Source organism: Phasianus colchicus, chromosome 14 (assembly GCF_987193195.1).
Source record: "Phasianus colchicus chromosome 14, bPhaCol1.hap1.1, whole genome shotgun sequence".
NCBI lineage: Eukaryota > Metazoa > Chordata > Aves > Galliformes > Phasianidae > Phasianus > Phasianus colchicus.
In genome coordinates, this window is record NC_143449.1 from 14,267,095 (window position 1) to 14,555,452 (window position 288,358).

General features: G+C 34.8%; 2 protein-coding genes and 1 long non-coding RNA gene across 5 annotated transcripts; 1 reads left to right on the forward strand and 2 right to left on the reverse strand.

The window, feature by feature from the left end:
* Window positions 1-301: 301 nt before the first annotated feature.
* LOC116229665 (uncharacterized) lies at window positions 302-46,437 on the reverse strand. The gene is made up of 3 exons (XR_004167055.2): window positions 46,350-46,437; window positions 1,879-1,933; window positions 302-504 (listed from the first exon to the last, which is right to left on the reverse strand). It is a non-coding gene; the product is annotated as an uncharacterized LOC116229665 (long non-coding RNA).
* Window positions 46,438-46,497: 60 nt separating this feature from the next.
* On the forward strand, window positions 46,498-203,613 carry DIAPH2 (diaphanous related formin 2). 3 transcript variants are annotated; one of them, XM_090150285.1, is made up of 28 exons: window positions 46,498-46,784; window positions 59,710-59,742; window positions 62,017-62,193; window positions 63,227-63,331; window positions 67,402-67,422; window positions 72,670-72,809; window positions 74,343-74,417; window positions 74,501-74,570; window positions 75,947-76,083; window positions 76,581-76,689; window positions 79,110-79,220; window positions 80,458-80,576; window positions 81,508-81,624; window positions 82,567-82,685; window positions 84,043-84,107; window positions 84,645-84,749; window positions 86,197-86,937; window positions 96,090-96,204; window positions 113,752-113,853; window positions 115,227-115,321; window positions 118,933-119,034; window positions 123,763-124,002; window positions 128,105-128,234; window positions 132,054-132,177; window positions 147,287-147,452; window positions 162,682-162,817; window positions 170,398-170,487; window positions 199,152-203,613. In XM_090150285.1, exons 1-28 carry the CDS (start codon window positions 46,665-46,667, stop codon window positions 199,214-199,216), a joined length of 3,729 nt encoding a protein of 1,242 aa, XP_090006411.1. In that variant the 5' UTR covers window positions 46,498-46,664; the 3' UTR covers window positions 199,217-203,613. The 3 variants fall into 3 exon arrangements, with proteins under 3 accessions (XP_090006411.1, XP_090006412.1, XP_090006413.1); XM_090150286.1 differs by lacking the exon at window positions 67,402-67,422; XM_090150287.1 differs by lacking the exon at window positions 59,710-59,742.
* Window positions 89,787-96,076, reverse strand: LOC149916033 (uncharacterized). The gene has a single exon (XM_090150288.1). The coding sequence runs from the start codon at window positions 92,670-92,672 to the stop codon at window positions 91,104-91,106; it is 1,569 nt and encodes a 522-aa protein (XP_090006414.1). The 5' UTR covers window positions 92,673-96,076; the 3' UTR covers window positions 89,787-91,103.
* Window positions 203,614-288,358: the final 84,745 nt, after the last annotated feature.

The following is a 288,358-nucleotide window of genomic DNA, read 5'->3' on the forward strand; positions in this document are numbered from 1 at the left end:
AGATTTGTACTGGCATAACTTAACAACTGCATTTTCCACAGATGCTTTTAACCACGGAAAGAGGTGTCTAAGGGCACCACAGATATCAGCATGTTGCGTTTACTATTGTGTCCACTTTTCCATCTTGATGACAAGGAGCCTGCCTCCTTCATCATTCCCACTACAGAATTCACAATGGTTCACACCTTGAAATAATTTCAGTGTTATTAACCTGGATTCTATTTGGATGAAATGAAACCAGAACGTGAGTTCAAGGAACATACATGATGTATACTAAACCACTGAGGTTTTTTTTTTTTGGTTTGTTATTAGAATCTACAGAACAAGACTATTTTCAAGTAAACATTCTCTTCCCACCCTGTAAATAAAGGGATATCATTTGTACTGTATTAACTCGCTCTATATTCACCACTATTGTTGCTGATGGTCACATAGCCAAATTTTGATTGTCTTCTGGAACATCTCCAGGATTTAATTTACTTTATGAAAATCTTGGCACAATTTCTAAAAAAAAAAAAAAAAAAAAATTAAGCCTGCTTCAGCCATCTGGGTGGACTGCAGCAGTACATCAACAATTGATGTTAATGTATTTAAGAAGAACTAAATTGTTTGCAATGAATCTGCTTCATTCTCTTATCTTCTGCTGCTAAGAAAAGGTTTTATTATATTACTCCTGCTTGCTGCACAAAACCCACAATTGCATGAAGGATTATCCAAAGAAGTGAAACAGTTCGGCACCTTTGTGCTAATATAAGCTTCTGCTATGACTGTATTTTCCACACTTAAGTGCCCCACACTGGAAGGGAAAGCTTCATTCTTTGAAATACAAACACAACTTCAGTATTTCTTCAGTAAGTAATCACCTTCTTTCATTGATGTTTTCTGGAAATGGTTACAAATCTTTCTTCCCCTACAATAGGTCAAACCAAAAGGATTCAAATTGGGTTAAAATTTCAACATTGAAATTAATCCTCTTCCTCATCTGAGACCGTAGAGCTTTCCATAAGCCCCAAGTGGCTTTCTTGTCAGAAAGAAGTATAAATCCCAGTGACTTTCAGTCATAAACTGATACTTTTCCAAAATACCCCACCCCAGCTGTTAGGCAACTCTTGTATTGCCACAAGAACAAATACAGTCTTAAAAAAAGGCCCTTCAAAATACTTCCAGTTTGGAGGCATTTTTATTACTTCAGTTACTATGACCTTGATATTTTTCTGGGTTTTTATTTTGTATTGTCACTCCCATAGAAGAACACGGCCTCCTCTCTTTGCTTGGAGAAAAAAATAAAATCAGTTATCTCTGAGCAGTAATATAGGATTATTTATGCTTTTCCATTCTGTGCACGTTGTATGAGTTTCATCAAATTAACTTTTCATCACAAGGATTTCTATTATGTTTATAGTTTCTGAAACAATTCAACTTCTGACTGATATTTGCTGTTGAAGTGTTGATGTTTCAGTTGAATAGGTCCATCAGCTCTAAAGTTTCTAACATATCAAAATATGACTAAGATTCCTATTTTAATACTTACTGGCTTTGTGTAGTATTTTTTAGTTTGAAAACAGGTATAATAGTTCAGATCATGTGTTCAGTGTGAACTTTTGAGAAGTGAAAAAAGACTATAATACTGTTTTTTCAATAGGAATATGATAACTCTTTCACTACTTTATTAGTTATCTTGTGTGATATTACTCCAGTCATTAGCAAAAAATATTTCAGTATAGAATAGTTAATACATGACTGTTTCACTTCTTATTATGATGAAGTTCAAGATAATTTCATCAGTATTTTTCTGGCACCAGAAGTGGTTTTCAGGCTCTCACAGTGCAATAAACTACAATTATCATTCTTATCTTCATAAAGCTCAAACTTCCTTACTGGACAAAATGACTCCTCCTCTTCCTGCATTTGGCACTAGTCCTTGCTGACCTACCTAGGAAAGAAAAGAAAAGTGCAATGTATTACTATATTTGCAGGTTCAATGAGGAACATGATACTAATGTGTGCATTCTGTACCTATAGCATACTTAGTAAAAATTGACTCCTTTCCCAAACAACACTGGCCAACTCAAAAAAAGCATATCCTACTTCAAAAAATCCCTCACCCTACAGCTGTCACAGGTCTACCTTGCCTCATGTCATCAGTGCTGGCAGTGCCATTGCCACTGAGAGTGATGTTCTTACAGTCCCCGAAAAAAAATCTCTAGCAGTACATGTCACTTAAATGGCAATTTAAAAGCCCCATCACGTTAGCAAAAGCAAACGCTGAAAGTTTTCATTTATCCCCTGTTATCAGAAGAATACTTCTTTGGAAAAAAAGATTTTTCATCAGAGCGTGCACTAGTAACCATTTATATGTAATTTTGATTTCTCAGTAAATAGCAATCACTGGAAAACACCTAACAAATGAAAGAAACTCAGATTCTATGAAGAGAAGCAGCAATATGTTAGTAGAACTAAAGTTACAAAATTCCTGATGGTAAATTTCTGAGAAAAAATGGCTGCCTTCCAATTGCAAGCATAGTCTCTGACACAAATGCCCACATATCTCTGCAGCTTTATTACTCTCAGTTGTTGTTATTGTTTTTTTTTTTTTTTTTTTAAGGTTTCTTCAAACATTCATTTCAAATTGAGACATTTTCCTACAACTTCTAAAGTTACCTGTCAGAGAATAATTTACAATTTTATAACTGTTTAGCCTCACAATTCCACTGCTTAACTGCAAATATAAGCTAATGGCTTCAATTTTATGAAGCCTTTGAAAGCAATATCTAATCTCAGCCAACATGGAATTTTCTGTATTGCATTTTTATTTCATCTTCATCTATACGCATCACTGATTAGTTGTTTTCTTTTCCCTCAAGGTTGTTTCATACCTTGCTTCTACCTGTTTTTTTGTTTGTTTGTTTATATATATATATATATATATATATATATATATATATATTTTTTTTTTTTTTTACAAGAAATTTACAAGAAATGAGGAGCTTCAGGAATGCTTTAAGCTTTGTCTTTGTGACTGAGTGTCTTTTTTCAATCATCTTTTTTAAACAGAAACAAGAGATGTGAGTTAAATACTCCCATTAAAACATAAGTTCTGTCTTTATTTACTTAATACTTCTTCACTATTTCAAATATTTTAACTCTTCCAACATGCTTAATGGAGAGAAACCACTTTCTTTATTTTGTTACTTTTCCCTCAATAAGTACCTCTGTTGATATGCTGCAGGTTCTCTCTAAGAATAATTTAAATTCAATGAAGCCAACGATATTTAATAATTGCACATTCATTTCATATTTCTAGCATCAATTGTATTCTAATGAATACTTGTTGAGTGTGTTGGGACATCTGACTGATATTCCAAGTATTTTTTCTCTTATTCTAGCTAGAGATCTGGAAAGAGCAACCTAAAGAAAATGATTGAGCTAACTGGGATTGTTTCACAAGAAAGAGAAGTCAAGAGAAGTATATAACTGTCTAAATACACAGCAGGCTGCTTCTGCTATAAAAAGGAGATACTTATACATTGCAATTTATAGTTAGCAATGGGTTAAACTGCAGGAGAGAATTTTTAAAGGTTAGACAGTGCTCCACCTTAGTACTTTTCAGTGCTAGCCATAATCCAGTCCTCAGACAGAACGTGGAGTTGCTTTAACCTTTATTGGATATAAATAACAGTCATAGCCCTCTAAGAGAGAAAGCAAGTATTTTGAGGGTTGTTCACTGAAATTTACTTCTGACTGCCTACTGCATAGTTCTAAAAATATTAATTAGGAAGTCAGCCACAAATACATAAAGAATAATTAAACTAAGTGGAATAGTGAAGTTTAAGATACCTTGTCATACCGTGATAATCAAAACAGTATCAATGAACTTTCAATCACAGCAAAAATGGTTGTCCAGTGATGGGTCCTTCATTATTAGGATAAGTATGGTCCCCAGTGAACATCTTCCAGTTTTTGTGAGGAATGGTTTCATTATGGTGCTTTGCTCATTGCATATACTTTGAAATCACAGTAATTATAAAAAACACCAGTTGTGATAATTCTCTTAAATAAATTTGCTTTCCAACTTTGATACATCATTTCCACCTAAAATGCTAAACATGACCAATCAAGGCCAAAAATTCACAACATAATATACAGTAAGAAAGATACTTAAATATAAAAACAGCTAAAACAGAGTGAAAGCAATGTATCAACCTTGCTACAACAGTCATTAAAAGAAATCACAGTAATACACATGAGAAATCATTTGAAAAGGTTCTTTTTTAGAAAAAGTATTTTTTAAAATTATGCTCTTTTTCATTTGTTGAAAAGCCTGGAAAGGCAAGTACAATTATGCAGCTTTCTTAGGAACTACGCCCAATTATTCTTTCCTTTAACTGTGTGAGTAATTCTTTGGCAATAAGCCTTCAAAATTAAAAGTATGAACACTGAATTATGTGCAGAACAATTTAACAAAGACTGCTCAAGCAGCACACAGGAATAAGAATCTAAAGTTAGATTTTTATTTGGTCTCAGGAATTTAAGTTGTCAGATAACATTCTATCAGTTGCTGAATCTGTAGGTGCTCTACTGCTTAGTGCTTCATACAATGCCCCTTCCATAGATACTCAGATATTCAGATTTCCATTTAACAGCGTAAAAAAAATTAAGTGCCATATGTTCTTATAACATCATTTTAAACTCCAGATAGACAACTTCCATAGCAAAAATATGGCCATTCGTAGTAAGTCCATAGACAAAAAAGCCCAAGACTGTTCCATTTTCTACTGATGTCCTCATTCTATCACTGAAAAAACAAATCCACTTCAAGACTTTATACTGAACAGAAATAGCAATAATTAAACAGTGGGAAAGAGAAAAAATAAATAACTCAGCTTCATTAACAAAAGCAGAGAACAAAACATAAAAATACTGATGCATAAGTTTAGGTAGCACAAGCTTTCCTCATGGTATCATGAAACTCCTCAAAACATCAAAATACACCACCATCTAAATTATATTGTGCGCATTAACAAAATGGAAGCCACCTCGTAACAGATGATAACAGGATAGTCTTTGTCAGTGTTTTACATAGCTGCTCATTCACAAAACACAAAGATTGTGCTGCTTCTACACCTCTACAGAAAAGCCATAAAGTGGCAGCAAGATATAACTGGAATGGAAGTACTTACTTAATGAGAACGTCACTCTAAGCTATGTTAAGTAAAAATGGATTTTTAACAAAGGATAGAAGTAGCCTAGTAGCATAAAAGGAAACCCGGTTGTCCATCCTTAACATCATTAGGAAGAGGTAGAAATTATTCAATACAGAAATAATAATTGATCATTTGAAGGTCTTTAAAAGAAAATAAGCAGAAAATTTGAGTTGTATATATTTAGTAGTAAGACACTTAAATGCTTAAAGCTTAAATGAACAATTATTTCTGATCTTGAAAAAGCAGAGCTCTTTTATTCATACTATCAGAAGTCATTGTAATAATTGTATAATGAGCCACCTGAAAACTTTCTGAAACTTTTCCATTCCTAGACATACTTATGAGTCCATTAATGCCAAGAAACCTGAAAGCTAGAGATTTCAGGGAGATTATAACAGAATCAGAAAGCTTCCCACCTGTATAAAACTGGCTGTGAAGTCACACCACTAGGAGTGACAGGAGATCATTACTAAGTCAGAATGTTTCATTGATGAACATGGAACACTTTGGTAGTCTCATTTGCTTGTATCATCTGTAATGCTAATTGGCTCCTGTCTTGGTAGATTCAAATGAATCTAAGTAATGAACATGGAGACTGAATTGCATTTCATTCATTTTGTAGGTAAAGCGTTTAAGTCTTCATAACCAGCCCTGGAAATTCTTTTACAGTTTTCAATTTAAAGAAAAAAAAAATCTAATCACAATTTCACATTATTACCTTTTACCTAAACCAGTATTCACCCCTTCTGTGAGATTCACACAGAACGAATTTTACCTCCCTCCTACTCTTCCTCCCTCCCATATTAGAGAAGTATTTGAAAGATATCAAACTATCCCCGGGTCTGCAGAGCAGGGATTTGGATGGGTAACACCAGTGCTCCCTGTAGGACTGTTAGAGACTGAAAAGTTTACAAAGGAAGCAGTCTTCCTGCTGTCACCATAAAAAGAAAAAAAAAAACAAGCAAAAAATAAGTTCACATTATTTCTCAAATGATGACAAAATGTTTTCACCGTAAATAGGGTTGGATTGGCATTTTGACATTTACGCAAATGCCCAAGATGAAAAACCCTGCATGAAGTGGCAGGTACAATAAGAACATTTGTGTTAGGAGATAAGTACAGGAGCTCAGGTCACAGGGTACATCCATCTGTGCTTAGTGAGGTTCTGTGGACTGCTCAGAGTGGAGAGAATTTCTACAGGAAGGAAGCCTGTGCAGGAGGATGATAATTCTAGATGCAGGAACAGGTGAGGAGAAAAACTAACTACTCTGTGCTCGCAGGATTTCACAGGTGGCATTTTAGGCACCAGAGTCATTCCCACAAAAAAGGATAAGGCACAGAATAAAGTCCACAGGGCCAGCCATCAGAAAATTGCATTTTCCAGAGATACAAACAATTTGATGGTTATGTGTCTCTTTCACCATAGTGGTAGACCTGGCTTCTAGAGAAATGTGAAATTCACATTTAAATGAACTCATCTATTAACCATACAGCAGCTAACTTTAGCCAGCTCTTAATTGTTGCAGTTTGCATTTTCAAGAGGTTTGTACTGTGCAGAATAACAGCTCCCAACTTCTCTAACAACCACTGAAGTCTGAAAATATAAAAGGAATTTTTAAGAACTTGCAATTTTGTATTAAAAAGCAGATCAAATAGCATCAAATTCAGATAGTATCTTTAAGTGAGATGAAGCAGTAAATCTTCATTTAGCTGGGGAGAATAACTCCCCCCCCCCCCTCAAAAAAAAAATTACTCTAAAAGGCTTTACAAATCCTAGCCTTCATTTCCATGTTATACTGTACTTGGTAAGGATAGAAGCTGTATAAACTATTTACTATCATTCTCAGTATGAGAGACAGTGTTTTCAGTTTAATTTAATGCAAATTCAAAACTTTTGAGGTCTAAGTATCAAGGACCAATTTCATACTCTGTGTAAAGGACTAGATAATGTTATTATATATTCAACTCAGCACAACAATTTTAACACCACGGTGTGTTTTTTTTTTTTTGCCTAAGTTCTCTCTCCTCAGCCCTTTAAAATCTCCTGAGTTTATAGGTAAATAATCTACAGCTCCTTTAGCAGCCACAGATTGTTATTCACCAGGATTTTAAGTACAAAGAAATTTGTACAAAGAAATCATTCCAAACTGCATACAAGTACACACTTGGTAGTTGTGCTAGGAAAAAAGCCTTACAAAATAACTGCCTCAATATTTTAAATTCCAGTTGCGAATGCTTCCTGCAGGATATTTGCACAACTAGAAAATCATTATAGGTGTGTTAACTTTATTGGATGTCCAGAGTCACAAAGTCCAGCTGAATTGCTTTACAGTCCAGTCCATTTTTAGAATTTTACTTGTGCACTTGTCTTCAGAGCTTGCAATATGACTGAACTAAATATTAAATAGGAAATTTCTTAGACATTATGTGAATCAAAGTTACAGATACGACCACACTAAGTCAATTTTCCTACCATTTTCAAAAGTATTTCTCAAGAAAAAGAAATGAATTCTTCATTTAAATATATATTTGAGTAAGGAATTAACATGAAAGAAAATCAAAATTGTGGCAAAGTCCACCATTAAATATGAATCAAAGTTGCTTAAAAGATGAAAGAAAATTCCCAGTCAACTTCATCTTTTATTGAGGCTAATTCAAATAGTGAGTTTAGCAAAACCATTTAAAAAAAAATAGTTTCTCATTACAAAGAATAGTAGCAATCATTAAAAAACTATATTGGCCTTTTAAGGTTTTGAGGATATAGACTGAATTATGTCTCCAGTACAGAAAAAGAAGCAGCTTGAAAAAAAAAAAAAGCAATTCAAATAAAAGTAAAGGATTTTTTTTCCTCTTCATGTCCCTACAAATATCACGTAATTATTTTAAAAGAAGATTAGTTTGTTTTATTTTTGCTGGCTTGAATAAACTAGAAACTTCCTCATTGAAGGCCTACACTTTTGTGATTCTTGTTTCTTATAAAGAGAACCCTCATTGTTCGTGCATGTTAAATGAAGAAAAAAATTATATTAAAGTAATGAAGTGGTATATTGTTGACATTCTTTGCAGCCAGCCTTTCAGTCTCTTCCTCATATGATCTCAATCCTTTATTTCCATACTACAAATTTTACATCTTGAAACAACTTCTAAAGGGGGAAGACTTACATTAGATGTCTGGGGGAAGTTTTCCACCGAGAGAGCGGTGATGTGCTGGCACAGGCAGCCCAGAGAATTTGTAGATGCCCCAACCTTGGAGGCATTCAAGACCAGGTTGGATGGGGCCCTGGGCAGCCTGATATGGTGCTTTATCTACTGGTTGGCAACCCTGCCAATGCAGAGGGTTTGGAACTTGATAATCCTTGAGGTCCCTTTCAACCCAAGCCATTCTGTGATTCTGATTCAATATAGCACATTTAATTTGGGATCACGTAATCAATGGTGACACATTATTTTCCTGATCTTGACTTTTCTTGTGGTAAAAGTCACATTCAGATCTCAATGCTCTCACTGCTCAGCACACATACTGTTTAAGAAGAAACTAATTCCAACATGCTTTGTCAAGGACTGCTTTGTTAACAAAATGGAGAGTCATCATATTGTTTGAGTTATGGGAGTTGTAACATCAGTCATCTAAATTCAGCTAAGCGCTACTGCAGATGAATCAGCATTTATTGTTTCCACTTTCAGCCAGCAACATACTATTTAAGAAAAATTTTTAGCTTCAGCCCAGCTTCAACATAGCTGATACTGTGAAAATAATTCCTGGATCACACACAGTTTCAAGGTAGTACCCATACTGAAAATGCATTTTTCTTCTCCTTGCTCACGTTAAGTCATAGAATCATAGGACGGCTTGGTTGGAATAAACCTTAAAAGATCATCCTGTTCCAACCCCTCTTCCACAATTGGCCTGCCAAGGGCCCCATCCAACCTGGCCTTGAATAATTCCAGGGAAGGAGCATCCAAAATCCTCTGGGCGCATATAAATGGATTTAAAAAATAATAATAAAAAAACCCCTACTCCCTACTACAAGGAAACATAGCTCTATTAAGTATCTTGAAGAAATGACAGCCACAGATAAAATTCAATATTAGGAAGAAATTTGCAAATACCACCTCTTCCAAATATGAATTTAAACACTGTTAAACAACAGGCTGATAGTAATGTTCAGCATGATCTTCTTACATTAGAAGGCTGTAAAAGCCTGTTAAACACAAAGAATTAAAAGTCCTATTATATTGTTATGCCAAATAATTTATTCATTAGTACTCAATATCTATTAGAAACCCAACAGAAAAATTATTCCACCATATATAGCTTGAATATTAATTATGCACCAGATATTGTTTCTAGCCATAGATAGACATCACACTGAAACAAAAATACCTAAGTTAGCCTGATGCTGTTTATAAGTAAACTACTTGCAGCTTATTGCTGAGCATTCCTATGTTGTATAGGAAAACATCAGGCCAAACTCATCAGATATATTCAGTAAACAAAACAGAAAGCTTACAAGAAACATTAAATAACATAGAACTGTACTGAACAATATATATTATAGGAGGACATACACTACATCCACCGATTGAATAGAAACTGTTATTACATACCTTATCATTGTAAGTTTGAAAAAAATTTTTCTCAGAGGGAGAGCAAAGTCACAAAGGAATTGACTGGAAATGCATATGTTGAGGTCCAACATCATTAAGGATTAGAGAATTAAGACAAAATCAGGGATGGTAAATATCAAAATGAACCAGATACAAAGACATAGTACAGGGCCTAAATTCTTAGTTTATAACTTTGGGCTTAGAAATTACTGTTTTCTACATTGTATGCACCAGCCTCATTACCAAAAGCTATGAAATGGAAAGATTTATTATTACTTTTTCTTAAAATCAAAATCACTCTATTTGATTTTATATCTGTTATATCTATTACTGCAGAACTTTCACAGCATCACAAAGAAATGCAGTTGTTCTGTACTCCAGAACTTTTAAATCCATGACTTGCATGCTACAGCTTAGAAGTTCCATAGTAGAATCCCCATTTATTAGCCTGTAAAAACTCGAGAAATAAATTTGGAGATTAAAGAAACTAAATTAATTTTATATCTGGATAACATTTTGTTCATTATATACAACTTCTTGGCTCCTTTTATCTGAAGTCTTTAACTGATCATTTTGGCAGCGTCCGTTGACAGAATATTAATTGTTCCAGGACAGTATTATTTTCCATTTCATAAAGTGACTGGCATTGCTTCCTTCATTTCTTTGGATAAGATAATGTATCCAGAAATATGGTTAATCCCAGGGTTAAAGTATTTAGTTCAGAAAAACTTTGATATCGTTAATCATGGTTTTGAATGGTGAAGTCAGCAAAGAGGAAAGTTTTGGTTATCATTTGTTAGAAAAACAGTCTTGATGCAATATTTTATCTTTTGCATAACATTCACTTGATATTTCAACTTCATTACAGTAACAAAGATACTTGTATTCAAGTACATCTTACAAACCCAGCCTAAGTTACCTATTTCAGAATGCTACTATACAAAAAGGCTTTAGAATTACTCCTGTTATTTGTTCCTTAAGACAGACAAGCAGAGAGACAGGCATACAGACATCTGTTCTATAACTATTAGATGCAAAGAAATTCCATTTTCATAAAAAAAAACTAAAGCTAAGCAATCTCTATTTCATAAACAAACCAGTCTGGTTACAGCTGTCAGGAAAACTATAATCCTGAAACTAAAGAGATTTCAGTAAATTAGTTCTGTTCCATACTGAGAGAACAAAGAAAACTGTTGTTGCTCAATAGAGTTTTAGAAACAAAGAAACAAACCAAACAACTACAAAAAAAAAAAAAAAAAAAAAGAACAAAAAACCCCAACACAACAGAACCCAATGGAAATCTTAGAATTCCTGAAGTGTAAAACATCTAACTCCAAAGGCTAAAGCATTTAGGTTAATTAAAAACAGGTTTTTCACAGTTAAAAAGTGTCCTCGGCTTTGTTTATTCTCAGACTCACAAACCACCTTTCTGATTGAAAAGAAAATTCCATCCCACATATCTAAAATATATAGTTTGCAGCATTCATCTAACTCCTACATATACAAAGTGCTGCCATGACAACATCGGATGCTGGAAGTAAGTTAAATAGATCATATTCTGCAGTTAGATGCGCTGTTCTGACATCCACATATGATTATTTCAACTTATATCTAGTGACAAATCTGCAACCCTGAGAAAAAAAATCTGGAAGTATAAGGATGCTCTTTTTTTTTTTTTTTTTTTAACAGTCCCTAGCCAGCTGCTGGCATGCTCATGATGTCATTTACGGGATCTGCTACTGCCTGAGAATATTTTGTCTTTGCCCTGGCCTGGTGACAGCTTGGAGTAACCAAGTACATAAAGGGCTTCTCACCATGGGGTTTTTATACCTGATCCTTAACTGCTGGCTGAAACCAAAGTATACACACCAGCTTCATTACACCCCCTCTGAAAAGTTGATTTACAAAAACAACCACCACACCACCAGAAAATAAGACTTTGGAACATGGCTGCCTCTTCTCATATGTTGCAAATCAGTCTGCATCGGCTAAAGCTATCTGATTCTTTGCATCACAACATAAAGCCTTTAACTCATTCAATCTTCTTTCTACTTTGGGTCAGTTAATATAAACAAAATCTTGGTCCAAATTACTTTAAAAACTAAGGTAGATATAATTTAGCCCTTAAAATTCAAAGTTGCTCTATTGTACTATAATAAGGAGTAAAGGTCAGATGAAGTTTACTGAAATAAATATTTGAATTATCACACAGGCATCATCACACCTTAAATGTTAACAGTTTCTGATAGGAAATAAATTTTCAGAGACATAATTTGGACACTGTATTTTAGTGACCATATAGCAAAGTTACTTCTTTATACTTCCTATGATACTGTAAGCCATCTTTTCTGCTGGAGTTGCAAAGTTACGTGGTAGCTGCAACCTAACAGAGATAAGTTTGGTATTCAGAAATACCAGATCTGGAAGGAGCCCCACTGGACCATTTAAGTGCTATTCCTTTCCAGAGATCCTTTTTATTTATTATTAAACTCCTCAGTTCTGTCTACATGATACTAAATATTTACAGTTATTTCTGATGCTCCAAAAGGATCCACACCCCTACCATCCCAGACTTCCCTATCCTTTTTACTTGTTATTACTAAAAATGATTGGTCTCAACATCTGTGAAACCCAATTAACTACACTGACTGGCAACTTTAAGATACACCACATATTCACGTAGTTTATTAGAATCAGTGGGTTTCTGTTCTTTTTACACTGATACTCAAAGCAGCATTATCAATAGCACAGAAACAGTTCAGTTGTCTTGTAGCAGAAAGTAGCATTGAACAGACTCAGTGAACAGTGGTGACCAAATAATCAATTATAAATTGCCTGAGTGCCAAGCAATCTCTGGAAGAGAGCAATTACAACAGTCATATAGCAGAATGATTAAAATCCAAGCTACAAGACCATATGACTAGATTCAAATCCTTACTACTGCATCTTCAGATATCACTAAGCACTTCATCCACAAGTCATTTCCTACAACATAAAGATACTCAACATCTGACATTAGAAACATGCTTTTCCTGTATTCCATACTCCTATCTCCCCCACAAAGATGTTTTCTTACTGAAAGAATTTTAATTTGTTTCAGGACTTTCACCACTCAAAACACTGAAATTCTACTGTTCCTATCAACTATCAAAAGGTAATAAATAGACATTTTCCTATTTCTTCTAAAAGGTGAATTTGAATTGGTAAGAGATGGAAAAGCACAAGATGCTTCAAATGAAGTCTTCATAGGTTAACAAGACCCTTTATTTCTGTCCTTTTAATAACTCTTGCAATTTTTCCAAACTGCATACAAGTAAGATACTGAAGCACATTTATCCTTTACAGTGTACTCTAATCCCCATTAAAAGGAATGCAAACATTTGTAGAAACTTTACTGTAGGAACAGATAAACTAGCAAGGTATCTTAAAATCAGTTCATATTTCCTTTAATTAGAGAAAATCAAAGCAGACAAAGGATTAAAATGCATAATACTCATCTTTTTCAAGTTCATCTCCATGTTAATATGTAGTGAATACATGTGTCCAGAACATATTCAGAACTACTAGTTTAAAAAGACACTTCTTTACTTACTTCTTCCAGCTTAGACTGGTGCTTACACAACAAACCAGAGCTAAGGATGAAATGGAACGTAACTTCAATACTCCCATATATCCTTAGAGTACTGTTCCCCCCCAGCAACCCCTGATTATATTTGGTTTGACCAAAACTGAGCTCTCAGATATCACATACTATCTAAAGCTCTGATACTATTGGTGAGATAGGAAGTGAGAAATAACACTGCCTTACACCAACAACACGGTTGTAATCAATAGCTGCCACATTTCACCCACTTGAGTACAACATAAATGAACTCAAAGAGTTAACAATGATAATACAATACTCTTTGAACTTCATTCCATATGGCTGCTCCCACCATAACAGATGGCGTAACTATTTGTTTTCGGTTTACTCCTGATGAACTGTTTTCTATTAAGATGTTGGTGGCTAAACAGTAAGGATGACAGCTGCCCATTCTTGTTCTCCTTTCCTTGCTGCTTGCTGTCTTAAAGATCAAGAACTGCTGAAGAAGGAGATTGTTCATACACTGCAGGCTTCCTGATGGCTTTTTTTTTTTTCTCCTCTTTCCCAGTGCTCCACATTGCAGCAGCTTTTATGAGACACACAGGCTTACTGCATTTTAGGAACAAAGAGTAGAAGACTCCTGAGAAGAGCTAAGAATTTGCAAATAGCAGGAACCAACCCAAAATTAAGTTGCAGAACTCAACTAACTAAGCCCTTCTTAGTAACTTGGAGCATTTTTGTGCAGGTTTTTTGCCCAGACAAAACTACATGTGCATAGCAGGATTCACTGACCTTTTGTTCCTCCTTTTTTCTTTCCTTTGTTATGAATGACACAAAAGTACTTTTAAAAAATCATATCAGAAACTGTTCCAATTTTTTTAAAAAATTAAAAAAGAACAAGTTGCCCAGGGAGGTGGTGGCATCACTGGCCCTGGAGGTGTTCAAGGAACACTTGGATTTTGTATTGAGGGACATGGGTTAGTGAGTACTATTGGTGATAGGCGGATGGTTGGACTGGATGATCTTGAAGGTCTTTCCAAATCTTGGTGATTCTGTGATTCTATCATTTCATAGAAAAGTGATTTTGGAAAGATATCATCCATAGATAGTTAAACTAATGCATTTTTTTTAACATTATTTAACAGTAAATCTTATTTTTTTACTGTTTCTCTATTATGTTTTTATATATGACTGAACTACCACTATCTGATGCTGTCTGAGCTGCGTTTGATCGGGCAAGATTGTGAATGTTCACTTTAATTCCACAAGCAATTTTTTCTTTCAATAAAAGAAAGAAAAAAAATTTTGGCGTTTCTTCCAGAGTAAATCTCTTATTCGTTGATTATCAGCAATGACAACAGATGAAAATAAACAAAGCAAATATCCCCCTCCTGCTTGAAATCCACACAGAAGTGAGGAACACAAAAAAACCTTCCAACTAAGAGAAGCAACTGCATATTTACCATTAAGTCAGTAAAGTGTTGATTATCACAGCTAATTATCTATGACAATTTACTTTCACTGTACACTGCCATAATCCTACATACATCATACCAGAGGCAAATTAAGACTCTGCAAGGTGTTAAGTGCTTATGACAGCGCATACACCATAAGCAATTTATATCAATACTCATTTAAAACACAAGATCCACTTATAACATCACTATTTGATAAAAGAGAGGGCTGAAGAACATATAATAAATCTGTGAAAGGATATACATGTAGCGATAATAGGAATTCAAGACCTCTTCTGGATAGCAGGAAATACAGCACTGCTGCATGCAGTGCAATGCACTTGGACAGCAAAATGTGAAGAGGAAATTCCACAGAATCCAAGGGGAGTGAGGAAAGCAAAATAAGGTGTTCTCTAAAGAAAAATGGAATTCTGCCTGGCACAATGAAATTGGATTTTGGTCTCCAGTGCACTCCTAAAAATTTCTGTGCAGACATTCAGAAAGTGTGACTAAATATAATAGCTATTACTGTGAATAGAATGAATGTGAAAAAAAAGATACATGAAACTAGCTCTATTATTAAAGCAACATTAAAAATGCTATTTAAAAATTATCAAGAATGCCAAGATCACATTTTCTGTGAAGAGATTTTCCTAAACTACCTGAAGTTACTTGAGTTCATTGTTTATTTTTCTGTTGCTTCAGATAACAATCTTGTCAAAGAAGAGCATTTTATTAATAATCTGACACTAAATTTCTTTTTTTTTTTTTTTTTTTTAAGATATTAAATAAATGACTTTGATGTTGCTTCAGAGAGGTAGGCCATTATATACTTCTGAGTATTTTCTGCTCTATATTCTTATTAAACCCTCCAGCAACAGATCAAATGGACACAGGAAAAGGTGAATTCTCATGAGGTGCACCCAGATTTGTCTGCCTCCATTTCAGAGGGAGCATCCAGACTCAGACTTTACTTTGAAGAAGAGATTCTTTAAGCTTTAAGTGAACATCCTGAGTTTAGTTTAAAACCTCATTACAAGCTTGAAAATTAATGAAAACAAGCTCTGAAATTCCTATTCCTATTTTTGGAGCTGTATTAAAAAATGCTTTTTATGACAGAGAATATAACTTAAATGCTATTGCATGTTTTACTTGGACTATTTATATCGCTTTCCTTGTTAACTAGCTTTTTGGGAAAAAGCTGAAAGATTTAACAAGTATTGCTTCCACATACAAAGGTATGCTTCCTATTCCTTCCATATACAAATGCATGGACTAAAGTTTTCTTTGTTAAGGATGATCAAAGTAATTAAAACAGTTTTGGGTAACATAACATCTTAACTTCCTGTTTCACACAAAGGAAAATTACAATATTAATTAAAGAATTTATGATAATCATCCAAGAATTGATTTGTAAAATCATATTTTTAAAATATAAACATCCCTAACACAAAGAGGTCAATACCCAAACCATAAGCAAAGGGTAAAAAAAAAAAAAAAAAGTAAGCAATTAGTATTCAGGAACACTACAAAGTCCCTAGTTAGAAGACCCAAATTAAGGTATAACTTATCTTCTTTGCCAGTACAAAAGTAACAACAAACTCATAGATGCTTCACCAAAGTTATACCACTTGCATTTCATGCTATTGGAAAAAAAATACTGTTTTCTGAATAATTTAGTTCTAGGTAGACTGTGTGCCTCAGGAAATACTTTATGATTTAAATCTCTAACTGGCTCCTCCTCTGTAATGATAAGATTCATATTTAATTCAAGCTATTCTCCATCCCTTCCTCCTCCCCCACAGAAAGGCATTCTGGCTGCCAAATATCACACTAACACTGCAGCAAGCAAGAGCTGTGATCCATTACCAAATTGTACTTGGATAATGGATACAAGCGTATTTCAGATGCTTACATAATGGAGTGGTCTTCACTGAATTTTCAACATGATTTATTCTATCAAATGAAGATCAGCCTAGGAACGGGGGGAACAGACAGCAACCAGTTAAATAAAATATGACAAGAATGTACACTAATCTATGGTGTAAAAATACAACCTGGGATTATTTCAGCCACTTTTCAATCAAGTCATTAACTTTCTTTTCTTCATAAGACTCATTTAAAAATCATCCAAATGCCAACATCAAAATGAAATAAGAATTATGTACTGTTAAATTATAAAACAATCTCCTTAAGATGTAAAAATCAATTTTGCAAGCAAGGTGAAATTTGTGCAAATATGTGTTTGGCAAGTAAAAAAAAAACATTATTCAGTTTTCTGACTATTTCTCATGAGACCTTAGAATTATTGATCACCTATTTACTTGAATTCTTGTAATTAGCACTGCTCATACCCTACCGCAGCATCCTATACACAGATTGATGTTAGTCTCTTGGAAGTGAGAGCCTTTTTCCTGACTGCAACATAGAACAAGAGGATTCACTCTTACAGATCTCAAGATCCTGGAGACACATGTGATGTGGTGCTTGGGTGAATTTAATAATGGTGTGACTCTAGCAGCAAAGATAGAAATGCTCACAACCATTGAAGATTCACAGCAAATATAAGTTTTCAAAAATAGTTTTCCTATCTTTAATCTGTGTTCTTACAGTCCCAATATTAGCCTCCTTCAGGAGTATTAAATCAAGTACATCACGACTACTTATAAACACTCGCAATACCAATTTGAGTCTAAGGCTTTCATCATAGCTAAAGAAGTCACATGCAGGTTATGTCACCTTGATTCACTTATGAAACTAAAGGAACATGTAGTTGGAAATCCTTGCCTTTTAGATGTTACACTTGCCTCTTCACCAGGCATTTTCCTCTCATCTTTTAGATTCTACTTATTTCAAGAAAGCAGGTCACATACCTTGTAGAGGATCCACTTTGCTTAGATATCACTTTTAAGTCTCCCATTATCATAATTTGATACTTTGGAATAATCTTAATGTGTGAGTATTTTTATATTTCAAATAGTTTCTTGTTACTCCCTAGATTCTTCAGCGGATTTCCACCTGAACAGGGAATTTCTTCCACTCAACACTGCCATTCACCCTCAGGCACAAAAAAATAGATGAAGTTCATGCTGCATTTGCTATAGTGTTATAGAGTTCTGTATGCACGAGTTAAGCTACACTATAAAACCCTGCAAAACTGCCCGCTGCTATTTTAAGACTTCCTGTGTTGAATAAACTGATTCTGTATTGCATCAATATGCAGCATAAATATAATCCAATTTTTGAGTTTGTAGCAGCCTTTACCTCCTCCAAAACACTCTATGGTTAATCAAGAATGGCAAGCTAGGCGCACACCTGCCGCCTGTTTCAATCAGGAAGAACTGATATCCCACTTTTGCTTTGAATTGAATTGCAACTTCAAATATGAAGTAGTAATGGCGCAGCATATACAGTGAGTACTAATCTGGATGGATGTAAACACATTTGCAATTTTTGCAGACAGTGAAGGAAGAATAGATATGCTGAAGTGGATCAGTTATTGTCAGAATTATTTCAGTTACTTATTATGTGCAATGCATACTGTCACTGGGAAGGTTATGTTTCCTTGGCAACTATCAAATATACTGTTAATGTCCCTGAAGTTTTTCTGATCAATAATGATTTGAGTCCTTTAAAGATTATTTTTAAACTATCTTTCTGGTTAGTTTAATCCTTCCTCCAGATTGTGTTTTTAATTGATTATTGTCAGTTAACTGAACATATTTATGAAGGAAAAGTTTTTAATCTATATCTTTGTTCCCCTTAGAGATGTCAATGAGAAATAAGAACCTAAAAGAAATCTATCTAATCTTTTATGACAGAAATCTAGAATCAAACTGAATTAAGGTGAGCACTTAAAAGAAATGAAAAATACTAATTCCCATTTAGGTGTTTCTCTGTTAGATAACTGTTACATTGAGAACAAAGTACTTGTGCAGTTTTATTACAGAATAAGGACAATGATTGCAGATACTGAAGTGGAATGATAAAGAGAATTGCTTTAAATTCAACTGGTCCCCAGGCAACCAAAGAATATTAGCTAGAAGTTCTGAACACTTCTAAGGTTAGTACAGGCTACAGCCTACTGAAAATTAACACTTTATTTTTAACTAAACAGTTCAAGTTCCATGTTTTCCTTATCACATCAAAAATATGTAATTAGAGACTATCATGCATAAAAATCTCAAATGCGTGTTGCAAAAAAGATTATTCTTGATAAGCAAGAAAGGTGAGAAAGACCTGAAGGACAAAGAAAATATGATTTTACAATATTGTTTGTGGGTTCAAACTTAGGAACTATTTAGCTTTTTTAGTCACCAATGCTAACTAAGAAAAAACAGAAATCAGATTGACATTAATATCTGTGAGCCTGCAAGATGCATAAATTCAAAATAATAGTGTTTTTAATAAAAATTATCAAACAGTATTTGAAAGTAATTGCAAAAAAAACAGAAGCAATAGGTAGCAGCAGGCAGCCATGCTTTAACATGAGACTTTTCAGACACCAATGGGAGGGAGTTTCTTTTCCTTCTCTAGTCCTAAATGTGATTATTGCATTAGTAAATAGCTGGACCATTTTTTTAATAAATCTCATAACTCTTGCCTATACATGTTACCTACCTTGATCAACATGAGTTACAACTGCCTTGTTTCATTTTAACGACAGAAGCCAAAGAGCCTGCATACACTAGTACTTCACAGTGAATGCTATAAATCTGAGTGGTCAGCCTCTTCAGAAATTTGATCATAATTTGCTGATTCAAGACTCTCCTGCCACCCTATATATTATAGTGTCCTTGAACACTGCTGCCATCCCTGTATATGCTTATCCCTTCCGTTATGACAAATATACCTCAATTTGTGTCACACTTCATCAGTTATCAGCTTCCTTTCTTCAGCATCTTTTCACAGCTGTTATCCAGGTAAAACCAAGATCTCATTACCTAACTTTTCTGCTGACTTACTTCAGGTTTAATTTTGCCAACTGTTACTTTCTTGCAACGTACACCTTATCCTACACTGATGCAAATGTGGCAATCTCCACAGCTCTTCAACTGTACCTCCATACCTTTACCATAGACAGTTGCCTTTAACACAGCCTCCAAATAAGCTTCCATAATGAAGCTGACAGTGCTTCCTGTAATGTCTCTTCTTATATCAGCAGACAAGAAATAGCACTAAATATCTTTGCATATGTAATTATATTATTTCTAGAATTAAATCAGACTTCAGAAGTGTCATTTTTTTCTGCACAATGAGAGTAAGAAAGTGTCAATTCTAGGACTCTTACTAAAGATGAGAACTTTTCTAGAATGTTCTGATTTCAGCATTTAACTTACGTCATTTCAGTCATGTCATCCTCACAAGCAAATTTTTTCATTCTCACCATTGTGAGCTTCAGTCCCAGAAGGGAAAGAGAATAACCATGAAAGATTACACAAAGTTGAGAATTCATAATAATGCTGACAATGACCATAATAATAAAATTTCTTTCCTGTTCACATTAAGATGAACTCCAAGAGAATCATCTAGAGAGTATACTGTATGTACATTAAAGTCAGTATCCAGAAAAACATACATCTATTTACAGAGTTGTTAATATTTTCTACTGACAAGCAGTAGTGGAAGAGAAGTGTACAATAATACTTGCTACGACAACAAGAAAATTTACAAGGGAAATGCAACAATTTCTGTCTGTTTAGGTCTGTTTATTTCCTTAATACCGAACATTCAAATCTCCCACACTTTTCCAGATGAATATCTTTACTAGTTTCGTGTAACGTGCTCTTTTTCTGGTGTCTAATAACAAATCAAATTTAAAATTATTAACTACTCAAAGGAATTTTAAAAATTGAGCATTTATTTCAAACAACCTCTCCTGACCCAGCAGTAAATGCCTACTTGCTATTCAAAATAATGATTATTCCTTTTGCCCTTAAATGACTGGTATGACCTGCCTTGTGCATCTCAAAACACAAACATCACAGAACTACACTTTTCAGTTGCTGAATATTAAGATTTTTTGAGGGGGGCATATTAAAAGGGGAACGATATGATTCATTTGAAGAGATGAGTTTTTTTTGTAAAAAGCAATCTATTACTAAAACCACTAGAAGGCAGTCCAGTTATTTTCTTCAGAGCTGGTACTTTTCCTCACATCTAATGCTTTGCTATATTAGAATCTCAGCCAAAAAAATACTATACAGGAAAAAAGAAGCAATTGGTTTTGCAAGCTATAAAGGTTAAAATACTTCTCTAAAATATTCCCCTTGGAGAGCCTTGGAAGCAACCTTTTCCTCCAAAATTTTATGACAGCTGATAAGGCAAGTAAACAAATGTGCTTTTTTTTAAATTTATTTGCCTAAATAAAAATAGCTGATCTGATTTATTAACACTGATTCCCTAATGACAGAAACAAGAGTTCCCTGTAATTTTACCCACCTCTCACTAAACATTAGTAACACCTGCATTTGCATCTGTATGAAGGATCATGTAAATGATTTAGAAAACATACTTTCAAATATATTAGCTTAGTTTGAAACTATTTTTTTCATTAGATTGAGAATGATTAACCCAGGCTTTTAAAGCTAGAAAAATAATAATACAGTGTTAAGGTATGATAAAAGTCATACTTGTGATTATCTGATTCATAAACCAGATGAGTTCAGTTATTTCTGCTTTGAACCAAATCTTAAGAGCTTTGTTTTTCATAAACCTGGATTTAAAAACCAAGGAAGACTGAGGATAGAATAGTTAATCCATGAAAACCCTAATAAGACTAGATCAAGAAACATACATACAAAGAATATCCAAGTACATACAGTACATCCACAGAACTACAAAAACTAGCTACAGATTTAATATAAATATAACAGGAATAAAGAAGAATATTTACAGTTAACTGGGAATGTTTTGCAAAAGTGAGTTTATTAAGTCCTTCTCATTCTCTAGATTCAAGAAATACAGCAGCTTAGATCTTTTCATTTACAAAGTAATCCTCCTTGCTGTAGGTAGAAATTGAAGAGCAACACTAGAGAAGCAGAACCCCATTACTGCGTCAAAGTCAGCTTATGGTATAAGTTTTCACTCATGGACACAAGAGCAGTTCAAACTCATGAGTTTGCTGGCTACATTCAGCTCTTAGGAGATATGGTACGCATGGAAGGTTATTGACCTAGTAAAAAGGAGAGCATTCAGGCACTCATCTACATCACATAATTTTCCTACAATTCGCTTAGCTCACTGCTGAGTACAGGCCAGAGCCACTATAGGTTGCAAGAACCCTGAGAATAAACAATAGGGCAGACTTGATTTACTCGTTCTTGTAAGCCACATGACACTATTCAGAGAGAATTTTGTGCATGTACAGGCTGTATGGCTTAAAATATACAATTAATATGAAATGAGGTTTGGTGTTCTCCTTCCCAGTAGTGTAAGTCATGATCTAGAGCACTCACACAACACTGTATATAAACTGAAAGCTTTTATTCTTGTTAAACTACAATGATTGCTAAGAGAATAACATAACCACAAACAACCACAAACAAGTTCAGCAGTTTTAGCTCCAGTGTCGATCAGCTCTTTCAGTTACTTTCATAGCATGAGAACAGGCTTATTTTATTGTGTTGTTTTTTTTTTTTTTTTAAGCACCCCTTAATTCTTCCTGAAGAATTTTCTGCCCTCTAAATGCTTGCTGATATTGAGTATTAAATAAAACCAGTTTTACCTTCCCCCAGTTTCAGTGCTTTCCTCAGAGAATCAAGCATCACATCACAAACCACAAGCAATACTCTCATAATCTTGCAGTTTGGCAGCCAGTAGAACTTTCTGTACAGCTTAATGTTAAATGAGATTAATAATGTATGAGAATGTCATTTGATGGTATACGAGAGAGATTAAGCTGTGTAAGAAGAGAGGCAAGAAACCAATTTATCACCCTCAAAATTAAGGGCATGTTTACTTGTCCAGAAGTTAAACAGATGAATGTATTTATGACTGCAGGCTATCCCAGAACTTTCATTAGTTAGTTCAAAAGTCCTATCCAGAGAGCAGTCTCATCGCTTCTTCCAAACCATAAAATCCCCAGAAGAACCAACAACACTTAATGAAATATCTGTTTTTCACACCTCATAGAAAGATAGAAGTAACTATGTTGAGGCTTATTGCTAAGAAGTAGTAAAATTAAGATTTCACCTTTGATGTCTTGGGATAAAATTAAAAACAAAGGTACAGGATTACATGAAAACTGGATGACCTGTACTAACGATGACTAAACAGAACAATTAAAAACATAATTTATCATTAAACTATAATTTATCATTAAATTATCCTTAGGACTGGAAAAAAAAAAGAAATTATTAATTGTACAGAAAATGGTCCCTCAATTTAATAGTTCCATAGCATGAAAGAATATTTTTTTAAATTTCAAGTCAACATTTGTGGTCTCAAGAATAAGGGAAACAGAGTGAAGTCAAAATATCCAGCAACATTCCTATTTTCTATGAAGATTAATCCCAGCTAACTCCAAGTAAAAGAAGGTAACGGGAAAACAGAACTTAATAGGCTTTTTTCAAGCACACAACTTAAACTGAAAAACATTTGCTAAGCTCTCATCACACAATAAATTGGGACATTGAACAAAGAAATGTTCTTACTGTAACAGGAAATAAAGTGAACCCCCTCTGTCACAATGGAATTGCTGGTTCACTGCCAGCCAGAGTACCCTCCTACCTCAGAAGAACGGAAAGAATGGTTTTCCCTCTTCTACTGCTGAGAAAGTTGTAGTTTTGTTTTTCCAGTATTACAGTGCTACTAGATAGTCAAGGCAGATTTGTGTTTGTTTTATGCTTTTTACTTCACATAATAAATCTAAGCAATGATCTAATGATCTGAATTCATCTCACTATGCTTTTCCGCATGCAAAATATTATTGCTTGATATGTAGAGACCTCCCACTGTGTTTACTGTCTTCATCACACAAAACACTATTTCCTTCTTTGCTCAAGCCTCACAAAGCTCCATAAAAACAAACATGTACTGCAGATGTCATACAGTTAACTTATAGACTTCCAATGAAATTCTATTCAGATACTATCTACCTCATAGACTTCAGCATCTGAGTTTCAAGAACTGCTGTTGTGAATGCCATGTGTCCAAAAGCACCCACCAATCAATATCGGCTTATGTTTCTCAACATATCACTGTCACTGCAATAACCAATGGTGCGAGAACTTAAGAGTCAACAGAAAGAAAAAGGGATAATGACAGAAAAAAAATGATAGCAGAAAAATACTGTTGAAAACTGAGACAAAAATACAACAACTTAGCCAACATTTCAGCAGGATACTTGAAGAATAAGTTACTAAGAAAAACTGCTTAGGATACAAAAGCAGATGAGGCTGCAGATCTTTGAATCATAACGTGTCAAGACAGCTCTTTCACCTTGCAGCCTATGGTAATGCTCTACAGTTCTACAAGGCTGTTATTTTTTTTACTTTCCTTGTACAGTTCTTACCATTCTATCTAATGCTAATATGTAAACCCTCCCTGCAAGACAAAGTAGTGCATATCCCAGAAGTTCCAAGCAACTAGAAAGAATAACTGAAATCCAGTAACATCTGCAGATACGTACATGCAGAGACATTAGTAGAATGAACTATATGAGTATATACTAAGTCATCATATTTTCCTGTGAAAACATTATAGTGGTATATCCTATACAGAAAACTACACTACAGTTACATAAAATAACTGTGGTAATGCACCTACATAAAAATCAACAGACCAACATCAGATAGTCAGCAAGATGTGACCACCATATAGTATTTGACTGGTAATAAGTCTCAGTGGATAAGAGGAGTCTCTGCAGAAATCTCTTATTTAGTAGACCATCTTGCACTAGTCATCTAACCTTGGACAACAAAAAGCCCTCAATACATTATCATTTTGATCCTATTTTTGTCCTAGCTGTATTACAACAATGCAAAATTGTTTTAAGTAAAGTTTAAGTTCATAGTGCTTGTATCATTATAATAACTGGCTATAGTTGTTGAGGTGACATTTGCAGCCAAGTTGGCAATTTTTTCCAAACATCATTTTTTAGAGGTCATTTGAGAATGGATTCTAACTGACAGCTGTATCAGGTACAATTCCTACCAATTTATTTGCTTAGCTCATTTGTAGCATATCTGCTAGGTTGCCCTAAATGTAAGTAACTGCCGCTAACTTCAGTGAACTAATCAAAGCATTGAATAGAGACTTAAGTCTTCCTTAGAAACTCCTTTGAAATCCTTGTCACTTGCTCAAAATTGAAACCCAATCACCTTTTGAAGTGTTGAAATATTCCATGGAAAATCTACACCATGCACCTAGAGTGATTTGATTACACTGGCTTGGCAAACAGACTCTACTCAAGTTTCCCATGGTTTGTCTAATGCCATTTGTCACTTCGGACACCTGCTTTGAGTAAGTAAAAAACTTTGTTTTACAACCTATTAAGTTAGTAAAATAGCATCACTATCGCTGAAATCTCTCCCTTCTATTAAGTTGCACAGACAGTTAATTCATTACATAATTCTGCCTGCCATCTGCAGACTAACTACAGTTCCTGAGACACATCAGGGTATTCTGCTCAGGATTTCTTTCTCTGATGAATCTTTTTTCCTAACTTCAGATCATTGTAATTTTAAATCAAGAAGATCACTAACCAAAATCTAGAAATTCTAAAATATTCAAACCCTACAACAAATGTGCACTAATACTAGTCATTCAAAATTGTTAAAGCTAAAAAAAAATAGTAGAAGACTGTGGAGGAACCATAGTATTCTACTGCATATCTTATAGTGACTTAATAGAGAAGGACATTTTAAAGAAACGTTAGCATTCTTGAACACCAGAACAGATGTGATACTGGATACTTCAGGGGTTTCAAATTAGGTATTACCAACCTCATGTTGCGAATATATTTTCATCGCTCTAACATCTCTGACCCCTCCTTATGTGAAAGTTTGTTTGGAAAAGTGTTTGAATATGGATTATAACAAATAAACCCCTAAACATTCAGCAGTAAATGAAGCAGAATTTGGTTTAGTTACCAAATGTCAAGAAATTCTACTTTAGCAGAAATATCCAGTTCTCTGCAATGGCCATTTTGCTGGCTACTCAAGACAGTGAAAAGAGTTTTCAGAGAGAATTTCCATCTTTGACTGTCCGTGTTACTCATCTACTGATGAACTTCACAAATCCACCACAGGCTATATTAGTGTCCTTGAAAGTTCCTGTCAGAGTATGCTTTTTACTGTGCACTCACAGCACCAGCAATCAACCTCATACCTGTTACAACAGGATTAAGGTCGAACAAGGGAAATACAAAGGAAAAAGCTGAATTCACATGCAGTCCTGTATGAGCTCTACTGTAAGTCTTCAAGGCAGAGTATCTAAACAGCCTTCCAGAAGCTCAGATCAATTTAATGTTAGAACTTAGATTTTAAAAGTGAAAAAAAGTCTCTCATCAAACTTCTCAGCTACAAAAGTGAAGAATCTCCAACATTGCACATGATAAAGGCAAAATGGCATCCTTTAAGGAAAGATAAAATTGTGGATTAAACACAGAAGTCTCAACCACTTGAAAGAACACTCGGTGATATGTAAATACTTTGACAGTGTGTCAAATAAGTGTCTCCATCATACATAAGGCAGTCAGACTGTATCAGTGTCTTTGAACGTTCACGTTAATTAGACTTTTAAAATTGTTAATAGCTTTTATCACAGAGAACCTAGTACAATCAAAAGCCAAGTATCTATTTTGTTGTATTGTTGTGACTAACCAAGACATTTGTGTGCTTTTGGCATTAACTCAAAGAATGAGACTTGTGCTTAGAAGTCCTCCAAAATTAAAGGAGCACAAGATTTCTCCTTTATTACAATTACAAAGTTAAGCTGAAAGATAAATATACAAATAACATTCAGAGACTACATGGTTCATGGGTTCTGCACTGGATAAAAGTGTTCAGTGCAAGATTCAAGTACTTTATTGCACACTATCTTTAATGTACTGCTAACATTTAGCATCACTGTTACTAGTAGACATGAAATAGCCTAAAATGTTAATAGGTTTATTCTCTTTTCACCTTCCAAAACAAAGCAATGTAATTTTAGCCACTTCATAAAAGAAAGCTATTTTGCGATACAAGTAAAATATTTAATCCTTCCTGTGCAAGAGACCCTAATGTTATTAATTAACGCTTTTAATTCAGTCCTGAGAATTGGCTTGCTCTTTTTCCAGAATATTCTTGTTGCATGCTTCACAAGATAGAATCTACTCCCCGTAAGTCAGCCATTAGAGGGCAGCATCACATCCCCAAGCGTAAGTTAGTGTATTACACAAGTTAAAATGCTTTATGATACAGTGCTTTCCCAATTAGCTTTTTAAAGCTATGACTTATTTATACAGGATAGCATTGATGCTGAAACTACTGAAGAATGCTGCTATTATCTCACTGTGTGATGTTCATCATTGGAGCCTGTTGAAGTATTTCTACGTGAAGAAGGAATGATGCATATAAGGCAAGATTCTCCATGAGGAGGGTAATTTTGGCATGAATATTTTAATTCTGGCTAAGAGAATTTGTTCTCTTTATTCTTTTCAAATAAATGTATAAATTTTAAGTCTTTCCCAATCACAGAAGCAATTATAGATTAGCTTCACTGAATATTTCTGACTATTTAATGCTTCCCTGTTTTCATCTTAAAACTGGAATTTGGAAGCATAATTAAGGAACATCTCCTTGATAAATAAATTAAAGCAGTAAATTATGCTCTGAAATCACGTTAAAGTAAGAATTAGTAGAATGTGTCTCACAATGCATGAATCTCAGATACTCTTCGGAAAATACAACACTATACAGACTTCTGTAATAATGTTTTCCTCAGATTTCTGAAAATCCTTTCTTAGCTTCTTCTATGACACCAAACCTTGAAGCATAGACTTCACATATTTCCAGACTAACCTGTGAAGAGACAACTTTCTTCCATTCTTAAAGGAGGAAGACAGGGAGAATAAACAAGTAAAACAAAACAAGCAAATGATATTCATTCTGCATAACATATTGAATTTGATTGGTAATCTTTAGCCTATCATTGACCAAGAACATCCAACTAATGTCTGTATGAAAGTGAATCTACTCTCAGCTGCTGAGCAATTAATTTGCTAGTTTTAGTTGTGTACAAAATCAACTTTTTATCAGTTTTCATTCTTTATACTCACTCTATAGATATTAAATAAGGCTAGCTTCCCATGCAAACTACTTGTTTTTTAACAGCAGTTTTCCCCAAGAGTTTAATAGGCTGTTTGTTCTGTCTAGTTGCCCAAGGAAGAAAAGCTATGTTCCCAATTCAAAGAGGATATACTTAGCTGTGGATGTTTTATTCCCCAGTGATCACATTTAATCTATTCACCAGTTTACTCACTAAGCTATGAAGTCTACACCCAACCCCCACTCCAAACCTTAAATCATTGTAAGCTGAAGAATTTGCAGTTTCTTCCCATGCTTTGCTAAAACTAATGTCTTTGAACTACTACTTTAAGGATTGTGCTTGGCTCCTATGCCATTAGGGAGAATGTGGAGAAGAGTTCTAAGAATTTGGACAAGAAGAAATGGATATTTTTTTATTAGTAGTTATAGTAAGAATAAATCCACATGGAATTATCTCATCACATTCCATACAAACTAGTATTTGCCAAGGAACCTTTAAATAACTTAGCTTCAGATAATTTGCTGTTTTATTTATCTCACAGTAACTGGATGAGGAAATTATGCAGCATAAGATCATCTTGCTCTCCACTCTATCAGCTTATATGTTACAGCATGAAGGTCACAGGAAGTCATGGGAAGAAGCTTTTATAATATTAACTTTAAGGAGTATATTTAAGTACAGCAAATTTAAAACAGTTAACTTAGCAGTATCTCTGCACATGGTTTTAGTTCTACATAGAAGTATTATTGTCTAATTATAACCATGTTACACCTTAGAGGAATGAATTCTAGATACCCAATTCAATAACCAAAATAAAGAGCATTCATTGTGCCTCTTCGGAAAGGGAAATTACAATGTTATTTCCACTTGTCTGAGAAAAAAAAAAGTTTCTTCTTAGCCATCATTAGCTAGTAATAAGTGAGGAAAAGCTTAAATGGGAGACGGTCAGAATCATTTTTTCCTACTATCTGAAAAACTCAATAAGTTGAATTTATCATATTATTCATTCAAGCTAATTAATAAACATTATATTGAGCTAATGAGCTCTTTCATTCACAGATGTGGATATTTGTGTATATACATGGTTCTTAGTATTGTCTTAAACAAAAGGTCAAGCAGAATAACTAGAGTTAACATCTAGTAATTGATTATAGCTCAACAGGCCCACGTGCCTGACACTGAATTTAGTTGAGGTATTACAATTGCAATTTGAGTTGAGTTATTATATAGATGTGAGACAGAGAAAATAAAAACCAGAAATCTGATCTTACGGAGTAGCACAGTTTCACATTATTCAGAATAGTGAAACTATCCTGAAAGCTTGAAAAAATTCAGCAAAAACACACAAGGAACTGTAAATGCAGTCAAGTTCTGGTAATAATAGATGCTTTCAGAATTTGAACTCGATTATCAAGATGAATGCTATGACCTTGTAGTGACAGAGTTAAACAGGTTGACCTAGTTGCTTTCCCACACCTGCTAATCTCAGCTGCTGATTTAACATCCATTGCAGTAATTATGCAAGTTATCCTGTAAACTCGCATCTATGCAACTCTAAAAATCAAGTTACTACCAACTTTGGAGGAGGAGAAATGTGCAACTAAATCAACATTAAACAATCAGACCTCTCTTACAGTTCACAGTTGAATGTGTAACTTTACAGAAAATCACACTGAAGTAATAAATTAGTGTTGCTTGGTTGCCTTTCTACTTTTCCTCCCACCCCCAAATAAACAGGACATCTGTCCTTAATTTCACCCCAACTTCCACATAACAGTACTGTTAATGCTTGATTTAAGCGTCTTGTGATTGTCACCCAAGAAGGAGATAAAGGGTAAGCACATTATGAAGTCTTTTCTACTGTTCAGGTAAATATATATACTTGCATATGTTCTTCAGTAACAATTAAAAAAAAGTGGGAGAGGGGACTCAAAACGGAACAGTATCACATACAAACTTCACCTTTTCATTTTGATAGGATCAACTTATGATAGTTGAAATGATAATGATACAACTGCTTATGCACATTTTCTTTTAACAGGTGCCACTACACATCACATCACCATATTTGCTCTAAAATATTTGTATTCACAAGTGCATACATGGTTAACACAAGAGACATCAAAACACTTCTGTTTGGATAATGTTTCGTTTGTTCATGCTCATTTCTTACTTTCTTTGGCTTAAAAGTTACTTTTCAATCAAGGAGAGCTGAACAAATCCTGATCATACCGAAACATTGCCACATGTATCACTATCTGCAAGTTCATTTTCTTCCTCCCATGCTCTCCTGAGTGCTTATGTTCAATTAAAAAGTCAGGTTTGAATCAGAACAGCCACTTGCATTATTATCAGTAATTATAGTATCCAGATGGGCACAGTAATGAATATATTTTATCTTTCGTAATTTATTTTTCACAGCTTTTTCCTCTAGTTACATACTTATGTTTTTATACAATGTCTGGTTTCCTGTTTCAAAATAACTTCCTTTCAAACAAAGCTCCTGGGAACATAAATCACAATGGTATCTGTAAATCAGTGTTAACACTAATATCATCTTTTCAGAGTCAGGAAACAGTGTGGAAATTTTATGCTACTGTTATCCATAACAGCAGACTAAAACTTAGACAAATATACCCTAGATTTATACATGTAAAAGTAAACTAACACAAAAACAACAATCGTATTTCGTATTTAATTTTATGTTCCTGAGAAGTTTGGGAATTTCCAAAGTCGAGAATTAATAAATAAATAGAAAACTTCAAGAAGAGGCATGAAAATTACAATAAATTATTTTATATGAGTTTCCTAATTCATGCTTGGCTCAGCTGCTTTGTAGGAACACTAATTTTACACCATACCAGTAAGACTGTTTTCATGTAAATAGATTTAATGAAGGTAAGTATCTAGTGTCATGGCTATGAATTTCTGTATCTAGTATTTTGTCATCCTAATAATCAGCATTTGTATGATTTCATACTGTTAAGACACCTCTGCTTTCTAAGATAAACTTTCCTGCATGTATTCTGAGACATTTTGGAAGGCTATCTATGAACACCACCAGATCTTAGCTTTGCCCCTAGCCACTGCATTACATAAAGAATATCTGTAATAGAAAGGTACTATGGAATCACACACCTAGGAGAGAATAGCAAGTCTTAAGAAATGTATTTCCATTTTCAAGTAGACATGTACAGTCTTACTTGTATTCCCTACCTAAAGAAAGCAGCTTAGGTAGCTATAAGTTACATATTCAAGCGTATTCATAGGGCGATGTAATGACTAAGTTTGTAAAGGACTTAAAACACAAAGAAAGGGGAATTGTATTAAAGGAGATTCAACCAATAACAAAAAAAAAGTCTGTTTTTCTCCTGTAGAAAAGCTGCTAGACCATATGTAGCACTGCCTTTGCACAGCTTGTATCATAACCTGATTTGAGTGCTGCAGACAGTCTTCTTACTTACGTGCCTATTTCCAAAACTTATTTCATATTGCTTAAAAATTAGAACTCCACTTCATGCTGATATAGGTGAAATTCAGAATTCCTTCCACAAAAATAAATGTATTCTTCGTACAAGGTAAACATGTGTGGGTGAAACATGGACATATTCCTATGTCTCCAATACAGATGTTTTTGTTTTCCCACTATTACCACTCTTCAAAGATACATGACCTCCCCAAAAGTATACATTCTATGCATTACAGCAAGTTTGTGACATATTCTAACTGCAGTCACCCAGCAGCCTCCAAATGCCAGACAGCTTTTATTGGAGTCTCAGCTTAATCTTTGATTACCTCATTGACTTCCCAAATACATAAAGAGACACTACTGTTCCATACCATTAATTAGCTCCATATCATTAACTTGAGACTCATAGCTACTCTGGCCTTCAGAAAAATAAAGGCGTTTCTTCATGTAGTTACAAGTCCTTGCTACATGCTGAAAAACAGTATTTCTTAAGCACAGCAGTTTCCAGTAGTGCTTAGAAGTAAAATTACACTGCACAAAATAAGCAAAAATACAGTTAGTAAAAAAGCATGGAACATAATGGTAATTTCATAAAGTAGCTATTACAGTTTATCTTTAAATCTAGATCACAGATTATGAAGTTTCTAGCATAAACAACCGAAGATGACAGTGATCAATCACTAACAGCAGTTTGACACGATAAAGGAGTCCCTTGAACTGAAAATGAATTAATACTTATTACATTTAATCATATTTAAGGCAATTCGTTCTTTAGTAGAGAGTATCACTTACTGAAGTTACTCACAAAACTAAAATTTGCTACAATATTATTGCCACTCTTGCTAGGGAACATTCAAATTTCTCTCAGAAGTAAAAAAAAAAAAAAAAAAAAAAAAAGTATTGCTCACTGTTTTTGTATTCCAGTGTGAAATACTGCAAGAGCCTGGAAGCATTTCTTGCTTTCTAGTATGCTCATGAAGAGAAAAGTTGAATGACAGTTGTATTTCACAGAATTACTAGTACAGCAATGATGCTGTTTTTATTTCAATATTTATATACAGAGCAACAGCTGATAACAGTTTCATCTGGAGAAACTGGAGGCCTTAACTCTTGAATAAAGTAAATTATGGCCAAGGAAATGTCAGCTAACCTTCTAGACTTAAGAACAAACTAAGTTATAAGGAAGGTTACATAGTTCTTGTTTGCATTTTTGGAGCCACTTCGGCAGTCTATTTAAAAGTCAGCCTTATTTGGTGCTTACAGCAGACTCCTGCACTCTTGGCCTTATCTGTTTCTGAAGAACTAACAGACACCTATCCACCACAACTATGGGATTAGCTCCAGTTGGGAGTAAATATTCCCTTCTCAGTATCAAGCAATACTTAAAATTTAGAAGCTAAGCTGTTATAATGATTAATATGTCCAACATTCCTTCTGTATCCTAGTTCACTTTCACTGGAAGCCATGGTGGTTATTTAACATCATCACTGTTCAGTGTAAACTCAAGAAAATCCTGTGTACATTGAAACACCAGTAAAACACAATTCATAACTGCAAAATTATTTTTACTTGCTACTTTAAGTCAAATATAAAGCTACTCTACAGAATATTTAATGATATTAATTGTGGTTGCTTAATGCAATTGGTTGCTCTGTACCAAGGGATTACTCTTTGCACACTGAATTTGCAATTTACATTTCCATATGGCTGAGAGATGTTTTGAAAAATAACAGCACCTGGGACATTTTTTTTTTCCCCGTGCAAATTATAAATGCATGATATGAAAGTATAAATCATCCACTATATCTAATTCAAGTTAACGATCCAATGAGAGAGTGCAATCATAAATGTTAATTTTTTTACTCTTTTAACTTTAATTTTCAACCTTTTCTATGTCAATAAAACACTTTTATCCTAAATTAATATGCAAATACAAGGTAGTATTAGAAATTATTTCAAATAAAGTGAACTCATAAGTGAAACAATTCATTTAAGCAGACATCACATGTTAGTATGTTCTCCAGATTCTGTCAGTGGTAATGACTCACACCGGGGTAGCTACTTGCTAAAGAAATCTTACTCAGTATGACTTTAAATATCTCTGAAACTACTGTCCATGAAGCAGATACTAATCAGTACTCTACAGAGCACATACCTGCAATAACTTGATTGGTTTGGTTACCTAATTCTGTAAGTGAAGTACTGATAGACAATATCTGCTTTACAGCACCTTTTTCCCACAGAAAAACTGTTAAGTTATATATTATTTTTCAATAGTGGAATCCATTTACTTGGATAAGATGGATAGAAACATAAACAATGGAAAGACAACCTTATTTTGGAATGCAGTAGAAAAGATAGCACAAACCACCCTTGTCAGCCACACTCTTTGGTATACGTTATTATATTCTTACCTGTATAGCTTGTAATCAAAAAACAATATATATTTTTTCCAATCGTGAATGCTTACAAAGGATAAGACATAGTTACTGTATTTGTATTTCTTTTGTTGTGTTATAAGTGCCTGATGTTCTGGCTACCAGAAGAACTAGACATGCATTTCTTCCTTGTTTCAAAACAACTCTAAAACTTAAGTAACATTAGAGACCTGTCCTTGGAAGATGCAACTATAGAGATAGTGTTCTATAAACACCAGGGGAAAGCAACTCAATATGCTTGATTCTTAGTTACCTATGAAAAACATTGCAGTTTATGGATACTAATTCAAAATTGTAAATAAAATACCAAAGATTAAAAGTTAAATCATGGAATCGTTAAGCATGTTTCTTTCAAAAGTCTTAACTGAGCCCTGACAGTTACAAAGAACCAGATAGAGAACATCACTCAGAGACCTAAGGAAATCCAGGACATATACAGAACTACTCTTATTAAGACCAAACAAAACACAAAAGGAGGTAGAAGGAGGAAAATGAAAGGTAATTTGCATAAACATGAATGCAATCACACATGCTGCTTTTAAAGGACAGAATTTGTTTGCTGGTATACAAGCCCTTCTTCTGAAGGGTTTAATTTTGGCTTTCCAGGATTAAAGTCAATCACTTTTTACCTCCCCAACAAAAAGATTCACTTTCAAATACATTTCTTGTTTTCACTGTTTTGTTGCAGAACAATTATTCCTTAAAAACAACATATCAGCAACTCCCTGCCCCCTTCACTTCATCCCTTCATGCAGACCCATGTAGTTGACTTTTATCTTTCTAAAAACCGAAGCAACACCCTGGTGTAGGACACTATCTCAAGGCTTCATTGATGTACTTGAGAGTAAATGCAGAGTTAATCCACTTTCTATTCATGTAATAGCGAATTCCCTTACTGCCCAATGAATAACACCACACAGATTTGATCTCTTTCTTACGTGTCATTATAGCTCTGTATTTAAAGACAATATTATATATGTTTGACCAACCAAAGTATTCACACAGGCCAAATGTACAAGATTTTTGTCTCAACAATAGGTCATGGTACACAAATTCTATGAGTGTGTATCAAAATCAAATTGGGATTATATATATCTAAACTCTACTTTCCAAACCTTAGCTCAAAGTAGAAAATCTCTTTTGGATAGCAATACGAACACTGATGAAGGTCAGATCATCTTCAGTATTCCTTGTGATACATGTTACAGTGCTGATTAAATGACTTACTAAACTTTCGTAGCCCTAAACAAAAGACAAGTTCTCTCTAGTTAAGAGAATGCCGTTATAAGATAGCAGAAGACTCAAGTAGGGTTTCTACTGTCATGTTACAAACGCTCTGTTGATTTTACCAGATCAGAACTCTCCAGATTACTATCAGTAAGAACTTTCTCACGAATGTTTTTGAACTACTAGTGTTATGAAGATAAAGTACTCCTTCTGCCTTCATTTTTAAATCCCAGTTTCAAAATAATTTCAAGATAATCGCAGGAGGCAGCTTTTATAATGTCTTTGAAGACAGACAGTGAAGAGAGCCATGGTAAATTTTAACTGAAGGGGAAAAGCTACAGCATAAATGTATCCCCTATGCACCAGAGAATCTCAGTGGTAAAGAGGTAACTGAAATTTGCCTAGGAGATGAGACAAATTTGATACCTTGGATGTGAGAATGTAAACAAGTTAAGGAAGTCAAATTTGGTGAACTCTGCTGCTCATAAAATTATTTCTGCTTTTACAGCTTGAATTTTGTTGTAATTCTGATGACCTGTCAAAGATCCCAGAAAAATAACTATTTGCATCTGAACTTGGAGAAAACAAGCTTCACAATATTATCTAAGTATAATATCAATCTGGAATGTTATAAAACAAAATAAACATGCAGAGTGTATGTAAATCAGCTTAAAATAATGGAACTTGATTTTCAGAAACACATTCTGTTGGAAGCTTTCTGTCTACTCATTTTCCATTCAGGTTTAAAACTTAAAAGGAGTCATTTGTTTCCTGAAAAGGCTAAGATCCCCTCTGATAGGTAGAACAGAAGATACAGAGCTTGAAGTGTAAAACAAAAACCCTCATCTACTGACCCAGATCTACCCTATTAATAGGTAGGAGATCATATTGCTATCATAAACACATGAACTGTTTACCCAATGTGTTTGTGATACAAATGATGCCGTTCCAGCTAAGCACTCAGTATTTCAGTATCACATAATCTTGTTGTACTTACATGGAGTAAGTATCCATTACTACTTGGAATGCTCATTTAGCCTGCTCAACTGACTGCTTAATGAGGTCTGAGAAGTAAAAGCCTTATCTGTAAAAAGCCAGTGCAAGAAGCAGCATGTGTGCATGCTTGCTTTCAAAGCATAAAGAAGTACTTGTCTACCCACAAAAATGAATTAGATTAAGAGCATTCTGAAGAGTATAAATAATGAAATATGGATACGTCTTTTTTTCTAATAATGGAAAACAACATTGTTTTTATTTGTTGAATATTTTATTCTTAGAAATTTACTTTGTTTTTCTAAGTATAATTAGGCCTTCAAAACGTCTTTTAGAAGCTGTGCATTCTCTCCCCTCCTGCCCTCTCTCTTTCCTCCCTCCCCTCCCAAATAAGTTCCTTAGGAATTCTACACAGTAATAGGTTCCCAGCAGCTTTTAATAGCTCTTTTGGAGTGTTTATGATGAGTCAGATGCATCTGTTTCAGCTCCAGAAATACAAAAATGGGACATCAGTTGCATTCACACAAGTTGTAGTGATGACTAGTATGTTAGTTAAAAGTTTAAAGGATACTGACAGCAAATATACCTCCCTTTCACTCACTACTCATTTGTAGTACCTGCAAAAGTCACTAAGCAAGCCTCTGTTATTAACTGCTACACCATTGTGGCCAAATACAAGTTAAAACAATATATTTCAATTTAGAAATGGACAAACTGGATCAGATAGAAATCCAGAATTTCCATTTAGATCACACACATTTTACCTTGTATCTTCACTGAAGCAAGTCACCAAGTCAGAGGCTCCCAGCTGCTAGCATTTGGTACCTAATACATTTCAAATTGAAACATAGATCCTACATGGCAAGAACTATGTTGACTGACTGAAGAAACTTGTTTTTCTTTTAAAAGCAGCATTCTATGGAAGTTATTTGTCAGATAACTGAAAGACACCACTTTAAGCAGAATATCTTTTACAAAGGAGTCATTTCAATTTCAATGCTTTAAACTAAGTTGATGCCCAGTGACATGTTTATTTTGCTGTTTTAGATTCACCACCAAAAAAAAAACCACCCATATTTTCAGTGTTCCTGCAATAAATAGAGCACTTAACCTTTTCTCATACATGTTGTTACCTGAAGATCCAGCATAGAGCAATTCTTACATTTGTACAAAGGTCACTAGCACTACTCAAAGTTTCCTTTTAGTTGTTGTAGGTGCACAACAAGAAACTGAGTAATTGACAGTGATTATGATGTGCGGAAAAGATCCGATTTCTATTATTCTAACTGAAATGTTTGTCCCCATTTTCTTCAGTGTGCAAGACTGGGTGTTGGCCAGAACTGACAAATTACTGTTTAATTTTGTGAAGTGTCATGATGAAGCACTCCCTCAAAAAGGAAGTATGACAAAAAGCTGTTTCCTGATTTCTGCAAACTGTGCGGTCACATTATGAAAGCATATCTAACACAAACTAGAGTCTGCTTATTAATACTTTTTCTCTCCACATGCTGACATAGTCATAAGTGAAAATACAAATAAAATACACACAAAAAACTAAAACAAGAATTTCTATGAAATCCACATCCACAGAAAAAAAGGAGAGAAGTTCTAGATCATGCTCCAGGTAACGTTGTGTTAAGAGATAATAAACAAACGGCACAAAGTTTTCTTTACAAATAACTGCCCCAGCAAAGGGCTTACAACAGCAAGATAACCTGACAATATAGCAACAGAACTCAATCTCCTAGTTAAGTGAGAAAACTCCAAGTGAACTAGCCATTCATTAACACAACTAATAGCTTTTTTTTTTTTTTTTTTAAATTAGTGTTCCAGGTTGCTCTAGTATGAAAGATCTTAGTGCTAGGCACTGCTGAGTTACTGGTTTAGAAAAGTTTTAGGACACAGACAAGAAGAAATAACACCACATACACCTGAGTACCATTATCAGTTCTCAGTAGAAGATAAATAAGAAAGCTAAATAAGTAATAATGAAAACCATGACATTATTTAATTACCTAAACACTGACAGTATCAGGTATTTCATTCTACAGTTTAACTATAGATATGAAACTAAGTAGTGAGAAAAAAGAAACAGGATTATATCCCTTCTATCTAACTGCGTAGTGTGGGGAAAAAAAAAAAAAGTGTAGATATACCAAACGTTCCTAAATCATAGAAGGGCAAAGTATAGAAAATGCTCTCCTAAGCACTGACTTTCTTTGTGCTAGTGTTTAACCAATAGTGCTGACACACTGTCATCATAAGTCTGTACTGAGGGAGCAGATGTCAAAGCACAGAAATACAAATAATATCAGGAATAGTAGGATATACGTGAACTAGGATTAACAAGCTTTGGAGAAGATGCATCAGTTTCAACAAAAGCTTCCCCATCTTCAGATGGAAGCATCTGGTATCTGAAATCCCTGCAATAAGAACATTCACCTTGACACTTGAAGGCCAAATTCCAGCATTCTGCTCAGTAGAACTGAACTTGGTATTTTTTTTTCCCCCTCCCAAACAACACTCTGCACTAAAAACATGCAGTTGCTTGTTTGTTTTTAAAAACACCATTAAATTCTAGGTGATTGCTTGTTGGTTCTTACCTACTGTCTTTTTTCTTTTTTTTGAATAAAACTATTCATTTAATACTACCCACCTGTGACGGCCTAAGATTAAAGTAATTGGTCAGGAATAAGCAAAGATTATTTCCTCTATTTCAGCCAAGTGTACAGCTGCTAACTGTTGACAATTCTTGATCCACTAATCAGACAGGATAGCAAGCTTCTTATTATGCTAGCTTATTTTAATTAGAAAAATATTTGCACGAAACTGTGAGCATTGGAGAGATTTGAGTGATCATTTATTTCTCACAGTTGGTATTAGATTAGGGAATTATAACAAGCAGTTGACAACTATCTTCTATTTTTTTTTAAAGATAAATATTATATACAGATTATGTAATATAGCAGATATTATAGCAGGAGATACTGAAATAACAGGCAGGAAAGAAAAGAAGTTTTCAAGACAGCTGTTACAGGGGAAATTAACTTTATAGCTTCAATAAAATAGTAGTCATGTTATGTATCTCTTTATTTACAAGTATGGTTTCATAGCACGCATCCCACCACTGAAATAACTGCAACAAAAATCAAGATATTTTCAGAAGTGCTATAAAATTACTTAGTGAGAGTTCCAGGTTATGGCATTTATTCAGTACCTTCCCCTTAACAGCTGCTCTTTGTAGTAATGAGATTCTTGCCGTAATGAGATTCATGAATATTAAAAAAAGCTGATTACTAAACAACCAAGGATACAGCACTGTAGATTTCCAGTCTTACTATTGATTACATCCCAGAATGACTGTATGAGGAAGTTGTTTAAAGTCCTTCACAAGCATAAGCTTACCACAGTGAAATGCTGTGATATGACAGAAAGTACAGCAACGATAACAGTCACATAGTTCCAAGCTACAGCAAATGAGAACAAATCCAAGAACAGCAGCTATTAATGCAGAAACAAAAGAAGAAAAACTGCTTACATTTAGAAGACCTCAGATATGTAAGGATCTCCAACAAGATACCACTGCCAACCCTTAAATGAGGTCTGGGAAGGGCTGGACCCTGGATCCAGCCCTTCCAGTTACTCAGGTTCATTGCATGCACCTGAGCTCCCCTGGGTTGGCTCCGCCTTCCCACCAGGTGCTCAATCACTGTTTCAGGCCATGACTTAGCATTTCCACTACACACAGCAAATACTGAAAATACGGCTTACCAGATCATCAAGCTAGAAAGTAAAAAATGAAAATCAAAAATGCCAGTATCTGTTCATGCAAAGAACAAGACAGCTAGCCAATAAAGTTCCACTGATATGCAGAAGAATTATCTGCCAGAATCCTGACTCATAAGCAGCTTGTTGGCTCTATTTAGCAGCAGAGGAATGTTTAGTTGATTAGTCCTCCTATAACAATAAATAGGACACTATTGAAGAATGTGGAAACTACTGTTGAGGATTTCAGGGAGCATGACATAATTGATATAAAACCTGAGACCAACAGTTAACAAAATGATGAATTACACAACTTAAAATAATGGCTCTGTTGTAAAAAGCACTGGGATTTGTTCTCAGTTATGTCATCATCATCCTTATCTGAACGTTTAAAATCCTTATCTGATACGGTTAATATATTTTTAACTTTAGTCTCTTCAACCATAACTGTCTATATGACTACATAAGCTGATCTAGTGACTCATCTCACTGAAAAACTGATCTCACAAAAGCTACACAGAAAATAAGTGCTGTATTCTGAAGCCTACTTTTTGCAAAGTTGTTTTTCTGCCATAAAGGAAATCTGTATGAAAGGGCATTTTGTAAAAAAAAAAAAAAACAAACAAACAAAAAACAAACAAACAAACAAACAAAAGAAACCCTAAAAGATATACTCCAAAGGAAGCACTGTAAAAGTTCCTACAGCATACTCCACTAGTCTGTTGTTTAGGTGTGCCTCAATACAAAAGATCACATGAACTCATTCTCGTCAGTTCAGAGTTCAAGCAATGTGACATCATTATTCTTTGTAACAGAGTGACTAATTTTTTTTTTCCCTGATAAGACAAAGGCAACATTGGATAACTGCTGGGTACAAGGATGCATAACCTTCCTCAGACTAAACGCACTCACAGATGATGGTTGTTTAACTAGGCACTAAACAGAAATAAGTACATTTTTCTTTTGCCATAGAAAAAATCCAAGAAGCATTGCTTTTTTATATACAATGTCTGTAAAATTCAGAGAAGCTGAGCTGTTTCAATATCTGTATATGCACAATATAAGGAAAACTATTTCAAATGCATTAGCAACTTCAATCCACATTCAAGACATGCACTGTCAGACATACTCACATCTGCCTAAATGTCTCTCAAGTCCCAACAAAGAAATGGAATCATTAAATTATCCCCTGAAGAAAGACTGGAAAACTACCAATAGCTTTCTCATTCATCTTCTGAGAAAAGGAGTGTTTCATAGTAGGTTAAAATAATGACACTTTCCATTGATTGTGAAAGGGTGTAGCAGTCAGAACAGAACAGAATTTGAGTCTACTAAGCTAACTCTTATTATTTTCCCTACACTTACAAACTCAGTGTCTTAGCACAAAATACTACCGCCACTTTCTCAGTAAGCTCTAAGTACAGATTCTTATCTGTAGATATTACCTTGGGACAAGTATTTGTTCACTAGAAATTAAGGAAAATAATAATTTTTTTAAAAATGCTACAATTAATTTCAAGAGTTAATTTAACTGGCTAATCATGGCTAATAAAATTATACAAAGATTAAGTTAATATATCACAAAGGATAAAAGGGAGACTTGAGTCATACCAACAACATTGTTTTATGAAGTAATTACAAACTTTCAAGAATATTAAGCTTTTCTACTTCTACATTAGGTTTGTTAAGTAGAGGAAAAGTAAAGAAAATAGTTAACAAAAACAGAAATGCCATTTAGAAGATGTGAACTCACACTATGAACTCATGTATGAACATAAATTTGCTTAAAATACCACTTAAGGATCCAAAAAGGATCAGAAGTGAACAATAACAATTGTCATTATATTAATTGATTTGTCTGAAAGTAATTAAATCCAAAAAAGCTCTTTTTGCTCTTTTGAAGTGCAAGTATTGCATTTTTACACTTTCCATGTAAGAATGTCCAGAGCTTTCTGCAGCTGCGCACAAGTCAATAGCCCAACTGAAATACAGCCTGCATTACTGCTTTGGTCACTTTGTTAGGCATCTTCAGTCACAAAGAAAGAGGCATTTGAACAAGATAGATACAAAATAGTAACATCACGGTTAACATGTATACAAAATAGCTTAGATTTAACAAGTTACCTTATTAAGGTTATTACACTATGCTTCTAAAATACCCAAAAGAATCCTTTGTGGCCAAAAAAAGGGCAACAGTAAGTGAAATGAAGTGTTGCTTTCACTGAATGCAACAGTCTAATTATTGCTTTCTAATTATCTTTTGTTAAGTCCTTAATCTTTACAGTGGGTTTGGGATTTTAAACGTTTCCATGTTAACGTTTTTCTTTTTTAATCTTTAAACTACCCCATATCAGACTACAGTTCTCCTTCTCCTCTGGCTCAGTTTTATAGTCATTCTCACAGCTGTTCTTCAAAATTAAGTAGCTTCCAGTACAAGACTACATATCTTGTTCAGATTAGAATAGGGACTTGGATCTCTTAAAGGAACAGACAAATAATGTTGGGAACACAAGCTGGATATTTCTGGAACTGCATGATATGTAAAATCATGGCTCTGAATAAAAACTTAAGTAAGGTGAATTTTAACCCAGATCACTTTTTCAATCCACTTAAAAGTTGCGTGAATGCTTGCTGCACATAAAAGGGAGCACTAGGAGGCGAGAAAAGTAACAGATTTAAACAAAAAGAAACAGAAGGACTAAAGCAGCACCCCCTTCATTTAACACAGATGAAAACCTTTTAAAGAGAAACAACAATTTGAATAAAACTACAACTTCCGACTAATAACTTTTCATTAAGAGGCTGTGAGAATTGCATGTAGGAAAAAGTAAATCAAAAACATAACAGTGATAACTTCTAAATGAAATAATTTACGCACATTAGCACTTCTTTTACTAGCATACACTCCCTATTCTCAGAATGCTAACACCATTTATTGATGAGGGAGCGAAAGATCAAAAGTTCTTGGAGGATTTAAAGAGACAAAATTCCACATGGAATGGTGGCAAAAGGCATTTTGCTTGTTGACAATATTGAGAAATTTCTGCGAAGGGCAAAGTTTGGATAATTGTGTAAATAACCACATATTGCACCACGTATGACTACAGATTTGTGTGTTAGAAGCAAAGTGGGGGGGGGGGGGGAAGAGAATCAGTAAATAAGAAACTAACATTTATATCAGAAACTTCATATAACATCCGGAGTTTGTGTGTTTATTTAGTTTGACTGTTTGTTTTCTCCTTTGGGATAAATTCCGCAACAACAGAAAGTATTTTTCCTCCCTTCCCTTCCCTCCCCCTCCTTTTTTTTTTTTTTTTTTTTCTTTTTTTAAAATAAGTATAATATTTAACTTTTCTTTCTTTCTTTCTTTCAAGTCATTCTGCAAAGTCATTCTGTGCAATTTTTTCATAGGTATATTGTTTCCAGAAAACAATAAAACAATAATAGGGCATGAATGCAAATCCCCCCCCCCCCAATTTCCTTAAAACCTAAAAGAAAATAATCACCTGGAAAAGAGAATCTTTGTTGTGGTCTAGAATTGTAGGAAAAATGATCAAAATATAGAAAACAAAAAAAGTAGAATTCACCTAAATCAGTTAACTGCTTCAAAAAGGGAAAAATGCTTCTGATTAAATACAACAACAGCAACAAAAACAAACAAACAAAAGCAAAGACCGAAAAAAAACCCCACAACACTTTAGAAAGCACAAACCTAAAAAATTGATTTTTGGTATTTTTGGTGAGCCTGGCCTGGAGCAAATCACTAAAGGCTTGTTTAGATTAAAAACAGTATTCTGCTATTTTCTAATTTACCTAAGTTACTTTAATGAATAAAGTGCCTTGACATATGTTGACTCTGTACCTTCAGTGTATGTATCTCATACCAATACCTCATCAGCTTCAGTGCTTTAGGCTTTAAATTAGAGCTAGGCATACTAAGTAAAGGTCAACTGTAGGTCTTCTGTGAAAGCAGAGATCATTACATTGTTAACATATTAAACATAATTATTTTTTTTTTAACAATAGGTGGGAAGCTGTTAGCTTCCTCTTCCTATAAATAGCTACAGACAAAACTTGTAAGCTTACTCAGAACATAAAAATATAAAGCCTAATCAATGGGCTGTTTTGCAGCTGTGTCATGGCTACAAAAAAAATGTAACCATAGAATCTTCTTGAAACAGCTGTGAAGATGCCTAATTTGTAATCCTGATTCACTTATGTAAATGTTCATAATTAGCTGTTTTAATTAACATTTGTGACACTGTTCATGATCGCAACATAAAACATCGCTGTTTTAATGGTCAATTAAGATGAGAGATAAGATAATCCAGGAGGGCAGGTGAGACAATCTGAGGACAGTCTACAGCATTACAGTAGTGGAAGGATTGTGGTAAGTTAATTGTAGTAGAGTGGTTGTGCTCATGATGTAGAATTTTTGGATGACAAGATGTGATATGTATCCCTGGTTGACTTAGCAGCATGTTTTCTTTCTGTGGTTAAGTTAAATACCATATATATTCTCTTGTAGTAGTATGCAGAATAATTTCTATATAAAGAAAAAATTAAAAATACTGCCTTCTACAACCACCCAGTTAGATGGTTAAGACAAATATTTCAAGTTTGTTAATGTACTTCTTCAATACTAGAAACCTAAAGAACAGAATATTTCTCAAGGATTGAAACCTAAGTAGCTGGTTTAGTCACAAGTTGACTTCAATTGTCTTAGAATTGCTTCTCCAGAAGCCTAGCCTTCACTGATAGATGGAAATTCTGTCACGGGATTTATAAAATCTCATATATATATATATATATATATTTTTTTTTTTCCCCAGATATTTTTGGAGTACATAGCTTCTGGAAACTTGCATAGTTGTATTTTTTTACTATGTTTAGATGGAGGATGTTAGAATGTTAAGTTTTTAGATTGCTGTATCAGCCAGTCTTGAAAAGCCTATTCTGTTCAAATTCACATATAAAACAATACATGTTTGAGTGACATACCTATCAGTCTATGACCATTTTATTGTAAGGTAACTGTCTTATTTGTTGCAGTTATGTGTTTGATTGAGATTACACTAGAAACCAAGAGGAGAAATGCATCTACATAGCAGGAACCTTCTGTGGCTACACATTTTTACTATTTTAAAGTGAATTTTTCTAAACATAGAGTTATAAAATTTCTGAGATATGAAGCCAAGTTAAGAACATCTTGTACAACTTTTTTTCACCCTCAGGCCATACCTAAGTTGCTCTCGGAGATGGGCCAAAACACCACAGTGCAAACTGGTTGCCAAAATAATCTGAGGTTTGTTTGGTTGCCTTAAGCAGTTGTGGTTTTTTGCTTTTTTGGGGGGAGGGAAGGAGGCGGGTGGGGAGGGAGAAGTGAGGGACTCTTTCATTTTAATTTCCTAATTGAGATAGTTGCATGGTATCACCTCACTTTTTGCTTAAAATTGCCTGCAGAATTTATATGCTCATAGGTTGTTGGTTCATGTGTAGAAGATGCTTTTTTCATTCTCAAATCTGAGTGGGGGTTGGGGTGGAGTAGAAATAGGAATACTAACATTTTTAAGTATAGCTAAAAAATTGTTATTAATACAAGAAATGCCAGATAGCTCCACAAATCTCAGGTATGCTTTAACCATGTGTGTCAGTACATGTGTATGGAGACAGAGAAGGGAGAAATTTACAGGTCTGGCTTGCACACTGAACATGAAAAGGCTTGCTGTGGAAGATGTGCAAAACTGGGAACATCTTCTAGAAGATAATAAAATGATAGATTCATATATAAATCTGGACTCTAAAGATTTTTAGATTGCCCTTGTCCTCTCATGACAGACTATGACTGTTTCTATGGCTGTTTTCCTGCTAACTTAAACATATGCTCAGCTATGCCAACTCAAAAAGCCTATTTTTCTCTCTTTTGTGTAACAATTATATTGATACAGGGACATACATGAGATCCAGACAAAGGGATTTTGGTTTTTTTTTACATAAACTTCAGGCAGTTTATTTTGATATTACGAACCACGAACATAGGCAGAAAGCTCAGAATTTGGGGACTAGACTTCCCAAATGCAATGGGTAAACAAAAGGCTTTCATCTATGGTAACTCAATTTTAGCCAACATGCCACAGTTACACTGTGCACCCAGGGCCCTAAAACAAAATGCAAAAGAACGTGTTTCAGTCAGAGACACCTTATGAAAAACCCTGCGTGCAGCACTGATATTCCAATGTGTGAGGTCTTTCCTGCTCCCAGCACTTTGAGGGAAAACTAAGCCAAGTGCCTTCACAATAAACCCACCCAACTCACTAGCTCTGTACTATCTGGCCCTATACCAGCTTTTCTTACTCTTCATCTTTCCAACTGGAGCTCCTACTCGCAGGCGGCACCCCTACGACGCCATTTCCGGCCTCGCGCCCGCACGCTCACAGTTCATGCGCACTACGTCAGCGCATGCGCAATAGCGGTCATCTGTCTGCGCGCATGCCTAGAGACGCTCCGCGTCTTAGGCGGTTGATTGGGAGTAGGCGTCTCGAGTACCACCAGGAACTGCTTTAGCCGCCATGGGGAGACGCCCCGTTGTGGGTGCCGACTCTATGGGGCCGTGAGGATTCAGCCCTGACGAAAAAGGGGCCTTGTGCCGAGCGCGGAGCCGCCGGTAGGATGGAAGATCAGGCAGCTCCGGGCTCTGGGGGCGGCGACGAGCCCCCGGGCCCTAGCAAGATGAACGCGAAACGGAGCGGGCGCTCCTCGGAAGAGGAGACCCGGAATAAGACGAAGTTGGTGAGTGAGCATTGGGGTGGGGGTGGGGGAAGCCTGGGGCGGAGGGGCACGCGGCCGGGCTGGGGGGAGGCTGTTTTTTTGTTTTTTTGTTTGTTTTGTTGTTGTTTTTTTTTTTTTTAAGGAAGGGTTCAATAATAATCTGTGATGTTTTTTGGGTACTCCTTGCTCTTGGGCTGGTGGTAACAGGAGGAAACGACGTGCGGGGGGTGCGCGGTGCTGGGAGGTGCCGGCTGGGAGGGGCGCGGCGCAGCGCTGGGCCGGGCGGCTGCGGCACCTGTTGCCGTAACCCGGGCCGAGCAGCTCGGCGCTGTGAGCGTGCGCTGTGCTGTGCGGGAAGTGGGAGCTGTGATGCAAGCGGTGTGCTTCACGAGTGAGCCCCTGAGTTAGTGTGAAAATAGCCTAAAGCGTTATGTGCGTGGCAGGGAGATAAGGGGGTGTGTGTGAAGATGCTGGAGTTTTTCTGGTTTCTTTGTAAGGAGCAGGTAAACTTTTGATTGCGTGAGTCCTCCTTAGGCCCGTGCTGTTTGTTAATTACAACTGCTTTTTGGTCTTAAGCAGTGTATTTCTTACAAACCCGGTGACATGCATAGGTACGTTTCAAAGCCATCAGTCCTGTGCTGTATCTCAAATTATAAATGGAGGAGTTGCAAGAGAGGTTAATTATATTGGCATTTACTTTGCTTACTCCAGTTACTTATGTTTATTTGGTTTAACTTTGAATTCATTTTACCCTCGTATTCTGACTACCTTTCCAGAGAAGCAGCAGAGGGGTTAATTAAAACTTGGCTGAGACTTCACATTGATTAGAGCATTAATTACAAAGTTTTGGTATAACTTGTGCAAGCTTTTTCACAGGTAATAGTAAAACTAAGTTAATATTTATTTGCTCCCACCTTGGATTCCTCTCATTAAGAGTAATGCAAAGGAGCCTTTGCAAATCAGCTGGAAACCCGTTTTTCTTGATGAAAACTAACTTGAAATGCACATGGGGAAGATGTTTAATTCATGTTGTGTGGGGCATCACAAATGCACTGAAAGTGACAATCGTTTAAAAGGAAGACAAGATGCTGAATAACTTGAACTTTGCTTGTATTGAAGGCAACCATGTATATATTAACACAGCATAAACAAATACTGTGGTTTATTTTGTTTTCTGGTGCTATTGGAAACAAAGTGTCACTTCCTTGCACAGGATACATAGTAACAAAGTTCTTATTCTTAAAGTAACTAGCAGAACTGCTTGTAGACGCCTCGGAGGGAAGAGATTTTAAAAAATAGTCTTGTTCGTAGTTTTTGGATGCAGGAGGCTCCTTTAATTTGAGGGAAAAATTTGGACATAAATTTTCTGTTGCAGAGGAAAGGACTTTATCCAAATTAAAATCCAAAATGTTATAAACTTATGTGAGATGAGCTCAAAATTGGATTGAGCAGGCCAGCTGTTGTGTGCTCTCTTCAGTTACTCAGAGTCAGTAGGGTTGAATTTTTTTGCTGCACTTAGTGGGACAAATATATTCCCTTAGTACTTCAGTTTGTATGCAGACATGCTTTTGGTTTTTGAGGAGATAATTACACGCTGGCAACAACATGAATGTGAATGGTAGTACCTTCCTTGAACTCAGGGCAGATCTGTCTTTCAGAAGGTCAAGTGACTTGCTTCTGATGGTATAATTGGGTGGATGTATTGAATGGGGGAGGAGATGTCTTATTTTGGATATGATGTATGCAAACTCTGGATAAAGCTATAATGAAGTGGGATGTACCTTTGAGGAAAGATAAGGATGGAATTAAAGTGTATTTGAAGTTGAGGAATGTGAGCAGACAGATTCATTACTTCATGGTATCAGTTTATAAGGGAGGAACAAGACAAGCCAGGGAAAGGCATCATTCGTTATATAGAAGAGTAATCTTTTATAAATTTTGCGTTTTTAAACACTGAATAAGGAATTGATTTTGCTGAGGCTAGCAATTCCTTTTGGCTATTGGAGAGCTATCTTGCATGTACTTATCTTTACTGTGCAAACAAGACAGAGGGGTAGTTGAGACTTCTGTAAGAAAATCTATGCTTCATGTACAAGTATTAAATTGTCACTGAGTTTGTAAATGAAACATAAATTTTGGTATGGAAATTTCCTTGGTTTAGCTTCACAGCTTATAATTTACAAAGTTTCAGTAGAGTTACATAGATGAATCAACCTGTAGGTTGTTGGTTAATGTTTGGAACTGTATGACATACTTAGAGGTGTGCCTCTTTTCAATAATCTCAAATATAAAGTGGCATACTGAAAGGGACTTTGTGGGACAGGGTAGCTACGTATAGCAGCAGATTTATTTTCAGTGTCTGGCATCAGGCCTTTGGAAGAAGGATGAGGGGGAATGATCTTTATGTGGAATGTCATAAAGTTCAACAAGGCCAGGTATAAATTCACATGGGTTGGGGCACAAATACAGACTGAGTGGAGAATGGATTGAGATTAACTCTGAGGAGAAATGTCTGGGGATGAAAAGCTCAGTGTGAGCCAGCAGCAGTATGTGCTTGCAGCCTGGAAAGCCAGCTGTATCTTGGGCTGTATTAAAGGAAGCGTGGGCAGCAGGTTGAGGCAGGTAGCTCTTATTCCTCTGGTAGAGGATGCTCAGAGGGCTGGAGCACTTCTCCTATGGATTCAGGTAGAGAGAGTAGGGGTTATTCAGTCCCAGAGAAGGCTCTAGGGAGAACTTTCAGTATCTGAAGAGGGCTTGCAGGAAAGCTAGAGAGGGATCCTTTATCAGGCTATTGATAGGAGAAGGATTAATGTCTTTAACTGAAATAGGAATGGTTCAGGTTTGACATTGGGAAGGAAATATTTACTCAGAGGGTGGTGAAGCACTGGCACAGGCTGCCCAGAGAAGCTGTGGATCCATAGAACTGTTCAAGGCCAGCTTCAGTGGGGCTTTTGGTAACCAGATCTAGTGAGAGCTGACCCTGCCTATGGCAGGGGGTTAGAAATAGGTGATCATTAAGGTCCCTTCCATCCCAAACAGTTCTGTGAAACTTTTTTTTTTCTGTAAAACAGCTAAATTGATACATGTTCTCACATACAATCAAAGTTGAGCTGCATTAAAACTCCTAACTTTTTTTTTTTTTTCAGATCTGGGTTATTTTGAGAGTCATGTAAGTCTAATATAACCTTTTGGACTTGACAGAACTGCAGAGTGACAATTTAGCTCTAGTTTTTGTACTAGTAGTGTGTGTGAATTGGAGTAATTTTTATGAAAATCTTGTGTTCCAGGCAACATCACTACTGGAAGGACTCTGGTTTAATCTTTTTTCCACATCATTTTGTGCTAATGCAAGGACTGGAGGTGGGAATGAGTGCCTAGTGTTTCTGCCACTATTTTCGTTTATAATGGAATGGGCAGGAAAAAATGAAATTGTTTTAACAAACAATCATCTGATCTCATGTCAGCCCTAGCATGAGACGACAGCGAACAGCTACATATTTACCTTGGTTTGGCAACAGGCTTGTTTTGCCCACTTAAGAGTATGCCTGCTATACTAGTGGAAACACACTAGATTAAGTTGTCTCAGCAATTTCTGACTTCTGGGTTTTAGTCCTTAGCTTGGATATTGTTTGTGTCTAACACTAAAATAAGTATGTAGTAATGGTAAAAGAATTATTTAGGCTTTTTGGCTGTGTAGGAAACAAGTGCATGCTTGAAAGTGTTGGGTCTGTTTGGATGTGGTTGTCATAGTTTAGCTGAACCCAAATATGTTTCAAGTCTTTCCAAGACTTTTCAAATTTTTTAATATGAGGAGCTGAAGCCAGGCTTTTTACAGAAGTTCATATAATGAGAATGATAGGCAGTGGAAAAGTGAAGCAGTTCTGACTGGGTATAAGGGAAAAATGGTGATTAAGCTTTGGAACTGATTGATCAGAAGTACTGTGTATCTTAGTCATTAGAAGCGTTTGAGACCTGGAAACATGGACAAAGCTTTTAGCAGCCTGGTTTGTGTTCTGTGTTGACTCAGCTTTTTGAGCAGGAGTTAAGGCTGGACACCTGAGATATTTTCAGATGTCTGTGATGATATGAATCAGTGCTTGAAAAGACGACGTTAGAACAGGATATGTGGTGCTTCCTGACTATTTGAATGTTGCCTAGCTAGAAGTTCACATGGTCAATATTTTTTGTCTGAGTCAAGGTTTTATAGTATATCCTGTTGATTTTCTATTAGCATAAATAGAAGTATTTCTGTGTGTGTAGTGGCCAGTGCCACACTGAAAGCATGCTTCACTACTCCAAGTTAACTTCATCTTTGTGAGGTAGTTGAACAGTGATTAAAAACTGCACTTAGCAACAACCTTAGTTCTCACAAAGGGTTGTGGTATGAGTATGGCACTGTCTTTAAAAGTAGATTGAGAGAAAGAGCTTGTAAAATGGGGTAAAAAATGTTAGGGGTAGGAGAGAGATTACTTAGTTGGAATGCAAGTAAATGCGATGATGTGGATTTGATGATTCATCCCACAAGGAGCAACTCATACTTGAGTTTAAAAACAGAAATTGTTTATGCTTCATACTGAAGCATTTTAAACTCTTTGAGCTCTAAAATCAATCAAAAACTGAGAATCCAAGAATCTGACTAATGTGCCATCAACTAATGTCCAACAGTGGAATAAAGGCTTTTATCTGTTAGCTTATATACAGAATTAAACTGACTATGCTTGCCTGATAGGTTTCTGTGCTGCTCCACCCATGTTTGGGCAGGAATGCTTTAAGTGAGCTGTCAATAGTGTTGAGTGCTCAGACAGTGTTTTACAGAACCTACATGACGTGACCTTGTTTAACTCAGGCTGTTGGGTCTCACTCTTCTGTGGAGAGAGAATATGTTCTTTACAGATGACTCCTTTAGATGTTTGTATTCTGCATACATGAGCTATGAGTCAGGGTAAGCAGATTTTAGCGAATGAATAAAATACATTTGAGATCATAGTGTGTCTCAGTAAAATCAGTGAATGCCTCAAAGGATTCTTGCTTCACACAACTGAAATTACGGTGCAACCATTACTGCTGGGTGGTATTGATGTCTTAAGAAAACTCACTTATTGCAGGAAAAGATACTGATTTGGCAGTAATTCTAATATGGAGCAGGACATAGTGCTGACTAGCTTTAGCTTTTAATGTGAGTTGATATTGACACTGTTTAAATGAGGTGATAGAGTGATAAGACTATCTGCTTGTGGTAATTGAACTTCCTGAACTACTACTTGTAAGACAAAACTGTAGAGATATTCTGGATGATACAGGAAGCTTTGCAAACAAAGCAGATTCCACAGAGGCAATGTGGAAGAGATTTACAGAGAACAGTATGCATATCAAATAGGGGAGGTGTTTTCTAAGCTTTAGAGGACAAAATTTTGTTTTTATGTTACAAATAGCCTGTAAAACATTAATGATTGTTGATGACACAGGAGAAGGAAAAGATTAAAATTAATTATCTTGTGGGCTACAAGGAGTCTTCATGGTTTTTTTAATCAACTGCATTTACTTAGAAGTAAACAGAATTGGCTAATAAAATTCCTGTGATTCTTTAATTGCTACCTATACCTAGGGACAAAATAGAAGATGTCTGTTGCTGAAGCTACTGTTGGTTGTTCATCAGTTTACTTGTTTAACTTTAAAACCACAAGAAATTAGGATATGACTAAAATCATATATTTTTTACATAGTTCTTACAGCATGTGCATCCTGCTTATTTTATCATTTAATAACTTTATTTTATTTTGGAGGAAATAAGCTCATCACTACAACTTCTCATAATGGGAGAGCAGGTAATATTTAGTTGGAAAGTTGGAAGTCTTTCCTTGTTGTTTGTTTAGCATTTATGAAGTTGCAGGTAGACAAAGCTAATTTGGACCAACTTCAAATTGCATGTTATTTCTTGTATCAAACTGAAATTTTCATTATGAATGAAATAGTTTTGTTTTTTTTTTTTCCGATGGTATTGAAGGAGAGACCATCTCTAGAGCTCCTGCTTTCATGTATAATTTTCTAATAGTAAATAAACTAAATCTTGCTGGACTAAAGTAGTGATAAATTAGTAAAGCTTTATAGCTGATAATCCATTGTATGGAGGAAAGAGGTTACAAAGAAATGCTGAAGCAGTCACTTATTTTTTGGTGAGTGTCCTGAAGGAATATGTAGCCAACATTTGTGACTTTAAATATATTGTGTACTGTTAGGCTTAAAGTGTTAAAAATGGCCTTAAAAATAGTTCTTAGAAGACAAAGAAGAGGAGGCTATCAGCTTTACTTGGGCAACGGCGTTGGCCTAGTCTGCGTGCCCACCTCAATGCTTTGATGACTTTTGTGTGGCAGGAGGACTAATGAGATCAAGAGACAGATCCAGTAACAAAAATCTCATTTATTTCCTTTCTTCTTTGATTGTTTACTGGAACTCCTAAGTTCATTTGTTTCCACTATTAGATATGATTATGATTGCTTTTCAGCCATCTAGTGATAACTGTTTAATTGGACATGGAGTGAAAGCAGGATATTAAATGCACATAAACAGATCTGAAATTTACAATAGCAATTAAATGATGTTGTAATACACATCGTGAGGTAGTCCACAAACTCATGTGATTTGTTCAAAGAGAGAAATACCTTGCAAGTTTATTTCATGAACAAGCAAGCCCATCCGGAAAATGTTACAGGATTTGATAGAGCCACAAGAAGTATTGGGCTCAACTGGGTGTGGTAACATTTGGCATTATGGTGCAGTGCATGTGTAATATTACCACACCTTTCCTGTTACATGAAACAGAGGTGTTCCTACTACTTACTAATATGTGAATGTTCTTTTTGTGTAAATGAGACACTTTTTTTTTTTTTGGCTTCAGATTTCACTCTTTGCAGGAGAGTGAGGGAACAGAAAGTTCAGGGTAATGCTTATTACAAATGGCATTCTTCCTTCTAAGATTCACTGCTTGGTGCTTTCATCAGTGTTCAATGATTGGAGACAAGATGGTGTTAGAGGAAGTAGTAGGTCTCCTGAGTCTGATGTGTCTTTCAGAACAGTTAAGTGTGCTTAAACCTGTTCTGAAGATGTAGAATGTAACTGTAAAATCTCACTAGCTGATTTAAAAAAATAAAAATAAAATGAAGGGAATCCTGCCTTCTGTTCCTCAGGGTGATTTTTTTTCTTCAACAGTTGTACTTCACATTTCCTCTGCAATTAGGACAGGAGTAGAAGTTGTGTCTCTACAACAACAACAAAACACAACTAAGTAACATACTTAATTCTCCTTTTTACGTGAGAATAAAGTGAGAGAACTTGAGGAAAGTGGAACTATCAAAGCAGTGTTGTCTCTTAGTCTAGAACAAATTTCTAAATAAAATTACTAAATTTGAAACAGTAGAGAATTAATACTGCAAAATGCGAAGACTTGGGGCTCTGGGACTGGAGGCATACAAGCAAGGGAGCAGCAGTTGTAATTTTGAGTTATGTAGGCCAGTGGAGTTACAATAAATAGGTGCAGGTGGATATAGATTGAGCCTTGAAGGTTCATTCTTTCCTGTTTCTTTCTTCAGGGTTTAGCTAATTAATTGCTAATCACTTTGTCCTATGTGGGACTGCATTTACAAACCACATCATAATGAATATTTAAGCATAAAAATGAGAAGAAATGACCGGAGACCTTAAACATTCCCAATGATACCTCTTGATGGCACCTCTGTGCCACAGCTTATTGGTTACACATTTATAACCAACTGTGTACATTTCAGGGATGATTGTTGAAAGGGAAAAATAAGTACTTTGGTCAGGAGAAATGTTAGGTGTACAGTCTTTCATTTAGTAGTATGGTGAGAACTACTAATGCTTATTAGAATATTGGCATTCAAAGATGTCTGTGGTTTTTGTTCCTCACAAAGCTATGTTCATGAGGGAAAAAAAGCAAGCACTAGGTTCACTAGATACATGTAGTTACCTGTATAATATAGTTTACTGCTTTTGTTACATTTTGGTTCTTCAGATTGTGCTGTGATTTACTTTCATTTCTGTAGGATTTAAGTAACTTCTAAAATAACTGTGGCTTCATAATAGATCTGTGCTGGAATATTTGCATTCAATTATGTGTGAGGAGATGAAAATTTGACAGATATTAGTATTTCAGACAGTTACATGCAGCGTTCCAGATGTGTTAGAGTAGGTAAGTATTTGCATAAGAGAGCATATTGAACTGCAATGGTTGCAGCAGTGTAAAAGCAGAAAATCATTAGATCCTATTTCTTAATGTACTCAAATAGCTAAGCTAAGCATATGTATTGATGCCACATGTATTTAGTTTTTGGCCCACACATCCAAATACCAATGCATTTATAGTAGACCCAAATAACTTCATGTTCAAGTCTAATAATTTTGATACTGCATCCTTGAATGGTTTTTGTTGAAGATCAATGTTTACGGGGAAAAAAAAAGGAATTTAGGCAGTTGAGTGTCAGTTACATTTCATGTTTTCCTTGGTAAGAGAGCTTACTTCATAAACTACACCTCCAAAGCTTCGTTTACTAAAAACTTGGTACATTAGAAGTGTATTCAAATAATTTCCAAAATCCCCAAATCCTTTCAGATGCATATACAACTTTTTGTACTGTATTTTGTGCTTGGTAGAGGGAATAAAAAGAAGAATTCCAGACAGAATTTATTAGAGAGTTGTCTGTTGAAATTGTTATTGTGCTGGTATTGTGCAGGATTGCTTGTCAGTATCAGCATATTCTTCTTATTGCACCTAGATTTAGGTTTGGAAGAAAATTTATTTCCTTTTTTTTTCCCTATGAGAGCAGACTGAAATCACTTGATCACTTAGTCACTGAATCAACTTCTGGAACTGCATTACAAGTGAATGCAGTGTAGCACTAAAGGTACTAGTGTGGTAGATGGATTGTTTGAATGCTGATGGTACTGGCAGTATTTGTTGATTTTTCTGCTGGCAGTGCTTGTCAGTACCATATTAGGCCCTGCATCTCTGCTAGCTACTTGTTTTTCAAAAAACACAATTGTTTGACTTCTGAACTCCTTTATTTTTTTTAGCTTAGGGAACTTTTTTAAAAAAAAGGCAGAGTTATTTTGAGGCACATTTGAAGTAACGTTTTGGAACACTTGTTCTGATATAGTTTTTCCAAAATCTTGACTTATTAAGTGCAAACTTGATCTCAATTTGATGCTTGCATACAAGCTATTGATTAAGCTTTTTCATTTCAGTGTAGCAAAGATATTTTGCTAGATAGCAATACTTGGTGTGCATCAAATTGGCTCTACGTATTCCTTTCTTTTTCTGGCCTATTCTGTGTGCAAGAAGCTGTTCTGTTCAGATATGTTATGGAACATCTCAGACTGTGTAAAAGCTATTATAAAGCTAATGAGTTTAGCCAATTCAGTGCAGCAAAAATAAGCTGCCACCTTTATATCTATTTTTAAGAACTGGGAATAACTTTTTTTATTGTGAGGTTGAACCTCACTCTTAGTCAAGACTTTTTACCCTTTTCAGTGCATGCAGCTCTTTTAACTACTACTATATGCTTTGAACCTTGGAGTGATCCTTTGTTGAATTAGATTTTTCTTTTAAGATGAGCAGCGTGTGGTTAACTTTAAAAATGAGAGTTCTTTTTAAGTCATTGAGTTACTGTGCTTTGGTTTGAGAAAATTCTCTAGTACTTACGCACAAGTCTGTGTTGTTCATTCCTGTATGCTTGTTTTCCAATTGGCAGTGCCCAAAAGTATAGCCTAGTAGAAGTGGTGGGCTGAGTTTGTATGTACTTTGTGTCTTGCAGAGATAGTTTGGTGACGATTTTTAACTGAAGGTGATTATAGCTCTGGAACACCTCTTGCTCTTGTGGGTAGAACAGATAGTGAAGTAAATGTCACAGTTTACTTGAAATTTCCTTTGTTACTATTTGAGGAGATGGCTAAACAGGTAAAAAAATAGCTGTTGGGAGGAAATTTATTTAATTAACAATAGAGCAGAAGACAGGTAGTAAGTTGCAAAAGTTGACAGTGCCCTGTGCAGTGGAGGATTCAAGGACATACTGGGAAGTTTCTTAAAAATGAAGTATTTTCATTTTGGTAAACTTTCAGAAGGGGGGGGTATGTTTTTATTGTTTAAAAGTTAAACAAACTACCAAAATACTACAGAACCCAACCAGCAAAATCAAAGCCTTCAAAGGAACTACTAGCAGTATTTGATCTCTTCATGAATATGTTGTTGGTAAAGTCACTTTTTTTCCCCCCCACTAGTAATAAACTTGATATAATGCAAAAAAACTTGGACAAATGCTGTGGCAATGGAGTCTGGCTTTTCCTCAAAGAATACAAATTGTAGGTCCAGAAATACCAGCGCACATGGACTACAGTGCAGCTTAGTAATCAGAGCAGCTGCTTAAACTGAATTTACAGCTGCTGTGATATACACAAGGGCTTTCTCCTCCTTTTCCCATTCTTTCCTGTTTATAGCAGCTTCCTGGGCAAGTTCTTTGTCCTATGGGCAAGAAGGAAATGAAGCAGGATGTGAATAGAGAGGAATTACATTGTATATAGTAATGAGAAAGCCAGTAGTATCATTTGACGTGGGTTCGGTTGGGAATTCCTGTTTAAAAAGGAGCAGGAATTCAGGATTCAGGTGCTTGTAATGGACTATGAGGAATGTGAAGTGTTGTTAAAGGAGGAAGTAAGCAAGAAGTGTTGTATTATCATAATGCTGTAATATTTTATGTGCTTAAATTACCCATGAATAGTTACATACTATTAACTTTTTACCGTGAATTTGTGAAACAATTGTTTTTAAATGTTAACTGATGGGATTACTGCTTATCTCAAGTTATTCAGGAATTAGCTTGAATCTCAGAGCACTGTAAACTAACGTTAATGGAGTTGGGAAGCCTATCTTATGTGCCCAGGCTTTTTCTGAAGTTCAAATATGAACGCATAGGTTAGGAATTAAAAAGGTCAGAGTTAAATAGTAATCAGTTTACAGATGGAACTTCATCAAAGCATACTGATGTACTTCCACCTCTGTTATTTGGGAATGGTTCTACTGTGCTGTAAATAAATTAGACAATGAAAGTGCAACTGTACATGAAAATCAGAGAATGACATTTCTGAGGACCAGTGTACAATATGATTACTATGCCTCAGTTTTCTTTTCCCTCCTATTTGAGAGCAATGCTGAGGCATTCAGTGCTCCAGCTCAATTTTTAAGCTTTCTACCCCTCTGCTGTTAATCACAGAGCTTGGTGACCTTCTGACTTCCACGTGAAAGTTCTGTCCTCTTTTCCTGGTATTGCTCACTTCTGAATGGTCAGTCTCCTTTTGGATGTGGGAAGAAAGTACAGTAATTGATGTCTTCAGCAAGCTAGGAAAGGATTAATCTCCTTTCATCTTGTAGTGCTGTGGCGGTTTTATAGGTGGCTGAAAGAAGAATGCTGGAGGACTGATTGTGAAAACTGTGATACCTTAAACTACTTCTTGGGGAGGAAAACTTTTGGTTTCTGTTCTTACATGAGACCAAAAGTGGTAGTTAAAAGACAGTGTGATTTCATTGTTAGTGTAAGAGACTGTCAATCTGTGTGTCAGTGTGATTCTGCAGGCACATAACTGCTTTGCTTCTGCCTCCAGCTAGTATCACTTGGACCTGTTAAATGTGATGCTTATCTTGAGTAGCTACAGGCAGTGCTGTAGCTTGTGTACTGTAAGGAGTTTGGAGAAGTGAGCTGGAGATGTCTAGGGGGAAAAAGGGTGTGAGGTATCTTGCTTTCATATTCAGTATTTTGCCCAGAGGAGTTTGAGTGACACATGCAATATAAATGTAGAGATGGAGTAGATTATCTGCTGGAAGTTCTGGGAGAGATTGACAGTGTTTAAATGAAAGGTGGGAAAAGGTATTTTTGGTAGAAATGACAGCTGAAACATACTCTGAGTTCCTGAACTTAGTGCTTACGTAGCTGTCTCTGAAATCATGGTTGGATATTTTTCCTCTTGGCGGTCTCGCTGAATAATCTTCATTTTAGAAAGTCTGATCAGACTAGGGACATCTTATTTTTAATTTCAATATTGGAGTATTTTACTTCTGACTCATACTAAATTTACGCATTGATAATATGTAAGAGGTGTAGCTGGAAGGAACATGTTTGAGATGCAGTTAGAAAGGTAGGAGACAGGCGTTAGCATCAGGAGTAGTAAGAGAAAAATATTTTAGCTGTGTGTCCGGATCTGACTGGGAAGGAGTAGTGTTTGTTTTTTTTTTTAAGCACTCCATATGCTGCTGTGTTTTTGATAAGTGACCAAAACAGTTTATATAATGCACCAGTGTTTTAGCTTTGGCTAATTAGTGCTTTTACAGTGTCAAGGATCCTTTTCTTGTTTCTTACAACTTCCCAGTAAGCTGGGAATGGGTGGAGGCTGAGAGGGGACACAGCCAGCACAGCTAACCTACTCTCACCAAGGAAGTATTCCATGCTGTGTTATATCGTACTCAGCCATGAAACTGGTTGGGAATTTTGTTGAAGTAGCAGTTGCTTAGAGTCTATCTGGATATTGGTCTGAATGTGGTGAGTTGCATCTTTTGTATCCATTGGGGTTCTATTTTATTTTATTTTTTCTTCACTCATTAAACTCTTTAAGAAAACTCATGAATTTTGTTTTACTTTTGGCCATGTAACACTGATTCTATTGGGGTGTGTGGGTGGAAATGAGTGGGTCTTGCATGCCAGCCAGGGTCAATCCACTGGTGAGAATACATCTGAATGTTTATTTTTCATCAAAGTTTTTAAGAGTGAACCTGTTGTTCTTCCTTCCTACGTTTTTAATGTTAAAACACGTGAGATATAGACTTCTTTATTCTAAGACAGTAGGTAATTTTTTTTTCTTTTATTTGTGTGTGTTTTTGTTTTGATAGAATATCCAAATAAAAACTTTGGCAGATGATGTGGTAAGGTCTTTGGAACATCTTAATTTGCAATGATAACTCACACTGCATGCTGTCTTACTCCAAATGTTGTGGACAATATAACACATTCTTATAAGGATGTAAAGCATTACATTTTAGAAAATTGAGTCACTGTACTTCAATGCCTTCATTTGTAACAACTTGAGAAATAATTGAAGAAGCTTCTCCGAATTGGTATCATTGAGCATATTCAAAATATTTTGTTAATACTATGTATGTGTTGAAACTGTTGGTGTTATTTCCTTTGGCCTTCTTCTCAGTGGTAAAGATCTACAGCAGTTCTTCAAAATTAGCCAAATGAGCCAAATGGAATTACTTTGGCTAATGAAAATGCGTTACAAGCACCAACTTTGTATTTAGAAGCATTAAGTTGGTAAACTTGAATACTTCCATATGCTTGATATTATTTCATTATTTCGAAATAGATTGTAGTAAAATTACCAACTTCTGTTTTCTCTATACGGTAGTTAAGCCATGCTGGCCATTTAGTTATATTTAGCCATATTACTTATCTGTGAGATTCTTTTGTCTTTGAAGTGGTCTTACATTGCAGTCCAATTAAACAAATTTATTGTTAATGAAACAGATCACATTACAATGAAAAGTGATCTTAAGTGACGTTTTGACTGCTGAAAGGGCATTTATTAAAGAAGGAGGAATAGAACTGCATTTGATGTTGGTTGGTTAATTTGGGTCCTGTCATTCCAGCATTATGTAATATCTTGTGGCCTTTTCAGTAGGATATGCCCCTAATTTCAATTTCCAAGATCCATAAGTAAACTATTATTATAGGAGAAAAATGTGTTTAGAGTATATTTGTTGTCTTTTTAAAGACTTATAATATCCTTTTAAGTAATGTGTTTCTGTCCACAAATTTAAGACTTATTAGAGGGAGGGAGGAGAAAAAAATCCACAAACATAACTCCCTAAGAATTCAGGGGGTGGGCAGCTTATCTAGGGATACTCACTGTTCACAAATTTAAAACAGACATCCAAATTCTCAAAATAAAACACAGAAAAACAAACAAACAAGAACCCCAGACAAGCAGAAACAACAAAAGCTACCACAGTAGAATGAAAGAGGAAAAAATAAACAATTACTGTAGTTTGGATTCCAAAGTACTTACTCAAAATTCTCTCTACAATTCGGCTTAATCTAAAATTAATCCAGATTTCCTCCAAGCAAAATACTCCTTTGAATTTTTTGCATCTCACAGATATTCTGTAATTTCAGACAACATAAATTTTGTTTTGTATATCTTGATAGATATTGTGATAAGTGCTATGAACAATACTGGTAACTCTATATAAGCTGCTGTTACATGAAAGCACATCTTAATAGGCTGTTCCATGCCTAGAACAAATATGCTAGTATTTGTTGATGGAAACAGTTAATTTACCAAATCTTATGTAGACCTAACATTCCCAGTGTATATGTATGTATGTTCATGCATATATATTTACCCATCTACTTAGCTTCTGTCTATTACAGCAGTTTTACTGAAATAATTTCTAACTCTTGATCCATCTCTGTTTACAGTAGGAATTTTAAATAATACAGTGACAATTGGCCTTGTAGGGAAGGTGTACTTCTCAGTTGTTTCCAATATTAACAAATTAACTGGATAAGCATGCTTAATAAAAATATAAAAAGGAATGGGTTTGGGTGTATGGTATATAACAAATCAGCCTTAACCAGTGTCATTCTATGGTATGCTTTTACTAATGTCTCTCACACGTATTTAACTATGAATGGCTGCTTTTATGTGAGTAATTTGTTACATTGCTTTTGAAAATTGCCCATTAGTTTCAGGAATCTGTGCTCAAAAGCACTTCAAGGAATTGTGAAATAGCATTAATTCCTCTTCAAACTTTTATTTTACGTCAGCAGGATTGTTTTTATAAGTCTGATGAACTTGTGGATACTTTCTTCCCAGCGTTAGCTTTTTCAGTTGTCCTCCAATGCTTTAGAACTCTAAAGGTGAGGTAACACTGGACGTGACCTTTGTGGTTCCATATTTTCTCACTTGTCAGGATAACTAGGGAGTAAAAGATCAACTCAAGATTTTGGAATTTGATGTAGGTAGTATACTTTCGAAACTATGAGTAATAGTCATGTGCCATTTGCTCAAGTTGTCTGAGTTTTACCTCTGCTGCTGAAATTATTTAAAAATGTATTACTACCGTGTAATAGAATTAACATCTCTGCTTTATATTTGTTGATCTCTGCTTATTTTCAAATGGGTATCTTTGCAGCGTGACAGAATAACGAGCTTCAGGAAATCAACAGTGAGAAAAGAGAAACCGTTAATTCAGCACCATGTTGACACACAACCTACTATTAGTGAAATTCCACTCGCCCAGGCGCTTCTGGATGAACGGTGCATGAACTTATCTGAAAAGGAGGTTATGGATCTCTTTGAGAAGATGATGGTAAGATGTTTAATGAGTGTTTTTTGAGTTCAATACATAGTAGTAACTTCCAAATGTTGATTTGGAAGTACTGGCACATAAACAATTGAGTGACTTAGAATGCCCAAATAATTTAAACGTAAAGAATACCAGCAACTTCTTCAGAGGAAGCAAAAGAAAAAGCCAGAAATGAAATTAAAAACAAGCTGTTGCTATTGGTTATTCCATTAAGATAACTGATATATATATTAACAGTAGTTAGGCATTACTCTTGAGAGCTGGTTTTTAATAAATTGATTATTAAGTAGAAACATACGCTTAGGGGGAGATTTAGGTTAAATATTATGAAGAAATTCTTTAGTCTAAGGAGTAAAAAATAGGAGTGAGGCACTGGCATAGGCTGCCCAGAAAAGTGGATGTCCTGTCCCTGGAGGTGTTAAAAGCCAGGCTGGATGGGTGTGGACAACCTGATCTGGGGGGATACAACCAGTCCATGGCAGGGTTAACAAATGCGTGGGCTTTAAGATCTCTGAAAACCTAAGCTATTCTATGAGACCATCTATGATTTATGATGCTGCGTTTTTAGTTTTTTTTTTATGGTTGTTTTAAATGTGTTACATGAAATACTTCCACATCTACCCTTGTTTCAAGTTAGTAGTCTTTATATCTCAGCCTCCTTGTTAGATATAGCAGGGATATTGTCAGCGTTAATAAGTTTTTTTATTTTTATAAGAAACAACAGGAATGTGGTAGGCTTATTGAATACTTGTGTTCAGTATTCTAGTTTAATTTTTGAGCCAAAAACGGCAACTGCTGCTAATGCAGTCGTGATTTTGGCTAACTCTTGAGAACACCAGATGCTTGAAGGAACAGAATTAGTTGAGAAAATCAGGTAGATCAGAATTAAACAGATTAAAATACAGATATGCTTGAAGAAGTCACTTTGTTTAAAAATGAGCAGTTTTAAATAGGAAAAGGAGTATAACAGTAGCAAGAAAACCGACAACAACAAAAAGAAATTAAAATCCTGGTGTCGTATGGTCATTCTCTACAGGAGGACATGAATCTTAATGAAGAACGGAAAGCTCCTCTAAGAGAGAAGGATTTATCCACGAAACGTGAGATGGTTGTCCAGTACATTTCTGCCACTGCTAAATCCGTAAGTAGTTGTCTCTCCAGGACAGGTGGAACTAATAACTTCAATTTTTTTTGTCTGGATTTACCTTCTAAGAAAGGGGAGGCTGCAAAATCTCTACTGTTTGCAGCTGTGTCTACGACTGTATCTGCAACATTTGCATTTTGTTTTCTGAGCAGCGTGAAGACTAAATGCTGTTCTGTAAACCACAAGAAATTGTGAATCTACTCATCTAAAGTAGTGGATAGGTAATATTTCTGTGCAATTGGTTATATGAATCTTTGGAATGAAAAGGACTTGGAAAGGGCAGCATGACTTCATAGTTTCAGTAATGACATCTGTACAGTTTTCAGTGCTGAAGAGTAAAAATATTGAAAGGATTTAAAATGAAAATAAAGTCAGTATTTTAGCTTAATTTGAATATGTTGAGTAGTGTAACTGGCTTGGAGATGGTACTAAATGCTGTGCTAAGAAATATCCTGAAGGTATTTTATGTTGCTCCTTTAGTGAAAAGATTGTTGTAAAATACAATTTGAAAATGTTTTTGACTAGAAAATTATATATTCAGACCTTCTAATTGTGTTGGTGATTCTATATGAAGAATTTTTGAAGTTGATCTACTTCAGGGTAATGAAAATGTATGGTTCAACATTTGCTGGGATGAAGAGACCTAATTTCAAATACTGCAGAGCTGCAGTTTATTTTCTGCAATAGTGGGAATATTACCACTAAATAGATATAAAATGAAACTGTAAATGCCTTTTCTCTGCTTAAAAAATTGACTATGGCAAATATTGTTATTTTTACATAATCAGAGAATGTATCACAAAACTACACAGATGTTGTATGAAACACAAATGCAAATAGATGTTTTGATTTCACTACAAATTGCCTGCACCCTGATTTGTGCCTCTATTTGCTGTATATAAAACTTTAAAGAAGCTTGTACTGAATTCTAAGGAATTGAATAAATTGCAGTACTGCTACAGCTTATCTGCACTGGGAGCAAGTGGTAGAGGAGGGTTGCTTTTCGTATTCAAGGAGCAGTAGCGTCTTCACGTGATGAGATCTGTTGTCAGCATATTTCTTGATTTAGATAAATATGTATGGTTTTATTTAGAAACTAGGATAATATATCATTCTTTTTTCAACTCTTAGCCTTTTATTGAAATAGTATCTTACTAGAAATTAAGCCTAAGTAGAATAATTCTTCAGATACCTAACAGCTGCAGCACTTCTTTCTATGTAGCTGAGTCTCCTTTCAAGAAACAGATAACATTATATTAAATATCTGCTTCTTGATTCTATAAGCAAAAAGCTCATTTAATCAACTGTGTGGAGTTGAATTTCAAGAAAAAAATTGAAACTAGAATCTAATGCAATTGTTAAACCTAATTGCTTTGCATTAAAGAGTATGAAGTTATATGAAGAAAAACTTTTGCAAATGATGACCTATGCTTCTGGCAGTGGTGATCTTCCTGCATGTAATCATTTTAAACAAAATCAGCAGTCTTTTACTCTGTCATGTGAGTAATCAACTGCTTCAAGCATTGTATTGCTAAAAATACAAGTTACTTGAAAACTATTTGTGCTTATGCAGTGAATCTTAGAATATTTTCAATTAATGTGGTTTGCCTAGACAATCTCTGAGAACTATTGCTTGTGTTGTAACGTTTTGTCTTTGTTTGCTAATGAATGTTATTTCTCAATTTTTTCTTAATAAACAAGAGTGTTTTTGTTGAACTACTAGTAATTTTCACAATGGAAGTACCTGCAGTTCTGTCCCAAAACTAGTTAGGAGATGGTGCTTTCTTGTTTGTAATGGTGTTGGAATGTAGACTCTTGATTACTATGATACAGTAGTAGAGTAAGAAAAGCATGGCTACCATTGCATGTCTAGCTGCTGAAAGTTTTAACAGACTACATTACTACCATCATGTGAGCTGCAGCATGGAAGGTAAGGTAACAGAATCGAGAACATGTTAGCTCACTGATGATTGAAGTAGAAGGGGAAGAGAGGAGAAAACCCACCAAACTAAAAATCCCAAATAAGTGAACATATGCTTTGATCTTAAGTCAGCTCCAGTGTGAATGTTTTATAGATATGCAATATATTTTTTTCTAATAGAAAAAGGGCTTGTATCTGACTTTATATGCTCCTTGCAATTGCAAGGAGGACAAGAGTTGAATGAAGTGTTTAAGGTTGTTTGGAGACATGAATGACACTTCTTGTCACTTCATACCCTAAAAATAGCTAATGTCTTAATTGAACTACAACTCAAATGTAAAAATATTGATTGGGATCTTATAATAATGCAAGGCTTTGTTTTCATTTTTAATTACATCTTCTGTTTAGTTAAATTGTTATGCGACTTAGTTGAATTCAAGCCCTAACCAGTTTATACCACATCTTTATTTGGCAAACTTTTATTTTCCTCAGACCACCTTCAGCTTTGTCTTCTGTGAAATTGCTGACTAAACAAAAAATGATATTTCTTAATTTTTCCTCCCTTTCTTTGGTCACATAACTATACATTTTTCATCTTTTCTGTACTGAAGATACTTTGGCTTTTTCTTCTGCTTAGAGCTCATGGCTTGTGAAGCACACTGGACAATTGACGTGGCTTTTCCAGTTCCATTCCATGTTTGTTTTAATTAAAGCTTTTGAGCTCTCCACTCATCTGAAATATGACTCTCATTTACTCCTATTGTCTTGACCAAACTTAAAAGTCAGTGCTTCATATCCTTTGCCTTGTATGCCATCTGCAGCACGTTGACCATGCTTTTCTGAAACACTCTGCTGTCCTCAGAGTTCTGAGTGAGAAAGAAACTTGATTTCTTCCGTGGATGAAAAAGGCTTTCCTTTTCCTTGGAGGACAGAGGAGGCAGGAAAGCTAATAGGCTGGATCCTTTGATGTCAAGTACTTAATCTGTGGTTGTGATTTCTTCTATCATTTGAAAATTGTACTTGGGAAATGGTGAAGGCTCAGAATTCTGTTTCAGAACTGAACTTATTGACGTCTTGTGTTGTACTGAATGAGTTGAACATTGAGAGAATTCTGTAAATTAGGAAGAAAGATTTCCTGTCTGGTGATGACAGTTCATCTTGTGCTTCTGGAGGAAGCTTCATCAGCACGAGGAGAGAAGAGGTGATTGTGAAAGACTTGCAAGGACTGTCTTCTGAAAGGGTTCCTAAATGAGTAGTGGAAAATATGAGTAGAAAATGAAGCAGATAGAGGCTGAACAGATACCATCAAATTCAGATCATAGCAAACGAGGACGAGAAAAGTCCTACAGTATTTAGGGAGAAATCCATAGTGCTAGACTTTACAGGAACATGGTCATTTGCACAAAGTGGTAGAACAGGGCCAAGGTTTGCTGATTTTCTGCCATGTGTTTAGTCTGTGTAAAGTCAACTTCTTGTTCATGAATATGCAGAAATGCTGTTTGATGGTGAAAAACAGAAAATGTCAGTTTGTAAATCACTGGTTAATTATCCGTGTAATTAAAAGTATCCATACTGAGCATTTGAGGAAAAAAGCTACATGAGTTTTTCTGAAATACAAGTTAGATTTATAACTGTAGGCTGTTTTTGATTATGAAAACTTAATTAAACTCAATGACATCATCTAAGTAGTTCAAAAGTAGCACTGTAAATGAAGTGTTGTATGTACAAGGAAGTTAGCATGACATTTTTTCTGTTACTTTCTTGGTGTCATATGTAAAATATCTGACCTGATCATTTGAACAATATGGCATATCTCTTAATCTCTCAAGATGTTGATGTCAAGCTAGGTATTTAGCTATTTGCTTATGAATGTGTAAAATACTGATGATTCATCAGTGGAACATAATTTCAAATCATTTTTCCTACAGAAGAACTACTGTTTTCCTGTTGAGGAACTGTAACTCTTAAACATTTTGATTAAACAACAACAACAAAAGAAAATAGTGTACTAATAAGTAATAAGTAAGCACTGAAAAAGAAATTGTGTGATGCTACATCCTACTAAGTATTCTGCTGTGTTTATTTATGTATTATTATTATTATCTTTTTCACACAATAACTTCTCTTGGCTGACCACTGCATGCAGATAGTCGGAAGTAAAGTTCCGGTGAGTATAAACATGACAGTTTTGTTTCCTTCTTACATTTTGATTGTTAGAGTCTAGGTTAGAATAATCTGGACTTCTGTCATGGATTTAAAAGTTTAGTGGGCATTAGTGTATCCTTCTTTCATCAAAATAATTATCGAGTACCAAAATCAGATTTACTTTACCATTATCAATTCATTTATTGCACTTAGAGGGATCCTTTTTGAGTTTTTAAGGATCTGTTTCCAGAGACTTGAAACTGAAAATTCATGTTGTTCATCATGAGCAACAAATACAATTTAGCCTTACCTTGCTTCTTATTGAGGGCAGTCAGTGGAAATTTTAAGTTAGTTGTTGGCATATTTCAGTCTGTTTAGATGTGGATTTTTGTGATGTTCTAATTGTTAGCAGTCACAGGTGGTTGTAAAAATGTCAGCTGCTGGATATCAGTGTAAATAGGATTAACATAGAGGGTAAGTAGTTTAAGATGAGATCACTTGCAGTGTAGCTTTTCTCCTAATAGGTTCTCTGTTACATATTATATTAAGTCATTGTTGAATTTAGTAAGGTTTAGCTTTCTTGAGCAGGAACTTGAAATTTCATTTACGGGATAAATCCAGGAAAAAGGATACAAAAGACTTTCTGGGAATGATTACATTTTAAATGATCCCTGAAAGTAGAAATGGAAAGATTTTACTTTTAATTGTAGCCAAATCAAGCTTTTCAAGTGTAGCAAGGTTTAGTACTTAGATTGTATTCAGTACTTCTGTTTTACAGTTAACAGGAAAAGCCTCTGAAAAACCAAACAGTCTCTGACAGAAAACTGCCTAATAGTTTTCTCAGAATTTTTTATTAATCTCCAACCAGTTTCAAGTAATTCGTGCTCCCATGTCATTTCCTTAGAACACGAATAGTTAGGAAGAGCTTCTTTGTGAAGGAATTTAATGAAGGAAAACGGTTAATGAAGTATAGAGTATAGGAGGATGTTTTCATCTTCATGTCTGTTCTTGCTCTTTGTCAGACCTCCAATTAATAGTCATGCATTAAAAGCATGTTTTTGCACAAATACTTTGCAAAATAGAAAATAACAAATGCACCTCTTAGTGTATGGCTTCTGTATCTTATTGTTTAAATAATGCATAATGCATGTATCTTGTGCATCTTCTCAGCGTGGCTTTGTTTTGTTTGTTTTTTTATTGGATTAATCTGCTGGAAGCTGAGTGCATCTGTGAGCGTTAATGTTGTACTCTCAGAACTAGAATGATAACATTAAAAAATAACAGCTGTTATTTTTAACTTACTGTTATTACTTATTTTAACTTACTGTTCTGTAAGGGCCTTGAGGCAGACAAAGCCTCCTGGGTTGACAGACAGCTATCTTGTTCACTTCATTTTTTTGTTGTGTGTGTCACATACAGTTATTTTCCTGAAGATTTACAGTTCTTATGTGTAGGAATGAGAACTTTAGACTGTTGATAGTATTACTATTGCAGAGATTGCAGTAGTAATTCTCTGCAACTGCTAGACTTGCAGAGAAAGAGGTTTGCCTGTTTTGTAGGGAATGCAGAGGTAAGAGACTTAAGCTTAAGGGACATTGCGTGCTGCTGCCACTTTCCATTTTAACTGACTGTTTAGCTACCTTTCTTGTCTTTTCAGGATGATGATAATTCCATTGAGTGGTGGCTGTAAATATGTTTGTCTGTGAGATGCTTAATCTGGATGCTCTGATGTAGAGTTACATTGTTGGTGCTGTTTGTAGTAGGTTTTCATGCTTTTCTAAAATATGAGAGATGAGATGGTTTAGCATGAGATGAAGTCTCTATTTCCTAATATAGGAGCTCATGCAATGTTTACTCATGCCTGAACAAATAAACGGGGCTACCACACAAAACTTACATCATCAGGCTTTGTTGTATGCTAATTAAAATTTAATTGTTTTCTTGCCATATCAATGGACAGTATGTAAAACTCCAGTAATTTGTTGTGAGATATGGAGAGAGGGGGAAGTATAAGCTACTACTGCTATTATATTAATATTATGCAGGTACCAGTTGGTTCTGTAACAGGTATGGTAAATTGAAAAAGGTGACCATTACGACTTTGTGATATTCCTGATCTGCTTAATCACTTAAATAGTGTCAGTGTAAGCAGAGTAGTTAAAACATCTTGAGTTCTTGAGCTGAACACAGCTGTAGTTTGAGATCTAATGAGATCTTAATTATCTGGTGTCCCAGAGAGGAGCAACTTGTGCAGTCTCTTCTGGTCTCATCCTTTAACTGTTAAAGCCCATCCATTTGATGTGGATATGTTCAACGGTTCTTCACCACTCAGCGACAGAATACCTGCTTATTTCTCAAGAAGCTTAAAATGCTTTTGAGTTCCTGTTTTGTTGGACAGTAGTTCTCAGGCTTGTTCACTGGCCTCCTCTGGTGACACATCTGAGTAGCGTATAAAGCTGGGCACCTGCAAAGACCCCTGTAGTATTTAATGTTACTGGTTGAGGAGTTTTTGTCTAGCTTTGAGATCACTTGTCAAAATAGAAGAAGAGAAGCTGCAAATAAAAATTTTAAATCTTTAATTATATTGCTTGGTTTTCCAAAGAATAAAAAATTGTGCAGAGACAAAGACATGCCTACATTTTTCTTCACTGTGTTCTGTATTGTAAGCTGTCTGTCCTGTCACTGTTATCTTTTAAAGCCTGGAATATATATAGAGTACACAGTTGAATTGATTAGGTTTACATTCCTTGAGAAAGCAAACTAGGTTTTCTTTTATACGTTTGTTTTCTGTGATACCTCCAGGAATTCCTTTTAGCATGTTTCTTTTCTTTCCAAGTTCATAATTTCTAACTTCTTCAGGGAAGAATTTTACGTATGTGACCTAAGCTTTCGTTTGAGTGATTGTGAATGATTCATGATTCATAATAATGAAGCAATTACGTACCTTAGTTGTAATACTGAGGTGAGTGACTGTGAAGTAAATCAGTGTGAAAATCAAAGGGGTTAGAAATTAATCTCTTCAAGCTTCTAGTGTGGGACCAAGCCATCCCAGTCCCTTTGTACTTCATTTTTGACTTTGATCTTATCAGAAACTCATACATGGAGCCTATTACTTAACTGAGCCTTTGTACTCTTTTTTTCCAAGACTGCATTCAAAATAACTGAGAAATATGTATATTAAAACCTGAGCCATGGCAACCTGAGGCATAGCATTACTTAGAATGTGCAAATCAAACTCTTCTTGAATAAGGAAATAGAAGAAATAGTTCCTGGTTGTAGTGCTTCATTTAGCACGTCTAGAGCAAAGATGGGTTGAGTGAGACTGAGAAAATGCTTGCAGAAAATAATCATGTTAAGAAGCTGAGAATTTTCTAGCATAATTTGCACTGTTTGAATGAAAGGCTTTGAATGGATTTTGAACCACCTGTTCTGAAGAGGACAGAGGGATAAAAGGGAAGAAGAGAGATTTCTTACTGTTATGCAGTTAAAGATGCTTAGTCCTGCCAACAATGGAGAATACCTGTTCCATAAAACATGATAAGATGTAAGGGATTCTGCTGTCAATTCCTTTACTTAATCTGTTGCTAATTTGTACCTCTTTATGAGGGAAATTTCCAGTTTTCTGGGGAGAACGGAGCTGCATAGAGGAGAAGAACCTAACTGATGTCCCAAGTACCTGTCAAAAGAAAAGCAAACAGAGGCAGCAAGATCACATCCTGGTTTGGATATGAAAGAATCTTGAATTCCTCATCTGTATAGGAACTTTATTTGCAGTTTTCAGCAGAATGCAGTGGGAAGGTTTGGTGCAGGAAATAATCTTTTGAAAACCAGATACGTCGTCCTCTTTCAGAGAGCTTTTTTAAAGGTCTAATTTAATATATAACGGCATCTGACTGGAGCTTGCATTATTTTTTTCTTTGTATATTTGTGTGACTTACAGCAGTGCTTCTGTGGTGTGGTTCTTATTTATACACTCAGGATTTGGGGAACATCTGTTTTCTGAGATGAAAAAATTGTGTATAATCTTCTCTAGGTTTCCATGCAGTGGAATAGACAGCATAAATTTATTCCTGTTTACTAGTTCTTTACACTGTGGTCTTTCAGAGTAATGGTTTTTCTGTGCTATTATGTTTTTTAATATGTAGTGCTAATAATACTTCTCTAATTTGAAGCCAGGTTTGTCTTTCATGTAGCAGCAGCATCTTGTTTAGAAAATTGGTAGTGGCAGACTGTAGTTCTTTTATATTCCTTTTCTTATCTTTTTCTCTATTCTGGTCCTTTCATGCATAACTGGCACATTTTGTTTAGCTAAAGGCACTTTGCATGTCTGCAGCAAACTTCTTCAAAAGCTGACTCAAAGTTGAGGACACTCTTGGCTTAAGATGTTCACAGTCTCTGCCTGACATTTTTGTTAAAATGTTTTGTGAACATTTTGGTAACTTGGTTATATGCATTAATATTGTAATATAGGTAGGTCAAAATTTCGCTGTGTTTTAGAATTTCAGTGACGTAAAACAAACTTGACATTTTTAGTTCTGTGGAGGGGTCTTAGGTAGAAGATTACAGCAGTCAAAGATCCCGATAGGAAATAAAACCACACAAATGTAAATGCTGTTTTAGGTCTGAAACTTTAAATGCTGCCTTTACACCCATGACACATCTTTATCAGGTTCTCTTTGGCTGAGCTTAGAGAGATCAGGGGCTTCAGGGACTGCATTTACTCTTAACCACTTTTCTTAGATAAATCAATTATTCTGCAAATGATCAGAGCTGTACAAAAGATTAGTTACAGTATTTGGTAAATTATTTTGCGCACTGTTTGAATGCTAACTGATTAACATATACTTTAATGCTGAAATAGCTTTGTAAATTGTTAGTCTTCTGTAATAGTGCTACAGCAGGGAGGTGAGCTCTGTGTCAATTCTTCTACATCATCTATAATGTTTTGAAATAAATACTACATGAGATTGTGTCCTAAGCAGTCAAACATACCAATACAGCTATAAGATAGGAATACATTTTTATATCCAAGAATGTAGTACATGGACTTTGCTCAAGAAAGTGAGAAATATTCTAGAAAGATATTTACCTTTTATGATGCAAAAGGTAACATGTTCTACACTTTTCCAGTCAGGTTTCTTAAATAGTTGTACAGAGAAAAGAACAATTTTTGAAATTCATGCAAAAATATTGACCTTATATATTGCCACCTACTTAAATGTTACCATGATTTATGTAACATTAATGAGCATTCTGTCTTCTGTGATAGGGTGGACTCAAAAATAGCAAACATGAATGCACACTGTCATCTCAAGAGTATATTCATGAGTTACGATCTGGAATAGCTGAAGAAAAGCTTCTTAACTGCCTTGAATCGTTGAGAGTGTCTTTAACCAGTAACCCAGTTAGGTAAGTAATAATTTCTGTTGTGGTTTTTGTCATAATGTGTAAAGAATTGGCAACTGGACAGACTTGGTATATTACTATTTGATTTTTTTGTTATTAGCTGATAGACCTTTGTCATGTGTAAGAGAGCTTAGGTTATTAATGATGCTGAAGCCATTCAAGTTATTGATAGCCAACAAGTTATGTGATGTTGGGAAATCCTGAGAAGTTGTGGAAAAATTTTCCTATTTGCACGAGAAACTTCAAATGAAAATTTGATTCTTTGCCCAGAAGTTTTTTTCAGGTAATAATAATACTTCTGTAGGGTTGGTTTTATTTTTTTTTAAATGTTATATTCCATTGTTGTGTACTGCATATCTCTGTTGCCTTTTGGTTGTTTTATTTATGCCTTCTTGTACCTGTGTTTGTTATAATTGTCCTAATTAATCCATATAAATCCTGATAACTTGTTACAGCTTTAATTACAGACTGTATTAAAGCTTCTCCAAAGGAAAGATCTCATGGTTAAGCTTTGAGTTTTGTGTTAATTTGAGAAGCAATTAAATTATTTTTTTTCCTGCTTTTCAGTTTACCACTTTTTCTGAATATGGCATTATAACATATGCTTCTTCAGAATATATTGGAGGAACTCTGTATGGGAAAGCATAACATACACCTTTATGTAGAAACTTGCTCTATGCTACTTCACAGTTCCTTGCATTGTTCCAAGAATGATTGCCTAAATCATTCCTGTGATACATTGCATCCTGTGACAAAGAGTAATGAAAAGAGTACAACTGCTCTATATTAAGAAATGAATAATTGCCTAGGAGGTATCTTGACAATCAGCTGCTGTAAAAAGCAGTTTCAGTTAGTAAGCCTGATAGCAGAACTCTCTCTCTGCTATGATGGATCTTGAGAATGAATTTTGTATTGATTGTAATAAATTTTGTTCCTACTCAGGATGTGAATGGTACAACAGTGGTATTTGGGCTAGATCCAACTGGTTTTCTAAATCTGTTTAGTTAAAACATGAAACTTTGTTCTTAATGCGAACTACCTAGACTGAGTCTGTTTTATTTGAAACAGAAGTTTTGACTGAAGTTGTTAAAAGTACTGTATGTCCCTAATGAGATGTTGATAAAAACTTTGTCATATTTCTGTTATTGAAGAAGCATAGTTTAAACTCTATTAGCAAAGTTACGTGATACAAGATTATTATTATTGATTTTTAGTTTCTGAATAAAAGCCATCCCAATTCATCAGTTTTATTGTAACTTTCAATGTCTTAAAGTATGGTTTAGGACTTTATGGGGAACTGAATGTTTTCAAGTGATTTTTGGGGGAAAGAGAGGGTACATTGAGATATGGGCAGATTTAACTTTGAGGATTAAGAGAATTTGTGTGAATGGAGGATCTCTTTTTCCATTAGTTGCAACATGCGAAAGCACTATGCCTGAAGAGACGTACTAGCAGTATTGGAGGTACAGAGGCATAGCTTTGCAAACTTAATGTTGATTAATAAATAATGAAAAACATTTTTCCTCCTTTTTTCAGCTGGGTTAACAATTTTGGACACGAAGGCCTTGGACTACTTTTGGATGCCTTGGAAAGGCTTTTGGATAAGAAACAGTAAGGAATTGAATCATTTGATGGGATGGCTGGGGTTAGCTAATGAAGATTGTACTTACGTTAGTTTTCTCCTCCGATCCAAGACAGGAAAATATCGACAAGAAGAATCAACATAAACTCATCCAATGTCTGAAAGCTTTTATGAACAACAAAGTAAGAAGTATTTTTAATTCATAAGTTTTTAGTAATAGTTTTTTGATTTCAAGATGAATGTAGCACGTTGAATCTTTGAAAAGAAGGAAATCTCGTATATCCATTGTCAGACTTTTTAGGAATGTAGATCTCAAGTTAGTATGACTTTCTATTGTTGATATTGTCTTGTTCATAAATCCTCCTGTTAAAGATAAGTTGTCTTTATTTTTGTTAATAGTTTAGAAATGAAAATATTTGACAAATGTGATGATGTTTGCACTGAAAGTGGATAAGGAAATTAATTTCCATGTGGAAGGAAGAAAAAATACTTTGGAATTGCATTAAATTCATGTTTTTGCTAATAAAAAGCTCTTTGCACTTGATCTGAGTTCAGTATAATAATATTTTAGCTACTATTTTAAAGTTGGAATGCAGTGGGTAAAGAATAAAGCATTGGTCTAGAGTAAGTTGAATTTATTTCTAATGTGTTTTCTCCTGTTCAAAGTATGATAAAGTATAAGTTCAGATGTTAAACTTGAGTTACCTGTCAGTAAAGGAAAATTATCCAGATGTTATTGCAGTGATTTATCCTATACTCTTCCACCTTCCCCATAATAAATGCTAACTGTAATATTAATTTTAACAGCTATTATTTAGCTTAGCAAAATCTAAAACACTTATGGAATAGCTTGCTGTATACACTGGATGTTTACTCAGATTTTTTAGCCTGTCTGATGTGGGAATAGTAAATTTCAATGTTCATATTTCTTTTTTATTCTCCTTACTATTCCTACACATACAGTGTAGCATCTGAGAACTAGAGGTCTGATTTTTCTAACCTGTAGTTAATGAAAGTTGAATAATAATAAAAAAAAAAAAAGCAAAAACTATTTTTTAAAGAGATGACAACTTGTAAGGTTTAGATTGTGGATTTCTCTTTGTCTTTTACCTGCAAAGGAAATGAAATAGGATACAGTAAATAAAAGGCTATTAGTTTTTTACCTTTCTCATTCAGGATGTTGCGTGAAATATTTTGACTTAGCCAGAGACTGATAAACTTTTGGATTGCAGGGATATATGAGAGTAGTAGAAATGAAAGAATAAACTTTTTATACTTTTGAGGTTTTTCAGATACAGACTAGTAGTAAATTGGTCCCTGACTTCTATGAGTTTGAGTGTCTTTAAGTTTTTTTTTTTTTCCTTGGGAAAAAGCTTCAAATAAAAGATTTGAAGACTGATTTGCATCCCAAGCAGTAATAGCCAGAAGGCTTTAGTAGAATACTATCAAGATTCATGTGAAGGTATTTGCATTTGAGGATACCTAAAGTTCTGAAATCTGATGATGAACATTTGAGGCAAATATTATCTTTTCACTGTAAGCTTTTTGTTTATTTAAGTATGGACTACAGCGGATTCTTGGAGATGAAAGAAGCCTTTTACTTTTATCAAGAGCGATCGATCCAAAGCAGCCGCATATGATGACAGAAACTGTAAAAATACTTTCTGCTATCTGCATTGTTGGAGAGGAGAAAGTGTAAGTAAGATTGTTAAAGCATCATACTTGATTATGAATGTGTGAGATCTTAGTTAGGAAGCAGTGAGAAAATTTGTCTATGAAACTAAGGTAATCTGTTATATGTTCAGTTTTTTAATGCTACTTGTAGTTTAAATGGAAAGAGACTTTCAACTGTTCTGATGCATTAATACAGTATTAAATCAGAAAAACAAATAAGTAGAGAATCTGTGAAACATGGCCTGTGTGAAAGGTCTGAAACAAATATGATGGCTTACTGTATAGGAGACTTACTGAGCTGTAACTGTTTTTAAATGGCTGCTGAAAACAAGCAAATGTAAGTAATTTCACATATCCCCGAGAAATGTGATCAGGAGTTGTAACCTTGCCGCAAGAAAATCTATCAGATTTAAAGACAATTTTAAACAGTGCACGTTTTGATGTGAGCAGTGGGCTGTGTCCTTAGATTGAGAATGTTGGCTGTTGTATGTTTTTTGACAGTTTACCTTTTTTCTTAGTCTGGACAAGGTCTTAGGAGCTATAACAACTGCTGCTGAAAGGAATAATAGAGAACGCTTCTCTCCAGTTGTTGAAGGACTGGAGAATCATGAATTCTTACAACTGCAGGTGGGTATAGTGGTTTTTTTAAATATATGATTGCTGATACTTCTGTGTTTTGTTTTCTGATATTCTGAATGAAAAAATGGGTTAGTGTGAGTTTTTCTTAACTTTCGAAATACTGTTTTTTATACTGATGTTTTCTAGGAACTGTAGCCAAATGTTTATATGGCTATGAAGGATTTTGTTAACTTATTCTCTCTGATGACAATTTTGATTAATTCCTGACCTATTTCTGATAATTTTATGAGGATTGGATGTGTCTAGTTTTGTCTGGGGTTTTCTTGAGTGTAGTGCAGCAGAGCGTCACTGCTACTTCTGTCAAAAAACAGTGCTCTTCCAAGTGGAGTAGTCATTTTTCAGGATACTGATTCCTTTACTATGTCACATGTTCATCGCTGCTTAAATGTTAGCATATAAAGGTGTTCTATCTGTATACCTGAATAGCCCAAAAATTTCTATTAGAATGTAACATTATTTTCATAAGAATTTCAACTTATTTTCTACTCATAATGCAGTACTTGTAGATTTCATATTGCTGAAGTACCGTGATAGCTTTCTATAAAGATATCTAGATCAAGAAAGCTAGAATTCAGGAAGAGCACAAAATTAAACTGCATAGAAGGTATCCTCCAGTTCTATAGATTGTGTGTTATCTACAGCAGTGCTCTAAAGTTTGGTTAATCTTTTTTCTAATAATCAGTTTTTTTATAATATCCACAGAATGGGGTTTCTGCTCTGCTTCAAAAATTGTCAATTTTGAGAATATCAAGCCAGAATTTTTATGAAAATTATTAGCTAAGTTTAAGTTAGAAAAGTATTAGTTAAATTACTCAAAGATTGGCAATTAAAAAGCCTTTATGAGAAATGTTGTAAAATACAAAAAAAAAAAAAAAAAAAAAATTGCCCACTTGGTAATATAGAGAATCCCACATGCAATTCAGTGATACTGGAGTCAGTTAAAACTATTTCTTTCTATTGTTTAAAAGTACAGAAGTAGAGAAATTATAAAACACTTGCATTTTTTTCCCCAAAGTTTTTAATTGCGTTGTCATAAATTATTTTCTAATATTAACAGTTTAGAATAAACATAAAATAAGTTAAAATGTTTGACAAATGCCACATACTATGAACATGTGTCTTCCTGAAGGCCTGAGGTGAAATGAAGACCAATGATCACATCTTTCTACCACTAGTGTTCTTTAAAATCATTTTGAACTAAAATGTTTCCTTACCTTTCTTTTGATATTCTGTAATGAGATTGCATCTACTTGTTGCGTATTGATTTAATACTAATGTTATTCCAAATGAAATTTGGTTTAATGTCATTGACTTTTACCTTGCTGATTTAAAAACAACAACAACAGAAAAAAGAAACACCACTTAAAAACAAAATCAAAAAACATCCTAAAGAAACAAACAAAAATAGGAAACAGAAAATACACTAATAAATATACAATTGCAATACTCATTAACTTGTTTATGATAAAATTGTTCTTTATGTGTAATGTATTAACATAAGCCATTAAGCCAACATCTCTTCAGGGCAAAAACAATTATAGCAGATGGCACCTTCTCTCTTTATTTGGATTGGACGTGTACTTTTGGCTTGTTAAGTCATGTCATAGTAGTAGCATAAGAGTCATTCAAGCAAGCATGATGATAGGATGTTATCTGAAAATGTAGCTATATAGAGGTAGTGCCTTTTGATAGAAATTAGGACTCCATAAGGTGTTTCATTAAAACTAAATAATGAATGTATTTAGAACTGGAAGGGTGCATTTATGTGACACTCCTTCTTTGCAGCTATTGTTTGTTTATTTCTACCCTGATGCCACTTGTATTTACACTTAACATCTTTTACTGAACTTGGTATTTCCCTGGAGTCCTATTTTAGACCTCCAATGTGCATCAATGCTTTAGCACTGATGATATTGTCTACCTGTTTTACAATTAATTAAAGTGCACAGCTGCTTAATTGAAGCATTAGCCAGTAGTGTGAGACTTCAGTCATTTTGCAAAAATGCTGTACAGAAGTAGACACCTGCTGATGTGAAATAATCAGTGATTTTTTTTTCCCATGATTTCTGATTCCTATAAAACAAGATTGTTTTCCAATTAGCAAGTACTGGGGGAAAAAGAGGACTTGCAGTGTGGTATTACAGTGTGAAATAACTTTCTGAAATAAAGCTTTATCCTTTACAGCTGATATAATTTTGAAGTATCAGAAGCACTAACAATATGAAAACAAAACAGTATTTGATACAGGTTAAGCTAAATGAAGTCAAGGGGTTGCCAGTGTATGACAATGAGTAACATTCATCACTTGATATTTGTTTTTACGAAGTAAACTGGAGTAGTCAAAGATAGAAGTATTTATGTGCATTGTATGCATACTAAAAAGTTTATGCCTCTTTTTCCAACAACAGGTAGCCTGCATGCAGTTCATCAATGCCCTTGTTACATCTCCAGAAGAACTTGATTTCAGGATTCACTTGAGAAATGAGTTTTTACGTTGTGGCCTGAAGAAATTATTGCCTGTAAGTAGTTTGTATGTAGGAATTAATCACAGTAAACTGATTGTGTTTGTTGAAGAGAACAAAATTGTTCTGTGAATGACTTGGGGTGAGGGAGGTCCAACATGGAAGGCCCGTCAAACCTAATTTGCTTATATTCTGTATAGTTGCAGATAGTTATGTTACCTTCAATTCAGAGTTAAGATTCTGAAAAGTAATTTTTTTACTTAGTATACATGAAAAAGATTTTAGGCTCTCATTAACTATGTAAACCAGGATTGTAGTTGAATCAAATCAGTATATTAGAAATGAAAGTAGTCATCAAACTGAGCATAATTTCTAATGTATAAGTTACAATATCTACATTGAACTCAGGTCACGAATTCTGAAGGAAATTAATGTCAAAAGTATAGAAGGATTTTTCTTTTTTTTGTTCCTTTCTGTGATTAGGGGTTATTTTTCAAGAAACCTAAGTGCTCAAAGATTCTGAAAAAAGAAAAATTCAGTAGCATCCATGTTTCTCTGTATGAATGCATAATATGCTTCTCTGGTTCTCAAACATTAGAATCAATATATATTCCACACAAAAGAAATTAAAAGAAATATAACTTTCAGTTCATACATATCTGGTATGACAGTTCTAGGTGAATTTTCATTTAAAGCATGGAGTTCATTCACACTAGTGGCTTTTGAAATAATTTTTTGTTTCTATCATTTTTCCCAGTAGGAAGCTAAAATCGACGATTAATTTCTTTTTAGTGGATTTGTGTGTGCATATTTTAAGGAAAAGTTTGCTTTTTTCCCCCCAGCTACAACTGTTAAGTTTTGTGTTTTTTAACATGTGAATACTTCTCAGTGTACCATAAATGTTTTTGTGCTGTGATGTAGATAAACTATCAATAACACATGTTGTAGGCATATCTTCTTTACACTTATTTTGGCTCCCTAAGTTCACTTTTGTGAATGTCTTGCAATGTTCTTATGCTTCAACAAATCTGAATGTCAGCTGTGTTCATTTAGAAGTCAGTGCAGTGAGGTTTCATGTTTCTGTAGTCTATAGCTGCCATATTGGTTTAGATTGTGCCCTCCACAAAAGAAAAATCTCAGGCAGTGTGCAACTTGCTCCTGTTTAAAACTTATTTTCAGCTCCAAAGGTTGATGCCTTATATTTTGTTGTGACACAGCTTTGAAGGGGTGGTGGTGATGGAATTCTTAAGGGGAAAAAAAAAGCGCGTGTTAATTTTGCCATCTTGAACATTAGGCCTTGAAAGAGAAGGAGAATGAAGAGCTTGATATTCAGTTGAAAGTGTTTGATGAGAGCAAAGAAGAAGATTTAATTGAACTATCACATCGTCTGAATGATATCAGAGTTGAAATGGAATATCCTTTATAAAAACTGTGTTATTACATAGATTAATAACTTTATTAAATATAAGATAGAATGCTTTATGTACAGTTATTTTGTCACAATTATGTATTATACATGTAAGTGCTAAGCAGGTTTCATTCCACTTTTTAACTTACTAATTTTTTTAATATCATTTATTTGTAGTCAAATCAATACTTAAGTGTGTGGGTTAGATATGTCATTAGGAACTCAATTTTTCATAATTACAGTTTATTTAATTTTACTAAACAAAATTCTGACTTATGATGCATGAAGATATAAAATAACAGCCATGAAAGAATATAATTTTTGAGAAAAAATAACTTGAATATCAAGTTGAAAGAAAAATTTTAAAGTAGATTGTGAAGCTTGAGATGCATGTGTTTTGTTACTGTGAAGAAGCAATGGATTTAAATTTAAAATCATGCAATTTCAGGATGATTACTTGCAGTTTAAGTTGGAAGGGGTAATGGCTGGTACTGAAGAAGTAAAGGAATGTGAGTATAACTAATGAGTGGTGTATAAAAATAAATAATATTACATTGTAGAATGGGTAAGTTTCCTATTTAAGAAATTAAAAGAATTGTTTAGTAAGTATTTGCCGGTAACCTGGCTTGCTTTATAATGAAAAAGAGTTTTGTGTGAAATATGCTTACAGGATTCTATGCAAGTATGTAGTATAACTTTTCCTGGTAGTGGAAGATGGAAGATGTTTTGATGATTAAATGGGATAAAGTTTCTATGGATAGTTTTATCAGAAAGAATATCTATACTAGTAAGGGGTAGCATTTCAGAGTGTTAAAACGTTTTACTGAAGCAGTAAGAATGCAAACCTAGGGGAGCTGGGTTGTTTGTGGGAAGCCAGTTTTTAATTTATTTTATTTTTTTAGAAAAAAACTTGTATTTCCTTAACAGTGTTCTCACTGATGTGAATGAAGTATTTCAATTCTTGTACAATATATTGAAAGATACTTCTTCTGAAAACCATTTTTTGTCAATTCTACAACACTTCCTTCTCATCAGGAATGATTACTATGTCCGGTAAGAGTTTGATTTTTGGAGATGGAAGAGGAAGAATAGAAATTGAGTTTCTCATGATTACACATCAATAATTCTCTTAGCTGATGTCTTATATGATATTTGCCTTTTTGGTCAGGGTTAATTTTGTTAAGATCACATGAAGTGTAAGAATGCTTCTTTAAAAAAAAGTGAGCCTTTTCTGTCTACCAACTTCATCCCCAAATCAGTTAATTTATTGAGCAGCTTTTTCCCTTAGTCATGTATGATTGCTTCTTGATCTCAGTGAACTTAAAGTTAGTTGTATAGCTAATAATTCAGAGTTTTCCAGGATAACTTATACTTCTTGTTTCCAGTGTAAACTTATTATTGTATGTATACCTCAGTGTCCTATCAGTGTTAAAGTCCACCAATACAATTTAAGAATTACTTTTTGTTGAAAATAGCTATAAAAACAGTTGATGTGCAAGATAAAATGTAGAAGTTATATATAACCTGTGAAGTCTTCAATTTACATAAATGGGTGTGTATACACACATATATATGAAATTATGTATATACACGTGTGTGTATATATAAATATTGGACGTTTAGAATATCATCAGTTTAGATTTGAACATTTCCTACTTTGTGAAATTAAGAAGTGTAGTACCCTTCACTGATTAGAAGCAGTAACTCTGAGCATAGAATCCTTTACAGTCAGAGGTTCTTGATACTGTTTAGAGAAGTATATCGAGCAGTTAAGGTAATAGTAAAATAATTTTGTAAGTAGTTGAATATTGATACTTTTTCAAGTGATGGAATTCAATGTATTGAGAATATGGTAAAGAACGGCTGCAGCATGTATCGAAAATGCTAAAGCAGTCGTTCTAACAGTGCCTTATTAGCTCCACCTTGATGCACAAATTATTGTTCATGTTCTTATCTTGTAAAATGTGTGCTTTTTTGTTTTGTTCTGTTCTTAAGACCTCAGTATTACAAGGTAATCGAAGAATGTGTATCACAGATAGTATTGCACAGCAGTGGCATGGACCCAGATTTTAGTTGCAGAGGAAGAATGGATGTGGATTTTACTCATCTTATTGGTTTGTATACTACAAGCAATTTTATGGTGTCTTACTGAAGTATATTTTCAGTTTTCTAGAAACTACAGGTGTAGCTGTAGAAAAGGCTAGATGAAGTTCTGTAGCCTTGAATTAATGATTCAGAAAAGTTCCTTCTCCAGTGCTGTACTGAATGCATATCTTTATTTGATAGTCTTCGTAGCTGAAAGTTGCTTGTTCATAAACTTTATGAATTTCAGGTCTGTAAGAGATGTAGACAACTTATATTAATATTACTTACATTAATATTACTGTTAATGGATTCTAAATTGTTATATGGTCAGTTCTAAGAATGTTTTCCAAGTAATTGAGATTATGTAAGTTAAACCAGTCAGTTAGCATCTACGGTCACTCAATTTATGTGACTTGAGAAAGAAGTAGCTGAATAAATACCATATAATTCAAATGGCATTTATTAACATCACAAAAAGTGTTGTTTTATGCCTTTCTTAAGGTTGATGGAATAGGCCATATTCTTGAAATAGAATGGCATTATTTGACATGAATGTATAATAAAAGGAAGTACTTATTCTTTGAGAACATCTTCATTTAAGAAAGTTTTTTGTTATAGTAAAATGAACTGAGAAAAGATTTTGTATGTGTTGACATGGAGGGGGTGGACAGGGAAGGATTACTTTCTAACAAGTATCATACATATCTACAAAAGTGCATCAGTGTATTTGTAATTTTAGTCTAGGAACCTGATCATTTGACCTTAACTCAAGATCATTCCACTGACCTACTAGTTTTAGGAATAAGTGGTTTGTATATCTACCAATTCCGACCTGTAATTTAATTTTGTTTATATTCCTTACAAAATGTTTGTTCTTTAGCCTCCATGAAAAGTCAATAGAGTGAAAAAATCTGTGCTCTACAATCGGACCAAATTGTCTTCACCTCTGACCTTTATTAAAATGAGAGTTTTGATTTTGTATTCGTAATCTTAAAAGGATTGAATTCTGAATTGAAACCTCATAAGTAAATGAGGTTCGTACTAGTGTAAAAATCCTTTTTCATCACTCATTTAGGAGTAAGATTGAGCTGAAGGAGGAGGGCAAAAATGATTACATGCGAACTCAAATCTATTACAGACAGAACAACTGTGATGATTCATCTTTAACTTTATTGGTCGCAGGTTTTTCTTTGCCACTTATTTTTATCGACAAAGATGTTCATCAAAATAATTCATTAAATGTTTGGACCTATCAGCCTAGTAATTCATTATGGTTTTTTCTCTTGATTTGGTGTCAGGAGTTCATAAGGTAATTATGTTAAGAAAAGGACCTCAGAATTATGATGTTTTATCTGACTTCTGTTTGGTGATTTATTTAACTTTCAGATGCAGCTGTAGACAAAACTAAAGTAGAAGAGAGTGAGAAAAAAGCAGCAGAATTTTCCAAGAAAGTAAGTACTGGTTGCCACTCTTCTCAAGCTATGGAACAGATGCCTGATAAGAATACTGTAGACTTGTTTTACAGGAGAATCTTCGTGGAAACTGGGAAGTAATGAATATAACAGGATGGCTGTTCTTGCATAGTTCAGAGTTCTGCAGGCCTTTCTGCGCAGTGCTGTGATTCTGACTTTCTCTGAAATCAAACGCAGAAGAATACAATTAGCTGCAAATCTTATTTGGTTGAATTCATCTACTGTACATAACTGATGGGGGAAAAATTTCTACTTGATGTTATTTGAGTAAAGTATACATATATGTGTGTGTGTGTGTGAGAGGAGGGAATGTGACAGTCTAGTCTAGTGGCTGGTGTCCCTGCCCATGGCAGAGGTTTGGAACTAGATGACCCTTAATGTTCCTGCTAACTGCTGTGATTCTGCGCTTTATAGCTCTTCATCTAGCACTCACTTAGGACCTGAGGAAACTTATCTAAAGACAGAATGTTGGAAAAAAAAAAAAATAGACAAACATCTCTGTGGTTAACTTCACAGTTTGACGAGGAGTTCACAGCTCGACAAGAGGCACAAGCAGCGCTTCAGAAACGAGAGGAGAAAATCAAAGAACTTGAAGCAGAAATCAAACGATTACGAAGCCAGGTAATAAAACTGAGTTAGAGTAAGTTGAAAACTATTTGTATAGAATTAAGAGTAAAATGCCTTAGAGAATATTGTTGGCATGGAATTTGAAATGTATGTTATAGCTGTATTTGTTTTTAAGCTAGTGTAAATTACTAAAGCTTTTTTCAAATAGTATGTTCAACATATCTCCTTTACTGAGAAGAAATTTTCTTAGTTTGACTTTTTTTTTCCTCCATGTAGTTGATAATGCTTAAACATCACTACTTCTATATGTTTTGCAGAAAGTGTTTGTTTCAGAAGGCTGTGATTGTTTTGCGTGTGTAATATACATACTTCTAAGAATGGGCATGAAAATGGAGTCTGTTAAAGCACCCACTTCTTGGACTTTTGAAAGAATGATACAGTAGTTTTATAAAATCTCACAGATAAATGTAACAAATAAAAGACCTCGAAAGGGAAAGTGGTGCTGAATTTACTTGCATTCATTTCTTGATTAAATTTTGCTCACAAGCACCAAAATTGTATGTCCTAATTATCAATCCAGGATCACTTGTGATGCGGAAAGCAGGAGATGCTGTTTGTTATGCTGTCAACACATTTATTGGTTGGTTCTTGTTTAATGAGTTGGCCTGTAGGAACCAGCCTTTGGTACCAGCAGTTACAGTGGCTTGACGGTTATGCCTCACTGAGTTATTTCCTACTCCTTGAGTCTTAGGCAACTGTCTGTTGCCTTTTCTTCTAATTGGAGCTATCTTAATGACTATTGTCTTCCTTCCTATTTGCATAACGGGAGGAATTTCATGTGTTATTTTGCTGCCTTTTTCTGGTCAGGATGCAGGTCGTCTGCTGCCATTATCTGTGGTGTAGCACTTATGTAAATGTTACACTGCTTTTAACAGATGAATTGCTGTTTGTTATATTCTTGGTTATCAACATAAGTAATTCTTGTAACCAGTGATCCCTTATGGTTTTTATTGCTGTCTTCATACAAACTTATGTTCATAATTACTTCATACCCACTTTAGTGTTTGTTACAGGTCTCAACAAGAAAGCCAAGAGTTGTTTTTTTTTTGGACTAATCAGTTATTAAACCAGCTGTGTTGTTAATGCAGTTGAAATTACCTAGATATCACAGCTCATTCATAATAATGGTGCAATTAAAAGTCGTATGCCTTAAATTTCTAGTATATTGTTTTTTCTCTAGTGTTAAGCTCCCTGTTTCCATTCTCAACTCCTTTATAGAATAGTGACATTGATTTTTAGGTGCACTCAGATTTGTCTCTAACCATTGCTCCCATTAAGCTAGAAACAGTAAATAATTGTGTAGTGAAGGAGCATGAAAATTAAATTCCATGAATTCCATGTATTACTTAACATTTTTGTGACAAAACATCAGCATAGTCCAAATTCATATTAAAACTCTCCCTCCTCAGATGAAAAAAAGAAATGTTCTATTAAATTTCAGGGTCCTCCTCCAGCAAGTGTGAATGTGCCACCTTCTACAGCATCTCTGCTACCTAATGGAACAGCACCACCTCCGCCGCCTCTTCTACCTGGTGGGATGGCTCTGCCGCCACCACCACCACCACCATCTCTTGGTGCGACCGTAATTCCTCCTCCGCCTCCACTGCCTGGAGCGACCGTAATTCCTCCTCCGCCTCCGCTGCCTGGTTCGACCGTAATTCCTCCTCCGCCTCCGCTGCCTGGTGCAACCGCATGTCCTGGTTCGACCGTAATTCCTCCTCCGCCTCCGCTGCCTGGTTCGACCGTAATTCCTCCTCCGCCTCCGCTGCCTGGTGCAACTGCAACTCCTGCTGCGACCGTAATTCCTCCTCCGCCTCCGCTGCCTGGTGCGACCGCAACTCCTGGTGCGACCGTAATTCCTCCTCCACCTCCGCTGCCTGGTGCGACCGCAACTCCTGCTGCGACCGTAATTCCTCCTCCGCCTCCGCTGCCTGGTGCAACTGCAATTCCTCCTCCGCCTCTACTGCCTGGTGGAGTAGCAGGAGTGCCGCCGCCACCGCCTCCACTGCCTGGTGGTGGAGGAGGGCCTCCACCTCCACCACCTGGTGGGCCTCCAATGGCACCATTTCTTGGTAGTTATCCATTTGCTCCTGTTCCAGTGATGCCAGCATTACCACACGGAATGAAGGAGAAGAAAAAATATAATGTGGAAGTATCTATGAAGAGAATCAACTGGTCCAAGGTATTGACATGGTTGTTTTTCTCCCATTAATTAAAAAGTGACTTTTGAGGTAGGAGGTAATATTTTAGGGTTTATACTAGATTGTTGGTAGTACTTGTATAATCAATGAAAATTATATAAAGGAATATTATATAATTTAATAATATTAAGATGTTATAATAATGAAATAAGCAAGAGAGTTAGGCACAGCGAGACAAAGAGAATAAATAGGAGGCTTACCCAAGTTGTGGGCTCGCTCAGGAAACTCCAGTGGAGTGGATCTTCCAAAGAGAGAGAAAGAGATCCTTCCCCACTGGTAGTCAACTCTTAAATGGGTCTAGGAGAGGTGGAGCCAGGCTCCACCCCTTCCTGCAGCACAGGTGAATTGCTTTCACCTGTGCTCCCTGGGCTGACTCATTGCTTGCCTCAGGTGACTAATCAGAGGTTCAGGCTGTGACTCAGCAGTTCCCATACACTCTACCCCTTCACGGCGTGAACCAACGATCAGGTTGACTAATGGGTAAGCTTTTCCTAATACAGAGACCCACTATATCACGACGCTTATACAATTTGCATCGTGACGCATGTTGGTACAATTCAAGGCAAGTGACGATTGGTGAACGTTGATATTCTTGTATGGGCCAGTGCTCGATGAAGTTACTAGAGGCATGTGGTCGTCAGGTGCAGGTCCATCTTATGTTCCATCAGTCCCATATAGGCCATCACCGGGTGTCGCACGTGATCTGACTGTAACACTGGAACGCTTTGATGGCATTTCGTTCCTTCCGGTGATCCTGAAGGCTCGAAGACTCACGGGGAGTAATACAGATGTTTCAAGGGTACCAGGAGGGGAAGGTCTGCTCTCCAGGGCAAGATACAGGCCGTATTTCTATCTTGGGTCAACACTTCCTCTTGTACTGGGGCATGTCCCGGCCGCCTGTACCACACCTTCTGGCCAGATATCTGTGGCTGCATAACTATGTCAGGCACCAAAGGAGGTATCCTGATCTGCCATAGGGACATGATGGGGGTCCCTTTAGCAATGAAGATCGGAGTGTTGACCACAATATCAGTAGGCCATGTACCTATTACTGGAGGGACTACTGAGCCTCCCACCTCCAACAATCTCCCCCAAGGTGCAAGTAGGCCACACCACTTGGGTCCTACCTGAACCTTCCAAGGCCATTTTATCCTATGGGTGCCTGGTTCTAAATTCTCAGGGGCAGGGAGCAGAATATTATTTTCATCGCCAATCTGGGGTCTTACCTGATAATCAGTGCCCGTAATTTGGATCCTAAGCAGGGTGGCCCATGTTGTCTGTAGCATTCTCAGGGCACTGGGTCTGCCGTCTCGGGGTCTTTCATTCAGGTCCTGCAAGGTTTCATATAGTCTTTTCATCCACCCCTGCAGGGACTGGGAGTCTGTCTTCAGGGCAGCCTTAAGAATACCGTTATAACGTTCAATGAGGACTGCCCCCGTTGGATTATATGGCAGGTGGAATCGCCATTCGATGTTGTTTTCTTCTGCCCAGCGCTGTATCGTTGCACCAGTAAAATGAGTCCCTTGGTCGCTCTCGATGACTTGAGGTGTCCCGTAGGCAGACATCAGTTTAGTCAGTGCCTTGATGGTATATGCCTGGTTTGCTTTCGGTACTGGATAGGCCTGCAGTAGCCCACTTGCAGTGTCGACGCAGGTCAGAGCATATCTCGCCCCCTCAGACCGAGGAAGGGGCCCAATGTAATCGATCTGCCATCGCTGGAGAGGATTGTGTCCTCTAGCAAGATGGGCTGTCGTTTCCGGCAATGATCTCGGTCTCATCTTAGAGCAAGCGTCGCAATCCTGGCATGCCTGGACAATGTCAGGTAGTTGTATGGGCAGCCCCCATGCTTTAGCAGCTGCCCACGTTGTCTTTTGTCCTGCATGCCGTAGCTTCTGATGTAACCAACGGGCGATGTTCTCAGATGGTGAATTCTCAATCCATTGAACTCGGGCCAGCGTGTCAGCTTCATCATTTCCCGGTGACTGTAGGGGCTGATGACCAGAAACATGGTAGACACGTATAGTCCTGTGTTTGACCGTATTCCATATGTCTAACCACGTGTCTTTGCCCCAGATTGGTTGGGCGTGGATAGTCCATTCCTGGGTGGCCCACTGTGCAATCCAAAGAGTGAGCCCCCAGTACACAGCCCAACTGTCTGTACAGATATTCAGGATACCATCACCGGGTTCCTTGGTTATAACCATCCACACAGCTCGCAGTTCTGCCCATTGGCTGCTCTGACCATCCCCCTCGTCAAACCAGATTGTCTCAGTCAAAGGATGGTATGCTATCGCTCTCCACTTGCTCGGGTTGCCCTTGCTGGACCCATCTGTATACCAGGCATCTTCAGGGATAGGATATTTCCCCTCCTGAACGGGGCTCTTCTCTGGTGGAGCAACCAGTGTTTCTTTTGGTGCATCACAATGATAGGTTACTGGGCCTAGGATCTTCTGAAGCTCTTCTTTTAAGGGTGATGAAGACAGACTGCTCCTTTGGCTGAGGTAAGCAACCCATTGTGCCACTGTTTGTGCTTGGGCCACCCCTGTCTTAGGAAGGTGGGTCAGATCTTTCACCCACCCCTGAATCGGCAGAGTGGTCTTCACCATAACTTCAGCCATCTGGGTTATTGGCTCTACTGCCTGTAATGCTGAATAGGCAGCCAATAACTGTTTTTCAATCATACTGTATCTTTCTTCTGCTCCATGCCAGACCTGAGACCAAAAACCAATGGGGGTCCGAACAGAACTCTGGCATTGCCACAGGCCCCAACCAAAGCCATCTTGAGTAACGTGAATGTCCAACTCGGCTGGGAGGGTAGGATCGAATATACCCAATGCCTGGGCTTGTTTAACTGCCACTTTTGCCTGTTGAAAAGCATCCTGTTCTGTTCTCCCCCAGTCCCATAGCTGCCCCTTTTTTGTGAGTCTGTACAGTGGCCTTAACAGCTGCGCTAGGTGAGGTATAAAGGAACGCCAGTAACCCAGTATACCTAGAAACTCTTGCAGCTGCTTTGATGTTGTAGGGACTGGGAACGCCTGAACCTTATCTATGACAGCACTGGGTAGTACTTTGGTCTTTCCTGACCAAACCACCCCCAGGAATTTTACAGACAGGCCTGGACCTTGCACCTTTTGGGGATTTATAGCCCACCCTCTCTGTTGTAAATAGGCGGTTAATGAATCTGCCGCCTGCCCTACTGCCTCCAGTGAGTCAGATATCAGCAGGAGATCATCGATATAATGATACAGATTAACATCATCAGGTTTTTCCCAATCAGCCAGGTCACATGCCACTAGATTGTGACAATAAGTTGGTGAATGCACGTACCCCTGTGGCAGGACCTGAAAGGTCCACTGCCTGCCTCCCTATGTAAACGCAAATTGATCTTGCGATTCCTCAGCAATTGGGATACTGAAGAACGCATTTGCTAAATCTAGGACACAATGATAGGTTTTTATCTCCCTACTTAATGTATCCATTAGGGAGGCAATATTGGGTATGGTTGCATGAATAGGCGGCGTGACCTTATTTAATTCTCTGTAATCTACTGTCATTCTCCATGTGCCATCCGACTTCCACACTGGCCATATGGGGGAATTATATGGGCTGTGTGCAGGTCTTATAACGCCCACTTTTTCTAATTCCTGCACTGTTCTCGATATTTCATCTTGCCCACCTGGGAGTCTGTACTGTCTTACATTAGTAATCCGGTGCAGTTTCGGCAGGCAAATAGGCCCATGTTTCGCATGGCCTCTTAATATTGCCTGCACCGCCCGGATACTGATACATCTCTGTCGAAGTCTGAACTCTCCCACAGTTGTCTGGAGAGCCAGACCCCATAGAATATCTATGCCCAAGATGTACTCCTGGACTGGGGCAATAGATACCTTATACTCCCGGGGTGGGAGACGCCCAACCCCCAGTTTCAACCATGTTTGGGTGACAGGAATAGTCTGTCCCCCAAAGCCACCAATCATCACTCTGTCCCCATCAAATTTGGTCGGATCTCCGTAAATAATTGATGTTTCTGCTCCGGTATCCACTAGTGCCATAACCCTTTGAATGTTTTTTCGGGACCAGTAAATCGTTAATTCTACGTAGGGCCTCCAGTCCCGTCTGGAGGCCCTAGGGGGACTAACATCCTTCGTCACTCCATGAATTGAGCTATGGCCAATTCTTTTGCTTCCGGTGGCTCAGGCATTGTAGCCCGAGACACCTGAGGTGGCTTTTTTTTCCTATTAGGAACAATGAAATCCTCTAAGTTCCATGTCATTGTTGGCGTTCTTTCTATAACCCTTACCCTTGGCTTCTTAGGGTAGGTCTGAAATTTTTGGTTATCTTTTAGTTGTTTCCACAGTTGGAGAAGGATATGGTTGGGCTGGCCGTCAATCTTAGCAAATTGGACCCCAGCCCGAATTAAATCATTAAACATTTGTTTTCGGGAGACCCTTATGGGCCCCAACTGAGGAGCTCGGGTAGCCGGTGTTTTGGTTTTAGTCACCGGCAAGACCTCGGCTTCTTCTAGTGACCGAATGTTGCGCGTATTCCGCAGGCGTTCTGTTTCTCCTAGATCAGCCACTAACTGCACAGCCTGCTGGACAACTGCTTCTGAGGCCACTAGGGGATTTAATATAGAGACCAGAGTGCCATAGAGATGGGAGGGGGCTTGTTGTAAAATTAGGTCTCTCATCCCCGCTGAGAATTTGACCAGATCTGGGCCAAAGGTATCTTCATAAATTGCTTCCCTTACACCTAGCTCACAAATGTAATTTTGAAGGTCCTCCATGGAGGACCACATCCCTGTATGTAAAGGAATATCAGATTTATTGGGCCATACCGTATGGCAGGCCGCCATTAACCATTCTATTATAGAATGGTTTTCATCATTATATTGATTACCTGCATATAGTCTCTGTCTAAGAGCAGGATGGATAGTCATTGTGGCCAGTTTGGCTATTTCTGGGCCATTCACCAGAACACTTTCTGCCCCAGAATCCCATAATCTAAGTAACCAAGCTGGCACACTTTCCCTAGGTTTTTGCCTGAATCGTTGGACTAAGTCCATCAGTTCTGTTGCTGTGTATGGTCGGGCTGTTGCGTGCAAATGGGTTTGAACGGGGGGCCATTGATCAGGCGGCACCCCTGCCGGTCTGTCCTGTACCTTTTTTGTTTTTTGAATTATAACAGGACGGACTTCTAGTGCATCCATCAAAATTGGGGATTCAAGATCTGACTTAGATTGTTTATTTTCCTGATCAACACAGTCTGTTGATTCAGGAGCCTGGTCATTGTCTATTGAAATACTACGAACTTGACCTATTGGAAGACGTAGGATTGGTTTTTTCCCTGTTAATAGGCCAAGTTCCTGTTCTAACTTTTCAATACGATTTTTTAAAAGTTCATTTTCGTTTACTAAAGTATTATTCCTTATTTCGGCATTGTTTAAAGCATTTAATAGCGGCCATGCCACTGTAGAAGCAGCTAATTGTCTTTCTCTAGTGACTAATATATCTTTGCCTAGTCCCTGAAAGTAATCCGCTAGGCGATATGGGGAAATGTTTCCCACAACACGTAGGGGGCCCCATTTTTCAATGATAGTTGCCAATTCATAATATGGGGATCCTGCAAATCCTGGGATCTGTCCTGGAATTATTTTATCTAGGGGGGTAGCGTTCTCCCCCTTGAACCATTTACAGAAATTCCAAAGAAAGGACATAGTGTAAGTTTCAGTATATTCGGCTTGCTTGCCTGGCTCGCCAAGTGTATAATCAATGAAAATTATATAAAGGAATATTATATAATTTAATAATATTAAGATGTTATAATAATGAAATAAGCAAGAGAGTTAGGCACAGCGAGACAAAGAGAATAAATAGGAGGCTTACCCAAGTTGTGGGCTCGCTCAGGAAACTCCAGTGGAGTGGATCTTCCAAAGAGAGAGAAAGAGATCCTTCCCCACTGGTAGTCAGCTCTTAAATGGGTCTAGGAGAGGTGGAGCCAGGCTCCACCCCTTCCTGCAGCACAGGTGAATTGCTTTCACCTGTGCTCCCTGGGCTGACTCATTGCTTGCCTCAGGTGACTAATCAGAGGTTCAGGCCGTGACTCAGCAGTTCCCATACAGTACTCAAGATGTTTGGGGAATTCTTTTCTTCCTTTATCCAAAATACTTATTAAGCACTCGTGATACTGATTTTGGTTTTCAGGGACACCTTACGTTATGGGGAAGATTTCCAAGAATTTAATCCTGCCAAGAGCCCACAACATCTTGTTTTCAGAAAATATGGGTAGCTATCAGATGTTAAAATATTTGAGTAATACTGCGTCAATTATGTTCTGTGTGTCTTCAGACATAACTGATAATTGCCTTTTCACGCAAGCACTTTGGAAGTTAAAATGTCGTGTTTAAAGCAGGTTTATCAAATAGTCATTTAATCTGATCTTAACCATGTTAAAACTACTTTCAACAGGTTGAGTTGGTTGAAGTGTTTCTAGAATATAGGAATTTTGGAATTGACAACTGAGTGAAAAACTATTGGGAAGACTATTGCTTATGAACCTTGACAATCTGGCAGTTGACGGAAGAGTCCAGAGTGAAGGGATGACTACAGCTGTGTTTGCGTAATTAAAGCAGATATGGCTGAGTCATGAGAAAAAAATATTGCAGTAGGAAATGAATTTAGAGAATTTGAGTCACTCGGAATAAAATGCAGTAAAACTTGATAGGACTGTGTATATGGAATTTTGGATGATAATACAAAGCAGAGTTCTGAATTTATTTTTGTATGCTACGGGATAAGAAATCTGTGGCATCTTTAAGTTGTATTTTGTATGTGCAATAAATTATTTTATTTTTTGCTTGAATGTTGAAAGTGGACCAGTGGACCAGGCTTTCAGAGCCAGTAATATTAAGTTTGATGTTGTTTCAACTTGACAATGATTTGGTTATGCTTTCTAGGAGCATGCTATTAAAAAAAAAAAAAAAAAAAAAAAAAAGAGAAAGTCTGAGTGAAACTGCTGTGCTGGCAATTTATTGTGGGTTTGTTTTCTTTCCTTTTAAAAGCATTGCATGAAATGTAAGAATATGATTCTCCCACCCCCACCCCCCCACAAAAAAAGAGTAAGAAGACATTGGAGAAAGAATTGCTCCTAGTAAAAACATTTATAATTGTCATGTTAATGAGTATACAGACTTAAACTACTAAAACATTCTGCTAGGGATAGATGTCTTGATATGAAGTAATATTTTGAGATCAGTTCTGAATAAATACAGTAATAAACTATAAATGACAGCATCTAATTAGGAAATTAAGCAGTATTTTCTTCTCATTCTTTTGTTCATGTGATATGCTTGTTATAAAAGTTTTAAAGGAATTTTTTATTTTTGTCTTTCCTGTCAATGGTAGTTATACTACAAAATCCATCTGAACAGTATTTTTCATGTCTGTTTTTAAGATATCTACCTTTTCTCTGAGAAAGGTAGATGCTTACACTTAATGCAGGGCTTATCAGAACGTAGTAAAAGGAATGATGTTACTTAAATATGTGTTGTTGTAGACACTGGGGGCTTTTATATTCAGTAGTTCTGTGTTTTCTGTCCCTTTTGTCTTTTAACTTCTTTTAAATTAAACTATCTAAATTATTACTTCATTTAGCAGCATGCAGTTTTAATGTTAAACTGGTAAGTTACTGCTCTATTAGAGCTGTGAAGCTGATGTCCCTCCCAATTTATTTTGAGTTTTTAATGCGCTGTTTCTTGGCAGAACTTTCTGTTCAATGATGGACAGATCAGTAACCTAGGAAACTAGTTTTATTGACATAATTCTTTTTCAAAAGTTGCACATTGCAATCCATGTAAAGATTATTTCTTTACATGAGAGGTTTCAGATGATGCATGCTAGACTTAGGAGACTTATGCAGTGATGGGTAAATATTTTTTTATGTTTGGCCATGTTCTCACAAACCTGTCCTTGTGATACAGAATTACAGAAGCACAGAATTGTAGGGGCTGGAAGGGTCCTCTAGAGATCTTGGAGTCCAGTCCTCCTGCCAAGGCAGGTTCCCTACTGCAGGCTGCACAGGTTGGAGTCCAGATGGGTCTTGAATATCTCCAGTGAAGGAGACTTCACAACCTCTCCTTCAGCCTGTTCCAGTGTTCCATCACCCTTACCATGAATAAGATCTTTTGCATATTGGTGTAGAACTTCCTGTGCTTCAGTATATGGCTATTTCCTCTTGTCCTGTCCCCACAGACCACTGAAAAGCGGTTGGCCATTGTCCCTTTGTTTCCCACACTTAAACATTAATAAGATCCCCCTTTCAGTCTTTTTTCTCAAGGCTGAGCAGACATACCTGTTACTTTTGTGGAGTATGTGGAGCATGGTCAGTGAGTGAATGAATGCTCGCTGGATTTTCCTTCTGCTGAGTATTGCTAGTTTTGTTAGTCTGTATCAAACCAGAGTATGACTCATGTGAGAAGAGGGGGCACTGTTCTGTAAGGTGTAGTGAAAACTGAATTGTAACTTTGCATCAAATTGCATTCCTATATGCAGTACCTTTCTAAGAACAGTTTTAAAATAGTTTGCAACAAGTAGTTATCTAACAGCATCTCATTTAGAAATCCATTAGATTGATATCTAATAGTTGTATGTTCAGAGAATATTGATATCTGTCCTGTAATGATATTTAAGGTATTTATCTCAAATATTTTCGTTGTTTTCAGATTATTTTCCTGCTTGGGGAGGGTTATGGCCACTAGGAGGAGCTATGGCACTACTCAAGTGAAACGTTTGGGCACCATTATGTTGTGCTGAATGTGAACCTGCATAGTCTGTGTTTACATTTAAGCAAACTTAATTTAAAAAAAAAAAAATCTTCAGATATAAATACAAACTTGAACAGTGTGCTTCAAGCCAGATTAGAGGACTTGTTCAAAGATTCTTACAAAAAATTGTGTGGGTTGAGGGCATTTTGTATCACTGTGTTCTGTTCAGGAAGCTTCTTGAAGAAATTATAATACATAAAACATTCCCAAATACAGTTCAGTCCAATTCTGTTAGCAGTCTTGTAGAGCTGTGTTTAGTTCCGTCATTGAAAGTACTAATTATTAACTTTGAAAATGATGTTTTTGTTTCAGATTGAGCCTTATAAGATAGCAGAAAACAGCTTTTGGGTAAAAGCTGAAGAAAATAAATTTGAAAGCCCAGAACTATTTGCAAGATTGGCAGTCACCTTTGGAACACAAATGAAAGGTACTTCTAATTTGTCTCATGCTTATATTAAGTTTAAAGCTGTGCAAAGGTGGTATTTTTATTCTTTGTACAATATTACAGAATCACATGGTACTTTAAAGCAAGAAAGTGACATGCAATGTATATTTTAGCATAGCCATCTGTTACAGGAATTGCACCTCACTCTGTGGCCTTGGATAGTAGCAGTGATATGCAGTAGTATGTCTCAAAGCTGCATTATATGTTGCAGACAGATGTGAATCTTCAAATTAAATCCTAATCTAAATTTATATTCAGATCCTATAATCTTGTCAGGTTCTTCTTGGTTTTCCATGTTGGGAGGGTTTAATGTGTAATAAAAATCTACTTATATTGTTGTGGTAAATCAAAATTCTGTACAACTAAAGCCAAGACTTAAATTTTATCAATTAAAATATGCCCTTAAATAACAACTAAAATGTGCCTGTGAAATAAACTGTGTTGAAAACATTATTCTCTTTCAAGATTTTGTGTATATTCAGGGATATATTTTTGTTGTTGTATTCTGTGTTGTTTTAACTTGGGAACAAGCAGTTAAAGGACTGATTGATCTTATCAGGTGAAGGAGAGTCAACATATAAGTGAATACATGCGTAAGTGGGAGAAAACTGACAATGTTCAAGAAAAAAAATCTTATTCTGACTTAGTGTTTATCTTGTATTCCATGGGAATTCAGAATGCCAGTGTGAATACCTTGACTGGTAGTTCTACTTCAGAATGGAATTTTGATTTAACTATATTTAAAGAATAAGTATAGGGTTGCTTCTTTATTCACTGTTGCAACATTAGATATTTAATATAGATGTACTGAGTGTGTTTTAGATAGGTTTAAATTACTACTAACACTGAAACTGCAGTAGTTAGTCTGTAAAGTAAGTTATCAAGCATAACTAGGAAAACAGGGAAAGTGCTAAGAAGTATTCTCTGTAAGATCTCAAAATCTTTTGAAATCTTGGAGTTTGAACTAAATCGACTTAGTTAACAATTAATAATTAACAATTAACATTAATAATTAACAATTATTAATGTTGTAGTACAATCTTGAAGGATTTTCTTCTGTTTTCTTCAGAAGAAATGAAGAATCTGAATACCTAGTAAGGGCTTCTATGATGAATGGACTCCGGGGCTTCAAATTTTCTTTGAAGATCTTACATGAATGTTTTGAGCTTGTAGTTGCCCTTCCAGATGTAGAGATGGACATTGTGATTATAGTCTCATGGACCATTTTGACAAATGATATTTCAGATCACATGCTTATCGTTTAAAAAGTCGAGTAATATTAGGAAGTGGGGCAGTCGTGTACATGTTTCCTTGTGTGGCTATGCAAAGGAAAAGATTACAGATAGTATTGCTTTCCAATGAGTTACTTTTTCCTTTTGACTTTGTTAATTATGAAACTGTATCATCCAGAAATTCATACAGTGGTAAAAATGTGTCTAAAGAGGATGTGACATAAATTATATGAGCTGTTGTTATTAGCTGGATTAAATAGTGTTAAGCACTACTATATTCTGTTGTGTTAAACTTGATTCTACTTTTTAAAAATAAACAAAATCATTGTATTATTCCTGGCAAGAACCAGTAATGAATCTTCAAATCATGTAAGCAAGTCATTTTGTTGTTCAACATAACTTTATAATTTAAAAAAAAAAAAAAAAAAAAAAGGTTTTGCTTTCATGTCCTTATCTGATATCAAACTATATAGTCAGCTACCTACTTGAAGAATGCCATCAGCAGTAGCACGATGACTGGTGTTTTGTGAAATATGATCTCAAAGGCTGTTTGTTGGTGTTCAATTTTCTGGGTATTGAAGACACAATTATGTGTCGTCTGTTAAGTGGAAGTGAATGATCAAAATGTTATGGCACAAATAACTTTGTTATAATGTGACAGTATCCAATGTATCTGGCCTGCTGCTATCAAAATCACTTTTCGTTGTTTGATTGATAGTCTAATTGCAAAACGCTACAAAGCAAGTTAATGCCTTCTCCCTAAAGGATCATGTTAATTTCTGGCTCTTGTAATTTAGGTTGTGTATTTTGCCAGTCAGGAATGATAGTGGTACTCTGAAGAAATTAATTATGTGTACAGTAGATCTGTAAAGGTAGTAATTAGTACATAATAGTCTGTAACTACTGGGATTGTTCCAGTACAGAATTCATTATCTATCCAACTTACCTCAAGGGAAAACTTCTTGATCAGAATTCTGTTGCTTCTTTATGATGAGACTTATAAAATATAATTTAACAATAATTTTGATGCATGTTTTGAAGATTAAAGTAAGGTTTTAATACCTGAGTTCATACTTGTTTTTTTATGGAAATCTGATTGAGAAAGGACAAGTGAAAATCAACCTGTACACAAAATATTATTGAACAAAATATTTAGGTTTATATTTTTATGTCTAATGAAATATATTGAGTATTAATATATTAAATAGATTATTTTAATATGTTATTGTTTTAGCAATTGGAATATGAAAATTTAAGTGGATATCCTAAAACTGAAGTCCTACCTTTGGTATCTAAATTTGAATGCAATTTCTAAAACTTTTGAGTCTCAGTTTTAAAATGGTGATCAGGAAAAATTTATAAAACATTAATTAAAATACTATTGTTACTAATTATATAGCTGATTATTAAACAGTAGTTCACTGTTTAACTGTTCTGCACGTTCTTTTTTATTTCTGTAGTAACTTATCTTCTTTTCCTTTTTACACATCACTCAGGTAGTGAGGAGAGGGAGGAAAAAAAGGAAGACAGACTAGTTTCATGGGAAGCCTGTAGGCAAAACTGTCATCTTTTTCCCCACCTTTTGCTCTTTTTGTAGATAGATATGGATGACAAATTCTATTTCTCCACCCTCTATTACCACTTAGTTTTCCAAAGCAGACAGTGTTCATTCTTTCATCAGGATTAATGTTTTAGCTCCAGTCATTTGTGCTGGAATCATTGATTGCATGTAATAAAAGCAAATTTTAAGTTTTCATTCTATCAAAGTCATGTAACGTTTCAAGATTGGTCTCACTTCTTCAATTGATCTCACACTTCAAGTATTTTTGATTGAATGTTACAAAGCTATTGCAAAGCAATATTCTCTTAGCTTGGAGTAATGACACATTCTTAGTGCGGGAAAAAATTTTTAATAATCACTTCTCACCTATTATTTACTAAAGAATTAAGTAGAAACTAAAGAATAAGGTCTGTATATCATTAAACTTAAAGGATAACTGTTTGCATTTGTTGACATTTGTTATTTTTAAATGAAAGGAAAAAGGATTAGAAATTCTAAATAATAAATGTGAAATTAGTACAAGTGCTGCTCTAAAAGTAACGCTTCCTGTTTTATTGGCCCATGACATCAGAGGTGGATGTTGATAATATGGTGGTAGAGGTTCCACTGTCCCACCAATATCATATTAAATTTTGTTCCTGGGACAGATAGCAGCAGAGGGGCAGTCTTGACAAAATGGCTTTTGACATAGAAGTATGAAGTGAAGGTGTGTCATTGAATTCCTTCTTGTGGAAAAAATGACACCCATTGACATTCACTGACTCTTGCTGAAAGTTGATGGAGGCCAAACAGTGACTATGAGCACTATGATATGGTGGGTAGTGCACTTCAGCAGTGGTGACAGCAAGAATGAATCACCACTGCTGGTACAGATTTGTATGAACTCAGTATGCAGGCTCTTGATCTTTGCTGGTGAAAATCCGTAGCTCATGGTGGGACTGGGTTGAAAAAGCGTTTCGTAGATGAGAATTTGCTCAATCAAATATTGTTATTGAGCTCTTTGTATCTGTTGAAGTTTCCATGGAGATAAATAGGAGGTATTACCTTCATAGAGACCTCTGTATGTTAAGAAACCCAGATAAAATTCACTTAATTCACTTAAAGCTTGTAAAAGTTAAGTTTTGTCCAAAATTCCTGTAGCACAGTTCTCTGTTTGTAGTTGTGAGAGTGCTAGTTCAATTCAGTACAGCAAACAGCATATGTTGTGTTAGGTCAACTATATGCACTCTCTTGGTGAAATAAAAAGAAAAAAGAATTTAACTCCTACCTAGTGAATTTGTTTCTGAATTCCAAACTGCAGGTGGCTCCCTTGGTCTACAGGTTAATTCAACATGTCTTTTTCATTCCTCTCCTTACACTCACATTTTCAGAAATCTGAATTCAAAGAGAAGGAAAATAATGCTTTGTGGTGTAGGTGACCCAGTGCTTCTTGTCTAACAGGAATTTAATGTAGTTAGACTGTTTGATTATGTCAGCAGATTAATATCTGAGCTTCATATATAAGTAATCTGTTTTCATCTTTGAATGTATCTGATTTATTTTTCAACGAAAATAAATTCAATTACTATGAAAAAGTAAAAACCAATAGTAGGTTGCCATTCTTTGTTTTTTTTCTTTTCATTGTCTTATCCCATTAGTATTGTCAAATTAGGAAATGAAAGAAGTTTCTTTTGCTTAGGTAAACTGATGTCTGCAATTGTTACTATTTGATATAGATTTATATAAAAATGCATTTTAGAGGGTTTGTATTTGTGAGGAGGGTGTTCATTCTTAAATGATTTTAAAAGTAATTGTGTAAGAATATGTTTCTCAAGGAAAAAAAAATTGGCTGTAAATAACAATGAAATAAGTTTTTCTGCCTTTAAACTGCATTAAGTGCTTTGTACAAGATAATGATAATTAGTCTTACTTTTCTGAAAACATTATGAGGAAAAAGGATGAGCAGAGGAAAGAAAAAAACCAAAACAAATTAGAACCAAACAAACCTGAGTGTTCTATATATGGAAGGTTCAGTTTTGCATTAGATACTAAAATGTAACTGTATTTCTACTGCCTAATAGGTGTTTATTTTATAAATGAAATTTGATAGTTAAGCAGAGAAGCATGGTTTTTAAATTGGCACAAGAATGATGCATGTAGTTGTACTGCAGCTGGGTATTGTTCAGGAAAATCATATATGAGGCCTCCTAAGAATTACTTGTATTTTAGCACATGTAAATTCTTTAGAATGAGGAGGTCACTGTGCAAATGGTAGCTGTTCAGGAGCACCCTCTTTTGTTGAAGGGATGCCTCTTACTAAAATGAGAGGAGCACAATGAAGCGGCCATGGTAAATGAATTAGGAGGAAATGTTTGCCAACTTCAGTCCTTCATATTTGATGTTGTAGGTAAAATGGAGTTCAGATTGTAGAGGTTGTCTTGTACACATGTGCTTGCTATAAGGCCATTGGTTGTGGAATTTATGGAACAAAAGCTGGTTTTGAAGAGTTTTAATAAAATAGTGAAGAACTAAACTGCTGCTTAGCTGTTACTACAAGTTGAAATTAGTAGTTTTCTCAAAGATTCAGCAGTAGAATTCATGGAGGGCTGCTTTCTTCTTTTCTGATGCATAACAATTTTTTAATCTGAATCCTTCTGTGTAAAATACAGCTATGCTGCTTGAATAATTTTAGGCATTTATTGGTACACATCCAGTAATGTTTGGAAATCGCTTGGTAATTGTAAATGTATAACAAACTAATGATCTCCCCTCTGTATTTTTGTCACGAAAATCTGATTTTTGGAAATGAGAGCTGATTTTTCAGAAAGCGCTTGGTGTGGGTGTTATAGTGTATTTGTGCAGCAATGTTTTTGGTGTTTGAAATTTGGGAGACAAATATTTGTGTAGAAATAGCCAAGTGAGCCAAAATGAGACCTAAAAAAAATCTCATTTTTAATAATGTAGTGGCAGCATTGTTTTAGTTGTGCTGTCTTAATATTTGGGTGGCAACATTCAGAACTTATGTATTAATGTGTAAAGCCAAGGTGCTCAGGAAGTAAAAGTGGAAGTACTGAGGAGAGGTGGAGAAGAGTCAATTTTGACTATAAAAAAGAAAATGTCAAAGGGAGGAAACATGGAAATGCATGTTGTTTGTTTTGTTTTGTATTTTTCCTACATTTATTATCTCAGAAGTACCCATTAGAGAACAGTTAGTTTTACTATGCAGATAAGTGTGTGTTACTGACAAACATATATTCAAGACATTTGGAATTCCAGTCTGCTGTATGGTGACTCAGCTAGTATGTATGTGGAATATATTGCCATATGCCTTGTTTTTCTGAGGGAAATAAAGCTTCTGTTTGTAGTGGTTTTATAAAGTACAGCAGAGGAAGAAAGGCAGGTTATGTGTTCTGAAATGTCTATTTCAGTCTCAATGATGCAGTGCTCAAATGAACTATAGCGCATTTAATGAGTAGTTGAGGACAGAGACACATGTACTAAGCACACCAGGGAAAGGGATTGTGTACAAGGACTAATTAACATGAAATATGAATACATTCATGAAGTAGTCTTCATCTATAATGCTCTTACAGAGTTTTTTCTATGAGTTCAAAGAAAAAAAATCAGAAGTTGAACTGAAGAAAAGATTCTTTAAAGTGTTTGTTTTCAAATAAAAATCTATATGTATTCCTGGAATGAAATTTATTCTGTATCAGTAAGAAAAAAAAAAAAAAGGACTTGAAAGAATGCCTACTCTAATGTCAAAATAGCAAAAAGAATAAGATACTATTTAAGATTTTTTCATTTCAATTTCATTTTTTGCATAGGAAATTAAGTCAGATAATAGGAAAAAAATATGTAATTTGACGCTATGTACTCAGAACATGATTAACTAGACTTTCATGCTGTTGTTAAGATAATATGAACAACTCATTTAAGGAAAAACTATCTGTTATGGAACTTTTCTTCAAGTGTGGTTTATCTTTCCCTGTGCAAGTACATAGGTTGCTCTGGAAGTAATGCCTCCTATTTATTACCACAGAAACTGCAACAGCTGTGAAGAGCACAATAACAATACTTGTTAGAGTGAATTCTTAGCTACAAAACACTGTTTTTCAAAATAGTCACTGCCATGAGCTAAGCATTTTGACCAGCTATGAGCTGAGAGCTGTAATACTGGTTCTTCAGCAGAAGTTCAGCCATGTAGGTGTTCATGGACCAGTTCCTTTTAAATATTTTGAAAGGCCAGCTAATCAGAACCAGACTTTATTCTTACATCTGTTAATTTTATGAGCAGAACTGATTGGTTTTTTTTGCTCTTAAAAGGTTCTCACCTACTTTTGAGGTTGCAACTTGTCTGATTGTTAGCTGCTGAAGCCTTAATATTATGAAAAGGTGCTTTGAGTAGAGTATCTTTTATTTGAAAAATGTCTGCTATGTATACATAGACTAAGATAGATCCATTATCTAAATGAATTAAGGTTCTTTGGAAATAGATACATTTTTTTAAAAAAGCTATCTAAAGCATTGAGTGAACAATCATGCTATTAACATTCTAAATTCGTTGAGAAATTTAAAATACTAGATACACATGCAGATAAAAAGTTAATTTTGTTGAGTTAATGAATTACTTGTCAATGATCCCTCAAAGATGTAAAGATGAAATTAAACAACACTTACAGAATCTGAAGGAATTAAGTGTTTTAAAGTAAGAATATAGTTATTTTCGAACTAATAAAAGTATATTTCCCAGTGTGGAGAGGTGGGATGAAAAAATAACTTTTTAAAAGCAGAATCTAAGCATGATAAACTGGTTAATTTTTATAAATCGGTGTGAAAGTATCTAGAATGTTCTGGACAGTAGTTCTTGTGGAGGAGTTTGGAGACTTTCTAACATTTTTTGCTTGTGCACTTAAGACACTTTCATAATTTGTGCTAAAATGTTGCCTTTTTAATGAATCATTTTGCTTATGTTGCTAAAATGAAGGTAAACAAAGCATAAATTGCATCTTTTTATATTTAGAATAAAACACAGATTCTGTGTATACGATTTAAATGTGCTCAGGAGAATAGTGAAACCTGACTGTTGTTAAGGTTGAGGGACTGGTGCTCGTGTGTGACATGACTATCTTAATCTGCTACAGCATAAGTGGCTTACTTTTGTTGGTGATGCAGGCTGGTTTAGTGATGGGGATCATTGTATTAGTTTAAGGACCAATATATTAAGTTTAGCAAAAAGAGTCAGTGAGTGCTACTTCTAAGACATTCATTTCAGTTTTGCTTGGTGTGTGAACAGCCTTGTATTTCTCAGTGATTTTGCTTCACAAAAAGCACTGGAGTCATAATAGACTATTTGTATCCTACTTGTGCCTTTGCATTCACCAGGTGCAAGGACTGTGTTCTCAGATTTTACATATATTGTTTTGGAAATTGCTTATTATGGCCCAGCAAGCAGTGGATGTTTGCCAAATCGGGGAAAATCAACTAGAGGTCAGCAAAAAATCTCTCACGGAGCTGATGATGGAAAAATAGGGAGAAAGGAAGAGGTCGTATGACCACCTTAGATGCAACAGTGCATGCCCAGAGGGATATTAGTGTACATTAAGGAGTTCCTGGAAAAGACTGAGTATGTATGCCAATACACAATACACAGTTAAGCCTGGTATTTTGAGTTTAGTGGGTGACTGAGAGCTCCCCAGCTTCCAAGATTCCAGTTCTTAAGGAAGATATTTCCTTTGTTGTTTTTAATGTCCTTGCTCACGGACATGATTTAGTGGAAGGTTGTTAGAGTTAGGGTAGTATGGGTTAGGTTGTGGTTCGTATTGATGAGCAATTGTAGGGTTCTAGTATAATCTTTTCCCCATGAATTTAGTCTTCGGATCTGATAGCTGTGAAAGTATCCCTTTTAAGGTTTTTCTATTAATCAGTTTAATACAGCAATAAATTTCACCTAATTACCAGTTGATAACTATTTTTCTCAGGCATAGTAATTTTTTTTCCTTTTCAACTTGAAATTAGTGGGAGGATGAAGAAGTTCTTAGGAATCATTAAATCAAAGTTCTCATACTTCTGAAGTACTCAGTCAACAGAGAAGGGTAATGCCCTGTAGTTCACTAGTTGGGTCTGACTGTAACCAGGTCATGCCATGTTATACTTAATCTACAGACTACAGAAAATCTTTAAAATGATAAACAGATGTAGGTGTTGGAGATTTAAATATATACAAGTGAAACAGTTTTTCATGTGAATTTGTTTTAAAACTTGATGAGAGATAAGTATTTTTTTTTAAAGGGAGATGATATTTGAAATATGCATTTGGAAACATATGATTGCTAGCATTTAAATAGTCAGGAAATTCATAGATCAAATAATACAGTGGGAGGAAAAAACACCTACTTTATGATAAAGCTTTACTCAGTGCAATTAAACACCATTATCTAACTTGGTTGTTTAATACGATTTTTGGATCTTTTGGATTTTTAACTTCATTATTTCTAAAAGTCGTTTGGGATGTGAAATTCCAATCAATGACTTTATTGGGAAAGATATGCCTTCTATGAACCTAGTTCAGAGGAACAATAGCTGAACTTTACATTTACATACTTTTGTTTTTAATAATAACTGCAATTCAGTTTATGAAAATCTTGATGAAATGTTACAGTTCTTCAGCATTTAATTTTACTTTGATTTTAATATCATATCTGGTGGTTCTGTAGTGATGATGAACTGATATCTAAGAGGAGGGGAAACAAACTGAGACATGCAACTATCTAAATTAAAGCTATCATTGCAGGCAGCGTTTTAGTTTTTTGGACAAATGTTTTCTCTGACTCATGTAAAAACTTGCCATGTTACTGCTAAAATGCATTGGCTGATCTTGTGACTGGCAGCATGCACCAAGGCTAAATGTCTCCTCTTAGAAAAAGCCATCTTTTGTTCTGTATACGTTGAAATATGGGTAGTGGCAAAGGGAGAAATGGAGTGGACAATTCTGGGGGCTTTGTGCCATGTAAATATCCATGGAGAGAATGTGATAAAAGAGTTAATGGAAAAGGCTGCTAGCTTTTATTTCAGCTTCCTACAACACATGGTACAACACAGTTAAGTAAGCCCACTGAGGATATTTTCAGTTCAATCAGTTTGCCTGCTGTTTGATTTCTAATGCTCAGGATGAATACTTGCATGTATTTTTGTGACCATTTGTGTTTGCTTAATTGTTGCTATTTGCTCAGTCCTCCAGGCATGTACTGATAGAAAGCTGGAAGCAACTCTAGTACAGAATGTTTATTAAAGTATGCTTTAACTATGCAGCTTAACTGCATGAGTTACTGATGCAGTTTGTCAAATGGCAGCTGAAAATTAGGCTATTTGCAACCATTTTAGGGCAACGTCGATAGAACAAAAATATAAAATATATTCCTTAAAAGAGATGGAGAAATACAATAGCAGTCACTTGCTCTAGAAGAGTAAATACTGTACCCTTGCTGTTTATTAACAGAGCTTATTTATAAAACTAAGTCAGGAATTTTTTCTTCCTTGGAGCGGAATACGTTAGGTTGATGTCACTTCCTCCAGCTTGATTACATTAATTAGGCAAAAACTATATGAGATGTCAAGAGATGTTCCATGTTTTTTCTCCTGCTGTTTTTTAATCTCATGATCTCAAACTAAGAACTACTTTCAGATCAATTGCTTGCTTTATTTGTAATAAAATTGTTTACTGTTTTGTTTCTTTTTAAATGCTGCATTAGCTATTTGATTATTCTGATTGCAGAAAGGACAGAGTGACAGCAGGAGTGCTTAATTAATTTCACTTGAGGAATTGATAACTGAGTGATTTTAGGTGAACTGGAAAATGCCAGGTGGCATTGGGAATAAACATGAAACCACACAGCTGCTGATTTGATTGACAAGAGGGTGTGGCCAGCATCTGTTAATGCTTCTGCATTCATCTCTGGATGTAAAGGAAAGTGGTTTGTGGTTTGTCATGTTTTCAATCTGAATGACCATGTTGGAACCAAACTGCTTTAATCACAGTAAATGCAATTATGCATATAAATATGTGACGTTCTATTTAGCACATTCTGCAGGAGAGGTGATGCAGTGCAGGAGAAAAGTCGTGGTTTCAGCTATGCTGAGCATTATACAAAAGCAGGGCCCTAGCATCTCCCAGAGTCTCTTATGTGGGAGCCATGCAATACTCTTCCATCAGTAACCGGATTGAAGATGATTATCTCCTTGGTGACTGCTCTCTTAAATTTGCGCTGTTGTTTTCTGATTTGCTGTTGCTGTTGTCCAAGCTCTCACTCATTCTTGACACGTTTGCTCCTATGATCTAGTTTTGTTTCCTTGAGCACACAAAAACTTTTCATAGTTCCTTCTGTTTTCTGGAACAAAAGCTTGGTCATATTTTGTCTAATCAACTTGAAACAAGTGGTTGTTGCAAGTTCACAGGCTGAGCCAGCTGTGCTAACCAGGCCTCAGGTACTTGCGCTTCAGTTTGAAGAAATTGTGTGGTGAGAAAATTGAGGGATTTATTGTCGGTGTATCAGCAGGGGGAGAGAATAAGTGCAAGTTTGAGATAACATTATGTACAACTTTCCTTTCTCTCTACCTTTCTTTGACTTTTATCTGCTTTGACTTTTGTTGACAGCAGGCTCAACAAGAGCCAGCAGTGTGACCTGACAGTCAGGAAGGCAAACTGCATTGGGCACTACATTAAACACAGCACAGTCAGCTGGTCAAAAGAGGAGATAATCCCACCACGTTTACAACACTCTGAATATTGTGTGCAGTTCTGGATTTCACAATATAAAATGATGTTAAAGTCCTTGAAAGGATCCAGAGGATGGTAGCAAAATTAATTAAAGGGTTGGAAGGCATGTCCTATGAGGATGGGCTGTGGATGGGGGTTGTGTAGTTTGGAGGAATAGAGGTTAAGAGCAGGCTTCATGGTGCCCTGCAACTTCTTGAAGTTTACAGGAAGGTACTAATCTCTTCTTCCTGGGAACTGATGACAGGATGTGGAGGGGTGCATAGGTTGTGCCAGAGAGAGTTCAGAAAAGAACATTTAAGAAAAATGTCTTCCCCGTGAGGGTGGTCAGACACCTGAGCAGGCTTCCTAGGGAAATGTTTGGTGCCCCATGCCTGCTAGAGTTCAAAAGGTGTTTGGATAATGCCCTTAATAATGTTCTTTCGCTTTTAGCTCTGAATCAATCAAGTTTGAACTTGATGGGCCCTGAAAGCCCTTCCCAAATGAACTATTTTAGGCTAGTTTATTTCTGTTGTTGAGTACCTCTGCAACATCTATGGTAACATTGTTGAAAATAAAAACTTGTCAATAGTTTTTCAGGGTCATCAATTTAGGCAAGTTCAATGAAGTTCTAGTAAAATTCTAAAAATTCACCTTTCTGTGGCTTTCAAAAAATACTGAATACCTGTTTACTTGGTGTTCTTAGCTCCTTATTACGATTTTCTTCCACATTGTCTCATGGGATCTCTTTTATTTTTTCCAGAGCTAATATCTCAGCATAATTAATAACTTCAGTTGTTTGAGACATTCCTGTATTTTATATATCTCTGTTTTATTTATGTATCTATGTATATCTTTCACAGAATCACAGAATGGCCAGGGTTGGAAGGGAGCTCAAGGATCATGAATCTCCAACCCCCCTGCCACATGCAGGGCCACCAACCTCCACATTTAATAGTAGACCAGGCTGCCCAAGGCCCCATCCAATCTGGCCTTGAACACTTCCAGGGATGGGGCATCTACAACCTCTCTGGGCAGCCATTCTGTGTGTGTGTGTGTGTATGTATGTATATATATATATATATATATATATATAGAGAGAGAGAGAGAGAGAGAGAGAGAGAGAGAGAGAGAGAGAGAGAGAGAGAGAGAGAGAGAGAGAGAGAGAGAGCGCCCTGTTCTGGCAGTTAATTTTTCCCCATATTCTTGCACCTGTTAGCTTTGCATCTCTTTTTCTGGTAAAAAGAGTAAGAAATAATTTCTTTTGTGTATTTACCTTTGCTGTCTATTAGCAGTAAATGCAGCTGGTAAGCCATCTACCAGATGGAAATAAGATGAACTTAGTCTTTCATTTCCCATGGCAATAAATGGGCTTTTGTTCACTGTGAAGAAAGATTTAAGAGAAAATAGAGAAAATTAAGGCTCAGGTTCTGACAGACTGAAGTTCACTTACATCACCTACATCTTTGTTCTTCCCTCTCCCCTTTTTTTTTTTAGTATATGCTTCTTTTCTATTCTAAATACTATTTTTTATTTTAAAAATGATTATTCTGATAATGCAAATTCAGAAATATAGACTAAGATGATACAGCATGACAATAAAAGGGTAAACACTAATTTCGTTTACTCCTTTAATTTTGATCCTAGCCATATTCATGAATAAAGATTTTTACTGTTAAGCTAAGAAATAAATAAAAGTAGATGGTTAACACAGACTGAGAACTTGAATGTAGAAGCAAATGATTTAACAGCTCTAGAATCATTAAGTAAAACTTTATGTGTTTTTAAAAATTTGTCATCGTGTAATGATGTTCAGCAGATAAATGAATAGGCGTAGAACAGTGATTTTGGAGCCATGTGTGCTTGCTTTTTTGGTACAGAAGTAAGAGGTACTGATGGTAAATTATTTTTTTTAATTAAGTCTCTGAAGTATTTCAACATCTTTGTGTACGTTCTTTGCCATGGTTATCATTAGTCATGGTAAAAGTATTTTGGATTTATATAACATTGCTTAGTGTCACTTATTTTTTGTTTAGACCCCACATGAGCATCTGAAACTGATAAGGACTACCTCAACTCAACAATGAGACAAGTAGTGCCCTTTTTGTGGGATTATACTAGTTCCCAGCTGAAGGTATCACCAAAAGCACCCACTTAAGGTGCACGTGGATTGATTGCATAATACAAGAGCAACAGAAAACAACCCCTTTCAGCATGTTGCATCAGCTTTTTCCCTCTAATGCTGATAAACAAATTTGTTTTTAATAACACAATAGAACTGAATTCTGAATGTAAAAAACAGTGCGGTTTATATAACATGAGAATTTAGATCTATATTTTCTTCAAGTAGACATCTGCCCATGTTTAAATTACCTGACTTCCTTCTGCTTGATCGTATTGTCTCTCTTTCCCTTTCTCTCTCCTCAGCTTCAGATAGATGGTAAAATAAGACCAACCAAAATCAGTGTGAAGTAACTGTGCATTAATAGGTATTTTGCCACCTTTATGATTGATTGTAAATGTTAATTTAAAAGAAAAATAATCTTGCTTCTTCCAATCTGAAGGGAATGTTGATTTTTGTATGCAACTATTTTCTTTCTTGGAGACAAAATTGAAGTCCACACCTGCATGTGCACCCATTTGTGTGTGTATTAATTGCAAAGAAATCTGCATGTTCACCTGTGTAAATATTTGTGAAAAGGAATTACACTCAAGATGAAATAAAGATGTAGAGCAGGATATTAAAAAAAAAAAAAATACTTTGCACTGTCAGTTTGTGATCTGACATAAGGACTACTTGACAGAACTTTCTGAACCTGAACTCTGCTGTGCTTATATGTAGGCCTCTGTCACGTGATGCCAAAATACTTGTGCTTCTAGACTCTTTTACTGGTGAAGGAGATAGTGGCTTGGTAAAGGACCTGGACAGTGTTAATAATATACATAAAAGAACCTGCTATCATTTCATGGCTGATAAAGCAGTCAAGCACTAACGTAAGTTTGTTATGTGTATTCTGGGAAGAAAATGGTGAGCCTTGCATTTGCAAGGCTGTTGGATCAAGCTTGACATTTAAATAGCAAAAAGTAGTGTGCTTAAAAATGTAGAGACAAACTTTTTCAGAGTACTTAGAGGCAGCTGTCAATCTCAGCAGGGATTTTAAATGAGGATAAAGCCTGTGGAGCAAAGCTTCAGGTACAGTCCATTTGAGTTCTAAAGGATGTTTCCCTATAGGGGCAGAATAGCATTATGTTGGTAATCTGACCTGTTTCTTGCATTGCCCTATTAAGTAGTTGTGGCATTTCCACTCCACTATACCCTCTTTATAAAGTGAACTGAATTTGCTATGGAAACCTGGTCATTAGCTATAGGGTACTGCCTACAAGACGTTGTCTTGAAAACGAGCTGATTTTGAATGAATATTCAAGTCATTGCCTTTATTGAAGGGCTCTGACAAATAAGCAGTGCCACAATGACAAATAAACTAAACAATGTCTCTGTGAAGTAAAACAGATGTTTTATCTTCTATATATTTTAATTCTACTTTTTTGAGCTACCTGACATTAAGTGCTATAAAATCCTTATTCAGCTCTCCCTTTGGCTGGATCTCATGTTGAAAGGAATTCTTGAAAAGGTTTGGGAGGTTGGCCACTAGTAGTATTTTGATTTTAAAACTTATCAAGTAGCATTACTTTATTCAGTTATTTTTTTGAATTCTGTAATTCATGGTTGTGCTGCAGTCAAGCCACTGCTAAAATGGACTAGATGATCAGAGGGAGAAAGAGGCACTATGACAGAACAGGAGAGGTGTGGCTTTTGTTAGCACTGATGTTTAATATACTTCCCAGCATGAGTCAATCTCATTTGCATTCTTCATGAGAATTTCTAGTAATTTTATGTCTCTTGTAACTCTTAAGTTGCTAAGATTGGTGTTGATGCTGAGTTGCTATTTTGCAGTCAAGTAAGCATTGATTTAGGTATTTCTCCTTGTTTTTTGTGACTTGGTGTGAAGGTAACTATAAGTTCTTAATCACACACTTGAAACGATTAGAACCTTTGGAAAGAATCTTTAGTCTTTTCCAAATGAAAAAGTTTTAATCAAACCTAGATATTAAGTATTTATATGGCGATTGTGTTACAGCCCTTCAGGCTGAAGCATGTAAGAGTAGCTGTTTATTACAAAATTGTTGAAGGTTTGGTGTTGTGTCCTAATTGTGGCTACTAGTTTCACAACCTGTTGAGTACTGCAGACTGGAAACAATTGAGGAGAGAGAGATTTGAAAACGGGTTATTTGATGAGTACTAGTGTGAATTTTGTGTCAGCCCATTTTATATGGGTTTCTTAAAAAACAAACAGCAACAACAAAAAAACAAAACCCAAACCCTATGATTTAAAATCTGAACCTCTTCAAATCCAGTGTTTACTCATTTACTTATTGGGCTTGTGTAACACCCTTGTCATTAAGTTCTTGCTCATAAATCTGTTTCTCTTACTATTTCTGATCAGGTATATGTGAATTATCCCATGGTAACATAAGTATTTCATTCCCTTGGTTTTGCTTATTGAATACTGAATATTTTGGTTAACCTTGCAATATTTCAAGAATGAAGAGATGCACTTTGGCTTTGATTATTTTGTTTTAGCTAATTAAGGAACAGGTCTGTTGTCTTCTGTTCACAACTGATGTGACAAGAGTAGATAGTGACCAGATTGGCGGCGATGTGTTCTTCACCATGTTTACTTAAAGATTTTATTATTTATGGAGATCCACAAGGTTTCATTCTTAAACAGATAAAGCTATGAATAGGTCACTTATCTTCTTGAGTCATTTCTCCTATCTGTCTCACCAGACACAAGTTTATGATTTTCAGTAGTTTCTGTTCACATAACATAACAAAACTAATAATGTTTATTGCATTGTCACGAGAGAACTCATTTCTTAATTATTTGTATTTTATTTATGGCTGTTGAGTACCTAGTTTTATTTCCTTGTTTAACCAAGGGAAAAAGTAGTGATAAGTATTTGGTTAATTCATGGAGGATCACTTAAGGGTTTTGAACTGTAGCATATTATAGTTAACAGGTCAGTGGGAGTTGGTGGAAGTTTTGAGTATTGTCTGCGTATGAGATTGAAGAAAAGTTGTTGTGTAGCTCTGTCCTTGTTTGGATATAAATCAAGTTGGTCATACGTTGTCATGGTTTTATGAAAAAACTGTTGACGTACGTGCACCCAGGATAATAGCAGGGGGCAATGAAGAGCAAGCAGTGCATTGTTGTAGAGTTGTCTTTTCTTTTTCGCTTTTTCTGCCTTAGGCTTTTCAGATATAGCTGGAGATGAGGGAACTGTCTTGCACTAGTTTAGCTTATGCTGGTATGAAAATGCCCAAGATCAACTAATTATTGAAATGGTATAAACCCAGAAGTGTGTTGAATTATGCAGAAAATCTAGTGTACCTTTTAGTTACTTTGTTACCATGTTGCTTTCTGTATAATTTTAAGTATGGAATACAAAGCTAGCGTTTTGTGTTTTGTTTTGCTCTTTAAAAATGACAAGAAAATTACTAGTAAAAACCTACCTCTGCAAGTTTATAGTGTGATAAATGTCAAATACTTTATCTTATTGGTTTTGAATGAAGATCTTCAAATGGTATTTGTTTCAACAGAGGGCACTCGTGCTTTGAGGTAATACCTATTTGATGCCTTTTTAAAGATGTTTGCAATAAACTGTAGTTCGAGATAGCAGAATGTGTGGGTTAAAATAAGCAACAATTTGATAGTGCACACAAAAAACATGGCGTTGCTGTATAAAAATCTTTATTTCACTTCTAATTTTATAAATTGATGTTATTTGATTCTTTATGTATTTTACAGTACATTGAGGCAAAGGATTCACTTTTCCTTGAGCTGATTCTTACAAATGTAGTATTATAGCTTCCTGACTAAGTTGCTATTAGTCTTTTAAGAGTTGTAATATTTAATAAATAACTTTTTTTTTTTTTTTTCCAGCTAAAAAAGCAGTAGAAAAACAAGAAGAAAAGAAAATAGAACAGTCAAAGAAAAAGAACAAAGTGTTAAGAGTTTTGGATGGAAAAACTTCACAAAACTTATGTAAGTGATGTCAAATGTTTCAGCTGAATATGTAATTATCTTGTCTACATGGCTATTCTTAAATCTTCCTTTGTTTATATCTACAATATATTTTTTTAAAATATGCAATGTGAATTGATTTTTTTTTATCTTCTTAGCTCAGAAAAGTTTTGTACATCTATGATTTAAATGTGTTATACAACTTTGGAAAGCCTAAATGCAACAAAAAATGTTGTAGACTTAAATGTTAATGAATTATATTGTTTTTGTACTGAGAAGGTTGATTCTTTCTATAATTCCTTTGGACAGGAAGTATAATTAAATTATAGTCACTGATTCAGCAAAGTCAGCATTGGTAGGGTTTAGGTTATGGCCTCTCAGCTCACAGCTCTGGTTAGAGCAGTGCAGAAAAAGCATGGTAGCAGCTGGATTTCTAAAGAGGATATTGCCAAATAGGATAAATCAGGAGCAAATAATACTGTTATAAGTTATAAGGAAAATAGCTGCATCTCTTTAACTAATTTTGATTTTTTTTAAAAAAAAATTTAAGAGCAGTACACTTTTATTTGAATAAGAAATATCATAAAATGTCACTAGTTGGTAAAAGCTTGTGGCAAATCAAGTATGTAAAACCAAATCTTTGCATTGTTTATTACCCTCTTCATGAATAAACTTCCCTAAGCAGAAAATATGCTATGACATGAGTGATATAAAAATTCAAACTAGGAATTGAAAATATGGTTGCATAAAAGTCAACCGTAGTAGTTGGATGGAATATACAGCACTTTATGAAAAACAGTATGTTAATCTGTGTGTATTAGGGATGTTTGTGTTTTTAGAACAGGACTCTGTTGAGATGTTATAGCAGCTGGAAATCAATTTACTTTGAGAAATCCATCTTTGAAGTGTGTACAATACATATAGCCTCTTTTATAAGGACTTAGGTTGTTTTGTTTCCTTGCTTTTGATAAGGAATTTTTTTTTTAAAAAGAATATTATGTGAATATTCTACAAATTATTAATTCTGGGAATTGATTATAGCTTGATAAACATAATGGACACTGAAATCTTCAAATGGCTGAACAAATCTCTTCTAAAAGTAATACAAATATGTTGCTTTTTATAAAACTGGAACTTAATTTTAACAGATGAGTAACACCACCCAGGAGCAACTGAGATTGCTTTAAACAGTTAACTATTGTCATTAGTTCATTTCTGAGAAATAAGATTTATTATAATTTGAATAGAAATAATGTTTCATGTAGTTTGTTTTATATAGGAAGCTTTCATTATGAGTTATCTTAATTTGAATCAGGGTGATTGTTTTTGAGTTGCTAGAATTGAAATTTGCATTCTTGAATCTGTCTTTGATTCAAATTATTACTGAATTTCAGCAATATTTTTGGGTTCTCTACGTATGCCTTATGAAGAAATAAAAAATATCATTTTAGAGGTTAATGAAGAAAAGCTGACTGAAACCTTTGTTCAGGTATGTGAACAATGGCTAATTCTGTTTGTTGCTTATTGTACATTTAATAATGATGTCAAAATGTAAGAATTCAGAAGTAAGAATATCTGGGTAAAAAAGTAAGAATTTTTGGGTATCAGCTACAAATGCTTCTCTTGAATGTAGTGTTTTGCTTTTGTTGTACTTTCGCTGTAAAACTGTTTATTAAAAAGATTTTTTTGTTAATAGTACCTTTCAATTTTTCACTTTATGATGTTTCTCTTTCAAAAAGAAATCTCTGATACTAGCTTTTGAACTTGAGACAATTTACATAGCTTAGTCATTAATGAAGTTTCATCATACTTCCTTAAAAACTTTTGTTTGTCTGTAAATCAGACCTGCTCCTGATGTCATTTGATCTTTAAGGCCAAAATTTCTCAGCCAAAGAGAAGACAATGTGTCCTACAGCTTCTTGACATCTCTTTAGATTCCCCACAGCAGAAGAGCAATCTTTTTGGAAGTGGCAGTGCAACAGAGAAACAGGCAAACCTGAAGCAATGTATAGATGTATCTCACTGATGATATTAGTGTTGAATTAGTTTTTTAATATCCTGTGCAGATTCATGATTTTGTAGCTGTTAGCTGATCCAGTCTTCACTAAGTGATGCTTGTCTGGTAAACGTGCTGGGCTGTTTGTCCTTTCATCCTTCACTGCACCTGCTTGTGTCCTCATTCCTTTTCCCTTAAGGCTTTCTAAATGAGTGTTTTCCTCCTTTCTTGGTCCTGAAAAATGATTGTTCTACGGAGGCTGGGCTAAACTGAATTGGCTGTTGTTTACACAGTTAACATTCATAATTTAATGAAAATTTAGCATGGATTTTATTAAAAACAAAATTATCTCTACTGCATTTCCAAACAAACAGTATAAATTAAATTTATCAAATTAAGTTAATTTGGCTGTAATCTGCAGTTTTGTCTGACACCAAGCTTCTCCTGTGCTTCTGGAGGTATCTTCTCCTGAGGCTCTAAAGGAAGAGTTGTCTCTCATAAACCTCAAATTACATAGGTCTCATAGACTTCGAAGTGTATGCCCAGGAGTGCATACTGTTTTGTTTTCTCAGTGTCATATTCTGACCTATACTAACAAACACACAAAAACACAAATTGAATATCAAAAAAATTCATTTGTATTTCATCTGAGATAACCTTTTTAGTACAGTTGATGTACTTAGAAATTAATATAAGTAAGGAGGAAGTCTTGCTGTTAGGATCCAGATATCAGATTGTTTGAGAAGCCTGTAGGATTAGTAATATTAAAGTCATCAGGAACTGAAAAACCACCATGAATACCTGTAGCCTATCCTTGGTCTGCTTGCTGTGTGGGCAGAGTGACAAATCAAGAAGTCCTTGAAGCTGCAAAAGCACTGTTCAACGTTTGCTACTATATTGGTGCATTAGTTTTTGGTCACAAGAAAATTAACTCAATCCCACCCAAATCGTGTGCAGCATAAAACATACAAATGTGATTGTAAGGTGTATCAGTCAATTTCAGTAGGTAATTCTTATGTTTATGAATAATCCACACCTAAGACATTATCTAAAATACTTAATACGTTTTTCAGAAATTAATTTAAAATGGAGAAGCTGAACTTTGAAACTACTTAAGATGAGTGAGCAATGGAGAAACAGTTTACAGAAGGAAGCTAGAAAAGACTGGCTTGATTAGGTTAGCAGTATAAATAGTTGAGAGGGAATCTGACTAAATTATAACTATACTGAGAGATAAGTATAAGCACTGGGGAGAAAAATGATGATACTTAAGTAAAAGGCATTGTTAACCATAGAATATATGTGTATGAATTTGTCATGAGTGCAGTCATGCCAGTAACTTGACTGCTTAGAATGGTCCAAAAAATGAGGCTTTAGATTCATGTAGTAAGTTTAAATTACTTTTATTTGGCAGTTGATCCATTTTTATGAATCATTGGTCTGTTGGAGTTACTTCTAAGAGCAAGGAGACTGACCCCAAGGAGGTTGCTTCTCTGTTTCCAAGGACAATTTTAGAAATGTGTTGAAGTAGAGGGGCTCTATCATCTATCTGATTTTTGTTCTGCTTTATTTTTGTTCTGATCTACCAATTAAGTGACTCACTAACTAATTTACTGGTTTAATAGTCTTCAGTATTACTAATTGGAAAACTTCTTCAAAGCAAACTATGCTTTCTTTCATGCTTAACTAAACTTGAACTTCATGAAAATGCTCATGTAGATATTGCTTTTTTCTAAGTATCACAGTGGTGAAATCTAAAGGTTCAGGTTGGATATGAGAAAAAATTTCTTCTCAGAAGGAGTGGTTGACTCTGGAGTGGATGGACTGCACAGGGAGGTGGTTAAGTCACCATCCTTGAAAGTGTTCAAGAAATGTTCGGATGTGGTTTAGCCAAGAAATATTGGTGGAAGGTAGCAGATTGGAGTAGATGATCTTGAAGGTCTTTTTCAATTTTGATTCTGTGATTCTATTATTGCATAATGGAGCATACAGTCAACTGCTCCTTCCTTTGAGGTACTTGTTTCTTGCTACTTTTTGATCTTACGCTATCATAGTTAGTAAAATTTATTGGATTAAGCAGGTTGTGTATATGATCAGTAATGACAGTGCAGTTCTGTGTACATGATTGATGATAATGCAGTTCTGTGAGAACAGCATGCTAGGAAAATTCATTCTTCATTCTTTTTGTCTTTAGAAGAATACATTTTCTAAGCATACCCATGTAAAATACTATTTTTAGCAGAATTGAGGGCATTTTAAGTAGTAAGTGAAAGCATCGACCTTTAAATATCGGACTTAAAACATTTTCCTCCCTCTACAAACCCTTTTGGGCAGTGCTTTTTATTTGATGTGTGTTTTCCAAAACATGTAGTTTGCATTTCACTGATCATTTATCTGTGGCTGAGTTCTGCATCGAAGAGAACAGTGATCTGACTTCAAGCCTTGGAAGTGCAATGGAGCACATCCTCTCGGAATTCATTTTGAAATGTTCGAAGGACTAGAATGTGGTCAGAACAAAGACCTGCTCCTTTTCTCTCCTATCTTTGAGGACCAAGATGGGAGGGACACAGGAGTTAAAAATCATGTAACAAAATAGACTTTTGGGAATATGGACTCCGCTAAGTTCATGTGCCTTCAAAAATGTTGAAAGCTGACTTCACTTTCCAGAATATTTGTCCAATTTTGAGATTGTCCTGTGTACAGGTATTTTGAATAAGAACTAAAGATTATTTTTACGTGGTTATGTATGGCTTGATGCAGACCATTTTTTCTTGCTTAGTATTTAATGAGTAGTATATTAGAGCAATGAGTAAATTGTGAGGGCAAAAAGGTTGTCAGGTAAAGAATAATTCTTCAGGGTCTGACAGTAGCTGAGAATTTTTTCTGTAGCTTTTTAATACTGAGAGGGCATTCTTCAAATTGAAGACAGTAACAGAGGTATGTATTAATTATTGGTTTGATTTTAAGTTTATATAGTGTTTAAGCTATGTAAATAAAAGAATAATTTTCTTGTGCATTTCTATGTTATGTTATTTTTAGTGTCTTATTTGAAGATCATAGCTCATTCATTATACCAAATTTAATATAATGTATTTTTGTTTTAGGCTGTAATGAAGAATCTTCCTGAACAGGAAGAAATTAATGCCTTAGCTGCATTGCAGGATGAATATAATGATCTTGCTGAGTCAGAACAATTTATAATCGTGGTATGTATTAGTGCACTAATTAACTAGAGAGAATTATTGTATCAAATAGATGAAAAAAAGGAGGTTTAAAGAATTTTGGTTAGTGTTATTGTGCATGAGGAAAATGTTGTTATAGTTATTGATTAGCAATTTAAAATACGAATGCTTTTTTTTTTTGGTAGGAAGTATAGCTTGTAATGGAGAGGAACAGACATTTCTGCAATACCAAGTCTTTTGTCTTATTCTTGTACACTGTGATGTGCGAAAGGCTTTTGTGTTTATTGAATTTGGAGTGTTCTTCCTAACTGTTTAAGAAGGTGAAATTTTAAGGGTTCATAAAAGATCCATTTACTCTATGGCACTGACAACTTCGGTAAATTTATTTTGCTATATTGAAAACTGAACAGCTGAAAGAGATAATATGCCCATAATATAAGAGTATACATACATCACTGCTAAGGGGAGGAAAGATTTCTTGGTGTGAGAAGTTACATTATCTATTATAATCTTATTTTGGTCAATAGAAAGCTTTTTCAGGAGTTGAACTCAATGTTACAGGTGGGTAACTACCACTTCAGGATATTTTATGATAAATATATACATACTATATGTAAATATGTATATATATACATGCAATATATATGAACTCCTGAAATGGTTCTAGAAGCATGAATTTGTATCATAATTGAAACTGAAGATCATTCTGTTGCTTTTTCTATTTGTTCAGTGCATACATCTATTCCAAAAATTGAAATATAAGGTATTATAATGGCTAGAACCAGTCTCTGAATGAAATTATCCGATTTGCATAAACTACCAAATATGTGCTGGTACATGATTATATGATACCAAGTATTAAATAAGACTTGAAAGACTGCATAAATTACTGAATACATGGTAGGTAATTGTTTGTAACTGAGTACTAAGCTAGGACTTGAAAGACTCTTTTTGCTGCTGGTCTTCCAAAGATATTATACAGACTTAATAAATTAGTTGATCTTTTCACTTCAATTTTGTTTTTCAAAAAGATTACATTAAGGATGATCTCAGCTTGGTAATGTTTCCAGGGTGTCCTATAAAGTAAAATACATTGAAACAGAGGTCCTTAAAAGAAGGAAATGAAATAGCTAATACTTTTCTTAAATAGTTTACTTGTTTATTTGAAAGACACTGCCATAAGTTGGCTTCAGAAGTGTCTTTGGTATGATTTGTTTGGATGCAGGGAACATGACATGACCTAATATATATTTTTTTTAGAGTAATTAGAAAAGGAAAGGTATTAATGAATTCTTCTGAAAAATTCAAGGCTATTGATTTTTAAAACTTTGTCATTCGTAAATAATTTTAATGTTTGAGGACAAGGATAAGGAAATTTAGTAGAATGTGTTTGGTAGGAATGTGTTTATATTCTATGAAATTTCCTTATCTTTCTGAAAAAAAAAAAACAACCATGTTTTGGGAACAATTTTATTTTTTATATTTATTATAATGTTTTATGAATATAAGTATGTGGTCTTTTAAAACCTCTGGAGGAATACTTTATCTCCTGTCATTTAACAGACTTTACTGACTAAAACAATGTGATGAAATGACAGTAGTACTTTAAGTCCTACAACAGAAAGGGCTCTTGTTCTCTGGGAAGGAACACAGGTCAGAACAATTGCACTGTCTACTATCTGCACTGTGCCTACTTTCAAAATGGCAAAAAGCAGATCTTAAGAGGGAGTGACTGATGCAAAAAATGAATGTTATCTTACTCTACCCTTGCACGTAATAAAAAAAAATAGGTTGAACCAAGTTGTGCATTGCATGGATTTTGTACAAGGAGAATATCTAAAATGTTTAAGGAAAACACAGGATGTAAGCACACAAGGTAGAGGTTTGGGACAGATGACTCTCTATGAATATTAAATGAATTCAATTCATTTAACTATTTTACTAAATAAATTCAGGAAATCATGTTTAATGATCTTGACTTAAAGCATTACTATAGACATTTCTCTTTTTCACTCGTCTAAGTTTCCTACTGCAGCAGCCTTGATCTTTATAACTAAGTTCTCCCACCTTGATCCCTCCTTTTGCTGTATATCTCTATTTATAAACATCATACCTTCTTTGTTACTTCAGCTTCAATCTTTCTCTTTTATTCAGTTTAACTACATTTTTCTCTTTAGCTTTTACATGGATATATTTTTGGAGTGGAATGCTGTATATCTGCTTTCTCCCATCATTCTGCTATCTAATGTATAATAGTAAATTACTGCTGGGGCTGTGCTGAGTGTTTACATTTGCTGTCAAATATGCTTTCCTTACATGCAGTCAGAAGTTCCTGAACACCATCTCATCTCCTGTTTCTTCTCTCTCGCAATCTGCCTTCAAGGATCCTCTGTTTCCATTTTCTCTCTTTTTTCTTTAGAGAAGTTACAAATGGCAGTTGAGCAGCTATAGACAGAAAAACAGATGCTGTGGGTTAATGTTAATAGGGACATGGAAATAGTAAAAAGGAAAAGAGAGAGCTGCACAATGCGTATAAATGACAATGCAAAACCTTTTCAGTTTTGTTATCAAATGTCTTCATACACTCTATTATTATTTACACTTGGAGACTTTTTATGCTCTTATTTAGTTTTTTTCTACTTCTAATTCAGAAGACCAAAGGCTGGAACAACTTGTTCTCTAGCTTTGTCTTGATGTCGAAATTAATGAAGTTGCCAGGATCCAAGTAGTGTGTATTAAGTATATGTAGTAAGTAGATGTTCTGAGTACTCTTCTTACCTGAGTAAGAATTTGTCATTTTGTTTTGGAGATAGATAGCTGAAAGCCACTTGATCTGAGAGAATGGCCTTGGTTTTTGCAGTTGTTGAATAGTTTAATTTTTTTAATCGAACATCCAACAAATCTAGTACTTAGTGCTTTCTCATTGCTTCTATCTAATAGTATGATTTGTTTCTTATTTCAGTGATTCACTGCAATTCTGCCAGCAGACTTTCCCAGAAAACTATGTATCTAAAGGAAAGTCACTGGGTTGACTGTATCCTGTTATCTTAAAAATATGGCATCTTGTGTTTATCTGACTTGTCTACTGTTGGATTGAATCTAAAAGATTCTTGTTTATTTCACTGGAACGTGTTGTCAAAATCATAGAAATATCCGTATTTGCTTAATGAAAATGGGGATGTTTACCTTATGAAGGGATTAAGTTTCCCAAAGCTTATTGGCATATTCAATTTTACCATCTAGTTTAGTTAAAAAAAAAAAAGAGAGAGAGAGAGAAAACACACTTTTTATGACCTAAAGCTTTTGATGATTTTTTAAGTCCCTTTTTGAATAAAAATTGTAAATTGTCTGATCAAGGTTAAAGCAGATTAAGTAATGTATTTTGGTTACTGCATCTCAGTGAAAGTAGATCCTTTTCAAGGCAGAAGTTTTTAGTATAATGTTTTTAAAATACAAGATGCTTAGGAAACTGTCTCAAGGCTGAATGTTGATGACTTGCAGGGGCTCAAATAAACATTTCTGATAAGGGAGATGTATTTAAAATCTGGGAAGGAAAGAAGAAATGCTAGTTATACTCAAACACTTCCAATTTCTTTTCCTTACAAAAAATCTTGGTTCCTCAAGGAACTGTGGTAATGGTTTGCGCGACAGAGACAAGAGCACATAAAAATCCTTGTTTTGATAGCCGTGATGTGTGATTTGTCACATAACCAAGCTTTTCTTTCAGGGGGACAAAGTCCTTCAGGAACACCACTGATAGTGAATGCATTGGGGGAGAAATCTTTCTGTATTCTGCTAATTAAAATTAAGATTTAGATTTGGAAGGTAATCATTCTTGCATTTAAATGAAAATTTTTAAATGGATTAAAAATTTTCAGTATATATCTTTATCTTCTAAATGTCTTTTATCAATTACAGTCTGTTACAAGTAGAAGGAAATATTATTGATTACTTGTGGAAAATATGGAAGAGAAGGATTTATTTTTGGTGTTTAGAATAATGAAATTGGTCTTGGGGATTTAAGCTAATCAAATTACTATCAGAGATACCTTTCAGCATCTGTGTCAGGCACAGTTTTACTACAGTGTGATTTATGTCAGGAAGGAATTAGTGTTTTACTACTCTTGCAAACAGAGGATAATATCTCAGGGAGAAGTTTGACAAAATTTGTTTAAAAGGACAGAAACATACTGGATTGGAATGCAGGTAGTGTTTTGTTTACACGTCATGATCCCTAAGGATTTGTCTTTTTTTTTTTCCCCCACTGCTCTTGTGGTAATGTGTAACTTGCACTGTGCATCAGCTCAGTAAAAAAAAAAATTAAATGAAAAATACAATTCTCAAGTTTAATCAGTCCGTATGTTTACATTTGTGCTGGTATTAGCACAGGCACTTGAGAGATTGTTGTACTGTTTTGGAAAGAACTGAGAAGCTTATATTCTACTGGTGACTTTATTGGAGCTGTAACAATAAGTTTAGCATATGTGTCTTCAGGCTAATCTTGGGTTCTTCTTAAGAGATGTAACTGGCTTACATTTACTGTGCTGTGTGGAGGGATTTTGGTTGGTATTGTATATTTGTTGCCAGTGAATATGTGCAGGTACAGTTTCTTGGAAAATACAAGGTAAATAATGGAAACATACAGAAAGTGTAGTCTTCTAATGGACTGTCCGGTATTTTTTAATATAAGCTATTTTACACAAGTAACCTTACGTTCTTTTATGTTCTGATTTAATATTTTTTGTTTTGTAGATGAGTTCAGTGAAAATGTTGAGGTTACGTCTCAATGCAATTCTTTTCAAACTTTCATTTGAAGACCATATAAACAATATCAAGCCTGGCATTATGGCAGTTACACTAGCTTGTGAAGAGCTGAGGAAGAGTGAAAGCTTTAGTAAGCTTTTGGAGTTAGTGTTGTTCCTTGGAAACTATATGAACACTGGCAGCAGAAATGAACAGTCTCTTGGTTTTAACATCACATTTCTTTGCAAGGTAAGTTGAAGCTATAATACTGCTGAGTGTGAATTCATGAAGATCTTAGTACATAAGAAACAGCCCTAAGAAGGGAAAAACAATCAATATTGTTCACTTACATATGCCTATTTTTAATAATGGATGCAAAAATACAGGATAAAATGATCTAGAATGGTCTCCTGCTGTAAATGACCTACTCACTGCACTGGTGATTTAAGACAGTTGTTAAGCTGTAACCATAATGAGTGTTTCTGGAGTGTACGAGTGAAACAGCCTTTTTAATTTGAATGTCTGTCTTCTTTTCAGTAGTGTACAAATAGAACTTATTTAAAATATTCTAGCTTCTTGTCTCTCCTGTCTTCCATCCTACTATCCATCAAGCAAAAAATACATATTTGGAATTAAAGTTGGATGTAGTTATTCTACATTAAAATTCACTTGTGGTTTCAAAATATAAGATACAGTGCCAATTTCAGACTTCAAAGAAGTGCTGCTATAAATAGTAAAATGTGTAAGTGTAAGACATTGTTCTGAACTTGAATATATCAGTTCGTGAAGCACTTCTTAGAAATAAAATGATGAAACATCTGTAAACAGATGCAAAAAAAAAGTTAACGTATATCTTGCCAAGTTTTTGTGTGTGTTGTAATCTGAGGGCCCATTGTTCAAGCCTCTGTTTGGGGCCCTGGAGAAGTCTGATGTGTCCCTCTAAGTGTTGTAACCTTGGGGGACAACAACCTTTCAAATACATAAGTCTGATCTGACATATGACAACGGAGAGAGTCTCTGTAGCTATAGTTTATTAAACAGATTTAGCCAATTCTAGGTAAAATAAAAAACTTCACCTGCAAAGTAATTTCATTTTAATAAATGAATATTTTAAACTGTGTCTAAATTCAAGGTATTCTTAAATCCAGTGCTGCCTTATTCCATAGCATTTCAATCTAAAGGGAAATTAATCTGCAAGTACTAAACTATTTCTTTATGTATTTCTTAATTGAGGGGGAGGGGAAGCGATGACTGAGCTTGAGAGATACTTTAGCATAGCATAGGTTCAAGAAGGTATTCTTGCACTCCAGGTGACTTATGAATTGCTTTCAATGCAAATTCTACAGATGTTGACACAGCTAATGTAGATCCTGCAAATTGTTCTCTACTGAACTGAGTAATTGCTGAAGCATAGCTATCTGTGCTTACAGCTAAATTCCATTTAAAGTAATGAGATAAAAAATTTGACTACTTGTCTTGCCCTCAGAAACAGAATCTGTTAATTTTTTTTTTTTGTTTTCAGGACATCTTTCTGTAGGATGTACTTATTTTTCCCAGTGAGGTTTAGAGTAAATATTTAAAACATTCTCTGTAATAAAATACGTACAGTGCAGTGCATATAGGTACTAAGCAGGCTGTGTCCACTTCAGTGGACTTTCTGCTTGTGTGTGGAACCATATTAAGAGAGCTGTTGATTATTATTTTAAAACCAGAACTTTAACAGGGTTCTGTGCATGTGTCTGTGTGTACACGTTTCTATGTATAAAATACATGTAGAAAGCAGAGTTTACTTTAATGATGAGGTACCCTAACTTCATAAATTCCCTTTTCAAGAAAACCTGATAGCCATAAGAATTTTGTGCCTTTCTTCAATTATCTTGATATTAATTGTTTAGTAGATATTTGTTTTAGTACGTGATCTGAAAGAAAAAGTAACTAAAAGGCAAGTATTGATTTAGGTTTTTTTATTTTATTTTTTCAGATGTTCTTGAAATAGTTAGAGCTGGTCATTTGGTTTATGGAAATCTTATTAACAATTTTTAATAAAGCGTAATGAAGAAAAGAAAGCACTTTTAAACACATCTAGTCATAGTTGGAAGCAAACAAAAATCCAACCATTATTTTTAACCATATTGCAACTGTCTTTTCAAGGACAGGAACCCTCACATGTCTGTGAAGTCAGACTAGATAGAAATTTGAAAGAAAGATTTGACTGAACACACACACACACAAAGAAATTTGAACCTGGTTATGATACCATTTACACATTTGAAATGCTTTATCAATGTAATAAATTAAAAGGAAAGTTTTATTATTATGACATTATTTTTTTTGAGCGGCTGTGCTTGCAAGTATCAAGTTCTGTGTATTATTCGTCTTAATCCCTTCCCAAACAATGAATCTCATAGTACTGAGTACTCAGATTCATGCTTTGACGTCCAGCAGAAAGCTATTCCTTACAACCTATGTTGATCTACTGACTTCTTTAACCAGAAGCGTCATTTCCTTGTTCTCTCTCTGATAAAGGCCATAGGATCAAAATTGTTTTTTTTTTTTTTAATTTTAGTATCTATGTTAGTGTCTCCTTTAAAAACAGAGTTGGAAACCTCTAGTCTGTGATGTGCATTGCTAATATTTTACAAATGCAATATGTATTGGCCCTGCTTAAGATCTGAATGATTGTTTACTTGATGTTTTAAACAACTTAGCAAATGCTAATATTAACTTTTAACTGTTATTGTTGGTGACAATATTTATTGTATTTGTAGTCTGCAGGTAAAACAACTTTGTCCTTTTAGGGGAAAAAATGTTTCATCCACTTAATGTAATCAGAAAGATGAAAAAATGCAAATCCCATAGTTCTTGTTCACAGAAAAATTGAAATGCAATTTCTTTCTACCATACAGATGTTGAGACACTAAATCTATCTTTTTTTTTAAAGTTGGAAAACCCTTCATATACGTAACGTATTGAAACCTTTTAACTACATACCGTTACTGAGCATTGTTTAATCCTTAATCACTGATTTAGTATGATTTAAATTGCATTCTTAATTGTCTAAATACCTTATATTTTTAAAAGCCTGTTTTTGGACTGTAGTCATTTATTCTTAACAGGGTAATCCTTAAAGCTGAAAGGCCTGTATTAAATTGAACATCAATGGCAAGCCTGTCATGAGGATTATAGAATTAGAACTTCTAGTGATTTACAGAATGAGAAAACAAATAAGAGATTTTATACACATTTATGTACACTTCTTAAATAAATCCTTGATTTCATTTGTTGTGTATGTTGTAGCTTGTTTTTGTATAAGAACTGTGGTAGATGAGTTAATAATGTTTGGTTTAAAGGTCTTTACAAATACATCTGTAATAGTACTTCTCTTAAGAAGTAAAGTATGCTTAGCTCACTCTTCCATGCACCTACTGTCTCTAACTTCAAATAACAGATAATCTGCTTCCACTGATTCTTCAATCAATTCATAAATTCATTCCTTATATCTGCATGAAAGTGGATAAGCTAAACTTGGCCTTAAATTCACTTTAAAAATCCTAGGTTGAGTCTAGCAGGTAATGCCCTTAGGATAATGGAGAGCAGAGTCATATCACCATCAAGACCACTTGTTTATCTGAGACCACTAGAAATTGCCTGTCCGCTTGAGAGTAGAGTGAAAACAGGCAGTTAGGTTCATAATATACATAATTCTCATGCAACTTCTCCTAAATAAAAGTTTACTTACGGAATTCAGTTTACTGGCAGTTAAGATTATCTTTGCTTGACTGTTGTCATTTGGTATTCCAGTAGGGTGCATTTTAAATTGGTCAGAAATTCCAGTCAAGTTTGAATTAATAGATTATGATCATGTGTTATTCTCTACATTTTTTGCTTCTGTAAAAATTGTGGATTTACAAGAAGTTCCTTTAACATGACTGGTAAAAGAGCAAATATCTTAGCCCTGTGTCCAACCATTCAGCATGTCTGAGACATCACTTTAGAAATCTGGCAGAGAGGGCACTGAAGGAATGAACTAAACTATTCTGTTTAATCTCTGTTCAGGGCTTTTAGTTCTTTTATTATAGCATTTTGAACTGTCATTGCCAAAACCTCAAATTCACATACTGTCTTTGGGTTTAAGAATTGATACCAAGAACAAAAACAGTGCAGCATGGGGTTAGATTCCTTTTGTAGTTCTGCAACAAAGAAGTGCAGTAGTTTGCTGCTCAAAATTTACAGGCCACTGATTTACCTAACTTTTTGCTAACGAATTAAAATGAATCTGGCAGATAACAGGAAAAAAATTACTATTTTTTTTTTACTTTTTTTAAAATTTCCTCCTGTGTTCACTTCTTAGATTATAGATACTAAATCAACAGATCAGAAGACAACCTTACTGCACTTTCTGGCAGAAGTGTGTGAGGAGAATCATCGAGATATCTTAAAATTCACAGATGACCTGCAGCATGTTGAGAGTGCAAGTAAAGGTAAGCAAGTAGATGAAGCATCTAGAGGTAATAGCTGTTTGACATGAAATATTTGCAACATTTCATTTTAGATTGCAGGATTATGTAACATGTAAGCATTGATAATCCACATGGATTTTTCCTGTTCTGATGTTTATTAAGAAAAAGTGAGGGGGAAAACCTGTAATAAAGTAACTTCTCTTCTTTTGAAATAGATTGTGGGAATAATACAAGGTAGTGAAGAGATTATGAAATCACGTATCAGAAATTGTTAAAGCAATGTAATCATGATGATTAGTTTACTATGCTAGGTCTTTAGTGTGTGCCTGATTGCTTGAGAGTAAACACTTTTGTGGTGCGTGTATAAGCACAATATGTTTCTCATTTTAACTCTTGATTTTTATTCAATAGAGAATAAATATGCTTTCAAATGTTCACAGATGGCGTGTGAAAAGTACAGTTCAATTATACTACCAAGTCAACAATGCTACTTACATTCTTGGTCAGTCATCAGTATTGTTCAGTGAATATGTTAGTAAATGAAGTTTCCTATTGCATAGTTTTTATGTATAATGTACTGAGCTTCTTAGTGCGCTGGTTGCCTGGCTATGAAAAGATTAAAATTACTTAAATTATAAGTAATGTCTGTCATAAACTTTGAACAATTATCGTGTAGTCTAAATTGTAATTAAGGTTTGAATTTACTTTGATAGCAATGGAGTGTTGAGTTTTGATTATCTTTGAAATGTAACTATGTCAAACATTCCTCTGGAGGTGGTCAAGGCCAGGTTGAATGGGGTCCTGGTGATCTGAATATGGTGAGTGGCAACCAGACAGAGCAGCAAGGGGTAGGAACTGGATGGCTGCCTTCCAACTCAAGCCGTTCTATGATTGTGATTTGTTGTGTCAAATCTGTGTTCAAATACCAGCTGCATTTAATTCACCACTGCCATTTTTTGTCATGCTTTTTTTTACAGTTAATCTGCTAACCTGATAAGTACGTTTCCGTGCTTTTTTTCCCCTGAATATACAATAAAATTTGTGGTGTTTGATGTTGAAAAAAAAATCTTGATAATTCAGATAAAGCAAAAAAAAAATGTTGATATGTCATCTTTTTGGGGGTTAGCTCAGCAGTTATGTAGAACTTTTGAAAATAGCTAAGCTCCAAGTGAAGGGCAGAACTTAACAGTGAATTTGATACAGATACTAAAGTTCCTTTCGGCAGTTGTTTACTCTCCCAGTACATGATGGACAGAATTCTTTGTTTGAAACCAAGGTATACCATGTGGGGAAAAAAAAGTATTCATTTAAAACAAGGAAAACAAAAAAATAAGCCAGAGAATTCTAGGCAAAATCAAGTGAAAGAGGCCTTGGGGGAGGTGAGTTATGTGTGTGTAGCAGGAGTGCAAATTCCTTCTTCATGTAGACATACAAAATATCTTTAATTTTAAAATCAAAATTTTTAAAAAGCTAACATGCTTCTACTAATTGAGACATCACGAGGAAGGACATCAGCAATCAGAAGCACTGTGGATTGCAAATATTTTTATACTTTACGTAGTATATTATTACAAATACTGCATGAAAGTACAATTTTTGAAAGTCTGAGGTATTTCAGTGAGAACTTGTCATAAATTTAGAGTGAGAAAAATGTTTTAAAACATTCTGTGTCATTGTTGTTTTAAAATATAGCAATTTGAAACATACTCATAAGTAGTCGTCATTTTTCTGTCAAGTGGAAGTTTTATAGTTTGTTGCAGTAGAAGAAACAGTCTTTACGAAGAAATCTGCAGTATTTTCTACCTTGCACAGTTTAAATTGCTGAAACAGATTTTGCCCAATCTGGCATGTTAGTGGATATGAAACAGACAATGCCTTCTGGCATGATAAATTTAATGCCTACATCTGTGACTGTTCTCTCCATAATAGAATCTGAAAGCTGGCGCTTTGCATCACAATCAAAAGTCAGTCTTACGCTGCATAGTGACTTCTGTCATTCTTTTCATTCACATAAACTGCAATAATGAAATGTCAGAAAATCTCTCAATGTATTTTTCTGGATGTAGGTACTGCAGGACTCATTTTCCCCTAGAGAAGCTTGTGTATTCACACACAGCATTACCATATTGTTGGTAGCCTAGGCATCATCTAATTAAAAGCTTTTCAACGGAAGTATTCATCTTCATTGACAAGATGTCAGTGAAGAAGATGGAGAAGCAAAAAAAAAAAAATTTACAGATTGATTTTGTGTATTAGTTCCAAGGTACAATTTCTGAACAAGATTTTGTTAGAGATTCAGTGGTGTTTGGGATTGGCTTGCACTCTGCTAGAACATAGGCTACATTTTCCCATAGGGTTTTCAGGATATATTTGGCAGTTACCTTATAATATGCAAAGTCATGGTAGTTTAAACTTTGAAGCTACATTTTAAAGCTACAGTTTGAATTCTGGTTTAAACAAAACTATTTAGTATGGCAGGTTCTACTTCTCAAAGTAATTATCGGGGGCAAAATTAGAGAATAGACTAGATTACTCTCATGGACTGTTACTTACTAAAGAAATTAAAGCATTAAAGAATTTCTGTAGTTAAACTAATTAAAGTTTGAAGACCACTTTAAATGGCTTCTCAAATAATTCCTTAATACCAGCCATTAGTAAGTGTGGTGGTTTAATTTCTATTTCTTTCTTTCTCTTTGTCTGTTCTTGAATTTGCACACTTCTCAGCACAAAAAAAAAAAAAAAAAAAAGGAAGCATGGCTTGCACTTGACTAAATTGGGAAGACCAAATTCCTGTCAGAAATAGAGAACCCCTAAAGAAATCTGTTAGATCAGATTGTTCAGTGCTTGTCTAGTGAGTTTCCTTGTTAGCTGCAGTGGGTGATTAAACCCAGATTGTGTTAGCAGGTTTTTTTTTGCTCCTCCTTCTTTGCATTCCTTATTCTCTGTGATTTTTGCACACATGCACAGTGGCATATCATGTGCCATAGCTGTTGGACAATGAGTTACAGCATATGTATATCAATATCACATTATATAAACAAACCAGGCAAAGTTGGACTACAGGCTAATAGTGATAATGGAAAATATGAGCTTTTGAAATAAATAGAGCAGAACTTTGGATGCCCAAAATGGATTGAAAGGAATAGAATGTAGACATTCAGTTAAACCAGTCAAACTGGTTGTTTAATACGAAGCATACAAATAGTGGGTTATGGTAGAATAGCATATTACAAAGCACTGTTTTTCTGGTGTAGCCTTTATTTAGCTTTTGGTGAGTCCTTTTTTTTCTTTTTTGGAATTGTCAGTGGCTTTAATTATTGAAACCTACCTTTGGTGTTAACAGAGGATTTCACAGACTGATTTATAGAAATCAGTTTAATTTCAAAAAAAAAAAACTTTTTAACGTCTGTTTCTTAAGTCATTTCTGTAACCGAGTACATGTATTAATAAGATATTCATTTAAGCAAGTACAAGCAGTAATAAGGTAAAATCTCTTTGAACCTTAGCAACTTTCTAATCTTTGAATTAGATTTAAAAGAATGAAATATTAGAATTTTTACCACTAAATTTGGATAGAATTTCAATCATTTGAACTAGTTGTAGAATTAAGTGGGACGTTTCCACATTAGGTAGGAAGATTTGGTATACTACAGTAGATATTTTCACTTATTTTTATGAACAGTAGAGTGTTTTTTATAAGCAGTATTTCAGGATCAATTGTGTCTGCTAAAAGGACTAATTCTTCTTAAGACTATTTATATGGTTGTTGTTTCCCCTTCTGATACTTTCTCTTTCTAACCATAATCTGGAATCTTTTTACTTATTAACTATTTTTCTTAGTTTCAGACAAAACTCTAAAGAGCAACCTTGATTCAATGAACAAACAGATCCAATGCATAGAAAATGACATTAAGAAGTTCTCTAAAACAGAAGATGAGCATGATAAGTTTGTAGAGAAGATGAGCATATCCTTTTTGTGTGTCTTTATTCCTGATTTCAGAGTTCTGCTTATCTGGTAAAGTATTTACAACATCTAAAAGTAAGTTTTAATTCTCTTCTTCTGTGCTTTTATTCTAGTGGAGAGAAAAATGTCAGAATAGACTAAATGTAAGAAAACAAAAGGCTACTAAGGAGAATGAATTTCATGATTTGTTCTTTCTCACTGATTAACTGAAAACATTCCAAGGAAGAAAAATGACTCCTTCATGGGAACTATAGTATAATGTCATAAAGATAGTTCTAAATTTTTCTCTTTAAAATCAGTATTTAATGGTATTGAAGTCATTTTGGTCAGTTACCAGACTTGAGAGCAGTACTTATTTTAAATCCAGATATGCTGATTTTTTTTTTTTTGAATGGGAGAGTATGAGTTTTGTCAATTTTGTTTTTTTTTGCCTGATCAATTTTAGAAGAAAAGTATTTACATGTTTTTTAATGTTAATAAACCATGCTTTGGTTTCTGTGGGTTCCTTAGTATTGGTAAGTAAAATCTAAGGGAGATTTCTGTTTTGCCTGCTTTCACTATAAAATTTTCACATCCCTTCATTTGCTCAGAAGTCTATGAAGTAACATGTACTGTCAATGTAAGAAACTCTCTAAACTTGTGTGAGAACTAAGCAGAAGTCTAACTGCAAACTTATTTCAGGAAAAATATTTTGTATAATGTACATTACTGTAATTGTGGAAGGATTTAGAGTATGTTATGTGGCAAAGACAGGTTTTTTGTGCTTTTATGGAAATTTGGGTAATTCATGTGACTGACTTGTTTCAGTGAAATAAGACAACTTATTTCTGTGTATGTCTATGAAAACAAAAATAGGGATAGCTATCTAGATCCAACAGTATCTACTCATCACACTTAAGTGGTGTATGTAATGAAGTGGTTTGACTTCCAGTACTTGAAGAGAGCGTAAAAACAGGAGCAGGGGGTACAACTGTTTACATAGGTTGATAGTGATAGGACAAGGGGGAATGATTTTTAACTGAGTCAGGGGAGGTTTAGGTTAGATGTTAGGAGGAAGTTTTTCACACAGAGGGTGGTGACGCACTGGAACAGGTTGCCCAAGGAGACTGTGGATGCCCCATCCCTGGAGGCATTCAAGGCCAGGCTGGATGTGGCTCTGGGCAGCCTGGTCTGCACCTGGATGGTGACTCTGCACATAGCAGAGGGGTTGAAACTAGATGATCTTTGAGGTCCTTTTCAACCCAGGCCATTCTGTGATTCTATGACCTAACTTCTCTGCGTTCGGAAACTAAGTTTTCTCAGGCCAGGTCTGTATTAGAGGTTGTATACAAATTTTTTTGTTGTGTTACGCAAGTGCTTTATCATTTGTCATTCTGCTGTCTGTATGTTATCCATACTTATAACAATTATTTGTATAATATAGTTCAAGTAATTTGAGTGGGAAAGAGTCACTTTCTATTCTGTTCCTCGTCATGTGAATTTGTAAAGAAATTGTTTCACAGTGCAAGACAGCTTAAAATACTTATAAAATATGATTTGAAAAATGGAAGTGAATATGCAGATCCTAAAAATATGTGAAAATTAATTGTTGAAAGTCTGTTAAGAAGGCAGCTTTGCTTCACTCTGCGTATGTTGATGTCAGAACTAGATTACCAGCTCCTGGTGGTTATGATAGGCACTAGATGTCTGACATGACATTTATCATACCAATGAATTTGGTGGCTTGACAAAGTAGATAAGACTAAGAAATGAACTGATTCTTCCCAAGGGTTTATGTTTCCGTAATTAATAGATGGCCTGACAAATTTTTCTTTTTCAGGAAGTCATCTCCAGTTCTGTCAAATAATCAAATTTGTTTCTACTTAGCGAATATTTTAAGTTTTTTCACTCTCATGTTAATTTTTTTTTGTATAGGAGATGAACTTGGAAGTTAAGAGGAATCGGGAGGGAAAAGATGTGACCTTTTAGTTATCAATATGTGTTTTTTTTCTGTTTTTGTCAGATTGTTGAAGAATTGCTTTTGATAGCACATACTGAGATTAGGAAGTTGAGGATGTCAGGCTTGAACATCACTTAACTGCTTTGAGTGTCTCAGAAAAATCACAACATGTTGGAACATAAATCATCTCTCAGCAGGATCCTAGAATGCATGAATATACCACGATTAATAGCATAGTTTATCTTCTCTTTTCTTGCCCATAAAGAAGGCTATTTACCCATGATTATGAATGTGATTTTCTTCAGCAAGTATGAAATATGTATTTTTTTGTATCCTATTGAACTAATAATCACAATAGAAAATATCATTCATAATCTTTGTTGTAATAATTGGCTTCAGAGAACTTTTCCATTATCTTATTCAGGTCTAGAATTATACTTTACATGAAGAACAAATACATGTGGGAGATTTCCTTATAATTAACCCAGCTTCATGCAGTACTGAGAAATCTGATTCAACAGTTTAGGAGTAGTTATAAACAATAAAAAAAAAAAAAAAAATGGCTCTCACACTTGTTTTTGTTTTAGTGTTTGTACCAAAAATTTAGGGTAAATCTTAGACTCTGAACTTTATACTGGTGTTAAAGTAGCTATATATGCATTGTTTTACTTATAAGGATGTTAGAACATGGTGTTTGTCCTGCTTGAGAGACTGATTTTTATTTTTTTTTGCCGTAGCTGCTTGAACTGAAAGAACCAAAGATCTCAGTTTTCAACCATTATATAAATTTTAAAGAATCTCATGTTTAAGTATGTCTCCTTAAGTGACATATTAATAATTATTTAACAGTTTTATCAGTTACATCACTTACTGTAGTAAAATATATTAACATGCCTAGTTTTGTTACAATCTTTTGTCTACCAGAATAATAAATACAACTACCTTTTTTTTACTTGATGTATTCATGTGAATTTAAAAAATTAACTCATTAAAGACTTTAAAACTTTAGGAAACCATAAATGATCCAAAATTGCTGCTGTTAAACCCTACTTTGAGCTTGTTATTAACTTATTAATTAGAACAGCATTGATTTGTCAACAATTTTTAATTTTCCAAAATGAACCTTATTAATACAGTCCTTTCATTTAAAATAGAAAAAGCTCTCTTGATAGGATTCTCATTCAACTTGAATTTGTACTGCTTGTTCTCTGTAATGATGACTATTGCTATGGTACTGAATGTGAGATTTATTGGTTGGTTACTTGATGTACTTCAGTGGTAATGAAATCATCTGGGGAACAGTGTATTTTAAATGTGTGTGGGTCTTTTATGCACTGAGAATGTTAGAAAATATTTCATGTACACTAAGCTTTAACTGATAATACTCTTGTAGGAAGTACTGTATTACAGAATCTCTCATAATAGGCCACTAGGGAAGAAACAAATACACTGAATCAGAATTCCAGCATCTGGAATTGTCTGTGAAACTTTCTTTTTCTTTGAGTGACTGAGCAGCAGGACATCATTTGCACACTGACTAAGAGTGCTGAAAGAATGTTAATGGCATTAACACTCTTGTCATCTGTTAACACTTGGGAGTTCCTTCTAGCTTGTTATGGAAATATAATTCACTTCAAGTGTTCTAAGATGTCATTTTTGGGAAAGCCTGTTTTGTTTCTGAGACAGTTTGAAATGCACTGTCACTTTCATTTCTGCATGAAATAGTGTTGCCAGCAGGAGCAGGAAAGTGATTATCCCTCAGTACTCAGCTCTGGTGAGGCTGTACCTCAACTACTGTGTTCAGTATTGGGCGCCTCACAACAAGACAGACATCGAGGCCCCTGAGTGTGTTCAGAGAAGGGCAACAAAGCTGAGGGGTTTGGAGCACAAACCTAATGAAGAGAGGCTGAGGGAGCTGGGATTGTTTAATTTGGAAAAGAGAAGGTAGAGGGATGACTTTATCACTCTACATCTATCTGAAGGGAGTTTGTGGTGAGGTGGGAGTCAACCTCTTCTCCCATGCAAATTAGCAATAGACTAGAGCGAATGGCCTCAAGTTGTGTCAAGGGAGATACAAGTTGGATGCTCCTATTATCTAAAAAAAATATATATATATATTGTCATTAGGAAGTACAGTTCTAGAGTAAAAGATTCAAGTGTTTCAGGAAAATCTTGGTTATACATTCAGATAAAATACTTCTCCTACGTAGTATTGAGATGCAGAAAAGTTCCAGTACTGAAGTTAATACATATTAAAATTTTTTCATATTTTTTCTCCCAGGCCAAATTTTCAACCTAGTTTTTATCCATCCTCCTCCTCTCTTTCTCCTACCGCACCAGCAAGAAAAAACTTGGAAACAATGGAAAAGCTTGAGTGTTCTGCGTATTAAGTTCTACAGTGAATAACAAAAGATCTGAAAGATTTCTGCTTCCAGTTAGCAAATGAATTCTAAGGAAACACATGACATGAGTCTTAACACTTACTTAAAACAACTTGAGTATACACGGTGGAGGAGAATGAAACAGGATTGATTTGTTCTAGCTTAAGAGATCAAAACATTGGATCTTATCTCCAAGAATTACCTCAGGAAAAATTAATGCTTAAATGCTTAACCAATGAGTTTTTTTACTGTTTTCAAAAATTAATGATTGTTTTCTATCTAATGTAGAGAAAACAAAACCAATAACAGAAAATTCATGTTACTGATTTTTCATTGTTATTGAGAAATGGCTATAAACAGTGAAACCTCTAAAATTCTTTTGGGTAAAAATGGATTACTTTAAGCTTCACTGAACTCTTTCAAAGTTTGAACTCATAAGAGGGTCAGTTGAGGCTCTGTGATCTATTTTATATTTTCTCCTATGAAATAATTATGTACTTGAAACTGCCCAAATAAGCATTGATGCTTTGTTTCCCCTACATACATAAGAATCACTGGAATCCAGTTATTGAAAAAGGAATCAAGAATATATCATTTTATAAGGGGTTCTATTTAAAAGCCTTTTCTCTCTTAAACACTCGCATCATATATAAATGGGTGTGCTAAAGCAACCGAGATAAACTTGATTAAACCGATCCTGCTTGTAATTCTTCAAAGTACATCTGAAGTTCTGACGTATTTGATCAGTACAGGCAGAAAATCCCACTTCTTAAAGCACAGTGATAGAGGAAGGGAAGAATTAGTACATATGTATAATCTACTTTTCTTTCCAAATTGGCAGCTTTCTTAGAAAATTCAGAACATAATAAAATAAATAAACAGTGTTTCCTTTTCATTGCTAAATGTTCAAGCACATAGCATCTCAGCATTTTGAATGCTATTGAAGAACTGACCCTGTGAAGTTCAAAAGAAGATTAGAAGTAATTTGTGCTAGGTTTAGTTATGTTTGAAATGTTGCCGCTATTAAGCTAGTTTGGAGGTAGAGGACGAAAGGACTACTATTTGGTATAGTTGAGCTCAAATACCCACAGTTGTTTTAGTTGGTAGAAAGAGTATTTCCTCAACATAGACTCATCAGCATTCACAACTTCTGGGATTATTTCTGTATCTTTTTTTTTTTTTTCCATGTTTCAGAGGCAACCATGATGCAAACCCACTTCTGTCAAAGAAAGGAGGAGGTTTAAACGTAGCTTTGGTCTACATTTTGTGTCCTCTGCTTTATTTCCTACGGATAAATGATATACAATGTAATGTGTGAAACAGTGGTTGAAGTAACTGACAATTTGATAGAAAAAACCTTTTTTGTGAAGAGCAGGTGTGGATTTATAAGTGCTTCTTGTGGGGCATAGTGAGTAGTGAGTTTACCTTGAAGCAGAGTGAATATGCTATCTGTTGCAAATCTAAATCCATCTCCTTTGTTGTATTACCTTTCTGTCAGCTCTAACAAGGCGTGTTGAAGGTGTTCAACCTCCTGGAACAAACATAGATGGCTTTCTTTGTATGTTTTCTTAAATTCACACTTCCTTTGTTTTACCTAAGATATGCTGAAATTAAGTAAATTTCCATTTTTTTTTCTTCAGGATTTTGTTTAGATAAATAGGTAGCTGGCAAAAAAAAAAAAAAAAAAAAAAAAAGATTGCTTCATCTTAGACCATAGAGTTTTTCATAAAGTTATTCAAGTTGTTGTCAATTATTCTGCATGTATGAAAATTGTTATATACAAAACAAATTATTAATTTTCTTTTTCATAGCACACTTCTGCTTTTAGATAACTTCTTTTTAAGAAAGAAGCCTTGATGTAAGGTCACAAATGATTATGTTGATATTTTTTCATATTGGATTAGGCTATAAATGTGAGCAGAAGCATACAAACAATTTGTAAAGTGCTTCATAGGCTTAATAAAGGAAGATGTTGGACAGCAATTACATGTGGGAAAATGTAATGATAAGCTGTGTGGCAAACAAGAACTTTAAATGGCTTACTTTTCTAAATTTTATTTATTGACATTTATTCTGTTGATTCTATGTTATGGAGTTCTCTAGGTTATCTGCTTAAGATAAAGTCCAAGTATTTGACTATTCACAACACTTTTGGCTGTTTGATCACTGAGATTAAGTGGATGTACCACATGAGGGAGCTCTATTCTGTTCTGCACTTTACATCTAGAAGTGTGCTTCATAGAATTCAACACTAGAAAAGGGCAAAGGTTGAAGTGCATTTTTCATATGTATTTTGGCTAACTAGAGATAAAATGATTTTTGACAGCAATCTATAGAGAGTTTAGAAAAGAATAAAATTGTGAACAAAGATCCATTTAAATACGTGGAAAATCTAGAATTGCCTTGATTGTGAGAAACTGCCTGAGGGAAGCTGTGCTTTCATCCTTAAATCTCTATTAAAGCACGTTGTCCAGATCACTGAAATAGATTTTTATTTTTTAATAAAGAATTGTGCGCTACTCGCATGTTAGAGATCCATCCTTTATTTGTTGTGTGTTTATTTTTAATTTGAAATTAAAGGGAGAGTGCATGCTCTAAATGTCTGTTCAAACTGATAAAAAACAGATCAGGTGTTTGTGGAATGACTTTTTGTCCTGTGCACTTCTATAACCCTTTGGAGGAAGTGATTTTTCTATCAGATTCCTATCCAGGAATTTTAAAATAATTCCCTTGGCTTTGAACGTTTAGGATTTTGAAATACTGTGTGGTGTGACTTTTATTTTTTTAACTTTTTTCCACAAAATTCTGAAAAGAGAGAAGACAAGGGCTTCCTGGCATTACTGTATTAAAATAATTCTAATATGTCAGTTAACAACTTTACTTGCTGCTAGTTTTTTCCTCCACACTTTAGCCCTGAAAACTTTATCTGGGCAAAGTAACCACCAGGTTTATTGATGGAAACTTGTTAAAACAGGATAGAGCTAGCAGCTCAGACATAACTCTCAATGCAATTCCAAAGAGTAAGGAAAAACTGCATGATCAAAGAGAAAGTGACAGTTGCAGATTCTCTGAAAGATTTAGGGCACGCAAAGCTGTAATTATTGTTTAAGGCAGCTCATTGTATGTTGCAAAGCTAACAGAGTTTTTCTAGGAGTGGCTATTTACTTGTAATTTGCTGAAATAGATTACTGATTTCTTTTGTTGTTGTAGAGCTTCGTATGTCAATGCTTTGTGTCATTTTCAAGTCATATTTAATTTGACTATAATATGTTAAATGTTTTCTTCAGCATCGTTTTGTTTGTAAAAGCTGTGTTTTGTTTGTTCTTGCCTTTATTCCTTTAAATGAATTTGCTTAATTATTCTCAAGGAAGATGCAAGGTATTTTCTGGACTGTTATATCTTTTATATCTGCTTTTGAATTAATGCATAAGTAGTGGTTCTAGTTAATTGTTTACCACCACTTAAAATGAGAGATTTTAAAAAGTTAGAGTAGACCTCATCAAATTATTTCGAGTTATTTCTAAAGCAAAATATTAAAAATGAGATTTAGGCTGAAAACAACATGTTTTCTGTTCTAAAACGTACCGAAAAAGCATAAAGTAGATAGGGACTTGTTTTTAAAGTCCAGAATTTCAGAATTCGAGGTTAAAAAATATATGTATCTTAAAGAGATTTAATGAGAGGGTGCAGATTGTAATGAATTCTGCACAAGTTGGAGATACAGAGGAGAGGGGACCACCCCAAACTGAAAATAACTTTGTTAGACACTGTTTTGGCATTTTTTTTTTTTTTCAATTTAAATACTTCAAATTTCAAAATAAAATGCAGCAGAACTTAACAGTGTAGGTTTGGGGATTATTTTTCCTATTAGTTATGGAAAAAAAATAAATTGAAGACTTCTTAAATTCTCAGGTCATGAACCATCTTTTCTTTAGGGGATGGGGGGGGGGAACAAGTTGTTTTAGGTTAATTTAGTTTAATACCTAACCCTAATTTTGGAATTTTTCCACTTTTTTTCCTCTCCATTTTAGACAGCCAAGATCTTCTCTTCACTAGAAGGTGGCTTTTTAATGCCTGCTTTTTATTTATGCCTTGTATTCTTATTTACTTTCTAAGTTCTCTTATTCGTGCTACCGGATAATTAGTTTTCTTGTTCACACTCTTAATTCAGCATTGTAAGTCTTAGAGCGGTCTTTAATATAAAACTAATTTAAACCGATTTATAAAACAGCCTGCAGTGTTTCATTGCTTGGACTGAATATTTATAAAATAGGCCCTTAATTTTCAGTTTTTCTTAGAGAGTTCCTATCAGACTTTTAGAGAAATGAGCACTGATTGTTGCTTCCTGATTAACAATATATAATTAAAAAAAAAAAATCCTGTTGAAATTATATTGCTATAAGCTTTCTTTTGTGCATATTCAAGTGATGTGTATGCAGTCAATGCAAATAGTCTTTTCATTATTGAAAAGTTTGAATTCATGACAATTAGGAATTGATATGGTTACTTAGAACTAGGAGTAAGTAAACAATGACATTTTCTACTATTTACTAAGATGAAAGTTTTATAGCTATTTCAGGCCAAGTTGGAAAGGCTTAATCTTAATTAACATCGCTTAGACATGACAGCTAGCAATGGTATCAAATGGTTATGATCTTCATGCTTCATTTTCATGAACAGAAACACTGAAGTATGGTCTATGCACACTGAATGCAGTTGTATTAAATAATTCTTGTAGTTAATGACTTCATGTACTAATGAAATGTAATTGAGAATAAGGAGATGTACAGAACCCTCTAGTATAACTGAGGAGCAATGGTTTCCCATGTTCCTCTCAGATTATTCTGTTAAATGATGAATGATGAAGTAATTTGCTTTGTAGTGAGAAACAAATTCTCAACTGAGCTGTTTATGGATATTTTATTAATTAGTGAATCTATAAATTCTCTAAAAGGACATGATTTTGTGTAGACGAATAAAATAGTGTTGTTTGGCTCAGTTTCGATTTCTTTGGTTTCTAATTTGGATAGATAAGTGTGTTGTAATGAAGATTCCTGCCAGACTTCTTTTCTACTTCCAGAAGAGAAAGGCTTTTTACAGGAAGAAAAGATTAGATATATAATTGTGATTCATAATTATTTGTGTATGCTCCAGAAGTCATCATCTGTGTAGTCAAAGAGATACATTATGTATGTAGTGTGAATGATAAAATTGTTAGCATCTGTTTACATACTGATAGCAGGTGAAAATAAAGCTATCAGCGTAAATGACTTACTGTTATTAAAGCAGAATTTGTCTTCAGCTAATAAGGTCTGTTTGTGTGTTTCTTCAGTTCAATTTGAAGATGCTATATTATGGATGAGCTTAGGAATTAGAAACTTAGAGCGATGATACATCCTATATTGAAGATTGACAGTATAGTATCAAACTTTTTCTTCTCGCTAGGTAAAACGTACCTTTAGCTTACTTTGGTATTTCCATAATCCAGAGCCCTGTTTTGAAATTATGTGCATTTGTTTTTGGAAATGATGGTACAATGGATGGAACAATGCTAAATGTATACTTGAAATTTTTTCAGTAAGTTTTCATATTTAGTGGTAGTTATTTGGAAATCTTTTTTATAAAGGCTAATATTCTTGAGTGTGTTTTTGTAGTAGCAATAGGAAGTTTCTACCCTTAGAAAAAGCGTTTCACTCTAAGAACAGTGTGTAGCAATATCAGCAAGTAGTCTACTTATGGCTTGGATATCAAGTGATAGGATTACATATTGTCACAGATAGTTTTGAAGCATGGGAGCATTTTTGTGGTTGTACGTTCTAAGTCAGGCAATGAGTTGGCCTAAGTGCAGATCAGTTAGGAGGCTAAATCAAATGTAGGGCAGATAGCTGAATTTATTTGTCTGATCCTTAAACTTGCTATATCTGAATTGTTGATATCTTGTGGAATTCTGATCGTCATAATTAATTTTGTATAAATAGGGAAGACTTATTAAACAGTTGATTATTTCAACTAATCAGTTAATTTTAGGACTAAATGATTATAGTTCATGGTGAAGGTTTTGACAACTGATAAGTTAGCGTTTCATGTTTTTCTTCAGCAGTTCTCATAGTTTGATTTCCTGCTAGCATGCTTGGAGTGGTAAAAAGCTCTGTTATGTGAAGACCAGAGCATAAAACTCTGTAAGCTTAGGGTATTTGGATGACATGAAGTTGCATTATATATCTAGCTAAAGAAGAAAAAATTATATATTAGGATGTTTAGGATGAATTTGGAATATTGAACAGGATATTGGTTATTCTGTATAGATTTGGATTTCTCAGAATCATAGAATGATTGAATTGGAAATGGACCTCTGAAGGTCATCAGTTCCAATGCCCCTGCACTATTATGGTCACCTGAAGCAAATTTCCTGGGACGATGTCCAGATGACTTTTAAGTATCTGTAAGGAAGGAGATTTCCACCGTCTAGGCAATGTGTTTCTGTGCTCAGTCACCCTTTTAAACTCAGTTTGACTGTGATTCAGCACTTGGTTCAGACTCAGAAATACAGAAGGTCAAATACAAATTAGGTTGTAATTTGTCAGTGAAGTACCTGTCAGTAGGAACACAGGCTCTTCTGTGGAGGTGGAGTTTTCAAACTATTTCCTGAATTGTTGTCTGGTCTACTGTATACTCAATGTCTTTTTGTTGCTAATTTCTTAATGTTGAGGAGTACAAATGCCACTAATGAATAAGGTCAATTTACAAGCAAATCTACTAATCCACACACTCGTATTAGTAATATGCAGTATTTATAATTAGTGGTGTCATGTTTTTAATCTCCCTCATGTTTTTTAATGTATTATGAAGTCATAGAAACAAAAATCAACTGCTATGTGATTATTTACATAATTCTTTCTGTCAAATTAGTTCTCCCCTCATCTGTTCATTGTGGGCTCCAGCAGATTCACTTTCAAGTTTTTAAATAGTCACTTTTTCATTAGTTTATTAATTTTCATTAGTGTTGGCAGTAACATGATATGCACTGAGCTGACTGACAATAAGTTAACAGCAGTTAAACAAGTAAAACTACCTCATGTTTCTCCAAAATAACAGAATTTACAGTACAGATAATAGTCTATTTGTATGTTATTAACATTATGTACTTTGAATTGATTTAATAACAAAGCTGTAATTTTATGAAACAATCAACTATATTACCCCTGATATTCCAACTGTATCTGTTATTGTATGTATATTTTCAGAATAATAAGGTGGTATTACATCACGCAGCTTTATTCCCTTTTACTTTAAGTACTGCTGACATTAATTCCATAGTTCATTTCAGGACAGGAGAGAAACGTTCAAACATAATTTGTAATGGAAATTTTAATAAGCTAGTTTAATTAAACTCTGTTATCTTAGACACAGAATATTCTGATGGAAATTGTCAATTTCCGGAGTAGTAAATATAGTGCTTGAGAGTTTGCAGTAACTCACAACAACAATAATAATAATAATAATTGATACATTGTTATGAAATTCATAATAAGTGTTGTGATTGAAGCAATAGCTTCCTCTAATAGATTCAAAATCTTTAACCTTCATTTCTATGTTGTTTGGTTTTGCCTTTCATCTGTCTGCTTGAAAAAAAGCAGTAGAAAGCATGAAAATATCCTGGCAGTGATCCTAATATGGATACATAGAACTTAAATCTAGTACTGACAGCAACTGGGGATTCTTTGTCTGACATAGGGTGGTTGCATAGTGTCATGGTGACTTTTGTATCCATTGCTTGATTGTTTAAATGCCAATAAACTAGTCATCTGTTCGTGTTTCAACATGTAAAGATCGTTCATATAATGACTGAAAATTTCTTTTGTATAATTACAGAAGATTTAGATGTAAACTGAGGTTTGCAGCAATGCAAAAACAAACAGATAAATCATTTTGGGAAAAATAATAAAAATTGGAAAAAAAAACAACAGTTTTTAAGTTTCCCAGTCTCTCTTCTAAGAGGAAGAAGGGACTGGAAAAACTAGAATTAGTAGATAACTAAAATTTGACAGTGAAAGTTAGCGTTTATTTTCTTTAGTGTTCTCTAGAGACATGACATATATTGAATTTTACAAGGTTATAGGATAAACCAGATATAATGTTAAATTTTTGGCATCAGCTATTTAAGGGTGATTGTCTTTATATTATTTTTAATCCCAGGATCAAATGTCCAATACACTAGTTGTAAACATCACATTTGGAAACGATCCTTAAACATAAACATCAACTGCTTCAAAAATTCAGGCTATATATATTATTGTTATTACTGTAGATGTTTGCTATGTTGCTGTAAAATGTTCTAGTTTCACTATCTATATTTTCTCATTTTAGTATTTATTGTTATTTCTTAAGGTGGATGTGAAACTTAATGGAGGATTGGACTTTGAGAGCTTTGTTTAAAAGAGTTAGTTTCAAATTAGAAATGTTTGATGGCTTTTTCTTTTAGATTTCCATGTCATCTCTGCTGTATTTATTTTTTTGAGTTTTTTTTGAAAGAAACCTCAGATGTAATTTGTATAATTATGTACCTTCATATTTATGTTTCCCAGTATTTTCGGTGAGTTGTTCAAGACAGTAGTCTGCTACCTGTAAGGCAGTTGATGTTTTTCTAAGAACTTTTTAGGCTGTGCTCAATAATTCAGTAATGTGCCATTAATACCTATTTAATGTATTCTCCCCATTAAATTTTCATTTTGTTTTATACAGCTAAATGTCATCAAAAATGGAACTATACCTGGTTTGTCTTGTGTTAAGATGAGGGATTCAGCTCTGTGTGCTTGAAATTTTAACTAAGCATGTTAAAATTCATCAACTGTAATGAAAATATAGTTATGACTCTCCTGCCTTTACAGTGGTACAAAATTCTAGAAATAAATATTACTGGTTTAAAATCTACATAAATATTTATGATATTTATGTATTTAAGTGGATTGCTTGCAAGTTTTCTGGGAGGAAAAACTGATGTTCTCTGATTGTTTTCCATCATACTTTAAAGATATATATATATATATATATATATATATATCATTATTATTTTTTTTTTTTTTAATGACAATTCAGACTGTAATTAGAGGAAGAAATCCAGGTGAAATGCTAGGCCTCTTTCCAATGAAGTATATTTTCAGCCTTGGTACTCTTTTGCAGGTAGACTGTGAAATGACACAATACTCAACAGTGTCCTAACACAAAGGAAATGTTAGAAGTAGAATAGCTACCTGAATTTCCTTTCTGTATTATATGATTTGTTGACTGGTTTCAGAATTGCTTGGGGATTTAATCCAATCTCAAAAGTAAATGTTTTATGTAGTGTCTCTTCAGATCTTACTCCCCTAGTTACTTTCCAGATTGCTTGTTGTTTTGCAGAGAGATAGGGATCTCAAAGATATTATGTGATTACAAACATGGTACTAGGCGGACTCTTGGATTGGAAACAGAAATGTGGGGGAAGTTTGAAACATGAGGTCTGCTATATTGAAAGTCAGAAAATCTGCATGTAAGATAGTTGTTACAAATAAATGCTTTAGGGAGCTGAGATGTATGATTTCTGTAGTTCAGGAAGTAATTTGTATCTTTTGTTCTTAGGTTTATATGTGTGTGGCAGAACGCTTTAATCAGCTTCAATTCACTATCAACAGAACTAGTTTAATCATGTAGCAGCTGTTTTCTCAGAGTGATTTGTGACTTTATATCTGTGGATATAAACAATCTCAACAAAATAAAGTAGACTGAAACCTAACTAGCTTGAAGGCAAAGTAATATTTCCTTTTTCAGCTTGCACTCTTTCTGCATATGTAAGTAAATTGTTCTGTGAGTAAGTTTCCATATAGAGAAAAATAAATCCTTTCTATTTAAGATGATTATGCCAAACTTTTAATTACAACTACTGAGTTGGTAATCAGTCTTATATTTTTACTCTCCAATTATTAATAAGTGTGTAATATAGTGCAACCTTCTAACATTATCACTTTATGGAAATTGAAGCAAGGAGTACTTCTTTCAGAGTGGGAGACGGTGATAAGACAGCCTGTAAGAGAATAAATACAGACACCAGTCTGGTCAACTTCCTTGGTGTTTCATTTCCAACCTAATTACATGTTTATCACTAGTACTTAAGAAAACCAGATATTAGCTTTTTGTATTTCTGATTTAATATTGGTGAGAATTATTGATTGAGTTGCTTTTAAGTGAATATTTGTATCTGTTGTTTTTTTTCTGTCATATATTTGAGTAGCCAGCATTTTACTTCTGACCCAACAGACAAATGTGCTAATATTCTATAGAGAAGAACACTTTTTCATGTTTTCTTATTTATCTGTTTCTTGATAGCTTTAAAACTCATGAGTTTATGTTGGTAAACAAACTTGGACAGTAGAAAACACCCCATAGGAGTATTTTGAGTGGCTGTATTATCTTTGTGCATTCATAAGTTGTCCTTGTGCATTCAGCTGTGACCAAATAATGTAATTGTATTTTCTACGTTAAGTGTACAAGGAGCTGAAATGCTGTTCAACTATCATAATCAAGATAATTTGCAAGTTAAGCCAAACCTATAATAAACCAACTGGATCGCTGACATTTTCTTATCCTATGTTGGAATGTACTCGTATACGTTTACACTTAAAGACAACATACTTGAAAGCAGGACGGTACTACCAAATTTTCCAGTTTTGCCCACTTCTGTGCTGTATTGTCTTGTTTGTATTTTGCTGTTAGATTTAATTCCAATTGAATCATTTTCCTTAACAAAATCTTACATCTTTGCTGAGAATGCACGAGAGCAATATGAAAAGCTGTCCTGCATGCACAGCAACATGATGAAATTATATGAGAATTTGGGAGAATACTTTACTTTTGACGCCCGTTCTATAAGCATAGAAGAATTCTTTGGTGATCTGAACAACTTTAGAATTCTGTTCTTGGTAAGTAGTGTCTCCCATAACATTATTTTTATATTTTTATTTCTCCTTTTGGTTCTACCAAGTAAGTTTAAATCCGTTTTCCTTTCTTTCTAATGTTACACTTAATTTTTTGCTTTGTGCTGTGGCAGGGAATGAGATGAATGCTTTCAAAATTATTTTGGTTTTGGTTACTGGTAATTATAAATTTACAGTTTGTAACTTGCAAAATCACCTGTCAATTTGATTAAATGGATAATCAGAATTTTTTTAATTGCTTGTTATCTGTCACATAACAAATAGACATGATATAGAAGTGCAACAAAACCATTGCATAGCCTAAGCCTAAATGGATGTGCCTACATACACACTGTTTTAGAATCTGGTTGTGTTTTAATAATGCTTTGAACTGAAGCTTAAAATTCCATGTTGACCTCTTTATTTCTGGCATAACTCCTGATATCCACTTAGATGCTTATTTTACTGTTTCCAGCCAGTCAGTACAGTTGATACCAGGACTTGGTTTCTTTGTGGAGAAATTTAAGAATTTTATTTAACAGACTAACTTTTAAATGGCTTTAATGTCATCTTTCCTAGTGGCTGCCTGGGAGTCGTAATCAGTTGCACTGTAGAAAGTGTACAAGGAAAACAGATGCCTGGAATGTCATGTTGTGTCTCTTGAGAATATTAACACTGCTTGGAAATACCACTGTTTACCATGCAGCTGTTGCTCCCCAATCTCTCTATTGCCAGTAGCTGTCTTAATTCATTGCATAATCATAAGGACTTTCAGTTTTAGTGTGATAGATGGATAACTACTTAACAACGTAATTTTAGTGCTGAGTTTTACTGTATTACAAAACTTTTTCTACAGTATATCTAACTACTCATTTTAAATTGACTGGAATGGTTTTTTCTGATGTTGGTTTTTTTTTTGGTTTTTTTTTTTTTGTTTTTTTACCATAGGCAAATTACCAGTCCCTTTAAAATTAGTAGGCATGGCAGCATTTTTGTGAAGACATGCAAAGAACAGTGCATTTACTTTTCATAAATCCAAGGTGGAGATTTTCAAATAAGGATATCTAAATTTGGAGATCTGTTTTAAACAGTTGCAATAGAGTGGATTTCAGACTACTAGTGTTCAAACATTGTGTTTGAAAAATCTGTCTTCACGTATTTATTTAAACTAGTTTGAAAGTGAGGTAGAAAACAAATACTCATGTTTTTTACAAGACATTAGAATGAATGTATTTCCCGTTGCTTAAGTAGTTATGTTTTACTTTCTTTTTTACTACTCCAAGATCTGACTGATATGTTGCTCTTCAGTGATTATAATTGAATTCAAAGGCACTGAGTAATAAAAGGAAAAAAGGATCAGAGATGCTTAAGCATTTCAGTGTGTAAATGCGAGAAACTAGATATGAAGGGCTATAACTGATCAAGTAACAAAAATAGCCTATTTGTGTGGCCTTCTGAAGGAAGAAACTAACATGTATAAATACAGGTAAAATTGCCAGTGATGTAGATATGGAATGAATTTCTGTAATGAACTCTGTGAGATTTAAGTGTTGAATGCAGGGGGTGAGAGGCATTACAGAGTAAGATGCTGCAGTGAAATGAAGATCTTTTACAAGCTCTACTGAATGCTCTACAAAATCATGGTAATAACAACCTGTCCTAGTGGTTTTCCCACCTCAAGGTCCTGAACTTTGGACTGTACAACATAATCTTACTCATACTTTTTTTTAAGGTATTACAATCTCAGTAGCATCCATCTTTATAATGTTCTTGTATGGTTGTTATTGATTGGATGTTGCTAATTCTTTTTCATAAAGAAATAGAGTACTGTTTATCTTACTACATTTTATCCATGTTAATTGTGAGTTAATTAGGGAGAGGAGTTTCTGTGAGACTTACCTCTGTTGTTGTACAGGGCAAATCTATTTGAGTTTCTAGGTATAGTAGTTATATATTTTTTATATTAAATGTTGTGTTCTGTAGAAATAAATGATTATTCGGTTCTTTATTCTTCAGTATGATAATTATAATATGTGTGGTAGTTGAGACTTATGGTTGTTATTGTGATAGCTGAAAGAACAGAGTCAACTGAAGGAAAGTGTAAGGTTAAAAACCACTAGTTATGAAGAAATTACCAGCAGGCTTATGTTACTGAAATTTCAAATGTGTGAACACGTAATACATTTTCTGCTGATGCAAGTTTGCACAAACTGCAGAAACATAATGAAATTTTTATTAGCTCTTTATTTTTATACTTTAAAACATTATATTATTGCCTGTATTTGTCTGAATTCATGAAGTTATGTTTGGACTTCCTGAGATCATCCAGTCCAAACTTCCAGCTCAACATAAGTTCAACTTAGAGCAGATAGCACAGGACCTTGTTACCTCAAATTTTGATTTGGGCATGGAGACCCTACAGCCTCCCTGGGTCCATTTTTTACATTGTACATTCAGACTTCTTTGCAGTGCACACTGCTGCCTCTCATGCAGCCAATTGTTCAGAAGTACCTTAAGTTTGTTGAAAAGCAGCATTCTAAGATTGCTTTTCTGTTTTACGTTTAGGTATATTTAGGGTTATGAAATATAATTCAGGCCTATGCTGTAGAAAACTGCAGTATAGAAAACTGTAGAAAACAGATTTGGGCTTTTGTTGATTTTTGTTTTTTTTATAAGCTTCACAAAGAATTATTTATGAAAACACTGTTTGGATTTGAGTTTCATTTCATATCTAATACCAACGTGATGGTGGTTGTTTGAATTTGAATGATTTTTGCTGTTTTTATTTGTTTTCTAAGTATTTGCTAGGTTAAGTCATTTAAATGAAGTCCAGGAACATTTAGTGAAATATTTTAATCATATGCAAGAATGTTCTGCTATTTTGAATATTTGCATGTTAATTCAGAGTGCAGATAAACATAGTAAGGCTTGTGAGAAAGGAAACGTATTTAGTCAAGAAGAACTTTAATTTGCAGTGAAAATAAATTCTCTTCTGTATGAATGCTATTCACTTGTACTTACAGCAAGGTTCAACAAATTCTCATTATTTTAGGAAACTTGAAAATGAGGGCATTTCAAACAATTTTTAATGACTGAAATAACTATGACAGTGTAATGAAGGTTTTGAAACTGCTTGTGCAAACTAGTTAATTATTATTGCCAGTTTACAAATAATCCCAATTAATGCTGTATATATGTCTTCTGCTAATAATTCTCTATGTATAAGTGGTGTTTATTCTATAAATTATCAATATAATTTATGCCATGAAATAGTATCTGAGTTTTGTGTCAGAATCTCCTTTATTTTCTTCTTACGAGTGCACAGATGCTCTCTTCTGATTACCAGATAATACTCAAAGCAGAGTGCAAATTTGCCTTGGTATTTTTTTTTTTTTTTTACTTTTTTAATATGGAGGTGGTAACATACAGTTTTAATGTTGTATTTTGGTCTGAATAGTTAATTATCTGTGTGATGCTAAGGTCTTTAAAAATTTTTAAACTGTCCTTCTTTCTAAGCCTCTTTAATATTTAAAGCTTCAATACAAAAAAAAAGTGAAGTCTGAGACTTACATAGCTTAAGGAAATGCTTTCGTTTCCTAAGCATCATTTGTACTTTAGTCAAATTCACTTGTTCAGATATATGCAGTAGTCGTAGTAATTGTAATTAGGCCTTCTGAGAATATCTTGACTTATTGTATCAACTAGAGCAGAACTGTGTACACTTTAGTGGCATAAAGGTTCTTGTTTAGGGATTTTATTTTTTTTCAAACACTTGAGGAAGGCCTAGGGCAAGCAATGAAAGTGCACAGTACAATGATTTCATTTTCTATAAGGAAAATTATTTTAAAGAATTAAGTTTTTCTGCATCTTTGGCTGTTGTAAAAAGTTTCTCAAAAAGAAGACAATAGGTGTTCAAGTCCAAGGACAAAAGTAGAAATCACCTCAACCCGTTTAATATGTGGAGTTTACTATTAAAAGTCATAATCACTAATATAAATTTTAGAAGCAATGAGGAAAAATCTTAAGATATGCAATGTAGAACAACAGAATATACTGATTTGGAAGAGACCCATAATGGTTGTTGAGTTCAACTCTTGGCTGCTTCACACAGAATCAAATAATTCTGAAGCATGCATTATCTCCATCACTGAAAAGACGTTGACGTGAAGGACTGTGCCAAAGGCTTTGCTAAAGCCAAGGTAAACAACATGCACCACCTTCCCCTCATCCACAGAGCTGCTTGTTTCATTTTAGAGGGCAGTCAGGCTGATGAGGCACAGTTTGCCATTGAGAAGTCCATTTTTGCTTCTCCTAGTCAGCAACTTGATCCTTTATATAACTGGAAATGGCTTCCAGAAGGAATGTCTGTGATCTGCCTGAAAACGTGAGTGATGGCTGACTGCTGTGTAATTCACCAAGCTTTCCTTGCTCCATTGAAGATGGAGATGTGCAATTTTTTTTAGGCATTGGAGATGTCCTTTGAGTGCCACAACTTTTTCATGAAATAGAGGCCTTGCAGTCACATCAGTCAGCTGATGATAGCCTCTAAGATACTGATGGTAAGGGATGAGGTGTAGAAGGCACTGAGTACCTCAGGCTGTGAAGTTAGGTCCCATGCTCCATTCAGCAGCAGGCTTACCTCTTCCTTAATCTTTCTTCAGTAGCCTCTGTAGCTATAAGAGGCCTCGTTGCTTTTCACCTCGCCTAAAAATTTAATCTCCTGAGTCTGAGCTTTGGCCTAATTCTTTCCCTCCATGTGCAGTATTGCTATCTTCCTCTTGGGTAACATAACCGCACTTCTACCTCTGCCAGAGCTGTCAGGAGTTCCCCTCTGCCAAACCTCCTCAGCTTCCTGGATGGCAGGATTTTGTGCTTAGAGAAGGTTTTCCTTCAAAATATTCTGTGATACAGCAAATTTAATTGAAACTACAGCATATATAGTTCTAGGTTTTAAGTGATTGACCTCTACAAATACCTAAAATTCAACACTGCCATTCAGAAAATCTTGACTTGTTTTGTATTACCTTTGCATAACATTTCTAATTTTTAACCACTCTTTCTCTCTTCATACTGTGTGATTCTGTGTATGATTCCGCCATGTGAAAGCAAATTTACTCACTAATAAACAACTGTCTTTGTAATGACGTGTTTTCTTCATTCATTTGCAACTGCAAATAAGGATATATGACTCTTATGGAATCATACAATTTGGCTGCTGTGTTTGAAAATAGATGAAATATATATCCGTATCTTTAAAGATGAACCGAAAGTAATTGTCAGAAGTATGACCTGAATGGCAAATCCCATGATCACAGACAGAATTCTGTGTGTATGTGTGTGTATATATAGTTGCACGTTATGTGTATCTTGTAGTTCTCATATCAAACTATTTTAACACTGAGAAAGTAAAAACATCTGGTCTTTTGAAAACATGTTAAAGACTGTGATGATTATTGGCTGAAGTTCCATACAGTGAATGGGAGAAATAATGCCAATTGTTGATTTCTTGATGTAAACAATGTATGCATAGAACATCTTTTCTTTGACAAGTTGAACAGAAAATATTTATTAATATTGTTCAGAAGTTCTGAGCATTTAGAAGTTGTTAAGTTGAATATCAAGATGTAGAGCATATCAGAAAAAGAATTCTGGAGCAGTCACTATTGCTTTTTCATCTTTCATTCTTCTGATCAAAGTACATCAGCAATACAGTGATATTCTTTTTGGTCTATAAGTTTCTTTTCACAAATAATTTTCCGATAAAATTTTTCATAGAAATATATTGTTATTCTGTAAAACAACAGGGAAAGAGGAAATTACCAGGAGGCATTGTAAGCTGATACAGTAGCTGACCTTTCTCAATTTCTGGGACATATTGATTGCTGCTGGAATGTTTTCTGTACTTGGAGAGGCAGAGCTGACTCTTATTTTAGAGAAGTGGACATGGACTTACTGAATAGAAATTGACTTTTACAAATATCTTTTTCATTTTTATCTTTAAAACTTCTCATCTAGAAGCTTACTAGTGGAAAGTAAATTAACCTCTCATGCCTAGTTTTTGTTGGTATCTGTCTAACTTTATGTGATAAAAAATAATTTTTGCTCTGTTCATTGATAATAGGAGGAGAAAAAAAACACTGCATAGCTAGGAATACATAGTAAAAACTGCAAAACTGTTATCATATGATGGTAAGTAGACAAATCAACTTAGAGCATCTCTGTCTTATCTAAACGTGCATTCTTTGTGAGCCATTTAAATTCATCAAGATACAACACAGTGAATCAATTTAGAGGTGCAGATAGAAAAAACAGTTTTTTTAATTTACATATCCTTTATCGGCTCCCTTTTTATATACCTAGGCTTCTGTACCCTTGTTGCAGGAAATGTAATTAGTGCCAAGGGTGTAGTGAGAAGGCTGAATTAAGTTTGTGTATCACTTTAGAAATTCTGTTTGCCTCTCAATCTTTATGTGGCTGTGCCGCTTCTTGCTCATCTTTTTCCTAGGATGACATAGAATATTTGCACCTTGAAAATGAGTTTTAAGCTAGACTTTTTCCTGTTTCTTTTGCCTCACCTCTGCCTTGATTTATTTCTTTGGCTTCATACTTACATACGTCTTTGTATCCTCATTTTATTCAATGAACATTACAAGAACTAAGTAAAGCACTTGAGTGTGAGGACTTTAGTTATAAATGAAACACAAAAATCAAGCTGCTTTTGTTTTGTTTTTGGTTGTTTGTTTTTGGTGGAGAGCGGAGAAGTGTGTATGCTCTCTGTCAGAGCTGACAATCAGAAGGAAATTGAATCAAAAGTAGCATCCACTGAATAGGAATATGTCTTTCATTTGCAGGACTTGTTTTGAAGCAGGATTGTTTAAGATGATATTGATTTAGTCCTGCTCAGTGAAAGTAAATACAGATTTCTATTGTCCTTGATTAGCAACATAACCTTGGGACAATTGGCAGCCTGATAAATTTCAGTTCAGTATAGTTTTCAGGCTCTTAACAGATAATGATTAATCAGATTCCTGAAGCAAGATGCCTGTTCTTTTCTATTTCAGTTCTTCATTTTAATTTGTTGCCTAAAAATCTTCATATCAAATGATCTGAAATATGTATGTCACTTTCTGAATGTTTATTTCTTTTGTTGCTAGAATATTTAAGAATATCCACCAAATCTGTCACGCCTGCATTTAAAAATGCACATAAATTCCCTTTTAATCAGGTTGTGTGCTTTATGGAGGGTGTATGAAATATAGACTTCAACATTAGATGAAAAAATTTTGTTTTCCTTAAGTAACAGTTAAGTCTTTCAAGTATTTCCCAGTGGATTCCCATTTTAGTGCACTTAGTCCTAAAGGTGAATTTTAAATAGCAGAGTAAAATTTGGGAAGGTAAAATTTAAGGAGGGAAAACCAGACATTTATAAGTATGTATGTATATATATTATGAAATGTAGTGAAGCTTCTTCCTTCATTGAAGTGATATTTTTGCTATCTAGTGGAATGTGACTACTTCTCTCTCCCGGAAGGCATTTGTACAGACGCAGCTCTTTGAATAAGGAAATCTTTTTTATTATGTTATGAATGTACGTTGGGATAAAGGGTTGTAGTATAAGGAAAGTAGGTAAGAACAACTGATCAGTTGGCGGTATGAGAGATGGCTCCTTCTAAGAGACTTTTGAAATAAACTGCCCTTTTTTATCAGTAGTGTCTATTGATTCACAAATGATTAGTGTGTACCTGGAATATTTTACAGTAACCCAGAGATAAAAGATTCAGAAAACAGAACTCCCCAAAAGATATTATGACATTCTGAATGATCAGTAAGCTGACACTTTTTATTGGGCCACAAGTATCGTGGTCTTTCAAGGTTTTGTAAGATTTAAACTCCGTAGTAGGCAGGAAATGAAACGTCTGTTATGTTGCCTTCATAAGTAAAATATTTTTCATCACAATAGACTCAGCAAATAGACCATAAATGTCCACGTAAATCCTTTTCTTTGTAGTAATTGTTTGCTTCAAAGCAAGTGTTAAACTATATGATGTGGGATTTTTTTTCCTTCAACTTTTTTAACGCGTTCCCTACATACAGGACATTGGCTATGAGAATATAAATCAATGAGTATACAGCACATAGATTAATAACTAATCATATGTTTTCTTATGAAAGACAATACATAATATCAAGCTGAATTGTCAGGTTTCACACCAATTGAGTTTGTAATTCAGAAGTGGCTTTAAAGAAAAGATGTGTATTTATTTCTTCTCTTCTTCCTGATTGTCTGGGAATACAACTTCTCCCTTCTGCTTAAGAAATAGCAGTTCCTTAATGTGGTCTGAAAGACAGCTTCTTTCTTCTAGCTAGAAGAAAGCTATGGAAAAATAAAGAATAATCAGCAATAAGTATTTTCTCCAGAGAAGTATCCCAGGAGGCAATATCAGAACTGAAACATTGTCCATATTAGCAAGCTCTTGCTGCCCCTCTCAAAGGATAAAACAACAACAAAAAAGAAATTAAAACAAAAAAAGCACAGCCAAACAAGAAAAGAAAACCTTTTATAAAGTCTCTGATTTCTTCTCTGAAAGCAGACCCACTCTGTGCTTAGGAGAATATTTTTTGTATTATTTGTATTTTTTTTAACATGATAAATCAGAAAATGGATGTAGGCCAGAGAAGTTTTTAAGTAATGGAATTGGAAACAGAAGCATTCACATACAAGTGGTAACTCATTGACTTTATTAACAAGCTGTTAATACTGTTAGATAATTGGTCACCTTTTATATAATATATAAAGGAAAGTGACATCAGAAAAGATAATAATAAAAACTGAATTATAATGCTCTGCCTTTGGAAGCATTTGAAGACAGGCAAGTGGAGGCTGTTGTAGTTGTCAATTAGGCAATACAGATGGAATTGAAACTTGTTTCTGGCAAGTCAGACTTGTTTGTGTGGTGGTGATACAGGCTTTGTGGTTGGAGAAAAAGCAACAGCTGTCGTATTTCATGGCAGCAAAGTCTTTTAAATATTTTTTTTTCTGAAGTAGTATGGGAAAAATATGGTCTTAGAAGAAACTGAAGTTAGGCTTTTTAGATCTTGAAAATAGGGTTAAAATAGGGTTTTTTAGCTTTTTGCATTTGAAAATTTTAAGCTGACTGTCCAGTTAGTACTGATTGCAATAAGTCTAATTGAGTCATCTCATTATTCCTAGGAATTATCTCGGAAGCTTATAAAATTTAAATGAGGATTTTAAACCCCCTTCTACTCTGGAAATCAAGCATAGTTTGGGATTTTGAGTATCACTGTACCTAAGTTGTGAATCTAACCCAGATGTTGAGCTCATGTAAACGATAGACTTACTCCCTGTGGCAAGATTTTAAATCTAGAAGAGACCCTTTCACAGAAGATGCTTTTAGTTTGCAGATGTTTACATTTGCAGGGAGTGCTGGGTTCATAGGAATCTGAGCTCTTAAAGTCTTCACAAGGGCACTTCATCTTTCAGGTTCATTGTTCTGCTTGCACATATCTCATGTTAAGCTATCAATTTGATAATTTGAACCTCCTTATTTGTCTTAATTATGATTTGATTGATCACTGTTATTGCATCTGCAGTTAGCTTGTTGATGTTGTAGTAAATCAGTTTATTTCCCGAAGTTTATATTTGCTTATTAATTTTAGAAAAATACAAAGCAAGCTAGTAGAGTTGGATTGTTCTATCAAAATGGAATTTGAAGCAGAAGTAAGAGAAGCCTCAAGAAAAAAACTGAAGATGAGAAAGTGCTTCTCTGTGATAGTATCAGTAGGGTGCAAGAAGACATTGTAATGATGAAGTAATATTGATTGCATCCTCCCCAAACCCTGATGTATCTGGTAAAGAGCTGCCTGATGCCCATCTCAATGGCACATACAAGTCTAAAAGCCATAATGATAGATAGGTAGCAGCTGCAAACAAGTGGGCTGTACTTAATGAGCAACATAAGGTGATATGCACATTTACATACCTTACTTTGTGTGCTATGTAAAGTGTAGTAAGCCAGGCAGGTGACTGTGCTTGAGGCAGTGCCTCTCATAGACCTTGGCTTTATCCTTCTTTCCAGGCATGGCTGTGGCATTGTGACAGGGTCCCACTGCTGAGGGCTCTGTCTTCAAGCAAGTGCCATGCTCCTGCAAATGCTGGCCTTGGTCCTGAGTGATCTTGATTTGCAGTGGCAGCATCCCAAAGGTGTTTCATGTCAGATACAATGGCTGTGGTGCATGAGCCATAGGCCAGTATCCTGAGCAGTTTTTTTCTATTTGTTGTTTCATACCTGCTCAGTTGGGAAATTCAATGTGTCATTGAGCAAACTGCTGTCTTTTAGCTCTGCTTTTATAGATGAATTGCCAGTTAATCTGAGTTCACGGAGTTATGATGGAGAAAGTTATGTGTGTTTTTTATTTATTTCTTGGAACTTCAGATCATCTGTTTTGCTAGTGCAAAGGAAATTTAGGGAAGGCCTGAGGGATCACAGACAGCCTTCATTAGCAGTGCATGACTGCTTTGTAGCCAACTGCATCTTTAATATCCTAGGCAATATCTGCATTACAGTTTTCTTTCTTCTCATTTTTAATAATTTACCTTTGAGAGTCTATTTACAACCACGTTGGTGTGCAAAGATCTGTTTGTCTGTCAAAAGTTAAGATATGTTCAGAGTACGATACGCATTAATATTTAATTTGCTTCATAAGGAAACCAAGTTGTAAACTGGCTGTGCTGGGTAACAGAGCCTTATTTCAGTGAATTCTAATAAACACAAGGGGGAACATCAGACTTTGTGCTGGGAGGCAGAGGGAAGCCTCTCAAACTGCATGCGTTCTGCAATAAGAGAAGCACAGAGAATCTTGAATGATCTACAAGAAAAACCTTTTTTTTTTTTTTAGATTCACTTGTCAATGATTTGGGGTTTTCCATGCCATTAAATCTTTTTAAAAGGCAGTATCTGGATTAATGCTGTTCAAGGTATTTTCCAAAGCTGTTGGAAAAACTTTTAGCTCTGGCTTGCTTCTTACTTTGTGATGTTAGTCTGAATTTTAGGTCTTAGGCTAGTTTATTTTCATCTTTTAAACAGGATAAATATAATGTATTTAGTAAATACTTATCAGCCCTGTTATGCTTTTCCACTGTTGAGCTTCATTGCAGTAAAAAAAATAGTGATTTTTTCCTTTAAGAGCAAAATAAATTACAGAATTATTTTTCCAGTATTAAGCTGATTGCTGCCATTTAGTGATCAGGTAATTTATCCTGTGAACCTACACAGAGAGGGTGCCTCTGGCACTGAATACTCAAAAATAACACAACTTGTAATGTGGTGTTCTGCATTATAAGAATTCCAATAAAACTCAAGAGTTTGGAAAAGAACAGGGATAGATGATTATGAAGGTATGTCAAATAAAAGATAAATGAAAGTGTGAGAGCTCCATATTTTCCTTACTGATATCCAATATCTACACTCTCCTGAAAGATGAAGATATTCTGTCTCACTGTAAAAAAGCGCTTAGCTTTCTATATGTGCTATATGCTCAATTACATGCTATGCACTCAAGCTTGAATCTGGGAGAAATTCTGTACAAAAACTTTTTTAGATGACCTCCAATATATTTGTCTTGCTTTAAAAGTATGAATTGCATTTCTGTTGTGAATAAATAACTGTTTAGGAGACGAGCTGAGGAATCACACAAGCAAGAAAATGCGTAAGTGAAGTTTTTTGTGTCACCATCCAAATTATGGTGGGAAGATACTATAAATACGCTTTTTTTTATTTGAATATTCCTTGACTGTAATGCATGTTTCTAGTGCACATAATTCTGTGTTTTGGCTGTTCTGAAATACGCATGAGGTAGGTGGACTTCTTTGCAGAAGAATCTGGAAAAAAAAAAATGTATATTCATCAAAGATTAGTTTAAAACCAGCAAACATAAAGTTGTTCTGGAGTGGGATCCGTGAGTTATTAATGTCAAAGGTGCTTTTAATGTAAAGCAAAAAAAAAAAACAAAAACCCTTAAAGTGAATTAAGTTAAAGAATTCTTCAGATGAAGTTGCTTTTTACTGTGTTATTTTCAAGAGGACTTAAACTACAAATTTTATTGCACGTTAATTCCCAAATACTAGTTTCTTAGCCATGTACTTAGCCGTGTTATCTGTAATTCTACTGTATGTGTCCTCCTCTATTCCCCAACCCTCCCGGGCCCTATTTCCTGCGAAGTTGATGAAAATGATTTTCTTTTCTTGGAAATAAATGGAGCTTTTAAATAATAGTTTGATCCTAACTTCCAACTCTCTTGATTTGTCCTTTGTGCAACAATCAGAACAAGTGGACCAGTATGTATCCAGTCAAACATTGTTTAAAAATTGAGTTCTTGCGACGTTTTATTCTCCATTGCCATAACAGTGAGATTAGAGAAGTCACAGCTGCATTATCCTACTGCTATTTAGTGCTACCCTGATTAGTTGAGGAGGAACATAAACACTGGTTAAAATGTGCTTGTCTCATTGTCATTTATTAGGTGAACTGTTGGGTACTATGATAATGGGCCAACTTTTCTTAAGTGGATTTTGTTTGTAGTTTTGCAGCAAATGAAAGGCGTTTTTATCCCTGACAACTAGCTTATGACATCTTGGGAAGCAAGATCTCTCTAGATTATGATACGTATGTAAAAACAAGGATAAGGTATAAAAGATTAAAGTTGTTGAGGAAGACTGTTCAGTACGGTAATTGAACTATTTTTTTGCTGTTAAATTTTGCTATCTGTAAGAAAATTTAAGGCATAAAAAATGAATTTCTGTGGATGCTTCATGTTATGCTATTAAAATGGTGTAGAAATTCAATTTAAAGTGGCATTTTTATACATAAAAATAAATAGGAGTATTATCTCCTGTGACTTTGCAGGATGAATGGCAATTAGTTGATTAGATTACATCTTGTATAAAAGCAGGTGGATGTAAGCAAGGGGATGTCTTTTTTGGAACTCATGCACTTCAGTTTTATCTCAAAGACTGTGAGCTCTGAAGAAGTTTTATAATTCTCATTTTTTTTGTCACATTTTTACTTCCTATTTTATAATATCAGCATATTCTTTTTAATTTTACTGCATACATAAGTTTTGTAGAACTAATTTGCTGTAGTTGTTTGAAACTACTAGCCTCAAAATTTGTGCACATAAATGTTCCATGCATTTTTTTTCTGCTGTATAAATCATGCAAAAAAAATTACCCCATTTTAGTTGTGCAACATGGTTAATTTCTAGAGTGGTTAAGCCTGAATTGCAGCATGGCATGTACAGAATTGTTTTACCTTTATAATAGGTATATATAATAGGTACCTTTATAAAGTCATCATACTAATCCACAGTTTGAAGGACTAGAAAATGATAAAGAATAAGTAATGAAAAATTCAAAGCTACACAAAGGTGAAGAATAAACCTGTGGAAAGAAACATAAGGAGAACATTAAGAATTTGTTATAGAGCAAATCATGTAGACAACACTATGCTTCTGAGTCCAAGTTTTCTTCACCTTTATTTAGAGTCATCTTCAACCAGCTTTGAAAAAGCATGATCAGATTTGTTAATTCAAATATAAGGTGTGTTTACAAATGAAGATGAATATATGATGAATATATGTTTTGCTTTCAGCACTAAAATATGTAGAAAACATCTGGTGATATGTTCTTGGGAATATTTCATCAATTTATCCAACTCAATACAGTAGTAAATGACATAGCAAATATGAAACATGAGTCAGACTGGTTGATGGGGAGTAATAATAAACAAGTACATTCTAGGTACTTTGTTTCTGGGATATTTTTATGAAGGAAGGGTATTACTTTCACTAGACAATAGTGATGTGTTAAATAAGACATCCTTTTCTTTTTTCGTAGTATTCACTTTAAAGACATGTAGAGGAAAGGAAAAAAGTCAATTTTAAATAATGCAGCGTAAAACTGAGTGAGTGGGTAGAAGGTTGAAAAGTAGATGGGATGGCAGAAAAGAATCCTCTAAGTCCTAACCAGAAATGCTGAAGTTGTTGAAAAGCTGCAGTAGTACTGCAGCAAGGCCTAGGCTGGTTAAGACTTGTGATTATATATATGCATATATATATTTTTCCTAGACTAACTTGGTAATGTTGTTATAAAAATGTATCCAAAACTATATGAGTTCAGTGCTCTATTGCTCTGTTAGTTTTGAAATTGTCAGCATAAGGACCAAAAGTCATAGAGACTTGTTAGTGTGATGCTCTTCTGGGATTCATCTGTTTTGAATGACTTGTTTCAATAGCCATTGGTAGCTATTATATCATATAAACTGTGTATATGTTATATTTATGAAACTTATGTTTTCATATAATCTTCTCTAAGCTGGGACACTTCGAGTTTGACACAAGATAGTATAATAAATTTAGAGGTTGTGTAGTTCATTCTGTAGTAGTCTTCCTGTTAGAAAATGTGGTAGAATCTACGAACTAATCATAATCTGCCAATGGCTAGTGGGCTACTACTAGTTCAGATATCTCTTAACTGCTTTCTCTTTCAAGATTGTGGGCATTTACTTTCATTACAGTCTGTGAAGTTTCAGTAAAATGAAATCTCTGTTCAGTGTAATTGAATGTGTAGAGACAGAACTGTCCAAAATGAAAAGGGATAAAACATTTTTATTTTTTCAATCTTAATTATCTTTTTTCTTCTGGAGGACAAGGTGTTTTTCAGGATGGTAGGTACAACAAATACAGTTCTTAATCCAGTTTTCATGTGCATGTGTAGATTAATATCAGTGGTAATTGTGGTTTCCACCATCGCAGCAAAGCAGTATCCCTTATTAAATGGCTATGTATAGTACTGTATCACAGTGAACGCTTGAAGTGGCATCTTCACTCCTCCTAAAATGAAGATACTGATTTAAATGAGACAAAACCAAACCAGCCAACCAAACAAAACCATGTTGATGCTGTCAGTTTTCTGGAACTTTTCATTCACCCAAAATGCAAAGCTATTTCGTTTTTTATACTTTTGAATAATAATGCTAATATGTATAAATAGTGTGGTAAATTGTGTTCTCTTGAAGATTTCTGACCATGCTTGGAATTTTTAGTTTTTATTTTTTCACCTACAGAATGAATAGAATACCTGTGTGAGCAAAGCTATTTTTGCTATTTTTTCTAGTCTTCCTTGGAATTTAGAATCCTGTGTTCATTTTATTTAATGCAGGAGGCGTTAAAAGAAAACAACAAAAGAAAAGAACTGGAAGAAAAAATGAAGAGAGCCAAATTGGCAAGAGAAAAGGCTGAGCAAGAGAGGCTGGAGAGACAGAGAAAGAAGCAACGGCTGCTCGATATGAACAAAGGTAAGGCATCATTTTTAGTACAGCAATTTGTTAAAAGAAAAAAAAGAGGGGAGTAACAAACTGAAGACTGTTCCAGATCAGTAAGAAAAATACTTGCTGTCTGTTTCGTAAGCAGGAAAGAAAGGTTAATTTTTTCAGTAAAAACTGTGTTTTATTTTGGCCTACCTGATCTTACGGTTCTACCACTTGTCATTTAATGTGTAATGTTCCTTTCGAGCCATTTTACTGTGAATTATTGGCTTGTTTTCCTTTTGTTGCGGTTAATTGATTTTTTTCATATGGATTTCTTTCCAAGAAGCAGTATCTTACTTGCTTTGTTGTTAATCTCATTCTGTAAACATCTTTATAATCAAGATATTGTGGCAATTAACATATTTCTTTTTGAGTTTGAAGGCTCTGTGTTGCAATGGATGTTCTCCCAACAGTCCTGTTATGAGCTAGAAAATCTGATTGAGCTCAGAGAGTGCATAAGTAGAGAGTGGCATTTCAGCATGATAAAATGTGAAGTGTTGAGCTTGTGAGCTGTGAGGAAATTGTATTTTGTGTGAGGCTACAAAGGAAAAAAATAAGAAAGCAGGAGCAATGAGGAGGCCCTGATAGTTGTAGTTTGCAGATTTCCACCAAGTTGTGTCTCTGTCTCTAGAACAAAGCAGAGGTATTAAAACTGTAGGTTGATTTGTACAGGAGATTACTTTAGGCTGCAGTTCTGTTTATATGAGTCTGTGTGCTGCTGTGAAGCTGCTGATCAGTTCAAGCTGTAAAACGCAGTGTTCATAACTACAACTTGTCTGTTATGTACATTGCACAGTCTGACAAGTGCACTAGGCTAGGTAAACAGGCTCACTTTGAACACTTTGAAGGATTGCAATGGAGTTGCACACAGTCTAAGTTAAGGAAGGCTGAGGTTCTGGTAACCATTTCAATTGCTGATAATGCAGTAGTGCAGAAACACATGTAATACTTATGCTACACCTTATGTTGTCATGTGTGATTAGACTGCCATTATTTCAGACAAATCAGTAAATTTTCCATCACAAGTGAATATCTGACTTCTGTTGACAGCTCTTAAGGAATGTTAAGCCACCAACCTCTCCATCCTGACATTAGAGCCATGGTCCTCTAGAATGTCTGTTTTGATTAGGCTTAATCTTCAGTCTGTGGTTTGAATGAATGTGTGTGTAAGGTGACCTGTACAGACATTGGTTGTAGAAACATTGATCTCGTAGATGTGATACCAAGAAGTGAGAAAATCCTAAAAACACCTTGATCGCTCTTTCCTCTACCAATACTTGAAGGCATTTGATTCCTTGAGAGTGATTAGTTTTAACTACCACTGAAGATATTATATGCTAGTATGTTTTACTAGCTGTTGAAAAGAATGAGAAGCCTACCTGGACAGTGTTGTCAGTTAACTTGTCTGTGTTTAGGGGCTGTACTAACTGATCAAAACTACACCTTTTTAAGTTGCTTCAGCTCAGTCAGTGAAAGTATATCTGACTAAATATTAATTTTTAGGAGGTGAGGAATAGACTGCTTGATAGCAACATAGATGCCTTGGGATGCTGATAGTATGTGTTGCTTTTCATCATTAAAATCCTTTTTTATCAATATATAAAACTGAAGTTTAATTTTGTTATAATTCTTCATTATTGAAATGGCAGATACATTAATAAATTGTTACCAAAGGCATGGAAACTATTGTTTAACTTACTAACGCTTTGGTGACAAAGTTATTTTAATACTTATAAAATAGGGCTTTTTTCCAATATTTAACAGGAGGTATATGGAAATATCTGGTTTGCATATTACATCTCTATTTCCATGGTAGGAGAACTGGAGTGTGATGATAGCTTTATCTCCATTAGTTTCCAGGATATTGATACTGTTAATTTTTTATCAATTATCTAATTTTCCTTGATATACCTACATCTGTATCCTCATTCCTGCTTATATAAACAATCACAAATTTCCCTAAGCAAATGTGATGCAAAAGATTTAGAGGAAGGAGGCAGATGTCCTCTCAAGCTGTCATTCTGATGAGGTGATTTTCACCCAAAGGGTGTTTTAACCTAACTGTGTATCAGTTTATTTCTTTAGCTGTATGTTCAAGAATTTTAAAAAAATATATATATTTCAGGACGGAGTAGTAAGTTTTCTATATTTTCCAGCCTTTTGTGGTATAGTTCTATAAGCACTTGCTCTTAGCTTGTAATGCAGATGCAGCTTTTTTTCTTGTGGCCCCTGAAGCATCCAAGATCAAAATTAATTGCTTTTCTTTTTCTTGGTGTGAGAGAGCAGAAAGCTGCAGTGTGGCAGGATGGAGAACTGTCCTGTGTAATTCCTAGCTTAAAAACTGACAACATTGCAAGGACCAAGTTGGTCAGCTAGCTGGTGCTTTCTGCTTTGTGGAGTACCTAGTCTAATTGAGGTGCGTTATAAATACCATGTCAACTGATTGCTGCAAGTCCTGCTAAACATTCCAAAATGTGTGAAGAGAAACGTAAAATTATAGAAAATCTCTCAGCTACATATAAGCTTCAAAGTGATTTACACTGGACAACGTGATACAAGCTAAAGTGATTCTGCATCTTAAAAGATATGCATGTATCTAAATATAGGTATTTTATACAAAACCCAAAACAGACTGGTAGGTGACAAATTCTGCATATACCTTCCGAAATAAAATGAACAGGAACTTATCCAGCATGTATCCATTTTATCTTTGCTTCAAGAAAACTCAATTATATTGACTTATATTATTTCTTATAGTCATAGTAATGGATACAGAAATGTTAAGTGAGTTCTTAGTTAATCAAAGATAAATATTAAACCTCTCTAAAACCTATTATCTTTTTTGAATTCAGTTCTAATGACAGTTGCTTCTTGAGTTTAAGTCAATGGATTTGGTATTAATAGGGATGAATATCCATACAAATGAGCTGGTTTACACAGTGCAGCATCTTAGGTTTAAGGTAGCTTTTGTGAGTTTTTCTCTAAAGGCAGTATGATGGGCGATTATGTCCTGTCCATTGTACCTGTTTTTCAATGTTTAGATGAATATTTTGTTACCTATCACAGAGAGGTCCCTTTGTTCAGTATTTGCTTTTGTAATTGTCGTTCCAAAATGAATTTGTGACCAATGTTGTTTATTTCTTGTACTGGCAATGAAATCTGAAAATTTTTGTGATATTGATGAGTACAAGGTTGATCGAAAGAGTAGTAGATATTGGGGTTATTTTACATATTAATTGAAGGAGATTACAATTAATTTAAAATAGCTGGGGAACAAAACACACACAAAAAAATGGACAAGAACATGTAAGAAATCCACCTCTATCCAGATGTAGTCCCAAGACTGGTTTCGTCCCGACAATTTGAGTTTTGTTCACCATTTTTTAGAGTGATTTTCTGATTATAAAAGAACTGAGGAGTGTGTGCTGTGTCTTGTGTATCTGCTAATTATAATTAAAAGTTACTTATACTGTAACCTTTTAAACAGCCATGTAATTTAGTTGTAGATATTTTTAATTGTTCTAAGTGTCATTTGGCCCTCTTTCTTGTATATTTTGTAGCTACACAGTCCTCTCCTTCCCATATAGAGGCAATGTCTTCCTATCAGTGATTTAACCAATACACTCTAAAGCCTTTTTGTGTGTGTGTGCTTGTGAAAATCATCCTTCACAAGGGGCAAAAGTCCATTCAGAATGAATCCAAGGGGATACTGCTGATGCATTTCAATTAAATATATTCCTCCTCAGATAGACCTTAACCATTATAACATTTTCTGAAAGTAAAAGTGAGTGCTTGTCAAAACCATTTGTTATTAACTTAACAGTACAACAAAGTACATTTTTCCCATTCTATTAACTTTACATAAGCCTGAGGTCAGATTATCATAAATAAGCTTAATTGGTATGTAAGTGAGAATTTGACTTGTGTAAACTGACATGAGATATAGGCCCACTTATCAGTTGTACTGTCCTAAATTGCTCTCCTTTTAATTAAAAAGTAAATAACCAATCATGCGATCGTATTACAGTGGAAAATGCTGAGAAAGGTTGCTTCCTGAAGATACTTATTTATGCTTGCAAAATGATTATAGCAAAAGAATAAAATGCAAATATATGAAAACACCAGACACATTTGTCAAAAGATGTTGAAAATTGACCTTTTTAAGTGAATATCTTGCAATTTAGAATTCTGATAGTAATTCTGAGTAAAAAGTCTTTTGTTTCAAAGTTTGTTTCACAGAACTTACATTTGACTTGTAAAAGAGCAGTGAACCATTTTGGTGGTTCTGCTATTGAAATGTGTCTCGATAGATGTACTAAAATTCAAATTAGTACATTATAGTGCAAGATTTGATTAGAAGTATAATTTTGAAACCACCTGGAAAAGAAGGTAGGTAGGCAGTATGCATTACCTAACAAGGTATTTAACCAGACTCTCCTATTAAGGGCCCAAACATGAGAGAAAAAAAGTAAAATATGTGGGCATCCCCTTAGTAATCTTCACCTAGTCATTGTGAACAAATCAAAGGAAACACTTGAGAAACAAGAATGTGTTCCCAGGGGATCTTGAAGTTTTTCACTTCAGAGCAGTTGCCATGAATGTGAACTAAAGAAATCAAATAGGCAGGAGGGTGGGCCGTGTTTTGGATGCAGGGACTGAGATCTGTTATGATTGCAAGTTGAGTGCTTTCTATAGTCTGTTGTCCAGAGTTAGTCAAGTCACTTAAACAACTGCCCTACAACAGGAAGTCCAAGAACATCTACTGAAGCAAAGGCAATCGAGTTTAAATATGTAATCCCCATTCTTATGTAAAGTTCCATTCTTATGTAAGAGCTCTGATTTTGTGTGCAGTTGTCACTCTTGGTTCATAATCTCTCAGCAGAGCACTGCTATATTTTCTATCGTGATCTGTCTGTAGCACTCTTAATTGCAAGAACAGTTTTAAAAACTGAATGGGTTACAATAGACAAAACAAATTTCACTTTTACAATATGATATTTTTGCAGCAGTTAGTTCAAAACCAAAACGTCCCGTTGGTCTGGCTCAGCTGGAGCTTTTATTGCTTCTCAGGCTAACAAAAGAATGATTGCTTATCTGTATATTTTTGTGAACTTTAATGATATGAGCTATAAGTAAGAAAGAAAATTACTTTGCATTTAATTGTGGCAGATACGCATGTTACGATCTCTTTTGGAGGTTTAGATAAGAATTGTCAGGAAGCAGTAAAGAAGCATAATAGTGACCAAAATGACAGTAAACTTATTTTAAGGATCATATTACAAAAGACACTAGCAGTAGTAGCAAATGGAAATGCTTTGTCTTCATCTCCAAGCTGAGATGGTTTCTCTGTTTCAGAGGAACTCTGTTGAAATAGAAAGTGGGCCTAGGGGCTGGTGAAGGATTACAAATTACTATAGGAAGTATTAAAAAAAAAAAGTAAATCAAAGAGATAACTGGTAATATGTGAAGTATCTTGGCAAGAATTATGGATCAAGTCTGAAACTTCTATCGAATCCTCTTATATATGAATTTTAATGAAGGCTGACTAAAAATGCAACACCTTGTCCAGTTTCCAGTTAATCACTCCACAGCTTTGATTGAGATGTGGCAGTGAGATCAGAACTAGTATACTGTGTGAAGAGTTAAAAATCTCAACAGTATGTTTCAGAGCTTCCTTAGTTCATGTCTCTTTGAATTTGATATTCCAAAAATAAGGTGTTTTTTAGCAGTTGCAGTAATTAGCAGGTAGAATGACACACTCAGCAGAAAATGTGGAAGGCTGCATAAACATCTATGAAGTATTGAAGGATCTTTTATAAATTCTGCCAATTTTTAAATGAAAATTGAATGATATTGTTATTTTTCTACACATAAAATATTCTAATGAACTAGATGATCTTTAAAGTTCCTTCCAACCCAAAGCCATCCTATGATTCTGTTATCCCATGAACTAATTCAAGAACTTGTATTACAATCATATTTAATGTTCATTAAATTTTTCAGACCAACTTGGAGTATATTAGTTTGGTCAAAGGGTGTTCACGGATCTTTGATTCAGACAATAAATTTAATGCAGAACTAACAATGTATCAATAAATGAGCATCTGTAATGTGAGGCACACAAAGATAATTATGGTGTGTGCTTTATATAAGGTTTGGCCTTCTGTGGTTGAGCGTGAACGAAGAGAAGCTAATTTACTTATTCATTTTGCATAAGCTTATTTTTTTTTTAAGGGTTTCAGAAGAAATGAAATTAAACCTGGTATTTCTGTTTTCTGTTTGCTACTCTTGCTCTCCTTCCACGCATCTGACATTGAAGATAGCTTTGTGTGTGGCATATTATATGTAGTGGTTTAAATTACATTGATATATAATTTAAATTTACTGAGTAATTATACTGTTGATCATAATGTAGAAGTTGGAACCAGGTAATCATTTAGAATTTGCATGCTCTTATATCAGGTCTAGATTTAGTCTAATAAATCTAATTGTAACAGAACTAGAGAGAATACGTTTTGCATTAATTTACTGCTTTTAAACTTAAACACTTGAGAGCCTGAATGTACTTTTAACCTCCTACACTTTGTGCAAGTCAGAAGTGTTTTACTGTAATGCAAGTCTTTTGCATAAAATAATGAGCTGCTCACCTTGTGATTGTGAAATCTCTATTAGCTTAAAGTCTGGGAGACATGAACAAAATGCCCACCTATCAGCTGGGTTTAATCTATTTTTTAGTTTTGGGTTGTAATACAGATGTGAGCAGGAAGTATTCATCAGTTGTATTGTAAAATTGCTGTTCTTTGACCTCTATTTCTGAAATGTTAAGGGAGACTTAAATGCATTTTAAAAAAAATCTTTCTGCCCAATTTTTCATAATACTCCGTGAAGTGTGGGGCTTCAAAAGCACCCTGTAAGCTTGGAGGGAGTGGCAGTGATAGAGATGCATAAAACAACAACGTTACACAAAGAGGATGATTTAGTAGAAGTAGAGTTCTTTTTAAGTGTTGCAGCTCCTTCTTTCTCTGCATGACTTTTTTTGTCTTTGTTGTTTATTTACTTATTTGTAGCCATGTAGTAGAAGGGACATATGTATTCTAGTGTATCATAAGGATTCAGTGCACCATAAAAATAGAAGGCAACACAAAAATATGTGGAGTACTACAACACGTAACTTCATGGCATTCAGTTTCATCAGGTTTTCCGTGTACATTGCATAAATCAAGCAAGTGACCAGTTTCTACTTCAGGGAAGTCTTACAAGTATTTTAGCAGTGAAACAGCAGTCATTTACCAGCAGCTGACTGTCTGTGTGCTGAAGATGTCATCAATAATGCATAAGATAACATGTCTTTAAGTTAAAAGAGAAGTAGGATTGTATAAATTTTGCTTAATAAAGCATCATACACAAGCTAGGTAGTGATAACTAAAGAACTGACAGCATCCATTACGTTAAAACGTATGTCTGTTATTTGGAAGTGTAACTTAGAAATGATACCATTTTTCTTTTTTTTTTTTTTTTACAATCTTATTTCAATTGCATTGAGATTAATATTTTCCTCCTATTCTCAGAAGGCGATGAGACGGGAGTGATGGATAGTCTCCTCGAGGCCTTGCAGTCAGGAGCTGCATTCAGAGATCGCAGGAAGCGTGTACCACGAGGTAAGATGCTTTCTAAAAACTTAGTTACAAACTCACAACAGCTTGCAAACAGTTCTCATGGAAAAGCATTGAGCCAATGTGAAAACTCAGCAGACTTCACCTTTGTGATTGTAGATTTTTAAGTTTGTAGCTCAATCTTCAGGTAAGAATAAGCTCTAAAATATAACGAGTTCCCGGTATGTTAGATATATCATTTAGAACTGCATATTTGTCCTGATATTTAAAAACAGAAGTAAAATTAATTGTGGGCGGTGCTGTGAAAAAAATTAATTTCTTATAGTTCAAGTGTGGGCTCGTAGCTGATCATCATTTTCAAGCAGTAGTCTTAGATTTTTCCAATTTTGTTGGAGGATGTACTGGGTGTAGTCATTAAGGTCAAATTACAATAGAGTAGAATTTCTTTCTTGAGGAAGCTAATGTACCCTAAATGTACTCTGAACAAACAATTATTGCATCCTGCAGGTTTGTTTTTGAGAAAATTTGAGAGAGAGTTGAATAACTGCTGAGTTTTCTCTTTTCCCTTATAGTATGTTAGTTACATGTAGTTTTTAGACATCTATAAACTGTTTTCCAGTTTTTCATTCAAAATGTCTTAGAGTTTAAAAAAAAATAAATAAATAAAACAAAACCATCTTAAATCATAGTTGAAAATTAGTTATTTGTTATAGACTCAAATAATTACACTGGATACATATTTCTATTTTATGAATCAGCTAGGTTTAGATCTGTGTTGGCGAATTTCTTTTTATATTTTTTAAGGAGCTGCAGAAGCAAATTCTACTGCTTTCTTACATATGATAAAGATTGTATAATTTGGAATAAAATACTTGCCACATGCCTAATACTGTGAAAAGAAAGTTCCTAATTTGCTTATAGCCATAAACGAATTCTGCTACTGTTCCACCATCATTCTTAATTCAGAGCATGCTTTTGCTCTCAGAACTGCAAAATATATTTTTCTGTGTCTTGAGAAATATCTATGTAAGAGATGTTACCTCTGCATTTTGGCTTGGGGAGAAATCTGTTACCCAGTGGCGACCAAGAAATTTCCCAGAGATTGCACAAAATCTACAGAAGCTGAGAAAGCCAACAAGATGACTAACCCTAGGTCTGGAAGCAGAGACACCTCTGACACTATACTGGGCAGAGCTACTTAAAAGTACCTTTTATTTCTCTTTTGATACATAGTTGCTTTATACTGTGATTGTGTGATTTTTTTTCATTGTGTCAGTTTGTATTCTAGTGGGGTCTGGCTGAGGTGTTTGATAGACCTAGGGAACTTAGGGGAAAAGACCTAGATAATCCATTTTCATGCTCTGGGCAACTGTCAGTCTTTCAAGTGGCCAAAAGTATTACGTGAAATTTTGCAGGAATGTCTAAAAGGAGACAATAAATGTTAGTCCCAGACAAGAACCTGATGGAAGCTATTAATAAATTTACTCATGGGATTTGGAAACATGCAGGTTCCAATCTAGAAGTTATGTAAGCAAAGGAGAGGACAAAAGAAAAAGACAATTATAGCACCTAGATGCTATAGAGAAACTACTTTTGCATACAAAGAATACTTGTGTGCTCACTTACCAACAGCATGAGTACTAATGAGTGAAATGATTATATGCAAAGCTAGCTTAATTTGCATTTGGAGATTGGAATATTAGACTTTTTTCTACTCTAGCATTAGTGAAGTAATGCACACTGGCTTTATTATTTTAATATACATATAATGAATATGAAGGAAAGAGGTGAAAAATAATTGTTGCAATGTATGATTTCGCAGCAGGTTAATTAAACTGACATATATCTATTTCAAAATGGTTATTTTGTAGATAAAGTATTGTCTGTTCCATCCTGTTACAGGCACATATTTTAGAATTTGACAGACCTGTAACCACAGCACAGAGACCATCATAGTTTCTTTATAGTGGCTGATATCTTAACTGTAACGGTTTACTTTAAATAGTTTGCTTTATGCAAAACTAGTATTCATCCTACTGACTATAATGTAACAGAACGAAGCAGAGAAATTTTAAAATTATTGTTGCACAATCAGGAGAAAATTACACTCCTGGGTCAGCATACCAAAAACAAGTGTTTGGTTAATGCTGGCTAGTAGGCAGAGATGTGTACTTAGGAAATATGTCCCTGTGTGAGAAGCTAGAATCTCATTGCCATGGCTCTTTTCACTTTTTTGTTGTTTTTTAAATCTTTTTAGACATGTTTATTTAAGAATCTACACCAGAACATCCTGCAACAGAGATAGAGGGTAACAGTCCCTGCTGGAGAAACAGTCTAGATGAACTTTCTAGAAGTGTTGGGAACGGTCCACCAAAAGTACAGGGTGGGGTACACTTCATGTGGACCTGACAGTATAATTGAAGAAATCTAATTTTATTCTTAATACTCTTATGTTTTCTTCATTTATTTCCATTTAAGTCCCTGATTTTTTTTAATTTAAAAGAGTTGATTTAAACATACTGTAGCATCTTTGTCCTAGTGCTTTTTTTCAGTAACTTGTTCAGTTAGAGTACTTCTGAAGTATTTTTTTGCCCCAAAACCGTACTCTTTCATTTTTCATTTCTGATAATTTCTAAACATTTTAAATGCAAAGAAGTTTAGTGAATTCATTCTCTTCCAATATTTTGTTCTGAAGTCAAACAAGTAACAGAATTAAAAGAGGATAGTGGTAGTAGTGGTGGTATTACTCTGTGTTCGTTGTATTCTCTCTTTAGTTAAAAAAATCTAAAAGATCTTTTGAGAGGCAGACACTTTTCCCCATCTATCATCTAATGGATGAGTAAACAAATGCTGTAGTTCTGCAGTCTGCATAAACCAGTGTACACCAACACTGATGCTGAAAGAACTTATCTTTGGCAAGATGTATATTTTTAAGTTTATGACTAATTCAATATCTTGCTTTCATTTTGTGACTAACATGAGGGTAGTGCATTTCTTATGGAGTCAGACAATGTTTTTAACACAGCTTCGTGTCATTGTCTCCATTACAGTTCTGAAACTAGCATAGGTGCTTCCTGTAATGATTGCATATTATTGCTGCAATGTCACATAGCTGAGCTGTTTAGTTGGTAATATATGTAGTTGAGGAATTAGTTTTGCATCCTAAAAATCAGTGCTAGTTAATCAGTAAAAATGTTTTGCTGGATTGCCTCAGGTTGAATGCCCTTGTAAAGGAGTAAAGGCTGCTACCAGTAGATTGAAGTTACTTTTAATGATGAGTAAAAATAGGTGCAAGATAATTATAATAGAAATATATTTTGAGGAAATAAAATTCCAAGTCTTAGAATGAGTGGTATACTAATTTGTTTGTTAGTTTTTTTAAAAAAGAAACAAACCTTGAAAGAGTTGGTTTTGCTTAGTCCTTTGAAAACTGTACTGCAGAAGAAGAGGACCTTAGATATTAGTTGTAATTTAAATACAGTGTGCATACTGTGCAGTGTATTCTAGATGAATGCCTAAGAAAAAAAAAAGATGCCGGTATTTCTCAAGTTGGAGCTATGATCTTTTTGCTTTTCTTTTTTTTGTGTGTGTGATTTCTCTATTTTCTTAAACATTTTCTTTTAATGCATTAGGGATTTCTTATCTTGTTGAAAATGATTCTGTTTAAATGTGGTGTACAAAATTGTATAATAATGTCTGTGTGCCTATAACTTCATGAATGTTACTGGAGTGGATTTTCTGTATCTTTTCCTACAAAATTAGCTTAGAACAAGAAGTACATCAAACTGAAATAGGGAGAATGTCTATTGTGCAGGTTTCTCTGTATTTCAAATGAACAGATTTCTACAATAACATAATAGATTCAAAAAAATCAAATTGACAGTGTTTCTTCAGGAACTGATCTTCCTCAAGGATTTATACTGAATTTTCTTGTTTTGTTTTGAAAATCTTTGAAATACATTCATATCATTGGTGGCTCGTGAGACAGTGCCCATGGTAAAACATCAGTTCATCACTTATGGTGATTATTCTAGTTATAAAATACAGAGGTAATAAAGATTGTAAGATACAGAGATATCTTTCCCTAAAACATCAGACTTCTGCTGGTAACGAAAAAAATGTAATCTTACTACGTGCAGTCTGAAAACAAGAAAGAAAAAATTGCAGTTCCAGTAACAGTGTGCACTTGCAGAAACAGGTAACTATTCAAATTAATTGCAAATTGTCACTGGTTTTGTAATCAAATAAGTGAGGTCAGGATTTCACCTATTTCTAAACATTACTGCAAACTTAATGCAGTAAATTAATTGCAGTCTACAGGCGATCTAATCTGACATTGTTGATTTTTGGGGGTGTTTTTTTTTTTTTTCCAAAGCTTCCCTCAAAATATAACTAACAGCAGGCATTCTGTAGAAGATTGTATGAGACGCTGAAATACTAAAAGCTCTCTGGTATATTTATCTAAAATGCAGTTCACAACTTTGGTAGATGTACTGATATAGGTTTTGAGGTGATGTGATCTGAAGTGGTAATAAACAGTAGAACTAGGTACTTGAAAGACAGGTAATTGTTGTCAGGCAAATACATCCTTATCTTCACAGTGTGCGTGCAAGTTATGATGCTTTTGCTCTGGAGTGACCTTTATGCTCCTAACAACACTGCGCTTAAGCATTGTTGTTTGTGATAGGAGAAATGAGGTTGTCTTTATCTTGAAAATATTTTTTTCTGAAAGAGATCTGGAGACTGTATACTTTCTACTCCTGTCTGTACTCTTAGGAATAAACAAATAGTATTTTGTTAGTCTTTAGAGATGTGGAACTCTTAAATTGGACAAATATTTCCCATGACATTTTTTGTATCAAGTGCAATCTTGGAGCTTTCTCTGCTTAACAGAAAGCATCTGCACCTCACCGGTTGTATTCTCTGCTGCTCTTAGAGTTCCTGTTTCACAAGTCAGTAACAATGAAGAAAAGATAGTCAGAAAAGTCCCAAGACAGTTGTAACAGCTTCCCTATGGTTACAAAGTTCAGAACATTTGTTGGGTTTTTTTGGCATTTTCTGCATTTTCTTGTCTATGCCGTATTCCAACAAAACAAGGTTTTATGTCATTGTGAACAGGTTTTGTTTTTTAAAAATTGTCTGATTCTCCTAAAGTTTTAGCTTTCATGATTTTAGTTTTTTTTCCCCAAATTTCTCTTGTGGACTTGAATATGTATGTGATGATATTTTTTATCAGTTCAGTACTTGATATAAAATGAAAAAAAATGTGAGAGAGTAAGATGTACATAGGACTTTGATTTCCACTCTCCATTCCAGTGCAATAAAATTCTTGTTTCTATATCTTTTTTGTTAGCTTTTTTTTTTTTAATGTAGTCTGTTTTATGTTTGGTCTCAAACAATTAGAATTAAGACTGCATTTGCTTTTTTTTTTTTTTTTTTGGTCCAAAATTCTGGAAAAAATATAATAGCTTGAAATATATTTCAAATTAAAAGTATGTAATACAGACTCTTGGTTTAGCCTTCTGAAAAGCATCAATACAAATTTACCATATTGATGATCTAATTAGTTAAAGTTCACTGAGTTTAACTAAACAGTAAGTGTTTGATTTAGAGAGAGAAATCTGTGGTATGTCAACCTTTTCAGACATAATCCTACTTTCAACATTGTCTGACAGGTAGTCAGCCCATCAGGCCTGAGGATGTGCTCCAAAGCAGCTCATCTCTTCACTCTTGACTAGTTATTTATCTTATGAAGCATAATTCACAACTGGCACATGGAAACTTCTTGTTCAGAATGAACTTGCTCCACAGCCATAGAGAAAAGAAATGAAATTCCTATTTTTGTAGTCAGTTAATCTGTTTTGCATAAGGCTTGAATACCATGCAGGGGGTGGGGAAAAAAAAGGAAAATAAGAGACTGCTGCCTTCTTCAGCCCTAAAGTAATAAATGTATGTAAAACCAGGGCTCAGAAGAAATCACGAACAGTTCTAGGATTCAGCAAAAGCTTGTAGAAAGCTTTCCTAGTACTCATCCATATGATGGACTCATATGGTCCATGGATACCACTAGGTGGTACCATTAAACCTCCCTTTTTTTGAGAACATTACTGCTGATTTGTAATCCAAAGATTTTTTGGAAGAACTTAAGTAAAAGTTTGAGTTTCATTTGTGTCTATGACTTCTGAAATGAATTAGTACATCCTTGGCTGAAATTGTTTTCTCCTAGAATAGGCAATACAGTCTTTCCCATAATGGTTATCAGATTATAAATTCTGGCAAAAAAGAAAACTTTCAGGTGAATTCACTTCCAATTACTCTGAATGTGTCCCAGTTGCTGTCTAAAATCCACTTCCATAGTATGTAATCCATTCTCCAAACATAATTCAGGCTTTTCATAGAATTCTCTTGAATCAGTTTTGTTAATGAATGAAAAAACAAAAATTACTTTTAATCTTTGTCTCAAAGTTTAATTCTTTTATGAAGAGAATAGTGAGTCTTTGGAAAAACTATCAATTTCAAACTGTGATTGCAAAACACTAAGTAAGGAGTAAGACATTATTTTCTAACTTACTGTTGGTTGGCTCATACTGTCTTGTACTTTAGATCTTATATATGCATGCTTTTTATGCAGTAGTTAATCTTTTAGTACTGTCACGAGGCCACGCTAACTCTAACTGAAATAAAAAAGCTTGTTACTGAGAATGGAGCTCTGATGTTAAATGGTGGAATGACAGTTCAAAACAACTGCATCTTGAAATTGTGGACTCTTAGAAATGAAAAGGTAAAAAGGTAAAGAGTAAAAAGAAAAGGTAAAAAGAATTTTATGGTGCATTTTTTTCATTGACAGTAATGATTTTAGTAAGACGGTATCAGAAAGAGGGAATCTGTATTCATAATGGCTCCCTATCCCCTATTTCTCCTTCTTTGTGTCTTTGACTTAGAAAAGGTGAAGCTTTTCATATCAAGATCACACAGTGCAGTTGCAGACAGCAGGGGGAAGAGTTGGTCAAATTACCACTGCAACAAACATCTATAAAACAAAACAAAAAAATTTACATTACCAATGACAAATCAAAGCTGAAAGTTCGCCTTGCCTGTTGTCATTCATTGCCATTCATATTTAGAAAGCAGACTGCTGTGATAATTGATTTGATGGTCCAGCTTGAGTGGAAGCACTTCTGGGCATAGCAGGCCTCAGAGATGCCAAAAAAGAAGAAAAGGTGGGAATGAAATAATGCACTACTTTCTCCTCAGAGGCATGTGGCCCAGTTTTTGAGAACAGAAAAACATGCTTTAGAAGAAGGGGAAAAAACAACTCAGTAATAAATACAAAAATGACCATATAGCCTCAGTCAGATAAAAATAGGCATTCAAGCAGAGACAATGAGTGTACATATTTTACTGGCAGGTGAATAATAGGAGAATGCTGTGGAAATAATCTGATTTTTAACGGACTCTATCCATGGGAGTACCTTTTTGCTGCTTTTTTTTTTTGTGTAAGAACAAAAGAGGTTCCCCCAAAAAGTAAATTAAGGGAAAAAAAAAAAAGCAACTTACTTTTTTTGAAGGTTTTCAAAGAGGAATTGATGATTCAGAAGAAAGGAAAGAAGACAATTATTGAATTCAAAAGGCAATATTTATGTGTTTGGATTATCTGAGCTCCTATTGAGTTTGCTTACTTCAATCAATAGATGATAATGAAGCTTGTCTCTGTATTTTTGACTAGGGGGTAGTGTTCACTCATAGCCCCCTGCTGATATGAATAACTTAAGACACTGAACTGCTACTTGAGGAAAGAAGTAGATTTAAAAAAAACTACTGAATTCAATGTTTGACCTCTTAATCGCAACTGCTAGCTCAACTGTGTACCCTGCCATTGATTTAAAGAACCAAACAAAGCCAGATTAAAGACGTGAGCTATCAAAATAGGAAATTGTAACCAGAACAAGTTGTCTTTTGAGGGATGCTTATTTACTTGTGAAAATAAATGTGATCTGTCAACTTTGCTGAACTCTTTGTATTCAGTCTTAATCTTTTATGTACAACAAAGAAGTAAATCAAATTTAACAGTAAAGATGTATGCAAAAAAAAAAGTTTGAATTAGATAGTAGGAGAGAGTAAGTATGCTGATCCAGTCCACATATAAATATTACTTCTCATCCTCAGTCACTTTTTTTTCTTCTTTTCCTGGATATATTTCCCTTTACATCTTTCTCCCTGGTCTTTGCATATTTTCTGACAAAGAAGAAAAAGTTCTAGCTCAGGAAAGCTTATTGCTTTATTTTTCTTCAACCTGTCTTGTGAATGTCTGTAGTTGATTGAAGGAGGATGATAATGCATGAAAGAATTAAGGTTTTGTAAGGCAGTGTAAGGTCGTGTTCAGCAGGATCCAGGGGTATGTAGTTGGTATCACTGCACAAAGGAGCCATGACTTGTAATTAGTCTGAAGGTTTGGCTTACAGGTCTTAGTGAAAGCTGCATTGTGATGTTGCCTGATGGTGGGGTGTGCAAGGAGCCAGAAATTGTGTTGCAAGGAAGGTGGGACAAGTGAGAAATGAAGAGCTCTGTTTTAGTTGCAAGAAATTCATACAGACAGCCAGGAGGTGATGGCAGGGAGCATACTGAGCTGCATAAGACAGTACCTGGATTAACCTAAGTTGGTCAGTTATACATCAGTGTTGAGTTAGCCAGGATCTAAAATCCAGATGAATTTTATGATAGTCCAGAATGTGTGAATTCTCCTTTTTACGCATAAGAGAAATTTAGTTATTTCTTGAGCATACAGAATATCACTGGTTTATCAGAGCTTGCAACTCAGAGCTATTGTTGGAAATATAAATAGATCTTGATTAAAATATAGTAATCTGATTTTTGTTAGAAGATATTTACTTCAAATTTCATGTGAACTGCTGTATTAATAGTGTTTTCCTGCCCAGTGATTTGTAGTTGCTTTTATTCTAATTATTATCAGTTGGTCAGTATCATTCCTTCACTAATTGCATGTGCCTACTTATCAGGCATATCTAGTGATACCATCACTTGCACTTGGGTTAGGACCACAGGAAATCCAGGAAGTAGAGCCTGTGCTCAGCATCCTGGCTAAAAAACTGTGTCTGTAAGAGGAATATTGAAGCAACTATCGCACTATGTATGTTTATATGCAGATATATGCTTATGCAGATCCTGTCCCGTGGCCTGACCCAGGAAGCCCTGAGCAGTGGGAAAAGTCAAAATGACTTATTTCCACTGACATTTTCATGGAGTTTCTCCCATTGTACTTTATTCATACAGCAGTGGTGGTTGTGAATGCATTGATAAAAGTCCACTGATCCTATGAAACAATTTTCTTCTGACTCTTTTCCACTGAATGTTAATACAGAAAGTGGGGATAGAACTGCAGTGGCAGTATTTTGTGATCTGATGCGTATGCTCTTAGGATCAAATAAAAGTCTGGTCTGGAAGCAACCTCTGTGGAGGTCATTCAATCCGTCCTTCAGCTGAAAGTAAGTTAGGGTCTGTATCACTTAAGTATCCAAATAATTGGCTGTGTTGGGCAAAACCTACTCTGATGGCCAGCTGTCATAACATTTCAGAAGAAAGCAGTGTTCTGTAACTGGTTAAATGTGCTTTCCAGACTGTCACATCCTTTTTAATAGTCACATGGAATTTCTAAACCATAAAAACAACCTGTCCAAAGCTCTTCTCAAAGCAAAGGAGAGATCAGCACAAAAGCACCTTATTTTAAAAGGAAGAAAGCTATTGGAAGGTGACAGCTGGAATCCCAGTGCTTAATCTGTGTAATTAAAACTTTTCTAAGGAGCAGGAGAAGCAGGTTAGAATTGAGATAGTTTTAGGAGTTAATTAGCAGGGTCTTTTTGAATATTAAGAATGCTTTGAAGGATAAAGTTTTGAAAAGTAGTTCAGGCCTTTCAAACAGCATAAATTAAGGCAGAAACTTTTTTATACATCCTCAAAATGCAAACAGAACTATCCTCCCTTACTGATCCATATGCTTCCATCAGAAATATAATCATATGTATTTCTCAGTGTGTGATTCTCATTTGCTGATTTGTAGTACAGATGATCCTTGTCATGTTTGTCAGTGTCCCTTGCTCTAATTCTAGCAGTTCTCTCCCTTGCTCTAATTCTAGCAGTTCTCAGAAGGACTTGTGGAGAAATTCTTCATTTCACATTATGTCTAGGAATATCTACACATACCAGTATTTGGATGTAGCAAACTTCTGAATAAAATGCTCCATGACCAAGAGTAGTATGTTTCAGAACATGCTATAGACAACCTATAGTGCAAATTACGTGTGAAAGATAAAAACACTTTTACAGTGAGGGCCAAAACACCTTTATCATTTGAAAAATTATATCTATTTTATCACTTGTTTCATCTTGATGCTGTACTGTGGGAATATGTAGGACTTAAAAGTCACTTCTACTGTGCAGAAAATGAGAGTAACACCTGCATACCATAATATCACATATATATGTCCATGGAAACACTTGTACATACATAAAAATTCTATGCTGGCACAAATCTTTTGTGTAGCAGTGAAATTTTACATTCACCCGAAGTGGACATCAAACTGATTCTGCATACAAAAACATTTCAAAATGTCAAAATAATTTGAGTGAGAAAGGTATTATGTAGCTTTGTTTTATGAGTTTATAAACTTTGTTTCTCGCTTGTAAATTTTGCTCTTATGATGATCTGTCATGCCTATCAGTTAGAATGTTCCATCCTCATTTACCTGATTCTCATGCACTGACAGAAAAGGATAAATTTAAAAACAATTGTAATTATTTTATAATCTGAAAATGTTGAAATTTATTTTTATCTGAATAACATTTTCAACCATGGGAGTGGGAAGCTTCTTTGCTGAGAATGAAAAATATTTGCATCTTAATTTAATTTTAAAACAGCAGACTTCAGTTTGGAAGTGGTTTCCATAGAGGCAAGTGCAATTAGTAGTGGTTTCATGGTATGTATCATTTTATTCCTATCTAATATGCGTTATATAAAGGGCAAAAACTTGTTTTTAAGGTGATGTTGATTTTAGAAGTATAACCTGAAAACTAGAAAGCTGAAATACATTAGTTAACGTTTTCAAGCAAAATCTCATGTGGTCTGAAATCTTCCAATTCCTCACAGAGTTGCTTTAAAGAAATATTATTATGAACAGAATAATAAATATTAAGTATGAACTACAGTGAGTGTTTAGGACTTTTAGGGAAAAGAGGTGGAAAAGAGCAATATGAGTGTGAGAGACAATTTTGGTGGTTTTGCTGTTATGTCAAACAGCGGCTGCTTCTAGCTTTAAGCAGAAATGTAGTAGTACAGTCAAGGTGACTTAACATTGCAAAACCCACGGGCATCTTGAATTTTCCATCTCTTCAGTAGATGATGTACAAATGAAAAAAGACAGCGATGTGGTATTTATGGTTTATAAAACTAAGTATTTAAAGACATCCTAATAAACTTATCTTGAAAGCAGTGCTGTGCAGTAGGCGTGGTATCATGACAGTGTCTCTGCAAATGTTTCAGATCCTGTGTGTTAGTGTCGTGATACCTCAAATATTATACTGACACACGCAGTCTTTGCACTGTGCATTATTCACCAATATTTGTGATACGTGACATTCTTGCTAAGTACTGTCAGGTACAATATATCATGAAACAATTCTTTAGAGTATACAGAGACTCCAATCTTCATGCAGGGACACATGACCTTGAGAAGATGATATTCTGAGTTAAAATTTTTCTGTGCCCTACAGAATTGAAATTATTGGGATACTCCATATGATAGGCTGAAGTAAAACATGTTATCAAAATAGAAAATTTAACTTCAGGTGCAATGCTGGCAGTTAAAAATTAGCTGTATGCTTCAGTGTAGCAAATTTCTTACATGGCCTGTGCGTGACAGTTCTTCCCACTTAGCTATGGTAAATCCACTTAAATTATTCTAAAGATCTTGAGACAAAAAAAAAAAAACGTTCCCAAGGCTCTAATTGTATCAACCGTGTATCTACTGATAACCTCCCTATCTACTGAAGATGTGGAGAGACAGGATGCAGGCTTTGGGGACTGATGGAGAAATTTTTTAGGTTAATTCACGCTTCTGGTTTTCAGGAACATGGACAAAGAGTTCATTTATCTTCTATGCCCTTTGTGAAAGGGGAGTGAGGTTATGGATTCTTTTGCAGCAAAATAGCTGGATGTGGATTGGACCCAATGACTGCAAAAGGATTTTCATAATCTTTCTGAATCAGATATTATATTTTGGTTAAATATATACCTTTTCTTTTTCCTAGTTAAAAATTAAGAGACAGAAAATACAGAAGAGAGGTAAAGCTTTGGCTCAGCTGCATTCTTAAGCAAAGCAGTTAGGAAGTATATTAATTTCTACTTAAGACTTTTGAATTAATTGCACAGTCATAATTGGATAAAATCATTTTGCATTTGTGACCAATTAAGGGCAAGGTGCACAATATAAGAATAGCTTTTTCCAAGTTCTGTGCATTTGGCCACATACTTCTGTTTTTGTAATAAATAGTTAGAATGTGCTGGTAGGTATAATGCTGAGGCAACAAGACTGGATTGCATGTTGGTATACATTTAATATTTCTAATGTTATGCAAGTTCTGCATTATGTTATTTATTCTGTTACCATGTTGCAGAGAAAATTACTACTTTTTATTAGATCAATTAGATCATCATCTTTTGGAACTGTTCTGTAATTAACCACCAAAAGTAATGAATTCTAAATTATATTTTCAATTACTTATGACTAAAATTATCTTAAAAAAAAAAAAAATTGGCTTTATTCCATGGTAAGCTTTACTCCTGTACCAGTGTTGTTGTAGTAGAGGTCTAGGGTAACCTGCTTTTTAAATTGAATGTCAAATATAATTTGCCATTAGAAACAAAGTGTATGTATACAGTCTGAAGGAGAAAAAAAGACACTTCAGCATCATTTAATAGTGATTTATATGCAACATCAACTTTTTAATCAATTAGATGATGTCTGGCAAAACAAAAATGTTAGAGGTGTGAAGGTGTGCTTGTGTGTATTTGGGTACAGACACCCGTACTTTTGCATGTGTTGTCTTACATATACATACAGTGCTGTCAATAGAACAGGCTACAGGTTAGTCACAGACATTCTAGAAATAATAGATTTCATAATTTAATGTTTTTCATAAAATATTAATGATTTTTGAAATGTGAAATTCCTGCTTTGTTGGTTTTGGACATCTCAGGATGATGTGTGTATGAGCGGAGAGGTGATTGATGGAGAAGCGCAAAAAGCCGTAAAGTGTTTCTGCCAACAAAGAAAACTCTGAGGCAGAAGAAATTGATGCACAGGCTATAAATTTGTCTCTCCATTTTCCCACTGTTTTTAGTTTCAATGTTACTTCCCTGCAGTCATGATCTGAAAGCTTAAAAAATTACCTAAAAGTCACAGCATATAAGTTTTAGTAAGTTGAAGTCAGTTTCTCTATAGAATTTTGCAAAGCACATTATTTAAACAATGGGGATCAGTGAGCTGACAGCTTGATCTTGAAAGTGATGCTGTCCTTAACTAAGCACTGTTATTGCTACAAAATCATTGAGTTAAAATTCTTGCATATATCTCCCTACTATGGGCTCTTTTCAAGGTATGCTGTTCCTCTGTTTCTAGGATAATTTCACAGAGGACAATGTGTAAAAATGTCCACAGGAAATAAAGGTCCCCTTTTCACTTACACGTTAACTGTGCTTAGCAAACATTCCTTTGCTCTTAATTTTCTAAAAAAATTGGTTACTGCTGGAAAGAAAATGCATAAATGGGCATTCTGCATTATATTTTTCTTTATTTATAAAATCATTTTATTTTGTTTGAATTATCATCTAAGTTTACTTAGTAATTCCTAAGGGCTATTAGATGATCATTAAATCTTGATTTTCTGTCAGGAGGAATTAATAATCTTGACTTCAGAGTGAATTTAGAAGCAGTAGGGGATTGGAGTCAAATATTTGAATACCATTTCAGTGTTGAATTGGTTATTCATGTTTCAACTCTGACTGGTAGATAAAAAAATAAATTCAGTTCATAAATCCTTCTTTGCATTTTAATACTTGTTTTTGTGTGGTTTTTTCCCTCTTAGCTGGGTTAAAATGTACATGGTTTGGGGTCACTGCTTGGATGTTCTCCTTTATGAACACCTTCTCAGTCAATTTCTAATAAAGATCATAGTAGCTGTATGCATAGATTGCATATAAAGAATTTTCAGAAGTTGAACTCTGTAAGAGTGAGTTTCTGGATGAATTGGTCAATTTTATTTTAAAGGAAATCTGAAGTTAAAGCAAATACTTTAATAGCTTGATATTGCCTTCCAATAAAATGCCACTTAAAAGGGAACATACTAGAAACATAATCATCAAATTAAGAAAGGGCAGCTAACTTGTCTCCATTTTCCCCTTTTTGCCTACTGTTGTCCTTGCATAGCTTCCTCTGTGTGCTTTTAGCAGAGATGATGGGAAAAAGTTTTGAGAGCTTTTTATTTATTTACTTTTACATAATACGGAAGGCTTTTTTTCCCCCCATCACAGTGCTGACTGAAGTCCCCTTGGCTGTGTCTGTAGCATGGGCAGATGTTTAATGGTGTATTTGAGAGTCTTGATCCACATGTGTACACTGCATCTGCATCATGGTGCTCCTCCAGGCAGTTTTGCAAAGAAACCCATATGCACAGACCAGAAGTGACCTGACTTATTCTCTGCTGGGTATACCAAATAGAAGGATCAGAGCATATCTGTGAATTTTGTTTACTCTCTCTGTATATATTTTAGCCTATGGGCACATAATAACTATTTTAGAAACTAAGATAAATAATAGATGTTAATTTATTTTCATTATATAGAATTACTTATGAAAAAGTCTCACTGAAAAATTCTGGCTTAAGCTTTGAATTAATTAGAAATGATAAATTGGCAAAGGGGAGAAAAAAAATACAACAAACTCCACAAGAACGAGAACTTTCCCGTTTGAAAAATAGCACTGAAATCATAGCCTTGATATTTAGAGCTGCTGAGAGTATGGATATAAATACAAATGGTGAGCCCAAAATAACTAGTGTTAATATTTATTATTTCTGTATCCCTTATATGTGCTTGCTGAGAAGTAAGAATTGATGACATATTTAGAAGGGACTTCTGGAAATCATATAATACAACCTCCAACTTTTGTAGTGTAAATGTCACCTAGTAGATGAAGCCAGCTGTGCTGTCAAGCCAGGTCCTCAAATCTTGTACAACTGCCTGATTACCTCATTTTACTGTTGCACTACATTCGTAGTGATGATTTTTTCCCCTACACTTAAGCTGCAGTTGTTGACTATTACCCCTTGTTATACCCTCTACATAACCAAGAAGAATTTAACTGTGTTTTTGCCTCACAAAAGTAAGACCTCACTTTGCAGTCACAGGTCACAGTTAGATCCCCAACTTTAGCTAAACAAGCTCAACTCTCTGAGCTTTTTTGTAGTTTGCGTGAATGGCTGTCTCATAGGTCATCTGACAGAAAAGGCAAGAGAAGGCATCCTGTCAAAATGAATGCAGAGTTTCATAAAGGAGAAATACTGCAACTGCATGATGTGAATCAAAGTGTGCTTTTATATAGAAAGTAAATTTTACAAAGGCAGGAGGGATAGAGATAAAAGAATCAGTTGTTACAGTGTCTCATTTGGATATGGCCAATATCAGTATTATTGATTACACATTTTGTAGGATACGAATTAGTAGTTAGTTACCTCACTTGTCAGCTATAGGCAGTGAGTTGTTTGCTTTTAATTGCATAATGTCAGACTTGATGATTAAGCTATTTTTCAGAAAGAAGGAAGGAAAGAACTTGGCTGCTGGCTAAACTACCAGGATTAGACCCAGAAAATCAGAGGTTAAGTGGTTTGCTTAACTGCTGACTGTTTGACCTTGAATTTTTAAAGATACTGAGATTTTCAGTGCCACTTAGATGTGTAGGTTATAATTCTACTAGACATTAATCAGCTCTGGGGGTTGAGGGAGTTGAAATACCTTTATACTGTTGCCCTTAATTGTATCCTACAGTGGAAATAGTGTTCTTACTTCCTACCAGTGTTTTTGTTCCTGTAAATTTTTGTTGTTTTGACTGCATACGTAATACCACATACTGGAGTCATGATGTAAAGATCATGCTTGTTTCTACTTTATTAATTTAGAGAGGAATTGAGCTTTTGGAGAGCTTCTTCATAAGAAGGATCTATAACCCTGCATATCACACTTTTTTCTTTATTACTTCTTTACTTTTAAATTTATCTCTGTTACTTGGTATGTCTTTAGACTAAGCTTCTAAATAAAGTCCTTTTTCCAGTTGAATAAATCTAGTGTATTTCTGGTGTAGCTTTGCTCATGTAGGGATGTTAAGCCACAGTACCACATGGATGCTGTTATAGGATGTCCACTGAACTTGCAGCTCAAGTTGTTATGCTGAAATGCAGGCATTTTTTATTTACTGTTGTTTTCCTTGCTATTTTCTCTTGAAATATTATGTAGGAAAGTTATGCATCTGATAGCATAGTTTAAAGGACAAGTGAAATTCGAGGCTTTTAAGGTTATATCATTGCCATTAATACCTAGAATATACAAGAAAAGTAAGTGATTATCAATAGTAATTGTCAGCATTCAGGAAAGATATGTCTTAGTTCTGTCTTTTAGAAAGTGCTATCTAAAAAAGTCTAGTTCAAGAGAATATTAAAAAAAAAAAAAAAAAAAAAAAAATAGCATGTCTTTTGCCTAAAAGTTTAATTCAGGGAAGCTCTCCACTGTGTGCTCTGCAATCTCCAGCACTCTGCTGCTTGGATGATGGCTCATGATTTTCATTGCTTCGGCTTTAAAAGCAAGCAGAATTCCTTGGTTTTCCAATTATCAGGAAATTATCAGTAATCCAAGGAAGGAAAAAGTGAGTGATAGAAGACAGTACATCATGAATCTCAAATTCACATGAACACACTGATTTTCTTATTTGTAAAGATGAAACTAGTTCAAGTGTTTAAAAATTTTTTTAAAAAATTCCCTCATGAAATTGAAGGCACTTGTAGTTAGAACCGTTTACAGACAACAGAATATAATTCTAAGGGACATTGCCAGCTTTGGGCAAAAAGTATCTGATAGATTAGTCTTATTTTTGTGGCACTAAGGATGTATTTTCCTAATCATTTTATCTGGCAGCCAAGTTCCTACTCTCTTCTACCCCAAGCAGAGGCTCCTGGCTTTCTTTTCTTTCACCTGAATTCATTTCTTTTGTGTGGTAAAACTTGATCTGGAATTGTACTGTAGAGTTCCAAAAGGATTGGGGGGAGGGGGTGCACCTGAAAAGCAGAGTTTTGATTTATAACAAGAAATAATTAATTTCAAGGCTAGAAGACATCTTGCAGGACACAGGATACCAAAATCTCTTCCATGTGGCAATGAAAAGGAGGATTGTCAGACAATTTTTGTCTTTATTAACAAATCAAGTTCTCTGAATTCAGGAGATGCTTAAGGCCAAGATTTGTCCCTGAATGACTTGCTCGTTTTTCTGCACGGTCAGCAGTAACCTGTTCTGACCCTCTTCTGCTACTTTGCACACAGTCAAGCTAACCTTGCCCTATCAATCTTTTCTGCATTTTCAGTCTGGATAAACTTGAACAGCAGAATTTTTTCTCCAAAATCTCCCTATGCATCTTTGTGTAAGGTGTCATTCCTGCTTCCCATCCAGTCAATGTGAATATGGATATAATATTTCAAGTTTTAGATTCACATAAGGTTCATTATCTGAATAAGTTGGATATTTCTTAGTCCAGCTCTGGATATGGTGGATAAAAAGCCTGAGTGTAACTGCCTTCCTTTTTAATGATACCAGAGTGACATAGTTCCCTATGGACCAATTGGTGGGTCCCAATCAAAACTTTTGTAAGAATGGCTGTATTGACAAATTCTGAGAATGCAGAATGGGAAAAGCAGGTAAAAATGAATATAATTTATCTGCAAAATGAAAACAAAACCAAGTAGAGTGGATTTGATTTGGAGATGTTGTTGATGGAAGAGTCCAGAAAAATTTGAAAAGTGTACGTAATAGTTATGTTTTATGCTGTGATTAAAAGGGCTAAAAATGGAGGTAAACAATAGGCAAAATGAGGCTTACCTTGTCATTCCTACTAATAATGTAAGGAAATGCACACGAGATACTTTTTTCCTTCTGTTCTCATCACAGCTGAAACCAAGGAAGTAGTCATGGGGAATCATTTTCTCCTGTAATGTAATGGAGAGAGAATATATTTTACCAGCTCTTCATTGCATATTGTGCTTCAAATTTGTGACAATGGGAGCATAAATGAATGACTAGAGCATCTTGTGGCTGTTCACTAGCTAAACAAAAAGGTGAAATACATGGCTGTCTGATAATTAGAATTTAACTTTTCTGATTTGTGTGAGCAAAAAAAAGTGCAGTTATTTGCTGTTCTTGAGTCTGCTTAGTTTCCCTGTTCATACTTTTGTATGCAACTCATTTTCAGTTATCAGTGCAGAATTGCAATGTTGTATCAAAGTGTTATATAAAAGAATTTTAACATAGTTTAAGTTTAGTACATCAGGGAAGAATAGCTAGTAGATAATGTATTAAGGAAATTAATAACTGACAAAGAGGTTAGAGAACACAAGAGGATTGTCAGCAATTGATAGAAAGTAATTTAACTTTCAGAAACAATGCAGTAACCAAATGAGACTTAAAAGTGTAGAGCAACAGTGTTCATTGCTCGGTGAAGCTGGTAAGTGTATTTTTCAAACAAAAATACCTACAGTCCCTCAGTGAGCATGAGGGTACAGTAAAGCTGCAAGAGAAGCCAGACTGTGTGGCACAAGTCAGCAGATGGGTGGGTGTGGGTGAGCAGTCCATGTGAGGTGTCCTGAGCTTAATGTTGAATTATTTTTATCCATTTATCCATTTTTATAAAAGCTTTGGAAAGTTTTGGATAGTCCACTATATTTTGCTGAAGAATGTTTTGAAGAAGCTTATGCCTTACAACGAACCATGGTTTTGAAACTCGTTTTCTGTTGTTTCTGCTGGTCGCAGAGTAAATTAGTATCTACTGATTTGGTGCAGGTTTTCTATGTTGTGTGCATGTGTTAGAGAAAGACCTTCTAATCTCTCATTTTATCTAGATAAAATTCACAAGAAGTAGGGTGGTAGTGCTATTCCATATGCAGGGAACTGTTATAAATTGTAAGTTTCACAAAAGAGACTTACAAATGCAAAATGTTGATAAGGAACTACAGAGCAGTTATTTATTAGAAGCAGCAGTTGAGAGAAAAGGAGTCTTGTCAACAGAGTGGAAACAGTGTGTACTGTTAAGAGGCATTTAGTATTTATCCAGTATCATAAGGCAGTCCTTCAGGTACTTTGATGTGATGTTCTTTCGTGCTTCAGGAGAGAATGAGAGAATTGGAAAAGGGCAAAAGATGGTAACTGAAGTGATCTAGGATATTTGTTACTATATTAATTGAGGTTAGGTAGGTAGATAACTGACAGATAAAGAAAAAGAAGAAAACAACAAGTGGAATGTTTGTATAAGGCTTATATAATGGCTTTTTTCCTGAAACTCTTTGGATGTGTGCTATTCAGGAGAAGGTCATGGCTGGGGTTAGGAAGGAAACAATCTTCTCATGTAGTCAGCATGTCACTGTCATTTTACTATAGTAGCATTCATTTATGTAGAAGTGTTTTTATTCATATTATGGATGCCAGCATTAGCATTTAGATATAGGTATTTCTAAATCAATAATTAAAAAGACATGGAAATATCCTCGTATAAGTCATACATCTCTCACCTAGTTTTGAGTTTTAGTGTAAGTTAATTTCAATTGAAAGTGCTTAGAAGACAGCATACAATCATTTAACAGAATATTAAAAAGAATTAGTGTAGAGAACATTATGATTTTATCACTGCATGACAAAAATGATGTTAACCTTGGCGTTGCTTTCTCCAGAGCTCCTTTTCTGAGTGGTAATTAATTTCATGGAAGTTGATACTTTCAGAAGTCTGCAGCTCTGGTTGCTTTTGAGAAGTTGAAAGATGCCAATTAATTTTCCATTTTTTCTTTTGTCTGGAGAGTGTAAAACTTGTGGGTTTTAATAAAGTATTGTCTGCTAATTGGTGGCCTGAAGAGTATCTTCAGTAGAAATAGCAGGATGAGGAAAGTTTCTAAGCTCAGTCAATAGAAGTAGCTTAACTTCTTTTTAGCTTTGTGTGGTTCTTTTTTCTTTAAAATAAAGCAAAATATTTATTTGAAAGTTCTGAAATTTGCATTGAAAACTTCATGCATATCTTTTTATTAATAGGGATGTGTTATTTGGTGTCTGTCAGTCAACATCTAGTCTTGCTTTTAGCACAGCTAAAAATTTTTAGGGGCTTTTTCATAATGTATAATACAGGTTATCAGCTTTATCACAGTTCATTGTTTAGTAAAGAAGGATATATAGTTTCTCATCTTGGAACTTTGGAGTAGCTTGACCTCAGAAAAGAAGTTATTGTGTATGTAAGTGTTTTGCTTCTAGAGCAGCTATGTATATAATTGCATTTTTTTAAAGTGTTTATCAATTTAGTCAGACCCATTGGGAAGTAGTATTTGGTTATAGGGTCTTAAAAAGCCCTAAATGTTAAACCTGTTTTCTAATATGCAGTGATAGTACACTTAAGCATTGTTTTCCACCATATTATTTGTAAATGGACTATTAAGGCTGTCATAAAATAGTCGCCAGTTTTAGGAACTGTCTGAAGTACATGTGCTGTAATGGCATGCTACCTTCACTGTGCATTCCTTGAGGTCCTTGCAGAAGGAGCTATATTGATAGGGCAGGGATAAATCAGCAGATTTTGCAAGTATGTTTTGTATCGTCGTGTGCGTTTTTGTTTAGTTTTGTTCGCAAAGCAGACCCAGATTATGGATTTATTTTTCTGATAGTCTAAAATTATAAAAATAATGTTTTCATGAATTACTTTAATAAACAAGAATTTGATTTACATGATTCGCACATATCTTTGTTGCAAATAATTTATAATGAAAGTCACATGTTTAGTAAATATTGTTATGTCTAATAAGATAACAGGTAGTGATGAGATGTTCTTGCCAGGCTCAAACAAGAGCCCTTCTTTAATACAGGAGCCTTTTAATGTTGTATGATGAAGGTGCAGATGGGAATGGATGACTGCAGCCTGTGCCAGCCGGTCATACAGGAGTGATGTCGTTTTAAGTTTTCTCATAGCATATTCAGTTCTGTTTAAATATTGCAAAATGCTGAATTGTAAATGTTAACCTATCCATGAATAAAAAATGTTGATATTTTATTTAATCAAAAAATAATTATGGATGGTCTGCCTTTATTGTATTATTTAAAGTATTTCATTTTACATGTAGACTACAAGTTATTGCAGAGTTATGTTTTTATAAAGAGAATTTGTTTCTGATGCATAAAAAATAAAAGAGGCAGACTTTTGCAGGATATAAAACAAATTGTTTGCTTTTGACAAGGGCTGTCAATTGTGTGGGTACAGGGGAAAAACTGGTGACATTTTGCGTGCAACAGCAGGAAAGGCTAAAGTGTATTTGGAGTGTTACTCTCGTTCTGAAATTCCTTTGCAGACAAGAGAGGTTCGAGTTCATTGCTTTCATATTCTATGCAAAGAATAAAGCATTTGTGCATGGGAGATGCAGCTTCCAGTATTTAAGCTGCTAACTGATAAAACTGAGAAATGTGGGTGGGAGTGATCCTACTGAGGCAAATGTGTTCGTATGCAGCCCTTTAATAAATAATTGTAAGGAATAGTTGGAAAGCTTTCCCTTTGACTTTCATCTGGCAGTTTTTGATTGTAACTTTGTAAAGGAATAGATATTGACTTCTATCAGGCAGTTTTGGAGAAGAGGTGAAGAGCCTTCTCTCATGACTCTGTACGTTTTGTCAAATCGTATACTTATATTTGAAGTGCAAAGTGAAGGCTGATGTCAAGAAATGCCTTCAGCACAAGCTGGTGTTGGTCTCTCATGACTTTCTTCTTTCTTAAAAGTATCAGATTAGATTGTAAAATGATGGCAACCTAAATGATGGCAATCTAGCTGGACGTAAACACGTTTATTGCAGGCTCAGCAGCCATTACATATCATTAGTGAAAGGAGGCAAGGGACAAGGGGACCACTTCGATGTCAGTTTGATTCTTTTTAAAGACAAATGCATTCAGATAAGAAGATGCTAACTTTATGTCTGCTCCTATACTTAAAGTTCAGAACCTATTACTGTCTTTATTTCTCTGTCCTGTTTGTAATGTTATGGTCAATTTCAAAGCAAATACAAATTGTAAGAACAGTAGTGTGAATACAGCAGCTGGGAATATCAAATTTTGGAAGCAGTTTTAAATTATTGGAATATTTATTTTTAAATTATTTAAACATGGTTTACAAGCATCATGTCAGTCTATTCAAAATGTGTGTACACATTTGTGCTGTCACTCTTTTTAGCAGTAAAATAACAGGTACAGCTGAAATAGGGAAATGTCTTTTGTATCAACAAATCTGTCATTTCTGACATAAAATGTGTTTTTTTATAAGAGATTCTATTTTTACTTGAGAACAACTGCTGAAAGTCTGTGTGTACTCATGAAAAGAGATGCATTCTGTATTTGGGAGCTGAACTTTCTTGCTTTCTAAAGGAGACTTAAGTTGTTTACTCTCTGAAATATGTTACCTTTCTAATTCATAGGCTAAACTTATTTTACTGTACGTGACATGCAATAAAGAATAGAAATTAGAAGTTCAAGGAAGAATATGTGAATAAATTTAATTTTATTGCAGTGCATCTCCTTTGCTGTTTCTTTGTTACTGCTGTTTGGACTTGACCTTCTTCCAGAATTTGACACATCACGTTTATCCTGTGGGGTTTTGTATATTACTTTATGTAGTACTTTCCATTGTCTCATTTGGTTTAAAAGAAATCATATATTCATGTCCTAAATGTTTCACTAGTCAGAATAATTAAGTTGATCAGGTCTGAGAGCATTGGAAGGAAAATAATAGGGTCATTGAAGCATTCAGACTCTAATGGGAACCTGAGTTCATTCAGATATCAAATCCAATAATTGCTTTACACCTGTATACACAGTCCCAGTGAGCAAGTTCACATTAAAGTTTAGTGGTACAGTTTCAGTGCTGTGCTTCAAGGGAATCTTAGTAGTTTTCGAAAGACTACGTTATTTTGAATTTTTCAGCAGTTTGTTGTCTTCGTGTATCAGTTATAGTTAGCTCTGACTGCTCGTCGTTGTGCACTGAAAAATATTTCCACATATCATACCTCAAGTAAGAAATTCTCATGAGTAATGCATTATGAATTACATCTAATAGCAATCAGAAAAATCTGAGGACTATCGTATGAGTTCCACTGCTTTGAATCAATTAATATTAGTCAAGTTAGAGGGATGAGGAGCAATAGATTTAACTGAATTCTGAGTGTGTATGTGATCGTGTGTAGAGCAGCCTGAGGGTTGTAAGCAGCTCATAGTTGTGATTGCTACTTGTAAGAGGCAGTTTTGTAAGGGTGAACTAAAAGTCAGCATTACTTCGTGAGATTATAATAGCAGTGAAGCAATAATTGTAACTTTGTGATTTATGCTGAATTCTGTGACAAAATATGTGAACACCAGTGGTGCAGGATGCCACAGAAATTGAAGAAAATTTCATCACAAATTAGAAGTTAAAAATACTGACTAGGAAAATGGCAGCTATTCATAGTAGGTTTCAGTAAATTCCAGACTCAGATGCTGGTCACAGTTCTGATTATTACTGGTCATATTCAACCTGATGCAGTCATTCCTCTCTTTCTTTGTTTTCCCACCTTTCCTTAGTTCTCACTTGAGAATTAAAACAGGAAAAGAAATGGAAAATGGCTGTATGTGTGCCTGCACTGTACTGACATGAAGGCCTTTTTTTCCTCTGTAATTTTAAAAGCCAATTACCCTTGGAGGGAAGGAGAAAAATAGATTGATTTGTCTTGTAACCCCTGAGGCAGGCATATGTTGTCTCAAACTAAGGCTTTTCCATCTCAACTCTTGTAGAAGAACTTTTAATGCATATCCCAAGTGGTACTATTAACAAAGAAAGCAAAGTTAAATTGAAATATTAAATAGATCATGTAAAGGTTTAAGGAATTTCAGCTTATTGGGCTTAAGCTTTTTTTTTTGTGAAATTTTTAAGGTCCAAGCTAAGCTATAGTAAATCTTATTTTAAACATTACTTGAAAATAAAAATTACAGATGCATTTACAAAAAAAAAAAAAATATTAAATGTACTAGATTTTTTCCAGCTATAAATAGGATGAGTTTGACAGAATTGTGATACAAAAGGTCAGCATCACAGACTTCAGTTGCAAAAGTGTTATTTTTCTGTTCCCATACTGTGTTGATTGTGCTTACAGCTGGATTGTGCTGAGCTGTGAGATGTCATCACATATTCCACTTAACATTTACATTTCTTATGTTATTCAATTTTAAAACATTTTATCTGTAATACAGAATGTAAAGAAATGCTGTTTTGGACTGCTGGTATTTGTTTTCGTACGCAGTTTTGTACAGTGTGTACCTGTTCTGGTTGAAATAAATGTCCAAAATACTAAATAATAGTAATAATTAAGAATATATATATATCGTTCCCTTAACTCAATTGTAAAACTTGTATTTTCTTGTTTAATCGCTTGCAAGAAAGATCTTTTGGACAGTGTTATTTTAGAGTGCTTTTTGATGTGCTGTTTTGGTTTCATTTCTCCCATTGCTGATCTTTACCTCCATTGAATGTGGGGTTTTGCTCTTAATTTCCTTGACTATTTTATTCCTTAGTTTATATTCTGTAATTATGTCATTGATACAGGCTAGACAATGTAGAGAACATAGTTATAGGTGGTATGGAGCTGCCCGTAAAGTTTTTTACAAGCTGTTTCTGTCATTTGTTGTCAATTGCTGTATCTAAAACAATTTACCTTTCACTTTTGATAAGCTAAAATGATAAAGACGAATGCAGCAGATAAGAAAAACAATCAAGTTCTTGTCATAAGTTTCTTTTCAAAGCAACTGATAATATGCTGTTACATCAAATCGCATTGTAGTTTGGCTCTAAATTTCTCTGTGAATAGGTGGCTGAAGGAGAAAACTACAGACTAGCCAGGATAAAGTGATATAAATTGATTCTAATTTGTCCAGATGTTAATCTTTGACGTGATGTAGCAAATATTTAGGTATCATAACTCAGAACAAAGTGATAATTGTATGTTTCTTTAACTTCCATCTTTTTCTAAAGGAGGAATGCTGATGTCATCAATATCACAGATGCTTTGTTTGTTCCCTGAAATTGTCACATGTTGCGATAGTTCACCATTTAAAACAGAAGTGACTTGCCTACTTCTTTTTAACATAGTGCAATTGTTCTGTTCTTACGTGAAACTTCTTTGATCTTCTGATTGATTTCGATGTTACATTGTTTGTGGTGCTTGCTGAACTACCAGGAACTGTATGAGTGTTTTCCCTTGGGCTGCTCATGAAAACAAGATGTGTTTCAGTAGGATTTCCCAGTGAACAAATTTTTACATGAATGAATAAATATATATTTGATGCAAATGTGTTCACTGATTCCCAAAGGTAGAGAGGCCTTTCACATTCCCTTACAGGATGCATTTCTACATCTTTTAGAAAGCCAAAATTCTTTAAAAAATGAAATTTTAAGTGTTTTAATCATTGTTGGGTTCCTTCCTTGTATGATCTTTCTGAAGTCAACATAAGTAGGTATCCCTTTTAAGATTAAACATTTTTTATCACCAAATATGATGGGTTTTTTCACCTTGTGATAGATATTTAAAAAAAAAAAATAGCAACTGTGAGTGTGCAAATTAGTAGAATGGGCTTCGGAATAAGTTAGCATTTCAGAGTTTCCCTTACTGAGGCTTGTATCCTCCAACATGGGCACCAGTGAAGTAATTGCTAGCTGAGCACCCAAAGACCTATGCTACCCCTCTTTTGAATTCACCATTTTACCACTGTTGTGGGATTTATTAATAATATTAACTAAGACATTTTTTGTGTGTTGTTCAGATTTGAGGATCCTTTGACCACTGCAATTGAAGAAGACAAAATAGTTTTGGTAGTACTCTTCTCTCAAAAGCCTAGTATTTTTTTTAGCCAGTTTTCCTACAAGTTTTAGGTACTTCATCTTCTCCATTTAGCTAAATGTTCAAAATGTTTTTTCAAAATAAATGAACAGTAGTTATCTGTATCAGTCATGTTTGATTGTTGGCATTGCTTTGTTTTTATTGCTAATCTAAGGGTGACAATCTAAGTTACGTATGGTAGTAACATGAATACTATTCTGATAAGCATTATTGGAAGGTCTGCACAAAAATAAGATTTTGAATGCAATCAAGTGTTTGAGTTGGTAGCTTTTAATAAAACAGTTTTAATACTCTGAAAAAAAAAAAATCCTAATGAACTAACCAAATGATGTTCCAAGTTCAAGTTACAGCGGTTTACAGTACGCTTATTTATTATATTTACTATACTACCCTAATTTTAATATAAGGCATGTAAAAAACACTTTTTTTGGTTGTTATTTATTAATACAAATTCTAATTGAATATCTTTAAAATATAGTTTTGTACAATATGCCTTTCTCTACTATCAGATATCTTAGTCTTATGACTGGGCAGTTCGATCATACGCTGCCTATATTATTACTGGCATTGATTGCTCATAAAAAGTTAGTTTTATAATTAGTAGAGCACGAACGTGCTACCTGGCAAAGTAAGTAAGTAGAAAGCACAATGGAAAAATCATTTAATCTTAATATTGCACTTCTGCAAAATCTCATTTATTTTTCTCCTAATGTAACTGAGTTTCATGCTGATAAACAGCCACTGAGTTAATAAATCTGTTGCAGCTATTGAGACTCCTCTTTTAATAACAGAACTAATGTAAAAGCATTAAGGAAAGGAATACATATTTGTAGAGCAAACTTTTTTTGCAAAAATATTTTCCTCTTGCTAACAAATGTGTTACTAATTGATTTTAATCGTAGTGTGTTACACATACAGAGTGTGAGAAGGTCTGAAGGTTGAAGTCACTGAATGACATCAAGTTGAAATACATTGCCTAAAAATTTTTATTGCATGGCAGATATTTATACATTAAGCTTATTATGGTCTTGTTATCTTATATTACTAGATTCATATTACAGGTTCAGTGATGCTCAAGCACCTTTTCAAATATTTTGTACATTGTAGATATTATTTATTCCCAGAACAGTTAAATCAGCCACTGAGGACAGTTATTACTGGACTCTTTACTCTTCACTGTTAAAGATGAGCAGCAGCACATGTGAATTGGTAACTCACCTTCTTGGGTTTTAGACAGCATTTCTGTGCTGTAATTTCTGTTCTGTAATTTCCGGTGCCTAGTGACTGCAACCAGTGTAGAGATTTATTCCCATGCAAAACAGATTGACTTAGGGTAATTTGAATACTTTATGCATGGATAAATTCATTAGGAAAAGGAGGCAAGGCAGAACTATAAAAAGAACAAAATATCTCACTAAAGGAGCCTTAATTCCCTACAGCATTGGAGACACTTCTATTGCATAGGGAAAAGGAAGGCTGATTTTTGCAGAGCACTTGCAGTCTTCACAAGTATCCTCTGTGTCTGGAAATAGTTCACTGATCCCTGACTACCCCAGAACTTCATTTAATGTTAGTAGGCCATTTCTGACTTGGGTAGTTTATAACATAGTGAATGTTTTTCAAAGAATATACTTTACCCATTAGACAGGACATGTACTGGGATGCCCTGATGCTGTAGCAATGATGGTCTGGTACTGATGCAAACAAAGAACAGTAACATGGATGTAAAACAAGAGAATATAAGAAGCTGTAACAGAAATAAACAGTGACCAAAAAATAAAATTATGCAGCAAGACCTCATTTGAAAATGATCAAAACCTTCAGAAAGTTAAGCAGGGGCACTTAGTTGTGGTTGGTAGTTTATGATTGTCATCTTTTCTTGTGAAAGACATATTTATTATTCATTGCAATAATTACTGTGCAATATTTCATACTAAAAGTTCACATTGTACAATCAGGAAATGCTTAGGAAGTGGCTGATTTGACTGTTCTATTTTTAACTCAGTACTAAATCATAGCAAGTAGTCTAGCACTTTGGTACTTGCAGCATCTTATAATAGGCTTTCCACTACCATGTTGGTCAGTACAGTCTTGGGGTTTTGATATGTATTTTTCTGGAGATTTCTGCACATAGGTTGTTTATGATATGAGGCATTAACCCAGAATTTTGTTAATTGTGTGCTGTTTCCAAGGGGACAGTGTTTCAAGATTCTCTTGATGCTTTTATCACCTGATTTCTCTGATCAAGAAAGTAATTTATTGCTGATTGCAGAACTCTTGAACTCAGACTGGCAGCTGTAGTGTGAAACTTTTCTGATCCAATGTCTTGGTTACTTATTTACATATCATTTGAAATGTTTTTCAGGGCTTTTTGGAAAACCTGTTGATGTTGCACTATCCGTGTTTCAAATCCTATAGTGATTTGTTTTTTCTGTCTTTATATTACAGATAACAGACAAGTGGGTTTGGAAGACTCTCGTACTCGTCACAGTGGAACAAGAGCAGTTCTATGATTCTTCTGATGCCAAAGAATTTAGTGAATTGTTTTACTTACAATTACATTGATATATTTTTAAGAGTTTATCATCCAAATTGGCAACGATCACAAAAGAATACTGGTATTGACTAAATGCAAAAGATGTTTAAATAATTTTTGTTAAATAATCCACATACTGTATCTTATTACCCCAACTACAAAGATCTGTAAACAGTGTTTAACAGCAAGGTCTTATATTTTTGTTCTTTTTTTTCCTTTTTACTTTACTTTTTTTCTTTACTTTTTTTCCTTTCCTTTTTTTAAAGATGGTAATTTAAATGAAAGGAGTTGGGGGTTCCTAGAAAGTGCTTTACATGGCTAAGAAAATAGACCTTTGTTGAAAGAATACAGATGTGGATTCCATTTGCAGTTCTTGTTTGGACCTAAAAGGAAAAAAGTAATAAAACTGTATGTTAAAAAATTCAGAGATGAACTGATGTACAGAATCATTTTTGTAACCATAAAAACAGAATGCATAGCCCCAGTGAGGTTGCTGGAAATCTGTATCTCTATGTAAAGCCTGGTGGATTCAGCAAGTTTGGCTGCAAGTAGGATATACCACATATCTACACTTTTGGTGACTTTAATGATGTATAATCTTATAAAATTATCACTGCTAACAATAAAAAAAAATTAAAAAAAATAAAAATAAAACAGCATAGGATTTCACCAAAATGAAACGATACTATGGGCAGAATATGTTTTTAACTGAATATACAGAGAAATTTTCTAATTATGAACTTATATATTCTTTATACAGATATTTGGGGAAAATATGATTGTCCTATTTTAATTATACTGAAAATACCTTTGTGTAGGTTTTTAGATACGGATTACATTATGAAGCTATTCGGAGCTGCCTCTGAGTTTTTCCTCTGTTTCTCAGGTAAAACATGTAGCGAGATCTCTGTGGTGGATTTTAGTTCTGAGGGTTTAGCAGCTAAGAATAAGTTTTCTACCTGGAGCACTATATAGCAGAGAACAATGATTGCAGCAATCTAATTTTTTAGGAAACTCCTCCCATTCTACTTTGTATACAGCCCCTGCACTGCAGTACCTCAGGTGAGCAGTCAGCTCGGTAGCTGACACTGTCTACGTTCTGCCATTAAGGGGGAACTTAACAGTTCTCTTTTCTCCCCGGACTCTAGTTGAATGTACACTGTGTTTTGGTGTTCAGGTCAGTCTTCACCATCGTTTGTACTGAAGACTTGATGCTTATTTGGATGAGATGGAGGATTTTAAGTGGGAGTTCCAGTAGAACTACTTGTATGTTGTTCAACTATGGTATTTTTAAAAACGGGATACAGTGTAGTAGGTGGCACTTGTTCTCAAGTTATTACTGATTGATGAATTAGTATGAATACTTTTATTGCCTGGGGTTATGGGAAACTTCTTTTTTAATGTTATAGAAAGAATATTTGGAAGTCACGTTATTTTCTGTGCACAAACTGCTAGCTCTAGAGGAGCGTTTGATACTGGGGCGGTGTAATTTTGCACTACTGCTTGAGCCAAGCGTCTTTGTACAGTAGATTCTTTTTGCTTATCTGGTAAGATACTTTAAAGACTATCCAGCTATATAGGGATAAATGCTTACAATTTCAAACTATGTTCATAAATTCATGGTTACTGTAAGAAAAGATAAAAGATACAGCTCCTTATCTGTCCAAGTATTGATTTTTCTATTTTTTTTAATGGTCTTCAAAGGATGCAGTTTTTGCCCATTGCTACATCACTAAACACAAGAATGCAAATGAAGCCTAGTGAAATTTGTGCTGTCAACTAATACTCTACCTAAACTGGGGCTTTTTGTGTTTTTAGTAATTAAGCAAAGTCTTGTATGGTACTTCAGAAAAAAAAAAAATGCATGCAACAGGATTCTGTTCTGTCTCTCAGTTCTTTCAATAAGAGATACAAAGAATTATATTCTGTTTTGTGTAAGGTCAACATCAACCTTGTATTCAACCATATTAATTTTGCAGTTATAAAAATGTGCTTAATGTGCATAGCCAGTTTAAAAGGATTAGGTGCATAATGTCAATATAAATTTGTACTACAATCAATAGCGTATTAAAATTCAAATTTTAAAATGAGCATTTTGGGATTTAGAGGTATTGATATCTTTATATGTGAAAACTCAACAGCTCAAAGCAGAATCTTTATACTGTAGCAGTAATTATTAGTGCACAAGTTTTTCATTTCCATGGCTGTACTTTTTAAAAGGTCTGTAAAAGCTGACTGCAGATTCTCAAGAACCAAATCTTAGCAAAAAACAAATCCAAAATAACATCATCATCTAATACTTCTATTTTACTACTATTTTTTTCGTATTTGAAACATTTGTATAATTTAATGGACATATCTGTTAGAACAAAAGTGTCTTTCAAAGGAAAACTAGTTTAGAGGATAATTTATGTAAATATAGGGTGCTCGTATTTATGAAGTCTAAAATATTTTCTGAAATTGATGCTGGTCACTTTGTCTTTTGATAGTTTTTTCAGTCTATATTAAATTGCAGCTATTTTTAATGTTTTTATTATTGATCTGATTTTCAGAGTTGTCATGTGTTTCTCTAGAAGTGTAGAGTAGTAGCACCTTTTTCAGAAATGCACTTGCCTTATTTTCTAATTTAAAAAAAAAAAAAAAGGAAATATATCAGTTAAATTATATTTGTATTCAGAATAATCCCAGAAAGAAAATTGGTGAAGGCTTCATACATAAATTTCTCGCTAATTATTTTTCACTAAATGTCCTCTGAGACATTAAGTTAACAGTATCCTATCACATCTGTTTGCATTCACATTTTACTGGTTAGAAATAATGAAGATATTTTTTTTATGATGTTACACTGTTTACATTTCTTAGTTTATTTAAGAGGAAAATAATCTTACCTTTGTAACGAATTAAACTAAATTTGCAATTGACATGGGAATGAATGGTTTAAATCATGTACAAATATACATCTCTGTTGCTTAAAACTACTGGCTGTACTGATCAGAAATGCAAAGACACAGGACTTTTTTTGGTCAAGTTTGAGTTCGCTGAGAAAAAGTGCAAGACGAATTGTCATGTATGTTTGTGATTGAGCAAATGTCTTTTCCCAGCACGTAAGTGATGTTTGTTTTGTGTTAACCATATTCTGAACTGATGTTGAAGGCAAAACAAAATTAGCGCCTCAGAGGGCATTGACAAACAACTTCAGAAAGCATTCCTAGAAATACTGTTATGTAATTTGTTCTGATTTTAAACAACCGTGATCAATATGGAAAATGTTATCTGGAATTAGTGATTCTTTTCTGAAAATGTAGAGACAATTGCAAACATTCCCGTAGTTCCCTTTTGTATTATGCAAACAGTTATGAATATATGTATATTTTTGCATTTGTATGTGTGGTATATGTACTACCTCAGAGAAATGCTGTAAAAAAAAAAAACAAAAACAACAACAAACCAACATATTTTGTTGATTTCTATCCAAACCACAGTTCATCCATGACCTAATTCGAATTCATTCCACAATGTACAAATGGTTTGCTAAGCTGAGAATCTGGCTGCGTTTTAGGTTTGGCTCTGGAAATCTTCCTTTAGCTTTCATTAAGAAAACTTTGCAGTGTTTTGCTTTTGCATCCCTCAGGCAAATCATGCTTTGATGGGTGAATTTAATACGTCCTATATTGAGAATATAGGAAATATTTAAAGCTGGTAAGAGTTACATGGGAGCAAACTTACATAGATTGCTTCTTATCCATTAAACAAAGGCTTGGCTGAGTTATACTTCAATGTTTGCCTTTAAACTGGTGAGAGGTCACCATAAAAAATGCTAAGAGAAAGCAATGTAAAGGTAGCTCATCTCTTATGTGCCATAATGTTACCCATTTTGATACAAGTATTGTTCAAAACCTTCATGTCTCACAGAATGTAAATAATAAAAATAAAATCAAAGCAGTTAAAGCCAAATCCCTCAGCTTTTTCAGATCACATACTGCTTTTGTGTGCAAGAAAGAGACGTGTAAACCTGTGTATTCTGCAAGCTGTCACTAGGCACCCACTGATTTCCTAAGAAAAATGTTAAAGGAGAAAGATTTGTTCTTGTAGTGCTTCTTTTAGTGCTATTTGAGGTGATACATATGCCACAGAATGTGAACAATAATTGATTACGGTTTAGTCAGTATCATGCGCCATTTGGTTTCCCTTTTAGAAGTCATACGACTCCTTGATGCCAAAAAAAAAAAAGAAAGTGACAAAACTCATGCATTTCTATTTTTTAATCAGCTCTGTGTTTGTATGTAATGTTTTAAATAGGAATTTGATGACATTACAGCCTGGCCATTGTTTATCCATGTATTCTGAAAACTGTAATAAAGATTATGTACATGATTTTGCTAGGTGCAATGTTTTACTTGTTCATAATAACTATTACCTATTGAGTTACCATCACCTCAAAATGTGTTTTTGCTGTGTAGAACTGTCATGCTGAAATTGCTCCCTGGCAGGTTTTAGCTCTCTAGGGCGTTTGGAAATCTGGATTTCTTCTCGAAGGTGTCAAGTATATTTGACTCGAATTGAGGAGGAAAGGTGCTTTTTTAATGAAGGAAAACTTTTCCAGCAAAATAACCAATAACCTATGTACAATTTCAGAACCAAATCATGGTAATGCCAGGTTATATTTTTACAAAAGTAACAATAAAAGGGAGTCAATAAAGAAATTAATGTGGGTCCATATTTATTTTAAGTGATTGTATTCCATCCACAGCTGGATGGCTGCGGTTGTTTTCCAGATTATTTTTTTAGCTTGGTTACAAAAGATGGTCTTAACTTGGCTGACTTTAGAAACTAACTGTTGCAACTTTTCTTATTAATGTCACTGTAATGGATTGAACTGTGCAGAAGTATGGATAGAGCATCTTGGGTTTCTGGAATAAAAACTTAATATTCAAAGTGAATGAAATTCTGCTATCAGCCAAGCTGATGTAACACTCCTCCGGTATCTTTTTATACATGGAAAAGATGCAGTGAGGGGTTGGCTGAAGGCATGGTTTTATTTTAATGAACTGGAGTTAGAATTTTATAAATATATCTATTTTGTTACAGGAATAAGATGAAGTAAAATAAAAACTTCTAGATGCTGGCTATAACTGGAAATGCTGTAATTGTCATGATTAAGCAGATGTTGTAATGATGTGTTATGTACACACAGTATTCCTGTTCCTTATAATTAGGTTAATGCTTTGACTTCCATGAGAGTCTGGAATTGCTTTTGTCCTCGTTTTCCTCCTGGGAAGTTATCAGCCAGAATTTGCCCTGAAATAACTAGCTAGCACCAGAATACCTTTCTCAGTAGTAATTATGCCTGTTGCTTGATCACATGTGGACTGCAAGTTCTGGTGCTCTGCCATTTAGACAGAATGACTGCTTTCTTATGTCTGGATACTTTTGTAACTTTGAGCTTTATTTTTCCCTTCTTTATTTCCTCTAGTCACAGTCTAAATTAGCCTTTCTGGATTTTTTTTTTTTTTTTTAAAGAATGTATTCTTGGGGGCATTGTAACATTATTACAAAAAAAGATTTGCTCTGATGTACTTTGTAAGTACTTCATTGCTATAATTAATCCTTTTGTATAAATGCAAAACTGAGATTAAGACAAAAAAAAAAAAATCCCATAGAGGATTCAGTCCACTTAAATTCACAGGGTATGGAAAGCTGTTGTGTTAATGTAGTGATGTATCCGATGTAAGGAGCCCTTTTGACAGGTGAGGGATGTTGCCTTGTGTGCCAGCCTAACAAAAATACATTTTTTTTTTGCCTGAATTCACTGACATGAAGAGAACTGAGATTAGAAAAGCAAAAAGTAAGGGACGGAACTGTGAACAAATAGTTTGAATGACAGTGAATTTTGAATAGTACTTAAAATAGATCAGCAGTATTTTGTATAGCTTATTTACTTTGTGATGGATCTTGGAAGAGTCATAGCATCTCTTTCTTAGGAGGAGATGAACTTTCAAACATCAATAAAATCATTTTTATTTCAGAGAGCATAAGGAATTCAAAACTATTTGAAAGCATTCTTATTTTTTACTGGAATATATCTATTTTGTTCCTCGTGGCTTTTTGCTATCCAGAGTTGTGCTCAGAAATGAAGGTTAACCTTGTAGACTACTTAACCATAGAAGTCTGCAAATGTGTTATTTATGGGGGAGGAGAGGAACGTGCCCTGTTCCAAGCAGTCTGCCAGGTGAATAGGCTGTTTTGCTAAGATTTTTAAAGCCTGGAAACAAACTGATAATGATTCAGATTGTGACTTTTACTCTGATTGGCAGTTTTAAGCTCATTGCAGGATATTGTTGCCATTGAGGAATAAAGCTTAGTGGTAGCTGTGGTATTGTAATAGGAGTCAGTGATCACGGCCTCATTAAATCTCAATAAATATTCTCTCTATGAGCACTGTGAAATCAAAAATGGGTAACTTGGAGAAGAGAGGGTAGACAAATTACGCTGGGGTGATAATGCACTTTTTTCAGAAAGTGATCATGTAATTTGAAATGCATTGATCTCTTTCTTAATTTTCTGAGGAAAAAAAAAAAAAAAAGATGTAAAACATCAAATTCAGCAGAGGGTAGCTATAGCTGAGATAAAAGATTTGAAAAAAAGATCACATCAATGCAGTCTTTTTGGTTATCAGACTGTAGTTTTTCAATCCACTCTTCCCAAGTGGAGACCCAAACTGCAGGCGCTCACACAGCAGACTGACTCGAGCACTGCGCTGCTGCAGAAGCAATGTGAGCAGGCAGATCTGTCTGCCCGTCAGGCTGTGCTTCTGGGAAGTGCTGTTCTGCCTTTGGAGCGGCACAGGAGGCACATGTTGCATTTTGATTGATAGCTCTTGGAAAGGAACTTCAGAAAGGGTGATGCTGCTGCAGGCCAGTTCCCAGCAGGGCAAGAAGGCGAGGCAGGATGGAGCGTGCTCTGCCCTGTGATGCTGCCCAAAAGCTGGGAGTTGCTGTTTCCTCAGTTACAGCTTTCCTTTGCAGGCTCAGGAGTTGCAGCAATTTGTTTGCATCTCTGAGCTTTCTTTGCGCTGTGAAGGTTAAGAACAATTTAAAAGAAATGAAAGCTTCAGTTTTTTAGCATGTTTGTACTGTGTGGAGGAATTCTATACAATGTGGAAGACCTATTCACAAGAGCAGCATAAAACTGGTGATGGTGGTTCTGTGATTCTGCTCTTAGCCCAGCTGCTCACCTAACGCAGGTAATTTAAGCTCACTATCATCTCTAAACTGAAGATAAATTAGCAAAACCTGTGCTAAATTATGTTATCGCTTTGATTTCTGAATGACTGGCAAAGTAGCTGTTCCTTGCAGTAACTGGGTAAAGTGGTCAGTTTGCTTTCTGTCTCCAATGTAATACATCATCAGATTTTTGTAGTTAGTCTGCAGACCTATTCACATTCACCACCAACACCTGTGGACTTCTCAACACTGAACTGCAGTAGAAAGAAGAAAAAAGCCTGAAGCTAGAAAGGCATGCAGGTGAAATACAAAACATGTTTTGTTGTTATAACCAGCATGTGTTAATTGATACAACTGTTTGTATTTATTCACCTTAGATATGGGAGTATCTCTATCAAATATATGGCATGTTACATGATGTTAATGCATTCTGTATTGATCGACTCAGATTCCTGTTCCTTTTGCAGCAGGAGGAAGTCTGTTGCACGTGCTGGAATGTGTTTCTCTTATGGTAGAGTGGAGCTTATTCAGAAACCTAATCACAATAAAGATAATGAGGGTAATTTATAACCTTTTATAACCTACTGGTATCAGAAGTTAAAACAGAACTAATGTTAAGGAAAACCCTACTTCAAGAGCTAATAGACAAAGAAACACATCAATTTTGGCTAGATAGTGATAAGGTACAGTATATAGCTTGTATATAGCTTACAGAGAGCCTTAATTGCTTCATATTTGGATCTTTAGGTTTGGTTATTATGCCAAGCCAGACATCCAAAATGCTCTTCAGTTTAGTATTATCAGAGCAGTTACCCAACATATTATTGTAATGTTTATGTGTGCTGCTCTGTAGGTTGGGCATATTGAGTCTGGCTCTCTGTGCTTTAAGCTGATAGTCTGAAAGTGAATGAAATGCTGTGGATTTCAGAAGTCTATACCTCGTCTATAAGTTAAATTATAATTATCCATATCTTTAATGAAAACTAAGTTTAAGAAAAAGAAAACTGTACATAGAAACAGTAGAAAAATACTTAGTAGAAAAGATTTCTCCCAAACCATCTGTTCCCACATAAATATTTGGATTTAAATATGGTTTTGGTCTTGAAGCATGATAAAAGTACTTTAAAAAAAAAAAAAAATAGGCAATTAAGTGAAATGTATCGCTTTCTTTAGCAATACCTTTTGAAAGCTGGTAGAATCTGTGTTGATTTATTACATAACATTTTCTATCTCATCTGTTGCCAAAAGTAGCTGGTTCCCTAAGTTTAAATATTCACATTCTGAAGTTTAAAAGTAAACTTAATCGTATAAGATTAAAAATATTCTATAACTTGTTACAAGACTGAACATCAATTGTATTGGAGAAAATAAGTTTCCAAGTATCCAGTGAATTTAACTAAAACTAGAAATGCATTTTCAGTCATCTACATAATATTTAGTGCAGCATTCCTACCCAGATGGTTATTAAAGTATATATTTGTAGGGAAGAGCTGTCTTCAGTGGCAGTAAGTGGGAGACAGCCATCTCATTCTGAAATTACCAAAAATGGGGAAAAAGAAAAAAAAAAAAATGTACTGATGATCAGCTGTCAGTCTCCGCTCTCAATCATGCTGTTAAAAACACCTCAAGGAACTTTAATTTGCCCTGGAAATCAGTGTTTGGCACAGCAAATAAATACCAGAAAGCACAGGAAAGAAAGAAGGAGGAGGAACAAAATATATATAAAATAGTGCTGCCAAATGACTTTTGAAAGCTGGTCTGTCATAAGGAAAAAATGCATAAATTGTCTCAAAAGACAAAACATGGGAACTGTGTGTACAGAAGGGAGTCTGCTACACTGAAGAGGAAAAGGAGCAAAATCACGGCATATGGTTAGTTTTATCATCTAACACAAGGTGTTGCTCAGCTCTCATCCTTCAGTTTGTGACTATAAGTACCAGCATACTTGTCTGTGAGACTAATGCTGTTGTACAGCCTGTGAGAAGTGCCAGTGTGGAGGAAGGGTTACAAGTAAATTCTGGGGTTAATTCTGGTGACCATAACTGGCTTCCAACTGTCTAAACTACATTTTTAAACAATAATCAGTATTCTCCTGCTTGCTGGGATTTGGTGCTCACCACCTCACTAACAGAATTCAGTCCCACATCGCTGTACAGTAAACCACACTCCTAACACATGTGGTCACTAAAGAAATCTCAAGCACGCATAGCTTGAGAAACAGGTTGCTTGTTTACCATATTACACTGTGTAAAGCCAAATTTACTTAATTTTTTGTCTTTTGATATAAGGTGTAAGTCAATTTTGTTAGATATGGAAAAGGAGGGACTATTTTGAAAGACCTCAGTGCTGTCAGACTGCCCTGCAGCTGAAGGGAAGGGATAGCGCCTTTTGAGTTGGAACTTTTCCAGAATGTAATGATGCTAAAAAGAAGGAGACATGAGTTGCAAAAGGAACGTAGAGCATAGCTATGTTAAATTACTCTGCAAAACTCATTTCGGGTTCTTCTGGGGCCTTTTCGCACATGTCCTTTTATTCCTAAGTCGTTCTGTTTCTGTAATCTTAGTTTTTCAGCAGCAGCCATTTAAAGAAGCACTTAGCCATAGGGAAGTGGTTCTTCATTCTTCTTCCTATCATAGAAAGTATCATCCCTTTCACACAAAGGAAAATTTTAAAAGGGTAAACTTTATTTTTATTGATTTTAGTGGGCTGTATCAGAGAAGAGCTTTCTTTTCCCATTCATTTATTTGTCTGGAGTTCACATTGTATTTTTCCATGCAAAATCTTAAATGATTTTCATTCCTGCATTTGGTAAAGAACTGATGCAGTAGATAAAAGATGTCTTGATCCGTTCTATTGTTCTGTCCAAGTGATTCAGGCTTGAAGGTACTCATCCATGAGTTACGCAGGAGAGGAAGGTGAGGTTCAAGCATAATTTCTTGTGAAGCTGAATTTGAAACACTGAAGAATAATGGGAACTAAGTATATAATAACACTTCATCTGTTGAATACTATCTCTGATGACTTTGGATCAGTTGGACTGCTAGAAAATAAGTGTTTGAATAAATAAAACCACATTTCTGCATGTTATTAAATACTTGACAGAAGTATTATGCCAGGATTAGTCTTAAATATTGCTGGCTGCTGGGGATATTCTTGGAGGCATTTTTGGTTGTTGCTCACTCACTTCACTATTACCAATTTCAAGTTAGAGCCAGATGGATGAGTGCTGCAACAAGTGAGGAGAGGTGTGCCTTGCTGCTTTCCACTGAGGCGTGGCACTGATCAGCTGAGAGACATCAATGTAAGTGGGGAAATGTGATCTAAGCAGAGAAAGCCTTTAATTAAATTTTTGCTGCTTCAAGAAAACTGTATTTTTACTGGAGTATGTTGTATAGTGGAGGAACCGAAGGATGTAAGAGGAATCTGTCATTGTGAAGATTTTTTTTCTTCCTTACAAAGGTTACTAGTTTTCCTGTGTTAATCAAACACTCCTTCCTTCAGACAGACTGCTCTTTTGGTGCTATTGGGTAACAACGTAGTCACCTTTTTCTTTTGTTCGGATTTAAATCAGATTTATTTCATGAAGGTGACCGAGCCTTAAAAGATCAGGGATGATCTGTATGTCCAGTTTGAACCAAACTATATCTGTTTATCTTCAGATTTGTTTTTCACCTGCAAAAGCAACTTTATCTTTTGCTTTCTGTGTTTCACCCAGTATTTGTTGGATTCAATAATTTCAATTACCGCTTTTGTGCTGGCCCTTTGTGGAGCAGAACATTGAAGTTATCAGGGGACATCTGAAGTTATCAGGGGACAGACTAGAAAAACAAGGAATATAGAATCACAGATCATTAAGGTTAGAAAGATCAGCTGCCATCCCATCCCACTGTGCCCATAACCACCTCACTCAGTGCTGCATCCCCATGTTTCTGGAACACGTCCAGGGATGGTGACCCCACCACCCCCTGGGCAGCCTGAGCCACTGATTGCTACTTTCTGAGAAGTTTTCTTAATATCCAACAGCATTTGTGGGAGAATTTTTGAAAGAAACAATTCAGCAAACTGAAACACTGAGAACAGATCCTCATAACAGTTTTCATGGGAACAGCCTTATTCACTCATACAGATGCACCCTGATAAAGGACCACACATTAGCACGAACTTTTAAAACGTACTTCACTTGTCTTGATGCAAAACAGCTGACTCCTGAATGGGTGTTACACGGAACTGAACAGGGATGTCAGCATGGTGGAGATCCTATCTGTATAGCTTTCTGTGCTTGTTTTTCTGCAAGCTGCTAGTCTTTTGTGGTATGGCTGTTTGCTCTCCCAGTTTTCAGAACTCTTTTGTGAACCAGTTTTGAGATAGAAACAGCACAGAGATATATTCATGTTTTATTGGATGTGTCTTGAGGCAGAATTGGCCACAAGAGAGACTGACAGAAATACCATTACTTTATCAGTGCAGCACACTAAGAAGTGGCATATTTGGTCCTAAATGTGAAGAACGTTTTACTTAATAGGGTGGAGACAGCAAGGTAAGTGTGCAAGGAGGATGAGAATATGTATGTTCACTGCGCCAATGAGCAATGATGACAAGAATTGTGCTTATTAATGATTCAAGGGTATTTCTCAGAAGACATTGCTTATTCTGGCAAAATGTAAATACATCAATCTGTGGTGGCCCAGCAGTGTATGATTCGAATAATTATTTTGGTCCCAATTCATTTTTAGTGTAATTTAACATTCGTGGAATTAAAAGTCAATCCTTCAGCTATGTATCCACTCCCCTTAGGAACAAGCCCCCTGCCTGGCTGAATGCCCTTCTTCGAAAGTCTTAGCAAAAGTGAATGTCATATTGAACGTGTTGATGTTAAATGTATCCAAAAACACTCTCTTACTTTTAAAGTGGTGTTTATATATTTAATCCTGGGCTGGGCATTTTATTTTCTTTTTTGCAGTGTTTGTCATACAAAACAACAGTGTAAGTATCCAGCACGGAGGCTGATAAAAAGTTCTCCATATAGCTTCTAGCTCATTGCAGTTTAGAATGAGTTGCTCTACTGAGATGCTGAAAACAGTAAACAATATTTGCATTTTGTTATGAATATTTTGCATAACTTTAAGGATGTTTTCTTTATCCTCAAGTGGGTCTGTTTTGAGCCCATAATGCACTGTGAAGTTTCAGTAACACAGAAAAATTTGTTGAGCACAAACGGGCTGGTATCACAGCAGACGTAACAGCATTCAAGCAAAGAGTGTTTTGCATCAAAAATGTGTATTTGCATTTTTGATGCAAAAATCTACTTAATCAGCACTGCAAGCCCATAACTAACACGGTGCAGAATTCTATGAAATTGAAAAGTTCTATGTAATTTCTGGAAAAGACAGACTATTTTGCACAGCTCTGACTCTAGCCAGTGTTTAAACCAATTTAGTCATCAGTGAACTAACATGGCAGAAATACTCTGAACTTCTTTATCATTGTCAATTCTAGAAAAAGTTTTTAATGTCCTTAGACCTATGGATTGTGTGTTTGATTGTTGGTTGGTTTTTGCTATTTTTTGCATTCTTAATTAAATATTTATCCTATCTAATTTCTAGGGAAAGGAGAATCTTGAAAAAAAAAAGTTTACGATCGGAGTTTTAAGCATCATCGTTTCAGTTGTGTCAATTATTATTCTTAGGTTTAGATTTGTTGGGAATTACACTGTGGGAAATTCAACACACAACTCCTGCAGAAAGTGAAAGGTGCTGCAGCTGTTGATTGCAGTCAGTTGTTTGTGTTATGGTGAAGGTGTTCCTATTCTGGGGATTTCTTCAGCAACAGGAAGCACAGCTGAGTGCTGTTTGCACAGCACAGCGTTAATGTCACTATTACATAGCAAGCATCAATTTGATCATCAGTGGCAGGAGACCCCAGTGAAAGAGATTGGTCCATAGCAGAAAAAATAACCATCCTTCCAGGAGAAGGAAGTGATCCTTGTGTGAGGATTTTGGCTTTGGTCAGTCCGTCCTACTATTAGGGGTGTGGATTGAGAGAGCCAGCAGGGGCGCAGGGAGATTTAAAATACACCACCAACAAAACCTCTTTATAGAGCTGTTCCACAGATTTCAGTATACATGTGGATGGTGCAAAGCTGCAGCGGGAGCTGCTGTAGTAGGGATAATAACATATTCTGTAGATAATCGTAAATAAACATCTTGTGGAAAGTATGCATGCTCCTTTGTGATTTTATGTTCTACCTTTATGGACTTTTCCATAATGATATGTAGTAAATCTGGTCTATTAAATACATGTCAAACTATTTGCATTTATAATGTCTATTGACAGAATTAATTCCAGCAGCTCTACTTACTCATGTATGAGAGAAGATAATATACTATCTTGCAAAGTCTACATCTGTTTTTTATTCTATTCTGCTGCCACATAGCTTTAGTATGGGGAGTAGGAGTTGCTTCATTCTGTCAGAGCACATAATCATCCCAGGCTAATTCAGAATTCCCTTCTTTTTCCCAGCATTACCCTCTTACTTCCACTGCTTCCTTTGTTTTGGGTCACTGGGCCAGGCTTGCTGCCTTGTTATCAGAGCTCTGCAGTTCAGTCTGAAACCCCTCCAGTTCTTAACACAGATGTTGCAGATGAGATATTTAACCACTCATGCTGCACCGGTAAACAGAGCAATCACGGCAGAAGGTGAAGAATTGCATTCAGGAACAGAAATGACACAGTAAGACATTTTGCCAAGGCTTATCTTACAATTACTTGCTGTTTATGAAAAACTACAGTGTACGTTGTTTGCCTTCAGCTATCTCTGGGATTTCAGTCCCTCTGCTTTTAGAGGCTCTCACCAAATGCAGTGCCTGACTTTTAGTACTACGTTCCTCAGTAGCCTTCTTTCAAAAAACTGCGCATCAGGCCATGGTTGTCAGCCTGAAAAAAGCACAGTGGTTACAATGTCACCAGACTTAGGGTCTACTACAGGCTATCCAACAAAGCATCTTCTATAGAAGGTTATTCCAAATATTGGGATCAGATTTGTAGTTCACTACATCTGTGGGAAAGCTGATGAGCCAAAGTCCAGGGAGTATTTCTGGCTGGAATTGTTTCTAATAATGGTAGAAGAGGGCTGTTTTATTTCTGTATAAGTAAATGTTGCAACAAAATTTTGTGTACATTCAACAAAAATAGGGGTAGGAGCTCCTTCCCAAAGGATGCAAGAGGTTCAAAGAAATTCATCTTCTCTTGACGTTGTCTCCTGAACCTCAAACTTCCCTCATTCTAGTCTCTGTGCTGGATGTTTGGTTGTTTGGGTTTGGTGGTGGTGGTTTGTTTTTCTTTTCATCATCGCTATGCATTAGATCTCAAATGCAAGCAGAAGTAAAACTTCTTTATTATGTGGAGAAGGATGGATAGAGAGAATGGATATATCAGTTTTCTTAATCAATCCAATACAGTGTTTTCCTGCCAGTTATGTTTCTCTGCTCCAAGTGTTCAGTAAGGGATGTTCACCATATGTTTCTCCAGCGTTTAGCCAAGTGAGATCCTGACTAGAGCCTGTGGGCCATTAATAAAATATAAGCAAATAGAGGTAATAAGTAATAAGGATCATCCAGAGATGACCTTCCCTGGTGGCAGAACTTAGCTATTCATAACCTTCTGGTAAATACGAATGTTGAAACAGAAGAAAATGATATATGGGAAACAGGTGTAGCATCTGGGCAGCACTGTGCTCTTGAGCTGTTTGACATGCTCCTTACATCTACATCTAGTGGAAGAGTGGAAATTATTTCTTATCTTGGCAAATTGGATATGAGAGGTAATTAGAACTGTATCCCCTTGAAACTTCATGAGCTTGTAGATGGTGACAGAGCTTTATGTTTCCAGTTCATATGTTCAAATATAGTTGAGATTTGCCACCGTCATTTTAGTGGACTGACACGTACAAACTAGAAAACATGATAATCTTCAGGATCCCGCTAGATTTGGACTCATTACTCTTGTATCCGTTGCTTTCTGAGGGATAAAATGCCAGCAAGCAGGACACAGCCTGAGCTTCCAGAGACCTGGGATAACCTTGCTGCTGTGCTGTGGCCTTAGGGCTGGATCCATGGTCTGCATTGATGTGTAGTAACTTGATGGTTAGCACTATGCTCCTGTGCAGGAGGGGAATTACAGTGGAATCAACATACAGAAGGGACATCATCCACAATAATTAATAGGAAAGTATGAAGAAAGAGGAGGGTGCGTATTAAAACTTAAATGACTTTCTAGTTTAGAAGTCCAATCCTGGGCTGAGGTTGCATACCAACAAATTACAGCTGAGTAACAGTGTCATGTATTCTAACAACAGAGGAGATTGCCATTTTCTCTTAATACGGCATTAAAGAAAGACATGTATCCTAATAACTTTGTGGCCTCATCATTTTATTTTGTAGTGAAAGCAAGCTTCCCAAGAGTAGTGAGGTGCGTTATATTAGCTTTGTGTTAGCGTTCCTCTGTACTACTTTTGGTTCAGGCTCACAGTCCCTCTTCCGTGGAATATTCAATGTTTTGTTTTTTTCCCTTTATAGAATGTGCAGACAATTTTTTCAACTACTGAACTGCTGTATTACAAGAAGACTTAACCAGCTTTTACTTTGACAAGCTGCTGTGCTTGCTGTGTTTCCTGCAGAGCATGATAATGCATGTAAAGCATGGCCAGAAAAAGCCCAATGGGATGTACTGCATAGAAAGGATGTGCATTCCAAGTGGGGTTGGACATGGCACCTGCACTGAGCCTCTCAGCCCAGAAAGAAGCAATCCTGACTGTGTCACCTTTTCATATATGAGAAAATTACAGAATTTTATGAACTATAAACAACCCAGTACTCTTGAATAGATGGCAAGGATGTCTGTGGCCCTCCAGTGTTTTGTGCTTCCTTAGTTCATCCTCTGTATAAGGGAGTAACAGTATTACACTGTGTTGCGGGGACATTGTAAGGATAAATATAATAATAGATGTTGTGAATTTAAAATACATGAACAATGGCAGATTGTGATTTTTATTTTTGCTTTTGTAACTCCCTCTTACTGTCAGGGAGCTGAAAGCTTATGCCGTTGTTTCAATGCTGTCTGTTCTATGGATGACTTCAGATTCCAGTGCCTCTACTCTGGCATATTTCACCATGGAAAAAAAGTGAAATTTAACTACATCTTCTAGCATTGTTCTTGGCTTTCTTAATTGTCCAATTGCCATTATAGCCTCATTAGAAAAAAAAGGGGATGAAGGAAAAATAAAAAAGCCCAAACTATTCATGCTTACCATTCAGAGTAAAGCCTAAGTGGTCGCCAATTGTCCTTTTTCCAGTTCTGTGTCTATTGTTCCATTAAGTCTTTAATGAAAAAGCTTCATATGCTTCTTTGCGTGATTAAGTATACACTATCTTCTTTCGTCTTCATCATTAAACTGACAGTAATTACACAGAATTGAATGCTTGACCTCTAAGTCTTTGCCCCAGTAAGTATAGCAGAGAAGGACTGGTTATTTTCTCTAATCCACTGTCATCAAAGTTACAAAGATTTAGTTTCCCAGTTCAGAGACAGTGATTCACATCAGTAGAAAGGTGCAGATAATTACCATTTATTACCTGCAATACAAATCAGATCTCAGTCTTCTGTCTATGCTGGCATGAAAAATAACCGCTACTCAGTGGAGTGAAAGGTGATGACCCACTGGGTAATGAAGTGTCAGAATGAAGCCAGGAAAAAGGATCGACTTTCAAAGTTAATGAGATGTGCAGGGAAAAGTAAAAAGGTAAATATATTATTTATTTTCCAGGATTAATGCTAATTTGGTTTCTTAATTCTTACTTGCTTTTATAATTCAGTTGCTGCTGAATAGGCCCAATCTAAAAACATTCATTTTTGTTGAAAATTGAACTGTGTTAAGAAGGGTTAAAAATATGCAAACCTCAAATCATTCAAATTAAGAATTCTTCTACTTTCCTGCCTCTGTGAGGTTAGACATTTCAGATAAAGCTCACTATCTTTTGGATGAAGTATGACAACACTGCTTCTTTGAAATCATTCCACAGATTTTGGCATTTTGTGTAGTATTACTGCTGCTGCTTCATCGCACAGATCTAGTTCTAGTCTGCTTTGCAGGAATGGAGTCACACAACGTTGGTTTTTTACACAAGAATCAGGAGTAAATGATACCCTATGAATTTCTCAAGCCAATAGTTATTTCAATATGTAATATTTTGACCTAGATTTACTTGGATCTAATCGATCACTAATTATTTTGAAGTTAAATATAGGCAATAACAATGATATTAATGAAGAAAAAAGTAAAACCGTGTTTTATAACATTTATCTGAGATAAAAGTTTTGATTTCTTTCAAGAGAAGGTTATCATGTGATCAGCTTCTAAGCTACTTTTCAAGCTTTGACTTGAAAATGTTTCTACTAGCTTATGCAAAAGTTTGTTTGCCTGTGTGACAATTTATATCTGTTGTAGCTAAGTTGCATCAGCTGGCATGTAATGAGTTCAAGAACAGCTCAGCCTAAGCTCTCTGTCTTTCAGCATATTAGCTACTCTGTCATAGAATGGCAAGGAGCAGAGCAGTTTGAATAAATCAGCTTTTGCCGTTGTCATTTCCTGCTATGTGGGAAGTTTGTTAGAAATATCTTGTCAGGGTTAGCATGATAGCCACACTCTTCAGGAGTGATGAAGAAGTATCAGTTACCATTATCCCCTTAGCTTCTTCTGGCCAATCACCTCTTTCTGTTCTGTGGGAGTAAGTCTTCTCATTTGTTCTAAACAGTTAAGCTCATGAGAAGCAGTGAGAAGTTGCATCAGTGAGTGCTTTTGTAATGGAGCTGAGTAGTTAGCAGAGCCGAATTCCTGAAAGCATTGTATTGATTGGACAACAGTTTCTAATGAGGTTGAGGAAAAAGCAATGCAACATCAGATTTCATTCAGCAGGAAGTTTGTAAAATGAAAATGTAAAACAGAAAACATACAGAAGAACTAAATTCAATTTCTGCACAACAGTGAGACAACTGGATTGTGTCACAGGACTAGAGCAAATGTGAAAATTGGAGCCACAATATTGTGCAAATATTAGCCCTCATTTTGATAATTTAGTGCATATCTGAGTAAATCAAAGCTGCTATAATTTAAATGATGACAGTCATCCACATAGCATACAAAGACATTTTTGTGGAGCTTTATTTATCTTGGATTATTGCAGCTTAAAGTAGGGCTGTGTGACTCAGGAATACAGCAGGCGATTTAGGTTCTGAGCTACAGCACAACAGAATCTGTTCCAGTGGTCACATGAGATATGACTCATGGTTTCTTTTTAAAATCTTCATAGCTTTTAAATTGCACTGGTTCATAATTTACAGAAAAGACTTAAAGAAAATGTTTCTGCTAAAAGAGATTTCCCTTAAAGTTTAAAAGTATTTCATGTTGTCAACATTCTGGTTATTCTGATTCACACTATCAGATCTTGTAATGCCTCCCTTCCCAGCTTCTACCTTTAAACTTTCCTGTTAGAAAATACAGAGTTCAAGAGCTTTGTTTCTGTTGACAGAAACAAAGACCAGTGGCATGTGTTCTGAAGGTAAATGGGCTCATTATATATCTGAAATCTTGCAGATCTGTATCACATTGCTAATGCTGTAGCCTGATTCCTAGTATTTTCTTCAGAGTGACTTTTCCATTCCTTGTAATGTTGTTAAGGCACATGTCAGGGAGGAGAGAACAACCCTGATGAAAGTTTCTATCTCCACTCCTGGAAGTTGAGATGCAGTTCTTTATAATGTGATTGCAAATAGTGATTTAAGAGTCCCTAGAAAACTGTATTTGATGTAGCATTTCTGGGCATAAGATGCTTTCGTTCTGATTGAAATTACCTTCTAGTTTTGCAAACATATTAACTACTAATGAATTAGGATTAGAGCGAGACAGAAGAGCGTATTCAACAGCAGAGAACTATGGAAAGAAGAGTTTTACTATTACATGTCTGTGACTGAGGCACACAAGACTGTGTTAGAGAACAACAAACAAATAACGTCTGTTGTGACCCCATCCTTAGCTGTGTAATGGCTGTGTAACATGTGTTGTCCGAGAGCCAAGTGAAGCTGTGGCCACACTTCTCCTTTGTGGCTATGGTGGAAACTTGTGGATAATAGGATACATTGTGGTATTTTCCTTTTGTTTGTGAAAGGAACAATCAGGTTTTGTTCAGTTTAAATCTGTATGTGATGAGGAAATATGATAACACTGAGTAAGAGGGTTTCAGCACCATTAAGCAAGTAAACAGCTCTGAATGAAGGGAACTGTACCTCTCGAATACTCTTGAATATTTATAGTTGACCGTTTTTCAATATGAGGTATCAGAAGTATGAATATTTCCACCAGCAATAACAGCATCTCCCAAGCCAGCTCCAATACGTCAATCTAGAGCTTTGCTGAGCAGAGCCTGCCATTCGAGTCGACATGCAATCTGATTTTGAGATGTGACAAACGGGCACCAAGATAAAAACCTCCCACCTTATCACTCACAAGTGAAGCTAGGACCGAACATCAGGCACATCAAAGCATTTTTGCCTGTGTGATAAACTGAACAGATTTTTAATGGTATTCTTACGGGGTACAAATATAAGAAGCAAATCAAGCAGAAATTATATATATAAAAAAAAAATAAAAGGTCATGAGAGAAATAAAATACTATAGGAGCCCAAATTTGAACATGGGGAAATAGAAACCTCTTTTGTACTGGTTAGCCTGTGTACAAATGAAATGAATAGTGTCTTGCAATTTGTGTGAGAAGTACTGGAGAAAAATGGTGTAGGCACACTCGCTTTAATTTAGAATGATAGGATACCTGCTGCCATTTCTACAAATAGCAGTTGTAGAAGCCATTGTCGGTCTCGGAGATATTGCTTGGGTTTGTTTTGTTTTTAATGCAGATGTGAGGGGGGAAAAAACATATTTCAATCGATTGCTTCCTTTTTTCACTACCCATCTGAAAACAGGTTGGAAATGTTAACTCCCGCATGAAGTCCTCATCATTGCAAGGTAGGCTCTCAAGTCAAACTTGATAAACATATTGACTTCAATGCTAAAGGTCAACAATACAGAGATTTTAACCCTGGTTATTACTTTATGCCACTGTGGGGCTCTACTTTATGATTTTCAGAGAGAGCTTTCTGGCAGCTTTATAGAAACAGTGGATAACCTATATGTTTCTGTTTGAAGTGAGATTTTTTTTGTTTGTTTACTTAATTTTCACTAAGCCTCTGAAAGAAAAGGAACATATGGACACTATATATAGAAGTTATTTCCCTCGGAATAAAGTGGAGATACCTGTGGGAGTCAACAAAGCAGCTGTTTAGCGATCACACAGCCTTTTGAGAAAGAAGTGAAAAACATGATTTTGGGATCACTGTGCAGATCAGTGACATCTGTTTACTGCAGCAATGTAACAGCAGTTTGTTTTTTTGCATAAGTGCAGCCCTCAGTTTAAACCCAGGGGACTTACAGCTAATCAAATTGAGGTGGCTTGATCTTTCAAGATGGACACTGATGTGATTTTCTTAGTAGAACGTCATTAGAGGTTTTGTGTTTTTACAAAAAGTGCTAAAGGGACACGTACCACTTTAGCTGTTTGGGCTGATAACGTGGTACTGCCATGAAACTGAGAGATACAAACGTGGAAGTCATTCTGAGGTTGGATGGAATGAGTTATTTAAACTTGTGATTAGCAATTTCAAGCACTTCCAGCAAAGTGAGGGCTTTCATTTGTTTTTGTTATTGAATGTCTACAAATCTATTTTCAGCTAAATTTTGAGAACAAAGGTCAAAGTGAGGTAGAACTGATTTATTTATGGATTTTATTTAAATATTTTAATATAATTTTATGAATGCTACATCAAGTGCGGCAGGGGTTAGCTGCTATCTCTGCATGCTGCTTTGTCCACAGACATATCTGTGAATGAATACATTCAGTAGTGAATCTTAAGTGACTGATGATCTCAATCACAGTGAAATCTAATTGTAGTGCCAGCTGAGAAGGCAAAGTAAAACATCACAGATTGTCCATGAATCTTGTCATTACTCTAGTGATTAAAAAAAAAAAAAAAAAAACAGAAGCAAACAAAGCCAGCAGTTAGAATTTACTATGGTAATTAATCCTGCCCTTGCTGATTGCTGTTTGTGCCACCATCTGAAACAAAGTAGCCACACAAAGTAGTTCCTCTTGTAGGACCCTGTATCTTGCACCTGATAAACAGGTACAAGGCATTAAGGAGAGTGAAAGTTTTCCTCCTTGATTTTCCACTTCGTGCAGATCTCAAAAAATTTGCTATGCAAAATTGTTTGTACAGAAACAAGTACCAAGTCTCTGTTAGAAATACTGTGCTCCCTAATATATCTAATATGTGGTACAACATATATTCCCATCAGCTTTATCTGACCTCACCAGCTGATTCAAAATAAATATATGTTTTATTTATGCATGAAGAAGATAGAAACAGTAAGAGAGCATAAAAAAGTCCATTTTGATTAAATCAACTGATGCACAAGAAAACTTTGGTGGCTGATAATGACGTTTTATAGAGAAAAATCTATTTAGCTATCTAAGTATTAAAGGACATTTCACAGATGTATTTTTAATATTTAACTATGCCATTAAGTCTTATTAGCATTATGTTTTTATTTTTAATTTTAAAAATTCACAAGTCTTCCCAAGTCTTTCATCTTGATGAGGCTATGTATTTGTCTTAATAAACATTCTGTGAATATTTAATGTTAAAAAATGAAATATGCATATGTTTTCCCTTTTGGTAAGAGCTTTGTGGAGATAACATTGATGCTGCTATTTTATGTTCTAGCTAATGTATGTTTTCCTACAAGCCAAATAGTTCATTACTATTAGTACAGTCACATAGTTATAAAGGTGATTCTGGCATCTGTTTTGCAGTTATCTGAGGATACAGGCTGTCTCGCATTCCCAAATAAAAAAAATATTTGTGAGTTAAGAAAACATGATTCTCACCAAAGATTACTAAGAATGCCTTCTCCTTAGATGAAGCTTATAAAAACAAGGTGCTTGGAGCATGTAATGCATGCAGCTCCACGAGATTTAGGAGAAAACTTTGCAAAGCCGGCAGATAGCAGCACCTCTCCCTGACTTCTAGTGACTTGCCTTCACTGTAGGAAAGATTGGAAGCACTGAGTAACACTTTTACGTTTCCATGTTCAGCGCTAAATAAATCATGGCATTGTTCTTATGTAGTATAAAGGTCTATAGTACATAGAGTTGTTGCTATACAGGATGCAGAGACAGTATCCACAAGCTAATAACAATTATTGTAACAACACTCCTACTTTCTTATGTCACAGTTTCCCACGCCATAATGAATAAACAAAAAGAGCAAATAAAATTTTGTTTTGTTGCTGGATAGTCATTCAAGGGAGACTTCTCAATTATACTGCTTGTCACCATGAAACAGTGTTTAATATCTAAAGATGACATTCTAAATATATAAAAAATAAACAAGCACATTTGTTTGTGATTTTTCTCCATAGAGTTCATCTGTCTGTTAATTACAATATGTAGCTCAAAATATGAGGTTCTTGCTGTTCCATGACAATTTTCTGAACTGATTTGAGTACTTGAGTACTGTTAGCTCTGGGTACCATCTCATGCCCACTGGGTCAGATCTGAAGAGTGATTGTTCAGAACTCTTGAAGCTCTCAAGCCACTATTTCAGTCATATTAAGACTTTTGCCTCTCTCCCATCCCATATGTTTTAAATGCTTGGATGCTCAAGTACTCGTGTAGGAAGGTGTTAAAAGAAATGTTCATCATTGTGTGTTATTGAAGAAAAGGAACAAACGCCTTATGAATGCTCACTCTGGTATCTTCAGACTTCCAGAGCAGTGGTATGTCTAAAAGATTTGTATTCCTCTTTCATTGCTATGCGTGCCAAGCACAGTTGAAGTTTTTGAAGGTTTTAGTACCAGAATGCAATTTTTTATAATAAATTTTAACACAAGCTTTATATTTAGTATAAATTTATATATATTTAGTATTTATATTTCCCTCATGGATAAATTATTCTACAGCTTCTGAAACCTGTGGAAATATTATTCTGAGCGGGCATGAAGATAAAATCCGTGTTTTCAGGAAATGGTCTCAAGTTGCGCCAGGGGAGGTTTAGGTTGGATATCAGGAAAAACTACTTTAACAGAAAGGGTTGTTAAGCACTGGAATAGGCTCCCCAAGGAGGTGATTGAGTCACCATCCCTGAGCGTGTTTAAAAATTGTTTGGATGTGGTACTCAGAGACATGATTTAGCAGACAGTTGTTAGAGTTATGGTAGTATAGTTAAACTGTGGTTGGACTTGATGATCTTTAAGGTCTTTTCCAATCTGAGCAATTCTATGATTCTGTGAAAGATTTCCATAGCCTTGAGTAGATATGTATTGTTGGAATGTGCCATTTAGGTTTTATTCCTTTGGTCTTAAAGATTACAGAATATGCCCAGGTTCTGGCCTCCTGTAAATACATTTCCATCACAGCTCACGATGGCCTTTTTTAGTCCATAGGAAACATTATACTATTCTGATAATAAACTGCCATTCTGTGGGAGGGGGTCTGGGAGCTGATTGAGAAGCACAAATTTCAACATAAGGCAATCTGAATTGCTGTGAAATCATAATGTTATTGCCTCTTAGGTCAAACTTCTCTCACAGCTGGATTTACTATGGCACAAGAGAAGAAAAAAAGTGAAATAATCATTGGGATTAATAAATACTTAAGAAAATTTTAGCACTACTTTTTAAAACATCTACCTGAACTTTTTGTGTGTTAAAGAAATTTTTGTATGTACTGTGTAAAAATAATGGCTGTTCTTTCTCAAAGCTAGTCTGGTTTTATTTTGGTTGCAGGTGTATTGTGCTGTTATAACATCTAGTTCTACAACACACAAGGCTGGGGAGAAAGGCAAATAAAGGAAGGAGTTTTTCTCAGATTATTCTGGAGATTCATGAGATGTTTACCCCTGCTTCTCATATAAAATAAAGTAAAAACAGTCCTCCAAACTGATAAATTGAAGTTGAAACCACTGCTTGTATGTCAACAATAGATACTAATTACCATTTCATCCTATTGAAGGTGCTCACGCAAATAGTTTTTGACACAAGGTAAGTTTCTCTGATTAAGTGTTGGTTTTTTAAAGTCTTCTGTCAGACTGAGTATTTAACTCCTTATCTGGGCATTACAGAGCATGGCCTTCCAATTCCATATATTTTAACATCACCAACATCAGCAATGAACAGAACTTTTGATGCAGGCTTAAGCCAGCATGAGCTCCTTTCCAAAAAGAGATGCTTTTACAAGTGTGAATTGGGAATTCTTTAGGATAGATGTGATGAGACAAGCAGTGAGATTCTTATTCATTTTCAGAGAAACAGCATTAAGATTCCTGTAAATTTTCAGAGAATAGAGAACTGTAGAAATACCCAGCGTTTCCTGTCCACTATTTCTTCCTTGCCTTTAAAATTTGACTCTGAGTGACACAGATTCGGGTCCACAAAGTGTAGAAAGTGGCCATCTATGGCAGAATTTGGCCTGGAACATGAGATTTTTTTTTTTTTATCTCATCTCTCCCATAGCGAAGAGGAAGACAAACAGTCGATAAAGTGTAAAACTTCTTTTTGAGGTGAGTTTGGATTTTTTTTAGGCATTGTTAACAATTTTACAAATGTTTTTAATGAAATGAGATTACCATAAAACATCTATTCTAATTTAATCAAATTGTATGTAATTAGGTTTTCTATTATTTTTTTCTATGTCAAATTTATTACCTTTAGGAAGATTTGTAATATGGTATAAATTGTAACTCATAATGAGAAGCCAGAGTAATAGTGAGATTAGTTTTTATTCTATTAGGCATTACAAATTTAGGAGTGGTTGATTTCTTCTTTTAAAAAGAAATTTTCTTTACCTGACAAACCAGAATATGCAAACAAAACTTTTCAGTTTATTTATTTACCATCATGTCTCTTGCAAAATGGCTGAACCTGGGCTTTCACTATTAACACCTCTGCTGGTTTTGTTCCTACAGGACAGAGGAAAAAAAAAAAAAGAAAAATTAATGAATTTGCTCTGTTCTGCTTCACTTGATGAAATATAAATGCTGTCTGGTCCCTAACATACTCACTTGCATAGAGATTCCATTTGTTAGGAAAAATCTTCCCTTTATAGCCAAATTTTTAGAAAGTTGAACAAACCAGATATAGATCCAGTGTATGTTGAAGCATTTTTCCTGTTCTTGTGTACTTAATGGAACAAGTTGCACATTTTCATGCATGCACGCATGATGACCAGCTTAAACAAGCTCTACTTACAACTGTCCTACCCATAGTCCCACAGTCTTAATTTCAGCTGCTCCTGTACAGCTTGAGAGTGAAGCAGACTTTTATCATAGATAAATTCAACGTTCGCAACTCCAGCTCTTAGTATGACACTAACAATTCATTTGTTTAACCCATGTCAAAGAAGACAGATTTCCAGTGATGTCTTCAATTTCTAGAACAGGAAAGAATACTTTTACTGATTTTCCTTTATAAACTTCTTTACTACTTGAGAACTACTTTAAAAATTGTATTTATCAGCTCTTTTCAGGCAATACATTACTGTGGATCAATAATAGACATTCACTGCTACCAGGTTTACTTCTTTTGTTGTTATTTCCTTCCTAGATTGGGCAGCCTCCTCGTTGACCTGGGCTTCAGACTGGCCCTGCTTCCAAGTGATTGCACTACACAGTCTTTTCAGTTTGTGATGAAAAGTGAGCGATTGACAAGGTGTGTCAAGTGGTATAAATTTATCATCTCTTTTTAAATTTTGTGGACATCCTGCATTTTTGAAACTGTTTTCCTTCTTTTCAAAACCTGGAGGTTGCTGTAGTAATAACAGTTCATCCAAGGAGCAGATTTTTTTTATAAACACTATACCTTTGTGAAGAAATAGCTGTTATTACATTCAAAAGCAACCCAAGGTTATAGTCTTATTGGTTTTTACACTGTTTTTATTCCAAAATATTTGTTTCTTTATTAAAAGCTAGTCCAAAATTTGGGGGACTTTTATCCATCCATTCTAACATTCCAACAAGTCATTACGATTTGCCTTTTCTGAGTATTGTTTAATGTAATTAACAGTATTTAGAGATGTGTCAGTTGTTAACTAGCTGCTTCATAATGCATCCTAAACCTTTGTACATCTTAGGCCAGAATCATGCTCTACAGGTGAGTAAAACTCCCACCTGTACTTTAAAAGTCACATATTTATTGGAAGAAAGAAACTCAAAACCTTAGTTTAGAATTTAAATTTGAAGCTTCCCTCCAACAATCACAATCAACAGCAACAGAAGATAGAAGAAAAGCATCTACATTTTGATACCTATACAGTAAAATTGGAATTTTATATATTTGGGCTACGTATAAAAGTATGTGAAAGTGAATACATATTTATGGAAAGTTACATTTTGTCTATAAATATTAGTGGAAGAGCTTAAATGTTTGGTTTCAGACTATTTTAACTACTCTATGCAGTATCATAAATTGGAAATGTATGATAGCATATAAATTAATCCATTGATGTTAATTTGTGTACTTTAGGCATTCATAATCACATCTACCTCTTTTTATATAATTGGATATTGATGTAATATACTCTGAGTTTCTTCCCAAAGCTAAAATATTACTCTATAAAGGAAATGGAGTTCCCACAGTGACTAAACATTAAATGGATACAATAAATGACTGCTTTTTAGACAATTGATATCACTGTGAAATGATAACTTATTACTGTACATTTCATGGTACTCTGCATTTTCAATCCTTCAGAATGCAGAGCTGCTGGACATTTTGCAAAGACAAAGACCAACTTATCAAGGCATATAATTTCAAAAGCTTCATAAAAATTTCAGTTTAAAAAGAGCAAGATTTTTTCAGTGATTAAACATTAACCATCCTTTGGATTTACTGACTTAGATTTTATTTGGTGATAATAGCAGAGGTATTATCTCTAGATCAATTTTCTTTGTTTGCTAAATTTCATGATAGGGCAATCAGAAGACAAAATGCTTGGAAATACAATTTTACTGATAAGGAATGCAAGTTATGTCTGACTTTTTTCTTACAATAAGGTATTCACAACACAAACAGTTAAATAGTCTATTTAATCTTCTTGTGTATGAGTGAGCTGCTGATAAATATAAACAGTGTGGTGTTTAGGTCAAAATTATAGTGTGCCTTTCACACCTCTGATCAACTGTGAGAATTCTTCTATCTAATTGCTACAACTATTCCAAACCAAAGAATGATAATCTCACAAATCCAATAAAATCTTCTATATGAACAAACATCTCTATCAGTAGTTACTATAGAGAAGCAGAAAAGTTCTTATAAAACAGTAAATAAAAAGGGCTAGAAGGCAGAGAGATAGTTTTACCTTTACTTGCATAGTTTAATTGTTATGAAAACCTAGGAAATTATTTTATGTAACCTTTGTGCTGAGAAGTTTGGAGACTCTTGGATTCTCTTGAAGAATCTTGGAGGCTTTTGTATTTTGAATTCAAGTTGTAAGCTTATTCACTTCCTACTTAATGAGTTTTGACATTTGGAAAGTATGGGCAACCCATTACAGCTAGAGTTATTGTGAGTTCTTGCAAGTTCATACAACACACGTCTTTGGATACGTAATGAAGAACCAGAGAGATTAATTAAACTGCAGGGCTTCTTATAACTTCTTGATTATCAACAAAGAAAATCATTTAAATCTATCAAAGAGGAAAACTTTAACTGGACTCCTACCAAAAAAGGTGCAAGGGTACAGTAAGTAAGTAAACTCATTTTTCATTGCTACATCAGAGATTTGTTTACAGTCCAAATGAAATATTTTTCAATTTCTGAAAAAAAAAATCCATTCTGATTATATTAAAATTCTTTTGTGAGAACAAAATATCTAGAAAAAGATGTACAATAGTTCTTAGTCAAATTCCAACTTTGCCACAACACATCAAATGGAATTGGAGAAGAAAGTAAGAATTATACTGGAGTTGTTTCTAGGGAAGCAATTTGAGAGCAGTAAATGCAGATTTCACAGAATGAGATTCATGATTCTGGAATTTGTTTCTGGAATTTTTTTTCTGGGGATGCAATGTTCTATCGGAGAACATGAATTTCACAGAATCAGTTTTTTTCTACATTGGCATGTTTTATGAAAATGTATGATTATTGATTTTTCAGTGGAAGCCAAGTAGTGGATTGCCTTGATATCCTTTCATTTCTCTTCCAGAAAGATGGAAAACTGTGGTAGAGTTGAGAAGGCAGGATGCTGGCCAGCTTGCTATTCATCAGCTTTCCCAGCTGCCAGGTTGACCAGAGGGTTGTACAGTCAGTTGACCGACCAGACTCAAACATTATTCCACTTCACTAGAAATTCCAATACAATGATCCAGAATTTCTAATTGAGTGGAAATGCAGCCATCAAACATCCCTGTTCTGTACTTGTGGGCCATGTTTATATTCACACTGTCTGCATGGCCAGCTCTTTTGCGTCTAATTGCTTTTTCATAAAAGCTGGCCTCAGTTTCATACCAAAAGTACAAAATGGATTGGTAGCTTTTAATAGTCATCCAAGCTCATACATTTCTCTTGGGCATCATTCACTTATCCTACCCACATAGTGCTCTGTACCAGCTGCCTGAAGTTTGTTCCTTATTCCACTTCCTCAGCAGCACAGACACAGTTTGCACAGTTGCGGACAGCAAAATGAGCTGGCCACAGCTGTCAAGATCAGAAAATACTTATTGACAATTTGTGCACTATGAGACAAAGTCATGTACTTCAAACCCTGTTATCTAATAAGAGCTGCCTGTCTTATCCCTAACATTATTGTCCAGAGGATTTGATCGTGTTCTGCTATGCATTTAATTACATTTGAGAATACTCAGCTACATTTTTCAGAAGGATGGAGAGCTTAACCATAGAAGTTTTGATTTGGTCTCTCATCTCTAACTTCATGGTGTTTTCTTTTTATCACTATAACGCTGCAAATAATAAGTGTGTGAGCACCTGGGCTTTATTTCCCCAGGAATATAAAATGTGCTTAGAGTAATTTAGATAAGAGTTGATGAACACACAATTTGTATCACCGACACCAGCAGTCTCGGAGGAAAACACTGAACAATTACACTGACCTAATCCCTGCAGGCACATAAAGTGTTCCTTTGTTATTTTCTTATTTTCTTCTAATACTAATCCAAACTATAAGCAAGCAATATGAGACACACTGCTTTAGATGACACCACCTGTAATTGATGCTTCACAAGCAGGCCAAATGAGAAGTTCTGATAACCATGCTCTCTCATGCACTGCCTTTGTCCTTCATATGACTTGCAAAATAATCTTTCTTACCCAGGGCATCTGTGATTGCAAAAATGACTTCTCATGTTAGCAAGCCTGCACAAATATGGAAAGACAAATATAGGAAGGAATTCCTTCCTACAGAGATTTTCTAAAATCCCGCTTAGCATTCATTAAATCTCTGCATAAAAAGGAGTTTCCAGGCTGGTATGCTGTAGCAGATGTCTTTTCCATATATACAACCATGTTCCTGTTACTTTTCTATGCAGAATTCTTTTCCACCTCTAGAGAAGCATCACAAAATTTTATCTTTTGATATGATGTTCAGGTGCATGCTGTTTTTAGGAAATGATACCACATTTTTTACTAATCAGTAGTTTACCTATTGGGAACATGAGTCTCTGCTCTGCTGATCATCTAACCTGGTTTCTACTGAAGTTAGAAGATATTTCTATAACTCAGTAAATTAGACCAAGATTTTCAATGTGTTTTTTTTCCCTAATTTTTAAGGATTTAGAAGAAATGCCTTTAAGTAATAAGCTGCACCAGTAGCAAATTTAGTATACCTCTGTTACCTTTTTTAAATGTAGAACTCCTAGGTGTTTGTATTACAAATGCTAATTTTACTATTTGGCAGCATGAAGTACAACAGAACTACAATGTCATCATTTTCCTCCTTCAATAACTGATTCTATTTTTTTTTCACAGATGAGGTTGCTGCATTTCATTTTCAGTAACTGTTTGCAATTCTAAGAATTTCTGTCCATGAATATACAGTAGTTTATATCTGCTTCTTTCATCACATTATTTTTCAGTTTCCTGTTCTGTAATCTAATCGCTATTAATTTATCATTTATTTATACAGAGTGCATTTTTATCTTCATTCTTTTTTTTAGATCCCCTTTTTTTAGATCTCATTTTTGTTTGACTGAATATTCCTCTCCCATTATATTTTATTCATTAATATTATCAGCAGTGTAAAGTCTTTTTTCTGAGCTCCTGACCATTAGTTCTATACTTCTATGCTGACTTTTTATACTAAATTCATTTTATGCTTTCTCCACATTTTTGTGCTTACTGCTGTGTGCCCTTCAATCACAGACTTATAGCTCACTTTACTCTTTAGATTTTGTATTTTATTTTCCAACTTTAGTGCTTTTTGCTTCCACTCTTTTTTTCATTGTAGTCATAGTATGAATGTGATGGAATCTTACCATATTCCCATATTATTTTAACCTGTTTTAGCTCTCATTTTCAGTTTTGACTCCTTCTAATGACATTTTCCTGCTGTTTCCTGCACAAAGGCACATTACAATTTAATGCATCTTTCCCAATCTGCTTTCTGTGTTTCTACTCCCCTTCCCCATTGTCATATCCTTGTAGATACTATCTTGAATAAATTATCAAGATTGTTCTACAAGAGATCTGTCACATGGTATATGACCTCTCTTAAATCTGAGATTTAGCTATGAATTCCATATTAGTATTACATGAGCTGCTCTTATAAAAATGTATAGATACTGATGTATGGAAGTTTATTCCTGCCTTTATTCTGCTTTTCTGTCCCTCTATAATTTATCACTTTTAGGATGAAGTGACTTTGTAAAGGATGTTTTGCCTCAATTATATCTTGATGGAACTAGAGTTCAAACAGATGTACTCAATACACAGTCTTCTAAGGAAAATAGCTGTTGCATATTAAGAAATAAACACGCATGTACACAAAAATTTTCACCTCCACCTTTATTCTTTCATAATTAATAAAGGGTAGAAGTGTCACATTATGATTATGATAATCAATTCTATGTTTTTACATCAGTCTGGAGAGGTTAGTACATGAAACCATGAAAGCTCACTGAAAAAATTCTCCTCTAGATAGCTTTTCAAATGTTCTAGGTAAGTGAACTTTCTTACCGTTTATCTCTTACTGAAAGTTAGGTGAAAAAATATCTTGAACTACACCTTTTAGTACATAAGGAGAAAAGCCAGTAGTAGCAGAATAAACTTTCAAGGAGAAACATTTTTTAGTGTTTTTCACTTATGAAATTGGTGCAGTTTCAGACTTCACATAACTGTAAGAAAAATAAATAAGTGACAAAGAAGAAAAGGAGGCTGGAAGATGGGTGAAAAATGAAGCTTTTTGGTTATCTGGTTTCTCTGTGCTGAGGAAATGGAGTGATCACTACAGCTTTAAATGAAACAAAAAGATAAATGAAGGCTATTGAAAAAAATGTTGTATATTGTTTCCTGCTGCTTGTAAGGGAGGAATATCTTCTGCTTTTATTTCATTAGGAATGTATGAAATCTACCTCTGATAAGATAAATGCCTGACAATATCTGACAGAATCTTTTTCAAATTCTGGCTGCTAATGTAATTAACTTCAGCAATGCCATCTTCCCTGAATTTAAAGGTCCACATAGACTGAGAAATTTTGGATCCTTTAAATACAACCTCAGTAAGATATTTTTGCATAATAATAAAAAAATGGAATAATAATATTCTATCTCCCAAAACAACACAATTTTTTGATATTTTGATATATGTTGCAAAAAGGCAGGAGCATAAAACACTGGTCTGTTGCAGGCCAGGTTGGATCAGGGGAATACTCTTCAGTAATCAGACCTACAAATTACTGAAAAGTCTAGATGTGATTTCCAATTTTAACAAAATACTATCCATCGTTTTCTTAAAGCACACTTTATTTTTAAGAGTAAGAAAAAGAAGCAACTGGCCTTTTACTGGTATGTATTCAACCCTAAAGAATGACATTTCACAAGGTACCAAGCTCTGAAGTTCAGAATTCAACTATAAGAACTGTTGGAAGGTATATGCAAAATGTGAGATTTCACATAAAGAATCAAAAGTATGCGAAGAGGACAGAGAAATGAATAAGTTTTTTGTTATAGTTATTAGTTGTAGTATGATCAGCTAATAAGGTAAATGAAAGCTGTAGTAAAAAGTATGGTGTGGTACAGTACAAAAATTCCTGTGTTTCTGCTTAGTATTGAAATATTAATTTGAACAGAAGGGTATTCTCATTTCACAACAGTTTGCATGCAAATCCAAGAAAATATTAGTTAATCTGGTAAAGCATTTATCTACAATTTATACAGCACAGTAGAGACATTATCAATGAATTTTCAGAACTCTCACAGCGAGCACAGAATAGGGATTACAATAGAAAAAAATGATGATTTTTGCCATACTTATAACCAGATTGTGCAGTCTTCTAACATCCACAGTGAAAGAGAATAACAGCTGGGAGGCAGAGAAATGACAGATTCTGCTGAGTGAAAACTCTTACAACATTTAATTCCTTCACTGCACAGCACCTGCTGTGTTATTGCATACCAGTGCCATCAGTGTGCTAGAACCAGAGTACGCTGTGTTCACCAACACAGTGGGTGTTTCCTATCTGCAGTACTTGGCAGTACGTAGGAGCTTTTTTGGTCTGGAGAATGTTCTTTCCAAGTTTTATGTCCTAGTTTCATACACAACTCTTTTTCAGTTTGCATCTTATAAGTTCATTTTTAGCTCACTTGTAATGCCTTATATTTTTTCATTCGATTTTTCAATATGTCTTATTTCACAACTCGTACCTAGCTGTTCAGCAAATCTGACTCAAACCTGTTTTTATTAACAACATACAGTCCAAACCTGAAAGGTAAGGGTACACATCTTCTCTATGTGGCCTGCTCAAGACCTCTGTGATCTCACAGATGTATCTTTGGCATCTGTTTGCCAATCTCTTGAAATCTGGTGACTATTAATCCATGTATTCATTTGCATCCAAAGTAGCCACAGTGATCATTATTCTCAGTTCAGGGTCCATTTCTGCAGGTTTTCCCATCTCAGAAGGTATGATGAGTCACCTATGTCTGCTTAAGACAAAGTCTTAACCAAAGGTCTTTCCATTCAGATTGGTTTGTATATGACTTTTATTCTCCATCGTTCATTAAAAGAATGAGGTTGTTTTTGGTTGGTTTTTTTTTGTATCTTTTTAAATTTGTCTTAAATTCCAAGGCTGTTTTTTCTGCCTCAGACTCTGAATGTTTAAGAAATGAAAATGTTAGAAAGATTTACCCAGCAGAAGTACTTTTTTTTTCCCTAGTTTTCTTTCTAATTCAGGCTGTTTTCATTGTAATTATGCCAGATCAATTTGTTATTGGAATACCCACAAATACAAGTGTACATTGTTGTATTTCTACCAGACTTACTTCTATAGGCATCAGCAAAGAAAAAAAGCCTGCTGGTGTAAAGAAATTAGTTAAACGTTTCCAACAATTTTGAAGGAACTGCATGAGATAGTATGAACCTACTACAGTATTTCTGATCTGTTACCTGGTGCTGCAGAGCCAGATTTATTGTCAAGTCAGATGGTTAAGTGATTTGATGTTGTGATAAAGTGCCTTTGCAAAACGTTCTGTCTATACTGTAGGTATCTGTATATCAGTAGAATATAACAAAAGAGGAGCAAAGAACATTAGAATTTGCTTAAATATATTCCTTGATAAAATTATAGTTGATTAGCAATATCAATCTAATGATATCTTTTGTACTTTATTTTGTGAAAATGAGCCAAAAAGGGGTACAGTTGATGTTGGAAAGACATTTAAAAATAAGTTTTACAGCTCTAGATTGGTTAACTGCCCCTTTCAGGTGACAAGAATTGGTACCATCAATAACCGTTCTTTAAACAACAACAAAAAAATACTTTAGAATATAGCAGAAAATTGTTGTACATTTCAGTTACACAGAAACTGGGAATAAGCCTATGTGGAAAGCTTGAAAATCTGTATCAAATACAGATTTTTTGTATGTATTTCCTTGTTTGTATGTCACGTGTGAATAGTATTTGAATGAATTTCACAGGATTAAAATATAAAAAGTCATTTGTTTCTTCAAATGGTCATGAAAGTTGGATCTGTGTGTGTATCTAATTTCATCAGTACTCATCAATATCTTTAATTTACAAAAAATACACTTTTAGATCAGTAATTTATTTTCCCTTCATATAAAGGGAAGCATCAAGAATCTAGAAGTTGCTACACTTATTGCAGCTGTCTGAGATGTCTTTGATTTTTTTTTTCCTTTTTTTAAAAAGGAAAAAAAGAAAAACTTTCTTCTCATTAATAAATGAGATTCAGTAAGTAGCTCCTACTGAAGCTCAAATTATTTTTTTAATACAGGGAGGAAAGAAAAGGCATTGTCCCTTTTGTGAATCAACACTGATGAACTCTGAACATATTCTGGAGACTGTATCCCTTTGCAGTGAAACAGTGACAATAGATTTTACCGAAACTGCTAACAAGATTGCTGAATTTCTTGATTGCGTAAAAGTATTTATCACTTTAATAGACAGTAGCTACCATGATGTTTTCCATCTAAGTGTTTTGGGGATGAAGAGAAAGTGAATCCAATACTTATTTCTAAGGCAAAATCAATTTTAGCTAGAACCAATGCATTTTGTATTCCCATGTAACTCAAGGCCAACTTAGTATTCATGATGCTTTTTTCATACAGTACTCACAGTGTGTTTCATTTGCAAAGTGGCATGCACAGGAATAAAGACCCAGAGGAATATAACCCTTCTACTTCACACAAAAAGTAAATTAGGTTTTCTTAGCATTTTGTCTCTTCATCATCTGGAAAACCTGCTGCTAGTGAAATTTTCTTCTGATGTCCAATGCATTTTCTGATAAATTTGTAGCTTGTTTAAAAGGCAGCTGCTGTATGTTTTTAATCAGCAAACATCTGCAGTAATTCAAAAGGAAAAGTAGAACATTAGCAATAAAAAAGATGATCAGAGATGGTTAGGTAGAACAGATGCAAATATTATTAATAATTGAACAACAAGTGAGCTCAAATCCTTTAGGATGTTCAGTAGCATTGTTGCCTGTCCTGCCAAAGAGAACAATTGTAGAGAAACTGCAAAAAAAGGCAACAGGAGATTGCCTACTCACAAATCCCAATTTCAGCTAAATGAAAAAAAAAAAAAATCCTTGCTTTATCTAATAGCATATATCTACTAACTACTGAGTGTAAATTCAATTTTGTATGGTATGTACTTTGTGAACTTTGATAAATATTGTAATTGGCCTTGAGTTGTTGGCCTCACACTGATAATGTGTCCCCAGGGTTAAAATTTGGCAATCTGTGCTTTTGCAAGATAAAGATAACTGTCCACACACGAAAAAAATGTCTGCATTTTGTTCATTCTTTAAAGTGCATAATGCAGAAGTTAGCCAAAATTTGTCAGAGCTTACAAGTTCTGAGTAGTAGACAGAAGTTTGTCTCCCTCCTGTAAACTTGCAGAGCTTCAATCTGTTTTGGAAAACCTTTACTGGAGGTGCAGTAGTTTCTCAGTAAAGGTGAATGACTTTCCCCAGGGCATCACAGTTAGTAGACGAGAAACAGAATTAAGTCTGGCTTTTCTGTCTCCCAGTTTCATGTTGTTAGCCATCAGATCAAGCCAGCCATATACTCAGCATGTTTCAGCCCGCTTGCCTGAGATGATACCACTGATACAAAGGGCAAAATATGCCAATTGGGTGCATGCTGTGTTTAGCCATCAGGTCTCTCACACCATTTTTAGAAGAACATGAATGCCACATAAATTCACAACAACTCTGAAGTCACTTAGTAAAATTCACAATGGATGTCACTGTGTCCACATTTTTATTTTTTTTTTCCTCTTCTTTCATTCTTTCTCCTCAGCAGGCAAACAGATGTGTTCTATATGAAAATACATCACAACAGACTGGTAATTGCTGAGCAACCAAAACAATTTACTGATATAATCCCTCTATCAGCTTATTAGCAAACACCTCAAACTTAACTATGGTGAATATAACAGACCAAAAACAGACCAAAGAAAATGTTGAATACCTGGCTCTGCAAAGAGGTAAGTGAAAATAATTAATTGAAATCCTGCACAGGAGAGATGTTGAATTATTTCACTTCTCTTGCTGTCTGTTTTAAACTTTCAAGTTCATATTGGAGTAATCATAATTGCCTTTATCTGCATGTATCAGCTCTTCTACAGTCTAAACCAGCCAACAATTACTCTTCCTACAGGCATCTAGTGGCCAGGAGTTAGAGCACTGCAAAGGTTTTGTAGTACTTTTCAAGTACAAATAAATATTTTGATCACAGATCACAGAATGAATAACAATTTATAAGGAAAGGAAAGCCTAGAGCTTCTACAGTGCATGTCACACCCCCTGTTCAAGAATATTTCACTCTAGGACCTCCAATGCAGAGTCCACCAGTGACTGACATTTCTCATGCCTGGAACGCATTGTTTTAGAAATGCTAAATTCTTCACCAAATAAAAATGGCACCATTTAATTGTTTTCAAAATGGGAGTATGTTATGAAAAATGTTTATATTGGACATTGGCTTATGCGTCTGTATCAAGAGATTTTCATTCTATAGCAGTTTGAATCCAACAGAGCAGGGCATCAGTGCTGCCACAGGCAGAATGTTAACTGGTAGGCAACTGGCCTCAGTCTGTACAAATAGTTTTATTGGCTTTACAGAGCAATTGGTACATCACGTCCAGTGTTTCCTATGGCAGTGAAACTGAGTCCTGCCTGCCATCTTATGTATCACTGGGAGTTTATACACAAAATAGCAGAGCTGTGAAAGTGGCAGGCATTATCCCACTCAAACTTAAGGGAGAACTTTAGGTGGGTGGAATTTAATTATGAGATTGGAATTCAGCCAGGATTTGGGCAGGAGGAGTTGTGGATTTGTCAAGCAGCTATGAAACGTGTCTCAAAGTTGTCCCCAAAGTAGAGGCAAAGGAAACATTTTGTCACCTATACGGTATTAGGCTAAGAAATCTGTGGGGTTTTTTCGTCTTCTTTCCATGTATGGAAGTAAAGGGAAAAAGTGACAAGTCAAAAGAGCTGCTTTGCAGTATGTTCTAAGAAGGGCAGAGGAAAGTGGCAAAGAAGGGGGGGAAATATCAGTAAGTTTCTCAGTAAGCTTTTTATTTCCCTTTCCATCCTGTTAACATGTGGTAAATATAGGCAGGTTTCTAATGTTCACAAAACCCAATCAAATATCTTGAAGTATGCAGTGTGAGTTAGCATTCAGTATTTTATTTCATTGTTTTTAGTAGGAATGCATAGAGAGAGGAAATTAAAGCACAGACTACAATCAAAATACAATTTTCAGAAACATTAGAATTGGCTAAACAGAACTCTGTGACCTGTTTTCATTAAATTATGGTAAGGCCTTTATTACCTCCCCTACTTGTGTGCAGTTTAGAAATCCTGTTTAGTGAAACTGGTATTCTCAGGAACCAGACAAAGCTGTGGAGCAAGAAGTCAAGAGACTTTTATGGTTCTACTCTGCTGTAAGAAATAAGGATAGATTTTTGATGCTTGCAGTCAGTTGCCAAATTGATATCACAGTAATTAGAAGTGGTTTTCTTGTTTTCTTTCTCTTCCTTACCATTTCAGACTTCCTAGGCAATAATATTCCCCAGAGATTAAAGTGACATGCTGTAGTTAAGTTAGGAAATAACACATTGGATTTAAGTGCTGATTGCTGGACTGGCAGTGTAGGACTCTGAGAAGACTCACAGAAATAAAAGCCAAAAAGTGGGAAAAAAATATTTCTTTAATCAATTTCCCTGACCCATCATTCCTCTAGCAGAGTACTGTTTTGAAAGTTCTGTTTGTCTTCGTCTGTTTGTTAAAAAATTTATTTAAAATATTCAGGTATTTTTTCCATTCCTTATTAATTTTAAAATATTCTCCTTAAGTCAAAATTAGTTAAGAGACTGTTAAGAGCACCAGTGATATTTTTTCTTTGTTTTGTTCTGCCCAATAGTCCATTTTTTACAGTAAAATGACATTCAGATCAGCTACATGTACAGTCAAAATAAATGACATTTCCAAATCAGATTATCAGGTACGTGGACAAAATCAAAGCATAATCCTAACATTCACAAATAGCTCAGCAGAGGTATGATTTGGGGAAAAAATGAACTAATAAAAACTAAACAAGCAAACCCAGCTGTTTAATTCTTTAAGAAACAAAAATTAACTTGTATAGTAAATATGGACAGAGAAGCATCAACTTAACTTAGAATGCAAAATACTCTTTAGGAAACTACAAACAAGTTTCTGATTTACAGAATGTAGTACAATTATATATATTTATATATATGTATATTTAGTGTACGAGCAGGTTTAGCACTGAACTCGCACAATAGGATGAGTTTGATAGAGCTAGTTATTGGTAATAGCAATAACAAAGCAAAAATTATCATTTGAGTACAACAACCTGTGAGTACAATGTATTAATCCTATTTTACAGTAGAACCAATGGCAAAAGTTCATTCTTCTGCTTAAAGAAGCTGTATCAAAGGTGTTATCTGGAACACATGAAGGCCAAACAGGATTTCTATAACAATCAAAGTTAAAATACTCCTTTCCTGAGATGTGAAAATGCTTTCAATCACCACCTTCAGGTGGGTTCACTCCTTCAAAGATTTCATTTCTTTGTCAGTATTTTTGTAACGAAGTATGTGTGAGAGTGTTTGACTTTATTACGCGCTGTGAAAGGTGAACATATTGTAGACATTTAACAGGTTTCTTATTCAGGCTTGTTAAAAATTGAGAGCTTAGTAAATGCAAATGTTGCAAAATTGAACAGATTACTTGTGTGTGTATGCAAATTGTTACACATACTAAGTGTATGTATATGCAGGCAAAGTAAAAAAATATATATACCTAGCAATACCCATTATCTAGATTTTAATGATGAAGAGCATATTTCTATGACAGCATGTTGCTGATCTCTGTGGCATTTGGCCATGAAAAGAATGGTTTATACCTCATTATTTTCTACTTTTTTTTTTTTTTTAACTTTAGGAGTTACATCTGCTTTTTATATATCTTTAGAATTTTTCCCTGTATAAACTATTATTAGAAACAAGTCCCTTTGAAAATTGATTGAAAAATCACGTCAGTGATGCCCAGGGACAAGTTGAGAAGTAAGTGCCCAAATTTCAATATAGAAAGTCCAAGCGGAACATAAGAAAAAAGACCTTTTTAAAATTAGGATAGTCAAACAAGGTTTTTTTCAAACCCCCTCAAATGTGTTGTAAAATATCTGCTTCTGCAGATAATCAAAAACAGTCTGGACCAGGGCCTGAGCAACCCGTTCTGGTTGACTTTCATTTGGGCAGAGACGTTACTGGACTACATGAGATACAGATGTCCCTTCCAACCTGAATGGTTTTCTGGTAAACATTCATCAGTAAAATATATTATCAACTGTATTCAGAGAAAGGATTTTCTAATTATTGTACCTTTTAAAGACTAAGCATCCCTGTATTAACATATTTTTCAGTGTAGAATTGTAGTTAGGAACACCTTTTTTTTACAGTGGATTCTGACTCTAGCAAGAATGCGTTGTGCCATCTCTCATCATTAGCATATACATGACATGTTCAGAGGACCAAACCAAGTGCTTTTTATGAGACATATGCTATATGACTTGAGTCACATAAAAAGATAATTAAGTATATTAAACAATAATTTGATTTATTTCATATTTGTTTTAAATGGAGTTATAAAACTGATTCATGCCTAATGCATTTCCCAGGCAATATCTTTTCATGGCACAGATGTTTAACAAGCTGAAACAATGCTGTGTCTACCATTTAGCGTTAGAGAAACACTTGACCAGACAGTCTGTAATTGAAGAAGCAATCACACCAAAAAAGGGCAAATAAATCTGATTGCTTTGAAACAGAAATTAGAACCAAAGTCGCTGACTACTTTTAAAATAGAATATTGGTCAGAAGTTGATCAGGACAAATTAAAAACTATAAAAAACAATTAATTAGTCAAGGAAAAGTAAACCCAAATTCTATTGCCAGAAGTTTGTAAGAATATGATGAATGATAAGTAAAAGTCACTTTTTATCATATGCAAACACCTAACTACTGTTGCATTAATTACTCTTCTGTCCATGAGTATGACTGCTTGAATAGTTGAAAGCTGAGCAATAAGCTTGAAGTAAAAAAAAAAAAAAAAAAAGAAAAGCAGTCACTTATTTTTTGTCAGCCTGTTCTAAAGTCCAATTTTTTTCCAAACAAAATGATGCATGTATTGTGACAGTGCTGTTCTGTGGCTGATGTGGTCCAGAAAGACAGTGTTGATCATGAAATAAAGTAGAGAGACATCGTTCTGTTAAAATTGTTTATTTATTAGTTTGTTTTTTAAATGCAGTTGGACAAAATCCAGAGCTCATCTTTTTGAAAAACTTTTTTCAGCCTTCAGTTCTAAGGACTGGAAAAGATTTTGTGTTCTATTCAGTGAAGCTGGAAAACTTAGCAGATAGGCTAACTTCTCCGACAGACAGGTACACCTTCTGCTCTGGCTTTGCATGGGAAGGAAAATGTTCCTTAAAATATATAATCAACCAGTGAAACATAATTTCTGATGCTGCTTCTCTTGAATGACTCCATTTTATTTCAGTTAAAAACCAATCCTGATTTGTTCTGTTTACGTATAGTACTGAAGTAGATTAATAATTCAGAAATTGAAATAAAACGTTCAATGCTCAAAATTAAATATGAAGTTTGTAATAAGGTAGCTCTGGCATGATTTTTACCATATGAACTGGCTAAGAGTTCAGGGGATCTGTGTCCCGCACAGTTCACAAAGACAATGCAGAAGTACCTGCAGATGTATGCAAAGACTTCAGAATCTTTCTTTTTACATCCATTATCATTATTCCATCATTTAAAAATTCCAGATTTTTTTTCATTGAGTGGAACTTTGTCAGGAATTCAGAGACTCAAACTTTTCTTAAAAGTTCGAGAAAACATTTTGACACTTGTGGGACAGTGGCCAAAGTCTTGGTTTTCACCAATGTTCAGAAAGCAGTTTGTGGTATACTGAATGAAATGGCAAATATATTAGAAGTGATGATCTTTGTTTTACAAGAAAGACTGACTGTGTCTGGAGATCAAGACCCTTATCTGATCAGGAGACCAATTTAAGTAAGATGAAAGGAGAACAGTTCTGAACTACTTCTGTGTTCCCAGCCTTGGATCTTCCTAGAGGGCAGACAGACGCCAGCTCCTAGCATGATCTGAATTGAAACAATGGCTGAGATGAGAATCTTCAGACTGTAATTATTAGTATTTGACACTTCTTTACCAGCTCCTTGATAATTTTAAAAAAGCCTGAATTCTAGAATAAGTGTATGTTTTGATGCTGACCAATTCTGAATAAAGCGGACTCATGCAAATTATTTCTTTGAGGTCAAATTTTGCAACTTCTGTCTAATTCCAGCATCCATTTCAGGTCTCCTGCAGTGATCAAGGCACCAAAGCACTGCACAATTTACAAGCCTTCTTTTGACAGACTGCTGCTTACTCTTTTTGTCTTTTGTCTTTCCTTCTATCTTTCCTCCGTCTCTTTCTTAGTATATTCTGTTTTTGAAGACAGAACCAGATTTTTCTGGTAATAACTGCATTGTTGCAATTGTTTCAAAGATTTGTTTATCAACAGGATTTTCCTCTGCTTTTTTTTTTTTTTTTAATTAACAAAATCAATGTTTAATATCTACTACTCATCTCTTTCTGATAGAATATAAGTACAAGAGACATATCTTCATTTATTTGTATGCTATCATTTAGCCTCCAATTGTAGATTATGGCTTGGTTATGCAAGACTCTTTGTAAGCTATAACAAAGAAAAATGTTTTTACTCCAGAGAATTTACATTATACATGAAAAAAAGGAAAAGAAGAAATAACAAGGTTAGGGAAGAGCAGGAAGTAAAAATAATATCTGAACAGACAAAGCAGAAGAAAAAAAAAACCAACAACAACAACAACAAAAAAAAAACACTGATAAAGCATGAAAGATCAGCACTAAAATATGATACCTGATAAAGAATGTTCTGAAATGCAAAGGTGTTAGAAAAAAAAAAAGTTACAATTGATTTTAATTATTTCTAATTAAGAACAAGGGGGAATGGTTTTAAGATGAGATGGGGGAAATTTAGGTTAGATATTAGGAGGAAGTTTTTCACAGAGAGGGTAGTGATACACTAGAACAGGTTGCCCAAGGAGGTTGTGGATGCCCCACCCCTGGAGGCATCCAAGGCCAGGCTGGATGTGGCTCTGGGCAGCCTGGTCTGCTGGTTGGGAACCCTGCACATAGCAGGAGAGTTGAAACTAGATGATCATTGTGGTCCTTTTCAACCCAGGCCATTCTATGAACCAATTTCAGTCTTTTTTAAAATGCCTTTCAGAATTTTGAGGATCTTTGTCCTCAGGATTTTTGGCTCATCTAGTCTACTAACTTCTCAGTTTTTCACTACTGTCTGTGGACACTTTTTTTCTGCAGTAAATTATTCATTTGAGGAACTGATTTTTCAAACTGAAATTTCAGAAATATTAAGAAGTCAGGTACGTTATTGTACTATTCACAAAAAGTACACTAGGTCACTATTGTATATAGTCATATTCTACCTTTTCTCTCTTTAAAACTCTCTTCTTTTCTTCTCCCAGTACTTAAGATTCTAAATATTTTCTCCTTGAGAATGGCGAAATCTTGGCCAAAACCAAGTTCCAAACTTCAAGAAAGATTCCATTTTCCACTTGTCTGACATTCTGCTCTGGCAAATTTTGATATGTAATTCCTTACTCTTGACCTTCTCTATTTTCTTAAAGATTGCTGTAAGAAGCCTTACAACTTTAGCGGAAAAAAATGATCAAATAAGTAAACAGAAGTTAATTCCCATTTCAAGATTGTAATGTCTCCAGTTCTTTGGCTATTTCTCATTTTAGACTGATAGAAACAAGAGAACTTTGCATTCTAAAGTTCTCAAATCCCTTAACACCTGTTTTAAGGGCATACAGTTCTGCTGATGAATGTTCCGTGCTTTAAGTAGTGATTTGTCATTAATCACATTAAGAACTAGACCTAACGAATCATAAATTAAAGGTTAGACTGTGTTACCAGCTCTCTTTTTTGAAAGGATGAAGCAGTCTATTAATAACTCTGAATTTGAGATAAAGGAACATCTGGCTATGTTATTGTTATGATAGGTCCTTTTTCAAAGCAATATTTCAAATCACTTAGTGACAATTCAGTCTTCTCTCTGTACCAGGGAACAGTGACAGAATTCATTGATATGTCAATGCAGTTTCTCGTATAAACTTCCTCTAAGGGCTGTGATCTGAATTGGATGCTGTGCTAACCACTATCAGAGAAAGTATTGGATAGTTACAGAAATTTAATCCTGGTTAATATGTTCTGTGAATAGAGTTAGGGAACTGTCAATGTTATTACCTGGAGCACTCTCAAAACACAACTGGAGCTATTTTTTCAGTGGTTATATTGTAATTGTGATGATCAGAAGTTGCTTTATTTTAAAAGGAAAGTTATAGCATGCAGAAGATAGAATTAAAATATTTCATATAAAATGTTCCTATCATTAATTTTTTTTTTTTAAAGAAAATCATGGTTGATTTCAACTTCTTACTCAAGTCCAATTCCTTTCCCTACCATTTGTCAGTGCAACACAAATTTGGAGTTGAAGTCATATGGGTCTTCAAAGCTGTGTTTTGTTTTCTTATGTTCTTAAGAATGACCTTAATTTCCTCCCAAAAGAATTTCTTGCTTCCCCTTTGGTAAACTTGGATCTTCCATACTGTATTGAACAGTGGGGAAGAGCAAGGAGAAACTCCAGTGCTCCTCCTCCTGTGTCAGTGCGCAAAAGGGAAGATGTGAGGCTCTCACAGTGAACTACAGAATAAGACAAATAATGCAGTGATGAACTCCAAATTTAAGAGTTCTTTTTTTGTCTGTTTGTGTTGTGCGTGCTATAAAAAGCATATCACCATGGTATCCCAGTTCTTTCCAATTAAAGGAAACTGTTTCTACCATTTACTTAGCAACTTTGACAATAGCCTGCAGCAGCGGTAGTACAACTTGACTGCCCAGCATTTTACAAGATAAATTCTTCACTACTGTCTTTTTTTCCCTTACACTGTTTCTTACAGAGCCTTAAAAACTTACTGCTTCTTCAACTATCAAGGCTGGGCTTGTTGCACTCACTTGAGCTACGGATCACTGAGTACACTTTGTACCTTTACATGCCAGTTTGAGAAAAATCAATTTTTGTCTTGAAGAGATGAAACCAGTGTTGCAGAAGATCAGTGCACATTTCCAGGTGCTGCAGGGCACTACCATCTTGATGGAGATTCAACAAAACATGACATAGGTATGGTGTAAAATTGCTTACATTTATGCTAAGAGATTTTCTTGGAAAAAAAAGAAAAGTAAATCACAATAATATGGAGAGAAAGTAACACTGCAGTAAATATTTCTACAGTAGTCACAATTCTAACATCAAAAATATGATTTGTCACTAATTGTAACTCGGTCAATGTCAATAAATGTGTAATATATGCATTAAAAATAGCATATATCTGATGATGAAGAATGAAATGACTTGTGCATAAAAATATCTAAAAGACTTCTGTTCAGGTAGAGCTCAATTGTCACCTAACAAGTATGTCTGTCACCTAACTTGGAACATCAAATGCCAATGACATGTTACTTCACTTAAATTTTAAATATATGCACCAATTTTATACTTGTGCAAAACCTGAGAAATTGGCTTTTTTCTTTGTTTTCTTTTTTTCTGCTCTATTTCTACTTGTGTAGCAAAACTCATTTTCTAAGTTTCTGTTTGTAGTTGAGAACTGGCATACATGCTCTTTCCTGCCTTGGAGGACTCAGATTGCAATTCCATGGGATATTAACTGTGTTTTCAGTGAGCACAGACCAGAACTGCTGAGTCCAAATGAGACATCCTGCTGAAATCATGTAAATGTTCTCTGCCAGATCATATGTATTAACATTTTTGAAAGAATAACTTTGTCTCAGAAGAGGTTAGGGTAGATCAAGTATCATTTGTTTGTGAAAATCTAAGTTAATGCTAGGTCAGATGTTGCCTATATTCCTTCAGCTGATGTAAGTCATATTTGTTCTACTATAAAGGATATGCCAGTATATATATTTTATTGTGCATTCAGGCTAACCTGATGGAAAAATGCGGTTATATTCTTCTTTCTGGAGTCATACCAGCTTGAAGGGTTTGCTGCTTCCTGATCTACTTCTTTATGTTAGTGTTCTCTGCAGAAGCTAATTGTTTGTCCAAGGTCTTAGTTTTTTTAACACTGGATTTTTACAGGACATACCATTAAATATGCAATGATGATTTTGAAATACATTCTTTACTCTTTCTATAACGTATAGATTTGAGCAGAAAAAGGCAAAACTGAGCATGCCTAGTCATACCCATTTCACTTGCGCTCCATTTTGAAAGGATTTCACTTGCAGTCATCAGTGGTGTACATCTAACTAGGGAAAGCAGTTATAAAGCAAGTTTGGTTTATGTACTTCCAAGTATATAAATTACATAAGTTGGACATAAAATTTATTTTCACTGAAATATAAAAAATACAGAGGTTTGAAGTAACGAGAAGTCAGGTTTTTTGTTTTTTATTCCCCTTAAAAACCACAGCTGGTGATTGTGACAATAATTTCTTGACAAATGATTTTGACATTTAAATGATTTACTTAATGCTGCTGGACGTCTCTGATTTATAATAATGATTTATGAGTTAAAAATCTACCAGTGTTTAACCTTTGATATCACTTGGGTAATGTTAACAGAGATTTTCTGAGCAATAATATTCTTTTGTATGTTGTATTTTCTGCAGCACATTCAAGATTGTCTGGGTTTTTTTTCTCTTTACAACAAAAATCTCTCAGTAACAGCGCCTCTGATTTGCCCCCATTTTCTTTTTGGAGAATACATTTGAATGCAAATCATTGATTTTTACCTTATTTCAAACTCTGTGATGATGCAGTATACAGCTGTCTTACCAGGAGTGACTATTTACAGTTCATCAGGAGCCATCTAATTTCCTAGGTAATTGTTAATGCACCCTTATATTGCAGTCACATGTCCTCAGCTAGCCTTATTCATGATATAAGTTGATAAGAGTTGGTGAGTAATAGTTATTTCCACTTAAAGGGAGCAAAACTCACCATTAATTTTGGAGATTTTCCTAGTTAACCATCATCTTGAATGATGTGTGCTGGAGGAAGAACTCTCATCTATAGTCATTTTTTCATTGTTTTCTATTTACTTCAGATTTTCAGAGGAATGCTGAGAGAAGCATTATTGCTCATCAACTTTTTTTGAGAAACCTATCCTTTTCCTCTTTCTTGGCTGTTTGCTATTTCTAAATAGATGCTTCATATCCTTTCTTTTTTTTTTTTCCCCCCAATCTTTCTACATTATGTTTTCAATGCAAACTTCAAAATATCTGTGCTTTCACTTATACGTGAATTCAGAATTACTTAATTTGTGGAAAATCTTCTTGTATGTGTATCCCTAAGACAATCCCATCTCTATTCTCTTTCATGCATTCCTCAGCAGCAAACAAGTAGATGTTACTGAGAATACTTAGGTTAGGTAATCTACTTCCTTGACTAGAGTTACTCCACTGATGTTCTGCTGTGAGATCCCTTCCAACCCAAGCCATTCTATGATTCTACATTTCTGTGATTGTAGTAGTGATCTTTTTTTCTTTTTTTTTTAAATCTTTTTTTTTTTTTTTTTTTTTTTTTTAACACCTTGTTTTGACTTGTAGTGGCTACTCAGAAGGGTGTACAGCTTTTACTTCTAATGACCAACTGGGATCTACAACTTCTACTGTTAGTGACCAGCTGAGCTCTCTGTATCTGTAATGATCATAATTTTTCTTGTTAAATCATAGAATGAAGATACCATACACTCCTTTGAACACCTGAATATTATGAATTTATTTTAACTACTGACTTAAAGGACAGTAGATCATGGAAGGGTAGAAATCCAAAAATGGTTTTTCAAGTTATTTTGTTCAAGCTTCTTAACATTCATTGCACCTGCTAGTTTTTCTGTTCTGTAAATAGTAAATGGATTGGATACTGAATCCATTTCTGAATATCAAATTCAACCTGTAATTACAGCTTTGTAAGGAGTATATTAACTTGTCAGAAATTCAGTGAAATGATCATGTGTCTGTTTTAATGAAATCGTTATGACAGATAGACACAAGAACTGGTAGAAGAACACTAGAAAACCCTCAGCTAATTACTTGAGTTTACAAACCTCAGCTGAAATTTCAACATAAGCAAATGTTTTGTATTTTTGCTTCAATGCTGGCAATGCTTTCTATATATATATATTCTTTTGATAAGGTACTAGAAAAGAACTCTTGAGGGCATGAAATACTATGAGAAAAATAATGTTTTTCCATAAACTTATTTGTTAATAGGGATTTGGAGGGATTGTTTCAAAATATTTTGAAAGAAAAAGTACAGTAAGACTTTAGAATGAATTTGAGAAATAATTTTTGTGGGATCGACACTTCACTGAGAATTCAAATTTATTCAAATTGAATTTCCTTTTGGAAACCTTAAGGCCATCAATCTATTATAAGACAGCAAAAGTGACTGCTATTCATTTAAGTTGTTTTATTTTTACTTTTATTTTTTTATTAAACCTGAAAGAAGTATGAGAAGAAATGCATTTCTAAACTAGTTTGCAAAGACACAGTGGATTGACAGTCCAAATTCTTAATATGGAATGAAAAAGAGCTTTAGTGCAGTTTGTGTTTTCTCTTTTTTTTCTAACATACCTAATTTCTCATCTCTGTCGCATTTCTTTTGTCACTTTCTAGTTTCTATTGTAGTATTGTAGTACTGGTTATAATCTTCGTTCAATTCTGAATTAAGGCAGCGTGAAAATAATGGTGGCGGTGCTGTGGGATTCACAATTGGTTTGGGAGATTGTGTTAAACAGCTGCCTAACATCACACTTGCCATAAAATTATTTTCTTGACAAAATATATGAAATCTCAGGGAAAAGTCCAGCATGCATGACCATTGGTTCCATGTCTGCTAGCTGTAGTTTGCCTTCAGCAGGGGAGGCAAGCAGAGCAGGAAGATAGAACCAGATAGGTAAGGATTTAACCTGGAACAAGGGACACAAGAGGACCAAAACTTTGCAGGGCTATGTTAAGTGCAGCAAGCGAAATCCAAGCTCAATATGAATTGACAACAACATGAATAAGCAGAACCACACCTTAACATGAATGTCAAGCCTTAACATACTTAAACAGCATTTCACAAGTGACAGTACTGCAGTTGCGTTGTTTTGGGGAGAAGTGAAGGTATAAGACATTTCTTCATTGTCTGCAGGCTTCACTCCGATGACTGATGGTTGGGGTCTGCACTATACTAATCTCTCTTCTGTGTCAGTGTTTATGCATAGCGTTGTTTTACTTCCCATCTCCTCTTCAAAATGCTAAAAATAGTTATTTGTTTATTTTGCCAAGAAAGGTTGCTGGGGAAACAGTCATGACCAATAAAAGAAGTAGATATGCATAAAGGTAGTCACACAGAAATAGTTTCGATTATTTAAGATTCCTAAAATTTCTGTACATTGTGAAGTTAAAATGAATTCTTTCCCAAGTGACATGTAAATGAGCACGTTATTATCTGGAAAACTATAGTAAAACCTGTAGCCTCATTAAGTTATGTTGGTGTAGAACCATAGTAATCAGTGTTGCTTGGGGCTGACACATATGCCCAGTATTTTATCATCCAGGATATGTTTATGCATATGTTTTGAGAGAAAACTCCAGAGAAAAGGACAGAGCAAGGTTTTACATCCAGGCAGTTCTTTCTGAGTAGGCTGTCAGGTTACAAGAATGACATTGCTGACCTCCTCCATTTCTATAAACAATACTTTCAGGAATAAAAATACACACAAAGCAGAAATTCAGCTGAAAAGCAGTAGTCTGAAAATGCAACTCAGTCACAGTGGAAGCACCACTTAGGTAGATTCAGTGTTACATTTTTCCTCCTGATAGCTGTATCATTAGGATTCTGCATGATTTCAAACATTAAGTATAATTTTGATACAATAACATGGGATGATTAATGGCCTGTCCTAGGAAATGTGTCACATCAATAAAACTGTTTTTTAATAGTACTGTTGCAATTCTCTAGTTGAAAGAATTTTAAGCTAAGACAAAGCGTATTTTTTATTGTAGAAAATCCTTAGCACATTTGCCACCAAGCACAGATGACAGAGTGGGCTCTGTAACCACACAGAAAACTGTCACTACTTTGTTCCCATTTCCTCACTCTCTGTCAGTGAAAAGACAGTACAAAAACCTTTCTTCCCTATAAGTTCTATGTCCTGATGAAGTAACAATAGTAGGCAAATGTGTACAGAAAAGCAAAACCTCAAAATCTTCAGAAACAGCAGTGCTCAAAAGATTCAAAATTATAATAAACTGTTTATGTGAAATTTCCAGCTGTTTGAAGCTGAATGTGGTTCTCCTCTTAATCACTCTGAACACATAATACACGACTAAAATTAAAGGCCCTGCACTCAACCTGGGTCCTACAAACATGCTTTTACATTAAAGTGTTTGCAATTAAAGTGTACCAGGTTGGGAAGGCTATGTGACTCTAGAACGTACAGTACCATTGGGGCCTGTAGAGTTGAACAGAGTAGTACAGTTTCTTATTGAAGACTTCATTTTCTGCTAGGGCACAACGCAAACCAGCTGCGCTTTCAGGGAGAGGAGCCAGGAACTGAGCATGATGACACAGTCAGGGTCTCATCCTACAGTCTCCAAGCAAGGTGAGTGAGCATGCATGGTGATGGCAGACAAGTCTGACTAACAGTCCATGGGGTAAAGCTGGGCACAGAGTGTATTGGAGTCAAGATCAGATCTGGTGTATTTGAACAGGGTCAGCTATGTGCCGGTGGCTGGCTGCCAAGTCCATAGTGAAGAGCAGGTCTGAGGTGGACCAGGAAATCAACCTATGGGTTCAGGTCTGCATCAGTGGGGCACATGGCCAGGTGTATCCCTGGCTATTACACAGCTGGACTGTAGGTAAGGTTGAGGCCAAGCATGAAAATCTCAACTTAAAAACAGATCCTACAGGAAAGTAAGTTCAACTTGGTTCAGGCCTCCCAACAGAACTATCTGTGAAGGAGAAGAGCCCACTTCTGCACTACTGCAGTACTGTCCCTGAGCCCTGGAGCAGCAGGAGCACCTGGAAGGGGGTAACTCTCAAGGCCATTACGCTTTGATGCATTGATGTTTAGGAGAAATCTAGTATATCTCTACTTAAAATGATTTCTTACCAGCAGAGTGGAGAAGCTCATTTTCTTTATATTTCTTTCACAAAACAATTGGTGTGTCATGTTGCATTATGTCACGTTATATGGTGAAATGCAATCTGACATACTGTATCCGAAAGGTGTTTGAACATATCATGTTTGAAACTGGAAGAAAGGATATGTACTCTCTTGCTCTGTCTGTCTTAGCAGTTATCTTCTACTCTTGCTTTAATTCCCCTGCATTGCCAATTGAAAAGATCACTACAAATGCCCAGTTCTCTTGCCTGCAAGCTTACTTTCTTTTCCTTAAGAAAAAATAACGAAAAATTATAGCACAAATATATCAGTGCATAAGAAATAAGAGACCTGACACCAACCATGCTCACTTTATGGGAAGGTACATGTCAAAGTTTATAATTAAAACATTGCAGTAAATACAAAACAAGCTTTGTCTGGCTTCTCCCATGCAATGAGAAAATCAGCAATATATGCTTTCCCAACATTGTAGTACTAAGGACCAGCCCAAGGCATTCTGTTGCTCTAGCTGAATTTGAGTCCCTGACCTTTGCTGATTTATCATATTAATATTTTAAACTCATCCTTTCATTTAACTACATATTTTGACATTGTTAGTCCCAGAAATATAATATATGTATATAGGTAACCTTTCTCTTTTCTCTTGTTTTTTTAATATTCATTCACTTTTCTGTAACTGGTGTGCTAATTTCTCTCTCATTTCTGTCTTCTTCCCTCTTTTCTCTTTTGTTTTTATTTTTTTCCTTTTTTTTTTTTTTTTTTTCCCTCCCCATATTGCATTGTTGTCCCTCTGTTTTGGGCTTGTTTTCCTGTTTGTTTTTTTGTTATTGTTGTTTCTTTGTTTTTTCCATTCAACCAGCTTATAATCACCATTCTTTTTCCACATCGCATCTTTTATCATACTTTTTTTTTTTGTTGTTTTTGTTTTTGTTTTTGTTTTTGAGTAGATGCTTTCATTTTTCTGGGAATGCTTTTAAAAAGTTGTTGATTCCCCTGCATTCTTCTGCTGTGGTAGTTATCCGAGATGAGGTTCCTTCATCTAGGCATTAAAACAACTTTAAAGCTGAAGTTCCACAGGTAAGGAAAATAATCCTTAGTGCTTAAGACATTCTCCAAACTTCTACAGAATTGTATTCCTTCTCTGTAAAATCTAGAAATCTAGAAACTCTCAAGATTTGAAGTAACACTACTTCTCTTGGGTAGCCAGGTGAGAAATATACCAAGCAAATGACTTTGTTCAGAAGTTATGACACCCATACATTATGAAGCTGTGCAAGCTAGAAGTGATTTCTCTATCATTGACCACCTTTATGATTTCAGTTGCTGTTTGTTTTGACATTTTTAATTGCATTTTCTATACCTTTTCTTAGAAAATACAGCCTGTCTTCTTTTTAAAGAAGACATTTTTGGGCACTAAAATGCCCAATTTTTTTGTCTCCTAGATACTAAAATAAAATGCTTTTCAAAATGAAGTAATGAAACATGGATTTACTTTCAATACACACTTGAAATAGTAATTGACAGACAGATATTTTTGCTTTAAAATATTTTCATATTACGAGTGAAACATTAGAAAACATTGTTTGATGTCCTTTTGTAGTTGAATGTTTCTACCAATCCCAGCTGCAAAAAATACTGTGCTTTTAGGTCAGCTGGCAGGAACTAACATTCTTGAATGACATTCAGCAATGTGATTGTTGTACAGCTAGCTCACAGCGAGATATGCAGTGGATACATTACAGCTGCATCTTAAGTGGAGGGCTTAATACATTTACTGCCTTTCTGACAAGAAAAGGATGGGAAAGAACTAAATGTATCTGCCACACGAGCTTGGTGTTTAAGAAAAAGATATGTTTATTTGCCAGCAGCTCTGAAGAGGTAAGAAAGAAGACACATTATAACTGTACCTTAGAATAGCCAAGGACTTTGCTTCCTTTTTGTGTTATCAGTTTAGTGCTAGTAAAAGATGAGTTGAAGTTCAGGGTAAGGCTGGATGCGTACTTGAGTAATATGTACACAGATGCTCCCTTCTACCCACAAATTTCATTTGTATATAAGACAGGTAGAACACACTGGTTTCCTTGAACCACTGAACCCCCTAAAATGTGTCAGTGAGGCATTTCTGACACAATCACAATATTTTAATATTTTCTATACATTGTATTTGTTTTATGCATTGTTTATTTGGATTTTTCTCATCAGCTTACATCCAGTGTGTCTTTTATAAAAAAGAAAAATTGAAAGCGATGTACATTGTGCAGTGAAAGACTGTAAAACTGCAAGACGGTTCAGTCTGCAAAAGGTCACACACTATATCAACCCTTCATGTCAAGTGATGCTTAGAAAGTACTTAGTATGTATCACACACACACCATAAAAACAAAACAAAAACAAAGAACAAAAAGCACTACGGAAACAAACTGGCATTTATTCAAGATGGAAATGTATAGAAGTCATTCAAGAGAAAATCTCAGAGGGCCTGTGTGCACCTTCCCTTGATTTTGAAAAAAAATAATGAAACCAGGATTAGAGTGAGAACAAAACTTATACCAGGTACTTGTAAGTGCTGAGTGCCATGATTGTATCATCACTCTTAATTCCAGGAAAATTGTTGCAGAGATCAATAAGAAAATCAGATGGCAGACTTGACTGTGAGATAGAAATTAGAGTATTAGTTCTATTCCAGCACTGATGGAAATTGAGTATAAAAGAACCATTTTCTAGCACCTTGCATTGACTTCTTACCAAAATTTAGTATTTCTTAGTAAACAAAACACTTGCATACCAATTCTGTGTGGCTGTGTACTCCTTATTGATCAATGCTGCAGAACATGTCAGATGCCCAAAGCAATTTCTGAGCTGTGAGGGTTAAGTAATGAAACTAGAAACATAACGCTTGGTAAATTTTAGAAATGAAAATACATTCCAAACTACAGTTTAGTTCTGTTTCTTCATTCTAAGTGAATTACTGGCTAAGTCTTGAATAGAGCTCACTATGTAAGTGATATATATGGCCACAGTTAATTTCTGAAATATCATGGGCATCACTAAACAATCAGTGCAATATCAATACAATCAGGAGAATCTGCCCATTTCTTACTTGGTTACATTTTCCAACTTCAAAATCGTATCAGTATTCAAACAGTCAAACAATCCCATCCCATATCGCTCTGCTCAAACCACCCTCACCCCTTCCTCCCCTGCAAAAAAAAGGAAAAATAAAAATAAAAGAATCATTTAACATATAGAAAACAGAACAACATTTTTGCTTTGTTTTTTAAAGTAAGCAAAGAATAAATCCTTTTGTATGAATGTTTCAGTGCATACATTGATGTGTTTGAATTGCATCAGGCTCATGGATATATATTTATCAGAAAAAGCATTATACTAGATCACATAATTCATCTTGAAAAAGAAAAGTATCAGATGATTAAAAAAAAAACGTGTTTGGACCTTCCCTGTAGGGTTATGGAAAACAAACTTGCTGGGAGGAAGAATGCTAAAGGGAGAATATAGATGTCCTGTTAATGAGGACATAAAAAAGAAAAGAGAAGTTATGATGTGACACTGACTGGTGGAAGAAAATCTGGCAAACAGCTGAGAAAAGATTGGGAGAAATGGCAATTTGGGGAATGTATTTTATAAATTTAGATTTATTTTCTGAATTTTATGTACTACTCTATTCCTCAGTCTGTATTTGATCTGCTAGCTGGGCCTCTGCCATAGATCACATACTCTATCTAAGAGTATATACAAGAGTAATCTAAAAAATGATAACATTTTATGTTGTTGTTTTTTTTTTTTTGTATAGCATTGAGTATGCTAAGTAGACCAGTTAAATTGAAGAAACAGATTGTCTTAGGTTTTCTGCTTGTAAATTAGAACAATGTAATTGTTTGGTGAAAAAAATAGATATGAAAAGGATGCATATTCTCTAAGCTATGGTATTATTTGAATAAGTGGGGGATGCTCCTGAGCAACGAAGGAAAGCTTCCCGCTGCAGGCTGATGAAGAGGACTGTGAGGCTTTAATACCATGGGAGAATTGTTCTATACTTCAAGGTCTTACAGGATGTCAGTGGCCCCAGAGAGGAGGTTTTATTTCTTGTATTTTTGCTTGCCTGCTTGTTTTTTGTTCTGGGAGTTGTAAGTCAAGGTGCTTTCTCCATTATTATGACATGTATAATAATATGAATTTATAAAGTCTCCACTTGCTCTCTAAGTACTGTGCGGCTTCAGAAGATGAAACTATAAACTACAGTAGTGAGGAGGGAAGCTTTATGCTTAAGATATTACAGAAACCACAGGGATATTAGAAATATCCTTAAGGATCTTGACCGTAGGCTCTGAAGACTGCAGACTTTATGTTGCACGTGGTCACATGCATATCACACAATGTTCAGTTCCAAACAATAGCAATGAAGTCATCATGTATCACATGTGGAGTGGCACTTATGGAGCTGGCATAGTGGGCAATATAGGCTGTTGGTAGATGGCTGGACTAGATGATCTTGAAAGTCTTTTCTAACCTTATGGTCATGGGCAGACCTGTGATAAGAGGGCCGGGAGATTCAAGTACCAGTGGAAACAAAAGAAAAGAGAGAAGTAGGTGGGAGACAGTATCTATCACTGTGAAGTTAATGCCTGAAGGGAGCTATATGTCAAGATAGAGGTAAGTTATCTCTACCAGCCTTGGAAAAGAAAGAAAGAAAATGTACAGATCAGAGGAGTTATTTTTGGTGGAAGTTTCATGCTGTCCTATCAGTGGTAAAGAGGAGGGAGTAGGCCATTCTAGTTCAACAGTAGAAAAAAAGTACTACCAGGACACCTAACTGAACAGCTAGGAAGCATATAAAGTAGCAGTGCTTCTGTCTGATATCTCCAAAGCTGAGGATTGGAATGTGAAGTATCTGAGTGATGGATGGCAAGTGCTGCCTTTTTATACCATACTGGAAATAGCGGATGAATGCTTTGACCTCTGGATTTGCATAAATTTGGTAAGTATTCCTGCACAGAGACATAATACATCATTCACCAATAGCTGGCTTTAGGATTCTTTTCTGCCTTAGGCAAAGTGTGAAACATTTTTCTTTGCATTACACAAGTCATTAGGAGACCTGATGACACTGAATGCTCATTCTTACTTACAGGCACTGCCCGATTACAGAACACACAGAGTGTTGGCTCATTCCTGAATGCCTACACAACCAGAGAATTTCGTAGCTGCTGACTTCTGCCAATCAAGCCAGAACAGTTAAAGGTATGTTGTAGAGGAACTGCTTCCTAGAAACATCCTTCTAGTAACATTTTGTTATGGGCATGTTCACAGACTCAACAGCATGAGTACTCACAAGGATTAGACGGTTGGAATAGAGAAATTCATGTTTATTAATATCCATAAAGCAATAGTTAACAAATCATATGATCGTATAATAAAATGGAAAACTTTTGATACAGCATCCCAACAGCTGAAATGGAAGCAGTTTATCTATACATCAGTATGGTTAACATCTAAGCAGAAGTTGTTTTCTTACTGTCTCCCTTATTATCTGTTTACAAGATGAGGACTGTCAGAAATTTAAATTGTGGGATTTTTATTGAATGTGTCTTTAAACATTTTGGCTCACTTGAAGTCCTGTTCCTGTGATCCCAAATTTCTGTTAGAATACAAATGTTTTCTAAACACAAATAGAGCACAAATATGTTCTGACAATATATGCACATTTAATGCTTCAGCCTGGAGCAACCATCATGAATTAGGAGGCTATGGCTCAGATTCTATGTCTGAATTCTTAGTTGCAATGGCCAACAAATTAATGGAAATAAAGTTTTTTTTCATCTTGTTGCATCTGATCAGCCTTTATACATACTGGAACGTTCAGAGCATGAATGAAATTACTTTTGGTAGCAATTTTTTACTGTCCGCATTCTGTATCCCACATAGCGTGCCTCAAACAGCCATTCACTACATGAGAATAAGCTATTTGAAAATGTTTATGTCTTCAAGGATAAAAAGGAACTTCAGTTCTAATCTTTCTATAAACTTAAATAATCATTAAAGTATGTTGGCTCTTTGTAACCTGGTTCTTCAGTGAAATAATACGTGTACAAGTTGCCCAGGAAAAAATAGAAAATTTATTATTTGGAGAGAAAAATTCCGTCATAAAGAAATTAATGAAGATCAATCTACATTGTATGTCTGCCATATATGTGTATCTATATGACTTTTTGCTTATATTCCAGGTTAGTTTAGAAGGCCTCATGAGTTTGAGATGTAAAATGACTTTGTTGAATAATCAAGAATTTAACTTTCTTGGAAGTGAAGGATTTGCTGGGGATTTTCCAAATTACAGCTTTTAAACCAACTGAAAACTTCTTCATGCAGTATATCCCATCTCCCACTTGTGCAAAACATAAAAGATATAACAGAGAACGCGGAGTGTGTTCATTTTGACAGAAATGTCAAGTTTAAGTTTTTCATTCTCCATAGAGCATCACTGAAGCAAGCATATTAAAAGGAAGTAGTTTAGAGTTATTTTTCAAAAGTTCTCCTAGCAAATCAAAAGAAAGCATTTGTTCACACACTTATTAGATTTTTTTTTTTTAAGATCTTCTTGCAGTATCTACAATTCTAGTTTTCTTTTTTTTCTCTCATCTGAAGGAATAAAAGTAAACTTAAATGAAAAATATTGATTTCTGTTAAGCCTGGACCTGGTACTTGAAGCTAATTTCAGTCGAGGTAGATTTTTAACCAATTTCAGTGAAATTATTCTTATACTGATGTCTTAGAACAGAAATAGCATACTGTGTGCCTGGTTTAGACTTGGATATAAAACTACAGTTTATGTTGGTTGTTGTTTTTTAGTTGTTTCACATTTGCACAGAAAAAAAAATCTAATTTTTTTCTTCATCTTTTTTAATTATTGTAGAAGGTGACTTTATGTAGATTTTATTTATATTAAATGTTCTTCCTGCAGGTTTAAAAGTATATATATTTTTAATTTGGAGAATTTAATAAACTGTACTTTCTATATAATAGAAAAATAAAAAAGGTAAGTATTGTGCTTTATTACTAGAAGCATAAATAGGATGCATTTAGGCCGATTGATGCTTTTGACTCAGAAATCAGATTTTGATGTTTTTAAAGAAAAAAAACTTTATTGAATTGTGGGGACTCTTGGCTTCCTGCAGTCATGCCCGTTTTCATCAGATATTTTTAATTCGTTGGACCACCTCACAGGGTCATAGATGCCTAGCAATAATAGCTTTGTATGGACACTTTGCATAATAAGGTGAGTGGCATCATTTGCAGCTGGGAGTGAAGACAGTGACGTCTTCAAAGCACTGATGCCGTGTGTCTTTTTAACACTGAGGTACACCTGTTGGCTTTTCTGTGCCAAAAAAACATCCCTGGTTTGTGGGGAGGAAGGAAGGCAAAGAAAACAAGATGATTTGGTGTTGCCAAAAGAGGCTGGCTCTGCTGCAGCTGGCAGTTTGGACCACTTACAGTATTTCTGACAGGAAAACACTTCTTGATTATGGCTGGAGAGGGTGAATTTAACCACTCAAGACAGAGGTTGTGGCCTTACTCTGTGAAATTGGCTGATACTAATGGAAAAGCATAAAGTGGAGGACGAACAATATTGTTCAGTCCATGATTCACTGTTGGAAAAGAGGAAGGATTTAGGAGGAACAGAACTGGACTCTTGAATTGTTAAAAGCCTTTAATGTTTTCTCACTTTATGACTGTATTGCTCAAATATCTGTCTATCAATAAATTTGATTCTGGGACATAGATGCTGTGTGGAAAGTCTGAGTTAGAGTTTACTTTTGCAGCTTGCAGTCTGAGGTAACCTGCCACAATTCCTAGAAGTACAACTTTGAACTACTTTTTACTGTTTGTAGAATAGAGTCTTGAGGTGTTCAAAGAATTGGATGTCTGAGAGATACTATGCAAAAGAATAAAATGATAAAACTAAAACAGGCCCAATATCTGCTTATTTTCAGACTGTGAAAGTATTTGATTGGGCTAATGTCTTGCTTTTACCATTGTCAGTAGTGCGATTTTTCATGGAGTAATTGTTCTGTGAAGGCAGCAACCTGCAAATGCTTATTGTCTTGCTGGGGAGCTGTGCTGTCATTTCCCTGTAGAGTGGTATAGAGCAGGTATTCTTTTGATACAGTTAACATCTCGCTAACATCTCTAGTTGAGGGCTACTTCATGCTCCATTTTAGTCTGAGTGTCAGTTTTCACTGAGTTATTTCTAGGGACATTACCTGTTCTGATAATCTCATTTCTTTTCCAGATGCAGACAATTACCAGAGTAAAGCTGTTAAGCAGAACTCAACTTTTATATAAGAGAAAAAAGTATCTGTAACTACTTAAGAAAGCTGCAGTTCTAGCAATGTCTTCATTGTATGAAAATATAGCCCTCCTTATACATCACACTTCTCTTATGAGGAACTCTTTCTTACTAATATTCCCTATTCTTTTTTCACCATGTTCGTCTGAGCAAAGTACCCTTTTTCCTTCTTGGACAAACGCTGCTCCAGTGTTCAGCTTCAGGTCATCACTAGATCTTGACAGTAGCCCAAGTTAATATGTGCTTAGAAAGCACATGATTCAGTTCTCAATGAATACTTGACAGGTGCTGTAGGCAAATGTTGCTTTATCTACCAAAAATTCTATTTGAAAGAGTCTCTGGCCTGAGGGATACGTAAGCCTGAACTTGGACATACTTCAATTCAATACAGAGCAGATGAGTTGCTTAGGACATTTTATGTCCTGTTTTATTATACATTTGTCCATTTATATTAACTCTTGGAATTTGAGAAAAGGGGGAGGATGTCCTCTGTATTTATTGATGTAATATGTGGATCCTGCTGTGGATATGCATTCGTTCTTTCCTTTTTTTTTTTTTTCTTTTTTTTTATTATTTATATCCCACCATCATGCAGTAAAATATATTTAGTGCATGTTTTATTGTCTTTAGATGAACATGTATGGTAAAAGGAGACAGCACGTGAAAACCTAGTGTGTGAGAAGTTCTCGAATGAAGGCAAAGAAAATGGCAGTAATTACAGGATTTTAATTCCCCCAAATTGCCATGACATAGACACTCAGAATCTTCCCATATGCATTTAGCTTTGTATGTGTGCTGATCCAGAAATTTAAAATGATGTGGCATTGTTTTCCATGTCCCACATGCTCTACCATACTTTCTTTTTCGCCCATCTTGGTTTTAACTCAGATTAATTAATCAATTAATGATTATTGGAGGAAGTCTTTCTGTACTTTACAATTATGTTTTTTTCCTGAGAATCTGAGAAATGACTGGAGGACTCTATATCATTCAATCTGTTATTCAGTGATGCTTTGTGTCTGAGGTAAAACATGGTACTAGCTTCCTAACTGCCTTATGATATACTGCTAGTACATCTTATTTGCACAGAGCAGTATAGTGCAGGAACATCAAAACTAGTAAATTGAAGCCTGCAGTGTAAATACTTCAGAACAAATAATATTCTCAAGTGTGAGAATCACAGGATTACAGAAGTGATGAGGTTATGATGGATCTCAAGCAGGGTTAAACAGAGCAGGTTCTGAATATCTGCAAATAATCATTAACAAGATGGCTCCTTTTATTGAGTTGTGTTCAATAACACAATTGAACATCCTGTATAAACAAAAAACCTTTTTTGTTTTACTTAACAACACCTTCCCATCTTTCTAATCACTGTTGGAAAAGAGGAAGGATTTAGGAGGAACAGAAATGGACTCTTGAATTGTTAAAAGCTTTTAATGTTTTCTCATTTGATACCTGTATTGCTCAAATATCTGTCTACAATAAGTTTGTCAGCAAACTTAGTTTATTAAAGATAAAAGTAATACCAGTCTTTGCTTTCTGCTTAAGGCACAAGATAGGTTACCAGCTGGGCTTTTTCTTTTTGTTCTATATTTTTACCTGTTTTTATTTATATATATATTTTTCATAGTATTTGTATTTTGATTTCAAATAACTGACAGAATAAATTCCTTTTTTTCAGTGATGAGGATTAAAGAAAGCACATAGGTGCTCGTCTACTCAGCCAATATTCCTTAGAGTTTTATGTCAAGCATTTCTGAAAGACACACATGCTTCATGAAAATTATATTGCCTACAATTGTACGTCCTTACCATAATTCCTTCATTACAGCTCTTTGTATTTATAAAGTGTAATATAGTCAAGAATAATTTTTCACAATGGTCTTCATTCTACAAACAAACTCACTAACAGTAAGAAAAAATAGACATCCAAGCAAGAGAATGTGTCTGGCAGCTTTCAGAAACAGAGCACATTCATGATCAAATTTGGGCATTTCATACCTCAGACAAACTCTTTTTCTCTCTTGAGAATCTTAATTCTCCTTATCTACTCATCACTATGTAAAACTAACATAATTCCTGAGAATATTATTTATCACAATTTTTAGTAATGTTCATATCAATGTTAATCTTACTGCATTTTCCATGACAATTAATTAGATAGAACAATTACCTTATAAGAATCCTGTGACACTAGTATTTCTCAAATATATGTCTTCGATACTTGTACACGAGACTTTTAAAATAAATGAACTATTGCCTTTCAGAGGCAGAAATCTGTTTTTGCCTTTTCTTAGTGGGTTTACTGTAATAGCTGACACTTTTCAGTAATATTTAATCATTATAGGGAGTTGATTCAGGGTGACTTATCTGAATTGTCTTGGCCTATCTCTTTAAAATAAATGTGTCATATTCACAAACAAATATAGAGGTCAGGTAATGTTAGTTGTCAGGTCTGACTATGCTTTGACTTCTATTTTAAAGTGTAGAAAGCTGTCTCAATAAGAAAATAGAACTACTGGAATTAAATTGCACTTTTCAGCTTTTTCATATTGGACAATCCTACCTGCTTTAATTAGGCAGTAAAATAAGCACCAGTGTTATAACTGGATTTTCACTGAGACTGAAAGATCATTATCCCTTTTGAGAAGAAAGAATTCCAATAAAAAGGTGTGGTTCATTCATCTTTAATTGAGGCATATGACTATGCATTTTGATTTATTTAATCTACCCAATTTCATCATATCAAAGATAAGTGTTTTATGATGCCTATAAAAATATGCCTTAATTTGCATATGTATTTTCTTCATTTTCTCTTATGTTTACCGAAGCATGTCATCCATGCTGCCCTACATCCTAGGTGATGGGAAGGGAACCCCTTTTTGGAGAACTGGGGCCCACTGGTTACTGTCTGACAACTGAAGAGGCATAGGCAGGTAGATGACTGAAAGTTTTCAATTCCAAATGTTTTCTTTCTGTCGTTATCTTTTAGGAGGAAGATACTGTCAAAGACAACCACTGGAATAATGCTTATCAATGAGAGGACATGAAGTAGGAATGCTAATACACTGTGAATATCTCTGTCAGAAGATAGTCCTCACATTAAATTCTCTGTACAGTCTCAAAAAAAGGCATATTTATGCAAAAACATAATTATTATAATAGTATTATAATTACTATATATTATGAAATTAAAATAAATGTACAGTATCTCAAAGAATTTTTAATATTTGGAATTCATTTATGAACAGGAAAGAAAAATTATTTAATAATATACTTTACTAAAGCTATTCCATGACATTGAGTATGATTAAGAAAGATTTTTCATCGTATAAATTATATTTTAAAATTAAATTTAAATAATGCAGTAGTGCTGTCATTTGTGTTTCCTGTCTTTTTAATAAGTAAATTGGATACCTTTCTAATCTACTTTGCAATCTGTATTTTTATCCTATGACAGAACCAAAACTAGTTATTTTACTAAATTAGTTCTAATTATAAAAATAAATGGAAAACTCCTTAGTGATTTAATTTTCACTCATATCAAACATTCCTATTCGTGCTTGCAATTTTTTTTCATGTTTCTTTCTTTTAAAATGATATGGAAAAAATTCCATGGCACCTGGCAAGGGAGGGTGTTAAGGGGATGTTTATGGACTTTGTGTTTTGGCCAGGGATTATGCTGTCATGGGGTCACTGAGGTGTGATGTGAGCTTCCTCTTTAAATTATTCTTCTCTCTTAATGCTGAAGTACTGGCTGAGAGATTTTGAAATGCTGTATTTCTAAGTTGATTTCTCTCTTGGAGCTCATTCATTCTTGTTCAGGAGTTCCGTTCTCTTTTTGAGACAGGATATGTCAAACAGGCTGTTCGCTGAGGAGCTCTCAATTGTCCATACTTCTAGAGGAAGATGGATGCTGCAGTGAAAGTATGAAAGTGGAGCCCACGATTTTTTGAAACTGTAAAAGTTGGAGAATTACAAATGGAGAAAAGTAATTTCAATTCCAGGAATAACAATAAAATAAACATACTACTTTTGAGCACCTACATGGTAACGAGAAAACATCAACAAGAATTTTTCAAGAATAATTCTGTATGAAGCCAATTAATTTTTTTCTATGGCAGGCTAAGAAGTCTTGTGGCTAGAAGAAAAGAGGTAGATTACATGGCTTGATAAAAAACAACAAAAACAAAAACCACCTTATAAGATTTTGATTCTCCAGAGTAAACCAGGGAAATTAATCTAAAGTGAAGGTATAACTAGCTTGAAAAGAGCACTTGGAAACACCTATCTCTGTTTCATCTGAGAGGTTGAATTAAGTAAGTTCCCTTGGAAACCTGAATTGAGATCTTTTTCTTCTATAAAAAGAATAAGAAGTGCAGAAAGTCATCATGTGTAGGCAGGAATGACCTGCATGATTACAAAATTAAGGAGAGTTGCCCAATAGAAAATTCTTCTGGTAAATACTTCAGATCACAAATTGAGCATTAATCAATGTTTTTTACTATTTCATGGAAGTAAATACTGGGATTGTCAAGCAGACCAGATGTTTCTTCATACAACGTGATCAAGTTGTGCAAGATACCACATGATGATATGAATACTGAAAGTTTATTTGGGTTTAGGAAAAGATGGGAAGGGTGGGAGAGAAATTCATGAAAGGAAATAGAAAGCCAAAATCATCACTGCTGCATCAAAGTCATTGAGCTATAGATTACTGAGGATTTGGAGTATATTCTAGGGAAGTTCCATTTCTGATGTCTGAGGGACTGGATAATGAGTTAGATGGATGTTTACCTAATTATCTGCTAGTCAATTTTTGTGACTATTCTGAGAATTCTATCCATTGCATCAAGAGAAAGACATATACTAGTAAATCATTGCATATATTATATGTTTCCTTTCTTTTTAAGGGAGAGAAATACAAAAAATACTGTTCCTATGGTCCTGTGTTCCTTCATCCTTCAATGAGAAGGTAAAACATTGCCCTGCAGGAACTGTCTATCAGTAAAGCTATTGCTTTAGTCCATGGCAAAAAAATAACTTGTCATCATTCATACCAGAAGTTTATTTAGGCATCAGTGAGATAAAGCTTAGAACAACTTGAATATGTTTAGACAGTAAATGTGAAAGTAGTACCTTGTGAGTGACATTTGGAGTAGTGTTAGTATAGCTTTTCATTCAGACTGAAATCTTTGAGAATCTTGTTGTATGGGCCCAAAATTCATGGGGTTAATCTAGTCTTCTTTCCAAAGGGTTTAATGGGCTTTACTTCTAAAATACTTAAAGGTTTATACATATATAATAGTTACTAGAAAATTTAAACCTCAGTGTTCAGCATCTAAATTGTAAAATCAACTTGGTTTGGTGGGGAATAGACTGTTTTTCATTTGTTTATATTTAAATCAAAATTAAGATTGTAGTGTCTTTTAAGTGTCTTTCCCTCCTGTTAAGTGCTGGGAGTAGTTTAGGTCTGAATTTTGCTACTTTGGAAATCCAATTAAGTACGGTCTTATTTTAAAGACTTGTCTAAGTTCAGTATTTCTTATAAAAGCAACATTCTAAAGACTTTTCCTTACAAGGGAGAGCATGTTTGTTATAGATTGTCATTACAAAAACTACTTTATAGTTTAATTAGCATTTTGTGCAAAGTTGAAAGAGAATAGTCTTCCAGGGTTTTCTACTCTGAGAGCTGAAATTTACAGAATATGTATCTGAAGTATATCAATGCTTGGCTATTATATTTTTTTAACTTTGAAATATTTTAAAAGTTAAACTGCCTTTAATTTTGCAACATTTTAGAAAATCAAACTAACATAGTAATATAATCTAGCCAAGTAAAGACTTGATGATGACTTTGATTTTAATATATTCAGCATAATTATAGCGTTCCAACCTTCCAGCTGCTTGCAGAGGCCTCTAAATTTTCTTTGGTGGACTCATTTTTCACTTTGAGTTTTTAAGTTTTTTTCATTACATTTCTTTTAGTGGAACGGTCATCTTCATATCTTAATAAAACAAAAATTGAATTACATGCACCACTAGGCAAGCATGACATGACTTTTGCTAGTAGATGTAAGGTGTGAAATCCTGTGGGAAAATCCTATTCATTTTAGGTTCCACTTGAGAACCCTGCAGTGCACTGAAAATGGACTCAGTTTTAATGGTACTGAAAAAAGTAGAAGCTGGGGAACAATGGAAATCAATGAATTGAACCTAATTAAAAAGACCTGATAAAAATTCAGGAAAGCCAGATGGCAAAGTCAATTTCTGTATAATATCAGGGCATAGATGGAATATGATTATTTGTTAACATTCTGCAGGGATACAGTGATATTATCAGCAAGGAATCCAAAATATTTCTTCAAAAATACTAGATTACATTTATAACTGTTGTACACTTGAGTTAATGTAAATCATTTAATTTCCAAGAAGTATGGGATATAATATTTTTCTCAAATATCATAATGTAAAACTCAGAAGTTGGATATCTTGATACAAACTTTAGACCTTGACTACTGCAGGCTGGATGTAGATACAATTTGAACATCAAAGTTGAAGTTCGAGAGCATTTACAAGTGCTAGAAAACATGAACACTTGAGTGGGTATTTTTTTCTGTATTTGTGTATAGGTTTCAGCTAAATCTACCAAACTAGAAATAAACTTTGGAAATTGATGTTTCCTGTGCATATGTATATTAAAGCATATATTTCACTATTTTTAGCTAACTTCAGTTTTTCTATAAAAATCCATGGACAAAATGAAAAAAGTAAGGCCATGGCTTGATAGCTAGAACAATCATACTGGAGAAAGTTGGGTATTTTGGGGAGTTTTCCTGGGAGGTAAAAATTCCAAACTCAAATCTTTTCAGAGGAGTTCAATCCAGATCCCACATATGTCTGGCAAAAGAAGTCTGATTCAATAGCTAATGAGTCTAGAAGAAATTACAATCATGCACTATTTTCCACTTGTCTTCCCTTGAATTGTAGGATAATTTGTAACAAAGCTTTTGAGTTAACTTATTGCTGTATTCAGAGATCTAGAATGAATGCCAGAGCTAGCAGGATTAGAATCTCCTTAATTTTTATTTAAAAAGTTGTCACGTTGGTCTAATTGATGTTGAAGTTTGGGCCTCAGAAAACATGAGCTGGAAAGCTTTGTGTTCAGTCCTGAACTGCCCAAGCAATAGCTGGTACACTGCTGGGCACTCCAAATCTCAGACAGCTGATGACTATCATGTACAGAAGCTATTGGCCTGTTCATGACCTTTTATTGCAATAGCTCTCATGTGTATACGCAAGACCACAGTTACAGCATATGTGTAAAACTGGGTAAAGTATTTACTAATTGAGTATATTGCTATACATGAAGTGGCCTGGATTTCAAGGGTTGGTAATAATGTCAACTGGGATTAATGATTGATGCAATTTTTCAGTCTGGATAATGGACACTTGAGTATGATCACACTAGTATTTTGACTGAGTTCAGTGCTAAACTAGATTTTGCATATTTTCAATTTTCACTGTGGTAGATGAATAATTTATATTGTGCAGAGTCACAGAGCGACGCTTGCTTAACTTTTCTAGAGTGTTACTAATTGTATGACTATATGACTTTCTTTTTTTATCCTCTCAAAGTAAAAAAAACAACAAAATAATCTTCATTAACTGCTTTATTTCAAGTAGCTTGCAGCAAATAAGTCCATTAATGTGTGTGAATGAATATTAATGTTTCTAACACGACAATTATACACCCAGTCTCCTGAGTGCAGATGGTATAAAATGTAAATCGCAGATCTTAAAAGAAATCCTAAATAACTGAAATCCAGGAAATTCAGGCATAAATTTAAGAACAGGTAAATTCTTAAACTATGCAAATTAGATGATATAAATGTTCACAAGTAAAATGCAAGAATAGCAGTCACAGGCTATTTGTTGCACAATGCAAGTTATACTACAATAGAAACAATTTTGAGTAACTGACCATCTTTCAAGTTTTCACTAATACAGTTCTTGAGTTCCCAGTGTAAAATTTCACAGTAAACGTAGTCCTTTCTCTATCCTTCAGTTTACAGACCCAAAAATCTCCCTGCTACGGAAATATTAACCATAAAAGTATTTACCTACTTCCTGGTAACTTTCTTAATTGAATGAATTTAATATGTGTTGTCTATTAAAATACATGTATATGTATTCTTCTGTGATGTTGATTTATAAGTTTTATAGCTGTTTAGATCCAATTTTGTTTTCCATGTTTTTGAAAAATGCTTTGCCTTTAAGCTTTTTTAAACATATATACTGCATAGGCAATAAGATATTTTTCTAATGCCATTAAGACATTTTTCTAATGCAGATCACTAATGCAGTTCGTATCTTAAAGCTGAAATTATCATAATCAGTCCTTGGAGAGAGAGGCACTTCTTAGCCCGTGCTGCTTTAGCCTTATTTTTCTTACTCACTTTGTGTATATGGTTATTCTAGATCTGCTTTATTTGATGTTGTGGTTAGATTTTAGTGTACAGGACATCTACAGAACTGCAGTATCTGTGAAACAGTGGGTCACAACCACTGGTGCAGATTTTTAGGAGTGTGGCATGCAGACTCTTGTTCATCACTGGTAAAAATGCATAGCTAATGGTGATGCTTATGTAGAAAAACAGTGTTCTGCAGCTGAGGATTTGTTCTATCAATTAATGTCGTTATGAACTTTGGATCTGTAGTAGTTTCCATAGAAATAAGTAACAGGCATTACTTTTGTGTGTATGTTTTTTTTTTTTTCCTACCTGATATTATATATATATATATATATATATATATACATTATTTTTTTCCTACCTGATATCTCAAATCTAGCTTAAAGGGTAAAGACACCTACTTACAACCTGTACATCTGCTCCCTTTGGAGATAAAGCTATCTAGATCTTTTTATCTAACACAATAGCACACATCATTAGACATATAATAAGCAACAATTTGCTTCTTTTAACTACTGCAAAGATCTTAAAACAGATGGGTGGTTGCAGTAACTAAGAATGTATAAACCACATCGATCTCAAGGCTATTTACATGTTGTAGTTGCTAGTATTCTGTAATCAATAGGTTCATTCAGTGTTATAGGAGCTGTGAAATGGCCATTAGGTAAGTTTCCATTGGATTATTTCTTGCTTTCTCATTACATTTCTGCTCGTTTTTTCACTATCTTTATCACTGGTAAATCAACAGAGTTGAAGTAAAAGCTCCTTTGTTTATTCAACTAAATCATTGATTATTAGCTTTCTATTTCATTTATTCACAAATACATGATAATAGAATGAACATATCAGATTCACTGCTTTCATCTTCAGAAATTTTGGATAAAGAAACCTATAGTGCTGTTGTGGAAATACATTTAACCAAAACTCTTTGAGCTAACTTTCAAAAGTGCTTCTGACTTGAAGAAGTGCTTAATGTTCAGTCCTGAAAGTTGTGCCGAGCTTATGCCAAGTTAAGGGATGCATGGTGAAGTTTTATTAAGTACATGAATATACTTTTCTGTAGACAGACATAGTATTTTCTCTGAATTAATGTGTATGAATGCTATTAAAAAGACTAAATGATTTTGAATGAAATGTGGAAATTATAGTATGTCAAACTGTATCTAATTTTCCTTCTGATAACTTTCATAAGAGGATTGATGTTTCTCGGAATAGTATCTTTTTTTGGATTGATTTTGAAATCTTAATGGATAGTTCAGTGCATTTTGTTACAAGCATGTACTACAAGAATTCCTCTTAGGTGCAATCCTTCCAGATCCAAGGCTCCATGTATCTTTACTTCCTCTAGTTTTCTATATGAGAAGAAGTCAGTCATTGCTTTGAAAGCCTGTTTTTTAATTTTGCAAACCTCTGAATTTAACATTATTTTGATGTTTTCGATATTCTGGGTTTCGCGTGTTCAGTGACTGTGTTCAGTGTCTACTAATTTTAGGATTTGAACTGGGAATTCACATAGGAGAGAAACAGAATAAATTTCTTTAAGCTGAAGAAGAGATAGTTTAAATGATCATTGTTTCCAGGCTGTAATTTTCTGTTTTCTGCCAACAACTCTTACTTCCATAATTTCTTCCCAGAAATGAGAATTCTTATTTTATTGGGGATATTAAGACAGTGTACAAATTTTTTGTTGTGTTGCTGATATGCCTATATTTACATCATGATGTAAGTGGCAGGATATGCTATTTCAGATCTACTTTTGATACTTCCACTTGCTTTTGGAGGCTGTCAGATTAGCTTCCTAAAATTTTTAATTACAGATGGTTTAATAAGACAATTTGCAGTTGTAGTTTGAAAACTGCACATAAATATACACATATACCATAAATGTATCTGAACTGTGTATGTTTAGATTTATATGTCCTATTTCTTAGCCTTCGGTTTTACCTGTTTTGTATATTTAATTCATTAGTTTTCAGATTTATTTAAATTTATCTGCATTAAACTGCATTTTCTTGAATGTTTGGTGTATCGTAGGGTAAATTACATTATAGTTTAATATGCAAAAGAACAATGAAAAAGAACTTTAAAATTCAAAATGTTAAACTAAACATTTAAATTGTTTTTGATGATTGGAGAGAAAATATTAACCTTTTAATAAGTACATATGGACAAAATATGGACTAAACTAACTATTCCAAATGATGACTCATGCTTTCCCTCTGAAATATTAACACCACACAAATAGCTTCTGGGGTCAGCAGTTGTTAGGGAGTCACTAGAAACTGTTTGCTGACTGATCTATGGGTTATTAGGGAGCAAATTAAAGGAGGTCATAAAAATGGTCCATCTTCATGCTAGAGGTTTTAGGGGATTAACACATCTGTCTCAATACTGAATAAATCTCATCTGTTTTCCATCCAACAAAATTCAATTAAATTATATGAATTATTTAGCCACACTGAAGTCTTAGATAGTATTAATATTTGTGTTTCAGCTTTTTTCAAGGAATATAAAATATTGCTTCTTTATCATCAATTCAATTCCAAAGTGAGCTGAAAATTTCTATTTAACTGTTTTAAGAAATATCAGTTAATTACATCTGATGTTAAAACTGAAGTATTTTATAATACTAGAAATGTTTATGTTTAGAATATGAATTGTCTCAGGAAAATAAGGCTTTCTACTACATATTTATTGCTCTATAGCAACATTTTTAACAGAAACTTTTAAAACTTCAATGTTGCTATGTAAATTATAATCTGTTAGTTCAACCCAGGTAGGAAGGAATTTGAACAATGTTGTCAGAAAAGTTGCTAGAGGATTTATGTCTTAAAAAAAAGTTTCTTATTTGAGAAGCTACCTTAGAGAGTCTGGCTAAGAATAAAATAGAATTAACTTGTAGATAGGAGCACAGGAAGACTTTAATTCATGAGTACCTTAAAAAAATTTAAAAGTTTGTCAGTGCTTCAGTCACTTCCTCCACTGTTCACCATATGACAACAAAGATCTACTTGTCAAATTTGAGAAACAGGAATTAGAAGTTTCATGAAGGTAATTAAGATAATAAAAATACCTTTTGCAAGCAACCAGTAAAATACTTAGACATAAGGGCTTGAAGAATGAAGAATGAGACTTCACAGGCTAGTTACTGAGTCACTGTTATCAGTGTTGTTGTGATAGGACAAAAAGTTCAGCAATAAACTTCATGTTGCTGTGCCTATTCTTGTATTTATTCCTGAGTTAGGTTATCTACATAATTTAAAGCTAATGTCAATATGTATGCAGAAACTAGAATCAGGAACAGGGCATTGTGTAAAATGCATCCCTAGTACATAAATCATTTACGTAAAGATTTGTCTTCTCAAGTATTTTTGCCATTTCAGTTATCCTGTCAGCACTTCTGCATGTAAATGAGTTATCTAGCATCTATGAACTCTGCCTTCATTAAGTTTGGGCAGTATTGCACAACATCCTTACTCCTTTAAATACTGTGACCTTCACCATGAGTCAGGTATTATATCAGACCCCTTTGGTCTCAACTGAAATGTTTCAGGCTCATATAATATAAAATTTTACTATAATTTCTTACTACTTTTTTTTTTTTTTTTTTTTTTTTTTTTCCCCATTGACTTTAATTAAATATCTGAGCCTTATGGATCAGGATAACTTTATTGAAAATAATGTATAGATGCTTCTAACAGATCTGCTGGTAGTCTCTCATAGGTTCATCAAAGCCAAAGAAAATAAAATATGATTATATAATAGATGGTAAATCTGAAGACTTGAGAATTTGATATGAATTTCAAATGTAAGTTGCTAATTTTTCTGTAAGAAAACAAAGTGACAATGCTACCAAGAAATCCAGCGAACTTTTGAAACATCTTAGTAAAGTGTATATCAGGTGTAACAAACACAATTGGATAAGATACAAATTTCCTTAAAAAAAAACAAAAAACAAAAAAAAAAACCAACCAAAAAAAACCCCTCAACTTTCCACTGAAACTTAGCATGTTGGTTGTAGATGTTGAATAATTTAGAAGTCCCATCAGCGTTGCCTGTGCTAGAAAGACAAATCTGTTCCTAATAGACAGATATGTTATTCAGTACCTTTGATTCTACTTTCTCCTCTTCGCAGCTTATCTTACTGAAGGAACAACCTCATCTTTTCACTCACAGATAGAGAATGAGACTCAGAACATATTGTACTAAGTATCAAAATGATTTGTGATAGAATAGTAGTATATGTCATAATTTAAGTGTACCACTGGGAGTTGTGTTCTGCAATACTGTAAGATAAAATCCAAAATTTTTTGTAAATATATAAATGTTCATACACATTTTCCCTTTCAGTGAATTTTCTTGCATTATGTGAAAAATAGTCAGAAAGGAAAAATTGTTTATCTTCATAATAATTCCATTTTTGTGTCATTTTCATTTAAATAGTTAATAAAATAGCTGTGCTGATATCAGCTGTTAAAAATATCATGATACTTTGAATTTCTTTGGTTAATTATTGTAGACACATATTTCAGATGCACTAAAATCTGATTGCTTCCTATTTTTCGGCATCCTTACATTTTTCTCAACAGTTTACAACAACTTTAATTAGTGTTTAACAAAATAAATGATATAAATCCTAGAAATTACCAGGCTTCCTGTGCTGAATTACAGAGTGACCATGAATCAGCAGAGAATTAGAGAGTCCAGTTGTAGCAAGAATGTGATTTCATGAACCTAAATATTTTGCACCAGGCAGGAATTGAGTGACTTGCTTATGTGGCCAAAGCATCTGACAGACATGGAGATGTATGGTTTAACACTTCCCTAAGACCTGTTTTGTTTTCCTTTATTTGTTTTCTTTGTTTTTAATTATCTAGATTTTGGAGGATAATATGGCTAACAATAAATTCTGTTCGAGACCGATGTTCCATTATAAAAAATTATGGATGCTTACAAAGCATGACAGTAAGGAAACGTTGATCATTTTAGCACTGGTATTGTGAGTAGGTCTCACATATAGTGAATTAAAGAGCATTAAGGCCATACACTGGAGCTCGTGCATAGCAGAAAATAATTATCATTTAAGTGAATAAAAGAGAGTTCTGTGGAAAAAATGAGCATTTACATAAATTAAGATTATATCAAAATCAAAATTCTACACTTTGAATCCATGACATTCAATATTCATAGACTGATTCTATTTTTGTGAGGCTTTTATCTTGTATGACATTCCTACTGCTTAAACTAGAAGTTAAATAATAGCCACTTGGCCACTACACCAATTGCTAAAACAAGCTAAAAACAGCACATGACAAAGAGAGGTTAGGTCATTGTGAAACTCTGTCATCTAACAGAAAAAATCACATCTCTAATGCTATCTAGTTATACATGAGCATGATGCTTGTTGTAGTAATTTGCACAGCACTGAAGTTTTTTAGTGCAAAGACTGGAAATCCAATGGGTTTCCATATCTCTCATAGTACCCAACATCGCAGTGAAGTGAGATATATGTCAAGTTTAGGAAGTTATGAAAGGTTTTGTATTGAAGCAAAAACTTTCTGGTGGTGGTTAGGCAGTACTACTTCCTGACTGAAAACAAGATTACCAACATTAACAGTTGAAAATTTGAAAAAGTAATGAACCTACCTAATTAAAATAAGTGTTGGAATAAAAAAGCTTATAAAGCCATACATATATCAGAAGACACAGCAAATGTTTGTAAGATCATATCTGCAAAGTAACAGGGATTATAAGATTGTCCTGATGCAGCAAATAAAAGAATTCTAACACTTCTTAAGAGGTAAATTTCAAAACAGCTAAAGCAGTTGTGTCATTTAGAAGCACTTATTTGAGAAATGTGTCACAAATCCAGATATAGTGTTCTATTTCAATCTTAGCTAATCAGGTAACAACATAGATGCCATCCCCTGAGAGCGTGCTATTTTCTGTTCAGTTATTTGAATGTGTTTTTCTGGGTTGTTGGATGACATGAAAATTAACAGAAGCACTCTGACTACAATAGGAGAGTATTTTTCTAATCGAAGCATGGAATCTAAAAATAATAAAAAAATAAAAAATAGAAAAACTCTCAAGGAAAGAAACAGATTTTGAAGAGTGATATAAACTTGAAAAGTTTAATTTTTGTGGTAGAGTGATTTATTCTATTAAATCACTTAAAGCAGTTTGAAATGGTTTGTCCAAAACACATTTAGCTGTCAGAATAACCACGTGAGGTAAGTAATATCCTTTTTTTTCCAGACCAACAAGTTGAAGCATAGAATTTTAACTAGATTCGTGTTTTCCAATAGTAAAGAAGATTGCTCTCCCTCCTTCTTTTTTGATTATTGTTTAATTTGCATTTTAACTCTTTCCTGCAGTTCTCAATGAGATATTATATATATATATGTATATATATATACACATACACATATGTATGTAAAAATCATATGTATTTGAACTGTAACCTCATGAAGTGAGAAAGTAAACAAGCTAAAATATTTATGCCTGGTATGTGAATGCTAACAGTAAAACTCTTAAACTTTGACATCAGTCTTCAGGACTTCCAGCATTTCTTCAGCTTTGCAACAAGCCATTTTTAAAATACCATTATAGTAAAAGTAGTGCAATTCTTCTAAAATCAACACAATATGTAATCTAGAGAGTAGGAGGTAAATTAAATAAAGGTCGTCTTTCTACATACAGATGTAACCATAGAGCTAGGTGACTGATGTTAATATTCACTGTAGTTTCATTTTAAACCTCTGGGAGTTCATTAGCTTCTCTCTTATATGTTATTGTTCAAATCCTGCCTATGACAGAGCAAACAAAAAAGATAAACAAAAATGATTTAATAGAAGGTATTTTCCAGGTTGTCAAAATGCAGCTGAGGTAATATTGTGCTCTACTGGACTTCTCATGTTTTGTTACATTACAGAAAAGATGCAGAAAATAACATGGTTTTCCTGCTTGAAAAAAAAAAAACCAAAACATTTCTTATGAGAATGAATGCACCAGACAATGAGTAATGAATGCAGTTCACTTATATTGTAGTCTCCTCAGGGGAGGGTCAGGTTGAAGTTTTAGGAGAAGGTTCTTCACTGAGAGAGTGGTCGGGCATTGGAAAAGAGTTCAAAAGCAAAACTGGCCCAGGTGTTGTTACTGGACTTCTGCATGAAAATTCCCATGGGAGCCAGCTGGAAGGAATCTGCTGGGTTGACCTAATGCACTTTTTCACCATGGGGTTTTGGGGCACTGGCGCAGGCTGCCCAGGGCAGTGTCACGCTGCCAAGACTGTTGGGGTGCAAGGGGGGGGGGGGGGGTTGGAAAAGCGTCATGTGCATTCAGAGGAAAGAATTCAGACAGAACATGACTCATATACTAACTGACCAGCACTGAAAATCTCTCTCCAGACAGTAATATGGCTGTAACTGCTTTGTCCTGGTGCTCCAAAAGGTTTATTTTCCCTTACTGTCTATATGAGTTTGTAATACTGATCTGCAGATATTAATACTTCTTGTGCAGAAACTGTAATGATGTGTTTATCTGAAGTAACAGAACTCACAGAAAGGTTATCTAGACTTTGAATTAATACTCAGCTTTTATTAAAAACAAATAAACAAAGCATACCACGAAGTACAGGGCATTCAGGACATTATTGGGCCTGTTTTATAAACTATTATCAACTATTTTTTTCAGCATAGAATATAATTCTGTAAGTTACAGATGGTCACCAAACTGACAATGCATTTACTGAAGCATAAATTTCCAACCCAATGAAACTCTTCTTCCCATGTGCTCAAGAGACTCCTGGAATAACACAAAGTGACAATATGCATGGGTATGCAGGGAAACATATGATGCACACAGCATATGTTATACCTTAGCTTCATGTTCAGCTGAAGGGAATTGATAGAAAAAATAACACTCTTAGCAAAAGATCTTTTTGGTATAATAAGAAGTCAGCTTAAGATGAATGCAAGATGTAGTTATTCAGATTTCATTTAAGGCACACTGCTGCTACCCCATACTTGCTGAAAGTCTCCATAGTCTTCACATAGCTATTTGTGACAACTGTCAATAACAGTCATAGAATCATAGAATCATAGAATGGCTTAGGTTGGACAGGACAGGACCTTAAAGATCATCTAGTTCCAACCCCCTGCCATGGGTAGGTTTGCCAACCATTAGATCAGGCTATCATATTAGGATCAGGATCTTTCTTCATTAGTATAATAACCACCATTCTATTCTAAATAATGACACTCTTGGCTTCTGGAATGTTACTTGAAACTAAGCAAATGTGTACCTGCTCTCAGAACATAAATTCGTATTTATACAGAGCATATGGAACTAACAGATATGCTTTGGACTGTAAATGAAGACGTATGGTTCCTAAAGCCAGTGCAGGTAAGAGAAGATTTTCCAATGTGATGTCAAAACAGCATGCAAGTCCATTCACATAATGAAAATAGAAATCTAGGACATGAGAAATACACTCACTGTCACATCTCTATGCACACTTATACACAGCCCAACTGTACTACTTTGACAATAATGTGAACATGTGTTTCCAAGTTCTACACATTTTTTTTTCCTCATTCTTCTGGAAAATGGTTTAGAAATTTGTATTCTGCTGAAAATTGGGTGTTTTAACCAACCATCTGTTTATAATTGACTTGCTTTTTAATAGTTATTGCATGGTTATTCTTCCAGTTGTTATTTTATTATGCACATTCTTTGATGTAAAGACTGTAAGAGTAGAAATCAAGTTCCTGAACACAGCTGTGTGGTGCCCTTCATGTCCTGCTCCAAAAGTGCAGAAGATCGTTTTATGTCCTATTTTATATCTGCTAGACCTTTTCTTGTGACTCAGATACTGCATAGTGTATACTACAGCTCTATTTACAGGCTAGTGTTGCTTATACAGTATCAGATTTACTGGCTCCTAACTTCCAGATGATTTATCAAGGGCTGCAGCTGTTGTTACTCTCACCCCCAAATGCTCACCTCTGAGCTACTGCTTCTGGCTACCTGAAGATCAAAACTAAGGCAGAGTGGCAGATCAAAACCAAGAAAAGGAAAACTCAAAAATAAATGGAACACAAGGAAACTGAGGGAAAACTGCCCCACTATGATAAAATGTGATGCTTTATAGTGACAAACTAACTCCAAGAGCTAGTTTTTAATAAATATTTTTCCAGCATTAATTTTTCTTGCTCTGGAACTGAGAAGAAACCTTACAACGTTAAATGAGTCTCTCAATTGTCTCAAAATTGCATAGGTCATAATCACTGAACAATTTCAACAGAAAGCTATTTCTAGGTTTAGAGACACAACATTATTGGAAAATGAGAAATTCTTATCTTTCTCTGGAAGGACAGAACTCACCCAAGATGTGAGAGACCTAAGATCAGTTCTCAGATCACAAAAGATTCTCTATCAAAATTTTTGGTTCAAATCTCTACTATGAATCAGGAACTAAGTGGATTTATTTATGTGTATGTTCAGCTATCCAGTTAAAGAAGCTGCAAGTAATTTGAAATTGATTTTTCTGACTTTTTGTAAAAGGAGCCAGCAAATAAGTTTGTATAAAATATTTATATAATCTCCAACCCAGAGAGGAAATAAGTCACTAACTTGATGCATGAAACACTCATCTAGAAAAAATGGGGCATGTAGCTATCTGTATCTTTTCCAATCCTTGAAGATTTATGCAGGTTGGAATGGCTCTGTATGAGAGAATAAGAAAAACATACTTCAATAGTCCATATAGGACAATATTTTTTTTTCATAACCAGTAAATGTAAGCTGAGATCTGTGCAGACAGAAATCTGAACAGAGAGCTGAGTAGCTACTTTCTGGGAAACAACTCTAAGAAGTAAACTTAGAAAGAAAATGCTATTGATGCCAGTTTAATAAATCTAATTTGTTTTATTTTCTTATTGGTACCCAAAATGCATTTTTTATTTAGGTTCAGGTGGAAAGTTTATTTTATTTTTATTAAAAATCTTTATTTGGTGAAGATGTTTTCCATTTTGCCCCTCTGATTGGTTTATCTGTGCAACAGTAGTTTCCAATATGTTCAGCTTTTGAAAAGAATGGCCTCAAAGTGACCTGTTTTTTTTTTTGTTTTTTTTTTTTTGGATGCTAAATTAAGGTTTCAAATTCAGATGAATATTGTCATGGTTAATACAAATTTGTTTTATTTGTCTGCTTTTAATATATATATATATATTATGGCAAGGTGAAGGAAAGATGAAGATTGTGTATCTGAATTATGTTTGAACTTTCTCATGCACATTTCTAGTTACCATTTGGACAAAAGAAAAAGAGAGAAAAACAAACAGAGCAATTATGGGAAAAAAAAACCCACTTTTTTTTCTTTTTTTGACATTCTAATAACTGCTTTTAGAACTATGGTACAACTGTTTCTTTTAATAAATAATGCAAAAGTAGCAATATCATAATACACTTTGTGCTGGAATAGACATATAACTTTAACACTTCATAGTCAAAGAAAAAGCAAACATTCTATCTCTCTAGCATTTTTATGTTTCTGGATCACCTGGCAGAAAGTGCTGTATGAGGAGCACAGCTGGGTCATTTTCTCCCAGGAGAATCAAATGCAATACCCTGGTGTCAGACTCAGCTGGCTGAAAACAGTGCATGCCCAGAGACGTCTCCCAGTTGCCTGCAATTCTTTTTTAATCTTTTTTGCACTAACTAACTGGAATGAGTTCAGCATTTCAGATTTATTAGTAAGTATTTTAAAAGCTTTCAAACATACGATAGTTTATTACATTTAATAAAGAATGGTTTATTTGAGAGAAACTTGGTACAGGTAAAAATGCGTAGTTGAGTTATTCTAAAACCACAATTCTAAAACCACTAAACTGTAAATCTTCTGATATTGTTATTTGGGTATCAGTGATTTACAAATGTCCAGTGTCTACAGGATTTTAAGTTAAATTTTGGAACCAAAATGGCCCAAAACTCTCTGAATCTCTCTGAATGGACCTGTGGATTTCCATGTCCTCTGATGAAAGATACTGACACTAATTACATTGGACTGACAGGCATTGCTTTAAGACAATGGCAGAATTTAGCACTTTCAATCACAAGGACAGAAAGAACTACTGCAACTATCATACCCAAGTGGCTGTATTTGCACACTAAGTAAATTATGTTAATTAAGAAAGAACAAGTGGAAACTGAATCATGAAGCAACGGTATCATTATAATTTCCAGCAATCTTTTGTCAGATTGTCAGAGTAAAGCATTGATATGCACATTAGTAAGGATGTAAAATATGTACCCAACTTTTCTCACCATTCCCATTACAAAATAGTAGCCGTTACTTATCAGCTCTGTGCGCAACGTAAATGGCTGCCCCTGTGATTGCAAGAACACCAGATGTATCAGATGATGGTAGACAGGGAAAATGTAAACAGTATATAGTAATATATTGACTGTCCGTTAAAGTTCTGAAATCCTCACCTTTGCCTCTCTATGTCATGGCAATGTATTCTATAAGTCTCAAAATAGATTGAGCAACTAAAAAAATTCGGAGAGGGAAAGGAGTAACGAAGACAACTAGCCTTATAAGTAATATTATTTGTCTGATATAATTATCCCTGTGTATTGTAATGCATATTTTCTGCCCATTTGTTTCCTGTATGAGCTTCAGTCTTTGGCTAGGAAACTTTAGATCTCATCTAACAAAGATAGTAGCTCTTTCTCCCATTGATAATTGTAACTGCCAAGTGGAAACTGAAAAAACTATCAATCCCAAGGCTTCATAGAGGAAAAGAACAAATAGTCTGGCTTTTTCAAACAAATGAATTCTTCCCTTGTATTTTTTTTCCAAATAAATGTCCTAAGTGAGAATTTGGTTATATGAAATTATATCTGTAGCTTCCAGATTTAGAAAAAAAACAAAAAACAAAAAAACCCATGTATTTTATTTCAGTTAATATTGATCTAAGACCAAACATTTCCAGAACTCTCACGAAACATGCAATGGTAACCATAAAAATCTATTGCTTATTCACCTATTATACATAGAACTAACCAACTACCAGGTTAGAGAGTATGTGCAGTATTTAGATATATTCTTTCCTGAGATAGCAATTTATTTCAGTTAATAGATATTTCTCAGGACAGCATGATAATAATGAAGTAACTGCTTTGGTTTGTTTTTTTATTGTTGACTGAATTTTTTTTTGTCTCCACAAAAATCAGTATTTTGTTTTGTGTAGAAATTGTGTTCTTCATTTTTCATCTTTCATTAAATACTTCTATTTTTTGCCTCAGGAATGCCATTGAATTTTTTTTGTTTGATTGGTTGGTTTTCTTACTTTTGTTTTTTAAATAGGCCTGAGTCTTACACTCTTTTCCTTTATTTACCCTGGAAGGTGCAAAGGATTTTATATTGTAGACCAATTATTTGGTATTATTTAGCAAAGGATAAATTATAATAGCCTTTATCATTGAATTTAGTTGGTATTTTACATCATGGAAGCAAGTATACTTTGAATCAAATATTGTGAAAATATATCAGGCATGAACTTGACTTTTCAAATACTCTAGGGCCTTTGAGAAAATACGTAAAATAACATTGTCCTTACCTGAACTCTCTCAATTTAATGTGCTTATTCTTCAGAGGAGTTGGGTTTTGTGGAATATATCTATATATAGCCCTTTATTGAAATGGAATAATACTGAGAGATACCTAGGAATATATACTACTCATTGTAGTCATATCAGTTATTATCTATGAGAATATGTGAACATTTGCTACATTGACAAATACAGGCTTATTGTTGAAAATATATGGTTAAACATTCTGACATTCACTGTGGAAATATTTGTCTAGTGTATTCATACCCAGAGAATAATATTCTCTCTTTAAAAATAGACCACTGATGATTCAGTTGTGATTACTTCTTTAGACTGGTTTCAGGATTGCTGTATCAGTTTGTAAGCCATTTTATTTCATGATGAAACCATTGCATTAAATCTTCAGATTTCCTCTTTCTTCCCAGCCCCTTCCATTCATATATTTTTTCATAATATTGCTACAGGATGATAACAAAACCGATGCTTCACAGTGTTCTTTTTGTACAGAAGTTAGTTGTGTTGTTGTAGATGTTTACATGAATGCATCCTATAATTATTTAAGTATAGAATACCAGTATAACCACATTCCTGCTGTAGGAGAGAGGTAAATATATACTTTCTGAAAAAGCAGATAAAAACAGTAGTTTTTGTGCAAGTACATTGTCAGTTTGCACTGAACTCAGAACACATTGCCTGTTATAGAGGCACCAGAAGCCTTTGGGGGATAAGGGGGAGATATCTATCATTTAGACAGTGGGAGAGAGTGTACTCTCACTCTTGGTGTCTGCTGATGACACCAAGCTGAGTGGTACAGTTGACGCAATAGAAGAAGGGGTCTGGGCAGGCTTGAGAAGTGGGCCCACATGAACCTAATGAAGTTCAACAAGGCCACATGCAAGGTGTTGCTTTTGGGTTGGGGCAATCCCAAGTATGTGTACAGATTGAGAGAACTCCCTGAAAGCAGCCCTGTGGAGAAGGTTGTGGTGGATGAAATTCTGGGCATGAGCCAGCAATGTGCTTTTGCAGCCTGGAAGACCAATGGTCATCAAAGAGGGGTGATCAGCAGGGTGACGGAGTTGATTTTCCCCTTCTTCTCTGCCCTTGTGAGGCTCCATCTAAAGTACTGTGTCCAGGCCTGGAGATCCCAGTACAGGAAAGATGCAGAGCTGTTGGAGAAGGTCCAGAGCCATGAAGATATCAGAGGACTGGATCTCTTGATCCTCTCCTGTGAAGAATGGTTAAAGGAGCTGTGCTTGTTTACCTTGAAGAAGAGAAGGCCCTGGGGAGACCTCATTGTGGTCTTCTGGTACTTCCAGCGCATAAATACTGGAGGGGCACCAAATTTCTATGTGGTCTGTGATATGACAAGGGGTAAAGTCTTTAAGCTAAAAGAGGGGAAAATCAGATTAGATGTTAGAAATTCTTTGCTCAGATGGTGGTGAGACACATGAACAGGTTTTCCAGAGAAGTTATGGATGCCTCATCCCTGGAGGTCGGGTTGGATGGCTCTCTTGGTAGCCTGATGTAGTGGTTGAGAACCAGTCCAGAGCAGGGCTGGAACTAGATGATCTTTAAGGTCTCTTCCAACCAAAGTCATTCTATGATTCTGCATCTTTTATTCTAGAATAAACAAATTGCATTTGAATCTTCTACCATTGGCAGATAGGTTTCTCTGTTTAATCATAAATATGAAGATACTGATTTATTTGTATTTTTGAATGCTGATTGTATGATAATAGTGTTTTCTCCCGAATAAATGAATTATTTTCACGTTATGTTAATCACATTTTCCTTTCAGCATGCATTAATATTAGACTGATTTATTTACATTTCTGGAAATATACATGTGTATGTGAATACCTAATCCCGAATAATCTATTTTTAATCAGTAGAAACACCTTTTCACATCCCTCCTGTATCCTTTTATTATTGGTGATGCTGGCTAAAGCACTGCCAGTGCAACTGCAGGAGGTAATGTTTTTCCAAAAAAAAAAAAAACCAAACCCAAAAAACAACCAACAACCAACAACAAAAGCAACAACAACAATAACAACAACAAAAACATGGTACCAAATCAGGTAATTGATTGGAACTGTAATTGATTCAAGAGTGTTAATGTTTAAAAACCAGCAGGAAAGGAACAGAGACGACAAGGCCTATAGTACATATTACTTACTAGATAAAACATATTTGAAGTTTCTGCCTATTCAAGAAGTTTTAATTAATTAAATAAAAATAAAATTTATATATATAAAAAAACACAAGATCTTTGCTGGTTTTACCAATTAGTTGCATCCATTGCTTTTTTTTCTTTCTTTTTTTTTTTTTTGTGTGTGTGTTGTGTGTGTGAATTGCCTGAATTCTCCATCATTTTCACATGCAGCATCTTGTTATGGGAAAAAGGAAACACAACTCAATTCAAATTATATACAGTTAAAATTAATAAAGAGAAATATTCTTGTGCCTATCACCTTTTGGTTTAGGGAGTGGGCACAGGGTATGGAATATCATTGACATTCTGAGGCCTTTCTTGGGTGGATGCTGATGTTGAGGTTTACTTCCTTGTTATTGTGGGTTCTGTATGAGATCATTTTAATATCTTACTAACATGCTCTATATCTTGCTGTTTCTTCATTAGTCTAGAATTACATGTCACATCCAAACAGATTGCACATGGTTTATTTCACATATATTGGACATCTGCTTTTTCTTCTTTCTTATCTCTTTTTTTTTTTTTTTTTTTTTTCCAGCTGTGTTTTTGATGATCAGTAATTGACGACTGAGTCAGCTGAGTTGCTTATAGTGCTAAGGTCTCTGGTATCATCCTGTGACTGTAATTTCAAGGCTTCTGCTGTCATCCTGTCCCTATTCGCCTCTTTGTGACATTTTGTTTTAGATAGCTTAACCTGAACAGAGTAGCTGTTCATTATTACTAGATATTTGTTTCAGAAATATATGTATGTAAGTATTAAGCTATGCAATAATAGAAAGCAAAGAAAGAAAGTAAAACTTGCCTTCCCATAGTTGTTACAGAGAAAAACATGCTAAACAAATTTCCAGACTGGCCCAGGAACGTCCAGAAAAAGCCTGATGTGTCTCTGAAGTTTAATACAGCTAATAGCGGATCCAGACAATAAAACTAAGCTAACAAGAATGAATCCAGAAATTTCCTCATTTTTTTTCTAGCTGAATACACTCTGAATACAAACTCCTTGTATGTTCATTATTTAGTATCAATGTGTTTTGATCAGAAAAATGAAAGACTTTTTCCCCATTGGAGTATCAGTAAACACAAATGGTTGTTTTATTACTAAATATCCTCAATGTTGATCTTATATTTTACTACTTTATGCTACTTAGGATCAAAAAATATGTATGAGAAGTGGATACGCATTTATTGTTAATACTTATGCTTAGTCACATGAAGTAAAATCCAAAGCATATAATGTAATTTAGAGGTCAAAAGAAACACAGTAGTCTTATTGGTGGGAAGAATATTACAGCTCTATGTCTCTAGTACCAGTTGAATAGTTGAAAGGAGAAAGGCATATGTAGTCATGGCAATACTGCTTAACTAATATTTGTTAAGACCACTATATTTACCAAGCAGAAGATATAGGTCACGAGAAGAATGTTATCAGAAGCAAAATTGTTTCATACTCTTCTCAACTTTTAGGTAAAAGATTTCCACATAAATCAACAAGTGGAATTTGAATGAAAGAACTCATTCTCCCTTGCCTTGGCCTCAGCTAAATCTCATATAAGGACTTGTTGTTTTTCGTGTTTTCTATACAGGAATCCCAAATTAGTCTTCTAAATCTATCTTTCTCCTGTTTATGTGATAGAATGTCTGGATATAAAGAAAAATTTTTTACTTATTTGAGACATTATTCTCGAATTAATGTTTCAGAAGCCTTTACTCAGTAGCTGAGATAACATAATTTGACAGAAGACATCAGAATACAAATTAGTGTTGCAAAAAATTGTTTAGAAAATATCATTAATCTACAGCGTTTTTCTAATGCTTTCATAAAATAAGGTTGAAGGAATAATTTGGGGGCTGAATGAATTTGATCAGGTAAAACTGGAAGGCTAGTAAACCATGGTTGTCACTGGAATGTGGCAAAGCGTGAGTTGGATTGTGGTTGAAACTCTCCCACCATCATTAATAACTATAATTATAGATCTTGTCAACATAGAATCTCAAGTTTTTGAATCAAAGTCTGAATTACCTGTCACCACCAAAGACTCTAAAGACATTGCTCAAAAAGATGTAAAATTTACTCTTGTAGATTTTGTGCTGTTAAATGGGGGTATTTGATGTTGGTTAATAATTTTCCTGCATATCCAAATTCATTTTACTTGTTTACAAAGATGGATCAGTAAGGCTTTCCAGATTAAATAGTGATTATTTGTTTTATAATTTACAGCCTAGAGAGTGTCTACAGAACAAAATATTTATTGCCATTTTTTCTCTCTTTCTTGACACTTAAAATAATTTATATGGCTAGCTACCAAATACAGACTTTAAAATAAAGGTCATCTACTAAATATGCATCTCTGCCAAAAGACTTATGCTGATTGTTTAACTTCGAAGAGATGTTATGAAAAGTATCTACTGGAAAAGTTTGTGACTTGATTTGGCCACTGTCTATACATCATACTGCTTCAGACCTTTCCATTCTTAGTTAAAGAATGACTGATCTGCATCTATATTTGGAGAAAGAGGTGTCAGTAATTTTAGAAGTTGTATTCTCTTACTGTAATCAGATTCTATGATTAAGAATACGTTTTCAGATCATTAAAACCACTGTTTTTTCTTATATTCAGAGAATGCAATTGCCTATGATGTGTGAGGTAATATCTCAATAAATTATTAAGATGCCAGTTTAAATTCTGATCAAAGCTTAAATTTAATTTATTATTTTTCCTTACCATCCTAAAGTTGTGCAGACAATCTTGTAAAATTGCTCACATAGAATTTCATGCGTGGGCTGTAACATCCAAGTTTTCTTATGAATGGTTTATAAATGAAAGGCATTATGGATTTCAGTGGTGTTTAAGCTTTATTTCTATTTTCTTCTTGGATTTGTTATTTTATTCTTCTATTGATTCTTCTTCTATTGTGCATACCATTAATGCACACATATTCTAAATTTACTTTCTAGGATTAATCATATTAAGTGTGATTTCTTCCATTTAACTTAAATGTGAATAAGAAGAAGAAAAAAAAAAAAAAAACAGAAACAAATACTATTTGTAAGATCAAAGTCTCCTCAAGGAAAAAAATAGGGAACATTTCTCCTACAGATTTTATATATAACTTTGAGTTATCATTGAAGTTAAATCTGAGATGAAAAATTTTGCCTTGTTTCACAGGAATACAGATTCTCAACTCGTACAAGTCAACCTGACTGTTTCAATTGCAATAGTCTTCATGGTGCCAATGTGTATAGTTCCTGATTTTAGGAAAAAATACCACTTTCATCATATAGTTAAATAACCCAGTAATTTGTCTGTGTAGCATTCCCCAAATAAAAATCTACAAATGCTCTTGCTGGAGCAGAGACAGAATTACAAGACTGTCTGAGTTCATATTTCACTGGGAACGCTAATTGAAATTGAAAAACTGAAACAAAGAAAATCAAAGAAAAAAATAATAAAAGGATGTAATGATAGTGAACCTTACCTCTTGGAAATGTTTTTATTTGTTTCCCAGAGGTTATTAACACTTAAATTTAATGGGAAGTATTTCTTTTGTAACTGATTTGGAGTTATCTGTTAGAGTTCAACAGTAATATTTCACTTTATATAAAATATGTTTAACATAAGGTAGCACAGATTTTAGCCTTCTGTGTTGTCTGGTCAGATCCATGTACTGCAAATACAATATGTGAAATCTGCAAGTAATGGCTGTTGTTTGTGTGAGAGTTCGATGAAAACAGATCTCTAATATTTGATGCAATTTTCCATGCATACTTTTATAAAGAACAGTGCCTTTAAAGGACACAGATATCCCTTAAGAACACTGGCATTATTTCTAAGCAATGTGGATCTAGATGACCTTTGGACTAATATTTTCAGTGGCTACCCACACTGCTACTTTTGTGTAAAGGACAATGAATTGTTTCCAGCCAGAAGCACTTTTTTAGAAAAGTCAGAGCAAGATGAAGCAAGACTCTGCTGCTTTGCTCTTCCTCAGAATGAGAGTCTTATTTCAGAAGACCGAGGCACCTGTAACTTTCTCTTCACATTCATGCTAAGAAAAAAAGGCTACTACTTCTACTGCTGTTAAGCATTTAAAGTTTCACTGAACTCCTCTGAATGTTGTCAAGTTGTTGAAAAACTAAAACCCATAAATTTCTTACTTATTTCAGATGCTGCTCAATTTATTGATAAGAATCCAACCAAAAAAGAAAGTGGCCTCTCCTGGGAGATGAGAAGGTTTGGACAGTTTTCAGTAGGAACGGAAACAAACAGAACTCATAATTAAGTCTTAAATCTTTAAAAGTGTCTCTAACCACCATAACTAAACTTCAACAACCACTTCCCCTTCTTGAACCTGTGTTCTGCTAGCTCTTTCTATGGAGTTATACCCTGTCCTTTCTTCCCTTCCAGTGAGAAATAGCAGGTCAAATGTCTCTCTTCAGCTTCTACTAGCTAAAATTTGGCTTTCCTTGCCTATTAGCAAACAGAACAGAAATTACTTTGAGTCGGAATTGAGAGAAAACAAATTCAAAGAAATAAGGATTTGGTTGCTAATCATTTGAAGCTAACTTGTGCTTTTGTAGTCACGTCTTATTAAGAGATTATGTTTAGAGTCAAACAACTGGGTCTGTTGGCACCATTAAGTCATCCAGTATGCCATGAGAGAGACTATCAGCTCACACTGTGTATTATACATTATGATCCTGGCTTTTATATGCACTAATCAGCACCATCTCCTGTGGGAGCTGCAATTGGTCCATTCTTAAAAAAAAAATAAATAAATAAAATTGTCCCATTGTATTCTAGTTTAGTAACAGAAAGTGTCCACAACAATGTTTTGTTTTCTTGACTGACCTAGAATCACATAGCATGAGAAATATGGAATATAGAAAGGGAGGAAGAAGAACTATGTTCAACTGAAGCGATAAATGCAAATCATCCTGGTTACCTTGAATTGAAATGTGCTCTCCTAAAGGGTAATTTGAACAGTGGTTGCATTACACTGTCAAGTGCAAAACCTTTAATGGAGAGAAATTGTCTCAACTAACCTATTTTTCATAGCAAGTGGAAGCAGAACACCATATATAGCTTAAGAACTGGAAAGATTTGCCCTTCTCCAAAAGAATAAAATAATACAGCACTGAATAATAGTTTCGATTCTTTTAAATTAGAAATTCAATTTCTCCTTACAAGCTCCCTATCCAGTTTCTTACTGTTCTCTCAATTCTTTGGATGACAATGTGAGATAAAGCAGAATTTTCTTAAAGCTAGACTGAAACATGTCCAGAACAATATGCATAACTTATATTACTTTTATTAAGTGTCAAGTATTCCCATATAGGGTAATTAAGTTTTATGCTTAGAAATGTGTTAAAAGTCAATGCCAAAACGTATATACATTCTATTCATTCCACTGCCCATTGTGGGAGCTGAAATACCTAATTTTTAAACAATCTGAATACAATACGGATTCTGTAGCTCTTAAATGAATGTCAGCAGTGTAAACAGAATTGGTAGAAAAAAGATACTTTAAAGTGATTTAAATCATTTGAAAGCAGTCTCAGAAAAATGATGTGCTATACTAGTGCTACTTTATAATTAATAGCTATGTTTAAATTGGGATTTGTCTGTTTTGTTACAGAAAAGTGTTATGTGTTCAACATGCCCTAGGGTGGCAGTGGTGAAATGAGGCAGGTCGTTATCTAGGTTATGAAGAACTGTGCCAATTAGCACATATATAGTTTAGCTTTAATGAACAAGACGACTGACTCCTCAAGTGATAGATTAAGAAAATTAAGTGAAAAAAGTAGGAAATACTTTGTGAATCCTACTTTTACTAAGCACATGACAAGCAGTCAAAAAGTAACTGAATATGAGGTGGTTGTATTTACAATTAAATTAACATCAATATATTAAAGTGCAATGGTAAACTGTAAACAGTATTTGGAAAACTGTAAATCTCTATGGTAGTTGAAGTATAAAGTGCAAACCTTACAGACTGGTGTCATGCCACATTTGGATCAGAAACCTTTATTGCCCTGTATGAAAACTGAAGTATTTTTAGGGAATATTCAAGCGGAATTATATTTGGAATGTTTTACAAAGTTTTTGTAGAAAGAGGGAGGCTGGTTCATTGTTTCTAAATCACTGTAAAATTCCTACTGACTTCAGTGAGAGCACAGAATTTTCCATATTTTGGAGATAATTGCAGTGTTAAGGAACTGTAGCTAAAAAAACAGAAATAGTTTAAAGCTGTTATTATATATCTATACATATTGATTATGTATGTTCTCATGCAATGCAATTGTATTCGAAATGTTTTTATTATACCTGGGACATTCCGGAAACAAAGAGAGTTCATTTCAATTTATGGCAACATTCACAGAAACTTGTTTTGATGATTCCTTGCAGACCTTCATTAAATTAAGCTTAGGTCAAAGAAAATAATTGTAAAATGAATTTTACAGAAAGACCCAGCTATTGTAGGTGTTCGTAATCTCACAAAGGAGATTAA

Coding starts and splice junctions, on each gene's coding strand:
- DIAPH2 (XM_090150285.1), top strand. CDS start 46,665: ATGGAAGATCAGGCAGCTCCGGGCTCTGGGGGCGGCGACGAGCCCCCG. Junction 59,743..62,016: donor AAACTTTGGCAGATGATGTG/GTAAGGTCTTTG, acceptor GTATCTTTGCAG/CGTGACAGAATAACGAGCTT. Junction 119,035..123,762: donor CAGAACAATTTATAATCGTG/GTATGTATTAGT, acceptor TTTGTTTTGTAG/ATGAGTTCAGTGAAAATGTT.
- LOC149916033 (XM_090150288.1), bottom strand. CDS start 92,672: ATGTCCTTTCTTTGGAATTTCTGTAAATGGTTCAAGGGGGAGAACGCT.